Source organism: Simochromis diagramma, unplaced genomic scaffold (genome assembly GCF_900408965.1).
Source record: "Simochromis diagramma unplaced genomic scaffold, fSimDia1.1 OVJJ01000481.1, whole genome shotgun sequence".
NCBI classification, from domain to species: domain Eukaryota; kingdom Metazoa; phylum Chordata; class Actinopteri; order Cichliformes; family Cichlidae; genus Simochromis; species Simochromis diagramma.
In genome coordinates this window covers 2,993,587-3,276,587 of record NW_024386898.1, presented here as the reverse complement: position 1 = coordinate 3,276,587, position 283,001 = coordinate 2,993,587, and the positions used below count along the sequence as shown (strand labels likewise).

At 41.0% G+C, this 283,001-nt stretch overlaps 17 protein-coding genes and 1 long non-coding RNA gene across 46 annotated transcripts; 10 read left to right on the top strand and 8 right to left on the bottom strand.

The window, feature by feature from the left end:
* Positions 1-42,255: 42,255 nt before the first annotated feature.
* fam204a (family with sequence similarity 204 member A) lies at positions 42,256-58,464 on the bottom strand. 3 transcript variants are annotated; one of them, XM_040034552.1, is made up of 8 exons: positions 58,108-58,464; positions 57,723-57,816; positions 56,844-56,874; positions 56,488-56,593; positions 54,882-54,971; positions 44,491-44,600; positions 44,226-44,308; positions 42,256-44,092 (listed from the first exon to the last, which is right to left on the bottom strand). In XM_040034552.1, exons 1-7 carry the CDS (start codon positions 58,321-58,323, stop codon positions 44,257-44,259), a joined length of 699 nt encoding a protein of 232 aa, XP_039890486.1. In that variant the 5' UTR covers positions 58,324-58,464; the 3' UTR covers positions 42,256-44,092; positions 44,226-44,256. The 3 variants fall into 3 exon arrangements, with proteins under 3 accessions (XP_039890486.1, XP_039890485.1, XP_039890487.1); XM_040034551.1 differs by having other exon boundaries at positions 42,257-44,308; XM_040034553.1 differs by having other exon boundaries at positions 42,257-44,308; positions 56,488-56,590; positions 58,108-58,463.
* An 18,984-nt stretch (positions 58,465-77,448) lies between these two features.
* pik3ap1 (phosphoinositide-3-kinase adaptor protein 1) lies at positions 77,449-88,659 on the top strand. The gene is made up of 17 exons (XM_040034549.1): positions 77,449-77,713; positions 78,502-78,927; positions 79,214-79,458; positions 79,675-79,819; positions 79,912-80,054; positions 80,150-80,282; positions 80,757-80,953; positions 81,044-81,221; positions 81,332-81,394; positions 81,486-81,740; positions 81,830-81,886; positions 83,025-83,218; positions 83,306-83,378; positions 83,569-83,736; positions 85,104-85,171; positions 85,994-86,094; positions 87,753-88,659. Exons 1-17 carry the CDS (start codon positions 77,683-77,685, stop codon positions 87,865-87,867), a joined length of 2,592 nt encoding a protein of 863 aa, XP_039890483.1. The 5' UTR covers positions 77,449-77,682; the 3' UTR covers positions 87,868-88,659.
* An 89-nt stretch (positions 88,660-88,748) lies between these two features.
* On the top strand, positions 88,749-131,277 carry LOC120735262 (sorbin and SH3 domain-containing protein 1). Of its 11 annotated transcripts, none has more exons than XM_040034545.1 (28): positions 88,749-89,847; positions 99,922-99,964; positions 100,241-100,327; positions 100,706-100,822; positions 101,592-101,698; positions 101,871-102,009; positions 102,436-102,465; positions 103,757-103,899; positions 104,362-104,422; positions 104,565-104,639; positions 107,881-107,916; positions 108,025-108,127; positions 109,045-109,159; positions 112,236-112,319; positions 116,192-116,241; positions 118,088-118,266; positions 120,299-121,753; positions 122,895-122,959; positions 123,161-123,331; positions 123,940-123,986; positions 124,294-124,408; positions 124,552-124,677; positions 124,798-124,992; positions 125,200-125,721; positions 126,328-126,423; positions 127,353-127,399; positions 127,488-127,540; positions 127,647-127,753. In XM_040034545.1, the coding sequence occupies exons 3-27, from the start codon at positions 100,294-100,296 to the stop codon at positions 127,528-127,530; spliced, it is 4,155 nt and encodes a 1,384-aa protein (XP_039890479.1). In that variant the 5' UTR covers positions 88,749-89,847; positions 99,922-99,964; positions 100,241-100,293; the 3' UTR covers positions 127,531-127,540; positions 127,647-127,753. The 11 variants fall into 11 exon arrangements, with proteins under 11 accessions (XP_039890479.1, XP_039890474.1, XP_039890477.1 ...); XM_040034540.1 differs by lacking the exon at positions 127,353-127,399 and adding an exon at positions 128,078-131,277 and having other exon boundaries at positions 89,296-89,847; positions 103,757-103,893; XM_040034538.1 differs by lacking the exon at positions 127,353-127,399 and adding an exon at positions 128,078-131,277 and having other exon boundaries at positions 89,298-89,847.
* A 7,194-nt stretch (positions 131,278-138,471) lies between these two features.
* On the top strand, positions 138,472-144,212 carry pdlim1 (PDZ and LIM domain 1 (elfin)). The gene is made up of 7 exons (XM_040034550.1): positions 138,472-138,720; positions 139,760-139,911; positions 140,411-140,495; positions 141,499-141,683; positions 142,418-142,560; positions 142,703-142,820; positions 143,658-144,212. Exons 1-7 carry the CDS (start codon positions 138,628-138,630, stop codon positions 143,842-143,844), a joined length of 963 nt encoding a protein of 320 aa, XP_039890484.1. The 5' UTR covers positions 138,472-138,627; the 3' UTR covers positions 143,845-144,212.
* Positions 144,213-144,688: 476 nt separating this feature from the next.
* Positions 144,689-145,687, bottom strand: neurog3 (neurogenin 3). The gene has a single exon (XM_040034317.1). The coding sequence runs from the start codon at positions 145,325-145,327 to the stop codon at positions 144,689-144,691; it is 639 nt and encodes a 212-aa protein (XP_039890251.1). The 5' UTR covers positions 145,328-145,687.
* Positions 145,688-150,669: 4,982 nt separating this feature from the next.
* Positions 150,670-160,017, top strand: sgpl1 (sphingosine-1-phosphate lyase 1). Of its 3 annotated transcripts, none has more exons than XM_040034531.1 (14): positions 150,670-150,863; positions 153,351-153,516; positions 153,940-154,007; positions 154,307-154,454; positions 154,604-154,683; positions 154,915-155,043; positions 155,407-155,495; positions 155,594-155,702; positions 155,787-155,885; positions 155,972-156,118; positions 156,279-156,517; positions 156,615-156,761; positions 156,844-156,964; positions 157,825-160,017. In XM_040034531.1, exons 1-14 carry the CDS (start codon positions 150,852-150,854, stop codon positions 157,966-157,968), a joined length of 1,698 nt encoding a protein of 565 aa, XP_039890465.1. In that variant the 5' UTR covers positions 150,670-150,851; the 3' UTR covers positions 157,969-160,017. The 3 variants fall into 3 exon arrangements, with proteins under 3 accessions (XP_039890465.1, XP_039890466.1, XP_039890467.1); XM_040034532.1 differs by lacking the exon at positions 150,670-150,863 and adding an exon at positions 150,870-152,901; XM_040034533.1 differs by lacking the exons at positions 150,670-150,863; positions 153,351-153,516 and having other exon boundaries at positions 153,967-154,020.
* A 39-nt stretch (positions 160,018-160,056) lies between these two features.
* Positions 160,057-171,027, bottom strand: pcbd1 (pterin-4 alpha-carbinolamine dehydratase/dimerization cofactor of hepatocyte nuclear factor 1 alpha). Of its 3 annotated transcripts, none has more exons than XM_040034536.1 (5): positions 170,817-171,027; positions 170,047-170,178; positions 169,870-169,950; positions 163,690-163,778; positions 160,057-161,285 (listed from the first exon to the last, which is right to left on the bottom strand). In XM_040034536.1, the coding sequence occupies exons 1-5, from the start codon at positions 170,991-170,993 to the stop codon at positions 161,231-161,233; spliced, it is 534 nt and encodes a 177-aa protein (XP_039890470.1). In that variant the 5' UTR covers positions 170,994-171,027; the 3' UTR covers positions 160,057-161,230. The 3 variants fall into 3 exon arrangements, with proteins under 3 accessions (XP_039890470.1, XP_039890468.1, XP_039890471.1); XM_040034534.1 differs by lacking the exon at positions 160,057-161,285 and adding an exon at positions 162,585-163,547 and having other exon boundaries at positions 170,817-171,020; XM_040034537.1 differs by lacking the exon at positions 160,057-161,285 and adding an exon at positions 162,585-163,547 and having other exon boundaries at positions 170,882-170,996.
* Positions 171,028-171,867: 840 nt separating this feature from the next.
* On the top strand, positions 171,868-197,329 carry si:dkey-192p21.6 (uncharacterized protein LOC565246 homolog). The gene is made up of 18 exons (XM_040034530.1): positions 171,868-172,163; positions 172,457-172,551; positions 174,631-174,752; positions 175,583-175,698; positions 177,396-177,465; positions 177,557-177,623; positions 179,553-179,635; positions 182,485-182,561; positions 183,395-183,425; positions 183,533-183,693; positions 186,663-186,775; positions 187,157-187,278; positions 187,927-188,050; positions 188,147-188,233; positions 190,796-190,873; positions 193,781-193,851; positions 194,930-195,042; positions 195,499-197,329. Exons 1-18 carry the CDS (start codon positions 171,929-171,931, stop codon positions 195,678-195,680), a joined length of 1,947 nt encoding a protein of 648 aa, XP_039890464.1. The 5' UTR covers positions 171,868-171,928; the 3' UTR covers positions 195,681-197,329.
* Positions 197,330-198,971: 1,642 nt separating this feature from the next.
* Positions 198,972-216,814, top strand: ret (ret proto-oncogene receptor tyrosine kinase). Of its 4 annotated transcripts, none has more exons than XM_040034527.1 (21): positions 198,972-199,218; positions 199,331-199,422; positions 208,375-208,620; positions 208,864-209,157; positions 209,598-209,833; positions 209,918-210,101; positions 210,180-210,379; positions 211,542-211,824; positions 211,939-212,070; positions 212,539-212,649; positions 212,748-212,864; positions 212,982-213,226; positions 213,314-213,461; positions 213,582-213,689; positions 213,772-213,986; positions 214,117-214,239; positions 214,326-214,396; positions 214,594-214,731; positions 214,896-214,995; positions 215,622-215,769; positions 216,641-216,814. In XM_040034527.1, the coding sequence occupies exons 2-21, from the start codon at positions 199,356-199,358 to the stop codon at positions 216,796-216,798; spliced, it is 3,324 nt and encodes a 1,107-aa protein (XP_039890461.1). In that variant the 5' UTR covers positions 198,972-199,218; positions 199,331-199,355; the 3' UTR covers positions 216,799-216,814. The 4 variants fall into 4 exon arrangements, with proteins under 4 accessions (XP_039890461.1, XP_039890462.1, XP_039890459.1 ...); XM_040034528.1 differs by having other exon boundaries at positions 198,972-199,237; XM_040034525.1 differs by having other exon boundaries at positions 198,972-199,422.
* Positions 216,815-219,459: 2,645 nt separating this feature from the next.
* csgalnact2 (chondroitin sulfate N-acetylgalactosaminyltransferase 2) lies at positions 219,460-226,206 on the top strand. Of its 6 annotated transcripts, none has more exons than XM_040034519.1 (9): positions 219,460-219,602; positions 220,970-221,051; positions 221,232-222,046; positions 223,134-223,350; positions 223,508-223,609; positions 223,699-223,877; positions 223,963-224,057; positions 224,153-224,234; positions 224,310-226,206. In XM_040034519.1, the coding sequence occupies exons 3-9, from the start codon at positions 221,407-221,409 to the stop codon at positions 224,600-224,602; spliced, it is 1,608 nt and encodes a 535-aa protein (XP_039890453.1). In that variant the 5' UTR covers positions 219,460-219,602; positions 220,970-221,051; positions 221,232-221,406; the 3' UTR covers positions 224,603-226,206. The 6 variants fall into 6 exon arrangements, with proteins under 6 accessions (XP_039890453.1, XP_039890451.1, XP_039890454.1 ...); XM_040034517.1 differs by having other exon boundaries at positions 221,207-222,046; XM_040034520.1 differs by having other exon boundaries at positions 220,970-221,079.
* Positions 225,639-232,990, bottom strand: LOC120735251 (SEC23 interacting protein). 2 transcript variants are annotated; one of them, XM_040034514.1, is made up of 18 exons: positions 232,661-232,990; positions 231,649-232,160; positions 231,356-231,569; positions 231,059-231,252; positions 230,854-230,943; positions 230,644-230,764; positions 230,326-230,415; positions 230,093-230,234; positions 229,615-229,823; positions 229,446-229,543; positions 229,129-229,299; positions 228,861-228,956; positions 228,603-228,779; positions 228,372-228,527; positions 228,155-228,257; positions 227,540-227,725; positions 227,293-227,458; positions 225,639-226,360 (listed from the first exon to the last, which is right to left on the bottom strand). In XM_040034514.1, exons 1-18 carry the CDS (start codon positions 232,791-232,793, stop codon positions 226,279-226,281), a joined length of 2,940 nt encoding a protein of 979 aa, XP_039890448.1. In that variant the 5' UTR covers positions 232,794-232,990; the 3' UTR covers positions 225,639-226,278. The 2 variants fall into 2 exon arrangements, with proteins under 2 accessions (XP_039890448.1, XP_039890446.1); XM_040034512.1 differs by having other exon boundaries at positions 231,649-232,163; positions 232,661-232,985.
* A 285-nt stretch (positions 232,991-233,275) lies between these two features.
* On the top strand, positions 233,276-243,402 carry LOC120735252 (minichromosome maintenance complex binding protein). 2 transcript variants are annotated; one of them, XM_040034515.1, is made up of 16 exons: positions 233,276-233,468; positions 235,330-235,421; positions 235,501-235,641; positions 235,755-235,796; positions 235,878-235,967; positions 236,084-236,213; positions 236,549-236,694; positions 236,823-236,920; positions 236,997-237,172; positions 239,927-240,050; positions 240,155-240,272; positions 240,359-240,524; positions 240,642-240,775; positions 241,454-241,621; positions 241,766-241,854; positions 242,130-243,402. In XM_040034515.1, exons 1-16 carry the CDS (start codon positions 233,411-233,413, stop codon positions 242,254-242,256), a joined length of 1,899 nt encoding a protein of 632 aa, XP_039890449.1. In that variant the 5' UTR covers positions 233,276-233,410; the 3' UTR covers positions 242,257-243,402. The 2 variants fall into 2 exon arrangements, with proteins under 2 accessions (XP_039890449.1, XP_039890450.1); XM_040034516.1 differs by having other exon boundaries at positions 233,304-233,344.
* inpp5f (inositol polyphosphate-5-phosphatase F) lies at positions 242,677-255,154 on the bottom strand. Of its 2 annotated transcripts, none has more exons than XM_040034510.1 (20): positions 254,491-255,154; positions 252,640-252,720; positions 252,078-252,214; positions 251,249-251,374; positions 250,913-251,098; positions 250,766-250,822; positions 250,211-250,409; positions 249,864-250,043; positions 249,495-249,562; positions 248,969-249,093; positions 248,783-248,860; positions 248,561-248,681; positions 248,304-248,432; positions 247,793-247,910; positions 247,491-247,689; positions 247,288-247,359; positions 247,134-247,207; positions 246,820-246,948; positions 246,626-246,713; positions 242,677-246,483 (listed from the first exon to the last, which is right to left on the bottom strand). In XM_040034510.1, exons 1-20 carry the CDS (start codon positions 254,585-254,587, stop codon positions 245,319-245,321), a joined length of 3,429 nt encoding a protein of 1,142 aa, XP_039890444.1. In that variant the 5' UTR covers positions 254,588-255,154; the 3' UTR covers positions 242,677-245,318. The 2 variants fall into 2 exon arrangements, with proteins under 2 accessions (XP_039890444.1, XP_039890445.1); XM_040034511.1 differs by having other exon boundaries at positions 250,913-251,080; positions 254,491-255,147.
* Positions 255,155-255,503: 349 nt separating this feature from the next.
* On the bottom strand, positions 255,504-261,064 carry bag3 (BCL2 associated athanogene 3). The gene is made up of 4 exons (XM_040034523.1): positions 260,337-261,064; positions 258,219-258,557; positions 257,753-258,097; positions 255,504-257,610 (listed from the first exon to the last, which is right to left on the bottom strand). The coding sequence occupies exons 1-4, from the start codon at positions 260,532-260,534 to the stop codon at positions 256,885-256,887; spliced, it is 1,608 nt and encodes a 535-aa protein (XP_039890457.1). The 5' UTR covers positions 260,535-261,064; the 3' UTR covers positions 255,504-256,884.
* Positions 257,838-259,318, top strand: LOC120735257. The gene is made up of 2 exons (XR_005696210.1): positions 257,838-257,947; positions 258,239-259,318. It is a non-coding gene; the product is annotated as an uncharacterized LOC120735257 (long non-coding RNA).
* A 1,151-nt stretch (positions 261,065-262,215) lies between the features above and the next one.
* tial1 (TIA1 cytotoxic granule-associated RNA binding protein-like 1) lies at positions 262,216-268,885 on the top strand. Its single transcript, XM_040034524.1, has 12 exons — positions 262,216-262,412; positions 262,806-262,902; positions 263,093-263,191; positions 263,339-263,393; positions 263,523-263,610; positions 265,095-265,170; positions 265,423-265,531; positions 266,751-266,846; positions 266,975-267,059; positions 267,438-267,561; positions 267,900-268,069; positions 268,230-268,885. Exons 1-12 carry the CDS (start codon positions 262,384-262,386, stop codon positions 268,351-268,353), a joined length of 1,152 nt encoding a protein of 383 aa, XP_039890458.1. The 5' UTR covers positions 262,216-262,383; the 3' UTR covers positions 268,354-268,885.
* Positions 268,886-271,170: 2,285 nt separating this feature from the next.
* pkd2l1 (polycystic kidney disease 2-like 1) lies at positions 271,171-278,773 on the bottom strand. Of its 2 annotated transcripts, XM_040034509.1 has the most exons (15): positions 278,268-278,773; positions 277,965-278,078; positions 277,048-277,175; positions 275,977-276,230; positions 275,664-275,888; positions 274,528-274,756; positions 274,281-274,451; positions 274,004-274,185; positions 273,787-273,907; positions 273,607-273,702; positions 273,404-273,525; positions 273,206-273,323; positions 272,949-273,082; positions 272,713-272,850; positions 271,171-272,539 (listed from the first exon to the last, which is right to left on the bottom strand). In XM_040034509.1, the coding sequence occupies exons 1-14, from the start codon at positions 278,539-278,541 to the stop codon at positions 272,724-272,726; spliced, it is 2,295 nt and encodes a 764-aa protein (XP_039890443.1). In that variant the 5' UTR covers positions 278,542-278,773; the 3' UTR covers positions 271,171-272,539; positions 272,713-272,723. The 2 variants fall into 2 exon arrangements, with proteins under 2 accessions (XP_039890443.1, XP_039890442.1); XM_040034508.1 differs by having other exon boundaries at positions 271,171-272,850.
* A 2,374-nt stretch (positions 278,774-281,147) lies between these two features.
* atoh7 (atonal bHLH transcription factor 7) lies at positions 281,148-282,164 on the bottom strand. Its single transcript, XM_040034316.1, has one exon. It carries the CDS (start codon positions 281,952-281,954, stop codon positions 281,523-281,525), a length of 432 nt encoding a protein of 143 aa, XP_039890250.1. The 5' UTR covers positions 281,955-282,164; the 3' UTR covers positions 281,148-281,522.
* Positions 282,165-283,001: the final 837 nt, after the last annotated feature.

Below are 283,001 nucleotides of genomic sequence, written 5' to 3'. Positions count from 1 at the left end.
ATGTAAAGATGTGTTATGGAAGCTGGGCTGCTGCCTGGAGCTATTTGATGCTCGTATAAACAGAGCAATTGTTGTGCCAGAGGGCATGGGCCTCTACTATAGTCTTGCCCTGTCCCTGGCTGTGTTTATGGCTGTCTTGTGTCTAGTTTGCTGACTTGTGGATTATAGTTTAGATTTTTGCTGTTGAAGTAGTTTTGCTCAAATGTTGTTTGTGATTGAAACAAGGGTCAGCATTTCCAAGCCCAGACCTGTGGTATACTGGGAGCCACTGTTTTGAAGCCACCATTATTTATATTATCCCTAATGTAGAAATTAGAGCACTGGTAGCAGGAGAATCGCATTGCACAGTTAGGCAAGGTATGAGCTTGAGATCATGTGCAGGCATCCTGGACTGTCATGGTGAAAATGTTAACAGCCGACTTACAAAGCATTCCAGGACTCATCTATGTTCAGTAGCTCTAGATAGTGACACAATGAGATCTCAGGGATAATTCTGGTATCAGAGTGCTCTTCTGGCATCTGACGTCCTGGATGTTGGGCACTGGTAAAGATATTTCACCAGTGCCCAACAGGAGGCAACCTTCAGCAGTCCCAGTTGGAGGGATTTTACATGTCTCATCCTCAAGCACCTTTCTGAATTCAAAGCAATGACAATGTACCTTATTTTTAAATTTGCTCAGTGCATTGGTCGAGGGTTAAATCTTCTGGTCGGCTGTGTGAAGATTTGCTTGTTCTGCAATCTTCACATGTTCTGCCTGTGCATACGTGGGTTTCCTCCCACAGTCTAAAGCAGTTAACTGGTAATTCTAAATTGGACTGGCCACAGTCTATCACAGACCCTGTACCCTGCTTCTCGCCTTTTTCCATTTGTAATGTTTTCCTCTTGTCTAAATATCGACGAGTGTACATTGTGTGTATTTATTAACACAGAACACAGAAAAGGAATGGCAGAGCTTTAAGCTCAACAAATAATAAAAGCTTTTAAAAATGCGTCTTCCACTAGCGCTGTGGCATTTTGGTATTGACCTGATACAAAGTAAATACAACGCCAGTGTTGCCAATTTTGTGAATGATCATCAGTTTGCAAATTCTGAACACATTTTAAACACATTTTAATGTCCATTAAATCACAGGGATTTTTACTTTTCCACAATAAGTAGTTAATAAAATAAATTGAATGAATTGTGTAAATGTAATGACACGTGTAAGACACTTGTATACATCTTTTATTATTATTTTATGTAGATGTGGAGTTAACATTATGCTTATTTTCAAATGTTCATATTAAACATGGACAGCATTACACATAAATAAATAGCAGTAAAAGTAATTCTTTTGAGCCAAAAGTTTTACTAGGTTTTTTCCTCCTTTTGTTACGAGCTGATGCCAAGTCACCATAATATGCTCCTCAGAAGGTGACCAATCAGATGAAAGTAGGCTTTTAGCATGGCCTAAAGAGACAGCTGATTTAATACTTAACTGAGCAGCTGTATAAAGGGCTAGACTAGTTTAAGGTAAATAAGGCAAATATATGTATTGTATTGTTTTTATTGGTGAATGTTGTAAACCAACTCTTGAATCTACTGCCAGTTTATAGACGCTACTTTAATGTAAGTAAGTCCATATAGTAGCCGTACTTAATGCCCGTAGGCCTGTGTAAATTAGTGCTCTCTAACATGCACAGTTTAATGTCAGCAGCACACACTAGGGTCGTGTATAACAGGGCAAGGAAACAGGTGTCCGTCCTGCACCAGTATGAAAAGACTCTACCCAGGCCAGAGGAAGCACCTACATGTGTATGCCCTGCAGTCAGCCCAATACAGGATGAAATAATTCATCAGAACTGTTCAGCAGAGTCACTGTGAGGCAAAGTTCAGAGGCATGCTAATGACAAGAGCATGCTTGCAGAGAAAAGGGAAACTGTCAGCTCTGAATGAATTGGGAATGGCAGAACAGAGGTTAGGCTCTTTCAGACTCCTTATATCTTTGTATAATCCATGTAGAGAGCTTGCAAATGTCCACAAGAAATTGGTGGTTTTGTAGCACATGGTGCATGCATTATGTTGTACTCTCCTGGCTTGTTTTACTACAGCACAGCCTGTTAGATATTTGAACCTGCAAATGCTGGGAAAATACTTTGCTCATTTGCAATAACTGTCAGTGTAGCTTTATCAGTTGATTTCTTTTCTTAAACCCTGCTGCTGTAAACAGTAATTTGAAGTAATTATTAATGATTAAAGAGCCTTTGCAAATATCATGTATGTTAGAAAGTAGAATAGCGTACGCATATTTGCATAGGCATTTGCATAGCCAGTGTTTTATCTAACTGTGAGACATTTACATGTAGAATAAATACCACGTTTGGACAGTAAGTACATTCAAAAACACCAAAATATAGAGGATAGCATTACTTCAGCTCTCAAGAAAGAAAGGAGTGGGCTGTATCATTACGTTTACCAGTCTTCAGAGCTTGGAGCAGGAAGGAATGATCTTATTACCACTTTCTACAAGGATAAACATCCCACACAGTTACTCAGTCTACAGTTTAAAGTAATTTGCGTATATTTATTCTCAAATTAACATTTTTTTGTATACAAATATATGTATCAACACAATGTAGCAAAGTCAGACTTAAGTATAGACAACCAATATATGAATACAACAATATATGAATAAACAGATATGATTTATGCAGTTTTTACAAAATGGAAAGAAAATCACACATGCTAAAGAAAAGAACTAAATATTAAAAAACACGCACAGTCTAAATTGTTTGATTTTTGAAATTTTTTGACATCTGTAATGTCTGGATTTGCTTCCTGTTGATTTTGGTTCAAAAGTTCACGATTTACTAAATATAAACCTTGAAGTGAAATGCATGACAGACCAAAATATGAAGAAAAGCTTATTTTATTTTTAAAGTCACATTTTTATTTATTTTTTAATCCACTATATGATGCTTAAAAATGTAAACTTTTGTCACTAGTGAATCAAGATTTCCTCCAAAATCGAATTCCCTGATTGTCATTCATCAACTCTGACATCAACTTTTGACCACTAAAATGACAGATAACTGATATTCAAAACTTAAAGCAAACCTTTGACCTTTGGATCCACTTATCTGTGCAGAGCTTCAGAGACGTGGAAAAAAATATGCCAAGGTTGAAGCTGTTTTATTGGCCTGCAGTGACACACTTTATATTGAATGGTCTTACTTTGTCACCCGTCTTAATATCATCTAAATTAAATGACCAATTTTATACTTAAAAATTACATGTAGAGAATAAATTTAACTGACAGGCTTACAGTTGTGCAGTATACAGTGAGACGCCCATAGACACTTTCTCAAAAATTGCACGCATAAATCCAATGACAAGAATTTATGCAAAAAAGCTGGTATATTGGTTTGAATGTTTCACTGACAGGGAGGATGTCAGCAAGGTCATGAATAAAAAAAGATAACGTCCCTCCTCTTTGGAAAATAAATCTCCATATTGATGACCTTTATGTTCACTCTGCTAAAGGCCAGGAAAGTGTGAGCACCTACAACCCAGAATGATGCATTCAGTGGTTCATTTGGCAGGTTAAATAACAGCTGCCATGATCTACTATATAGATCAGCACCTCAGAGGTGATGGCGGTGCCGTACGATGCAGTGTTAGCACTGTCACATTATTGCAAGTGACTGCATGGAGTTTCCATGTTTTCCCTTTGCTTGTGTGAGTTTACTCTGGGTTCCCAAAATCCAAAAACGTGCATAGTATGTTAACTGATGCTTCTTCTTGGCTATAGGTTTAAATGCAAGGTAGCAGAAGTGCATGGAATAAAGTACTGTATGAACAGATGTGAAAAAGCCAAATGTGGTTTCTATTGTAAAACTCTTGGAGAGATCAGTCAGACCAAAAAAAGTTATATAAACGCCATTCTGCTCCCTTGTAGCATGGCTGATTAAAACTGTTATCATCTAGGCTTGTACTGACAGTGCTTGTATCCACAAAAAGCTAAGAAAGATTGTAGGCCACAACATAAAGTGAAGACTGACACAGGAGTTAGCAAAAATTAGGGTTTCATTCCAATAAATATCTTAACAAGCATGGGGTAAAGTAAGCTCCATCACCAAAAGAGTTGTGACCATGCAACCCTCTTCAAGTAAGCCTTTTTATTCATACCTTCTCCACACATTCTGAAGCCCATGCACCACCCAAAGACTCTTGCCTGCAACTGCAAGGCCAAACAGGGGTTGCAGAGGGGATAACAATTATAGTTACAACATAACCAAACAGCTGATTCCAAATTTTGACATCTAAAATTGGAAATGCAATGCTTTAAGCCTTTTTTGTTGTTTTTGTTTTTCCTGCAGCACACAAAAGACACATTAAACACTGTGCGCTGCTTGGTCTGCAGAAGGTCTCACTCGGGTGAGACGCACTGTTGCACCGTCCTTCATCCTTCTCCGGGACACAGCGTTTACACTTTGCACTGTCAAACGCTACAATCTTCAAATGGGTTAACATGTCTTCCAGATGTTGTGAACATAGCATATTCACGAACACAACTACAGTCAAACTATATTAGCCCTCATCTTTCCACGAGGTGATGGCATATGATAATTGTTACATTGTTAATGTGACAACAAAGGTCAAGGTCTATGATGGAGAAATGCTGAAGTATTGTCTAATTCCTGTGTCATATCAACCACAAAAGGTTACTCAGATGACATTAAGCAGAGCTGACATCTCTGATTGGCAATTTGAGGCTCATGACCTTTTGTGATGTACACAGTATGTACTGTACTGTGATTTCTCGATATTACAATGACTGGTTTGAGTAGATCTCTCTCTTTTTTTTAAAGCATCAAGACATTTCTATTCAAACCAGCTGAGGTGTGTTTTTTGCAACAAGCTGCCTCGCTGCTCCCACACAGTCACATTTGGCAGAATTAACTACCTGTTCCAGTAAGTAATCAATATATTTATTACTTAAAGGATCAACCAGCATCCTAATCAATGACCTTTTGGCACCATTAGGACCGTCAGTGATATGTGAAACAGATTCCATCTGATGGTTAATCCCTTAAATTTGAATTGACTCCGATAACAACGCTATGCAGTCTAAGCCTTTCCATCTGTTTGCAAATAGTTTCCCATTTTCAATTATGAATATGTTTAAAACCTCATTTTAATGCCTGCAAAAAAAAGGTCACATTCAAACATGGCTTTTGCTGCAAATATGCTATTTTCTAGCAGAAAGGCCAATTTGATGCTCATCATATGCCCTGGTGTACCTAAGCACTGTTTAAAGAACATCAATGCAAAGGGGGATTAAATATTCCTGTATTTTGCTAATCATTTATGAAATGCATAATTATCTCGGCTGCTTGTTGAGTGGATTAGGAATCATTGATTCTCTCTCTGTCAGTGTATATATAGTGTCTACCTAACCCTTTCAAACTCCCCAATAGAAATATTCTGGATAATATGTACGTATATAGTTGGCAGAGATGCACTCCGGTTCATATTTCATGCAATGTGAATGACTAATCCATGAAATGTGTGGGTGGGATGATTAACACAGACACCAGCACTGAAAATATGTTTGCTTTGAAACTCTGAATGTGATATGAACATGAAACTATGAATAATTGGCAGAAGAATAGGAGCCTGTGTAGATTTAGAACTCCGAAACGCAGTTTATGACTAATTGTGTTAAGTGAAAATGAAGTGCACTTTTGTTCCTGGGATAATTAGCTTTTAAATGTTGCGAGGGTGATTGTGGAGGCTCTCCTGGGCTCCGCTGCTTTTGGAGTGAGCCCTCTAGCTCTCCCATGGGGTAGTAGCGCTTGTTACACGCAGAGCTGCAGGCCAAAGGAGAGAAGGGAAGGCAACACTTGTTAAGAGAGCAGCAGGCACAGAAACATTTCTAGCTGTTAGACAAAGTGTTGTTTTGGCTAAAGCCAAAGATTACAGTATCATTTTCAAACTTAATCAGAGTTGTTACTATTTGTGACAAAAAAAGATTCATTCGAGTCTTTTTCAGCTGCGGGTTTTTACACACGTTTTGCACGTACAATAAATTTTGTTAATGAATGCGCAATTTTGGGAGCTTCCATTCTAGATAACAATGGTGATTTATTTACTATCAGGACTGCTGTGCAGATAAAAAGGGTGTGCAATTCTTAAACTTCACAAGAAGAGCTGTTAAAAAGTTTCAACCTTTTGCTTTGTCCGTGTAGTTTGGTTGTGTTACATATACACTGCAGTAACTTTTTAAACTGTTACATGCAATATTACAAATATTTTTGCAGTTTTTACCTAATGCATTCATAGTTTTGCTGAGAGGTCGGTTCCTTTGAGTCTTTGAATAAACTCACATATCAAAGCGCTGATTGCCAAACCTTTGTGACCCCCTCAAACACGTCCATGAAGGTTACATTTTGCCCTTCCTGTGTAAGGGTTCCTTGTGTTAATAGAGGATCTGGATGGCTAATCAGTATTGCTGGGTTAATTATTATTACTTAGTGAAAACGTCTTTAAATCTAATTGAACGTTATTCAGATAGAAGCGGGAAATTTACCTCAGAAAGAGGCAAAGGAAGGAGGAGGATTTAGTAAAGGCGGGACAGAAATAGGTGGTTGTGGTGGGAAGACAGCGAAAGAGTAATTATTCGTTGCAAAGGCCACAAACAGAACTCCTGCTGTCGCTGAAAAATCAAATCTGTCAGCAATTAGAAGGAGGCCAAGCAGCACTTGTCGGTGGACAATGGGGCAAGAGGAGAGGGGGTTAGCAATTATTAGAGCTGATAGAGTACCTTTATTTATCTAAACAGCAGGTTAGTTGCCCAATCTCCTTCTTTGTCACTTGTTGCTTATGTGAAAGGGGCACCACTTAATCCGAATAGTGTTCCTTCTGGCAACCAATGGGTATTATACCCGGGCCAAGAGCTGGAGAGGGCTGCTTTTCAGCGTATGGAAGAATAATCCAGGGGTTGATCTCATGCTCTTGCAATGCTTCCTTTGCTCAAAGCACTGATCAGGATCCCTTACTTTTGAAGCTATTTATTAGAAGTTTAGGGTGGGGTTGGGTGGGGGGGTCACTAGTTTAAAACATCTAGTCATTATCAAAGACTTCTGCTCCTTCAAGGGGCAAAAGCCCACAGGGTCTCAGAGAAGGGATTTAAGATGTGTGGAGCTTATTTTCATTTAAAGCCAACTGCAAATACAGTCCACAGTATTTAACTCTGTGGTTCTCACAGAAATATACCAGCATCTTGTAAACTAGGTTCTTTTGTTGAGCTAATGAAAGATGTAGAGAAATGTTACTGAATGGTGGCTCGGGGGGAATATTTTGGCTCTTAGTGGTTGCTTAGACTGGAAACTTCACAATTACTCTGAGATGACTGTTTAATAGTTTGTAATTTGTGAGAACAAAGATACACATTCTCACCTGAGGTTTCAGCACTGCATTATGAGCCAATTTAATAAGAAAACAAAATGATACAAATATCAAAGATACCGGTTTGTCCTCGTTCGACCGCATAATTAATACTTGAGAATTGCGAAACACGCCGTGATATTTATTTATTACACGTGCTCTGTGCACGTCATCATTTATTTTTCCTAATTTACTTCACGATACACAATTTGGGGTAAAAAGTTTCTTGTACTTTATAAAGTTGATGAATGTAAACCGGTTCGATGAGTGCTTTGTTTCAGGGTTGCACTGAATTATTATCATATGTTTTCTGAGCGTGTCTGTTGAAAGGTAAAATTTGTTCATGCAGTTAATTGCATTAGTATCTCTCAGGTGCAGAACGCAGATGCTTTGCAGCAGTTTTTACGTCAAGCCAGCAAGAACAATTTATGTTTGACAAAGTCAGCAATAAAATACGAGCGAGGAAACGGGCTGGAGTGACTATAAATTATTAGATAAATTGTTAAGTTTATGGTTCCTTAAAAGAATCATGCAGAATAACTAAACTATGTAATTTGCTGATGATGTGAATTCATTCCATTAATGACGCGCGTATATTTGCAGTGTTTCCGACTCGCACTTTGGAAGTTAAGAGCTCAGAGACATCAGCTCAAATGTGCGGTATCTTCCAATGTGCTTGATAACTCTTGTGCTGACACAGGCTAATTTCCTCAAACATCCATAACTGGGGAAGAAATTAAAATCAGCTTCGCTCTCGAATGCTGCGTTCAATTAAAACTCAAATTGGAAATTTTATTAGTAATGTTTCAACAAAACTTTGAGAATAACAAGAATTGGCTAAGTTTATTTGAAGCGTCGTTATAGTTTATGTCTAAATGTTCTTCAAATATTAAACATAAATTAATTTTTTTTCACTAGCCCATCATGAGGGTCCGAGCTTGCTTGATGAGTCACTTCAGTGTGTTTGGGCTGAATTACAGTAAATTGTTGCTTTGTGTTGGTGAGCTTTGGCTCCTTCTGGCATTTGCCTCCTGACTCATAAAGAGGTGGATATTCGGGGTGATATAGCCCGATTGTCAACGAAGTATGCAGAGTGTAGTAAAGTGGTGTCTTAAATATTCCTGTGTATATGAGATCCAGATGTGCAAAATATGAAATCCCATAAATCACCAGAGGCTGATAAACTCTCTACATTTGGTCATTGAAAAATGCATAAGTACATCACTCATGGCTCAAAGCAGATTTCTAAAGATTACAGAGATGCATATTTTCTTAAAAAAGAAAAGAAAAAGTGGCAGGTTTTAATGTGGTTTACGGAGCGCTTGGATGGGAGAACAAGCAAGCAAGAGACGTAAACCGGAGACACCGATGGCTGATTCTTTAAGTCGACATTTAGGTATTTGCCCGTTTCTCACACGTGCAAGCATGTGCCGCTAAGATACATTACTGACAGATATGAAAAACTCATTTGTACTCGTTGTCAGGTATGAACTTAACCTCGTGCAAAACTTTCCTGTGCGCTGATTTCTATTTATCCGTTAGCTGAAAAAAGAAAGAATCTATTCATGTGGATTTGGGAGTAGTGATGTTCTCTTTCTCTCTCTATTCCTTTTTTTTTTCTTCTTTTTTAGGGAAAAAAATAAATCCAATACTTTTTCTCACTGTTAATTTGTACAAAAATCTGTCTGATTGGAGTAGAGGGGAACCGGTGGTCATAAGGAACACATGAAGAACATTGTTTCTTCTCTGCAAAATGCTTTCACAGCTTAAACAAATTTAATAAGACTTCTTTTGATTGACAGGAGGGTGCTCTCCCACAATGTCTTCTTTTTGCTCCCACATTCCTCGTAAGCAGCTGTGCGCCGTTTTGAATGAGATGAAGGCTGAAAATGCGTGGCCTGCGCGCGCTCTCTCTCTCTCTCACACACACACACACACACACACACACACACACACACACACACACTATCAACTTGGAACAAGCGGGACTCTTATACAAGTCTCCACAGGCCTGAATGTGCTACTCATGACACATTTCTGAAGAGCTATTTTACATCATTGAGAGTTTTGTAAATTCAATCGACATTACAAGCACTGACTACTTTATTTAAATCCCTTAGTGTGACATTTCCTGAGACTGTTGCACAGGAAGAGGTGGATTTTGCATTTACTGCAGCAACGTGTTTGTTTTGCACTAAACAAGGAAAGACCTTGTAGGGATAAACAAGAAGGAGATAAAAGAAAATAATGCCATCTGTAGAAAGTCAAAAACAAAAGGGAAAAGAAAAGTACAGCACTGCCCGAACGTCTGTGTTTGCTCGAGTGATCTCAGGCACAAAACAAGCACTAAAGATGTCTTACTTTGCAGTTTTCCTTTGCTGTGTCTCAGTGGTAGTTATGTTCATCAGATTTCCCAGCCTCACTGATTCAGAGGCACAGCGGAGGTCTGTGCAGGTGGCACGGCTGTAGAGCCCGGCGGGGGTTTTCAGCTCCCTCTCCTCCTTCTCCACAGGTGCTTATTAGCACATATGAGCTGCCACATGTTCCCAGCCTGGCCACCGCCCGAGGGGGCAAAATCAGTCTTTGCCCATAATCTCCACAGCCTGACCAGGCCCTCACTCCCGCTAACAGGGGCACATGGTGTAGCGTTTATGAAGCACAGCAGAGGTATTACCCTGCTGTTTTGGCTCCTCTTTTTTTCTACTTCTCCCTGAACTGCTGTATAACCTTTGTAAGCACCTCTGCCTTTATTTCCATATTCCAAGTTTAAGGCCAGGATGAAATGTGATATCGATGCAGATAATACATACATGTGAGCGATATCTTCTTTCAAAGGGTAATTCAGTTGCAGGCTCTTCGTTGCAAATGTTCTTTTTAACAGATATCTAACAGGCCAGAACTTGGCCAGCAGTTGAAATGTTTTGCACCTGGTCGGCATGACAGAACCCCATTGTCATCTTAACAGCCCCCACTCAGTGAGACATGTGAATGGCTCTGCTGTGTGTATGTGAGAGGGCACGGGGGGGACGGGGGGGGGGACGGACGTGGCTGGATAGGAGCTATCGTGTTTGAAGTGGGCATATGGTCGTCGCATTTGCATTTAATGCCCTTCAGATTACTTGTTTTAACTCGTGCTAAACACCTCACTCAGTTGGGGCTAATTTGATGAGGTCATGGTATGACCCCGTGACCCGCTCTCTCCGTGTTCTCTAAGTGAAACCAGCTGAGTCAGAGAGTGGGAGAAAGATGGAGGGAAGCAGAAAGGATCTCTGCGTTGATGCCGGGCTGGCCTGAGCTTCACGGGCTCATCAATCTGGAGCGGCGTGTTCGCTGCTCGGGGGACACTTTATTGGTGTGAGACCTTCGCTCGGTCGTTACGCAGCTCCGCAGCTCTCCTCCACAGCAGAGCATCCAGTCAAAACACATTCGGTAGACCTGGAAACAATAACAAATGGTCCAGATGCTCTAGCTTACTATCACTCTACTTTCCACTTTGAAGATGTTTGTAAGAGAGGATTGCACCCATGTACATTCAGCCACAGATGTGTGTGTATGTGTGTGTGTGGATGTGGCCAGCCCTTATGAAGACATTTTATTTTGTGCATGTTTCAGAACACTTAGGAAAATATTTTTTTTACATGATCACTTTTATAGTTTATAGTTAAAACAAGTTTTTTTTTGTATGTTTGAAATAATATTAGCATGTTAATAGCAGCACAGCTATACACATGCGTACCTAAGTGCACAGACACACACAGTCACACACACACACACGTCTCTCAACATGAAAGGCCGGGCATAGGAATAGTAAAAGCCCTCTTATGGAATGTTAGCGAGGCCTGTTGAAGTACTGATCCACAGCGGCAAACCGGCTCTTTTCTTCTGCTTCAGACTCAAGTGTTGTCCAGACTCCAGAGAATAGTCCCGTATGGTCTGAAGGGCTACATTTTCCTAACCTCCAAGGCCACCGCCGTGAAGGCGCCTCAAGAGAGCCTCTTTCGTGTCAAAGGGGGAAAGCCATTCAACTCGAGAACGGCCTCTGGCTTTTGATCAGTTCACAAGTTACAGTTTTACAGGGGAACTTTTTTTTCATGCAAATGGGAAATCTTCAAACACTGTGCGGAAATACATCTCTTTCGGATGTACCTTAATAGGTAGTGCTTTTAACATGGGAACTTTCACAGCCAAGGACTTGCTTGAAAGCCTCCTCGGAGTAGTGAAAAGCACGCTCATCGCCCAGGTGTAGATGGTCCCCTTTAAGAGCTTTTCTCCGTCCTGATTTTCCTCCAGCCAGCGGCTTTGTATGTTCACCGGAGACCCACATTGACTCCCAATTAAGGGATTAGGATAAAGATTATCGGAACCATTTTCAAAACACATAACATTTACTGGCTTTCCCACAGCACTTTGGATCACCACTCTCGTTTTGGCACACTTTAACTTTATTGTTATAGACGGAGCAGCTGTTTCAGAGCCCAGCGCGTTATTAAAACTGTTGATCTAATACTTGCAGCATCCAGGATAAACTGTTTTCATTCAATTTTGACCAGATTCTGTTTTTTATCAGCTTGTGTTTGTGCATAAATTATGTATGCCCTTTTACTCTTTTAGAATCCATACATAATCCTAATTTGAGACGCTCGTTATAGTGTGGGGTTGTGTAAATACAGTATGTGAGGGCTTTCCTAAGTGGGTTCACATTCAAAGGTGTTGGAATGTCAGGTTTTATTTGGGGTGTCTCTGTGTTTCATGTGTTTCTCTTGGCAGTCTATAACTGGCCATTATGCTTCTATTAAAGTTCATGTTGCTGGAATATTGGGAAGAAGGGGGGTGGGGTGGGGGGGGGGACTAAACTCTCGTCAAGGTCATGTTCCAGTGGAAAGAGCCAACAATGCCAGTGCTAATCCCTCCTCCTCCACCACGCTCTGACCCCATCCCATGGCTTGTAGGACTCTGTGGTGGGAGAGGACAAGAGGCCCAGTTTGTTCCTATACTCAGCCCAGCATTAGGCAGCCCAGAGCTCCTGGATTATCTGCCAATTAGCACCAATTGTGCCGGACGGCATTAATGTAATGTTCTATATTTTTTAATACCGTTTAATTTTTGCTCCTCTTCTCTCCCCTCCTTCTCTTTGGCCTAATCAAGATTGTCAGCACTCTCTTTTGCCTTTTCTCATTTAAAATAAAAGAGTTGGGGTTTAATTTGGCATTAAAGAGCGTAGAATATGCCTTGCCAGCAGAGCGTTTGTTGGAGGGGAGCGAGTTAGCCCAGGAAAGGGGGAGAGAGCGCGAGAGAAAGAAGGGAGAAAATCATTTTATGGGAGATACTGTGAAGGACTTGTTTGAACAGGCCGTGAGCCGCAGTGTCCTGCTATATTAGCGGGGAAGTCAGCTTTGTGCCGGAATAACGTGTTGCCTCACTATTGTGCCCCCTACGGTGGAAGGGTTTGGTGGGTTTGGATTAGGAGACTCCATTACATTACCCTAATAACTGGATAAAGCCGCCTCATCCAGTGCAACTGATCCTCAAGTATTAGCACTCACGGCTCGTTACAGCATTTCAGCAGCTGATCTGCAAGACAGTTGATTTCTCATTATAACCGACTGATAGAAACACACAGCTGCAAAAGATGGTGTCTGAGCGTGCCATGGTGTGCAACTTTCTTTCAAAGCAAATCGGTTATTTTTTTTCTTTTATAGGAGAGTTCCAGGGGACTATTACAGTCATTTTTCCACTGATTCAGATTGGCGTGGCAATAAACAAAGTCAACAAACCTCCCTTCAATTTAAGAGGTTAAATGATAATCTTTAGCCTGCTATGAGGGAATTTCCACAGAGAGGAATTTTATTGCCACAAAAAATGTTTTATAGTTTACACATAATTGACTCTATACTGCCTATAAAAGTAACTAATCATTATAAAGCAAGGTACTTTCACACGGCTTAATTATAAAGCTATTGCAGGTGTTAGGACATGTCTGAGGCTCGATTGTGAGACAGGGTGTACTTTTATTGTCATCCTTTTTTTTTCTTTCAGAATAGTCTCATTTACCTGCCTTATATAAGCCGAGTTGTTTTCACACACACACGACGAAAGAGGAAAAATAAAGACGAGAAGGCAGGGGGGGTGAAAATGAAAAAGTGAGAAAAAGAGGGTGTAAGGCGACGGCAAAACTGAGCGGTGAAAGACGGAATGAGGGAATTTTTATTAAAATGCTAAATTTTTTGTCATTTTTAGATCAAAGTGAATTGATGGAGAATGACCTTCATTACAACGTTTGAACATATAAAAAAAAAAAGTGCCGGCACGAGAATGTGGCAGAGGAGCGAACAGATTACATATAAAGCCCAGCTTCTTTGATGTTAACTGTCCAGCCCAATTAAGCCCGAGGACATGTGTGAATCCTGACGCTTTCATGGATGGATTCAGGTTGACCGTCTGTGTGCTGCAACCATACACCAACCTATCCCAGACATGCCGTATAAATTAAATCACTTTTTTTTTTTAAATCTGAATTTTTAAAACGTAAAAATAATTTTTTATCTCATTATTATTCAGGTAGTTTATGTCGGTTTCTAGTTAGAGAACATGGAATTATTAAATTAAAAGTAATAAACATTTAATAGGCGTCTAATTTAAGAATCCAAGCGGTTAGGATTTCCTTACGTGCACTCACTGTGTGTCCAGAGATCTAGCTGCTGCTGCGTGGGAGGAGCTCAGGTGAGGCCAGAGGCCACTGGTCATTAGCAATCCAGCTTCCCATCATAGTGTTAATATGGGGTCAGGCTGTGGACTAGAAATCCACCACAGCTGGCACATTCAGGAGCTTCACGGTTGCTGTTTTCACTACCCGAGTGAAAACAATCCTCCTGCTGTTCCCCCCTCAGTCTGCCGGGCTGACCTTGCCCTTGGGCCACACCATCGTACAACACCCCAGCTGTTGTCACTCTGCAGCCACAGAAAAAAGCCCCGCTACTTCGCCTGCCCTTCTCGCTGGGACGTTTTTCTTTGCTGTGGGCCCTTCCTGCAGGTGTGCTAAGGTCCTACCTCCCCCTGTTTGATTACAGCGCAGGCCAAACACCAGGGCTGTCCTCCGCCCCGGTCCTGCGGGTTTGATTCAGGGCCTCCAAATGCCTTTTAGATCCCTAATCCTAAACACTTAAGCCCTTCCTGATGGGTTCAGCTCCAGGTCCCGGCGATTTAACCAATCCAAATAGTGAGAGCACTGAGGGGTCGAGTTCGGCCGAGTTGCCTTTTGCCCTTTTTTTCTTTTAATTCAGTGTATTAACCCTTTCCCACTGATTGAAGATCAAGTGATGCAGTTGTAAAAACACAAGTGCCATTATTATATTTTTTGAAACTGTCACAGGCCGCCACACTTATTGTAGCACCAATGCTGCTCCTTGAATTCTCACAATTAAATCTCCTTTTTCCGCACTTCTTATTCAGTCAGAGTTGCTCTAAAGTATGAACACAGAAGAAACAGCTTCTTTAGCGAGCCTTGAAAAGACTAGTTTCTGAATTTTTTAAAAAGATATTAATGAATCTTGCGTCAGCCACAATGCAGCATAAACACGACCAAAACGAACCACAGTAAATGTCTTCTCCTGAGTCCAAACGTTGGTTGAATCTTTCCATTTTCTCCAGTTTTCCTTTTGCTGTTTGAGTAAACAGGGCTGTCTGGGCCTCCACCTGTTTCAGGGTGCTTGAGAAATGGACTTTTCCTGAAAAGTCTATGACCTTTGACCCATCCATAGCAGGAAGAGGCTGCCAGCAGGCATATGCCCTCCTGTGTGGCCAACTGCCATTTAACCCCATAATTGTTACAAGGCAGCTCCTGCCTCGTCCAAAACTTGGTTTCCGGAAATCGCTCTTAAACAATCAAATAAATGCACATGCGGAGAATTTGCTATGCCTAAGGCATTCAAATGGAGCTTGTAAAGCAGTGATTTCAGATTTGCTGGTTGGACTTGACACCTTTGAAAAGACACAAAACACTGATGAAAAATATCTTGGTGTTAATGAGTCAGAAATGTATATTTTAAAAAAGGAGATTTTGAATTTATTATTATTTCAGCCGCAGCAGTCATAATAAACTGAAGAAGAATTTGTTTTCTAAGTAAAAAAACTCGGGATTGTAATTTTATTTATGCAAACTAATACATTAATACAGTTCTTAAAGTGGGGAAATCTTTTCTTTTAGCAGGCAATTCACCAGTTAAGATCATTCCATTTTTGTTTGCTGTTGAATCACACTCAGCCCCAGGCTGTGTTGTAGATACAGTATCCACTTTACCTTTATCATGCAGTGCTCTGGCCCATCAGGCTTCTATGTGGTTGGCTGCACTCGGTTATTTTTTCCATCCCTGCACATTTGCTTTTTGCTCGGCGCTCACCTCCAGACTCGGGCTTAGAGTGTTTCCCCCAGCAGCCTTTCTGATAGCGGTGCGCTCGGTGATTGCTTCCCAGGATCAGAGCGGCATGCAGCACGAGCAGGCGGCTCAGCATACCACACATGCTGCGAGATCAAAGGTCATTCTTGGAAGCCCGGGATTATGGGGGAGGTAAAATCATATTTTTTATCCCATCGTTTTGTTTTTGATCGCTCTATCTGACCCACCTCAACCCGCACTCCCATGTCACCTCTCACCATGGCCCTTGCACTCAGGTGTTAGTTTTCAAGAGGGGCTCCAGGTTGAAGGAGGGCTGAGGTTTGCTAATGTAGAAAACTACAGACAGATTGGATGCAACCTTGAGTAGCGGGTTTGGAAAGGGCTCTAAAGAGACTCCAAGGTCAGTGGATGTGGGAACTGCTGCTAGTCCCCTGGGTCTGATGGAAACAGTGACCAAATCAAAGACGGCTCATGAGTGATCCGTTTACTGAGGTCATATCTATTTATTACTGCAGTGGGAGAGTATCATATGAGCAGCAGGTCTTTAAGGGAAGGACCAGTAATGACACCTGAGGTATGTCATCAGCAGGTGTGAATGACTTGTCATCTTGGAACTTGTTATCCAAGTGACTACAGATTACACAACTGACTTAAGACCCGTATTTACCTGTGTGTGTTTACACAGCACTACCGTCACATTACTTTGAGCGCGTGTGTGTGTGTGTATTTGTAAAGCAGTAGTCGCACTTCTTTTATTTTGGTATCAGCACACAGGACCTCCTCTAACTTTTAACTACAGAGAGCTGCAGCTCATTTGTGCGGCGCAGGGTGTGAAATTAACACAGAAAGCATTCCATTGTATTAATGTCAAATATGTTCAAATTTGTAAACAAATAAAGCAAATACACGGTGCGAGTGTGTCATTGACTCAGTCTAGTAATTTCAAGGCTATTGTAATAAATGTCATGGTGTTTTCCACCATTGTAAGGACACCCAACATCAAACACTTACAAAAAGAAGGTGTCTATTTAATTATTAAATCACAAAAATATTAGCCTATGTGTCACATAATGTCTCTGGGGTGTATTTGTTTTCTAAGTACTTTTTGAAATAATGTGTCTTCTACCCTGCATGCACTCATTCATCTTGCTGAATTAATTGTAATGTTTAGTAAATGCTGGATTTAAATATTTTACATTTGGGAGGTAAGAATTTATTTAAACACATTTATAGAGTGTAGAAGAAAGTGAAGAGGAGTGAATATTAAAAAGTATTCTAGTTTACCTGCATCTTAGAATTAGAGTGAATAATCCAAAATACACCTAATGCAAACACAATAAGTGCATTTGAAACATTTAAATAAAAGTTCAAACATGTAAACAGAATTGAATGTTAAAAATAAAAACTTAAATAATGTGTATGAGAAAAATTAGTTAAATTTATTCAGTTAAGGAACTTACATTCAATTGTAAAAGGTTGTTATTTAGGCATAAATACACATATAAAAGGTTTCTGCTTAAAAAAAATTAATTAGAGGTTCAGAATGCCATAAAATGCACATTTGTTGTAGAAAGTAGCATATCTTTGATTGTATATATTGAGGCAGCAGCTTAAGCTTAGTCAACTTTTTTCCTTTTACTTGAGACGTCTGATATTTGAAATTTTAAATACTTTTGCTTGGGAAAATGAGTGGAAGGAAAATTAAAAACAGGTTATAGCTAAAGGCGCTGGAAACACACGGAGTAGAGAGAATGACATTTTGGATTTTGCACTTATGCTACAAATAAGCATATTTCACCACAGTTCCCCTAACAAAATTAACAGACACGTCCTCTCAGCGGATCTTGTAATATTACTGTAAACTCACATAATGGGTGTCATTTTAATCTCTCAGAGCAGTTGTTGTAAAATTCTGTGGATGAAAGAGGCGAGCTGAATGAGTAGTGGATGAAGAGACCCTGTGGAGAGCAAGCCGCTGCCCTCCATGTGATTCAAAATGCTCTGACAGAGTGGGAGAGGACCATTAAGTGGTGTGTTATTTACACATCATAAGCCAGTCTATTATATTGACACCCAGACGACCTAGTCCGCCAGTGTTCTGCGAGCGCCGCAGTCTCGCTCTGTGTTTGCTCTCAACACCAGCATGCTGATGGGGTGATTTTCTGATATGACATTCCAATGCTCTGGACTATGTGCAAGATCTTTTCGTCTGAAATAGTCCGAAAGCATTCATTACCCGCCGAGAAATGAGACAAAAGGTCAAGAAAGCGGTGCGACGGGGTGGAGCCACGTGAAGTGGAGGTGGGGTCTACAATCCAATTGGGGATTAAGTTATCTCTTATATCTCTTACTTACAATAAATCCACACGTCTCCATCAGAAATGTCTTGTTTAAACTGTAGAAGAGCATGAAGCAAATGTTTGACTTTATTTAAAATTCATTGTTCAGTATTACATTGCCGGCTGGGGTGAGTCCTGAGATTGCAGAGGTGAGCAGACGGGCTGCATATTTTTTATTCTGATCCAGGAATTGCAGAATTGCCATCCAGTTGTTGTCCTCCACATCGTTTTGCCATTTACCAATGGCATCAAAATATTTGACATCCTATAATGGGATCACATCCAGAGTAATTCCTGTAACTACTGTTGACATAGGTGCCCCAAGTAAAATAAATCTATTTTGTCCATTGATGTGAATGAACTCTCTGTGAACCATTTAAAGCATTAATGCAGATAAGGGAGAATACGTTCCCTTTAGCTCATTAGAATATGGCTACCACAGAGTTATTATTCTTGTAGGCGCCACTGTGAGTGTTTTCAGATTTCAGTAACATCTCAATAAAACTGTAGGGACAGTGAAACAATTATCTGCTCAGGAATATATAGTTCAAAGCTTTCCTCGATAGGATATAAAAAGTGATTTAAAGACACTTTTGCAGAATATCAGAGGTATTGCAAGAGTTCTGCAAAGCCCGGTGACTGGCAAGAGAAATTATAGCTTCAATTTGTCTGCAATGATTTACAGAGCTCAAGAAAATAAGATTGCTGTTTATAGTCTTCACCGATCTCTCCCTCTCTGTCACACACACACTAGTCCAATACAGTAGCCTTTGATAGTCGTCCTCACAGTCACTAGCGAGATGCAATTACGAGAGATTTTTTTTAACCCCCAAAATATTTGTTTAGTCATTTTCAGGACTGCAGGCACAAATTAGTGTACATCAGCACGAAATTCAAGAGAGATGGTGTTTTTAAAAACATGCATGCTTTCAATTTATGATCAGAGTAAGCCAGTCTTTTTCTTCTTCTTTTGAACAAATCATTACTTATTGTTAGCAGCGTGGCGCTGACTGTGTAACAATGCAACGGAGGGAGAGCCTGTAATAATCAACTGCATTCAACTACATTAATTTTTTTTTTTTTTTTACATTTTTTTGTTATTTTTTTGTTCCTTTCTTTCTTCTTTTTTTACAAACTGTAGGTTTGGAGATAATGGAGCAAAAACTCAGGAGTCAATCATGAGTAAAATAATAAGTCCTTGTTGTAGTGGATATCCCTGAGAGCCCAACAGAGTTTATGAGCCCCAGACTGCTGCACTGTAGACCAGAAGTGTGACAAGCATCCAAGTTCAGTCGGTGAACAAATTGCTAACCATAACAGATGAATAGCACTAATTGTTATTGTCATAAACGTCAAAAAAACAGGGTTTAAAACATACATTTTGATCCATTTGATTTAATTTGTTTTCATATGACAGATAGCTGACTTTTTTAAGTTTTAAAAAGTAAATGCATAGTTGGTTTTTAAGGTTTATTCCCCTGCTATAGATTTCACTGTGCATGAATCAGGTCATGATCCTGGCAAGGTAGAGAGCTGTGGCACGGCAGCCCGTCTGTGTGTTTGTGTGATGTGTATATTAAATAAAATGTGCACACCGACCAAAACTGAGCACAGGATTCAGCCTAAATTATAGCACATCTAAGTTGTACATTTAAGTAAATGATCACACCTGGTTAGGAAGTTCCTGAATCAAGCTTATTAAGTCATTTTGAGCTGGGTTTCTTTCCTTCATAAATCTACTGAAACATGTAATTTAGTGCCATTTATTGCTTTAGACTGTCTAAAACTTGAAGCTTAAAATATCAGTCATACACACACACACACAAAATAAGCCAAAAACTGGAGCGCTAAATTGCAAAACTATGTAGATAATTCATTATGCCCATTAAAATGCACAGCTACTGGAAACTGAGCTGAACTGAGCAACAGCACCAGCGGATGCTTTTCCAGCTGAACTTTTACTGCTGCTTTCCACGTCTAATATGTACCTAAGCATATGAGAAAAACATTAAATCCTGTTTGAGAATTATGCGGGCTGTAAAGAAACAGTAAAAACTAATGAGAAGTTGATAGGAATCTGTGGTAAACTTGGCAGACAATTTCCTCTCCTCGCCTCTGCCAGGAGTAGCGGCGGCAGCACCCATCAGAGCTGGAGGCATCCCACTGGGAAAGCCTCTCTGTGGTTATCATACCCCATCTAGTGGCTGCAGTGGGTTAAAGGAGAGAGGGGGAGAAGGAGGACAGTGTCAGCAGCATGTTTTAGATCTCAGCTAGCTGCACTCTCCGATAGATAGATGGATGAGTGGATGGACGGAAAGATACAAAACAGTTCTGCTTTGATTGGAACTTATCTTTGATGCACTGCGCTGTAAAATTAAAAGAAAACAGGGACATAATTTGATCCGATTTGATTATATGACTGAGTATCTCATTAAGAAGAGCTTCAGTGTGGTCTAACAATATAGTAGTACGGCTCATAACCGTCCCGGGTGCAAATTGAATTTGGTTTCGGGAACAAAAACGGCTTATAGAGGTGTTGAGACTGAAGCAGTACATGGTTCGTGTTACAGAGATATGAAACCATAAGAATGTGTGAAAGCAATGCCCTCTAGATCCCCCTCTTTTCACAAGCCTATTATCCAATTGAAAACTGATCTTCAGCGAACTCCCATTGTGTGCCTCTCTCAGAGAATAAATGCACCAAAATTGATCTCAGGTCTCTGAAGTGGGCCCGCGAAGCTGGAGTTTACAGATGGGACCATTTTATTCACTTCTGGTGGCAATTTCCAAACATGCAAAACTGAGAGCTCTCCACCACAACCTGCAAGCCAAATGCAGGAGTTCCACCTGCTTGATAACCTTGTTGGGGCACAATTTTCTCCCATGTGGAAAAAAAAAAAGGAGGAAAGAAAGAAAATGTAACAATGAAAACGTCAAACAATGTGTGTTCACAATTCGAGTCAGTACAGAGGGATCGTCTCGCCGAACAAGCAGCCGGCTCGAGGATCTGCTAATGTATTGTGACTCCTGCTGTCAGCAGTTCAGCTCTACGCTCTCTTCCTGTAATTTTCAGCCATCTCCACTGCACTGATACCATTTCAAAAGCCGTCTCACTATCACTCACAGTGAAGCTGTGGGGGCCGTTAACTGTTTGCTCTGGTTTTGATGTTTTACATTGTATGAAAGCAAAGAGAGATGCTTTTAAAAACACCTGTGTGGCCCAGCTGAATTAAAGATATTCATGTTGAAAGACTGTTTTGTGCTATATTTAATGTCTCCTCCATCCAGGCTCAATAATTAAAGGTACAGCCTGGGAATCCTTAACCCTGTCATGACTTTGTTTTTCAGTTGAAACATTGAGAAAGCTTCTATACATCACAGAAAGACATTTTCTTAAAAAGAAAAGCAATTATGTACTATATGTGCAATCAGAACCTGACTATACAGTATGTTTGTGAAGATGTGACCGTGAGCAATAAAAAGAAAAGGTCAAAACAACACCTTTGAGTAACCCAAAAAAATAGAATAGCAGCTGAGGTTTAAAATGAAAACTGAAAAAGTGAGTAAAGCGTAAGAGAAAAGCACATGTGTAATACACGTTACAGCACACAGAAGGTTATTTTAAGCTTTTATTAATATCGTTTTGCATCAGTTTGAACTCTTAGCAGCTTATCTAACAACAGACACTGCAAATATATTAGCCTGCATACAAGTATTCGTTTCCACAAGTATAAGTAAATATCCTGAACATTACAAGACTTTTAAAGTCGATGACACTAGAATAGCATGTAATGAATTAGTGACTCCACAAGGATCTATACTGGAACCCTTTATTGATTTATATAGGTCATTATGTTCCTGATTATTTAGTTTAGAAATTATTTTCTGATTATGCCAATAAAATTACCAATGTGAAAATGTGGACTACAGATTAGGTAAGGATGACTTCATCAATTAAAAAGTTGATTGATCTACCAACATCTTTGCTTTTACATGTGTGGATTGTGTTTATAATTTGTTTATAACTAAACTAAAGAAAGCATTTGAGTTGTTTTCTTTTTTTTTTAACTTATTGTATGAATTATCCTTATCAGATTTTGATCTATAATAATATTGTTTCATACCACATATACTTCTCTAACCTTCATAAAATTCATTTAATACTATATTTAAATAGATTATATAAAAGATTATATAATCATCTTTTGTAATCAAATACTATATAATATAACATAATGCATTGTTTTCTGTCAGGGTCTTATTTCATGCCATGCACTTGTCATGTGTCATGAGACACAGGCATGACATCATATGTAGAAAACTTCCCCTACTGTCTGACAAATTCAGAGTACCTTCCTTTTAGCAAAATAAAATTACTTGTTTAAAATGACACTTCTAATTATTCAAGCAAAATGTTATCCTATGTTCCACCTTCTCATGATAGCATTTGAAATAATCATCAGTCTGATTTAATCAGGATTGGGCTGAACAGTTGCTCTGATAGGTGAAAAGCTGTTGCAAGCCCTATTATATTAGCCTGTTTCAACCTATTTCCTGAGCATCCTTTTAATCAGGCCACTGCCTAACCACCATTTCATTTGTTCATCCAGTGGGTGATGCAATCCCTGAAGCCAAAGCTCTCTATTCATTAGATTGTTTTAATGTGCCTGAAAGCAGTTGTGCAAATAAACAATCCGTTACAGTGAAAAGAGAGGAATCCCTGCGTCTGCGCATTAACCCAGGAGGGACTACAATTCCAACTTGTGCCTTTTATCGTATTAATCCCAAGCAACGTCATTTTGCAGGTCCCAGAAAAGGACTTATAAATTGCACCTAATAGGCTTCAAATCAAGCACTAATTAAAACTGCATTAACCTTAATGAATCAGAAAAATTGAGACCCCAATTTATTGGAGTTGTGTTTATACAAGAGCTGGTTTCAATAATACATGACGCAAGCGCCTGTGTGGGATGAGCCTGTCTTCCTAATGCGAACCTCCTGTGAGTGTGTGCCTATGTGCGTGTGCATGCATCAGTGTGGTGGGTTTTGGCCCTCGTCATCATTACAGGCCTCGTTAGAGGTTAACTTTAGCAACATTCGGGCGTCTTTAGCGCCGCGGAAGGAGCCCGAGCCGCATGGTGCCAATCAGCGTCACAGGTGTTCATAATTGTCTGTCTAATTGCTTCATTACTGTTGAGGAGGCCTGAGCCCCGTCTGTGCTTCCATCACATCTGGATTTTGGGAAGCCCTCTCCAGCTCAAATGAGAAGCCTCTCCTGTGTTTTAACATGTATCTGCTTGTTGCCGTGATTTCCCAGGAGCTCATCATTTATTTGTACGCCGATTCTGACTCAAGCGCCTTTAATGGAAATTCCCTTGGCTGGCGGAGTGGAGTGCTTATGGCAATTTGTTGACAGGGGAAACTCATTTGTTTTGAATGTATGTGAAAAATGTAAAGGAAAAGTAAAGCATGCAAATGATGCCTGTTGTAGTCTTTTGCGCCAGTGAAACACGAGGCGCTTTTTCCGTCCTCTTTGGAGTGTTTTTGTGTGTTATTCCAGTCAACTGTATGCTTAGAAGACCCCTGAGATTTCCCTCAAGAGACCTGCTGTCCTAATGAATCAAGCCTCTCCAACATGGGAAGGACCTGAGGGGGAAATCTGTGACTCTTTATTAGTGAGACTTCTGCAAACCTGCCAAACTCACCAAAGATCCTGCCACACTTGTCTTATGTCAGATTATTGACTAAAATTGAAAAAAACATGGTTTAACCTTTAAATAATCAAAATCACTCCATGTCTTTTTAGTTACTGGCTTTCTAAAGACTACAATCCTTCTCCCCGTAAGGAAACGGGCGATAGATTAGGGTGAGGTCACTGGCGTTAATGAGACATTTAACATGCCATTTGCAGGAAATCTTGCCGCAGATTTCCTCTCTGTCTCGCTCTCAGATAAGCTCTGGGACGCCCATGTGAAACAGTACGAGATGAAACCAAGTGTTGACCTCAAACCTCAAGCCACCTTTGCCCAACGACACAGGCTGTTATGTATCCAGCTCACATCAAGCCCGGACCTGCACTGGCCAATTAACTTCCAGCCATATGGATTTCAACTGTGGCTTTTGGCAGATGTTTGTCCAACCCATCACTCAATTTGGTTCACGGGGGATTTGCTGTCACCTTTTGGGAATTTCGGAGAATTCTACCAGATTTTGATTATCAGTCTTCATCAGGTGGATTGGTGTTTTCCCAAAGGTGGAATTACGGCCCAGTGTGGCTGTTATTTATGCATGAAAGTGAACTCAGTTGCCTGCAGTGCCAGCGATCACTCCTGGGAGTCCTTGCCTATGCTTACCTGTAAAATTTGTGTTCAGATTAGAAGAATATTTGTGAACTGATTGAATTATCTATTCAAATATATAAAGATTATTACCTATAAAGCATTTTAATGCCACAGTCTGTCTGTGACTACTGTCGGATGCATATGGGCATGCCATGACTTGATTTTCCCCGACAACAGTGCTAAAGGCTGCTGCTTCTTCACTCAGGCATGCTGAAGTCCTCAGAGAGCTTGCTGGTTTTTCATGTCACACTAAACACAACAAACCAGCCTTGATTTGTATCATGCTCCACTTCTTGCTGATGTTTTGTGATTACACACCAGAATCCAGCTTTTATGATGTAATTAGATGTGACATAATGGCTAACAATGAACAACTTATGTATACAGTCGTCTATCAGCCTCCTCTGTTGCTTATAATTCTTCAGCAAGACAAAAATATCCGTCAGTTCGCTCTTACAGGCCGTACGGTTTCCACCACCCCCCCCAGCTACATCCTAGAGTCAACATTTCCTGCCACCGTCTGCTCCAAATTGACTCCACAGTGAGTATTTCAAGTACAAGTGGTGAAATGTTTCATGTTCTTTGCAGCTTATGTGCAACAGACTTGGCAGCAGCACAATAGCTATGGGAAGTGATTTATTTTCTTAAAGTAATTAAATGCCTACTTGATCATTTTTTCAGAGAAAATGTGAGAATGTGGCAAACAAATTAAAGGAGCACTCCATGACTAAACCTATCCCTAGGATTGGTGGAAACATCACAAGCGAAACAGGAGCCAAACCTTCTTAATCTACGTAGCTACATTTGGGAGTTTCTGAGGAAACAATTCGGAAACATGCATTCTATTTCTGTTTGCACCCGATTATTAATTTCAATTTATGTAACCCCACTTACTCCCACAGTTTAATTAATGATGCTTGTTATCAGCTGTGTTTAAGAGGTAATGGACAATGCTGAATTTTGAGTGTTTACAGCGCTGGAGAAAAAATCCTGCTTTACCCCTTTGTAATGGACTGCCAGCAAACAAGAGATTAACAGTGTTTGTCACTCTTCCTGCAGCTGTGTTATAATGCAAACCTAGGAGGGGGAGCAAGGCATTAAGCACATAACTTTGAAATAGTGACATGAAATACCTACCATGGTCAGAAGAACTGGCATGCCCCTCATTCACCTAATCCATACCATAATTCCTGATCTAATTAGAGGAAGGCTCAGTGCTAGCCCTGCCATAAAAGAACGAAGTACACAGACAGACTGTGTGCCCAGAGAAGGGAAGCCATGAGACATTAGTAAAGTAGAAAGAGAAAGGAGTATGGGTGGCAAAGAGGACAAACAAGCACACGTAGTTAACTGAACAGGTAACTCCAATTTAAAGTGTTGCTAATCTTCTTAAACTTTTACAGTAAAAGCTGTACAGAGATGCAAAACTATGTAAGCCTCTGTAAATTTCATTAATAATGGTAAAGATCTTTTAGCCATAGAATTGTGCCAATAAGGAAACTGGATGGTAGAGCTAACGTTCTTGAGGTGCTAATGTCTTTATGAGCTAACAAACCTAGAAACAAAAAAAAAAGAAAAGAAAAATGAGGGGGTTTTTTTTGTTTGTTTTTTGTTTTTTTAAACTGTTAATCTACCGAAAAGTTCAACTAAATAAAATCTGGGTTTCTTTTTGTTTGTTTGTTTGTTTTTAGAATTTTCTTTACGACATAAAGAGGAGAAATACTTGTACTCATTTGTGCATTTACTGAGGAATTCCTGACCACTGGTTTTTCTAAAGCTTAATTTAGCTTTTGCATACCTGCGCTGGGCTACCTCAATTTCTCAATAATTTTACTAAAAAAAACACTAATCTCTTTGAGTTGTTATTCTCTCGCAGTCAATTCGAGAAAAATAAAGTTGCCAACCCCCCCCCCCAAAAAAAACTAAGGAGCTGGAGCTGGATATGAGGAAAAAGCAGAACTGAACAGGTCAGTCAGATAACCCTAACCCTATCCCAGTCACATCTTTGTCAACATAACCCTAACCCCCTATTGCTAGCTGTGTTCACGCAATATGTTGTTGAGTTTCAAGGGAGGTGCATGTTAGATATTGGCATAGGGTTTTAAAAGGGTTTGTGGTTATGCAGTACCAACAGCATACATTTGACGCAACACTTCACTGTTAGGAGCTAAGTTAAGTAAGAGTCTCAGCAGGAAACTCAGGGGCTTAAAAATGAAGCCATTACTGAAATCCCTTGATCGATGGCCACTTGACGCTGGCTAAATGCTAAATGTTATAGCAAATACTAACATGCTAATGGTACAAAAATTACTTTGGTAAATATAGATTATTGTTCCCTTTTTGACAACTGTATTGCTGGCATTGATTTTTCAACTCACTCATTTAAGTTATGTTAAGGCCTAAATTCTGCGACAAAGAAGTGTATCCGTAGCCTCTGCAGGTAGCTAGCTATCTGCTAATGTTACATTATTCACGTCACTGTAAATTAAAGCTCTAAACTATTCTTTTAAAGCATTTTAATGCAATTATCAGGGAAATAATATGGATGCTATGTTTTTAATTAAGCCAACAGTAAGTATGTCCTCAATGAGTAAAATATAGAGCTAATTAGCAATAATCAAAGCCAGTTTGAGTTAGCCATATAGTCAACGGGTGCAGCTTGCTAACCAAGATAAGTAGTGTTAGCTCAAAACTTAGCACGCTCGCTTCAGAATCAAAATTGCATTTTATGTCAAGTTTGCACACAAACAAGGAATCTGTCTCCGTGTAATGGAAAAAAAAAACAGAAACAGTGGTACAGAAATAGAATGCAAAATATATCATATTTAAAGTAATATATGCATCTCTATAGAAATATTAATATAAATACATGCAATAGGAATATAAAGTTAAAAATAAATACACATTAGAAATTATGATTTAAAAAAAACCAAGATGGTGAGAGTGAAAATACCCAGACTGTTTTTGACAAATCAGCAGGTTATGTTACGATGGCTACATCCACATTAGACCCTGTCAACACGCACATGGGTATTTTTGTCAGCATAGTTTCTTTTTTATGGATTTTGGTCACATTTTAGGTCACAGAAAATGAAGCTTTTAAAAAACTTCTTACACACTGAAGATTTTCAGAAACTTATGATTACTGATTACTGTCTTGTAAGATCAAGGGTCTGTAACCTTTTCTAATTTTTTTTTGCATCAGTCTGTCCACTTTGTTACTTTTGTATGCTTCGAATTGGCCAACATTTTTTTATACACCTATGGTTATATCACCACCTGTTCCTTTGGCTTGCTCTTGACAGCACCTAGCATTATTTTTATTTGAGTTTTTTTGTCGTTTTCACGTGTGTAATACACATCAGGTATCAGTATTGTTCATGTCATGCGTGCAAATGAGGAAGTAATAATGTAAACATAAACGTTTGTTTATATACAGGAAAAATTTATAGGGCAACTTAAATAAATAGTAAAATCAAATGAGTACAAAAGTACAACATATAAGAACAATGTTAATTATTCACTATACTAATATTAGTGAATAATAATAGTGAATAAGTTTTAAGTTAATGCAAATGTTTCCAATGGTGAAGAAAACTATTAACTATTAAGGATGCAAATTTAAATCGATTCTCTTTAAAGTTGATTAGCTGTCAGTGTGTAGTTTGTACTACACTCTAATAAATGTGTGACTGTAGTTCCACATTAGTATAGGTAAACTGATAAAGGGACAAAGACGTGTATAATGACTGGAGGAACAGCCTAAAAAGTATATTTACTAATTAACCCCATTTTTTCCCTCACATGACTGCAGTAGACAAAGTAATGCAGTTCTGTTGTGACTGCTCCAGAAACCATATTTCTCAGTGCAGATTACTAATTAAATGGCGGACGTTTCTAATTTGTACTCGTCATCTCACTCCTACAGAGCTCTGCGGACTATTACTCATACAGTAAAAAGTCCAGCTAAAAGTCAAACTGTTGCAAAGAGCATGACAACATAACACACGTGCTCAATCTTTGTTCGTGATGCCGAAACCTAACATTTTCCTTTTCATCTGGACAAGATGAAGTCATTTACACAGCCCGGCCCTGCTTGGCTTCAAAGTGTCTTTTTGAGGTCTCGGGCTGGACACTTGCTGCAGGTGCAGTGTTGGAAACACTGATGCAACACCAGAAATGGTCGACCCTGTTCCATACAGGAGGGGTGATGAGCAGCAAAGGACCAAAGTGAAGTCGCTGCTTCGTGTGTCTACCTGGTCAGACTAAATTCAAATTTCCAACATTTGTAGACCTTTCAAAACCAAACTGCATAAAACCAAGTGGTGAGATAAGATGCCTCCCCTGGGTACACGGGGGAAAGTAATAAAAATCACTCTGCTGGTCTGCCAGATACAGTAGGGCTACAATAAGTTAGCTGGGGATTACGCTGTTAAATAGCTGGAGGCTGTGCGTGTATCATCAGTCTGGATAACTGCACTATTGCATACTACACAATCGTGCATTGCCAGTAATGTAGTCTGTACTCTGAATTACATTCATGGGGATGTCAGTAAACTCCCCTGTGATGTATCTTTGTGTGTTAAGAAATGAAATACACTGATCCAGTAGTAAGATAGATGCGCTTACCAAGGTCAAGGAGGCTCCCCAGCGTAATTACACGACTACCAAACACAAAGGGCATTGTTATTGGACAAGTATAATGCCGCACATTACCAGAGCAACACAGCTGTTTCTATCAGCCAACACTAGCTCGGGAAGACATAGGGCGGGCATCAATTTAGCCTACTTATCTAAAGTCTCTAATTACTTGGTTTATTTGATAAACAGAACAAGGAGAATCCTTAAATGATTCTGCAAGATCCAAAGGGGATTAATTTCTTACTCCTTGAAAAAACAAATCACTGGTAGAATCCCTTATTTCACTCTTTAATCACGCATTAATTAGGAGCAATAGGGCACCAGTTACACTTGGCATTTGGTGAGATTGCAGGGGAAAAAAAGAGCCTGCATTAGCCTCTCCAGAGGAGGAGGCAAGCACATCAGGCTAAGACAAAGATGACACAATCAGACAGAACAGCGGGAAGCGTAAGTTGGGAAAATGGGGATCTGAGCTTCTCAAGCCCCATTCCCACACAAACCACCCTTTCCTCAGGCAGAAACACTCACTGTATACTCGTCTGACGGTTAAGATTAAATAATTATGCCACTGTATTATTTTGATTCAGATTTTTTTCACAATGTTGCTACTAAACATAACTGTTCTGATTGAATATTACCATTCACTGTAAAAGCAAGCATTGTTAAGTGTGAAGAAAACAAGGTTGCATATCCCTGCTGACCTTTAGTGGTAAGTTCTGTTGTTTTAGGCAAAACGCCTTCTGATGTGAAATGGAAAAACACACAAAGGTGGTTCACACGTGAGTTTCAGGAAAGAAAAGCGAGAAATGAAAGATGAGAAACGATTTAGCCAGCTGTGGAATAACTGAAAAATTAACGCTGTTAAATAAGCCATTAAAAGCAATTAGAACATGTGACTAAACATGCAACGCCAAGTCACCGGAATGAGACACAGCAGTGCATGAACTTAACGTAAACGTCTGTAAGGGCATTAAAAATGTCTGGTTCTGAGCGTGTGGAAAGCAGTGAGGGTTAATCACGGGAGGCTTAAACTCTGGGAGGTTTAGCAGCAAAAGAATCGCACTCAAGGAGAAAAGACGGAATGCACTGTATGAAGCAGGGGCTAAACACCTCCGCTATGTTTACACGCATGGATTGACTTAATGAACGTCCAATTAAGGTCTGTTTGAGCTATGTTATTTACAACCAGCTGGCAAAAACAAAGCCACTATGTACCTGTTTAACTGCACTGGTTCCTAAACAGAACAAATCAAGTCTTCTTCTGCAGGTAATGGCAGTAAAAGCATTTATTTTTCTCTATTTTAAATGTAAAACACAGAAACTGATCTAAGCATTAAGTTATCTTTTGGATATGTGCGGCACGTCACAACAGACTTATGCAACAAGCAAGCGAGTATGTCTGTCTTCATGCAGCTCTTTAGTTCTTTAACATTTTGTCATTTTAAAAATTTGTTGGTTGGCAGAATGTTTGTAATGAATTATTTAGACTGAATGAACCAATTGTTGCAGTTTGTAAGGCTTAATATGTTCACACTCTTCTTTGATATAGGACTTCAGATGCTCTTCAGTGTTGGACTTCCTTTGTTGTATCTGTTTTTATCCCTTTTTTTTTTGTATAATTAGAACAGTGTTTCCCAACCACTATGTGCCGCGAGAAATGATCAGGTGTGCCGTGGAAGATTATCTGGTTCCGTCTGATTGGTACTCTAAGTGACCAGTGTGAGAAACGGGCAGAACAATTACATTCTCTTCCACTAGAGGGCAGTGCAACTATCTGCTCTAATTAAATTGGTTGCTAACTGCCAGTAAAACAGAAGAAGACGAAGAAGAAATTACATAATAGTCATGCTGTGAGTGAGACAACACAGTGTGTAACAGCAATAGATAAATATTTGAAAAGAAAAAGTAGTCAATCTGACCCAGATGAAGGCCCTAGCATGAGAAGAAAGCAAAAAAGGTATACTGGGAACAAACCGAGCCAATTCCTGCTGTACCTGGTCCATGGTGGAAAATTATCAGTATGCTTTTTGTGACATTTTTGTTTGGTGGTGTGCCGTTTGATTTTTCTAAAGTGAAATACGTGCTGTGGCTTCAAAAGTTTGGGAACACTGAGCTAGGAAATGTTTCAGAGCCATGTTGTTGCAAAACATGGAGAATGTCGTTTAGCATGATCTTGCTAAAATAAGCAAGAAAAACTATTTTCTGCATGATACATGTTGTTCCAAAGGCCAAGTTTCCTTTTTGTTTCTTAAATGGGCTCGGGCCCAGAGAAGGTCGTGGCATTTCTGAATATTGTTTGTTTTTTTTGTTTTTTTATTGCACTGTAGACTTTTAACTTTTACGATTTCATAGATGCAGTATAGTCGTGGCCATGATACTAAATATGCAGATGATGACGTCTTTATCAAAATTCTTTTCAGGGTGTACCCAATCATGCTAATGAAATCACACCAGGTATTTTTAAGCCTATTAAAAATACAGACTGTGAAAGTCTATATTACAGTGCTAGAAGCATTAGGTTTGCAAAGTGCAGGTTGGCTTTCTGTTGTTATGCCAAAACAACATACTTTGTTGGTCTAAAACAGCCTATAAAACTAGAGTAAGATTAACTAGATTACTGAACACGCCTCCTTAACAGCCGCAAACCTTTACATGTTGGCTCTGCACAACATGCTTATCCAGAAACCAAAGGCTGACAAAAAATTACATTCAAATCCCTGAACTTCTTACGCTGCAGCACCTCAACCAAACTGCTATTAAATGGCAATTATGTCTTCGCTTACATTTTTTTCTTGACAACTCCTTATCTAAGATGAAAACCGTATCAAACTCAATGAACAAAATGGGGTGTAAAATGCGTTTTGAAACCATTATGCTCTCACCCTGTTTTCGTATTTCGCGAGCTTAAATAAAGAGGTAGCTTCTCAAGCAATCTCGGCCTTGTTTGTTTAACGTAATTACTACTTGTCCTCCCATCCTGCCGGCCCAGATGATGCATGAAAATTACCATTCCCCTACTTCAATCAAAGCAGGAAAAAGAAAAGGGAGAAAGGGGGGAACAGAGGCGAGCAGATGGGAGGGGGAGGCAGTGAGAGAGGAACTCTGTGAGACACACAGAGCTCCCTCCCTGCATGACAAGAAAGGGCACTGTCTCTGATTAATTAGCTGGAGTTGGTAATCAGTTTAATAAGACTGAAGTTGATGGTGAGAGGTCCCCTTTGGCAGAGCCACGCTAAGCTTAGCACTCTGTTCAGGGCCCTCGCTTTCTTCCACCAAGTAAACACGCAATGTCTATTTACATAAACAGTTGTTTCTTTTTTGTGGGGGGCTGTTTTTCCTTCCAAACCGCCTGAAAGCCCAACACCACCGCTTAAGTCATTCACAACAATGGCAGCGGGGATAGCAGACAAATTCATGAATTTTTCACCATATGAGAACTAATTAAATTGAGGCCTTTTTGAAATGAATATAGTGTGAGGTACTCACTAGCCCTACGCACACAAAGAGGCTATAATTCAGTGATTGAATTCTGGCTTGATAGCATTCAGTCTTTTACTATAGTGAGCTATACAGATGGCTGGGGTCCTTTTCATTCTTTTCTTTCTTAATGGCAAATCTCATTATGGCAGTTATCACTGTATGGAGAACAAGACGGGAACGATGGGCCACGAAGCTACACGGTGGAGGAATTTGGTACCTGTCTGCTGTTGAACATGATACTTAACTGTTAGGTCACTTAATGATGAGCATTTCAAATCAGAAATTGAAATTCATTAACAATATATGCAAAATACGTATTGTTAAAGCACATATGAACTGCTGTTAGGCTTTTGTCCTTAATCATGTCAATAGGACATAAGAGCTAACACAGGTTATATCTACTGACCCTGAAGCAAAATTCAACATGTGCTTTTGTTTTTAGAGAATGATATTGCTGTCATACTAAATGAAAGCTGGCAGCAGGGCAACATAAATACCACATTAGGCTCCAGGCACACAATCTCAGAGACCAGTTAGTAACCATCTTGCAACCACTTGCTGGCAGTTGCTGTGAAATCGATTTTTAAACACCCAGTCAAACCAGCCCAAAGACCAGTCAGTGACACCCTGGCATCTGCTGGTTGCTAGGGAAAAGTGGTCACTGATTGTGGGATGTGTCTGCAAACACTTACCACGTGCCAAGTGGTAGTGAAAATGTGACGAGAGCAATACAAACTGTAAACAGATTTGGTTTGCCTTCAAAGTAAAAGTTGCACCTTTTGAACTGTGTTGGTTGCAGCAGTAAGGTACAGCTTTTATTTTGAAGGTGAATGTTCTCTGCTTCTGGTGTGTGTCAAATTTCCAAGTTTCACTACAACATGGAGAATAAACTGCAGAATGTTTGCAGACAAGTCGGCACCTTTCATGCAACTGCAGCAGTCTGTTTTCAACCTAAGCAATCACAAGGAGGTTTTTAGGATGGCACTGTTTTTGCAACTCATCCAGTAACTGTTTACCGGATACACTTTTTCCCCTAGCAACCATGTGTGACTGGGGTCATATACATATACAGAGGCAGTCCTGATGTTTCAGCATTTTCAGTCTTCATGCTAGCTTAAAACAATCTTGGCTTTAGTCTCAGAATGGACAGGCAAAGGAGTATTTTTGAGCTTTTTATCTCACCCTCAGCAAGAAAGTAAATAAGCCAACAATACTTTACATATACTTCTCTATGACTCTCAGATCCAACTGATCTTTCCCCCTCTGAAGATGTAAATCTTTAAAGATGTAATTCAACAATTCAGTTTACTGCAAACGTTACACGAAACGGGGTAAATAGTGAATTTGTTGGGGACTATTTTCAGTGGTGGACTAATCTGGATTTGGTGCTTTAGTGAGTATTTTTCAGCAGCAGGAAGGTGTATGCAGAGTACCCAAAATATACTATAGAGTATGTTTATTGTAATGAAGGAACAGTGTGGCTCACTGATGTGTTTTTAATGGAGCACAATGGAGCTCTGTGGCACAGAGGAATGAAGCCCTCGCTAGCAGCGTTAATTCATTGTTAGCTTTGCTGTTTGTGGGATTTGTTATTAGTGTGCAAATTTCACCTTCAGCAAAAGTTTGGGTGAAATTTATGGAGAAAATTAAGAAGATTCCACAACATCTGTTGTAGAACAGTTCATTGGCCGTAACAGCGAGATCTCAGTAAACTGAACCCCAGATGTAAACACGTTCCTCTATTAGTTCAACACGCGTTATCTTTCCACATTAATGTCAGTTTGAGATGAATAAAATCACTTGAAGCGAGATTGCCTTTATTTCTGAGTTCCTCAGTCAGTAGTGTTTTTTTATCCTCCCCTGCTCTCTGCACCTCATTCCTGCTGTCATGATTAAGACTGTTCTTTGCCCCGGCCATTTGAAAATGTTTAAGATAAATTAATCATATGAAGCCTCTCACATGACATAACCTCTTTCAAAGTATAATTTTACTTTCTGAATTGTTCACTCTGTTACACTTAAATATAATAAGTCATGACTTAGACAAGTCTTGGAATAAAAAACAAGCTGTTGCTGTCATGGCCCAGCAGTTTCTATCTAAAGTAAACTCTGAGGACCGAGCCTGTGATAAGCGAGCACCACATCACCCTGTGGCGTTAATGATCGTCCGCTGTTACAACACAAAGACAGTCAAGTAGCAGATAGAGCACAGAAATAATTTAAGCAGTGCTAAGTGGTCTATTGTCATTCAAATGATAAATTATGCTTGGCAGAGGTTTTAAAGTCACTTTTACAAAGCGTTGCTATTGTTTGTGTCGAGACAAGGTTTTAACGAGTCGGAATAGAGGGAATTACTTGGGAGAGTTTGGAGTTCCTTGGGGTTTGGACGCAAATTGGTTCCCTGCTCATCGGGCCTGCCCGGACTGTTAGACAAGCCTCCAACATGACAACACTGGTGCTCATAAAACACTGCACTGATGAGACAACAGTGCATAAATGAGGATCTGGAGTCAACATGACAGCTCGGGTTAGTCTTAAAGCTAGAGGTGACGAAAAGTTAAGGTGGAATTTGCCATAATGGGGGGGGAATCATTATTTTCACTAAAATGCACAGGCACACATTTTAGGCTATACTTGCAGTATTTTGTGAGCCATAACTCAGCTGTTATTAGCATCAGTTTTTAGATTACTATAATGGATATCTAATACAAGGAAGTAATTATACCGCTTTTTTTTAGTTCTACCACCAAACTGCTGTTTTACATGTTTAACAGTAAAGAGCTCTTCTAAAATATGTCACTACTAAACTAATCTATATTATGCTGTTCTGTTTTATTATTGGCTATGCTAGATTGCTATATGTCATGTTATATGCTATACTATGCGGTAATTTTACTACTGTATATGCTATGCATAAATGCTACCTACTAACGTCATTAGTTACACCATGCTAGTACCAAGCTGGACTCCTCACAACTGCCTAATTTCTTTGTGGCATAGATTCAGCTAGGTGCTGGTAACCTAACTTAGAGATTTTGGTCTAAATTGACATGATAGCATCCTGCAGTTGCTGCCAGATGATTTGAACCTCCACCACATCCCAAACATGCTGTGACTGAGTACAGTGACAGTGAGCACAATGAACTCATTGCCATGTTCAAGAAACCAGATTGAGATCATTTGAGTTTTGTGACATAGCACGTTATTCTGCTGGCATCCATCAGAAGATGGGTACTCTGTGGTCATAAAGGGATGCACATGGTCAGATAGGCTGTGGTGCTTAAGTGATGCTCAGTTGGTACTTAGGGGCCCAAAGTATGCCAAGAAAATATCCCCCACATCACCAGCAGCCCGAACCTTTGATACAAAGAATGATGGATCCACACTTTCATTTTGTTTATGTCGAATTTGAGACTCATCAGATCAGGGAACATTTTTCCAATTTGCTGTTGTACAGGATTGATGACCCATCTGGATTGTAGCTTCAGTTTCTTGTTTTTAGCTGACAGGAGTGGCCTTTACTACTGTAGCCTACGAACTGTAGAGAAAAGGAATGGTTATTCAAGTTACTGTTACTTCCTTTCAGCTCAAAACAGTCTGTCCATTGTCCTCTGACACCAACGAGGCATTTCTGTCTAGAGAGCTTCCACTCGCTGGACGTTGTCTCTTTCTCGGGCCATTATCAGTACACCCTAAAGACGGTTCATAGTAGATCAACAGCTTCTGAAATACTAATTTTTAACTCTCATTCTGACGCTCAGTTTGAAAATCAGCAGGCCGTCTTGACCACGTGTACAGGCCTAAATGGATTGAGTTGCTGCACAGTGATTGGCTGATTTCATTAATGGATAGTTTAACAGGTGTACCTAATAAAGTCAGTGAATGTATGCCAGGGGTGTCAAACTCACTGTAATTCATGGGCCACATATATGTAGAATCCAATTCAACCACACATAGGCGGGACATATATATATATATATATATATATATATATATATATATATACAGGGAGTGCAGAATTATTAAGCAAATGAGTATTTTGTCCACATCATCCTCTTCATGCATGTTGTCTTACTCCAAGCTGTATAGGCTCGAAAGCCTACTACCAATTAAGCATATTAGGTGATGTGCATCTCTGTAATGAGAAGGGGTGTGGTCTAATGACATCAACACCCTATATCAGGTGTGCATAATTATTAGGCAACTTCCTTTCCTTTGGCAAAATGGGTCAAAAGAAGGACTTGACAGGCTCAGAAAAGTCAAAAATAGTGAGATATCTTGCAGAGGGATGCAGCAGTCTCAAAATTGCAAAGCATCTGAAGCGTGATCATCGAACAATCAAGTGTTTCATTCAAAATAGTCAACAGGGTCGCAAGAAGCGTGTGGAAAAACCAAGGCGCAAAATAACTGCCCATGAACTGAGAAAAGTCAAGCATGCAGCTGCCAAGATGCCACTTGCCACCAGTTTGGCCATATTTCAGAGCTGCAACATCACTGGAGTGCCCAAAAGCACAAGGTGTGCAATACTCAGAGACATGGCCAAGGTAAGAAAGGCTGAAAGACGACCACCACTGAACAAGACACACAAGCTGAAACATCAAGACTGGGCCAAGAAATATCTCAAGACTGGTTTTTCTAAGGTTTTATGGACTGATGAAATGAGAGTGAGTCTTGATGGGCCAGATGGATGGGCCCGTGGCTGGATTGGTAAAGGGCAGAGAGCTCCAGTCCGACTCAGACGCCAGCAAAGTGGAGGTGGAGTACTGGTTTGGGCTGGTATCATCAAAGATGAGCTTGTGGGGCCTTTTCGGGTTGAGGATGGAGTCAAGCTCAACTCCCAGTCCTACTGCCAGTTTCTGGAAGACACCTTCTTCAAGCAGTGGTACAGGAAGAAGTCTGCATCCTTCAAGAAAAACATGATTTTCATGCAGGACAATGCTCCATCACACGCGTCCAAGTACTCCACAGCGTGGCTGGCAAGAAAGGGTATAAAAGAAGAAAAACTAATGACATGGCCACCTTGTTCACCTGATCTGAACCCCATTGAGAACCTGTGGTCCATCATCAAATGTGAGATTTACAAGGAGGGAAAACAGTACACCTCTCTGAACAGTGTCTGGGAGGCTGTGGTTGCTGCTGCACGCAATGTTGATGGTGAACAGATCAAAACACTGACAGAATCCATGGATGGCAGGCTTTTGAGTGTCCTTGCAAAGAAAGGTGGCTATATTGGTCACTGATTTGTTTTTGAATGTCAGAAAGTATATTTGTGAATGTGGAGATTTTATATTGGTTTCACTGGTAAAAATAAATAATTGAAATGGGTATATATTTGTTTTTTGTTAAGTTGCCTAATAATTATGCACAGTAATAGTCACCTGCACACACAGATATCCCCCTAAAATAGCTAAAACTAAAAACAAACTAAAAACTACTTCCAAAAACATTCAGCTTTGATATTAATGAGTTTTTTGGGTTCATTGAGAACATGGTTGTTGTTCAATAATAAAATTATTCCTCAAAAATACAACTTGCCTAATAATTCTGCACTCCCTGTGTATGTATGTATGTATGTATGTATGTATATATATATATATATATATATATATATATATATATATATATATATATTAGGGGTGCAACGATACACAAAATTCACGGTTCGGTTCGGTTCGATACTTTGGTGTCACGGTTCGATATTTTTTCGATACAAAATAAAATGTTCATGCATTTTTAATTTGTCATTTATTAAAATTATAAATATATATTTTAACTCAAAAGTACAGTTTTTAAATTTAACCCTAACCCTTGTGCGTGTTTTTTATTTTGACAGCGAATGCGCACCTGCGGACCACTTATGTGCAGCCCTGGTTATTTAGCTCATCATATTGCAGCCACAGAAATTCTTTTGTCCATGAAACCATAAAGCTGCACTTTCTTTTTGCCTTATAGTCTGATTTCTCATAACTTCTCCGTTTTGTGGTAAGCTTTTCTTTGGCTGTCACTTCTTCACCCTGACCTGTCTTATTTGGCTCAGCAGAACTGAAATGCTTTTACACGCTCACTCACATAAGCTCAGCGATTCTCTGCGCGATCAACCTCTCACATGTTTAAACTTGCTGCGCGAGATTTCACTTGTCATGTTTGCATAGTAAGCTAACGATTAATAAGACGATGTCAGAGGAATTGGTGCACAAATTATCATCACTCACAGATCAGTGCTGTCGCTCTCTATACACAGTTCGCACGATTGCAAAGTGAAAGCAAAAAAACAAGCGCAAATTCAAACGCGACTTCAATATGTCACATATTGACAGTGGCTCACCGATGCCAATGACATAATTACCCAGCTACATTTCTGAAAGAATGCAAAAGCATTGACATATATTTTACCTACAATAGCCCGACGGGCAGGGAAGAGATAGATTTTGGTAGCCCGACTGAAAAAATCGCTAGCCCCGGGACGTCGGGCTAGCGATATTGCAAGCCCTGTATCTGATTGAGGAATCACTCATCTTTGGAAAAGAGAGTTTATTACAGAGAAATGGCTCTTTCCAAAATAAAAGCTATACTATCCGCTTCTTCTGGGCTATATTCTCAGCAGCATAAGGAGAATCATGTGCTAACAGCTGTCTAAATGACTCGGCTAAAGTTAGTAGCATGCTTGCTTTTTTTTGTCTGCTTCCACTTGTCTTTGCACTAGGATGATGTTGGCGTAAATGTGCAGTCATATTCGTTGTGTTCCCACTAGTGCTTTCAGGTTAATCTCGTTGAAATGACCTTAACCCCACAACACGGCAAATCTCCGTTAACGAGCTACCGCCGATCGCTCCGTGCATGGGGCTAGACGGCAAACACGTTAACGAGCTAACTGCGCTAACACACTAGTTAACACCAATGTAATTGAGCATTGCATGGCACATCCAACATACTGTTTTACTTTAGTCCATGACTCGATTACCTTCAGGGTCATACGTCACATGAAAACCAAAATAATTCCAAACGCCAGATCTGAATGTTGCAAGTAGAGCTTAACTTCTGTCTTGCTAGCTTGCCCTGCGCTCTTCCTTCTGACTATGCTGTCTGTGTTGAACGCTCAGTGGATCTGCGCTCGACAGTGCAGCCTAGGCGGAGTAGTCGAACACAGATTCACTGAGCGCTCAACACAGACAGCATCGTCAGAAGGAAAATTGATCAAATAAATTACAAATGTTGTATTGTTCGATACATATGCATACCGAACCGAAAGCACTGTATCGAACGGTTCAATATTGATACGAATATCGTTGCACCCCTAATATATATATATATATATATATATGTGTGTATATGTATATATATATGTATATGTATATATGTATATATATGTATACATATATATATATATATATATATATATATGTATATATTTATTTTTTCAACAAAAACAAAACAGCTTTATTTCCATTCTTTTGGTGTAAAACGTTCACATGACTTCTGTGTATAAGGGTTAACTCAGTATGAAGGGATTGCTGCTGTCTTGTGTTACTACAGTGTTACCAGTGTTAATTGATCACTAACAAGTTCAGAGTAGTTTAGAGTAGTAGTCCTCTAATCAAGCCTGTGTTTGTAATTACCTGCTGTACTGTAGGTGCGTGTTCTTCATATAGGAACTCAGTAATAAATTACCACACAAACTGGAGCTAGTGAGGCCTTTCCTGAGACAAATCAAGGTAACGTTAATTACACCATTAAATTCATTTTCTCAGTGTAAATCCCCTCCGGCTGCTTTAGATCATGCTGTATCCTTTGTTAGGTCAGTGCAAGTTATACATTAAAGGCAAATTTATACACAATGACTGAAGGGGGAGTGTTGAATCACCACATGCTCACTGTTAAAATCAGACTACAATAAAAGCTTTTAACAGGTCAATATATCTGTATATGTTGCATGACATAACCTAACTGGTCAAAAACATAATTTCCTCCCCATTTTTCCAGGTACTTGCTCTGCTTAAGATGTCATTACCTCTGTTGGGACTGTTAAATGGTTCCATAAAGAAAAATGAAATATTCATTAACTTGGTTAATAATTCATTCAGATAAAATGCAATATGTGGTTTGCAGAATGAAGATGAATACGTAATGAGTGCATGTTCAGCATATTTGTGCGTGGGAATGTTTTTATTTCGCGATAGCAAAGGGAGAAAATTAATTGAAAGTTCACTTTCATTCTTTTGTTCTACAAGTCAGGCTAAATGATAAAATAGATGCTTTCGAAGCAGTTTTGAACTAAGAAACAATTAAGAGGGTGTATATGTAACCCACATAATATAGAATAGTTTTTAATTAGTGCAGAGTAAGTGCATTTAAACAGTTTTTATAAATCATAACTGTTAGCCTGACCTAATTCACACACTTTGAGAGAACTGTGCAGAGAACTTTGTTCTTTGCTGCCTGAAAATCAGAACCATAACCTCTGCTTATCATGTGACATGAGCCTGCAGAATGAAACAGTGCATTGATAATTTCATGAAAAGTTTGGTCACAGCTGAAAATTTTCCAGTCGCTACTCCAGATGTCACATCCAGCCTCCTTACTCTCCCGTCCACAAACAGCGGTTAAGTGTGTGCACGCTGCCTCGGTTAACAGGAGAGTGGTGAAGTGTTCCCACACCGCCTCACTGCAGTGTAAACACCGCTCATCCAAACACTGTCAAACTAATTTCCTCACACCACAGAGGTTCATTTTGGCTTTCGGATGAATCAATTCTTCCTCTAATTATCAATTGTGACACCCATAATCACTCTAAGAGTGTAGCGCTGAATAAATGGCATGTCTTTTGTGTTATAATTCTGTGCATCTTGACAAACATGACCCATTAAACAACCCTGTGGCCTTTTTCGAGAGCGACGATTACACTAATTAAAACTGCAAAACATCTGAGAGGGCTGCCGACGTGCCAGAATTAAGCAGGTCATTAAATCAGCCAAGGAATATGTCAACATCCACGCTGTCTGTCACTCCCACTGTGTTACTTTGAGAATAAGGTGTGGGGGAAAGGGGGGGCTTGTGTGCAAGAACACAATCATAACTGACGTGATATCAAATATAAAACCTGACACGTTACAGCTCTTCTGCTTTGGCTCGAGGCACAAAACAAAATAGGACATGAGGCACTAATAAACTAAAAAACAAAACACATCACACTTTGATAATAAAGATGTAAAACTCTTGGTTTTTTTCCTTTTATGAAATGCCAAAGTGGTGTTTTGGCTCTCAGCTCCACTCCGTTTGGAAACTAATGGTTTCCAAATGGAGCTGAACTTTAAAAAAAATAAAAAAATGTGTGAAACAAATCCCCCCAAAAACCGCTGCAGCTAAAATTTGATGTGAAAACAATTAACAACACACAAACAAAGCCGCCTTCCTCTGAGCTACACCGCGCTCTAGGTGTGAAGTGTTTTTCAGCGTGGCTAGCCTTTATCGGCAGCATCTCGGAGATCTCTCCTCCGAGTTAATCCTCTTCCAGCCGGCGATAGCAGCAAGCGATAGCGCCAATGTCTTGTTACCAGCAACATATGTTCCCTTTCATACAACAGCAGCTTTCCAACCATTTAATGGGATTGTTGTTGTTGAGGGTTTTTTTTTCTTTTTCTTTCAAAGCCTGCTTTACACAACAGTTTTCCTAGAAGTGGTTCGACATGTGCCCAAGGAATTTGTCTCTGCGTTTCGCGACAAATCAGCCCAGGTCAGGGGCTAAGATTGGCCTCCAGTAAGAGACTACTGAAAACACCTCCTCAACATGATGGGAAAGTGGATTTTCCAGCTTAAAAGCAGACTCATCTCTGCTCAGGGCATTATGCTGCGTTCAAAGAGATTAATAAGTGAGATGCTATTGATACGTCGCTGCGCTGCTCTTGGATCAGCACCGGTCATGTTCACTGACATCAACTAGTTTTAAAATAAGGCTACATGAATACAAGTCCACGTACTGTGATGGTTTTTTGTTCTATAATCCTGTAGCAGCAAAAAAAGGAGGCCGGTTTTCTTGGAGCGCTCTTATCTCTGGAAAGTTCTGCAATGTTTGTGAAATACGCAATAATCAGACCTGCATCCAGTAATTCCCTGTAATAAATGTCTCGCGCTTAAGCACTTATCCAAAAACTTTCAAAGGCCATACATTTTTTTTTTGCTTCCTTCCTAATTCTGCTGCCATTAATGAAGCATCTCTGATGTTTCCTCACTCTTCAGTCAAGATATATTTTTCATAGCATTCATCAAAGTGAAGAAATCCCATGTTGTACTTTGATGTGCTTAACACAGTTTTAACTTGTGTCTCATTACAGAGATAATTAATAGTTTAATTAGCACCAATTCCCGCCAACTGACAGCTTCTCTGACACAGTCACGTGACATGAGAGGGTACAAAACAGTTGCCTGTTTTTTTAAAGTTCACCAAGTTCTCTCGAGCTCATATTTGGTTTTCTTTAGCTCAGGTGTTTTGCGTCATAATGACCTAAAAACTTTTATTGCTGATGTTTTGTTAAATTTACTCCATACCGATGCAGTGAGCCTATGAGAACGCGCCTCACCAGGGGACAAAGTGCTCAAATATGTGAAATGCAAACAACTTAGGTGGATTAATTTTTAATTCTCATTACCTTGAAGCAAAGCAGTCTTTTTTTTTTCTTTTAAAGTGGTTTGGTTAAAAAAAAAATAAATAAAAAAAAATCAAGCTTTATGACTAAAAGTAATTATCTTTCTTCGGCTTTTTATTGTGCTTGCTGGTTGCAATTAACACTTCCTGGAATCTGAATGAGCATTTCAGAAGTGTTGAGTAGCTGCGGAGGCAAGCGCTGCAGATCAAAAAAAAAAAAAAAAAAGCAGAAGAAGAAAAAAGATCAAAGTAAGAGGGAGAGGAACGGTTTTTAGACGAGTTTACAGATGCTGAAGAGAGCTCATCACACAATGAGCAGCGAGTGTATGCTTCGAGAAACAGCGTGTGCCTCTTGTTCAGGCTCCGAAACAATAGCGAGTCTCCCAGCATGGGCGAGGGCCAGCAGCAAAGCCTCTGCTTCGAACTTCCAGTTTACGACTGCTCACAACAGTTTACAGCAGCCAAATTTCATTTTCTACTCCCAAATCCTATCGCACATTATCCTGTACATTGCATTAGAGCTCTAATCTTTCCTTTCTCTTCCTCAGAAGAAGAAAAGAGCGCCTTCATGATTAACCCACTTTACAGCAATAAATAAACGCATCATCCAGTAATGTACACCAGATTTAATTTGAAGGGGGGGGGGCAGAACGCTCAAATCACTGAAATGTAATGAAAAATAACACAATGCAGACACCAGTGGGTGCCTTAGGAATTAATTTGAATGCTCCATCATTTTTTCCTCCTTTTTACTCTTTGGATTGGGTTTTTTTTTTCCCTCTCAGCCAACTGCTGACTTTTCTCCTCTCCCATGCTGCTGCTGTAAAATCTTCAAAATATACAAAAAATTATAAGAAGAAACATGATCAGTCTGCCACACACACACACACATATATATATGTATATATATACACACACACACACACATATATATATGTATATATATACACACACACACACACATAAAGTCTTGTTCTTCTTCCTCCGTGTTTTTCACATGTAGCCCATGTTGCTTTTGGTTTCCCACCGCCTCTTCGCCTCAAAGCTGCAAAACAGAAAAAAAAAAAACTTTGAAGCCCTTATGAATACATTTTAGCCATCAACTTCAATCACACTAGCTAATTCAGGCTTCGGCGGCTTTATCTTAACTGTACTTGAACCCAGAGTGGTCGCGCATGGCAGAAATGATGGCAAACATAAACATGAGACCAGAGACAGACGTCATACCCCCAGGCTATTTGCTTCTTCCTTTTCTGCGCTGCCCTCAAAGCTTCCTCTTCCTGTTTGCCTTGCACAAAGTCACGGCAATCAGCAGCTTGAGCGATTTTCACGGCCATCTATTTGGAGGCAGACAGAGGAGAGGCTCATTAGAGAATGAAAATCAGTCTGTGGCAAGAAAAAAGCCCCTTCTGACTGATGTGTGAGGGTGGCTTCTTGTCGAAGTCTCTGCTGCCTGCGATGCCTCCTCCACACCACAGCAAAACTGTCATTAAACCAAACGACACGTGAATGCCGTACAATCCTGCAGTCTAGCAAGTCTGGCGATATGTGACGTCAGGACTGAGTGCAACATATTTGACAGAATGTGACCACGAAAGCCTACATTATATATTTCATTCAGTAGGAATAAATGCTATTTTACATGTATGCAACAATACTTCTGCAGCAAACACCTGCTTATTTCTATGATTGAGATGTACAATATCTTACAAGTCATGAAGCATTTAAAAGAAAAAAAACTAAAAAATGAAGTCAATATGTGAGCAGCTCTTTTTAAAAGGTACATGGCAGACGGGTTGCCCCATCATAATGGAGAAAATCTGCTTCAACGTGTTCTGTTTTTATATATTATCCCAAAGCCTGCGTAGTCAGGTCTGTAGCAGGACTCGATGTTCCTGTTTTTACTGAGGATTTGAACCCTCCTTGATGTATCTGAGCAGCTAAAGCTTCTTACACACTTTCTAAATGGATGCTAAACTTGGAAGTAGGGACAACACCTGCTTAGATTACAAAGAAAAGTGGAAAAAATATCAATATCTTTGTATTTTGTCAAAGAGTAGCGAATAAAGTCACTCGGCTCTCTCACATTTTAGATGATAGATTAAATGTGACATTTTTTCTTCGAGGACGGCAAAGAATTTTTAGATGTTGTAGAGAACTAAAAGCTGAATATTATGCACAGGTCTCTACAAATATTAACAAAAAGTGTAGTTTTATTTTTTTGAACATGAGCACTGTTTCAATAAAATTCTCATCACTATATATTTGATGTATTTTAAGAGCTGTGTTTTTCAGCTTAGAGTTTACAGTCTTTCCCCCTCCATCCTCTCAATGCTGTTTCTTTTAGATCCTTTTTTTAATGTGCAAATGAAATACTAAACAAACAATGACAGACGATGTCAGCTGTGCTGCCTCCCCCCCTCCACTTCAAAAATGTTGCAAAGGCGTTTTCCACTCGTCTCCAATTGTAAAAGAGACTTTTTTTTTGGAGCAATGCAGGCAGTCCCTGAAATCAGAAGTGAAGAGAATGACCGTGACTGTAAGAGGCAAACATTCAAATCCCAGGGAAGACATATGTGTGTATTGTGAAGCAGAATAATCCCAATAACCCCAGTCACACAGAAGCACAGGAAACAAAGGGAAAAATCCTGCCCCCTCTTTCACTCCTGAGATAGGTTTATTATTCAAGCAAAGGCAAACTTTGATAAACAACTTGGAACAATTTCACCAAACCTTTGGGTAATTCTTTGTAATATTCAGAGTACAATCAAGGGGGAAAGAAAGTCTTAAGGTAATGAAGAAATGTGCCACCACTGCGCCACTTGAAAAAAAAAAAAAAAGACCTGCTGGAAAAAAATGTTTCAATTATAATTAAGTGGGATAAACTTTATTAGAAAGACTGAAACTAAAATATCTCCTAATGCATGCTGGGATTAAGCAGGTCAGAGCGAGCAGGCAGGAAAAATTAAACTCTAAAGGCTTTTTATCACCATATTTCAGGAACCAAGGGTGTAAAATGTTCTAATTTGGGATACATTAAAAGCCATAAAGGTCTTTCAAAAAGATTAATGGTACTTTGCTTGGATTTAAGATAAGGGCTCCGGCTGGCTGCAAGTACTGGGCTCCGGCTGGGCCCTCAAGGCATTCATCTATACAGTCACTGGAAGATTTGTGAGAGCGTCTGCATAACCTGAAGCGTACATACTATGACAGTTCTCCAGTTCTTTGCCATTTTTATAGGTTTTAAATTCCTCAAATCATGTTTTCTCCTCTTTTCTCCTCCCCTCTCCTCTTTAAGAGAGTTATAACAAGGAGGGGGGACGGTTGCTCAAACATTTGCAGTAGATTTGCGAGCAGATAAAACCACTTCAGGGTGTTCCCTGCTTCTTGGCAGAGCAGCGTAGGTGCTAAATGCTTCTGAGTGGCTCTGATGCATGCTGAGATTATAAACCACACATTTATTAAATTGTTGACAAATCTGAGAACAGCTCTTGCTCTCTGTGTTTGTAAAGGAAAAAAAAAAAAAGGAAAGCCACACTGGCTCATTCTGGGAGCAAATCAAACGAAACTGCATGATGCTAAATGGTTTAATTTGGAGATTTACTGACAGAGCTTTTTCTTTTTGCCTACACGAGGATTACCCACATTAACCTGCTCTCCTGTGGGGTTGCATTTGAAATGCAAAAGGTCTTGAAAACACGCCTTCCTGAACATTCCAAAAGCAAAATTAAAACCCACTTCCATGGCCCTCATTTCCCCCTCTTTTAAATTCACAACACAGCCTTTACTACATTTAAAGCATTAAAGGTCTTTAATATTTTCCCTGTTTCTTTTTTTTATATCTGTTTAGTCTACACTCCCTGATTGTCTTTACTGGGGCTCAACATTAATGTCAACCAAGTTACCTAGGAGACAGAACAGATCAAAGAGACAAAAAAAAAAACCCCTCAAATGTCTGATTAATCAAGCCTGCAAACAGCTTATTTCTTTTAGCCTGCATGCAAGTATGAAAATGAGATTCCGAGAGCAGTACATTGTGCAGATTTGTTCATTCTTATCTGAACAAAGCCAGCGGCAGCTTATTTCATGGATCACTGGCACTGTCAGCGCTGTGGCGCCGAGCAGGTGACGGCTCCTCTTTCTGTGGCGAGAACAAAATTAGCAAAAAGTCGGCACAAATTAGCCTCTCATATTTTCAGTAATATGACATTATTTTTCATTTACTTTTTTGATCCACTTTTCAGGATTTTTTCCTCCCCCCTCCCCTTGCGTGCATCTTAGTGCCAAATCCTTTCACATCAGAGGCTGGGGAAAAATAAGAATGGAAGTACAAAGCGGGAATAAAGGCAGGAGACAGGAAAACCTCCTGCATTCTTTGTTTATGTGGCTCCTAAAAGGCAATTCTTCCCACTCCACCACATATTAATGTACAATTAAATGTCCATCACATGCATGTTTCCCGTGCCTCGTTTCTCTCTCCCTCTCTCTCCTGTGTGGCCTGTGTGCAGCCCTGCTAAAAACAAGGTTTATTCAGAGGATTAATTCTCTGACCTTTGGAAGATTTGAAGGCAAAAAATTCAGCCTGCACAATGCTGGCACTGCAGCAGCAGCAGCAGCAGCTTAAGGCCACTAGGAGGGTTAAGTCAATAGTGCCGTTTTCTGTTCATCCATGTTTGGGTCGTCATGGAGATTCAAGCAGAGACCCAAACATGGGGCCTTGATACAAAAAATAAATACGTCAAAATTTGCATTGCGTGTGTGGAAATCACGCACAAAGTTGCTCATAATAACGCTTTCACACTTTGTTTTCATTTGTGTGTCTGTTTTACGCTGCGTCCCTCCTTTTGTAGCACAGGGATCATAAAAACACTGTGGCAATTAACCAGCCAGTGCAAAAAGACAATAGCTGAATGGGAGATGAGAAAAATACGTCTCCATGTGGATAAAGTGTTAAAGCTCCTATTAACAATATGAAATAAATGATGGCTTTAAGGAAGAAATGGCCTTAAATCCATTCATAAATTTCCTATCCAGGAAGCCTCTTCCAATTAAAACGTGTGAGAGGTGGATTAACAAGGGCTATATGGCTTTGCCTCACTAAATCACCTCCCCGAGCTGCTCTGCTGCATTTGACGTGTAAACGATTAATGACCAGCCTAATTCCCTTATCACACTACCTTAATGCCTAAATAATGTGGCCTTAGTCAACTTTGGAAAGCAGGGCTATATAAGAAAGGAATGAATATCAGATTAGGCAGCTTGTGTGTTATTTCACCATAATTTCTTAGGACTGAGGTGGAGGGGGGAAGAAATACGTGTCTCTGGCTTCTTAGCCTCAGCGTTGCAGCAGGACAGGGAAGGTCAAAAGATCGAGGGGTCAATCAGCACCACCCATATCGTATTCAAAAGAAAAGATTTTACGAGATTTTATTTAGTTAGTCCGTTATTTAAATCTCCAAGGTGAAACAATAGGTTGAGGTAAAATAAAAAATCCGACCCTAGAATCAGAGGTGCTCTCTTGCTGCTGTTTTTATTATCAAGTCGTCTACAGATTATTTACATGATTCACAGTAAGTCTAACTTGTACTAGGCCTTTGGAGGGCCAGGTCAACACCCAATGATAGTCAGTTTATTGTTACAGAACACAAAGGAAAAGATACTGTCATTATTTCTGAAAACGACTCAAAGTGATACAAATGACTTACACAAACTAAGATTTTTTTTTTTCCAATATAAGAAATCAAATGTTACATAAGGAAATATAGCTTTTTATTATTAAAGATGCATTGAGCCTTTGCTCTACAGCTGCACTTTGTTAAAAAGGATACATTTGTTCATACCTGCTGGTTTGACTCCTGAAACAAATGATTATTTTGTTGATGTAAAAGACTGTTTTGTCCATCACTTGTCTTCAAATTGATTTCGTCCAACATAAAGCCAAAAGGCTGCTAATTGTACATACTGCTGAGCAGTTTAATCTATCAATACATTAGATTTTATAAAAAGAAGTAGTGCAATGTGGAATTAGTTACCACCAATAAAAGATGTTTTGGCCATTTTTTGTTATTTGGGGTTTTCATTTACTTAGTTCAGAAAAACTCTGTGGTGAAGCCAGACTATAAAGTTGAAGGAAATTAAAATAATAGAGTAAAATATCTAATTTTTTTAATGTAAGCAGAATATGTTGTTACTGTTCTCCAATAGCAAACAAAGTAATTATGTAATGGACAACCTGCCATAGCTTTTCTTAGGTGCTTAACAGTGATCGTAGAAAAGGTAAATCACTGATTGTCAATGTCTAATAATGAAGGATAAACAATTACAATGTGTCACTGTTTTCATTATAATACAGTCAGAATATCATAGCACGCACCTTCATGCTGTTATATTCCCACTACAGTGTCAGTTTTCTTTGGGGCAGCCTCATTAGAGCTTTTTGTCATCTTGCCTCCTCTTTGACAAACAGAATTACACGGAAAGCTAAAAACAATGGCACTTCAGGGAAGGCACAGGAGAACAGCAATGTCTCCATTTCCTTTTCTAGTAATCTGATCCTAGATACATACAACATGTCATCTTTAGGGAATAGACAAAAAAAAAAATCTCTGAAAGTTCGTCTGCTTTGTGCCATTTCATTATCTCGCCTCCTCTGAGTAGGGTAGGCTTATTAGCAAGCTTTGAACTCACACTTACAATAATATGCCATCAACAGTTTTATAAGCTAATTAGAAAAAAAACTGTTTAATTAATGAGTGACTGGCAATAAAATGGCAATCATGAAAAAAGAAACCAAGGGTGCTAAGCTTCCACTACCACCAATTAAGGCCTAATTACAAACAAATTATATATGTGTTTTGCTGTGGGCTTTAATTTAAAAAAAATGGCTTTAATTAAAAGAGAAAACATGCTAATTAATTAAACAGCACACAAATCTACATTGAAAAGTATGCTTTGTCTATCAAGTAATTAATGAAATACAATAATCCAAATGAGATTCCCAGGCATTTGATAAAAGCTTAGTACCCATTTCAAAATCCATTTCAAAATTAATGGGCGAAAATTTAATGTGAGTCATCCAGAGATACAATAAAAGTTCATTCAGTGATAAATTGCTTATGCTGAAGGAAAAATGAACAAAGAGGAGAGTTTCCCTGAACTCTCTGCGAGGTGGCCTGGGGGGGCTCGCAGGGGAGACGGAGTCAGACTCCTTCTCTGATGTGGGGCGGGGAAAGTCAAAATCTGATAAAGCCTACTTTCCACAAAAGCGCCGCTCATTAATTTTTTGATTACAAACACAGGGCATGGCGGGGGGAAGGTGGCGAGAAGAAAAAAGGTGTTAAATAACATAAATATCATGAAACACTCTTAGTTCAGCTCTTTGTTTCAACTAAGCCACCATGTCTCCTCTGACAAAATGCCGCGCCACCTTTGTTTCACAGCGTTTAAGCGAGGCTTTCCAAAGGGTAGATTTCAAGGACAGTGGGGCTTTTCCTTTCAGCAGCTGCACTATTGAAATGCAAGCTAGAACATAATGAGGGATGTTATAACCATCCGCATATTCAAAAGCTACAGAAACTATAAATGGCTCCAGTTAATACATATTCATATGGCTAATTACAATACGACCTATTAGGAGGGATTCATTTTTAAACAGTTTGGATGTAACACGTTATTATTGCTCAAAGTGGCATAACAAGAAAGCTCCACGACAAAAGGTCAATCCGGACTACATGTAGCAGTTCCGATATCCAGTTAAATCACCAAATACCAGTATAGGCCTTAAAAGTTCAATGCCGGTCAGCCTCTGGTCTAAAACATACTGGGTCGTGCATAGTTTGTTGTTGTTGGTGGTTTTTCTGTTGCAGGGCATAGGCTGAAAAGAAAAACTGTCTTTTAAGACACCTTCTTTGTACTTGTGGCCATGTACATGGGGCTGCTTCCATCCTGATGGTGAGGCCAGCAGCAATGCAACATAGTTTTTCATTTTTCATATCCTTAAGCTCCTGCAAGTCATGAAATACACCCGACATCCATGTTTGTGGCAGACTACAGAGAGTTTCTGTTTTGAAATGTTAATGCCACTCTAATAACTGTGATGACAGCCATGGGGCAATAAAAGGCTAACACAACATGATGGTCTTTTGTAAAGAAATATACCCACTTACTGTATATGAAGCAAATGTACGGATACATTCAAAAACAGATCAGTGGTTCTGTTTAATAAAATAGATATTTCATTTTTCCTGTTGATTGAAGTACTACAATGAGAATGTGGATTAGTGCAGCAAAGACAGTAGTTTACATTAGTGTCCGATTTAGAGTACAGTCATTATAGAATAAGTAGTCATTGTTCCGAAAATTGCATGGTTCTAATAACCCTTCAAAGGACTTAGAATAATTTGTAATAGTAAGCTGGCTACATGTCGAGAGGTGTGCCTGACTCCCAACGAATGACACGCAGCATAGGTTCCAGGCTCCCACCCCTGCGGCCCTGGACTGAATCGTTAACAAGTAGGGTGGATAGAAAAGATGGATGGATATAAAATTTTTGAGTGTGATAACCTGATAGCTTAAATCATATTTATTTAGATATTGAAAGCACCTTATTATGGTGTCCCACAGGGATCAATCGTTGGTCCACTGCTCTTCCTGTTACATGTAAATCACAATCACACAAATTCCAGAAGTAATTTTGAATGTTTTGTGTGATGCTGATGATTTAATGGATGATTTAAGCTTTTGGGGGGTTTTGTCAACAGGTCAGACTCAAATCTGGGCCGCTGCAGTCTGACCATGTGAGCTAAAGTGGCACCCAGTCAAAAAGTAGAGTTAGATGTAGAAATTGAGTAGATTTCAGTACCTTATAGTCGTGTGAAAAAGTAAGTATAACCCTTTGATTGCTTTGGTTTTACTGCATTTGATCCTGTTTGATACAGTGACTACAGATAAACATAAGATAACATAAGATTTTCTTTACTACTTATCAGTTATAATCTTTTCATACTAGCTCATTTACCAGGAACAGAAAAATCAATCTGCTAAATATGAGCTGCTGGATGCTATCAGGCCTCATGACATGCTTTGAGCCGTTTATAGTGTATGTGTCTGTCACTTCTTGTTATGCTAATTACAGAATTAATTAGCCCGTACGCAGCTTGCTGCAGAGTAAAATAATGTGCAGTAATCAAAGGATGGAGACCAAGTCTTAATTGGAGGACTTGCACCTTTTAATCTACTGAACTATTAAGACTACTTTAGAGGCAAGGAGATTTTTACATTGTTTTGTGTCTTCTAAAGCATGTGAAAAGAAATCTAAATGCGCCGAGGAGGATCAACAGGCATCTTTATGAGAAAAGAAACTGTCTGTATAATTTATTAAACTACATTAGGAAGCTTTGGAAATGCACTGTAGACAATAATAAAAATTTCTTTAGAGGGGTAATATGTTTATTTAAAAATCTGAGCATGTCTTCACAAATTAATCTAAAAACAAAGGCTTTCAGCTTTGAAACATATTTAAAAACTGTAATGAGAATAAAAACCCACAACCTGCAATATCCAAGCCGCGTGTCTTAGAAGTTTGACAGATGAAAGAAAACATATCTCAGAATTTATAAGGAGCCTTCAAAACAGGGTTTTACCAAATTGTTTTAATGTTTAGATTAAAAAAACGTAAGAAAGGAAGTAGAGCAAATGGAAATCATTAATTGATTTGTGGGAGCTCAAAACAGCAGAAACAAACATTTCTGTCTTACAAAAGAGGGGATTCTGACAGCAAGCTCTCTATCTTTCTTCTATTTCCCTTTGCTTTGAGGAGATAAGTGGGAATGCATTAGATTGAGGATGAAAATACTCTGAAACATTGTCATCCAACATGTACCAGCATTTTCTTCACAAAACAATGCCTAGAGGGACAAACAGGCCTCTTTAGTTCTTCACAGCTGTCGGAATGCTTTTGCATTTTTCGCGTAGAAAACCTGTTCCTATTCTTCGAGTGAAAAGCCTGCCACAATCATGTCAGGATGTTATGACCGTAAACAAATTAAACATCTAAGCAATTCTGTGCCAAATGAGCCACTCAATTATAACCTTGAAATTGATTCTGGCCACAGCGGAGATTATTGATCCTCTAAATGTTTGTCACAGTGCTCCCGTCAACGTGAACAGGAAGGCGGTAAACAAACACTCTGGTCCTAAATGCTATCTGAAATACAGACTGCATTAATATACACTATAATCCTTTATAACTGATTCAGAATCCCTTAAACTTTCTGGCTTTTAGCTTCCATTTCTCTCCCATTTTTTTTTTCTTTTTTAACTATGAGCAGGACTGCTTGTCTTTGTATTCGAAAGAAAACCTGTACAACTTTGCATCAGCTAGCATTTAGGGATTTAAAAATAGTCAAATCTATACTCTCTTGAAATGAAGTTATCACTGCCTAACAATGAATTGCGGCTGCCAAACTGCTGTCAGGTCCCATCACGGCTCTGGCAAGACACAAGGCAGGTGCCAGGGAGGCGAGAACCTCAGCTCAGGCTAAAACCAATCCACCAGCGCTCTAAGAGGCTTTCTGAAAGTACAGCACAGGTGCCACTCACAAGAGCTTTCATTTAACTCCCTCATATTCGATCACTCTGCTCGCAGTTAGAATGGAAATATGAAGGGGCTCTAATGCTTGCACACCAATGTCTATTACACAATGGAGATACTAGGTCACAAATGTAATGCTCACACAATTAGCACAGTTGATATTTTCATTTAGAAACCTCCTTATCCATTCAAGAGGTTCTGGTTGCAATTTGTTTTTCGATTACTTGCTTTAAATCGAATCATATCCAGATTTTTTTTAACGAAAGAAATCACATCATTTGCACCTCATATGTTTCTTCTCCACAGCGAAGCCAGTAATGGCTCTAGCTGCCGTCCACTACGTGAACATGAGAGTAAAAGTTACATTTTTGAGCACCACGTTTAAATAACTTTAATTTTTCTGTTGAGCAGCGTTAAATGGACGGCCCCTCCCACCTTATAACTCCAAATTGAAATCCTCAGATGCCAGGAAAACCTGAGCCTGTTCCATCTTTTTGTTGCCACTATTACAAAATGAAAATGCTCATGCGACGCTGTAAGCAAAATGCATCATAAAACAAAGAAGTTTAACTTTGATGCTCTGGCGGAGAAGTAACGCTGCAGCTGTATGTCTTTTTAACCACAATTATGTGTGTGTGGGCTACATTTTATGCTAAATTAGTTTCAAACCACTTGATCCTTGATGCCTGCCAAGGCGGTTAGTTACAAAACTTCAGGCACTGCATTTAGGGACATGTACACTTCAAAGGTATGAAACTCTTACCTGGAGAATGATTTAACAGTTGGCTTGAAAGCAATGTACCCTTCATTAAAAAGCAGAGCCAAAAGTCCTTTAGACACTGCCGCACTTCAAAACTAAGGGGAGGGCTTTCCATTAACTCAATGGAAAAGAGCTGCAGGACTGAATGGTGGATGTCTGCGTGTGTTTTTGTTCCTCTATGTCTTTGCAGCAGAAATGGCCACGGATCCATTAGCCTGATTTGTCACAGCGGGAGCACCCCAAAGATCTCTTATCAGCACAACGTACCTCTCGAGTGGCGAGTCTGTCGCTCATCTCCTCCGCCTTTGCAATGTCCCCTTCAGCTATGGCCCTCTCTATGCTCTTTTCTAGGCCGGACTGCAGAAGAGAGGAAAAAAAAATCAGTTTTTTTTTTTTTTTTTGAAATAGGGGTAGAGAAAAAAAAAATCAAAGAGTAACTTCAAAAGTCCCCAGGGCCTTATTTTTAATATGATTGCCATTACTACAAATATGTAGATTTCGCTTCACAAATGAAAACCTTTTTGATTGGATATTAGTGGGGAAATCTTAGAAATGCTACAGGAGATTACCAAACATAAATGTGACTCTTTAATTACACATTTCCATTACAGGCCTAAGCAGAGGGGGGTGCCGAGAAGCCCCCGGTCACTGATGGCAAGGCAGTTCTGCTGTGATGAGACTATCTCAGCGAGCCGAGTACCAGATTTCTTCAGCCCCCCCAAATTTCATCATGGTGGAAAAAAAAAAGATACACTGGAAAGAAACTGCAATTATTAATGTGTCCCCTCTGATGTATTGTTGACTCACTGTAAAAGTACAGTAAAGTAAACATCAAGTTTTTAAACGCAGAATTTTATTTATTTTTTTGACTCTGATTGGTCAGCTCTGATTTAGTGCGCTCATTACAGTTCAATGTCCTGAACGTACCCGATCCGACTCGTGAACTCAGTTATCACCGGGAGTTTCTCACAAGCAGAACTCAAACGGACAGACGATCATCGTTTATGCTGTGAACTGTGTTTAAGGTTAGGGTTTGGAGAAGCTGCTGCCAGATAAATAATCACATCTGGCAACTGTGATATAGTTTTTCCTCAATTACCTCACTTCAAATTGTTTGAAAGACTTGCCAGACTCGAAATAATATATTAATTACAAGGATCTGCATTTGAGTGATGAAAGAGAACCTCATTATGATAATGTGGCAAGTTCTGTTACATCCAGCTTGGCACCCCATTCAAAATGAGGCTAAATTCATAAAAAAAAGAAAGAAAAAACCCTCAATCTTATGCTGCTGAGATAAATTAAGCACAAAATACTCCAAAATAATCATTAAAGGGATTTCACATTGAAATCAGAACAGTTCCCACTCATTGGGTCACTCGTAATGTTCATCAAGCTTGCAAATATTTTTGCTTCATTAGCAATTTGCAATCGTTTTGCATTAAAGGTTTGGTCATCTTTAAGAGCTGAAATGCACTCAAATGGAAGAAAGTTCAGTTTTACATTTTTGTCTTTGTTCCAGCTGCAGTCACAGAGGCTGTAACCATCTCATCTTCTGCCAAGCAACACTTGGATTTTCAGTCTTTTTGCTGGTGAAGAAAAAAAATCCTACATCTCACTTGAATCTTAACCACGCTAGAAAGCAGATTCACCCTAATCTTATCACTAAACGTAGCTGAGCATAATCCCCAATGTACTTCTCAGTGTCAGGTTGAGTTATTATAAAGGTTCCCCTAATCCACATGTCATATCACGTAAAACAATGAGACGGTACAGTGGCAACGAAACACAAAGGATGTGAAGGTGTTTCTAACAGCTAAGACAGACACAGTATTAAACCTCAGAAGATAAGTTGGAAGGCAGTCTTTGTTACCTTCGGAGGGGGTTTGGAACATGCAGGGGGATGAAATCGATCATTTACACCAAAATACTGCTTAAGCTCATCCCAGTGCTTCTCCCGCTCCTCTTGACGCTCTCTGCTGACAGAGGAAATGTCTGTTAATGCTCATGTAGACCAACATTGCAATAAGACATATTTCGTGTCCATCTTTTTATTAACTTGACTGTATTTCTTTTGTTACCCTTCTAATCAGATCTATGTGTTTTTCATACTTTGTGGCGACAGCATTTTGTAAGGAATTTGCCCGTAAGGATAGTTTGACAAACAGGAAAGGAAACATCCTTCACTTTACCTGACTAATCATAGTCTGTAATGTTGTGTAACAGTACCTTGTTTCTGCAGGTTCCCCACTTTCTGCTCCTGTGAAATTACACACACAAAACAAACAAGTTAATGATACGCAGGTTTCTTCTGTATGAGTCTGCCTGTCAAGTTCACTTTACATCAATGGCCACGTACAGTCCACTTTGATCTTAAGTGGGCCAAACCAGTGAAATTCCCCTTTATGTAGTAGTTTAACTGCATAAGCAACACCTGAGCTATCTCAATATAAGAAAAAGAAGTGCAGTTTCAACATAGTGCAATTACACTGTCGTTTAATTGTTTAACATCATTACATTGGGGGAGTATGAATGATTTCGGGAGAAGTCTTTATCAGTAGACCGAGCTGTAAAAATGTATGACAATATAGTTAAAATGTACATCTTCCTTCAGATTTTCCAAAGACATCCAGTAGGCTGGACTGGAATCTTTGTCTGGCCCCCGGGCCTTATGTTTGGCACCCCTGATATTACTTCAGTTGTTAGCTATACCATGTGTACTACCTTTAAGGTAAGTTTCTATCAAATACAAAGGTTTATTTTCTTACAAATTGACCAATATTTTGTCCACTGGAAAAATGTGCAAACAATTAGAGCCTGACTGATGAACTAGTTGGCCAATATTATCAACCAATCTATCACTAGCCTATCACAAATATATCAGTATTATAAATACATTTTGCTATAAAAGGTGCTTATTTTATAAACACTGTCTTCACACAGTATGTCCAGCAGAGCTACTCAAGTTTCACTTCTTCCAAAACGCTCTGCAGTATCTGCAGCACCTGCAGCAGAGCAGAGTAAGGTACTAATATTGGCCAATATATTGATATTGGAACTACTAAACTACAAAAACTCCCCCATCTGTTGGATGTAGAACTACATTACCTTTCTTTCGCTTTCTTCTTTTCCTTTTTCTTCTGTCTTCTGTGACCTTTAATATCCTTATATCATCTTTCTTCCTCCGCAGATCCTGGAATTTCTTAAAGACACATACAAAGTGAATACAGCATCACTACTCTTGGTTCTTTTCTGCTGCAGCTGTACAGATGTGACATACGAAGAGGGCTTCAAAACCCTGCTTTTCTCACTTCAGATGAACCGTTAGCTTAAGTCTGAGCTGGGCTGGGGGCACTGCAGCAATAGTAAATGTAAACTTAGAGATAGTTAGCGTGAAGCTAACTTTCAGAGTTAGCTTCATTTATACAGGCATCACTAAAACCAAAGAGGTTAGCCTGTACCTAGAATGAAAAATAAGATCAATACAACATACTTGCCACATTTCTTGGGATATGCCAGGCATACTGCATGTCGGAGAGTCACTGTCTGCAGTGTGAGTCGATTGTGACTCCTCCAGCGAGCATGTGTTTTTAGCAGAGCCCTTTTCAAATTCCCTCTTCTCGTCTTCTAAATCACCCGGCTTGTCCTCCTCGTCATCTGAACTGAGGTCGTCTTCGGTTAAACCACTGGGCAGGAGTCCGCTGTACATAACGAATCAGTAGATTATATTCAGCATATACGGGTAATTTATGATTGCAATGTATTTTAAACGGTCCGTAATAGGTAAACTACAGATTTCCACAACAGTTGTTAGGAACGACTGTCATTTCCGGGTAAACACTGCGACGCTGCCTGCTAAACGGCACCGATTGGCTGATCGCAAACGGCGCTGAGCACAACGTCCAATCAGCGTTGTTGCTAAACAGTGGAGCACGAGGACTAAAAGCAACCTCTTATTGGCTGCATTGGTAGGAACAACTTTTAAGAAGTTCAGGTTTTATTTAACATATTCCTTAATATTTTCCTAGTATTCGGGTAAGGAGGTATTTTAGCTCCGAAGGAGCTCAAGCTTTACAGAAAAGTGAAACAGCTGCTGGACCGTTTCTAATTGAGGTGAGCCGGGCTACTGACAGGTCCGTGAATTACCAGGAATCATTCAAATGTTAACCTATATTTGTGTTATGTTCTCTGTGAGATAAGCTTCATTCTCTGACCAATAGTTCGCAATTTGCTTAAAGTGCTTTAGGCATTACATTATTATTAGAATGATTAGCATGCAAATCTTGTATAGCCCCCGGCACTGGCAGAGGCATCTAGCCTTAAATTGCTCTTTCACACTCATTCTCATTAGACTCTCTTTGGTTGCATCTTATTGCAAGGCCCATAATATACATAAATTACAGCCTGTATTTTCTGTGCTATGCAAGTGTAGCATAATGGGGAAGACCAGTGACACTGATGTGTATGTAAAACGGCCTAAAACCAGTGCTCGGGTAAGCCAGACATTAAAAGGGAAACGCACCTTAAGTTTAAATTGCGTGCTGTACTGGAGGAGAGCTGCAGGACCTCCGTTTTTCTTTCTTCAGTCTATTACCTCAAACTTCAAATGTTTATAAGCCACACATAAACATTTCCTCAATTAAAATGATGTAGTGTAAAATTATCACTTTTTCAATAATTAATATTCTCCTTTCTCTCCTTTCAGCCAACTGTAGCGCATATGAAGACATGGTGGGGTATAATATATTTTCAATAGAAAATGTCAAATATTCTCTCGCTCCACTTTCTGAAGTCTGTTGTTTTCTCTTAAACACACATTTCTTGGGTTAGTGAGCCTGTACATGGTTTTATATTCAGGGTTTAGGTATTGAGAGTGTGCATATTTTATGAGCTATAAGCTGTTTTCAAAAAATAATTGGTAAGTTGTTCAGTAAGAGTGTTGTGCTATTAATGTAATATGAAAAAAAAGTAAAAGATGGGGACCTTGCTCTCTCCTTGACCTTCCTGCAGCCTAAGATGAGAGATGTTACTTAGTTTGCTTTTGCTAAATGAAGTGCACATTAAAGCTGACTGATAAGGCTTATACTATATTGAATGTCATGGAAAACGTGAAAAAAATTCTCTATCTCATCCTCGGAAATATGCAACCATTAACTGGCATCGCTCACTCAGCATAATCGCTGCGTTAATTACATGTGTGACAAGCTGATGAGCACATCAGTGTCTGAAGGTAAATGAGAGTCACAAAGTCCTGTTAATACTAAACAAATTTGGCATTGCAGGTCTGAATCATTTCCTTATTGATTACTAGACTTTGTGTTCTATTTCACACTTGAATTAATGTCTCTCAGCTTTCCCACCACCCACCTCTCTCTCTCTCTAGCTGACTCCCTCTCCTTGTTTCCATCTCTCCCTGGCATGTGCTCCAGTTCATTATTTCTGTCATTTCTTGGTAATTTGGAGTTGGCTGTTTAAAACTTAGAGCCTCTTATTAAGTTTTGGCCATGGTGGATAAGAGGCAGGACTGTAAGAGCACAGAGATAAACTAATCATCTTAAAACCCTAATTATTAGTATCTTACTGTGACAGACTGTTTTTGCGAGGCAGCCAAATTGAGCCTCAAATGAGGAAAGGCATATCTGTGGAAGTGGTAATAATTTTAAGTCATCTCGATCTGGCTTGGTGTGGCAGAATTCATTAGTGCAGATTAGCACTGTGTGTACAAAGTAAATGAGATATCTAATAGCAAACGTGGAGGTCTGGGGACTCTTAATTTCCTCCCCAGTATGAGCGATGATGTTAAGAGGTGATTATATATATATTTTAACACTGTGTAGATTTGTCTGCTCCTTAGCCAAGCAGTTACACTAAACAGTGCCACTAAACTGTCGACCTCTCACCTCGCTCTGTACTTCAGCTGCAGAAAGGTGACAAAAATGAACCCCAAATCAGATTACACTGTGTTACTCTGATGCAGAGGAAAGCTGTTTTTTTCTGTGAGGATATGAAGGGAGTTAATTATGTGTGTAAGGAGAAGGTTGGGGAAAAAATAATAAGATTACAAAGAATAATTTGCTGATATAATTACACCAAAATTGGGTACACACAATCGTAAAATACATGTATTGCTTGACCTGGGTTAGCCAGTGAAATAAATCCTCCTTCTATAGCCTTTGTTAATTTGTTTTTATCATCTCCAAGTGGTGTTTGTGCAGGCAGTTCAATTTGCATGTGTAATTCCACTGTGCAAATTGACAACAAGTAGATAATTCGAGGAAATAGGCTGGTTGCAGGCCCCTGCTATCTTCCCATGCCTATTCATTTTGAGGAACCGCTGAGGCATGAAACTCATACATCAACTATTTCCTGACAACGCTTAGGCTTATTGTCCCCTAAAATGTCATTACAGCCATTATTTATGAAGCTAATTCATTTATTAAACCATATTTACTCTGACAGAATTTGTCACATTCTATCCATATCCTGAGCATTGCTTTTGAACATTGTCTCACAATGAGTATGTGCGAACACGTACGGCCTCACAAAGTTTTGTATCAGCCCAATTTGCCTCCATAATAGTTGGAATATTGCGACAGGAGTTCTGCGGTTTTTTGACTTTTAAGGGAAACTTTGCTAGAAGCTCGTACCGTGTGTCACAGAAGTCCTCTAAAAAGTACTTTGGTAATAGCTGACATCCCGCTTTGTGTTTTTGTCCTAATAGAGACGAGACTGCGTGAACGTAATCAGATGGAATATTTTAGTAGCATTGATAAATCTGCCCTCTGACAGCCCCCTTCTTAAATGAGTATGTATTAGTCACTTTTAATGCATTGCAGTAAGGCTGAAGAGTTCTTACGTCAAGCCTCCTGGCCTGTTGCTGCTGACTTATGGATCTGTCAGTTTAGCGCCGCGTACTTCATGACAGTGTGGATAATTTGCAATTGTGAGCAATGAAGTAACACATAGGGGGGTCATAAATTTTAATGTTACATGTTCTCCCTGGATAATTCCGTCACACCATTCTCTCGTATCTCTTCCTTTGGACTTACCTGTCACCCAAAAGCACTTATCACAGCAGTGGCAATGAGTTGTGTTTGAACTGTTTTACAATATTGATTTGGAGGCATGACATTTTAATTAATACTGGGTGTTAGCTGTCATATAGGCCGCCAGCCTCATTGGTTAGAGTATGAGACAGGCGAGGTAGGGGCAACGGAGATAAGACTAAAGCACTTACAGTGAAAAGGCTGTAAAAAGGGATCAATGTGGAAAGAGAGAGACAGTCATGGGTTGAATTTAAGGTAGAAAAAACAGTAATATCTGCGCTCACTGTATTTCTGTCAAGGTCTATTCTCTCGCCAATAACACAAATCAGTGAGACACAGCGTGCCTTCTGTCTTCCACAGGTTGCAGAGTACATCGTGTTATTGGGAGTCTGTGTTGCCAGCAAACCCAGAGAGAGTCTGCGTGCTGAGAGACGACCAGGGGGAAATTAGGTAACTTTGTAGCACTCCATTGAACAGCAATAAGCTTTTAGGGCTTAGCAAGCATAAACACATTAAACTGATGAGATTCATCAGCACTCTTGTGTCAAATCTATCGTGCCCAAAGGCAGAGCTCAGCAGCAGCAAAGTGCAGAGAAAGAGAAGGGTTGGCGACAAACCAGTGCTGTTTCCTCTGGATGTTTGCTGGTTTATCCAAACAGAGTCAGGTGATCAGCTGGAACCTCAGAGTTTGATAATGATACACAGTGCTACCCCTGGAAGAGCAGAAATGTTTAGCCATTGTAGGGTCAGAACATTGGCTCGAATGATCAAAAGATTTATTTTTTTATGTTAATTCACCAGTTTACTATTTCATCATTAATTAGTCAGTTAATTACAAATGAAATACAGGGATTGGATCAAATATGAAAAAAAAAAGTAGTAAAGTGTTTGCAAAAACCACCAGATACCAAAGTAGTTTCTTAAATTTGTTTACTTAAATTTACGATAAACCTTGCTGGTCAGAAATATTTCACACCAAAGAGTGCATACGCCAAATTTACAGCAACAAATACAAATACAGGTTGTTATATACCATGTAGATAAGAGCTGAACAAGAAACTACCTATCCATGTTCGTGTTTTTTTACAGATGTATGATATTGTGAGTTTCCCTACGTACAGTACAATATATAAACACAAATACTGCATGTAAAATTTTGGTTTTCAGCTTAAAGCTTTGGTAAAAGAACAAAATATTGAGTATAATTAAATCTGTGTATGAACTATGTAATGACTAAAAAAATAATTATTTGCAAAAAAAAATCAAGTTAAATTCATAAAGCTTTATGAAATGACAAAAAAGATACATTTGCAACGTTAAGGTTGTGTTTCTAGCTGAATGAGACTTATCAGTTCACTCATTTCAGGGCAATAGTTGTTATAGATGTGCACCAGATTCAAACCTAGTTGGAACTGAATGCTGAACAGCATAGCGCTAAACATTAGCACATGTTCATTTGCAGCTAGTTCACCATATTTGGTATTTAATTGGTGTAATCTCAGAGCTGCAAAGCTGGAGGACCTTACGCTGATAAAATGATACATTTAAATTGAAATATTTCTTCTCAAAGGTAAGAAGGCCCTTCAACTTTATTTCACCATTTATCTGTTGTCTGTTCTTTTCCAAATCATTATAGCCTCTTGCCTTCTGGATAGTTTCACTGGAGGCAGCCAGATCGGCATGAAATTAGCTCAGTTTGAATCTTTATATGGTCCAATCAGATGAGCTGAGATTTAATCTTTGCTGGCCTGCCCTACCAGAGTCCGACCCCTCAGATGAAATGGACTACATATTCATAGGTTCACTTGCATGGTTGATTATAGCAGCATAAATGGAAGGTACAACCTCTCTTCTGTTTTTCTTTATTCCAATTTTCCTCTGTCTGAGAGTGAAGACTGAATATTAAATGTGCATTCCCCCTCACTGAATATGAGCAAATCACAATTTATGCAAACACACAGTGCACATCTGATCTCATTTTTGAAGTTGTGTCTTTTTTAAATATCCACATTTTAAAATCTACTGTATAATACACATAGAAGTGAGCGTTGTATTTATATCGAAATAGTTAGCATGCTCTCAGAGCTATTTACCCTGACATAAAATAATGTCTTGAAATAATGGGGGAATATTACCTGATGAATTAATTATGATGATAGCATCTAGGGTAGGAGGCTTAAATGCCATCTTAAATTACATGCAAACATTAGAAAACTTTCAACTTGTCTCATTTGCATGAAAGAGGCAAAACTATGCATAAATATAAAGGCTTCCATGGTGAAGGAGACCTATACTCACCAGGAAACCTGATCAGTTTATCTTAATGTAGAAATTAGAAATGACAAGACACGATGATAGCATATGTATAAAAGCCTGTATGTATGTTTTTAAGTGTCTCATACATATGCATATATACACATACATATCACAAAGGTTATCGCTTATTATTTTAAAACTAAATTTGTTTTCCTAATGACGCTGTGGCAATTTTCCTATTGCTATGTTTGAATGTCAGAAGTGATTGTTTCCTGCACAGTTCTCAAATTTTAATTGACTTATTGCACAAATGGCAATTTAGAAACAGGAAATTAAAGTGGTTATTTCCCAGATAACAAATGAACAGAATCAAAATACTGATGTAACTCATTGCATTGTTTCGTTATGTGCACTGTGTAACAAAGTCGGATAAAAACATGTAAAAGAGGTTTGGTGGACGAGATCTGATGGGAGGATGTCTACCTAAGAATACACTGGAAATCCAACATATGAAGTGATTTCTAATCATGTTGTTTTCTAAATATGCCCTGCTGGTCTTCTTTTGTCATAATAAAATAAGGGTTTTGTTGGCAATTTTTTGGTCCAAGTCAATCTCTTTTACCTTTAGTTTCTCAAGCAGCTCTTCTACATTTGCTTATTGAAGCCACATGTGCTTCATTGTTAGAATATTTTAGATGCCTTGTATTTGTGTTACAGTAAAGAATGAATTCTTTCTTCTCTTTGTCTCTTTCCTTTTTTCCTCTTTCTTCCTCCCTTCCTTCACAAAAGAGTTCAGTACTAATTACGCTCACACACACCTGCAGTAAGTTCACAGGTAAGCTCTCCATCACGGCATCATGGCAAAAAAAGCCCCCATATTGTGGAAATCTCCTTCTCCTTGGAGAAAGAGAAGAGGAGAGAAAGTGGAAGAAGGAATGCCTTGCCTTCCTCATTACACTGCTGTCATTTACTCTTCATCCCCCGTACTCTTTAGTGGCATTAAGACGGGATGTAAATTTGACAGTTAACGCTGTTAGAAAATGGCTAGTTCAAGAAGGGCAGGAATTAGAGATGGGCATTAGGCGCTGATAAGCTCCTTTCCTCTGCCGCGGCGGCTGCTTAACATTCATGGGAAAGTCATCATCAAACAACGTTATCACAGCTCTGTTGACGGCTGAGGAACATCATCACTATGATAATTTTTTTTATAGCTGTGAGCCAAAAAAGCACTCTTTTATTTCAGCGGTTTGTTAATGAGATAGGAGCTTGTTGGTATGGGCAAATGCAAACTTGCCACTCTCCAGCATTTGTTTGAGTCCCCCCCACCAAACCTCCTCCTCCTCCCATGACTCCTGCTGCACACCCCCACTCCCCCTCCACACTGTTTAATGTTGCAGGGAAGAGGGGGGGGGGGGGGCATTTTTATGTACTCCTTTCGAAGTGCTCTGTGTACATTGCTGAAGGAGGGCCTTTATGTGTACCTTTGCAGATCAGTCGCTCAAAGAGAGGAAAACACGGTTATATCAACAAACACTCTCTCCTAACAGCCCTGTAGCTGGCACCTGTCACTCACCTGGGATTTAGCCATAGATCTGAATAGAGGGAGAATTTCGATAGTTATTGAAGCTGTGTAAACTCCCAGCAGCAATAGCATATGACCAACCCTCCTATTAATGATGAAAAGGCTACTTAAAACTGTTGGATCTTGGGGCCTTTGGTAATTACAACTGTAAATCATTTCCATTGTTTCTTTCTATGTATTTATTGAGCTCCTAACAGTTCAGTTATGAGTAAGCTCAGATGATGATTTTTTTGTTTTGTTTTGGGTTTTTTGTGCTCAGCTACCAGTGGAGCAATGCACATGTGTGCTAGCTGCCAAAGCTAAGCAGCTTTCTTATGGATAGGGATAGAAACTGTGGGCTGTAGATACCAGAATCAGATTTTGGCTTTATCATTGTTTGTGTTTGTGGAGTGGGTTAAGAGAGATTTAATCTTTAGAAATCCTTACTGAGGGAGTTGAAAAATCATCTCTAGTTTGCTCTAATTACTTCTAAAAGTTTTGTTTGCACTGTAGTTAGCGTGCAAAGGTGCAGTGATGTATAATGTAGTTGTAAAAGTTTATTAGGAAAGCTCAGATTTCAGAGAATAACTGTGATAAACAGCATACAGCTTGGTCTTGGCTTTTGTGAGATGCCAATTTAGGTATTTACTGTGAACGTGACCCAATATTATTCTGAGTGGAGAAAAAACAGAAAACGTACATGCATATGTAACACTGGTAGTTGGATATTAAGTATGTCACTACTTTTCAGTGTTTTACCTGATTCAGAAATGTCTGCATGTATGACTGCAAAATTCGCATAGATGACACACTGTCAGTGTGTTTTAGTTCTCTCCAGGTGACGAGAACTTACTTTATGTGGAAAGAGCTGCAGTGCCTATTCAAGAAATGACATATATTCTGGCATCCAGCACGAACATCTCAAAGCCAGGCAGAAGAAAGCAGTAGCAAACTGCCTGTCTAGGTGACACAGTGGAGCTTCAGGTAATCATTATGGCAGATGTAAAAGTCAACACTTTCTGGCATAGAATTACACTAGACAGAGATTCTTGCATAAAATTTCACCATGCTGACTAAAATTCTTTGCTCTGAGGTGCCGTAGTGTTAAAAATGGCTTCTTTTTTTCCTTTTCTTTTTTTACACCAACTTCGTTATGAGAGTTGCATGGTGCTTCAGCCAATGAGACTTTGGCTAATGATGGGCAGAGTGACACTGTTATTGCATGATTTATATTTGGAAAGCTGTGCAAGAACTCAAAAAAATGTCCTCTCTCAGTATATTACAAATAGTACTGATTTTGGCAGTGTATGTCATATACTTTTAATTGTATAAATAGGTTATGAATAAGTCATGAAGATAGCTTTTTATATTTAGGACAAGTACAAATGACATGAAACCACCAAATAAACCCAAAGTGCAAAACACTAATTAATTGTGCAAATAAACGATCATTACTGCATCATTACTTGCTCACAGATGTTTTGATTCCAGTCTGAAAAGAAAGAAAAAAAACAGCTTAATGTTGCCGTTTGGTGAAATGTTGTTTATTCATTAATGTCTTTGTTTAGAAGGTGAATGAACTGAACTGCATTTTATTCCACTCTAATGAGTTTCATTGAACGATTGGTGTGAGAACTGACGAAGCCGCAGTGTATCTTTGTGTAGGTCAGCTTGTGCAGTTTGGAGCAGTTTTATTTTTCCGTGGAAAAATGAGTACGACGCAAATAAATCACAGATGTTTTGCAGTCTCTGGTGTCTCCGTCTTGAGACAATTGCAAAGCATTACGCGGGCCCTTTGTCAAGTTCATTCAGCAGCCCTGTGTGCTGTAAACCACCATTGCTTTGTGTGTAGCTGTGTTACTTTGTGCCACTTTTCAAATGTGGATAGATCTGTGTTAGCAACCCAGAACCACACAGAAAATAGATTTAATATTATAATCCAATGGGATTTGTTCCTTTGTGCTTTCTAATGTAAAAAATATATATCGCTAGATTAAATGAACCTTACAGTCGTTTCATATACTTAAATGTTTGTCATTGTCAAACCATTCAGAGCGACACACTTGCTGTCGGTGTACCAAAATTTTCACATGAAACCAAAAAAAAACCTCTAAAAGAAACATTTAGAGCTGCGTTGGAGGAGCTGGGGTTGAGTCTTTGGCTCGCTCGCTTGTAAACTCCTCATAACTAAGATACAGTTTGGGTTTCCTTATTTATGATAATGAAATGTAATTCCACCCTTTACTGACATGCAGCGCTCTTATACTCAGTAAATTATTCCCTTTTTACCCTTACCTCCATATTTTGAAGCCATTACTTAATCACATTGTCAAAATCCCCATTCCCTCTCATCAATCCCACACTGAGCTTTATTTGTGATCCTCTCTTTCTTTTGCCCTCACTCATTTTATTCACTCCATTTCTCTCGTTCAGTTTTGCTGCACATTGGTGTTTATTTTTTTCGAGGTTGACTGGATTACCCCTGCCGAAATAGCTGTTACTCAGATTTTAGGTCATCTACAAAATCCATTAGGGGGAAAATAACCCGTTTTTTTTTTCCTACCATGCATATTGCTCTGCTGTTTCTCATCTTTTGGCTCCAGAGTTTTACAGTGATATAAGTCATCTCCCACAGTTTTGTCACCTTAGAAATTTAAGGTTATTGTGCTATCAAAGACAAATGTTTTTTAAGAGAACAAGGCTATGTGATATATTAACAGCTCTAGCTCTTGTTCAGTATGGATACTGAAGTGTTTCACATTATTATCAATAACAGAAGCGCTGTATGAGAGCCAGCTGTAGCAGTTCTCATAATTCATAATATATTAATTTATAATTAGCCGGTTTAATGAAAGTGATACCGCAATATTAGTTATTAGGTGTACAGTTTCAACAGAAACAAATCTGCTCATTCAGTACAATAAAAGTGGCCACATGAAAGAAATAAAGTGAAGAAGCAAAGAGTATTGAAGCTAACGAAGTGTATTACACACTTATTAAAGTAATTTTCACTTTGCCTCCCAGACCTGGCCAAAAACACTTTCAAAATCTCATTGTACTCCAAGGTAGGCTATGCAGAGGTTTTTTCCCCCCCTTGTTAACTTTGAAGTAAGCTCAAAAACGTATAGGTAGACAGGGGTGGCATCAAATAATCAGCAACTTCAAAAAGCATGCTGCCACTTAGCACTCCTAAAGCTAATGTCCCCAAGACATTCAGAATGGAAATTATTCAAACTCATTTAGTGGCAGCAAATTGGTCTAAGTTCAATCAGAAAACAGACTGACACTGAACAAGAAGTGCAGCCTAATTATACTTGTTTGTCAAATGAAAATTTCATTTGGGCAGAAATGAAACCTTCGAGCAACTTCTTTTAAGGTGAGCTCCTAGTTGTATTATCAGCTAAATGCAGTAAAATCCATAATCATACGATGATAATGAAAATGGAGCCAATGTTAACATTCAGGCTTCCAATGCCCCGGGCATATGGCGATAAAAATTAAGTACCATAGTCCTCTGCCAGGCACGCTGACACCCGGGCTGGTCTTTAGCCTCTTAGATGCGTTTTTGCATTTTAAAAACTTTATCAAAGCACTGTTGCAATGTGGAAAATGTCAACGTGAAATGCACTGAAGGCAAATTGGAATTTCATTAATAGTAAAATTATTGCTTTTGACTGATGTATTACTATGCTTGTTAAAAGCTAGAGAGTGGAACGCTCGTCTGTCTGGTCGGCAGCCTTGCCTCTTCTTGTCCCGTGCGATTTGCTTAAAGTTAGAGATCTACTTTTCTACTCAAAATGGAAACATGAAGTTGCTAAAGTTGCAGGAAGTGAAGAATATCTAGTTGAAGACACCCATTTATGGCGTGATCGCTAAGGCTGCTAACCAGAATACACCAAAGATAGTGAGCTTATTCAAGAGAGAGAAAAGGGGACAAAGTCTTTGTGGTGTTAGATACCTTCGACATTTATATCGAGGTAGTTTCATACTTGCTCTGTCTGTCCCTGCTTAAACATGGAGGTGATGCTAACCTGCCGATTGACCAACACAATGTGGATTTGTGCTGTAGAGCAGTGAGGTGTCTTCTCATTGTTAAGTGTGGTGACATCTAATCTCCACTATAGAGAGGAGGCCCTTGGGATTGCTGTGTGGATTGGAATCACAGGTAAATAGGCCTAACCTGGTGTGAAGGTATCAGTTCACTGAGACTTGTGCTCATTCATGAAGCAGTAGTGTTTATTGATTTACCCTGTAATCCTCTCAGTGTCAATGTCGTCATTGACGGAAGCAAAATGGCGTGCTAGGCGGAGTGCATTTTTTGACAGCCAAACAAGACAACAGATTAGTTGGAACAGAATAGATGTCATTAATGCTTTCCCATGTGACACTTAGTAGACCAGAAATATGTGTTTTAAAAATGGTAAATAACATAATGAGTCAGCTGCTGTGCATCTCTGGTGTAAAAAATGCAGACTATCTATTGCAATACAGCAAGAACACTGAGACAATAAGCTAACTGGCTTCAAAATTAAGTAATTGTAGTTGATGAGTGTTTCTTTACGAGCTTTCTGTTTGCAAATTTGAGTCATGAGTCTTCATTGCGTCTGCTTTGTTTTTCTCTGTTACTCAGCATCTGTCTCACACACATGACTTTTAGTGTTTTTCTTACACTCGGGAAGATTACAGAATACATATGAAATGCTATAACAAAATATTAAAATGTTACTAAAGGGATATCATAACCACAACAGTATGAGACATACTTTTTTTAGTCTGCTGTACAAATATGAAAAACTAAGTGTTTGGTTGTGTTGCATTCACACGTCACCGTATGATGCATTAAAAACAAGCAAGTGCCACAATCCAATATAATAATATTTCTTTTATCAAAATGTGTCAAAAACAATGTTGTCTGTCATAAGCTATGGTTGCCGTTAACTATAAATTCCTGGAAGTCACATCCTCCCGTGGACCCTCTCATGGTGTGGAGGTCACTCTGTTGTTTTTTTGTGCTGGTCACAAATATGTCACGCAGTGTGCACAAGACATAAAAAGGCTTTGACTATATCAGTTTACAGTGCCGTATATTTTATTTATTTTAAATCTTTGTGTCAGATATTTTAAAAATGGCATGCTATTACTAGTGGCAATCAAAGCGCGGTATATTATAACTACTATTTTGAATCAGTCTGATAATTGTGTAATATACCAGTGCAGCACACGGTAAAGCATGTCGCGTTCCCTTTCTTCGATAACATCTACTTTTCACCATCGCATACCGGTTACACTGCTACCTGGTACAGTGTGCAGCTTTTGGTAATTTCAAATAATTCCAATCTGTACAATGTTGTCACTCTTTTCATCTAGTCTAATGACAGTATTAATTGGATTTGTAATGATGTTTTAGACAAACCTATTTCACCAGACATCTTTCAGGCAATGGCCTTCGTGATAACGATGAATAGTACATGTCTGGCATACAGTAGCCGTGGAGCCCGCACTGAGGCATTTCATAGTATTTGTAGTGGAACTCTGACCTCTTGTGCTTTATTGTGGAAGTGCAGACTCTTTGTGCTATTCTCACACTGCTGGTAATAACAGACTCTGTCATGCAATATCTTTGTAAGTAGGAACTTATATTTAAGAAATTAAATCTTCTTAGAGGCCCCTTTCACAGCTCCTCCATATGTAGCACTTTAGGGACCCCTCAGGTGACATCCAGAAAACTACCATAATAGTCCCAGGCACAGGTTTGGTGATATTTTGAAAGGTCCTAAGAAATGATCCACAAGGATCCATTTATAGGCTGTTCACACTGGAACTGTGAAGGAACCTTTATAAGTTTCTGAAAGGGTACTTGAGAGTGCTGCTTAACCCAGGCTACTGTACCAGCTGTAACTGAACAAATTTGCAGTCAATGTCATCATCAAATCTGTATTTAAGTAACATTTTCCTGCTGCCTTATGGTCCTACTTTTTTCCACTATTTTGTTCATGACCTTTGCTGTCTAACATCCCCAGCAGCCACCCTCCAGTGCACACAGTTAAAGCAAAATGCCATTAAATATTCCTAATATCCCTTAATCCTTCAACAGTACGGCTCTAACTCTTGTCATATGCAACGAAACAGTGTAACTTTTTTCTAAGCCCTGCCTCTCAGTGTTATACGTGGTCAGTAGCAAAACAATGGGAGTCAATGATAGTCTCTCAGAGGCCATAGATAACATTTGGACACAGATCAGTTTGACACACTTAAAAATCCACCAATTTACACATGGAGCATGTCACACAACAAAAGGTCTAACATTTTAAACAGAAGGAATTGTGTCAAAAAATAAGACTGAAGTAATACATCAGGTTGTTGCTTTGAACAAAAAGGAGCAAAGTAGACTGTTAGCTGACCCGGTCATCTGTTGATTGCAAGCAATTCAAGAAATGAGTTTAATGGAGGTTTCATGATCAACATGAGGTAATGTGGAAAATGATGTGGAAACATTTGTTACAGCTGGTAGTTTGAATCACATAGACATCGGCAACAGAGTTATTTCTTACTATAAAACAGTCACATTAAACTCTTTTTGATTATTTTATCACCACAAAATTAATTAAAATATTATTCATTAAATATCTGAAATATGAAGAAAATTCATTTTATCAGTAAAAGCAAGTATAATGTCATCCAGTGACATTTTTATATCAATTTCAACTTTAAACTTCTGGCATAAAATTAACTGTAATGTACGCTTTATTAACTTTGTTTAAGCCGTGATAGATTCTTCTTTGAGTTGCCTTTAAATAAGCTTTAATAATATCAACACAACAAACCAGTTACATTCTCCAAATTCTTCTCTTATCTTTTGTCTCTTTGCAATTTGAAACCCTTTCTGTAAAAGTGTTGCTCTCTAAAGGCACTCACCGAATTATAAAAGTTCATCTAGAGTATCTCTGCTAGAATATTTCCTTCCTTTGAACCGTCACTGTACAGATATTGAGAAACGTGTTTAAAAAATGTGGGTTTTTATGTTTTCGTGCTGAGTTCTTGCTTCTTGACCAACTGAGTTCATGTTCATCTTTATTCCTTTGCTGTCACCTGAGATCTATAAATTTCAAGCTTTAAAGTTGCTATAAGAAAAGTAAAGACATTCATGGACTCCTGCATAACGCGTTTGCCATTTTTGATTCATCTTACGAATCCATCTTTGTCAGCCCGATGAATCCTAATGAAGCACAAATCTGTCACATTTACTCCACAATGAGGGCAGCTGGCAAACTTTCTCAGGAAAATGAAACTATTATCTTCAACTAGACACGCACAGGGCTCAATATAAATAAATAAAGTCACACTTATCTAGTGGCCAGCGTGATTACTGTAGCCAGCGCTGACATCCAAATTGACTGTCTTATCACGCTGAAGTGATTTCAGCTGAGTACAGACTGTAGATGAAAGCAAAATGATCTTTTAAATACTAGTTAAAGATGGCCGCTCGATAAGTTGTTCCACAACAGTTTTGATCAATGAAGCATGCATTCAATATATTGCCTATTTAGATATGTGAGATAAACTTAACTGGTCTTGTAAATGATTCACAAATTGTGTTTCCTTCAGCACGAGGTAATGACTTCAAGGCCTCGTTGAATTCTTAATTTTAGGACATATTGTAATTGCTTCGGGAGAATTGTGGCAAGTTTAAAAGATGTGTTTTGAACATATATATCTTGCAGTATTTTTTCAAATTAAAACTACATATATTCATATTATTATTTGAATATTATGATATTTAAAATATATACAATTATTCCATGTAAAGTGTCTATTAAATTACAAACACAAATGTTGACTGCTGGTCAAATAATTGAAAATGGACCTTTAGGTAATATTTCAGAAGAAAGCTTTGACTACTTCATGTCTTAAAGCCTATGAATTGAATTTGTTGTGCTCTCCCACGACAAAGCCTGTCAGGTTGGAGCTCCGGCTGTGGAAAATGTCAAAGCTATTTTCCTCTTTACTAGTCAATGCAATGCTTGTTTAATAGTAATTGGAATCTTATCCCGCTGTTTGCTCATCATTTCCAGTGCCTAGTTATTCCACACCTAAACTCCATTTAAGTTTTTAATAACATTTTAGAATAGTTCCCATTCAGGTAAACAGAATCTGATTACCTTGATGGATTGAAAATGTATGTCTGACGGTAGTTTATTTGATTTATTTATTCAGGGGACCTCAAATGGAGGGGACTTTAACCGAGGCAAACAAACGGTTTCCCATACCTCTCCCAAGAACACTGAAGTTTACAGAAACCTAGATTTTTATTTTCTCAGCCTGCTCGCTTCTCTTTTTGGCTGTGGAAAGCAAAAGGAAATAATGTTAGCTAGATCTGATGTGTTTATTCGAGACTTTTTTATTTTTTTGTTAGCATATTATTGTAGCTGCATAAACTAAAGAGGTAAGTCATTCCAGACAAAGTCTTTTTACAATCCACCTGTTAAAGACACAAAAAAATGCTAAAAACTGAATATGTGTGCGCACCGTGCCAGAAGCCAATAAGCAAGACTCTAAAACTATTCTGTGATAGTTTTGGATTTCTCTCCCTCCATAAGCCTCTCATTGTGTTAGAGGACCTGCTTTATACAAGTGCCTGCCAGCTGCTTACCAAATGAGGTTATAGTGTTTCCCTATCAACTGTAAATTTCAATAATTTGTTGGAGGGGCCTCTCACTGTCAGTTTTTATCATATTATCAATGACGACTCAATTTTCCTCTGCCACTCCATCTCAAGCACTGACCCCTGGCCCTATTACAGTCCTGTAATGAAGTGCAATGGAGTGGTAATTGGTCCACATTATACCAGATCAGGTAACATTAGACTTATTTTCTTATCACAATGAGCCCTGCTGGTGACTCTGAATGAGAAACCAAACACAGTTTCTTTCTTATGCAGGCTATCATCCAAATAACTTTTCAGCTAGAGACCCTTTCCCCATTTCAGTTTTCCATTTCAAGATTGCGCTCCCTGTCCTCAGACTGCGCTTTGTTTTCCCGTTTCCTCTATTTTAAAAGTCTCCCAAACAGCGTCTGAGGCAGTGCAGATATGAGGTAGAGCTTTCCCGAGATGGGGAAGTACAGTAAACGAGACGGTAACATGACCGTTATGTCTGCAATATTAGATGTACAGTGGTCTGCCTCCCCCTCACTCACTCCCCTCTGCTTCAGCATCCTATCTTGGAGTTCTTAGTGCTCTCTAACTCTGGTTCTGACTTTTTTAATGTTGTTTTATACATCTTTATGAACACTGAAAATTCAGAACGGTTCGAACTTTAAAAGTGTGCTGCCATTAATATTAAGTCTACGTTTCATCATTCATTAAAAAACAGCATATTGGAAATGCTAACTTTCCACCCAGGAGACAGATTATATAGATTTCACTGAAATCAGATGCAATTTGATATCAGTTTTCTGTTACCTATTGCAATAATTCATATTCCAAAAGTCTTTTAATTGATTAATGCATAAAATTAATTTAACTAAGAAGAAATTAATATGTTGTGTTTTCCTGTTAATGGTCAAGCACCCTGTTATTGTGAATCTATTGTAGACAGGAGTCAGACACACTGAAAAATTCACTGTTAGCTTGGTCAGTATTAAGCTGGTCTGACTTACTCAGTGCCAGTGCAGCAGAGTATCACTCAGCTGTTGGTCCACGTCTGAACTTTTGTGCTACGAGAGGCGGGATGTCAGGTCTGTGCTGTGGCTGACGCACTCTCTCTAGCAGGGTTGTTCTTTGCGCTGAAAACACACACAGGACTAAAAAGACAGGATATTGGATAACAAGGTTAAAACATAAGAGCAAAAATATTCTCTTATTAAACTCAGGCTGCAGGGATTTGATTTGAGCCACCTAATAGATAGTGGTTTCAAGGGAGCCCAAACAAAAGGTAACGGGCCGGTCATGCTTATGGTAGCTAATGGCAGATTTAAAAGAAATTAGGGGACTCTTTTTCTACAGGAAATTGTACTTAAAGACGGGTCATGGATCACCCTGCTCTTCACCGGCAGCTTCAGAAGTCAGAAAGTGAACTTTTGCTGTGGCCATTATAAGGTCTGCATCGCAGGAAGAGGCTAGAGCTGAAATAAACCTGACCGTATTGTTGGAGAATAGCAGTGTGAATTGATTTTGTCAATGAAATAATGTCTAGACAGGTGAAGACACTCTTGCTGACTGATTCTGTAATTACAATTAAAGCAACAACCCAGTGTGACCTATTTGTATGTGGGTTGGCCACCCCAGAGCCTGAACCTCAGCAATATTAAAGCAATGTGGAGTCATATGGACTTTAAATCTTGTTAGTGTTGTACACACTCTTGTTTCTGCCTTCTACACTGAATTACTGTTTCTGTTTGCACATTTCAGTAAATACCTGAAAACCTGAAGTGTACCCTGTGACACTTTTAAGCATGCATGCAAGACGTTTTACAGGAAAAAAGAAAAACATTTAACTTCTATACATATCACCTGCATAATCTGTTGAGTCTCTTTTTGTTTGTGTAATTAACTAATTTTAATCTTACTTTTTAGAGGTCAGTGAATTCAGATTGCTGACACTGAATCATTGTTATCTCCACATTGGCAGTTCAAGGCCAGGTGCAGTTATTTTCATATCTATAAAATGTGGTGCATTACAAACAGTGAATATTTAGTCTGCAGCTGACCCCAGTCTATCTTAATAATAGTTTTTAAATCTTATGTCAAAATTGATCCACCAATGGTCTCATGACTGCAAATATCCCTGCCAAATAAGAAGCATATAGCAAATAAACATTATTGTTAAAGGCTCATACAGCTATTTATTTTATTTTTTTGATTGTCTGTATCTGGAAACTATCTCTATGACTTATGCCAAACTCACCACAGTCTTTTTAACCAAGTACATATCCATGCCTATAGGCAAAATGATAGATGGACAACAATCTAATGTTAAGTTAGTGTCTTCTGCCCTCTAGTGGTTGTGTCAGTGTGGTACCATGTGTTGCAAATAGTTGACATTTACGAGGGAACTGAAACTTCAAATACTGAGTAACAGTTACACCAAACATGTGATTCATTATGATCAGTGACTGATTCACGTTTGTCATGTGCTTTCTGTTTTACTTAAGAAATATTTAGCATGTGGCTGTATGAGGATGTACCCTGTGTGTGTCAGCATTTGAGCGCACAAGTAATTTTGTAAGGCTGAATTGTGTTAGAACTTCACATTCATCCTTCACATGTCTGTGTAATGACGCCAGCAATGAAAGCTTTCAGTTTTGCACTTTCAGTGTTGCTTTAAGGTGTCACAGTATCACAGAACAACACATTTTTAAGGTGTGCATCACTTTTTGCAGAAGTTGTCACTTTAGTCTTATGCATGTTAAAGTTAACTGCAACACAGAAACAATGTGTTTACAGTAGTAAGTCTTACTAGTAAGTAAGTTTTATTGGCCACAAATGTATAGCATTAGCTCTGATGTTAGCCCCACTGTAGAGTCAGTGCTACTCTTTTGAGGTAAGCATGTTCATTTATAAGAATTGTAATTTTACACAATCACTCTGACCTTAAAACTCTCTAGATAGACAGCACCTTGGTAAGGAAGTGAAAAAACAGAAGAAGGATGTGGCTCATAACAGGTGAATTGATGTTTTCCTGTGTGTGTGTGTTTGTGTGCGTGTGCGTTTGAGTGCGTGGGTGTACAGTCTTCGTGAAAACCAAGAACAAAGGCGAATCTAAAGCGTCGCCTACGTAAAAGACATCAAGTGGTTTTGTGTCGTTTCTGCACATCGCAAAATTCAACACATCAAATTCTTAGCTAAGCCCTCGTTATCTTCATTTGTGTTTCATCTATAGAATATTTTGCTGTTTACAATATACAGATATACACAAAGCAGCCAAAAACAAATGTAACTGCCGACATGTTGCACATTCTGTCATGACAGTGGTGCGTTTCTCACTTCTTCAACTGTTTCAGGAAGTAGGGCAGAGTCACCAAAATCAGGAAACTAAGTGTTGCTATTAATACTGCTGAGCAACGAGCTGTAGCTGGTGAAAGCTAATGTAGTCTCAGCTGATGAGAAGAGAAGCATCAGTAAACTTCATCGAACTGAAGAGAAACATTTGGGCAAATGATGATCCTTTTGAGGTGATTTATTTATTTGATTTGAGGCTTCAAGACCATGGGAGAACCCATCTCAAGCACTGAATCAGGTAATACGACCCGTCGTGTGTACCTTTTTTTTCACCAGCTAGTTAGTGCTACAGTTTACAAGATGTACTGAAACCTTCATTATTAACACATAGTTTACTCTTTTGCATTGTTTGACTTTGAAATGATGTGTTCATTTAAATTGAGTTTCATTTACCAGAAAATTCAAGGCAAACTGTTTTCTCCGCTTTAAAAAGAGGAAGCAAGCATCTTAGGCATCCTGTATGGTTGATTTGAATTAATGTAGTATTTCCAACACATGTAAAGTTAAATCATTCATGTTATCGGTCCTTTAATAAAACGATGTAAGGGCTCACTGCCCTGTCATTAGTGAGCTGCTCCGATGAAGCGAATGCTTGTGTGGGTGCTCTTTCCTAGGTAGCGTGTACAGAGGTGAGCTTGACCTGATTAAACACTGTAATGAGTCAAACAAAATTACTCTGACCAGTGTTGACATAGCGCAATGTTTGCACAACGTCTTGTTGGCTCTGCAGTGAAATATCAAACAGATCAGACATTCATTCCCCAGCCACAGTCACCTTGACATTCCACAGCCGGACAGCTGGTACGTTGTGGAGCATTTCCACGGCAAACACAATCTGCTGCAACAAGGAACTCAGCACATAATATTGCTAGTGTCATGTCATTAGTGTATTTTGAGCAGAACTGTGATTCACTGTGTGCAGTCAGGCTGGGTCAGCAGGTTTTATGCTTTGGATACCTGCTTTGGAGAGTGTTTGCATACATCTCTTGAGCGTACAATCACACTGTAATGCGTTGTGTTTTTCAGCACATCCTGAATCCTTCTCAAGATATGAGCTGTTAATTCTGCACACCACTGAGGCACAGGAATGGGCGTCATATTTGCACCAGATTTTGAAAAGTTCTCGCAAATTCCACAAAAGATCAATTTTGCTATATGCAATCAGCACAGCCGATGAGCTCCACGGATATAATTTTGAATATTTCCAAAGCTGCAAGAGCATCGTGCTGCTCCTCACAGGGGTTTTCCTTGACATCCTCTGTGACCACGAACTACAGGAGGCACTTCAGAGAATTCTCTATCCTCCTCACCGAGTGGTGGCCTTTTTATGTGGTGTGTCTGAGGACGAACTATTGACAAAGATTTTCCAAGACTGGACAAGCTGGAGGAAGCTCTACGCAGAGGATGAGCCTGGTGTTTATGTTTCTACCATTTTGGAAGCAATAGCCAACAGTATGTAAAATGTTCTCTTTTGTACAGTGTTTTCGATGCCCAGGAAGCAAACATAATTAATTCAGTTTTTACTGCACCCACAAAGAATAGGATATTAAATAAAATAACAATTGTCAGTTATCTTAAAGCTGGAACATAAAACAGAAACTCTCAGTGAGAAAGTTGGATGTGCTGTAGTGACACTTTCTGAATAACTAAAAGAAGGCGATTTCATCTAGACAGATGTTAAAATTTAAAGGGAAAATAAAGATGTTTGTAATACATTCGATTTCTTTTTAATTTAAAGGCAGAAGAGTGGAGCTTGAACGTGAGAGTGAAGTTCCCGTAGCCCAAGACGATGTGTACGTCTTACCAGTTTTAGATGAAAATCCTAGCACTGATGAAACAGAGGATGTGGTGACAAAAGAGTATGAAGAAAATGTCCCGAAGGATGAAGAGCCTGCGAACGCAGTAATATCAGCAAGTCAGGAAATAACTTCACCCACGCACATCACCTGTCTCACTGTGCAACCAAACAGAGTTCTGTGCGGGGTAAGTAATTGCACAAGAGCTGCATCAAATGTAATGTTTGTTTGGTTCATTGAAATAAATCCAGTTTTCTGTATTACATTGTATGACAGGTACACAGAGATACATTTACCATTTACACTGATCTTCTAGTGTTTAGCGGAGCTAAAGGAAGTTCTTGATATCAGTAAAATGTCACCAACATGCCAATTTTATTCCAGTTTTCCATTTTTCTTTTAGAAACAGGAGACACTTTTTATCATTTTCAAAGAGAAAATAGATGATCAGTCGGATCCAGAGGTGGAGTTTTCATCTGAAAATGTACCTGCAAAAAGGGTGCCAGGCACCGTGGAGAATGAATACACCATAAGTGTTACTGCACCTGGCAAGTATCTGTAGGAAGTCACAGGACTTTTATGTTGAAAGCTTTAATCTGAAATCACCGTAATTGTTAATTTGCTCTTTATTTTCATTTAGATATGCATGCTGGAATTGTGTCCCTCACTATGTACACTGGCCAGTCGTCTGTCAGCCTGACTCCTGTTACGTATTACACCAGCATGGGTGAAGTCAGTCGGTATCTTGAAAATGCTACAGATCCTGTTAACTTCATCTGCCAGGTGAGACATTATTTAGCGCTTTAAATAGCATCGTTGTGCTAGATTAATGTTGTAAAAGCTTGTGTAAGCTTTATTTATTTATTTTGAACATCCAGGCATTCAACATAACAGCCAATGCAACAGAATCACTGGACAGCATGTTGTCCGACTGTTTAAAATCCAAGATCCCTTCAACTGGTCTTCAGCTGTTTGGAATCAGACAGATTGAGGAAGACAATATGTCAGCATGTAAGTTTAACACATGATTTTATTGGTGTTGGACGAGTCAGCTAAAAAAATTTGTAGAAGACTTCCTGTTATCGCACATACATTATATGGTGAAAAGTTCTGGGCCACCTACATGTTACACTTACAGGAGGTGCTCGGTCATGGAAACCCACCCATAAAGCTCCTGGCGTAGTTTGTGGCCAGATGTTAATGCCAGTGGAGGCTTGGAACTTACCGCTACTCACCGCTGCTTTAGATAGCTACAAACGTTGGTGACTTATATACACTGTAGGCCTTAGCTCTCAGCCACCCTGCTCTACATCTTTACGTGGTCCACCACTTTGAGGCGAATTTGCTGTGGTTCCCAAATACTTCCACTTTGCAATAACACCATTAACAGTTCTCATTTAAATTCAAAGATTATGATAAAAAGCAGAAAGTGTAAGCAGCTGATATATAACTGGTTCTATCTGTTTGCCTTTTTGTGGGCTTCAGATCAGCGGAATGAGGAGCTTCCTACTTTACTCCACTTTGCAGCCAAGTATGGCCTGAAGAAGCTGACCACCGTTCTGCTTCAGTGTCCTGGAGCTTTGCAGGCTTACAGTGTGATGAACAAGAATGGAGACTACCCAAACACGCTTGCAGAGAAGAGTGGTTTTAATGATCTCAGGCAGTTCATGGATGAATTTGTTGTAAGTCCACAGAGAAAATCTTTTCAATTCTTTGCATTTTCACGAATTGTACTTAGCGTCTGGTTGTCTTTTGCATTTAAACAAATCCAGGAGACTGCAGACTTGCTCAAGTGTCACTTTGAGGACAATATCAACACAGACGAGAGTGCAGAGGTATATGAGTTGATGTCCACTAACTCTCAAGATATCATGATGAAATACTCGGGTTGCTCAGAGGATATATATGAGTCGATGCTGGGGATCAACCCTGAATGTGCAGAGGATTTTTGTAAGTATCGCATTATTTTATTTATTGTTCCAACAATAATTCATACAGCAAAACTGGGAGCAGCAGATGATGATGGTGCTGTATTGTTTCTTTCTGGTGGGGGTTTCAAGATGAGGTGATGACTGCAGTAGATGAGAACCCTGAGGAAGCTATGCTTCGGAAGTTCTTTCAAGGTATACATTTGAAGTTTTAAATAATTTCCTTAAATAATATTGCATCCTATATGGCATTGAGTGCTTCATGTGGTTACACTCTTACCTTTAGCAAAACCAAATGCCACTGAAGTCAAGAAGGACAATGAACCTCTTCAAAGTGAGGAAGAGGAAAAAGTTGATCATAATAGCTTAGATGAAATTGAGGAAGAGGAAGATCCATACAACCTCTGTCCAGAGGATATCTATGATACTGTGGATGCAAATAGTACTTACAACCCAGTAGTCCTGAACCGTCCACCAGCCCCCAACCCCAGGCCTGAGCATAACACTGAGCTTGAAAAGTCTACGACGTACATTTCTAGAGGTATGGTGCAGTCTGATTTTTATTTATTACGTTATATTTTTTTATATCACAAATGTGTCAAAAATATGTCACTTTTATTTTTTTGATAGTATTTTCAGATAAAGGTACATCTGAGAATAAAGCAAAGGACATGGGATATCATGCAGGTAAATCCCAATAAAAATAATTTTCTTTTCATTTAATCATTATAGTCTGTTATGCTTCTGTTTTCTCTTTTTTTCCACTTATATAAAGCTAGTTTAGAACTGGTCATGGTTTCATTTGGTAAACCGCTTTTGAAAAAGTGCCTTTATTTTATCTGCATCTTGATTACTTATCATCAGTCTTGTACAGTGCTGTAGCATGTTTCTGTGAGGCACGGGGCTTTTAATACTACCACATTGGTCAAAACCAGTAACCTTTGTAGTTGACTCAGTGGTTACAGCTAACTGTGCGTTGGGGGAATTTTTGGTGTCAGAGTGGGTAGGTGACTGAGAACAAATGTTCATGTGATCTTCTGACATTAATAGGCCCTTTTCACAGCAGACACTTAAATGTGATACGGGAAGAGCAAAAATGTACGTGGCCCGTACGGCAGAAGCGTTCTTGTTTTTCGCTCCTCATTTGAATATTTAACTTTAAATGGTAAAAATGAAAGTGAAGTTGAAACCTTGAGCAAACCCCAGCTGACAGGAAGTAAGGTGCAGCCTGGACTAGTTACCAGTTCATTGCACATTTACAGCCAGCTTAGAGTTGCCTATTTACATAACATGCGTGTATCTGGTAGCCCCCAGAGGCACTGGGCGCTCATACAGACACAGGAAGAACATGTAACGTCTGAATCCTGAACTTTCTTGCAGTGAGGCAACAGTCCACTACTGTCACTGACATGTCAGTTACATCCTCTGGTATTATCGTCTTGTATTATTATACTGCATTAGGATTGGTTAGCTGTGTGCACTGATTATGGGTCTGATTTTAAACTGGTTTGCTCATCATAAATAAAAATACAGTACTGTTATTGAACTATTGTCATCAACACATAACAAGAGGTCTTATTTTTGTTTTTGTGATTTTTTAGTTTTTAGGATTTAGTAGTTGTTTATATTTACATCAGAAATGTGAAGACATTTAAAATTTAAAATAATAAAAAATATTAGTGCGCTTGCTCTCGCACCCATATTACCATTATACATCAAACTATTGTAAGACTTTCATGAAACTAATACAATATTTTATGTTCCAAAGGTTTTTGCTTATAAATTAATAATAGAATAAATTATACACTATTTTCCTCCCATTCAGCTCGGCCTGTAGTGGAAGCCCCCACGCCTGCATATGATCCTTACGCTGGGATGAAGACCCCTGGGCAGAGGCAGCTCATATCTCTGCAAGAGAGGGTAAAAGTAGGAGAAATTACTGTGGACGAAGCAGTCCAAGAGTTTAAGGCTTGGCAGGTTGATCATGAGCGGAGGGCAAACTCCATACGCTATCAGCAGGTAGATCTAATGTTCAAACTTTTCTAAGGAGTTGATTGTTGGTTAAGCAATAAAAGTAATGCCTGTGTTTCCTTTTTCTTACTTGAGAAAAATCTGGAGACATTACGAAACAGCATCACCAGACGTCATAAAGAGAGAGAGAAGACAGGAAAGGAACTTGGTAAAATTATTTATGTTCTCATTTGGAATCAGATCAGGTTCACGCAGATTTAACACATTGTATACCTTCCACTGTTTATACGCTGATTATGTAATACTGTTAGGATTCATTGGTGAGAAACACATATTGAAAAATAGCATGCCATTGCTGTCAAAAAAGCTTATCTTTTTAATCTGGTCTTTTCCCGTAGAGTATGAGATAAGTGCACCCCTTCAGAGAAACTCATTCTGGGGCACTAGTGTGACATTAGAGTGTGCTGTGTATGAGTCGACACCCAGAGCGACGGCTCAGCCTCCTCCTGTGGCTCAGGTTATCCAGAGAGGCAGCTGGAAGACAGGTAGCACATCCAGCACATCGAGTGAGTCCAAATGCTTATCTTTACTTTCTGCTTTTATCAAGTACTAAACAAAAAGACTTAAAGCTTTCAGTCTTTCTTTGTGTGGCTTTCTTTGCAACTCCATTAGAGTGCAGATTGGGAGAAATGTAAATTATACACATATGTAAGTCACTGAAAAAGTGATGTGCTTGTAGTCTAACTTCCTGCCTCCACTTTTGAGTTGGAGAGAGAGGTACGTTTGAGCGCCAGATCTGATCATTCTGTCTTTTCTATGCGTCAATTTTAGCTGTGGTTCAAGGAAAAAGTGCTAGATGGGATCACTAGAATATTCACATGGATGGTACGAGGCAGTGTTACTAATAAACCAGCGTTTAATTAGATCTTGGACAGAGCTGACCTTGCTGAAAAATTATTTATATCAAAACAGAAATTCAACACATCAGTCACAGTTTTTCAAAGAAAAGAAAGGGTGCCGTGTTTGCTCAGTGGGTAAGCAGGCAACCACATGCTGCACAGCAAGAGAGCCGCGGCGCGGGTTTGAGTCCGACCGGTGGCCCTGCTGTGTGTTTTCTTCTGTTGCGGGCAAATAAAAGCAAAATGTATTTTAGTCTGACATTTTTTTTTAATCTTAATTGAGATCTCATTTTAAAAGTTTTCAATAAGAAAGCAAGAAATAAAGTAGTCAGATTATAGCTTGAAATATCAGGTTAATTGTAATAAACAGACTTTTTCTGTATGATAAAGTTACATGGCTCTAGTGATTTTGTCAATGTTACTTAATGTTCTCAAATGTCAGTGTATGTATTTTATTTTACTTTGTTATTATTATTTCCCATCTTTGTAGTTTTGTTATACATAAAGGATGAGACGTTTTGTGAAACTTTATTTGTGTTTTTACACGTCGCACCAGCAGTTATAATTCAGTCATAATGTTTTACGAAGAAAACCATTTTTTAGTTTGTTTAATTAGCCCACAAATGCAAAAGTATTTTAAGGTTTAAATTAATGTTTAATTTTGCTGTAGTAGATGTTTTATTCTTCTGTTTTTTTTAAAAAAAAGCAAACATTTGCACATAAATTTCAAAAGGGGCAAGCAGTTTCCTTTCAAAAACACTGATAACATTAACGGATTTAAAGAATGGCTTGCTATACTGCTTCATGATTACTTTAAGTCTGTAATGGTGGTATGCATATGAGCTGCGTCTCTGTCTTGCTCTGATTGTTCATACACCTTCTTGCAGACATCTTGTATAATAGTGTCAAGGCCTAAAACATATTTTACCCACATTTAGCGAAGTGGTCTTACAACATAATTCACCACAAGCACTAACCTCAGAGATACTCGGAATCACGTGTTTTATTTTTGCTGTGCTTCTTCTTGTCATCAGGCACCGAAAGCAACAGACTCAGCACGCACAGCACCTTTAGCTACAGCAGCGGTACAGAACCTGACGAGGTGAGCTTGATTTAACAATAGGTACAAGTGCATCTTCAAGGCACGTGGAAACTGAAGGGTTCACACAGAAATGCATTTGCATGAGTTATAGCTAGCTGTTTCTTCCTTCTTACTCTTTATAACCCAAATTAAAACTTCCCTTTCTCTTATGATGCTGCATGTGTCTGATGTCTATACAACATGACTGCATGCGCAGTAGAGAGGTAGAAAAAAAGAGGTAGAAAGTCTAGTGTTTAGTTTTGTTTTATTTTGCTCTCTTACTTCAGCTTTTCATTTCCTAAAATACCTTCCAGACAATATTTAAATGTAAGTTCTGTAAATGTGTGTTCTTTACTGAAGCAGATTCTATATCATTTTCATTAGCATTTACTGTCTGTCATCATGATTGAAGAAAAAGTACAGAGCTGAAGGAGATTTGGGGCACGGGCAGACAAAGAATCTCTTAGATTTTGGTGCAAATTCTGTCCTTCTTTTAATTGCAAGATGGGTAAGATGAGTATTCCCTGTCTGTTGTTAAAAGACTCAAACTGCACAACCCATCGTGGAAGCCTGACTGACACTGCTTAATGATTTCCTCAGGGTGTAATTAAAACAATGATCTTTTATTCTCCAGACCAACAAAACAACAACTGTCATCTTTGTGTGTTTAGCTGAAAATTTGGGAGTTCTTGACAGTTTCAGTAGATGAATTGCTTAAACCAATAACTGTGACAATGTTAGCTTTTTCATTAACTGACTCAGCTGTTAAACTAGAGCTTTAGGCTGTTTTATTTTGAAGTATTTCAAGTGTGGTCACATATATATGTCATTGTATTTTTAAAGGACTCAATAGAAAGTTTCCCTCCTCCACCACGACCGCCACGGCCAGGCAGTGCTGCACCTTCCATTCCTCCACCCAGGATTCCTCCACGGAACCCAGAAAGGTCAGTCTAGAGAACAGCGATTCAGATTACTGAAGTGAAAGCAGAACCATGCAGTACTGAGCACTATGCGACATCAGGTATAGGAAAAAACAACGCAAAGTAGCAAATACACTGTACGGTTACGTGAAGGTGCCTAGCAGCAATCATAACTGTGTTAGAATATGACAGAAAGACTGGGAGCACGTAAAAAAAAAATCTATAAGCAGCACTGAGTGAAACAGAAAAATGTAAAAGAGGAAATGTTCACCCACCACTAATTCGCAGCTGTGCGTTTCAGAGGAAGCCAGAGCGAGAAAGTGATCAAGATACTGATGCTTATACTCTGTAAACACACAAATAACTTCCACACACATAGGTGAGACCACTTATAGTGAGACCACTTAAAAATGAAAAAAATGAAAGTGACTGAAGTGGGTAGCAAGAGCTGCCGTAAATTCCTGAGAACCTGTGAAACGCTGCAGATCCTTTTTACTGATAAATGCCCTTCTGTGTCTCTTATCTCTTTCAAAAAAAGAATCTGGGTAGCAGTACAATGTATTTCTAAAATCTGATAAACAATCAGCTTCTTTAGCTTTCTGACATGATGTCAGAAATATTATATTATACTTTAAATATCTGCATAATACTTCTCATTCATACAGTAATTGTGTGTGATGAGTTTTAATTACTATTAGTGGGTAAATACAACATTTGTGTGCTGTTAAAAAAAAAGACTCAAGAGTTAGCAAAATTGCTTTAAGTACACAGAATTTTAAGTAATTTGACATCCACAGACTGACATTAAATTATTCAGTTTTGAAAGAATAAATAACAGAAATGAACAAACACCTACACCAAGTATGTATGAGCTGCTACATAGAGTATACTAAATTCTTTGTGCGTGGGTTCAATTTGTTCTCATTGCATGGCACTGTGATCTTATCTAGAGTTTTTCTTAGCATCTGTGTGTCTGAAGGTTAAAAGATCAAAAAGATATTTGTCTTGGGAACGTGTAAATGAGAAGTTACAGTATGAAGGGTGATGGAGTGCAAAGCGTTTGAATATAAACAACCAAATGAACTTAGTAAATTGATACAAACGTGCAACAGCTTAACTTGTGTGTGCGCTAACATTAGCTAACATTAGCTAACTTTAGCTAACTTTAGCTAAAAACGTAGCTAAATATAAAACTGCTTAATGTTTCTTTAATGGGCTGTAACTTAAAGAATTATTGATTTCATTAAAAATATTAATAATTCAGTTTATTATTCCACCTACATAACTAAATAAGATGATGACTAAATTCAGTAATGATAGAAAAAAATAACATGCTTTGACATTAACTAACTTTGCATAAGAGCTGTGACCACTATCAGAGAGTTCATGTACTGTAGTTCCTAAAACATGCAGTTTGTTAAAGTATTGAAATCTATTTTAAACCAGTGAATGAGTGATTCTTGTACAGTTCATATTTCCTGAATGTAGGGTGTCAGATAAGTAAATGATACAGAACTGTGTCTGAAATGTTATCTTTGCATCTTCTTTTCAAGTTTTGTTTTTTTTCTCACGCATAATTATAAGAAATTAAACGTCACAGTTTACACACCCTTTGCTGTATACCGTCTCTACTGTTACAGTGCAAATAACCTTCCTATACAGTAACAGTGTGTTTCCTGCAGGGTGACAGAGATGGTCCATGAGCGTTACATATCCTGCCCGACACGAATACTTCCTCAAAGACCTTCTTACAGGCCAACTGACTCAGCACCTCCTGTACCTCGCAGACATCGATGAGAGCCGCACATCTTCACGTTTACTGAATTTGGTCTCTCAAGTTGTAAGTTATTTATTGTGTAAGAGGGATAGAGAAGGTAACGTGTAGCTGTAAACAACCATCAGGTTTAGCAAGATGAACTCATGCAGAGTAATAGTTATATATTATTTAATTTTTTTTCTTTCTCATGTATGAGTCCACCGAACCAAAACATCCATTTCTCATGACTGTGCCTGTGATCCATGTGTGATATGTTTCCGCTGTATTTGCTATGGTATGTCTTTACTGTAAAAAATATCATAAAAGTTAGTGTGTAGTTGTAAATAAATGTGAGATTTTCAAAGAATATAATTGCAATAAATATTAAGTGTCCTAATGAAAATCATAATAGTAGTATTAATAGTAGGCGTATTAATTTCTTTTTGTTATGGGTTTAAATTTTGATATATTAGAATAGCAAACATTTGTTTTTCTTGATATTCTAATTATAATATTTCAGTGTGTTCAATCTCCTGTTGTGTAATTTAACTGAAAAGTGACATTAATGCTGCTCCGTTTACCAGATAAATATGTGATATTTTTGCCTGTGCTAATTATGAGTTTTGTGGTATTCTACTTACTTTACCTGAATTCCTGTTACCCACCAACAGCTTAGTGACTTACAGTTTAGCTGTGATGTTTGTACAGTATCATTCTTAAACTGAGTCATGAATGGAGTGGGGAAAGACAGTTTTGTTGTCTAACAGACCTTATGTAATTTTTTAAACATGACAAAATGGTGATTAAAAAAATATGTTTTAGCTGGGTAAGTACAACGCAGCCGCTGTTCATTTATTAAGCTGTGATATACCATTTGATCACTGGATGGTGCTTCACATCTTCTGTTACCCTCTAAAGGTATACTTCAGCTTATATTTACATATTTTTTTATGTATGTAAAAACCTTTTACTTGATATTATCAAATGAGTCAAATTAACATAGTGTTATGAATATAAATGAACCCTAAAATAGATCCTTTTAAATGCTTTGAGGAGAGAAAGGTACAAAGTGCGATGGAGTGTAGACAGCTGGGACTTCTGGCCAAAACTTTCAAAATAAAATCTTTACTGTTGTAAAAACGTCAAATACAGTACTCTACAAAAGTATTAAGCCACCCCTACAGCAACTGGCTGCCCTATTATTATGCTGAGCTTACAACTGTTTAACTTATTCCATAATAAACTGTATTTGTAGCAGGTGGATAACAGTAGTGAATATTAATATTATTCTACTATTAACAGCATAGTTATTTGGTGAATTTTTTTTGATTGATGATGATTGATAGTTACATAGTACTATGCAAAAGTCTTGAGAACATCCCTTATTTTCTAATATTTTGCTAGAAAAATGGGAATTAAAAGTCTTTAAAGTCATTTATTGAGGCATACACATTTAGACAATTCTAATTAGTTTCAAAGTTAATATTCAATATGACAATGTTTATTCTTCAATGCTGCTGGAAATCCCTTATACGAGCTTTCTAGTCATAGTCTTCAGGAATAGTTCAAAGCTCTCCTTTGGATGTTGTCTCTTTTGTTCTTTTCTCAGACTAAATGATCCCACACTGCTTCTGTAATGTTGTGCTCCGGGCTCTGTCGAGGCCAATCCATCAATCCATAAAGGAATTAAATAGAAAGGTGGATAAATAGCTAGATCTATCCAGATGCTTAATATTTCCCAGCTATCTACCCAGCGCAACAGACTTACAAAGTCAGCAGCTGAACTTTTTTCTTCCCCCTTTATGTTAATTCCGTTTTGAAGCGACTAGCTTCAGGCTTTTATTGTGAAAGGAGAGGTCTTCGCGCTCGGTGGGCGAGCAGTGCGCCGGTGTTGACGCAGTTGAAACCGGTGAGTGTGAAGCGCTGACAGGACGCTGGTGGAGAGCAGCTGTCGCAAAGAGCTCAGTGAAGTGTGTCTGTCTGCATCAGCGAGCACAACGCTGGATTACCATCACAGAGAGGTGAGCGTACCTGCTCGTTACAGCTGCACTTCTCTGAAGCCCTTCTTTAAGATTTTCTCTTAAAAGAAAGGTTCTTATTATCAGGGCATGAACAGTTTATTTTTATTTCCCACTGGCTCTGTTAACAGCTGACTTGAGAGTTGTTAAGGTGTGATGCAAAGCCAGTACTGCATAATGTATTTCATATTAATTACAGAGTCTGCTACGTGAGTTTATCAATGGTTAGCAAATATGAATGCTTCTGTGAGTCAGTCGGTTTTAATTTTGCATCTCAGCAGATGGGGGCTCTGGCTGTGGGACAGTTGCTGCAGTAAAGGCAGATCCATACAGTGGGAATGCGTCCCGCCATGGGTGCCGCACTCTGTAGCTGAATGCGAGAAGAAAAAACCTAAATCCTTAATCTGAAAATTAAAGGATTGCTGTCTGTATAACACTGCTGAATAACATTTGTGTATCTATTTATTTATTTTAAGACAAATCCGATCCCGTGCGTTGGTTTCTTTAAGTTGGACGGCGGCGGTTGTCAATGTGAGTCATAGGGGGCAGACTTCAGGCTACTCTACATGCATACAGTAGGGCTGTGACATCAAGACCATCCACTTAATGGAATGCATATTATGCGGCATGGAGATGTTGGGAGCTGTTCACTGTACAGTGTGATCAAACTAAACTGTCACCTCTGTCATCTTTGTTTTGGAGATATTCTTGATAGGAGGTTGATTTGGTAGGACCGTTATCATTTTCCACTCCTTATTCCAGGGACATCTTTGTGAGTATGACTAACTTAGCACCTGTGTTTTGTAACTGCACAATATTAAAAGTCTGGGTGTTCTTTGTGTTGACACAAGGACCTGAATGTTGGGCTATATGTCAAACAGGTCTGTCTGAAGACTCACACTGAACAGCATGTGATATGAACAACTGCTTGGCGGCACAACTGTGGCCACACACAGACTCACAGACTGTAACAAACACCTCCATCTTGCCCACATCTTAACTGGGATTTTCTCTTAGTCCCACTAAACACGCCACTGGGAAGGATTGTATGAAGGCAAAACTGACATTGGTCACTATGGTTGTAATTTTTTATAATATGCATTTTTCATTGTTGCTGTCATGGAATTCTAAGGAATTACAGAGGCATCTTTGCGTGATGTCTACCTGGAAAACAATCCTGCCGTTTCCTATTTTAACTGAAGATCTAAGAATGGAGCTTTCTATAATACATAAGACGCCTACTTGTGAAACTCTACAGATCCCCCGCCTCAGTCTTCATTCACATTTTTACCCCCGAGTAACATGAGTCTAAACAGGCGTGATAAAATATTAACCCTTGCACAAATAATTCATCAAACCGCTCCAAGGACAGGGGGAAAGCATTCAGACGGATTTTACTCCAAACCACCTGTTTCAGTGTTTTGCTGTGTAGCTGCCACGCTCTGGAAATAACCCAGTCACTTGTGTTCGTCTTATCATGTGGACTTGTTGGACGTGGTTAATGGAGATATTCAGTTATCTAAGCGTTGTTTACATAGAAAGATCAGGAAATCCATTAGCTTCCCACATGTCCTTACTACAAGTACAACAAAGACTTCTGGTTTACCAGATGTCAGTAGAGGACCTGTGGCTGTTTACACAGGGATTTTGATAGGTGTGTACATATAACACATCAGTCACATGTTTGGTAGCAGCTCACCCAGGAGCCATTTACTTAGGCAGGGAGCAGACGTACCCTTATGACATTTTGCAGGTTCTGTTGTGCATTTAAAGCAAGGTGAAAGTGATCTATGTGAAGGAAAATGTTTGTTATGTTCTGAAAGGTTGAACACATGACGGTATTGACTTTTTCTTCAACAGTAAATTTGGATGATTTGCAAAGGAATGCTTTCCCTCCTCGATTTAAAACATATATATGTATATATATGTATAGATACAGTGATTCATCAGGTGTTTTAGTGTATCTAAACAGGAGGATAGAGTGCACAGTTCAAATAATATTCAAACAGAGTGTGAAGTTTGCAACCTGCATTAGTTTTAGCTGCAACGTTTATGCTTGGATTTTTCCATTTGCAGAATAGCATCCACCACCGAGGTGCACATCGTGTTTCTGTATCCAAAAAAGCCGATACAGAACTGATTGATCTGCACAACAAACAGCTGCCTGATCTGTGCAACTTCTCGAGCGCGGGGCTCTTTGTTTACCATGAACCCAGCGCGGTTGTTAATATTTTATGACGAGTCACGTTACACAGTTCCCCTAGATTTGAGAGGAGCGATCCTCGGAAACATGAATCTCAAAACTGAATTTTAAAGATTTGCCAAAGCCAGCTGGCCTGGGGAATATCATAGTCTTGTTTTTCCATGATGATCTCCATGTGGTTTGGAAATCAGACAGACAACTAGTCACAATATGTTTTGTTTTTTCATTCAAGTCCAATTACCCCTTTGGTCATGCAGTCTCCTCAGAATTTATTTGCATTGCCAAAGTGTGGATAATTTAGCTTTTGCTGTTGTTTACATAGGTGGATACTGTCGCTGTGTTGTAGGCCTACTGTACCCATCTGTTCAGAATGATATATGTAGTTATATATGTACTACTATTTTTACTGGATATTGGAAGAATAATGAAATGATAGTATTTCCTTGTTGAGACATACTTTTTTAGGATCACTTGTTTTAATTAGCTGCGGTTTATGTACACCAGCTGTGTGGTGACGCTGGATATTTGCATGACTTGAACAGAAAGCTTTGTAGTGGCAGCATTTGTAGAGAACAGCCTTCGCTTTACTGGGAATAATGGATGGCTTTGGATCAGGCCGGATGTTTCAGCCAGACACCAGGTTTCTGTTTTCACTCCTTGTTAATGTTACAACAGGTTGCTTGGCAACCCCCACCCCCCACCACCGAACCCCCTGTCTGCTTTCACCGTCTCCTGCCATTGGATGAAGTGGATGGGGAAATGAAGTGTTATGCGTTGGCTTTTCAAGGTCGGTGGCGCACAGAACCCCCGCCCTGATCACGGATGCACGTAAACAAAACCGTGAAAAGATCATTTATGCTTTGGTGATAGATTTAAGCAGCGCCCGCCTCCACTGCCGTCACAAGCACCACACGTCCCACACCAACCCCCAACCCACCCATGTCAGCGCTGATGGAAAACACCAGCATCGCAGCATTTGCTGGCAGATAGTTTAATGAGAATCAGCAGACGTCTTGACTAAAAATCTCACAGACCAATCCAGAATTCTCAAGTGACACTTGTACGCCACAGCTTTCTCAATCGCTCACTGCAACATGTAACAAAGAGTAAGGACCATCTAATATTTTGCCACCACCTGTGAAGCGGGGCTGTTACAGACAGTGCTGCCTGCCTCTGTTTGTTTCTGGGTGTGACGGGGACGAGTCAGGCTGCACCGGCATTCCTGAAATAGATGGATGATGGGGACCAGTTGGAGTCCTGCTGCACGCTCATTTCACACGAGGATGCCTTCATAGCACTTAAAATTGCTGGATTATCGCATCGCTGTTTATATTCACGTTTAGCCGCCATATCCTATGACTCAATTATCAAGTAGTGCTGTCACATAGGCGCTCGGAGAGTTATATTAGGGAACACGCTCAGAGCTTCCAGTCCCTGTCAGAGTCCAAACATTCAGCGGAGATGAGGAAACACTTTGAGCGCACTCCGTGACAATGATTTGAATTGTCAGCGCCGCTCACCTAATGTGCAAGTACCTCCCATTATCTAAGCCGGGAGGAATCTGTTGTGCACAGCTGTGCTCATTATGGAGTTATGAGATTAAATAAACGCCATGTCTTATTCATACTACCAAATTACATACCTCTCCACTGTCTTATGGACTTTATTTTTTTCCAATTATGTCACTCTGTTTTCATCTGAAACTTTTTAAACTAAACTCAGCTCCTTTAAAAGTAAACTATCTGAAAGTCCCTTAAGGAGACACCGCAAAGCTAGTTGGATATTCAGTGTTTATCCTCTCTGTGAGGCCTGTGAGCCAAGCTCTCTCACTCTTGGAGTCAAGCCTGGAGCCCTTGCTGTGAAGATGTATCACCCTGGGTAAATTGTCAGCTCCCTGACATTCTTATTACGCTGGCTCTAAAAGCCTAGCAGGCATGTTAGAAGGAGCCTGGCTCTCTAACACAGTGTCTGTAACAGGCGGTTTGGTCCATGCAGCCAACTGCAGTCCTCCCCAGGACCTCGGCACGTACCAGCCAAGTGTTTCCTGTCCCGGGGATCTGGCCATGGTCACTTCCAGTAACTGTCTGGGCTTCTCGGGGATGCGTTGGCAGGTCGCTAGCCTCTCTGAGCGATGGGGAACACATCATACAATGACAAGTGTCACGAGTGGGTTTGTTTTCCCTCCAAAAAGGACCTTTTTATCTACAGGTGAAGAATTATCCTCAAAATAAGCCCTCAAATATGATAGTGATACTGCAGGATCGCTTTAAACTCTTCTTCAAAGAATTCAAAGGCATAGAAGCTGTCTTCATACAACCCCAGCTTAAGCTCCTTCCATTATCAACACAAATGTGTAATCCTGTTCTCAGGACTGTAATGAGGGTAGTGTGTAAGTTACATACATTTCCTTTTATGCTGCAGTTGTTTGAAATGAACTTCAAATAGCTTTGGTTGAGGAATGTGTAGAATCCAAGGCTGGTGTCCAGTGTGGAAGCTGTTTATGGAAGAGAGTGGGGAGGGTAGAAGGGTAGGTGGGGGGGTCTCTTCTCAATTAGGAGGATAAGCTGCTGCTCCGGAGCAGCCATTTCGAGCCATGTTTGGAGCTGTTTGGTGGGATCTGCACACAGCACTGGATAGCTTCTCCCCTCTCTGCCATTTGTTGACAAAGCAGAAGTCAAACTGCGTTACATAACAGCTCTTTCTCTCCGTCTATAGTACAGCTGAGCGTGTGAAGAGAGCTCTTTTGTGTTGACATGGCTCACTTTTAAGGCAGCCTCTGACTGTTTCACAGAGACCCCTACCCCCCATGGAGGGAATGCATTACAGTTCAACTTTGTATCACCCTGCTTTGTTTAGATTTGAAAATGGAAAGACAGGAAATTTAGATAATCCATAAGATCATACAGATGGAGTAATCTGTAGTGCCTGTAAAAATGCTCCAAGAGCTTAAATATTGAAGTCATAAATCGATTCAGGGAAAAATCTATTTACATAAGAGCATGTAGGGTTTTACACTAAGGTTAGAAGTGATAAGTTAGTCATTCTGGTTAGTAAACTCCATTCACAAACAAGTGATTGATGCACAGAGTTTTAAAATAATGCCAAATAATAATCTAATAAAATAGAAATAGCAAAAAAACAGTGAGCTTGACGCACAGTTTTGTCAGACAACTACAATAAAAATTTTCCAAAAGGAAAGTGCCAAAACTACAAGCAAAGCTCGAGGTCCAGTTTAAGATAAGGCTCAGACGAAGAAAATCTGTACAAGACATTGTGTAATTACACAGGGGATAAAGAATAACAAATTACAGTATGTGTCTATATGAAAACTATCCATCCATGCATCCATTTTCCTGTTTATTGAGCCAGGGTCACAATGTGACTGGAGCCTGTGGTATCCAGCATTAGGTGAGAGCCAGGATACCCAACAGACAGGTCGACGGCCATTCACAGGGTTAACGCAGAGAGACAGAAAACCATTCATGCTCACGTTTAGAATGACGTGCTTGTCTTTGGACTGGAAAACCTGTACAGGCACAGAACATCCAAACAGAAGGACAATAATGTTAAAAATTAGGTGCTTTGTTGTGTTTTGTTTATTATTACACTTTAGGGAGCAAACCTATTCAAGGATGAGAATAAAACAAGAGAGGCTTTCAGGCTGGTTCGTAAAGTAAATACAACTGCTAACATCTTTAAAACCCACCACATCTTTAAACACCCCACCTCCCACTCCGTGTAAATATCGGAAATGTTTCTCAAGCAAGTGAAGAATTGCATGGATATTGCAAAATTTCCTTAAAAAATTTCTATTATGTATCGAAAAAATCCTGGACGGACGGACAGACGGACGGATGGAAGGATGGATGGAACAACCAGGACATAAAGAACAGGGTCTATGACTTATTTATACAGATAAATTTGCGGGCTCTTTTCTGCATTGAGCTTGTAAAATCATCAGGGGAAAAAGGGTTGTCAAAGATTATATAAGTTGTTGAAATTTCTCTTCCTAACACGGCGATGTTCCATGAGAAAAAAATGTAAATATTTGTTGGTACCATTATATAACTGAAGGAAGTTCTCCCTGATCCAGGGAGGCAAAACTTTAAACAATAAAATCAGATGTCCTGTGGACACAAAGAGCCACCCGCATCATTTAGGAGGACGAAGAGTGGCTCAATCTTGACTGTTTTGTGAAAGATTGTAGCTAAACTCCTTGGTAACATTTTTTTTCAGTACCTCAGTGTCAAACGCCTTTGCCAGATACCCTTTTCCCTGTTTTTATTGATATTAATACAGTAAACAATGTAGTTTTCCATCATAGAGTAAGATAAATTTCATGTTTAGCTAGATTAATGCTGGGGAAGAAAGCTTTCCATCAATCTTAAAATTATTCAAGATTGTGGGGAAGATAAGATTCAGGATTTCAGAAAGTACTCAACATGAAAACAGAGAAAGTTGCCATATTTTTTCTGTTTTATATGTAAAACTTTTAAATGAATCAGCAACAAGTGTTTGAATACTGCCCTCGCGCAGGGAGGGAGCCTTTCTTTTGAATCAGGGATTCTGGGAACCCATCAGCTACTGTGCTGGCTAAGCTTCTGGGTGCAATGGGCCTTGATGATGGGGGCTTTCAGTGTAGCCAGCCAGTGGGCTTAGAGTTCCATTTCTGCCTGCCAGCAACTGTTTACGAATGCAGGTAAATTAAAAAGAAAAAAGCCAATAGAATCCTCGTCACACGATGGCCCGCTCAGACGTGAGTTGTGAATAGCGCTGGGACTGCAGGCAGATTCCGGGAAACCCGAAAGCATCTGTGGCATTGAAGACCTTATGGGTGGCTGAATCATCCAGTAGCAAATTGCAGCTATCATCTTTGGTCTGCCTCTCTGTCTCTCATCTGCTGTCCTGCGTGAGCATTTTAAGAGGCAGGAGGATTTCCACAGTTGTTGAGTGGGTGCAACATTCCCAGGTGGCATGTGGTGACAGGTGCATCTGAACACGCCTGTTGTCGCAAGCAAACAGACCCCCCCCCCCCGCATAGCGAAAGGTCAAGGTCAACCCTGGGACTGTTCCGCCCACATGAGACCCTCAAAGCTCGGCCGTGCGGCTCACGGGGCTTCAGAGGATCCTGATGTACGTCGTGGAATAAGGGCTGTTTGTACACATCATCAGGAAGGTAATGTATCTCTCTCTCCAGACATGCAGTGACGCCTTGGGGTGGTCGTTGGCTTTTATGAGTTGTTTGTTTTGGCAGTGTTGGTCACACCAGGGAGCTTTCGTTCAGTAGGAGGTTTATGTATCTGTGTGTGAGAGAGAGTGTTGTGTTGTAATGGAGCTGAGAGATGCATATTGGATGAATCATCTGGGCTTTGCTGCTTTTAGATAATGGCAGAGGTCAGAGCTGAGAGGGTGTTTCACTGACTGTGATGTGAATATAATGACACCTACCCTGTTAATTGTTAAACTGTGAATTTGAATTTAACTCTTTTTTTGGTAAATGTTATAAGACTTAGTTTCTACATGTCAGACTTGTTTTGTTTTGGGGGGGTTTCTGAGAAATCAGCACAAATAACACTTAATAGCACATCCGCTAGCTTTAAAAAAAGGAAATTGATAACTTGACGCTAGAAAAGTCAGGCTGTCTTTGGAACCTTTGAGCCACTAACTCATGGCCCACTAACTGGTCTGCTGAACTTTGAACAAATTCAGCAAATAGTGACTTAACTTCATATCCACTAAGCCAAATAGACTCATAACAGGACCCGAGTGCACAGGAGCTTCCTGGATTATAAGGAATGACAGTGAATTTAGATAATGTTTTAATCAGATGGCTGATGTAGCGTCTTCTTATTTTTCTGTTTGCCTTGGCCCGGCCCGTGCTGTCCTAGCAATGCTCTGCCCTTTTTTTTACAGTCTGGATGAATGGTGCTCTCTGCCCTGCTGTGCTCAGAAGCACCTCTTCCTAAAAAGGCCAGGGATGATCTCTGCTCTGTGTGTTTATACAGCAAACTAAACGCTGTCAGCTGTCATACTCGCTCTATCTGTTATATGCCAGAATTTCAAACACACTCAAAATGCTCTTTCTACTGTAAATTCTCCATCTCGGGGTTCATGTGAGGATACAGCGGAAGCAGAACTGAGATCAGTGTAAGCACTCCTCAAAGGAATGCCTGTTAATGGTTTTGGAAATGAGATCATGGATGCTTTGCCTCTCCGGGATGCAGGGGGTCAAGAAGCAAGCTGATTTTATTAAAGAGGGACGGGAAATAAACACACGGTTTCTGATGCTCAGGGACGGCTCAGCTCCAATACTGGAAAACGTTTAAAAAGGTTTTTTGCTTTGTGTCTCCTTGGGACTTGTTTGGAATTGCTCCCATTTTCCCTCATCCATTTTAGGCCTATTTGTGGAGGCTTCCAGCTGGAACATCAGCCTGTTCTGCAGGTTGGCTTATTTACCGCCATGTGTAAACAGAGAGCACACAGTGTCCCACGCAAGCTCAGAAGAAAAGGAACAACTTTAAAAGCAGCTTAAAATTTTCATTACAGAGTAAATTCTAGACGGCTTTTGCTGCTCTGGCTTTTGCTCACTGTTTTCCTCTTAGTTTACAAATGAAAATGAAAAGAAAACACTCTTTGTGTCTGTTTGTGTATATGAACAAGTAACTGTTTGAGTGTCTTGGTGAGTGTGTTTGCAGTCTTAATCAGTCTTTTTCTTGGCATTTGAAATGGGGATGTCTCCTAAATCAGCCATGCTGCCTGAGCACAACGGCCAGATGAGCAGTAGGAAGTTTCACAGATACTTTTATGGTGGCCGTGCTCTGACTTCTGCATGCGCCACTGCTGGAGCTTAGAGCAATACGGGTTACTTTTCTCCTGTCTTGTTGTCATTAAAGGGAAGCACGTGCAATTTTGGTATTTATATCAAAGTACTGAAAGTACTGAATTTGATTCTCAATAATCTTAATTATCTTTGCTGAGTAACAGTGGAATTGTACAGCAAGAATGCATTGAACAGATCTTTGTGGCATCTGATCCATGCTACCGATGTTTCACTGCAACTTTTAGTATCTGTAACATAAGTTGTAATGTCTCTCTGGATGGAAAAAATCATTATATATTATATAGACTGTGCTGTATTATGTTCTAAGCAAACAATGGCTTGAGTTTGAAAGTTTTTCTGAATTAAACAACACTTTGAATTACTAATATAACTTAATGTGAAAGAGCCTTCAGATGATTTAAACAGATAAAGTTCGCTGCCTTCCTGTGTTGTATCTCATTTCAGTGTGTAACCCAACCACAGAGGCACAACCACAGTTTCATTAGCTGTATGTGGTTCCTCATTAAAGCTGTCTTTGCAGTGCCTTCACTATTAATGCCAGTGCTAAAGCAAATCTTACCCGTATAAGACATTTTCTGTGTATGTTATATTCCTTCAGTGCATACAGTCATCCATTCTAACAAGCAGAGACCTGGCCCGGTTATCAAATTCATGCTCCTCAGTCCATCTGATGTGAAGTTTATTGAGAATGATGCAGATGTTTCCACTGCTGCTGGTGCTACATTTGTCAGACTAAGTCATGAACATTGGAGGGAAGCACAGGTGACTGTAGATTAAAATGAACACGAGTGGATTTCTTTATAGGTGCCCATAGATCCAAACCCTTTCATCTCTTTCTGCTAGGACCTGAAAGGAATTGAAAATTTTGTTTTGTGCCTCCAACAAAAAGTTATTTAGTTGTTGTTCATAATTTTTTTTTCTGAATTCTGTCTGGATCTTTGTGTAGCTGCAGGTTAATAGTTAATAATACATCATAGGAATCTATCGTGGGGAATCCTCCTATTTAATAGTCTTCCATGTGTTTCCTTTCCAGGGCTCTCCAGCAGAGGGCGGCGTAAGACCAAGCGCAACTCCCAGTAAGTCAGCTCTCAGTCTAAGCCTATCAAATAGTTATAGTTTAACCTCATCTCCTCTGTACCACAATGATGTGAATTCATCACTTGCATGGCATTAAATCGATCACGAGCACCCTTGTTAAATCAGATAGTGAATTGCTTTAATGAACAGGTGATAGATAACTGCTGGATAATTGCTTCAAATCTTAAAAGTGGGATGTTTTGCCTTAAATTTTTTTCATAATCACACACAAAAAAACTCTTTTTGTTCCTTCCTGTGTGTTTGTTGTGTTAAAGTCCCTTCAGGTCCTCGAACAGTCTGTGCTGTCAGGATTACACCTGTGAAAAGCATGAAAGGCTCTCCTGACCTGATTCCCACCCCAGGTGATGCATCCATGTGGCTCATCAATGTTTCAGCTACTACAGTTGTGGAAACCTCATACTCACACAGAAGACATAGAATGTGGTCTTCAAAGTCACTTGTTGAGAATTAGGTGTTAATTTAACGAGGGAATAAAGAAATACTGCATAGAGCAAGCTTCAGGCGCTCTACTTTCACCTCTGGCGGGGTGCTCATGGTAATTAGTTTTACAGGACAGCAGGATATTAATTTGATGGCCTGGTTTTGATGTAACAGTTCTATTTTGGCGATTTGGAGCATGAAGTAGCAGTAAGTTGGATTCTCAGCAGCAAGACGTTCCTTAAAAACCACCAAAACAAATAAATAAATAGCAGCTAAAGTGAGATTTTGAATGTTTTCAGATTTGGACCCGAGCAGAGTTTGCAAAGGGAAAGGCGTGGTGACCCTAAGGGCCACTCTCGTCCACATCGATGATGAGGACTGCATCAGCGATGAGCCAAACGTCATCTCAACACCAAGTAAGTCAGGACAGCTGCCACAGTTGTTTCGTAACAGCTCTCCACATGATGAAGAGAATATTAAGAGGTTAGCAAGAATAACATGGCCACGTGTGTGTGGTGGTGGGGGACCAGGAGCACATCCGTGTAAAATGTGGACAGAGGATGTCAGTTTGGCCGTAATTTAACGGGCGTTTCGTCATGTTTGTCAGCATTTCAAGTGTTTTTGCAGGATTATATAACTACTCACGTTTTAAAGTGTATGCTCAGCTGGGCACGCTCAGAGCCGTGATGAAGGGCGACTGCTCATATTTTCATACAAGTGTCAAAGAGGTCTTTTGTTGCGGCCTGCCCACGCTGCACTTTGGAGCAGGCAGCCTTAACTGTGGGCTCGTTTGTTGTGCAGAGCGGAATGGAACCGGTCTGGAGGCTAGCCAAGGCTTTTGGGGAGATGCTTTAATTGTTGTAGAGTCTGAATATAAAGGCCAGTGGAACAAATGGCCTTAACAGCTAACTGAATAGGTACTTTGTTCTTGTGACAAAGTTCAGAGATTGTGGGAGAATCCTTCTTCTTTTTTTTCTAGGGATATTAACAGCCCCATGCATGAAAACCACTAAGGAAAGCATTCACACCCTGCAGAATGAAATGGAGATTTATTTTATCTGCAATTATCTGTTATGATTTGCTGTCATAAGCTCGGTCAGAGAATTTACTTTTTAGCATCGTCCCCAGTGTTTTTGTTCTTGCCGCGCTGGCTGCCAAACTAAGAGAGTTTTGGACCCTTTTTAGGTGGCTGGACAAGCCAGATTAATGGAGACAGCTCTAAAGCAGGACTGGCTGAGGGTGGCAGCAATGACACAGCCGATTTACCTCCTGTAAACAACACTCTGTGCCAGGTACGTTTACTTCCACCCCATTTAACACACGATCTTGGTTTGATTTTATGAGCACTGAGTGATCTTGTTATTTTAGGGTGCTGGTTAGATGTCTTTTTTTTCTTCTTGTTTTTATTACAGGACGGTTTTTCTTTCTCTTGACTTGTAAACTTGTATCTTCTGTCACTTTCAGAACAATTCATCTGAGAGCATAAAAAATCAAGCTCCGTTCTCCACTGACATTCAGAACTCGGTGACATCGACTCCCAGCTCTGTTTATCCCTGCACCAGCATAGTTAACCCCACCATAGTCCTGCTACAACACAACAGAGGTGAGCACACCTGTCTGTAGGTTGGGGGCAACAGATATTAAGAAGCTTAAAATTGCTTGTGTGCCCTTTTAGGGAAGCTTGGTGGTATTAAGTCATATATATGTCACTCAGACCCACTGAATGTTGCACTGGAGCACCAGCATGTCAGATCAAAAACACACATGCAGAGGGACCAGCTGCCAAAACACAGAATAACCTCAGCTTACAGTTCAGGCACTGGTTGTGTTGCTTTTCTGCTTATCACTCCGCTACATCTTTACTTAGCGAGTAGATGTTTTCTGCTGTGTCAGTGTTCAAAGTCTCACATGGAACATTTAACGGTGTTGTTGTCTCTGTCCGCGTTACATGTATAACAACTGCTTTCACACATCACTGCTGAGTCACGTTTTACTTGCCATGTCTCTGTCTGTGTTTGTTTCACAACAGAACAGCAAAAGCAGCTTTCTCATTCTGAAGGTACGCACTGAGGTCTTGTTGATGTCTACAACATATAACACTTTTTTTTTTCATTCGTTCGACTGCTCGCAGAAGTGCTGCTTTTATTAAAGTGCAACACCTTTTTCATTTCTCGACTGAACCATCTGTGTGCTCACCACCCCCCTTTTCCCGGTTTCATGACTAACTTTTGTTTGTTAGTTTGATACAAGCGTCATGAAGTAATAAGTCAAGATACTGGCGCCAACATGTTACCATTTTTGGGAACGCAGTACGATGCTCAGGTTATACAGAACACATTTCATTTCCTTTTTGTTTGATGCTGTTTTTCTTTTGTGTTGCTTCTTATCAAATCTGGGATTTTAATCTTAGACTTTATTGTTCCCGTCACCAGTGGGTTACATGGAAAAATTACTGATTAGCATGAAGTTGAGTTTTGTAGGCCGGCTTCTGTTCTTTCATTTATTTACTTGGCATTGGACAAACCTTATCCTTATCATTTAAATCCAAGTGTGTGTGACTGAGCCTGTCGTACCACTGAGAAGTCATGTAGAAAACAAAGACAATATACTTTCTGATATTTGTCATGTATTTTATGTAAAAGGGGCATGAAAGGCAGTATACCCAAAATGCATTGTGTAGCTTACTAGGATGAGCTGGTGACCCATATTCCAAAGACATTTTTCATCTGGATTGCTGGAAATACACTGGTGGCACTATTATTAAGAGTCTCCCTGTTAAGTTAAAAGTTGAGTTTATTAGCAGTATAAAACACACGTAGCCAGCTCAGTAAACTGAGCTACAGGCTTACTCTGCTTGGTAGAGCGGTATTAATATCTGAATCACTTCACTGAGTGAAGTATCCCAGTAAGTAATGGTGGTTTCCCAGCATAAACAATAAATGGGTGGTGGAAGTAACTTAAGTAAATAATGTACTGCATCTGAAATGTTCTGAAAAGTTATTTCTTGCACAAATTTTATATAATCTCTCTTCATGCTTCTTGGTTGCTTCCCATATGGAAAAGATATATATAAATCTTATAAAGTTTTTATCTGTCTTGTATGAAACTTGTATGAAAAGCATACAGGAGTGAAAACACATATAAGATCCCTTGAAAAATTATATAATGAAACTTGTATGTTTTATATATTTACTAAAAAAATATATGAAAGTAATGAGAAAGTGGCCACTTTCATGAGTAAATCATATATGTTTTTACTATTTCTTTTCCATATGGGTTGTGCTGCCATATCACTGGAAATGTGTTGTGAGCTTAGCTTTCTTTTAGCTTATTTTTCTTGTGCTTCACAGACCCAACCCCAGAAAGGGACAAAAGCCCCGAATCCAGAAGTGAAACTGTCAGTCCAGTCCCTGAAATGGACGGGAAGAGGCAGCGGCTATCACTGCACTCCCCTGTGCTGAGTCCTCTCAACAAGCCCATTGTGCCTGTACGGGTGAGCGATTAAACCAGCTGTCGAATGAAGACTAATCGACTCTCTGTAAATGTTTAATGGCTGCTTTGTTTAGATAACACATGAGTGATTAATGCTACAGTAAAAGAGGTATTTACACAAAAAACATGACCACATGTCATGTTTTTGATGTGATTATTATTTTTATTTTTATTAATCGTTGTAATAAATATAATATATAGTCCTCTAATCACACTCATAGCAGGTGTGTGTTACTAATAGCACTCTCACATTTAGGTGTCAGCTTCACAATAGCACTGCATCAGAATTCACGTTAAATGAGATGCTGTCATTCTCATTTGTTGCACTTTATTAAATGAAACAAAATGCTCTGAGAAACTCAGACAGGGGAATGTCTTCCTGCTCGAAAAGGATGCAGATGATGCTCTTCTGAAATTCTCATTGACTGGTTGTGAATTAATTGTTCCCACACTGTAATTTCAGAACACTGAAAAGTCCAAAGACTGGTATAAGACAATGTTCAAACAGATTCACAAAATACCTGGTAAGTCGTTTCTTTTTTTCTACTCTGTGTTGTTTCTCTGTTTGATCAGTTTTGCCTGGTCTGTTTCTGTCCCTGTGTGTCTTTATATATATGTCTCTGTGTTATGTCATGCTGTCCTCTGTCTCTCCATCATTGTGCATAGAGCCTATTGAGGAAAACCCTTACCGTCCCACCTACATATTCCCTGAGAGCTATGAGATTCAGGTGAAATCGAAAGGTATCTGATGGCAGTAACTCCACTCTCGTTGGCTTTACTAATCTGCAGCCATCTTGGACCCTCTTAAATACTTCAGCTGTGTTTAATCTTTGCGCTAGTATCTACTCGCCTCGAAACGACCGAGCTCGAAGATGCAGAAAGGCTTTAATGTAATCTTTTCTGACATGTGTTTCTTAACAGTCACTATTACAGTAATCTTTAAATACACCGCAAGGTTCGTGCAGAACTCCTGATCACAGAACGAATCTGTTTGCATCTAATACTGTGCAAAAGTCTGGTGCCACCCCTTGTTTCGTGGAAGTGTAGAATATATAAGGAAAAAATAGAGTTTGTACAGTTCTAACAAACTTGAAAGTCACTATTTGGTTTGACCACCTTTATTCTTCAACACAGCCTGAACTCTTTTTGCGAAGTTTTCTAGTAATTTCTGTAAGTACTCTTTAATAATAGTTCTCCGGGCTTCTTGAAGCTCAGTCACAGCTCTTCTTTGGATTCTGGCTGCCTTTTGTTCTGTTCTCAGTCAAGATGATCCCACATGGATTCAGTAATGTTGAGGTCCAGGCATTGGGGAGGCCAATCCACGATTGAATGTGTTCCTGATTGTGTGTTTTTTTTCTGCCCAGGTGTACTTTTACTGCATTGGCAGTGTGTTTGTGATCACTGTCATGCTGAAAAACAAAGCTGTTGCCAATCAGATGCATTCTAGATGTTATTGCATTGCAAATGGTGCTTGCAAAGAAAAGTGTCTGGTCTTCTTTAAGTTGCTTGAAGACGTTTCACCTCTCATCCGAGAAGCTTTTTCAGTTCTAAGGTCAAATGGCGGAACATTGGTATCCTCAAAAGCGCGTCCTTTATCCTTAAGATGCAGATGGACTGCTGAGTCTTGGCCTGTGGAGGTGGCTCTTCGAAGCCAATGTTCGCATTTTGGACAGAGAGGACAGATGGTTTGAAAGAGGAGTGAAAGAAACCATCTATGTCCACTGTGAGCGACCATCTTTGAACAGAGGCGGTGGTTTACGACACCAACTCTCTGCCATCTATAATCCAGTTTTGAGATCCCTCTCCAGACGCCTTAACGCCCACTCACATCCTGGGCCATCTGACCTCAGGAAATCGCATGATAAGGTGGGGCCAGGTTTCACAATGAGCTCACCCGAAACCCTGGCTGATTGGGACCCACACCCAATTTCACACCTTGGCTCAGGTGATTAGAGGATCATCAGGGCGTCCTTTTGTCCCTCTTTGGGGGGAAACTCCCACTGGGTTTAAATCTGGGACTCTCCGCCATTTGACCTTAAAACTGAAGAAGCTTCTCGGATGAGAGGTGAAACGTCTTCAAGCAACTTAAAGAAGTCCAGACGCTTTTCTTTGCAAGCTCCTTTGACTACGATGACCTGGATGACTGAGAACCTTCACAGACATATTGCATTGTAAACCAAAATCTGATGATGCTTTTCTGTGTATATAATTTCATCGATTTTCATCTTCAGTATCCCCAACTGAAATGCAACACCAAACCATGACAGAGCCTCCGTTATGTTTTACAGATGTCTGTAAAGACTCACTGTTGTCCCTCTCTCCTGACCTCTCCTGTACATACTAATGAACCACAAATTTCACATTTGTATTCATTACTCTGTAAGACCTGTAGCCACTGATTTCCAGTCCAGGTTTTGTGTAATTTGACATATCTTATCCTTTTCTTCCTTAAGAATGGCTTCTTGATACTCGCTCTTCCACAAAGACCATTTCTGATGAGGCTTCAATGAAAGGTAGATGGATCATGTAAGGGCCGGATGCACCTCTTAGGTCCTGTGTCAGATCTTTGCTGGATTTTTTCCAATTTCTTAAGTACATGACTTTCAGATGCTGTTCGTTTGCTGTATGTAGCTTTTTGGGCTTTTTTTTTTTTCTTTTGTCCTCAATTTTTCCAATTACCTCAAATTTTTTTAAGGACATGCTGCAATGCCGAGACACGCTGCTGGTAACAAAGTGACTAAAAATGCAGTTTAAAAATTGATTCTTTGCTGAGTCGTTTGTCATTTGTAAAAACAACACAGGTTCAGCCCTTGTTAGGCGCCTGGTGCTTAAATGATTCATGGGTTAGTGTGGCTTAAAAAAACATTTCTCTGAAAATGGTCAGGTACAAGAACTGGACTGAAGTGAAAAAGAATACACGGAGAACTATTCCTCAAAGCTACTTAAAGAACAATATGAAGAAATAAGGGGTGGCACAACACTTTTGGACAATACTGTATGCTGTGGCATAACACAGTAGGAAAACGACAGGTGTAAATAACAAAATTATATAATGAGTGATACTTTTTATGCATAATTATCAAAAAATCCTACTTCAGGAGTGAAATAAAAATAACTAAATTCTGAGTTTTATTACAATTATTGAAACAATCATTGATTAAAGAAAAGGTTATCTCATCTACTGAAGTGTTATGATCATCCCCTGAATAATATACTATTTCCAGTTGATGCATGGATGATGCACGACGCCTTCAAGTGTATTTTTCCTTTTATATCAGAAAAATGTAATAATATTGTCATGTTCTTTTTTTTCTGTTAACCATCTATTACTACAAATTTCAGGCTGTAATCTTTTTTTAAATATTTTGTAGATGCTTATTCTGACTTTTCTGCAATAAGGCATCTTTTGCATTATTTCCACCACTAGGTGCCGCTGTAGTCCTACATTAAGGTTTTTAGTCTGCTACCCAGAGTTGAATCTATGCAAGATCTCATAATAATACTCTACTAACCAGTGTTTAGGTTGAAGCACTAGATGGTTAAGGTAGAGTCTGGCTCATAGTTTTGGTTTTGGATTTGCACATTCTAGCCACCACAGCAAGGTTTTAGGTCAAATGAAAGGAGATGCTCAGTGGTCAACGTAGATGTGTAGCTGTGACACTTACCAGAGCTCTCTGACTGTGACAGTTCTGGCTCTGTGGCTCTACAGTGCATTACTCAGTCAGACCCTCAGTGCTCATCGATGCTTGGATCCCCTTTTAGCTCAGTAATGCTTCCCTTGAAGTGCTTTGATTTGACACTCTTTGCCTGTGTTTGGTCTAATGGAAGGTGTGAGGCAAGGGAAAAAGCAGGAAAAGAGTGTCTTCAGTGTCTTCTGAATTATTTAATACTGTGCTATATTCATTGCTTTTTAAGTAAGAAAGACAGCAAGAGATAAAATTAATAATAAATCACTTTTTATTGCTGTACTTTCCTCTTTCAGATGATGGTCCTACCCCCTTTGGTTACTTGGAAGATGGTGAGTCTGGGATAAGTAGCTGTAGGAGTTCAACCAAAATAATGTTCTAAATTTGGAGGCACTATTTACACAGTGCAAGTATTGAGGTATTTATGTTCCTATTTCCAGTGAGAGCAGTCCCACGCTCAAAAAGTGAGAATGAGGTTGATTCAAGAGGCTGCTCGATGCCAGTGCCAATGCGGTCGTCTTCCCTCAAACCCTCTGCCAAAAGGTCAGCATCTTCCATCTGCCCCAGTCCAAAGCGAAGATGTTTGCTTTGATACTTAACACACAGCACAGTTCTGTTTGTGTTTGTTAGAAGAAGAAGCTGTTCACAGTTCGGAATACTTCAAATACTGAAATACTGAAATACTGCCTGTTTTTACCTACAGAGTTAGTAAGTGTAGATAAGCAGGGCTTACTGTAGTGGAGCAAAAAAGCTATTTATTCCCTGACTTTGAAAATCTAAGCATGCTTTGTTCCCATTGGCTTCCACCACTGTGTCCTCTAGTTTTTTGCTTGAAGTATGATTAGTGTCAACCTTCCACACCGCATGTCAGCACAGACAAAGGCCTGCCTCTGCGCTCAGAGACGTGAGTGATGGAGTGATGAAGGCAGACAGGTGATAGAGGATAAAGTGTTGCCCACAAAAGCTGCAGATGACATGTTGAGGACTGACCTTCCTTGTTCCTTGGTGTTTGTGGATGAAGCCCCGCGCTCCTAAACGCGTCGTTATCAGTGCTGCTGAAACGTCCCGCGTTGTTCTTGATGCTCATCAAAGAGAGCATGCTTTTTGTTTGCCCTATTTTTTTTTTTCTGTTTTTCTGAATAGTCGTTTTATACTTGACTGTCTGTTAAGAAATTCTCCCAGGAAATGCTGCGCTCTGTTTTTTGTTACCAGGTCCAATCTAGTTGACCTAATCAAATTACTCATTTGGCTCAACTGTGAATTGGATTTTCTGTCCTATCATCATTAGACGCAGAGGAGGAGGACAGGGAGGCAGGCATAATGAGGGCGGACGTCATATATGAATCGTAAAAAAAAAAGATATCTTAGCCTGTGCTGGTTGCTATGGAGACTACTTGATAAGGATTGGCTGTCTTCGATCTCACACCCCACCCTTCCCCAATTCCCGCCTCTCTTCACAGGAATGAGTGGGAGCCCCCAGATAAAAAGGTAGACACCAGGAAGTACCGCGCCGAGCCCAAGAGCATCTTTGAGTACGAGCCGGGGAAATCATCGGTGCTGAAGCTGGAGAGAACGGTATGCTAGCCTCCTGCCTGTTTCTCCCCCGCCCTCTCTCTTTCCCTTCCTCTCTCTGCCTTTGTGTTTTCATGTCGTGTGAGCTATTCCACACTCCACCCATCATGCGACCCCCGCACCCCCACCACCTCCACTGTGTCTAAGCTCCTGAGTGGCAGCTTCACTAACGGCTCGGCAGGCGACGTATGTGTAGCCACTACATTCCTTAAGGGTGTCCTGTTGCGGTGACAGACGATCCTGTTTGGAAGCAAGCGGAGTAGTATCACTTACAAGGATAGCCATTGTCTTCCTGTGTTCAGTTTAAGGTTATTGGGCTGAATCGGCTCGTGAGAGCATCCCGACAGTCCCTGCACAGACACTAAACATTGATCCTGTGTGTTTACTAGAGAGGAAATGCAATGCTCTCTGTCTTGTGTTCATTTCTCACCTGGACACTTTGTGATGAGGAAATGATGCAGCATTACTCAGTGTCCTTGAGAGTTATCTTTTGTGTCTCATAAGATTCAGGTGGCTGTTTTTATATTTCCCTCTTACATAATATTGAGGACATGGGAATATTCGGTATTGTAATGAAGTACTTAGTTGGTTATGTAATTGCTGTCTGAAGCCCATTTACATCAAACTAGTAGATGTTTTTAGCCAAGATCTAGCCTGATTCTCCTAATGAATGCAGTGCCAACCAGTGCATTCATTAGGAGTGTGCTCCAATTCATCCCGGGACAGGGGTAAAATAATGAGCTCTGTTGTTTTTAATTACAAGCTCAAATTGTTATAATAGAAGAATGCGCTTGTTAATGGAGGTGGTCATTTTCCTTTCAGTCCATTCATGTTACACAAAGTTGTGTTGTTCTCCATATATGACTACATTTCTGCGGATCAAGAATGAGTATGCATGTGTTGTTGGACATTATGTATCTGCTTGTTAATTAGATTAGAATAAAATTGATATGTAGTTCTTATTAAATAACAGCTTTGTGCCGGTAAACGGCTTAAAGGACAGTTTTATATCCATTTGTATTTTATAGATAGTGTGTTATCTTTGGTCGCTGAAAGTGTTTTTCCTTTCTCCCTTCTAAAGTAATTGACCCTGTGCACGAGAAAATGCTAACTTCCTGGTTTGAGACCGGATGTGGGGTTGTACATTTCCGGTAGCTTTACTTTGCGGTCAATCGCTACTGCGAAGATATACTCCACAATCATGTCCAAAACTCGAAAACGGAAAGATCGCGTTAAGTTACAAAGAGCAGAAGGTGGGAACATTCACCACTGTTGTGTCATAAAAAATCTAATGATCAACTTTGACATTTAAAGAGTTTAGATCGATCAGTTGTTTACATCACTCAGCACAAGCAGAACTGCCTCACTGCATGCAGAAGACACATCGTCCACATTCAGAAGCACATCTCTGTATAGTGACTGGTCTTATGATTTAAACAGGCAAATGTTCAGCATTCAAACTGCAGGTGAAGAATAGTCAAACCAGATGTTTCCCCCATTATGTCGATATCAGCTAGTCAAGTACACACCTACACAGCATGTCAACAAACCATGAAAAAAAGCCACACAAAAAAATGAATGATTGCTGGTAAGGGTTTCTATACATTAGTATGTACGAAGGGTATGTTGTGACTTACCTTAAAAATTACAGTGGTCCCTCGCTATAACGCGGTTCACCTTTCACCTCGCTGTTTCGCAGATTTTTTTAGTGCAAGTTTGCATGCTTTTGTTTTTTTTACGTCACATTGTGTCCTGCGTCCTGATCGCTGCAGACGATCTCCTCCGTGACGTCTCTCCTGTACAATACAGAATCGCTGCATCGATTGCTAGCAGTGTGACTCTGAAGTGCAGTACTGTATGTCGACGATGTCCACCAAACGTTTTGCACCGTCAAAAAATAAAATTGGCTACTTGATTTCACCTATCGCTTTTTATTTTTAGAACATAACACCCGCGATAAACGAGGGACCGCTGTTTACAGATGCCTAGAAATATAAAATTTGAATCCCTTTTCTCTTTTGCTCTGAGGCGCGGGGGAAAAAACATCGACAAGTCGATGAACATCATTTACAGATATATTGGGTAAATGCCCAAGACATCTATAGAAATGTAAATCGCTGCTCGATTCATTCATTTGCTAAACTTGTTTTGGACAGTAAACAAGGCCGAATAGGACACCGGAAACACAGCTCCCCACAGGAGTTTCCACACCGGAAGTAGCATATGCTAACGTGCACATAGTCTATTGTATTTGAAAAGATGCAAAGTTGCATTTAGACATTCAGCAGAGGCTAACAATATGCTTCAGTGGTTAAATAAATGAGTAAATAATACTCAGAGTTAAAGTCATTTTCCTGTAAAATATCCTCTTTGTATTTCTCAGTGTTTTCTCTCTAAACTGGACCATAGCCTTACAGTGCAGACAGGGAAAACATCGCCAGCTGCTTGTAGTTGTACATACAGTTTGTGTATGTGAGTATTGTTGAAGGCATAATTTGACATTTTGGGCAACCTGTTGAATTGTTTTTTGCCAAGCCTTTAAATGACAAGATGTATACCACTCCATTTGTCAAAATATCTAGCTAAAGCTAGCAGGTTAGCATAGCACAAAGGATGAAAATGAGAGAAACAGCAACCCTGCTAACACTTATGAAACGAAATAACTTGTTACACTTAATTGTTCACTTAATTTAAAGTGTCAGAAATGACTTCTTTACTTTTTAAACAGCAGTTTCCTGGGGTCTCTTACTGTCTGTTTCCTGCCTTTCTGCTAAGCTAAGTGACCTGTCTGCTAGCTATTGCTTTATAACAATCTTCTCATTTTCTGCTTACCAAGAAAGTAAATTAGTAGCCTTCTAAGATCTTTCCTGAACTATTCAAATATCAACTTCAAAACAATACAAATCATATCTTTAATTTATTTGAGAGCACCTACAGCGTTGCTTGAAAATTGTCCTGTTGGTTAGAAACTGGCTCAGTCAAGTCAGTGTTATGGGCTCATTTCCTCGGTGTGTATATTCTGTGCTGTCTGAACTGTCTTCTCTTTGTCTTTCTCCTCCTCTTGTTACCATGCCCCTAGACTCAGGATGTAAGTCCAGAAGATGTAGATTTAGAGAATGAGCCTTGGTATAAATTCTTTTCAGAGATGGAGTTTGACAAAGCGGTAAGTGACTGCTGTCTTCAGACTTGACAGCATGTTGTATTATATTTTTATTGCATGTGATAACATCCATGTTCAAATATTGTCTAAACAAACTGTATGTCTGTAAGGACTACGTCAGTTTCTCATCCCTCTTTTATTTTTCCCCTGATCGTCCTATATTAAAACAGTTATATGGTAACGTGTGAGAGGACTTTTTCTTTCCTCTTATACTAAAATTACTGTCATGTGTCACATCAATGTGGATTAATAATACCGATGACTGATAAGCTTTAGTCCGTCTCTGTTCACTCCTCTTAGACTTTATATTCCCTTTTAAATTTCTAAAAATAATCAACATGTATAATTACCAATCAGGATCAAACTTTCCAAAGGACTTTATATAGCTACTGTCATCCTTGATTATCATATCATACACAGGACTTTTTCCTCAGGTGCATCTAAAATAGAAACAATCTATTTTTGTTCCTCTTTTAACAAAAAACGAGCATCTCAGCTTTTTATTTGCACCTGTGAGGCAGAGTGAGCATATTCGATTTAGACAGTAGAAAACAGTGGCCTTTATCCATGTGCAATTTCGATTAATAGTGTTTAAAAGTTCTGATTATTGATTGGGATCTTTTGATGTTTTGTGGAAGCACCCTGTTCTTCAATGTCTTAATCTCAGAACCCAAGAGAAACCCTTTGATGTGCATCCTGCCAACTAGCATACATGTCATAAGCCAGAGGCCTGGACTGGCTGATTCACACAGAAGTCACTCTTCACTTGGAGAGGCTGCAGTCCAAACGAGCATCAGGTTCCAAGATAATCCCAGCCACTTCAGATGATAATTGCTGTTTGTCTGCTATCTTTACCAAAGGCGTGCAGGCAGTGATGAAGCAGTATACAGTGTCATGACAAATCCATGCCTCGGGCATTAGTTGGCACCAGACAAGTGTAGCGCTGGCTTCACACAAACAGATGTTGATTCTCCTCGCTCTCTGTCAGTCAGAGACACACCCTGGATCATATGAGGTGGCACCACTGGCTACGGCATGAGATCATGTCCTAGCATCAGCCAGACGTAGAGGCAGGCTCTCCTGTTCCGGGTTTGTGTATATGTGGAGGAGGTTTAGCGGTGGAGGCGGCCGTCTCTATCTCATGGCAGCCTGGATGTTTGCCAGATGAGCTCGGCTTGATGACTGGCTCCTGTTTAATGTCAAAGTCACTTCTAAAGCTGCACCTGGTATGCACAGCATTTGACCTTAAAGGGCCAGCCAGACACACTGGCTCATTGGAGTTTGATTGACATATCAGCAGTCACTTGGTATTACTGGATTAGAGATATGGAAGGAAGTCTCTAAAAATCTCAATTGTCTTCAGTTAGTTCTCTCTCTTTTTACTACTCCTAGAGTGCTGACAAGAAGAACTTCTAAGAAGAACTTTTAAGTCATTTTATATTATTATTAGGAAAAATGTTCCTAAATATAATAAAAGGTTTTTGATTCCTTGGTTTAAAACAATTTGATGTCCCTTTTTATACAACAAGGCTTTGTGTAAATTCTACTTTCAAATCGTTACTTGTCCACTAGTGGCCACTTCTAGTCACTAAGTAAGAGTGACCTGTGTATGATTGCAGTGATGGCCCTCTTGATTAATAGTCACAAATTCAAGGTTCAACAAGAGCCGGAAAATGCATCCAGTGGCAGTCGTGGTCAAGCACTGGCTCATCGATATACATGTCTTGCGGGAACTGGAATTCCACACGTATCTCTGGTCAGGAAGAGCATTTTGGCCCCCTGTAACTGACATGGTGACTCCATCTGTCGAGCATATGCTGGCGTGAGGGCTGCTGCCACACTGTCTCAGCGCCGAGTTACATAGAGCCTCCCCCTATCACCTGACATATTCTAAAGGAGGCAACTCCGTAAGCCAGCCAGCTCATTGTGCTTTCATATTTAACCTATGTTATACACTTAACCTTTACCTTTAAGCATTTAGAGGAGGAGAGAAGAGGGGCGTGGAGGGCTATAACAGGCCATTCACAATGGGGAAGCTGTTTGTTTTCATGAGAGCATATCAACAGAAAACAAGGGGCTGGAAAGAATGGGATTCGTGTTACCATGACCCACTCACGATCGCTATTTTGAAAATGAACGCTGCCTACAGGAGTCTGAGCTCTGAGTAAACGGGGACACCTGTTAGGAAACATGCACATGAAATTCTGCAGAAATACTGTCATTGGTGTTCCACTGACTCACAAAGGCTTATATCCATGTCCATATAGAGCATTGGACCCTTGTCACAACATGTAGTTTCATCCTTTATGCATGTCTCTTCCTGTCAAACAATCTTCTTTTTTCCACTTTTATTTTACAAGCTGGATAAAAGCATTAGTCAGCTGTCACAAAATAATTGATGTTAAGTGATTTCAGTGTCGGATTAGTTTGAAAATGACCAGTTTCCACCTTTTATATAAAGAAAAGTTTACATAAACTGACACTAATCAGGCATCTTGTAAATAACCAGATTAAGATTCCATTCATTTACTCCAGATAAGCCCCGTGCTTGTTTCCTGTTTACTTTCCACTGATGCTGTGTGTGTGCGTGTGTGTGTGTGTAAGCCCAATTACCCTGGGGTGTCAGAGGACACCATCTTCTCCCTATCAGATACAAGGGGGGGGATACAAGACGTGGTGGAGCAAGGAAGAGCCACTGATAATTCAGTGACACTTGTGTGTTCCCCAAGTCTACATGGAACATTTAGCTTTATAAATAGATCAGACTATAGACCTGCCAGCCCGATATGCCGTTCTTATAAAGACAGGCACTTATTCTGAAAGGTTATTAATGATCCTTCTGCCCTGGCAACTAAGTGTAAAGGCATGTTGTGGCAAATGAGCTGTTCAGAATGTTCCTTGTCTGGTCGTTGGTGTGGGAAGCGGACGCTAGGTCGTGCCACGGGGAAGTGGATGTGGCATTAACAGCAAGGCCGGGCTGGCTGGGGTAGGGATTGTGCAATCGTATTTGCAAACAACACTTGTGCTCTTATTCATAGTGCCCGTGTCACGTCTGTTATTTTTGCCTGCTGTGACGTCCGAAAAGAGGAAAGCAACAGAAACAGTGTGCTAAAATTAGTCTGCTGTAAACTATTCAAAATGTTGGTGCGACCATGCTGCATGAATGATCCCCCCCAATACACCCACACCCATATGTTTTGGAGATAACAGCAGCTACTAAAAACAGCTACTCTTACATTTATTTAAACATTTCACTCGCTTTGTGCTTCACGTGGTGTTTCTTTTGTTTTTGCTCTCTGTCTTTATAACATAATTACCTGTTTCTTTTATAATATGTTGTTTCAGTGCATTTGTATTTTTTTTCTTTGACAAGTGTGTGAGCTTGAATATTGAGCGTGTATATGTGTGTGCGTGTGTGTGTGTGTGTGTAATTTGGCCTTCTTGCACCACCAGCTGGTTAATTGTCCCTCGGTCTGGTCCAGTGATAATGAGAGCGACCCAATATCAGACAAAAGAGATGGCTTCACCGGGAGACAGCAGCTCATTGGCTGAGCCTGTGACAGCCCCCTCCACGCATGGGCGCCCCCTGACCGATGCACGCCCACCCACCGCCCCCCTCCCTTCCACTCTCTTTACTGCCGCTTGTTTCTCCAACTTGCATGCAGGCCAAAACACACGCTTGCTCCTCCATGCCAAGCCAGACCAGAGAAGCTCTGAAACCCGGGTGCTCGAGACAGAAACGGCAGAGCAGCGAGTGAACGACAGAGAGGAGGAGAAGAGAGAATCTGGCCACAGCTAATGCTGCTGCCTCTATTCTAGCTGGAGGAGACCTTCCTGTGGATCTATCAATGACTTCTTTGTTTGGTTTGTTGCAGAGTGCCCCCTCTTTCAGCCCCTTGGAAACAGCCTCCGACCTGCAGCAGTAGTAAGTCGATGCCTCTCCTCCTTATTTTAATGTTTGTGCGTCCTCCTTCCAGTGTGTAGATTATTATTTAAGTCATCTTATGGGTATAAATATCAATGAGAGATTTCTCTACCCTGGTGAGGTCGCCCGCCTACAACCGGGAGACTCCTGCTTCCTGTGGAGATCCTGTTAATAAGGCAAAAAGCCACCAGAACAGTGTGTCCTCTGTCCGTATTTCTTTTTTACGGGGGTGGTGGTTGTGGTGTCGAGACATGGCTGCTATGTGGGGATTTATTTAAAGACAGCAACCTGGATGTCACTGGGATAGAGGGAACTTGCCCAGCTGCTGCATAACTCAGAAAACCGTTATGTCCCTTCCAATGTGTGCACAGAACTAGGATGAGCAACTGGATTATGAGAGATGACTCTAGCTCACATTAGGACAAAGCTTTTGATCATTTTAATTTTGTCTGGTGAGACTGGCATGCTGTCTTTTCTGTTTGTGTAATAAAATGTTAGGAATTTAGGTATGAGTAATAGTCACTGTCATGCGCTTACAGTCCAGAAGTTTCCATCTGCTACAATCATTATGTCATCATGGCCAAGCATTTGCAAAAGACATTCGTACCCCGGCTTTTTAATCCACTGATTTGCTGTTAATTTGAAAGGAAGAAGTGGTTGATGAAAGCCGAGTGGAATTTCACTCACCCAAAGGTTTTCAAGGGAAACCTCAGCTCATAAACTGACTTCCTTCAAAGGCACATATGTTTATGGCAGTCCTCTTTTTTTTTTTACTTTTTTGACTCTGTCTGAAGTTGAAGACTTTTCAAGAGCTGTGTGTTGCCCAAATAGCATCATTAGGCTCACGCTAAGCAAATTTGTGTATGTTTTGAGGCAGCACAGCACATGGGAGTGCATCTTATTCTCTCCGAAATAGATTCATTAAAACTGATCTAATGAACGCACAAAAGAGAAATTTGTCATGATGGAGCAGTACGTACACAGTGACTTGCATTTCATGGAAATCCTCATCATTCCAGATAAATGGGTTACTGTTTTTAACCTGCAGGAAGTGTTGCTGCTTTTAAAGCGTCACAGTGGTGTCTGATTTTCCTTGAACCTTCCCTGGAGATTCTTCTTCTCCTAAATCTGGCATGGCTCCTGTACTGTACATTTCCTGGAGACCGTTTATGTGAATTCTTGCAAGTAAAGTAGAGCCAACGTGATTTTAATGGCTCTGTATAGCCAGCAGCGCACATATTTTTTTTTTTCTCTGACAGCTATGAAAGAGCTTCTTGTTGAGGTAGTCGCAAGTATGTAAAACTTTGGCTTGGCAGCACTGCAGATGTTAAACACTATGGTTTGAATGGGTTTTTAGATTACCAAGATGTTATTGGCGACTACGTCTCTTTAAACGGGAGGATTGTTTGTACAGAGAGAGAAGCAACATGAGTAACACATGACAGCATGGGAAAGAGAGTTAACCTGAGAGTCTTACAGGTGCATGGCAGGGGCTGATGTACCATGTGGGAATGTTCGGAGAATATTTATAGAAATCTCTGCTGCTGGCCTCTCTAGAATGCCAAGATATCTGTTGTAGCCAGTGTCTTCTCTCAACATCAGCCTCCAAATTCAGCCTTTCTCTCTCCCTCTCTCGTTTAGCTTTTTTCTGTTTCTGGTTATTTCGTCTCCCACAAGTCTGCAAAGACAGGAATTACCTCAAGATATGCTAAATAAGAACCATATGGCAGCCCATTACCCAATTTGTGTGCCTTTGGCTATCATAAAAACATTCAACAACAGCTCTTGCTGAACGAAATTGACTGTGTTTAATTAGCTGTCTGCGTTCCTGTGATTTACTGTCTAGCTCCTCAAGCAAGTCTGGACACAGCGAGGTGGAGAAGGACAGAGGATCATCTACTGATGAGCCTGTGGCTCCAGAATGTGACCGTCATGTTTACAAGAGTGTCCTAGAGGGCGGCGATATTCCCTTGCAAGGTCTACGGGCTCTAAACAAGCGCCCCGGCAGCTCCTCCTCCTCTAAAGGTAGGATAGCAGCTACTTCACATATGTGGCCAGTAAAAAAAGCAGGTGTGTGTATGTTTATGTACGTGGACATGGTAGACAGTTCAGCCGGCCTTTAAAGGCTTCTCCTGCCGAGACAGAACCAATCAGTTAGAGGCGGTGATGCTGGACCATTCAAATCATCAGACAGGGATACATCTGTTTCTGTTTACTTTTATGTCGGAATTCACACATTTTCCTTTGCTCCCAGACCACACAGCATTGGCCAATCACCTCACAGCATTCATTTCCCCCAGAAGCTTTTAATGCCATGGATGTTTTCATCAAGCGTGTACTGTATCTGCTTTGGAAAACTCACGGAGGGAGTGAGGTTGTCTTGTTAAGTCGATGGAAGCTAACCTTGGGGCTCCCCCACCCACCCACCCTTGCTCCAGTTGTGAGCTGCCAGTCGCTAGGCAGGCTTAGGGCAAGACTCCAGAGCGTTCCAGCGCCAGGGAGCTAAGGGCCAGTGAGGGGATGGACGAGGAGATACGCGTGAGATAAAACGAGCTCTGCTCTTCACAACCCAGCCAGACAGGGTTGAGATAAACAGAAAGGACACAGAGGGTGGGCGGGCATGAGGAAGTCAGCTGTCAGTGTGGGGTCAGAGGCTGGAATGCCTGCGCACATGGCTAGAGAGAGAAACACTCAGGTGGAGAGAAGAAGAGATGTAAGAAAAAGAGTGTAAGGGGCAGTTTGACCCAGTACATGTCAGTACATTACATTAGGGATATAAGCAGATTATAAACTGCCCACCAATACTTAAAGTTTGGTGTATTTTCCATAAAATATGACTGTTACAGGAATCTTATAAAAGAAGAGCCATTTACATCTGCTGTTCTGGACCAATTTGTGTTGACTTTTAACCATTTGAACTGTGGTAAATAAATTTGGCTCTCCAGTCAACTGACTACCACACTCCTGTTTCACCCTCCCGCTTGAGGCGCCACCTTGATCATTAGAGTCTCTTTCTATTTAAGACACAGAAGGTAGAGTGTAGACAAGCCCGAAGACATAACCAAGTGCAAGGAACACTTCATCATCATGTGTTTCTGCCTTGCGCTCTTAAAATAAAATTTAAAAAATATCTTTGTGTTTCAAAGAACAGAGCCTCCTTCTGGGCTTTTTTTTGTGGGCTGAATGGTAACTCTTTACTTGCCATATGACTTGGATAGTATATCAAGTTAACTTCCTCAGTGCGTGTGTTTTTCCTGGCAGATACGAACACGACAGATTGGTCACTCATGCTACAGAAGTGGCTCGCAGCATGCGAAAGCGTTGTGTCATTTCCCAGTGCCATCTGTAGTGCTGTCACAAGCTTAGTATAGCCAGGAACTGACATGAGTATTTCTCATAGGTTTTCATTTTTCACTGTGCAGGTCGACTCAGAATAGTTTTGGGGGGGTTTTTTGTTTTTTTTGTTTGGGGGGGTTGCAGCCGTGTAGGAGGAGCGGTGTATTAGCACTGGTGCCAGCAGCCATTTATCACTGTAGACGTCTGTGTAATTGCTAAAAGGAGAGGAGATTTGCGTAGGAGGATAACGCAATGGAGGATAATTTTACTGCTTACTGGAATACAAATAGATAACAGAAAGGTTTTGCATTCTTCTTTGTTTGTTTTTAAAATGTCAGTTACTGTAGTCCCTGTTGAGTGAGTCCTTTATAACCTCCGACATCACATAACATTTCACGTTATATTACCCTTTTGATACTTCCTGTTTCACTCATTATGTTGCTGTTCGCAGTGATACTGATAAACGGGGAATCTGCTAGTTCTATCTTTGTAAAACTTTATCCCCTGCTGCAGCACCATGTTTTTTAGCTTTTAGCTTTTTAACAGTCATATATTACTTGATGCACAGTGCATCAAGTCTGATTCCTCTTCTCATCAACTTCTGATGGAACTTGGTCTTTATTTTAGAACTGTGCCTGACTGTTTTAGTGTGTATGTGTGTAAACCTGTGACCATTGTAATCTAATATGTTGTTTATTCTGTTGTCCTGCATGCTTGCCAGTGGATTATAAAGGTGGGAATGGCTATATAATTTCACCCTGCTCCTCTGTAAATAGTCGATCGAGTCTTGCCAGTAATGCAATAGGTAACCAATGTAAGAGTAAGAAGCCTCTATCTGCTGCCAAAGCCTGCATACCCCAAATCCTGCCCTCTAAGTTTAAGCCCAAACTGCTGCCACCCTGTGGCAACAGTAAGGACAGCAGGACTAAAGATGCCAGGCACCCAAAGGCCCACAGCTGTGAGGATATCTACACGGGGCAATGTGACACAGACTGTGCTGAAGCGGAGGCCCAACATTCAGATTCTAGGTCCAGCTGTGGGAGTGAGTGTGGCGATGGTCTCAGAAATGTTTCCCCTGCAATTAGGAGAAGCGCATCAGATTTTTCCAGCCTGTACAGGACCATGCATCACATCCAGCGGCCCAGCTCGACCGGCTGCAGCCCACACGGCAGTGTCCGTAGCCTGACCTCGCTTTTTGAAAAACCAAAGGACAACGGGGATGAGAGGTCAGAGGCAGATGATGGGGGTAGCATTCCACGGGATACTGTATCCTCACGGGTCAACGAGTTTGAAATGATTATCCAGCGCTCCACCTCGGCTCCCAGCCGCTCCTCCTCCTTGCCCATCCTGCACTCCAGCCGCAGCCACAGCCCCAGCCACAGCCCTGCCCACCTCTACATGGCCTCTGCAGTGTCAGCAGAGTCCCTTTTAGTGGCCAACAACACGCAGGCTGATGTCTGCAACCTGGACGAGCAGGAGGCCAAGAGCTCTGGGGAGGAGGACATGTCACCAGAAAGTGTGATGGTGGAGGAGGCTGCTTCGTCCACTGAGGACAGACATGACAGCAGAACTGAATCCCCCTGTAACACAGAAGCAGAAGTTGAACAAATCCTGAGAGAAATTTCCCCAGAACTAAATCACCAAAACATCAGTGAATCAAAGAGCCCGTCAGTGATGCTTACAGCATCTCCTCCGCAACACAACCATCTCCACCACCACCACCACCACCTCCTGCACCACTTGAACAATCAACTCCTCCTCAAACCCAGCAAATGCAAAGGCTCTTGCCCAGCTTCCTACACCCGCTTTACCACTATCCTCAGGCATGAGAGGCAACAGGCCACGAACCAGCAGGAGAAGCAGCCACCCACAGAGAAGAAGACCACACTACCTGGAAACCTCTTCCTCATGGGCCCCGCTCCCTTCAGGTTACGGAAGAACCCACAGTCCCATCAGACTCGGAGGATGTTGTTAGCCACCAGGGTGCCAGCGGGCACCCAGAGGCCTATCAGTCTCTCGCCTGAGCTCAGACCTTCCATCCCTCAGCGTCTGTCCTCCCTGGAGGTTCTGGAGAGGCTGAGTAACGGAGAGGAAACCAACACTGGCTACCTGAGTAACGGGCAGGGCTTGGACGCCAACGGGAACCTACTGCAGCCGCTGGCAGCTCACCGCAGAGGTGGCTATCTCCATCCCTTCACCACTTGTCACCCTCCCTCCCTGTGTGGTCTTTCATTTATCTTGACTCTATCTTCACCTTGTGTCCCTTTTCTCCACAAAGCAATGCCACCACCTTCCATCTCCAGTCTGTGTGGTGTGTTTACAAAGTGACAGGGAACTCTCCATTTCATTCTGAGTGTGCTGTTCGGTGCCCTTCCATTTCACTGTCAATGAGTATGGTCCCACAAATGCATCAAAACACTTCAGTGACTGTAGGGGAGGTTCAGGAAGCTTTTGGTAACGTATATAATCCCTGGACATCAGATTTGAGTTGTTTGCATGCTGCGTAGGTCTGCATAGGCATTACATCGAAAACAAGCAGTATTTTATTATATTATGCGATGTAATGTTAAACTTTGAATGCATTACCTTGCATTGAAATGCCCATCCTATGTAAAAGCGACATTTCTAGGAATTGACTCTGATATTTAGGCATTTAACAGAGCAAAGGCTTTCTCAAACTGATGTCTTATTGTGTCCATTTTTGTACCCTCTCTGCTTTTTGGGACTGTCCACATCTACCATGTTTCATTCCTTAGCCTGTCAGGATGTTTCCTGCTTTAACTTATCTCATATAACAGATGCTACTCTGAGCATCTGATAGAAAGCCTGAAGCATTAACAGCTGTTTCTTGTGGCCCTCACTCGGACACAAAATGAAACATCTATGGTGGTACGGCGGTGTTAGCAATACTGAAAGGATTCTTTAGTATAATAGTGGATGCTGGTTGGTCGATCAACATCAGTAAAGTCATGATGTCACATTTATTTATTTTGACCATGACACAGTAGGTTACATTGTTTCTTTCCTGCATTTCTTTTTTTCTTTGCCATGAACACACATTGGGTCATTCTGTGTTCATTCCTACGTGCATGCAGGATTTTTCTTTTTTTAACGTGCGTGTGCTGTTTGTTTTAGTGGTGCAAAAATAAAAGATGTTTATTTAAATCATGCATGGTTATTTTTTGTATTGTTTTGAGATTTTTTTTCACTTAAATTGAGAGTTTTCTGCAATACCATCTTCTTTTGTTTGAAAGCTGGCCTTGAGGTGGTCAGTGAGAACGCTTCACGGGATAATCGCCTCACGGTTTCTGTTTCAGACTCCTCCCCAGCTCACGGAGAAAGCCAGGATGAAGTGTTGAGGAGGCGTCATGGGGACAAAGAGGTGAATTTTCTTCAACTTTAATCCAAACTATCATAACTGATGCCTCTCAGTGCAAAATTCATGAATTAACCCTCTGAACACAAATACTTTGATAAAGATTATTGTGAAACATGAGTGTTATGCCTAACAAAGGATCTGTGAATAAAAGAGTAGAGACCCATATCTGGAGGGTGCAAACAGTTCAGTCTGGTTTCCTGGCAGAAAATCTTGGAGGAGCAGCGGCGGCTGAAGCGGGAACAGGAAGAGGCTGACACAGCATCGAGGCGACACACGAGCATTGTCCCCACACACCACCAGTTCATCACCAACGAGCGCTTTGGAGACCTGCTTAACATCACAGATAACACAGAGAAAAGGAAATCGGGCATAGAGGTACAATACACGGCAGTGTCTTATCCTTGTGTAAGCAGGAAGAAAGACGGCAGATGCTTTGTCACTTTGTGAGTCAGGCTGTGGGGGGAGGTCTCTGCAGGCACAGATGGCTTTTCCACTCCTGGTCAAAAATTCATGATAGAAGGCAACATTTGACCTGTTTATCACTGGAATATTTCCCATATACATTTTGATTCAAGTTGCAGAGCGGACTCTGTTTACCAGCTATACGTCCAGAGTGGCAGGGCATGCATGCTGTTTTGCACATTACACACAATAGGTTCTAACTGAGCATGCCCCCGAGGTCAAGTCATCCTTTCAGTCGCAAACATATCATTCTTCTCATTGCTAGAATATTTATGTTCAGAGAGGCCAGTGCAGATTTACAGCTAACAACAAATTCCAGGAAAAGCTTTTCTTAGTGCACATAAATGCCAAAGCCCAGAGAGCGTAGTAGCCAAAAAGAACAAAGATGGAGGCATTTAAGGTATTTAGCCTTCAGGGAAACTTTCACTCACTCAGTGCGATTCAGAGAATAACACTGGTGTAGCTGCTGCCAAATAGTAACAGTCACAGATGTTTATTTTTGTTTTTATATATCTACACAGAAAACGCCCGCCATGGCTCGCTTTGACTTCAGAGCAGAAACTCTAAAGTAAGTGGAAATTATGAGAATTTATATGTATATATTTTTTATAGAAAATACCATAAATGCATTGAAGCTCAAAGCAGCAGCAAGGATAACACCTCCACTGAGTTAAATATTTGCCTAGTGGACCTTAATTAAGTAATTTTTTCAACTTTTAATAAAGTAGTGCCAAAAAAATGTAACAATCACAGAAAACTACCATTTGACCGTGAAGTGATGCTGTATATTCCACCCATGTGATCCTCAAAGCGTCTCAGTCTTGTTACACTATGAGAGGTTAATCTCTAAATGTGTGTTGGTTTTGTATTTTCAGGGAGCTGCCATTTCAGAAGGGAGACATTGTGTACATCATTCGACAAGTTGATCAGAACTGGTATGAAGGTGAACATCATGGAAGAGTTGGTATTTTCCCTCGAAGCTATGTTGAGGTATATTGCCTGTTAATGTGTGTTATTTGTGACTCATAGTTCATATCTTTTTTTAAGCATTTCAGAATCGATTCTTTTCACAATTTATGCCCTATTTTATATTCTTGGTTGGTCACATTTGGGTGTTTTGTCTGCTTGCACAGCTCCTCCCCCCCACAGAGAAAGCACAGCCAAAGAAAAGTGCCCCAGTGCAGGTGCTGGAATATGGAGAAGCTGTCGCCCGCTTTAACTTCACTGGGGACACAGTTGTGGAAATGTCCTTCAGAAAGGTGTGACTTAATAAGAGTTATTATAAACTATTAACTAGCGGGTTTTTATTCCCTTTCTCTTTTAATCCAAACAAGGATTTTTTAAAACCCTGATTAGTGGATCTGCCTGTGTGTGTTCAGGGAGAGAGGATTACACTGATTCGCAGAGTTGACGAGAACTGGTATGAGGGCAAAATTTCAGGCACCAATCGTCAAGGCATTTTCCCCGTCACCTATGTAGAAGTTCACAAACGACCACGGGTCAAAAACGGGGTGGAGTACCCGGATCCACCTGTCAGCCATTCACCTCAGCGCAGCACCAATGCTTCACCACAGGTAGGGACTCAAACACACTGATCACTGAGCAATTTCTCTTACCACCACCTCTGTGTGCTTTTAATATCCAAAAATGATTTTCCTTCTACACACACCTCGACGCCCACCTTTTAATTTGTGTTGTGTAGAGATTTTGTCACATCTTTCATTTGCTTTTTCTTTCTCTTACCCCTCTTCCTCTCTCTGTCTCCATCATGCCCTAAAAAGCTGTACCGTAATCGTCTGACCACCTCCCCTCTGCCTCTCCCTCGCTCCCCCCGCCGCTCTGTGTCCCCTGAGGTCCATGCTGTCTCCTCTGAGTGGATCTCCCTGACTGTGGGAGGTGGGAGTCCCCCTGCGGCTCCCACTCCTCCGCTGCCACCACTGCCCACTGTGTCATACCGTTGGGGCGAATACCTGCCCCCACCTTTCTCTGCCAGCCCCGTGCCTCCCATCACTGGCAGCCCATACTGCGTCTCCCCCATGGCCTCCCCATCCGCCTCCCCTCTACCCCCGCCTTACCCACCCAGACCCAACTCGACCACCCCCTCCCTCACATTTACCCCACCTCAAGGGGAGGACTTCCTGCTCTCTCCTTCCTCCCCACATGTGTCACGCAGTGTGAGCCCCAGCAGTGGGCCGGTGCTGGAGTGCTGGCTGAGGGGGGAGAAGGAATTGACAGAGGGGGAAGGCGCAGAGGGGGACAGGGGCCGCGCAGGCCCGGGCAGCAGGCGAAATAGCCCTGCAGAGGTATCTTCTGCATGGTGTGTGGTGTTGCATCTGAAGTTCACTCTGGAACACAGGCTTATGCCACAGTTTGAGACATTAAAGTAGATTTTCTTGAGTACTGACGCAGACATTTTTGTGGAGAACTAACTGGTAGATCTGACCTGAAGGTGATTTTAGCCAATAGCTGATTTCAGTTTTAAAGACAGTAACTGAACTGGTCACTTTGCTTACATATGCAAGTCTGCATGGTGTTGTGTGTGAGCCACTAATATGCAAATGGTTTACTGTGTTTGAGTGCTTATGTATTAAGTCTTAGATTTCCTAGCTGCAGAGAGCTGTAAGACAAGTGTGTTTGCATTTCCAGGGTTGATCTGCAATAATAATAAGTTCTGATTTTTATACTGTAAATTTCAGCGTACAGATGCATGTTGTTGTTCTGTGCACAAGCTTGACAAGTTAGATGCTTCTGTTGGTCGGACGTTTTTTTGTTTGGACAGTGACAAGCTGCCGTGAAGCTGAAATATCCACCTGCAGGAAACTTGACTCACGCTGGAGTTTGATCATATTCGCAGCACGTTGATATGCAGTGCAAGGCTTTCATTTTGAATTCCTTTTTTTGTGTTACAGTTTGTAAAAAATGAGGCCGACCATCATGGACGAAGCACCAGAAGCCCTGTGATGCTGTTTGATATCCAAGATAACAACAATGTTAACTCGTTTGCGGTAAGGTGATAGAAAGTGTTCCTGAACCTCTGTTAAAGGTTTACAAAGAGCATGTGTAGTTTGCTACCTGACTTCATCTTGTGCCATCCTAAACATACCACCTTAACAGATCCATTTGACCCACAGCACCTTGAACTCCCATACATATTAGACGTATGATATAACAGAAGTTCAACTTACTCTCCTGCTGAAGTTATAGTTAAATATCAATCATTTTGCAGCTAACGAAGGCGCTATAGCTAGCTTAGCATAAATACCAAAAAAATGGGGAAATGAAATGTATCCAGAGCTGATAAAATTCTCCACCAGCATCTGTAAAGCACAGTTATTGTTCTAATATGTAGTCTTTATGTCAAAATTTAAAATGCAGCATGGCCGATCAAAACACAGATGAGGTTTTTTTTTTTAAGAAAATTATGTGAAGCTACTCTTAAATGACTCTGTTTGGCTTTATCATTAAGTATAAGCCTGAGCCTTTAAGTTGTCAAGCTGAGCTAACAGGCTACCGACTTGAGCTGTACATCAGTCTGCTCACAGAGCTTTTAGCAGCAAAGAGGTTATTTTGTTCCTTCAAGCTGAATCTGTCAGCCCACCTTTAATACTGCGTGCACTTACTGCCTTATATCCTGTACAACTGAACTAATATTTCATGTTTCCTGTCTACATGCTTCTACTGGTGACCTTCCATTTCATGCCTCTTCTCCCGGGTTGGGCCAACACCCCCTCTACCTTTTCTCCTGGCTTTTAACGGATCACATCCTTTTCTGTCTTGCTACTCACCGGACCTACCTTCCTGTCTTGCACTTTACCTCCCCTTCTCTAACTCTTCACCTCCCCTCCTCACCTTCACCTCGGCCTCCTCCGGGACTCTCGGTGGGCCGGGTCTCTCTCTCTTTTCTGACGACTTCACCTACTACTACTACTACTAGGAGGCAGTGTGTAATGAGATCTTGAATATAGCTGAGACCTCGGTGAGGTACTGCAGCACCCTGTCCCACCACCATAATGACTCTCTTCATAGACTGCACCCCCACCCCAGTAAACAATCTCTCATCATTTCCCAGCAACCCCAGTCACACAGCAGCAGCCCGGAGCCGAACCGTCTGAACTGTGGAATGTGAGTAAGATCTGTTTCACGTTTCAGACTCTTATTAATATTCTAGGTAAAGACAGACCTTTGCTGATTTCACACTTTGTGTCTTCCCTGCTTCATGCCGCTCCAGATTTCAGGCTTTGTACAGCTACGTGCCGCAAAACGACGACGAGCTGGAGCTGCAGGAGGGAGATCTCGTCAGCGTCATGGAGAAGTGCGATGACGGCTGGTTCGTTGGTATGTGTCACAGGCCTAGATTCCTCAGAGATGCGGTCACACTCGGTGTGTCACATTAATCTATATAGGGTTTCTGCAAAATGCCAAAAAAGGACTGCACGCGTGCAATGTGCAGGCTCAGGGTTCTTTCAGCGTGTCATCTCCTTCATATATAGAGTTTCTAAAGAATGACAGCAGAGGATTGAGTGCAGTGTGCATGCTCAGGTCCTGTACAGAATTTTAAATAAAGCTCAAAGGGGTTATTTTGGTACTAACACTGAGGTCATGTAAGCATTAAATCTGAGAAAGAATCTGATCAATGTTCATCTTTCTTTTCCTCCACAGGTACATCAAAGCGGACAAAACAGTTTGGGACTTTCCCGGGGAATTACGTGAAGGAGGTGAAACTGTAAAGCTATCTAATCTGGCTGTAACACACGGTTGCCTGTCAAGCTTGGGAAGTCATAACTACCGCGCATGGCTGTTGGTTAGAATAGTCATTTAGCCGGGCGAATATTTTTATCTGGGAAAGTGATCAGATCGGCTCGAGGTATGTCAAACTGCACGAGGCGAAGACGGGGACAGCTCACTGCCCAAACACCTCCATCACATTTTACGCACGTCTCCACAGAAGTCATCGGTCTCCATACGTGGAATTTCTCTGTGAAAGCCTCCTGCAAATTAGCTTTTCGACGTACACGTAATAGCTTTTATTGTGTGTGTGTAATTTTACAGTATGCAAGAGTTTGCGTAGCACCTCAGTCTAGAGGCAGGCAGCAGAGCAGTGTATGGATAAAAGGAGTGGATCTTATTACCTGAACTGGACCTGGGGAGGCGTCAGAATGTGTTTTGATCTTTCAGGGCCAGAGGTGTTTAACACCGCTGGCAAAGAGGTGATGTAAATCAGGTATCGTGAATGAAATTGATTTGATTTAGCTACTTAAAGAAAACCTGTAATATGATCAGATCACTCTATGACCCTGTTAACCAGACAGTTCCCTTAAAAAAACAGCTTAAAGTCAGTGCCCTTGGTACTTTAAATACTTAAAGCCTTATGTAAAATGACCCTTTTTAAAATATTGAACTATTTTCCTCCACATTTTCTGAATCATCAGGAAAGTCAGTATTTGCCTCGCAGCATTCACAACTCATTGTAGCCCAAGTGTGTTACATTGAATACAGTATTGTCTTCATTCTCTATCCAAAGGTTGCTACAGAGAAGTTATTAACAGCCGTGTGCATGAGTAGAAACTCTAAAATGTTGATGTGTGCTGCTGGCTTCTCTTTTTCTCAGTTTCCACTGCAAACACATATTACAGGACACGCAGATTTTATTGCATGTGTCATAAAAGTGAAACAAAAACTGTGTATATGCACATCCTATATTTTGTATATTTTAAAACTGTGTTTGCTGATTATTGATGCCTTTAAGGTAGCCGGTGGTAGACGCCTAGCTTCAGAGCAACCACAGGACAGGCGTGGTAGCACTTAACTTCCTGTTTGGTCATTTAGGAAGATCCCTCCTAACAGTGTAATAGCACTGATGACCTAAAACTCTTTCAAGTTTTAAGTCAAAGCCAACAAGGTGTCTTAGTAAATAATCACAGTGATTTTTTTAGAGCGTATTGAGATTTTAACTGTGCCCTTACTGACATGATTGTATATGTAAATGCGTACAGAGAACTGTATACGTACGGCTGCATATTTTCATTCATAATGACTACAGTTGTAAGGTCAGCATTAATACAGCATGCACTATAAGATCATTGAGAGACTGACAAATCACACTGGAGCATGAAACACTATCAGCCAGCCAACACCCTAATAATTGCACTTTTAACTTAAAGAAAACAGAAGTAATGACGCGGTGAACGCCGCTTTTTTTTTTAGCCTTTAATGGCCGATAGCCGATGGAAGATTGCTTTGATCTCCGCTACCAAAGCATCAGAGCCGTCTTCCTGCAAATACGGAGCGCCCACATCTCCAGCGCCATCAGATCCGGTAACGTGTCAGAATAGATCCTATACACACAAACACACGAGCGCCCTCACATCATCAGTGTCTGCGCCGTGCAGAGCTTTCGGGTAGTGTGTCCCAAAAAAACCCTTAGTGCTTGTTATGACCTGCTCGGAGCAGCAGACGGGGGTAGTTCGTTGCGCAATTGCTAAAGAAGTATTTTTATCTAATCGTACTTTATGTTGGGAAGATTGATGGTAGTGAGCAGTGGAACTCAGAGAAGCGCTGTCATCACCTTCTTATCCAAAAACTCAAATTAAAGGGCCTACAGTGTAGCTGTTTATGAACACACAAAATCTGAAAGATAAGCTGAAGTATAGAAACATAAGACAGATAAGACTTATTAGATCTAGAAGCGTATGTCGACAGTGTCTTTGTTTTTTGCACCATGATGTGTTAGCTACAGTTGTGCATGTGGCCACCACGTAGGTCATATCTGAAGTTTATTAATTGATGAAGTACATTCATTTAAGCCAGGTCAGTACAATCAGTGTTTCCTGTGAGATTGGGTTTTTCTTCCTGTGCAGATCACAACCGCTACTTTGCCAACATCAGCAAAAGAATGTTTTCCCAGCGAGATATCACACGGAATATATTACACTGCAGTGTGGGTTTGCCTTTTTATCACACTGTTTTTAATGTCCAGGCATTTCATTTTATCACAAAAGCGTGTTTTGTTTTTTATTTTACCTCCGCCTCTGTAACTCCAGCTCTTCATGAAAGTGTTGATTAGTCGGGAGTCTGCTGAGCTGTCGCCTTTCGAAATGAATCCTGTTGCGATGTAGAGAGGTTTGCTCCTTCTCAGACACACTGCACGATGGGCAAATAATCACTCGTTTAGTGACAAAACAATTGGCAATAGATTGTTTCTGTGATTTTTGTCCGTAAAACGTCACGGGATGTATGAATGTATGAATATATGAATGTGTTGCAGGCAGTGTAAACATGTAAAAAAACAAAAAAACGTGTGAAACGTTATTGAACAGTTCGGCAAATGAAGGATTGTAAATATGTAAAATAAAAAATAGACTGCGAGCAATAGGAGCGTCAGATTGAACTCTCTGTCACTTGCAGTGGTTTATTTTGCCTGAAGGATTTTTTTGTTTTGTTTTATTGGCAAAGCACAGAGTGGAGCGTTACTGAGCACAGAAAGATTAAACATTACGCTGCCATTTGTGAGGATCATGTTGCCTTATGTTTGAAAAATTGTGCCTCATTTTCTTTTTTTTCAGTATCACTGAAATGTATCCATGACGTATTTTGTGTAACCCTGATTTTCCCCATTTGTTCGAGTCTCTGTGACGGGAGAACATTTACTAAGAACTTGTCTGTTACTGTACAAGAACCTAAAAGTGTGACATAACGCTTCGACATGATTAACACTCATGAAAAACGGACGCACAGCCTGCAACAGGTTTGGTTTGTTTGCTTCAATTTGCAGTGCTGTTACATTGACAATATTAAAATAAAGATACTATACACTGCTGTGTTCGGTATTATGCAATATTTAATAAACCATTTAAACCATTGCATGTGTTGCCAGTTTTGTTTTTTGACAAAAATCTGAGGGGAAAAGTCCGTTTTTAGCATTGGCCAACTTGTTCCGGCTGTGTGAGCACGTGAGTTTTCATCCTGGCTCATTAGAAAGAGTGTTGGTTTAGAAAATGTAATAGACGAAAACCTGCAAAGACGAACAATGAATTCAGCACTGTATATTCAAGTGTTTAAAGTAAATTACTAACAGTATTTTAAGCACTTAAGTTGCCAAGTTAAATTGTTTTTCTGGACACAGGATCACCGGGGTCCTAAATATAGCACCAGCCACTTCACTGGGTACACCTCTTTGTCTAGTTAAAATAACTCTCTGATCAGCTGATCTCATAGCAGCAATTCAGTACATTTCGGGAAGGGGGCGTGTCAACTTGCTGAAGTTCAAACCAAGCATGAAAATGAGGAAGAAAGGTGATTTAATGACTGTGAATGTAGCATGGTCGTGCCAGTCAGGCTCGTCTGAGTATTTCAGAAACTGCTGATCAGCTGGGATTTTCCAGCACAGCCATCTCTGGGTTTGCAGAGAATGATCTGAAAAAGGGAAAATCTCTGATTCAAATAATACTTTGTTACAACCAAAGGATGCAGAAGAGCATCTCTGAATGCACATATCAAACCTTGAAGCAGATGTGCTACAGCAGCGGAAGACCCCACTGCTGACAGTTAAAAACAGGAAACTGAAAAACTACAGTGTACCCATCTTCTGATGGTTCTTTCCAGCAAGATATGCCCTGGTGTCCTAAAGCTTAAATCATTTCAAACTGGTTTCTTGAACATGTCAGTGAGTTCAATCTAATAGAGCACCTTGGGAATGTAGTGGAACGGGAGATTTGCATGATGTAAACTGTGTGATGTTATCATGTGAGCGTGGACCAGAATCTGAAGAATGCTTCCAGCACCTTGTTGAATCTGTGCCAGATGAAGGCCAACCCAGTATCAGCAAGGTGTAACTAATGAAGTGGGTGTGGGGGTTATGTTTGGTTTGTTTGTTTGTTTGTTTTGAAAAAGCAGATCTTCAAACTTTGCCTACAAGACAGGTTCGAAGGGGAGCTGTTCACCTCTGGACTGTTGAACGTCAGCTGTGTTATCTGATGATCATTTCTGATGTAGTGCAGTGTTGTGGCTGCACTCAGGAAAGTGGGTGAATGCTGTTGGGTGAAATGAAGCAATAAATGTCAGACTCCTGTAATCACAGTGAACAAATGCTGAAAGCCGCTCAGAGTCCTGCTGACAGAACAGCCAGAAGCACTTGATCCATATCCACTTGAACTGATAACAGCGTCACTTTAAAACAGGCTCACAGACTTTTTGGCATACCTAACATTACAAAGCAAAACCCACAAGAAAGGACGTGTTTCATTCAGTTTGGCCGCCTTGCCCCCCCCCTTTATTTTTTTCCTCCACTTTCAGCAGAGGCCCTCTGGCAGGAATTCAGTTTTTGGGAGCGGCACATTCCACATCCTGGGATTTAGCTCTACCATAAATGGTAAGTTTGCACATAACACGGTGACGCAAGGGCAGGCCGACGTCTCTAAAACAAACTGAAGCTCTTGTGAGAGGTCCAAAACACGAAGAGGTACCACTCTGCTCTGCTTTCAGAGAAACGTCCTTTCATTAAAAATAATGTGGTCATCGCAAAGTTGCACTTTTTTGTTGTTTAATATCAGCAGTGTTGGGAAGGTTACTTTTAAAATGTATTCCATTACAGAATACAGAATACATGCCCCAAAATGTATTCTGTAACGTATTCCGTTACGTTACTCAATGACAGTAACGTATTCTGAATACTTTGGATTACTTAATATATTATCATGCTTTTTACAACAACGTGAATGTACTATTGCTGTGTGATTTATTACTATCCGGTTGTTCAGTGATGATGCGACGAATCCTACTTCCGGGTCTAAAGTAGTCTGCGTTTAATATGGCTTTTGTGTTGTTAACATGTTTAATGTTATGTATTTTCTTCTATTTGATCTCAAAAAGCTCCTAAAACAGTCAGTGATCCCTGTTGACCTCCCTCGGCTTTTATTACCGCTAATCATTTATTTAAGCTCAGTTTTTAAAACCTTAGGATGTAAGTACAGCCCAGCCCATGCAGCAGTATATGAATGACTAACCTCGTATTGTGGATGGATTATCTCAGTTGTTCTCCTGGCTGAAGTTTGGTCCTTTTACAGCATCCTGCCATGCGATTACATTTGTTCCTGACCACCGAGAACACTCACGTTAACTTTTATCGAGTGGAAAAAAAAGTTAGCTTGTTTATGTTATGCTAACATAGCTGTTTCGCTAGCGGTCACGTAGCACATCATTATATACCAGCTAGACCAACTTCAGTAACCCTGCAAACGTCACTGCTGTTTAGTTTTCTGTCTTCATTTATGTTGGAAGTGATAGCAGAGCTGTACGTTTTAATTTGTTTCCAAAACCCCGCAGTCAGGACATGCTATATTGTATTTAGATAGAAGCTAGCGAGCTAACTCCCTGCTAACTTCTAACTCCGTTAAATGTCATAAATTCCGTTTTCATGGATGCCTGGATGCCAAACTCAATTGTTACACCTGGTAGAGCAGAACGCTGATCATTTTATTAAAGATGAAAGACTTTAGACAGTTTTTCAACTCTCAGTAATGCCATAGTGATCGTTTGATATATGGACCTGCAGCGGAGTTTAGACCCAGACACGGCTAGTGACGTCAGACTGAACAACCGGATTACTGAAGGTCCGCGACTCCGAACTGTAGTAAAGGGACCTCTGACTAATACGGCGGGGTCCCTGTCGGCTCGTAGCCGAAAAATAGCTTTACTTTGTTGTGTGGGTCAACTTTTCTTGACAGAGAGAGGCGTTGAAAGGCTGCTCCAACGGAACTTATTGTTTTCGGAGGAAAACACGAACACGGTGTACAGTCGACTCTTAATAGCTTACTTACAACTGGGCTCGTCAGGCACTCTTCTTGGCTGAAGTGGTTATTATTATATTTACATGCTTCCAGCTCCCGTTTTTCCTCGATGACAACTCGTACCTTTCCACTCCCCTTTTTCTCCCTCCTCGCGCTCACAGACCCATAACGTGTATGGCAGTCCATTCTCCCTGCAACACGGACTACACTGCCCATGATGCTACATTCTTTAGAGCTATGCTTGTAGCATGCTGCCTGTTAGCTTAGCACAACAACAACAACGAAAAGGCGCTCTCTCACCCAGGAAACACACAGTCGCAGAGAGAGAGAGAGCGTCGCCCTGTAACCATGGCAACCATAACGCTGCCGCCTGGAACAACAGAACGTAGCTGTCAAACAAAACCCAAACAGTCCTGACCCGCGACAAAATGAAACAGGAAAGTACCGCAGTGTAATCCATTTATTTCAACAAAGTAACTGTATTCTGAATACCACCTTTTTAAACGGTAACTGTAACGGAATACAGTTACTCATATTTTGTATTTTAAATACGTAACGGCGGTACATGTATTCCGTTACTCCCCAACACTGAATATCAGTTTAATAATAATGAAAAATTAAATTAAAAGCAAAGAATGTTTAATTTCTTCCCCTTTTTTGGCCAAACTTCACAGTGTATGATGCAAAATCTTTGATATTATTTTGTGTTTTAATACTTGCCATCAATCGTGGTCCTCTTATTTGTACATCCAAGCGTAGGCCTCTTTTGATACCAAGAATCAGTAGTAAATTGTCACCTTAGGTGTTGTAGCTGACCAAATGCAATGATAATACTTTACAGTACTGTATTATCAACCTTCGCTGAATGGGAGGATTGGCAGTGTCCTGCAATTTCATATGATGTTATTCTGAATTACTTTGTGCATCTTCTCGGTAACACAGGAACTACAGCACTTCTGAGTGGTATCAGTATCTTCACAGTGTTACACAGTCATTCACCACGAGGATGAAAATTAAATGGTGTTTTTTTAAAGTGAGCAATCAGGCCGATCAGTTCGTCAAGCCGCAGAGCATGAGTTGGCAAAGCGCTTCACATCTTCCTCATTATTCTGAGGAAACACTACAAGTTCCTCCAAAAGAGGGTCTCAGTTATGTTCAACAACACAAAGTTCCTGCCTGAACACCTTTAGCTTCCAGCTTCTAGGTTAACGCAGCAGCATTTCATGGACACAGTGAGGCTGTGGCCTTCCAGTGGTTAAACTGCTGTGGTGTGCACAAAAGCACAGCTGTCATCATACAATGTAATGCTTTTCTAGCATTACTGACCACTCAAAGTGTTTTAGACTTTGATTTGTTTTATTCCACACACTGTAAACACCTTATCGAGCCCACACCAATAGCCCGGTTAGAATCACCAGTTAACATGCATGTCTTTGGACAGGGGAGGAAGCAAGAGCACCAGAGAAATTAAACGAAAGGCCCTAAAAGGCCAGCTGAATTTAAAGGAGTTCCTGGAGATCAAGCAATCTCCATTGGAAAGAAGCTGCTGTCCGTGGGGTCTCTTCAGAAGTAATCGTTCTGATGTGATGATAACAAACGGGTCACCATAGCTACTGCAGTGGAGCTGCTTAATATAAAAATTAATTTCTTCTCCTTACTGCTAGTAAAGGAAGATTAGACCACTGTGATTTAAGTTAGTGTTTTCTTTCAATAAGGAAATTGTATGGTACTGATATTTAGAGGTGTGATTTATTCATGAACTGTATTTGGATAGTCATCAATTAACATTTTCCGCTGGGATAGACTCCCGGTTTGGATGAGCCGAAGATTATGGGTGGATATGTGCCGATAAAGAACAATAAATAAAAAAAACAGAGAGATTAATCACATTTATTTATGTACATCAACAAAAAAAATGTAATTCAAGGCACAACGAGCATTAAAAATGCAAGTTATAGGATAAAGATCTTTGAAGTATTCACCCGTCTGCCTACACATGCATATGAATTTGAGTGGCAACCCACTCTTAATTCATAGGGTTTGAATATGATGTCAGCCCACCCTTCACATTATAATAGCTTCAGCTCTTCTGGGAAGTCTTTCCTCAAGTTTTACACGTTTATGGGAATTTCTGACCATCATTCCAGATGCACATTTGTGAGTTCAGACACTAGCGTTAAACGAAAAGGCCACAGTCTCTGCTCTAATTCATCCCAAAGGTGTTTTTTTGGATTGAGGTCAGGACTCTGTGCAGGCAAATTACACTATGCACAGTGCAGTCAGACAAATACCGTTCTCCTGGAAACCGCCATACCCAGACTTGTCCATTGGATTGCCAGATGGAGAAGTGTGATTCGTCACTCCAGAAAACATGTTTCCACTGGTCAGTGAAGGTGTGCTTTACAACCACCGCATCCAACTCTTTGCATTGCACTTGGTGGATGTACCTGCTCGGCTATGGAAACCCATTTCTGGTGAACTTGGCCCATTTGTCAACCAATCAGCATTTGACTGAAGAGCAGCATCATCCATGACAAGCAATGTGTAGTTGGGAATTTGCAGGGGAGCGTGTTTACACTGGCACGTTTGCCCCTCTATAGACTCTATATGCTTCATTTACGTTACCACGGTTGTGTCCATACACATCTGCCTGGCCTGTTCAGTACCGTCCTTTCCTCTTCCTCTGTAGCATTGGAAGGATGCAGTCACTGAATTGGGACCAAGCTATAGCTTGCTTCAGTGCTTCACATTGGCACTCTTAAAAAAATAAACAAACTCCAACACAAGTAAAAATTCCAAAAGGGCTAAGCTGTGCAGACATCCACGTGCCTGCCTGTTTTTGCGACCACGTGGACTCGTCTGCAGAGACTTCAAAGAAGGGTAACGGGATTTACTAGTCTGCAGGAGGTGTTTCCAGCTGCCCGTGTCTCAGTATAATCAAGGCTTAAAGTGACAAGATAAAAACATAATTAACAAGAATTAATAACAACTACAGATGTAATCAAATTAGTGACTTCTTATAGTATTTTTTTCCTCTAAATGTTTTCTTTGCCATCATTTTTCTTCTGCATTTATGAAGAATTGACCCTTCTAATCCTCATCCTCTGCTTGTGTTTTGGATCCATCATGCTCGACAAATGTGGGCGCTATAAGTGTGCAGGGTGTGCTTCAGAGTGACTCAAGCAAAGTGTTGAAGCCCAGTCAGGATGTGATTCATCCATCACATATGGTGGTTCACCTTCAAGCAGACATGCTGACTTTAGCAGTCCTTACAGAAACACATCCAAAACGAAATAACTTACTCCCAGTCCAGCGCAGATTCAGTCTTCACATGCTTCTTTTAACCTTAGCAGCAATACTAAAGACACCCTTGCACATTCAACACCAGACCAGTACCAGGAAAAGTTTGATTTTAATAATCACAACAATGTAAAGTGACTTGATTGAGCTTTAACTGCTCCAGGCAGAATTACAGGCTCAAACATGCATTCTCTTTATCACACCAGCATTACTAATGCAGCCATTAGCAGTGCAAAGATTGTGAATCCTGAAATCACTTACACGTCATGCTCAAGTCTAACCATGTCTGTGTAGATTCTCAGTCATCCAGGTCATGTTGGTCTTGAGAGCTTGTCTTTTTTTAAGTTTGTGAAGACGTTTCGGCCCTCATACAAGACATTTCTTCTGTTCTAAAAACAAAAGGTGGATTTTCCCAAGCATTTAACCCATAAAGGCAGCGTCCTCTTTGGAGGTGGTCCTGAAGGACCCATATTGATCGTGTGAGTTGTGTGGAGAAAGGCGTGGGTCATTGCCATCACTGGGGGTTGAAACCAGGTTTCCCTTGAAAATATTATGTTAATCTTAAACGACTTCATGGTTAAATAAAATAAAGATTAAACAAACAAATAAATAAGGGTGAAACAACTGTGAGAGCTTTCCCCACCCTATCGAGGTCACCTAGGGCAAGGTGTGAGTTGAAGCCCTGGGAAGGGGCCCTGATAACTAGTGTCATAAGCCACACAACAGTATTTTCATTGCTTCAGATTTTCTTAATAAGATAAACACGTGACGAAGAAAATGATGGCCACTACTCAGTCGCTGTGTCCAAGGGGCTTACTCACCCAGTATGGTGGCTTAATCCCACAATTCTGCACGTCAGTGGCGTATGCGCGAGTACACAGATGTACGCGAGTGATCCATCTTCTTCATACACGATCTTCGGTCTCACTTATCAGGGAGGAAACTTCAAAATCTATTCGTCCAACTGTAATCCGAGGGTCCTCCCCCTCCACTAATGCGGTGGAGTTGCAGTCAGCCTCAAACTTTTGACCATTGATTACTCCACGTCATATTGCAGTAGGAAGTGAAGCAGAGGTCTGAGCAGCTCCTTTACCACCGTCGGCTCTGTTTCCAAACTTTCACACCATGCCTCTCCGTGTGGCGTTGCAGGGTCCCGGCCCCTGGGGGTTCAGGCTGGTTGGAGGAAAGGACTTCGAGCAGCCACTGGCTATTTCCCGGGTAAGTTCGTTTTACTGTTAGTTTCTCCCCTGCATTTCAGTGTAACCGCACCTGGACTCTCACCTCTCATTGTTTCCCCGCGACTTTACTGAAGGCTGGTTGACGATTAACGGTTAGCTTGTGTTAACCGGAGGGCTAACGAACGGCTAAACTAGCGTTAGCTTTCTCAGTTTATTGTAATTAAAAGTTAAGTTAGCGGCAATTTTTGCCAGTGCTACCTCAAAGAGCAAACGCGGTGGTCCGTGGACCCCACTTAATATTTAAAAACATACATTTTTATGTAAGGTAAAATATATTTTTGGTGAATTTCTGATGAATTGTGATTTATTTTTTTTTTATGTATCTTTTTCAGTCTTTAACTGAGAGTTAAAGCTACTTTAAAACAGTAGTTTTATAATAGCCGAACCAGAAATGCACTAATCCCAAACAATGGTTTTCATATTTGGTCTCTTACAGAATTTACTTAAGATTTAAAGCGTGATTTTAAAAGTTTCAACTCCATGCTTTGACATCACTGAGTGACCATGGACCCATCGGAGCCTCTTTGTCATGAGAAGACAGCTGACACACCTCACTGGTGTTCATTAGCGCTAAGATTTTATTAAGCTTCATACAGGGTGCTGCTCTGGTGGCAGTAATGAACCGGATTATAGCTAGCAAAGCACTCCTCTGAGCCTACACTGCATTTTTCCCCTCTTGTGAAGGTTATTACTGTGGTCAGGCCACCCCACCCATGGAAAAGTGATTAGGAATTCCTGGACTGTAGTGGTCCCTCTCCCTGCTTTAGGCCTTTATCTCAGATAGAGAATCTGGGCTCCAGGAAGCTTTTATCCTGACTCTGCAAGTGCCTTCGCTTCTGTTTACTGTTAACAAAGACAGCTGCTTAAAGGTTCTTGAAGGTCAGGTTTAAAACAATGGCATTCTCCTCTTTTGACTTGGAAGCCTTTAGGCTGTAATTAGAAGGTGCGTTTTCCATATATTCGTAATTATGGTGCACAAGTGGCTTCTAATTTTATAATTTCTATGTCCTGTGTTGTAGGTCAACCCCGGGAGTAAAGCAGCCCAAGCAAATCTATGCATCGGGGATATAATTCTTTCCATCGATGGAGAACCAACAGAGAACATGACTCACTTGGAGGCGCAGAACAAGATAAAGGGCTGCATAGAGGAAATGGTGCTCTCCATAGACAGGTAAGCTGTGTCTAAATGTGCCATTCTCATCTGCATAGCCATAGGCTCAGAGAAAAAGAGTGAGTAATGTGAGACGGCTCAGCTGCAATCCAGGTGTTCAGCGAGTGACATCATGTTTATTCAGTGATTTTTAAACAGCAGTTCTGTTTGTTTTACTGGTTTTTACCATGTTGCAATCCCGCATCGCTCATTTGTGTCGTCTTGTAAATTACTCATGACTGATGACTTTTGAGGAGTCGTATCAAAAGGGTTTTGACAGACGGTTGGAACCACATATGTTTGCTCCCATTAAGCGATGTCATATTGAATGCATGAAAGGACGGGCTTAACTGCAAGATAAACAAGAACATGAGCATGCCTGCAAGGGCTCTGTTGCATTCAAAGACACAGCCCTAATATTGCGTTCACGTGCGGATACACAGGAACACGCGGGCGATCCTGGCATTTTATGTTACTGAATCCTCAGATCATCTTTCAAGCCTTGTTTTGTCTTCCTCAGGTCAGAAACAAAACTGTGGTCGCCGCTGTCATCTGAAGAGGGGAAGACTCATCCCTACAAGATGAATCTTGCGTCAGAACCACGGGTGTGTGTCAGCATCAAAGCTGTATGAACTTTAAAAAAGTGACTCCTCCAGCTTTGTCATTTAGAGTGAAATCGAGTAGCCGTTCAGTTTCTGGAAGCCAGAGTGCTGCCCCCTTTTTTTTTTTTTTTTTTTTCTCCTTTTAATTTATATCCTACTACTGTTCATGATGAAGTCATTGTTTACTTACCAACAGGAGGTTTCCTAGGAGACAGTAGTTTATCAGCCAAGCCCTGACGCAAGCCTCAGTTCCTGCCCGCTGAGTGGAAAGTTGAGGCCAAAGTATGAATTCATGTAGGAAACGGTGTCTCAGGCCCTGTGTGTGTGTGTGTGTGTGTTTCACAAGTCACAAAACTAGAGTTTTGTTTTTTTTGTTTCTCCCACACACATATTAACACATATTTCAAGCACTTCTCTAGAATCTGTTGCTTCACTCTTTTGTTTTATGTAAGTATTGTCAGCTCCTTTGCGCAAGTCATCTTGCTCGCAGAGACTCGGGGAGATTTTGCACTTTTTAGAAGCTTGAAGCATGAGCTATATTTGGAGGCATTTCCGTGTTCCCACTGTGAAGCATGAGCTAGATTTGGTGGTATTTGTATGCCCACTGTGATGGCATGCCAGTGTTATGACGCATCTGTCGTTAAAGTTAGCCACGTAGGTATAATTAAGGCAGAGTCCACAGTCATTATCCTGCTAAATTATGTGTGACTTTGTATCAGACTGGAAGCTGCTTTAAAAAGACAGAACCGCTCAAAGTTTCCAAGTCTGTTTTCAAGAAAAATGTTATTGAAAGTGAAGCTTAAAACACAATAGGCCAGTCACTTTCAAACCTTAAGCAATATTTCTAACCCACTTAGCAAACACTGCATGTTTGTACATGCGCAATTAAGAAAAAAAAAAACTTTTATAGCTCATCAGGTGTGCACAGAGAGTATTGCTTGTTTCAATTACGCTTGAATTTCATATATATTGCACTCTCCTAACTTTTGCAGCTTGGTTTTTGCAGGAGGTGAAACACATAGGCTCGACCCACAACAGGAGCGCCCTGCCTTTCACTGGTTTCGGCTCCAAAGTGGTGACTAACCAGTACAATAATCCATCTGGGCTGTACTCTTCAGAGAATATCAAGGACTTCAACTCAGCTGTGGATGAAGTCAAGACCATTACTACGGCTAATGACCCCCCCAACAAGTAAGATGGGCTTAAGTGATGGCAATCAATCAGTATTGAAAATGTGAGTGAGTTTAGCTGGGCTCTGCTTGGGTCACAGAGTAAATAATCGTTGTGGGCAGTAGACTCAGTAAATCGTGGCTCAAATTCAGAATGTTTCCATTTACTTGAAAAATGAATTTGTATGCATCTTCCTTTTTGATTTGCTTGGTTGTTTGGATACTCTGTGAAAGACTTTTATAGATCATTCTGCAAGCTTAGCTTTTCATTAAGTTGTTTTCCAAATACTCATTTTGAATTGGGGAAACTGGAACTGCGTTTGTTTTAGAGGATTACTTCAATACTGACATACACAAAACCTCTTAAACACACTGTGATTTATTTGAATCCTTTCTGGAGGAGAAGTACATGTGCACACTGTTTGGCTGTAACTGCTAACTGCAAAATTTACAGTAGCGGGCCAGCTCCCGAAAGGCTGCTGTGCTTCAACAAATCATTAAAGTGTGAATATTGCTTCCAAGCAGATGGAGCCAGTATTTACTAATCCAGTGACTTAAGAAAATGATGTCACTTAAGTCTATGTTTAAAACAAGTAAAACACAAGAGAAGGTTCATTCATTGGCGTTTTTTTGTGCTGAATCAGCACTGATCTCCTGGGCTTTTACTGCCAGTCTGATTATGTATCAAAATACTGTTGCTGAATATGAGGTTTGTTTGTTTTTTTCCTTGCTGAAACGTGCCCAATTTCTTTCTAGTGCTCCATCAGAGCCATCAGGTAAGCGACCGCCCATAGTCGCAGATTCCGAAGTCTACAAGATGCTGCAGGAGAATCAGGAGTCTGACGAGCCTCCTCGACAGTCTGCTTCATTCAAGGTGCTTCAGGAGATTCTTGAGACAGGTACTGATACCATGCTTTTTCCATATACTTTAAGGGGCAATGTAGGATTTTTATATTGTATTTTTAAACAATGTTAGCTTTTTGGTAGACTATTGTCTTTTAGTTCCAATCAAGATTTTCAGTCTATTCTTGGTGTTTGTAGGCGACTCGGATAAACCATCAGGCTTCAGGAGTGTGAAAGCGCCCACAACAAAGGTTGGAGCATCAGTGGGGAACACAGAGAAGTTACCCATGTGTGACAAATGTGGATCTGGGATTGTGTAAGTATTTTATGGTCAAGCTTGAACTCTGTAGGCCTCTAGATTGTGTTCATCTGAATCTAGCAGCACTTGGGAGAAATACTGTGTCTCCACCTTGTGGGCAAATGAAGTAACAACAACACACTTGTTTCCTAATTCCTGCTGCTGGGAGATATTTTAATTTTGCTTTTTTATATTTTTAGAAAGGTTCATAAATGTTTTATTTTCCTTTCTTTAAGAGTATCCTTGAAAATCCTTACTTCATACAGATGTTTAGCACACTGTCCACACTGTCCCATCAGAAGATCTGAGTTTAGAAACTTCTACTTAAATCTGCCATGCCGAGGGTTTAGTATGGGGTTTACCAGGAACGGGTCTGCCCACAGGTTCACCAATGCTGGCTTATAATATGCGTCTTTTTTAGCAATAGATTAATTGCTTTTGTTTCTTACCATTATTTTCAAAGTGGTTGTGGATGTTAAAGCCAGATTATAAAATCCTAGTGTACAGAATACGACACCGAATCTTTTCTCCCACAGGGTCATTTCAGTCCTTTCCTTTTTGAGATACTGTACGAGAGTATCACTTCATTTTCTGACATTTTCATGTCTGTGCTGTTTTGGGAAGTGGGAACATGGAACGTGCCTGTAATGGCAAGCAAAACATTATAAATCAGGCCTAATTTCTGACTCAGATGTTTCCTGATGTTCATCTTTCTCCAAAACACCTTTGAGATCTAAAAGTAAATGTGCGTTTAGGTTTTCTAACTTGATCAGCTTGGATCAGAAGATGCTCTTTCCTATAGACAGCGACCCTCACTGCCATTCTCACTTATTTTTGTTTTTATTTACACTTCAGAGGGATGGTTGTGAAGCTGAGGGACAAGTTCCGTCATCCCGAGTGCTACACCTGCACAGACTGCAACGTCAACCTAAAACAGAAGGGACATTTCTTTGTGGAGAACCAGATTTACTGTGAGACGCACGCCCGCGAGCGAGTGACTCCACCCGAGGGCTACGACGTGGTTACGGTCTTTCCCAAGTAGTTCCCCTCACTGAGCTCGGCCTCGGACTGCACGCCACTATAGGACACCAAGACATAAACCGAGACTTACAATATTTAGCTAATGCTACTCGTAAGACTATGAACTGGTCTCCTTTCACACTATACTTCAGTACTGTCACTGGTAGGGAGGACAGTAAGGAACTACGTGTTTGAAAATGTTGATTTGCACAAAAACTTTGGCCTATAAGAAAGAAAAACCAGTGAATACTGTAAGATGGCATTTCTTTTTTTCGTATCATTTAAAATAATTTGAATGACAGCCACTATGTTTTGATACTGTTTGTACATTTCAGCATCTTTTGAATCATGGAAGCAAAAGAAAGCCAGAATATTCCCATCCCTGTTAAAGGAAAAACATGTTTTCTACAGTTTTTATTGAATAAATAAACATTGTTTTATACAGCAAAATACATTTGAATATAATTGCCGAATAAATATTTTTTAGCTTGAACAAATTCTCTCATGTCGTCCTGGTTTATTAATTGTCCCTTGGTGCTCTTTTTCTTTTCTTTTAGGGACACTGATTGTAGGGTTGCAAATATTAGGGGTGCCACATGATCATTAAATTGCTTTCAAACACAAAGAATGATTTGAATGACAGTTGTGGCTTCAGAAAGTCTTTTTTCCCTTTTCTTTTTTTTTTCTTTTCTTTTTTTTTTTTAAAAAAGCAAAACAAAAAAACTTTAATTGCTTTTTAAGAATAAACACTGAACATGGGAAACTAATGTCTTTGGACCTGGTCTTAAGCGTAACCTCGCTAAAGCGGATGGGGAACTGCTGCTTGCACCCAAATGTCTTTATGTGAGATGGAGCGGTATAGAGAGTCAAAAGTGCCACATACTCGTCAGGTCATTGTCAGCACACAGGGACTTGAAACAAAAGGTAATGGGGATGGCGCTGGATTCTTCTCCTGGGAAGATTCTGCAGCTCATCTCATTAACAGCGGTGAGAGAGCTTCTGTGGCTAAAGTCAGCATTGGTCCCATAACCACATTCTGAAGGTGATGCTGAGTCCCATTCGGCAGATAAAACGCTTGCCGGGCTGCTCAGATCTGATGCCAGATAGTCCTGAGTGTGTGCGTGCTGGTCTGCCATCCGGAGAGTCTCGGTCAGAGCCCAGATGTAGTTGCGGGCAAATCGCAGAGTCTCGATCTTTGTTAGTTTCGCGTCTTCTGGCAAAGCCGGCAGGATGCTCCTCAGCGCGTCCAGGGCGGAGTTCAGATTATGCATGCGGTGGCGCTCTCTATCGTTCGCCTTCATCCTTCGCCTGCCCCGCTGCCCGGACTGCTCACATCTGTGTTTGGGGTTTTTCACTGAGGACACGTCTCGGGTAACAGTCGCTGGTTTTCGCGGGAGCTGTCCTCGTGAGTCTCCTGAAGTGTCACCGGCTTCGTTCACTCGGTTGCGCAGTGTTGGAGAAAACCCGCGCAGGGCGTCGGGGACGCAGATTACTTTAGGATACATCCTGTGGCGACGAAGAAGATGAAAATAATCAAAAGTGATGCCAATGAGACAGCTTGGCTATAAAGAGAAAAAGAAACTCCAAATGATGCCCTGAGATGTGCCACAAACCCTGGAAATCACGTTTCCCATTTTTTTCTACGAGACTGAAACGTGTATCTACACCCTGAGTTCGTTAAATGTTTTAACTGATTAAAAATAACAACGCAACTGCACCAGTAACTAGAAATGAAATTTCTGAAAAACATTAAAGGACATATTTTAAAAATAAATAAATAAACTTCTGAATGAGTGTAGTCGCACTTACGTTTGCAGGCCTGCTCCTGACAGGCGAAGCTGGGATAAAGACGTAGTCCGCTCTTGTAGCTGGAGGCAGCAGACAGTGTATATGTGCAGGTGACAGTGAGGGATGGATGCGCATCTCTTGTCACTTTATATGGCCTTTATCTTATCTGTTTTTTGCACCGTGGACGCCTGAATCAACAGCGCTCGTCGAGTGGCCAATCAGCTTCCAGGCAGCGAGTCCTTCACCCTCTCCCTCATCCTTCAGTGTGCTTGCATTTCTTTGTGTATTCATTGTAATAGTTAATTAAATACATGTGGATGGCAAAGTGCCACGGATGTATGTCAGGCTAATAATACCCCTATTTTATGGACTAGGGTCATGTTTTTTTTCTTGGAGAAGGTAAACATTACGAGCCGATTTCCATAAGTTTGTCTGGGGGCAACAAACATGCAGCGTTCAGGATTGTGCTGGTCCTAAACTACCACTCTGGGAATCTTAATATATCTGTTTATTGCTTGTATTTATCATTATTAGCTATTCACTAATTTCCCTGTTTTGCTGGTCAAATGCTGGAGGTCCTGGTAGGAAAAGAAAACCAAAACATTTTGTGAGCTTTGCTTTGACCTCGGTTTAGTGAGGTCATGCGCTTGTTTCTGTCTAGTGAGATGCTGGTCTAGCAAAAAAAAAAAGCTTGACACGAGACACAATATGGATCTTGTATATATGATGTGATACTCGATTACAGATTACCTTTAATTCCCATTAAAGCTTTCAAGGCTAGCTGTCTTCATCTTTACTATCGTTTATTGTTATAGTAAATCATAATGTGTTTATGAAAAGACTTTCGCAATGGTTTAAAAGTAAGCAACGTTTAGTTTTATGCGCAAAAGGTGGAACCGTATTCAATATTTGTATTGTGTTTAATCAAATATCACTGTACACAAAGTTTTATTTTGGAAATATTATCCGATCTCTATCCATAAGAGGTACTTGTAATGCCACATTTTACGCACTCAAAACATCGGCACATGCCCTGCAGAGCACATTATTGCCAGACTGGCTTCTAAAATCAGCTCCATGTGCACCAGAGTACGCTAAAAACCGAGATGAAGAAGAAAATGCAAAAGTTCTCTGCAGTTATTATTTTATTATTGTTTATTGTTAAAGATTGAGAGACTCTTTGCGATTCTGCGCACATCCCACTACCTGGTAAGGCGGACGTTAAAATAACTTTAAGCTCCTACAAGTTGGTCCTTACTTATTGCTTCGATGATTCTTTTTTAAAGATTATTTTACCTCTTTGTTAGCTCAGAAAACCTTACCTATATTAAACAAGTGTTGTTTTTAAATGGCATATATTTGGATAAACATTTGCTTCTTGCGTTAGAGCGCAAAGCTCCGGTATTTGGATAAGACAATTACGCATGGAGCAAACTAAAAAAGGAGAGGTGGGAAGGTGAAATCCGCTGTGTAAATCGATGATACAAAGGGTCTTTTTGTGTTTCGCAACAATAAAAGCTCGTTTTCTTCTATAATGTGAGCCTGTGTCTGTGCGCTATGACATCTCCAAAAACTTGTCCAAGATCGCCACAATTCAGTGACGCGTTGCTATTTTCTAATAAAACTTTATTTTAACACATTAAAGATTAGAAAAAAAGAGTCAACAGTGTGCAGATACGTTCTAGCCTGGGTAAGGGAGGAAAGGGAAGCGTGGCGGGGCTCAAGCATGATTTACAATTGCCAACAAAGGATCACAAAAAGCTCTCCTTAACTTTCTGTCTAAATATGTGTTTTGGGAACAATCTGATAACCATATGCTTTCAATAAACTGGACAAATATACTAGGGAGATAGGAGATGGTGCCTTGCTGTTATAAAAGGCCCGAAAAGTCTAAAGTAAACTGAATATTACCACTTTACAAATATTCATTGATGCCAAATCCATATTAGGATATCGTGGACAGGTGTGGGTTGAAGTTGTCAGTCTCTCTCCTTGATTTTTTATCAGTGTGCTGTAGTGTCCTGCTTGTTATGCAAAGTATAGGCAAACATAAGCGGCCAGTTGCTGTGGTAATGGTAGATATCGGAGCAGACTTGGTACGAAAAGTGATTTAACAATATTTAACAATAAACTAAGCAAGCTACCGAGCAGGTGATACCTGCCTGATGCTCCTGATTAATACTTCCTCTGCTACTTCACTTTACAGTCTCCTTTGCTTATTTATTAAACGAAATCTATTTATTATTATTTTAGCAAACAGAGGTACCAGGTGGGGCTTTATTTTCGTCTTCGGCTTTTTGTCTGAAGGACGTTTTGAGGGGGACAATCAAAGTCCAACAACTCGCTGACCAGATTGTTGTCATCCCAAACTAGCAGCGAAGCCATTCAATGTGCCCCCCTCCTCTTGTTCTTTCTAGCAAAGAGCTGCCGGGAGAGAAAAAAAGGAAAAGGAAACTTCTTCAAGAAAGGAAAAACATCTTAAAAACATTTAATTGCAACCCGGATGCCATATGTACACCTCTTGTGAGACCCCTCAACAATATGACTGCCTTTTAGAAAGTATGGAGTGCGCCTTTGGAGACGTGTGCGCTTTTGGAGAAGTGCGCGCGTCGTGACCAGCATGACCCCGAACACACTTTACACAAGAAGTAATTCACTTTTAATGTGCTTTGGAGTTTCCTTTCACAGGCAAGGCATTGTACCTCTCACCCCAGCTTTTGAAGACAGTGTACACCAATTATAGCGGAATAGGTGTCCTTTGGAGACAGTTTGTCTTTTTGTAAAGATTGGAGATTTTAAACACAAATAGGACGGTGGCTGCAAGTCGCCCCCTTTCACCCTCTAAACTACTACATAATGTTTTTTTCTTTGTTTCTGATAGCTTATTTGCGAAACCTCGTGTTCATTAGCGGCTCTTTGTAGATAAAAAAGAGCAAATGTTGAATTTTCAGGGAGGGGATGGTAGCTTCAAGGGACATGTGACATTAAAGTTTTAATCAGTTATAAATGTTTGATTTAGACAGTAAAGATAACCTATTTATAAAAAGTTATTTCTGTTGGCGTTTTTAATTTATGAAGACTATTTTAGTCTTCTACAGAACACGTAAAGAAATATGGTGGATTTGCGCTTACCTGTCTGTCTGCTGGCAGGAACGTACCTGAATAAATCAAAAATATGATTTTATTTGCAGCGTTGTATATTAAGTAAGACAATAAAGAAATTATTTAATAAACTTGTAATTCAACAAACATATGCACTAATCGCCCAATTTCTTTCACAACTCTAGTGAATCACAATGAACAGTTAACAAAAAAAGAAAGAAAAAAAAAGTCAGTTCAGCTGAGTTGTTTGATGAAAGTAACACAATCTAAAGGGTGAAAGCTTCCATATCAAAATCCCAAACAATTGTAATTAGCCTAAAAGCACAATTCTGGAGAAGTTTTCAAACCTGTCATATTTCAGGTGTTTGATTTGGGTTATTCGTATACATCATAGTATATATGATATATACACATAGTAAGATGCATGTAAAAATTGACCCTGGCCAAGACTTTGTTCATAACAAGTGCCTATATTCAATTTTGAACAATAGATCTATTTAGAATATAAAAATTCCCGTCGAACAGCAATAAATATATGATTGATCCTTAATGAGTGTTTCAATTACAGCACTCATTTTTAGAGGAAAAACATCTATTCTCAGTAACATCATATCTTCTTTTACTTAAGAAATGAAAAAAGAACAGTCATAATAACTCAAATATGTTTTATTGAAAGTGAAAATGACGAGAACATCATTCTGGAACAATTATAAACATTTATAACCATTACATCCATTAAACACTCTGCTCAGTTCTGTATCATTAAAAAATATCATCACTATCGTCTATAATGATTAATATAAACGTTTTTTTAATAGTGTAACACTTAGAACACAAAACATAAAAGTTTCAGGTTTACCTCAGAACAGCCTCATTGCACAAGATTTGATAACACCTGTACCACAGGCTAAAATTTTAAAATGTTTGAATTTTGTATATTTTGGGTCACTTTAGGGGAAAAAATAAATACATTTCAGGCTAAAAGAATTATATTTAGGATGTTTTTACTGGTTTTATATGACAAACAGATGAAGAGCTCAACTGTAAATGTGATAAAAGTGACGCACAGACTATCCAGGGCAATTTAACTACATGGACTTCAGTTACCACTACAACAACAAAAGAGCAAAACACATAATGTGTCTGGGTTATTGTGTTGGTTTAGCCTTATTCCACAAGTCAACCTAGTTTAAAAACTTTTAAGACGATCAATTTAATTTTATCAATAAAACGGCAGCTGTACAACTACTTTTTTAATTGTCTCCAAAAGAAGATATCCCACTCAAAAATAGTGTATTTAGATGTGCAGTTACAGTACCCGGCAGCTCTGCGGCGCTGTTTTCCCTTCTAGACAAAATTTCGTCTTGTTACACAAAATGCTAAATGAGGCGTTCACTGATGTTAAAATATGTATACTTTAAGTAGAATAAAAGTAAACGATTATGATCCAGTTGTAAACAAGAACGTGTCTATCAAGGAATGATAGCCATTATCTGTCTTTATAATTATCTGAGAATCAGAGAATGTGACAGTAATATATGTTTTTAGATACCTTTTTTTTTAGGTTGTCAAAAAATTGATTGTTCTCCCCTGAACAAAACTGAAATGCCGAAATGATCTGAGCAATGCACAGTCATACATCTGAATAAATGTGGATAAATTAAGATTTATTACGAAAAGGTACTTTGTTGTCTGCTTGTCAAACATTTCTGGGGTAAAGGTCACTGACTCGAGGCGTAAATATTTCAATAAATACGATGGTTTCCATGGCATTACTGGACTCACATGACGGCAAATTGTCTTTTACGTGGCGTCTCTGAACGCAGCATTTCACATCCAGTTGTGGGTGTGAAAACGTGCGACGTTCCTGCGACTCGGAGAGAAGATCTACAAAGCACGCGGTGCCTGGTAGATTGGTAGATTTCACAGCGGCACAGCGTCAGATCTACACATGCGCAGACCGCGTGCAGTTATACGCGAGTGTATTTGTTACTTCCTCAATCAGGGTTAGCTTGCAGCTGTGTTTGGTAGTAGCATGTAGATGAGAGTGGAGGACTCATAGCAAAGGCTGCTGGAGGTGACTTCCCCAAGAAGCAAGCTAAATAAAGGGAACTTTTGGTGACAGTTTGCCTCGAGAACATGGACTACTGGGTAGGTGTCTCTGTACTTTCTCTCCGTCTCACGTTACAGGCAGTGTAGCAGACGGGACAATGACAGTGCGGCTTCAGGACGCCCGAAGAAGCAGACTTGTTTATCAGTACTGAAGTGAGCTAATGGCCCGAGTTGTTTTGCTGTGAGGGATGCTCCGAGTCCACAAACACTGGCAGGCACTCTTGTTATGAGAGCTTCGTGTTACAGACATATGGTTGTTTTTCAGGAAACATTCAATCTTCATCGATACTTTTTGGCCCTGTTATAAAAAGATGGTATACAAGATGTAACTACAGGTTCATGGTGCACTTTTATTGGTTTAAAGTCTAATAAAAATAAGATCCTTCCTCTTTGTGTGCGTGTTTTGCGGCTCATTCACTATTGTTTATTGTGGCTGCCTCTGTCTAAAAGTAGAAATCCTGTTCAACATAAACCTGCAGGAAGTTTAAACAAAGCACTACTCTTAGTAGCCCCACCGGAGAGTTGTTTAAGGTTGTGCAAGCAGTGCTTTTTTTTCTTTTTCTTTCTTTCTTTCTAATTGAAGTAATCAGAGGCAGACAAAAGACATGGCAGGAGATGGCAGCTGGTCTGAAACAGATCTGCTGTCCGGGCAGAAATCACTCTTGAGCTCCTTCAGGTCATCACAGGAGAGAGAATTATCTCAAGGGGGGAAAAAACTAAACAAAACACATACTTTTGATGTTGACCTAAATATCGTTTGATACTGTGGCAATCTGGAGGCTTTGTAGAGGTTTAAATAAAAAATTTCCAGACACCACATCTGTAATTATTCTCCCCCCTCAGTGATCTCCTCATCTCTCTGAGCTTTGGTGATGTTTTAGCAAGCTGACTGTTTTTTCCTTCATGTATCCAGGAGCAACCACCTCACGCCCAGTATATTTCCACGAGAACATGACCTCCCATTTGAAACAACAAAAGGTCTCATTAGAAGAATAGTTAAATGTTGTATAGGGTGGGTGTCCACTGTTCAACAAGGAGTAGCACGAAACTGGTACAAGAGGCTTTGTGTGAACCTGGTGTAGGTTTTCCTGAGGGGAAGCTGTGTGTGTGGGATCTGAGGCTGAAGTAGAGTCAAAAAAGGGAGTGATCTAATCTTTATTTATTTATTCATGTATTTAATTATTTGTTTAGTTGACAGATGTGTGACAGCAATCAAATGTGGGCGGTGTGCTAAATTACATGCCTGTCATGACTCAAGTCAAGCTTCCCATTCAACATATGTTAGTTGCTTATTTTCTGTTGCTTCAGTCAGCTCTTTGCAGCTGATCTTGCTAAACCTGTATGAGAACAGGCTGTCCAAAACAGGCAGGTATGGCAGCTGCTGTCTGGTCAGGGGGTAGGACTCCCATGGCTCACTAACAACCCTTTACCTAGGATTTAATGGGGGGGGGCAACATCTTAGGTTGTTCTTTCACACAGTAAACGGCCTTTCCGTCGCACTAAGAGGACTCTCCTCATTGTGTTATTTTTGCTGTGGCAGAACAGATTGTGATTGGTTAAGATACTGCTGTTGAACCTTAAGCTTTCTTATTGCAGCTGAGGTAGCAAGTCCTCACGATCAAACTGCCTGCTGTTGTGTTGTAAAAAGACTTTGTGAGGGAGATAATGCAAAGACAAATTTGCTGCGCTTATGCAATCCCATTGACGGGCATTTCACTGTGATTAAGGCTCACTTAGATCTCCTCGGGCTAAATCATTACATGCGCATTTGAACTGACAGGAAAGTATTCACCTGTGATCGTGCTTTGAAAGAGACGTGAATTATACCTCGTCGTAAATTTGTAGCTCAGTCTTTCCCGTCTCGTCTAATCCTGACTGATTACCTTAATGGGCTGGATGTGTTATGTGACTAGTGGGAGGAGTCTGCTTGTAGATCTACAGTTCGCTGAATGTGTTCTCTCACTTTCACCTGGTGTACCGAGTGCTGGCTGTCTCTTCACCTGACAGTCAGGAAAAGTGCCGAGTGCGTTTAAAGTGTGTGGGGGTGGGATCTGTAGGTCTGGCAATGTCTTCAAAAGTAAGTACTCGCACTTGAAAGATTAGTTACTTTCCCTTAAAGTAATTGGATGTGTTGTCAGTCACTGTCTTTGATGGTTTGTGGCCTGACCTGCAGTGTTTTACTGGACGCCTGTACATCTGCTCCTATTGCACAGTCACAAGTCATGTGTCTTGTTTAAAAAAATAAAAAAAAAATTCAGATTAAGTGAGCTGAAATTTAACTGTTACCTCATTTTGCAGGAAAGCAGTCATTATGCTGTCAAACAGTGACTAACTTTCTCAATACATGGCACTCAGTGGTAGCTTCCCCATATCACCATAGTCGTGTAAGAGATCTGTATCACAGGAAACATGAGTGCTGTTGACTGAATAGTTTGAGCCTTCTGTAAATCCAGATTGTTGTTAGAGAAAAGCTGATGGTTGCTCTGCACTTCTCTTGTAATGCATATTGTGTGTCTCTATGTCCAGAGTGCCTTGGAGGTGTATAAGGAGATGGTGCTGCTGTATTTGGAGGAGGGCCGGCAGCAGGTGAACTCGCGCTGCGCCCATCTGGAGCCGTGGCAGATTATCGCACTGACAGTGATCACCACAGTGGGAGCACTATGGGTCAAAGGCTTCCTCTTCCAGCAAGAAAGTAATCTTTCACACAATAAGAATGGGTCCAAAGTAGGCCTGCTAGAGTCTTTGAGACTTGAGATAACGCATGTAATCAGCTAACCATCTGCTAATGTAGTGCACACTATCTGGAATTGCGGCACAACCGAGCAAAGCCATCATTTGTCTCGACTTTCTAGATCTTCCAATGAATCGGTGCTTAAATTCCTCAGCGAGTAGGTCAGAGCCAGCCATCTGTAGCTCTCTGAGAGGGAAAGGTCAGAGTGTGGCTTCTTGGTAAAAATCTAGCTCTTTAGTGTGTTTGCGAGCAGAGTGAAAGGGGCTCGTGACTTCGCCTTCCCTTAACGTATGATTATGGGTCACAGTCAGCTGCTTAATATTTGTGGATGCATGCATGCTAACATTTCACCACAGCTGCTGCCTTGTGTTTTCTGGTTAATAGGTCTGACATCACGAATCAAGAAGCAGTGCTTTAGACTCATCAGAAAAATACCCTTCGTTGGCGGGGCAGTAAGTATCAGTGGTAAATCTCTTCCCTTTTTTATTTTCCCCCCTTCTGGTGTGTGCTGACGAGTGTCTGGGGTTATTATGAGTCATTCTTGGATGACTGCATATCAAAGTCATGGAGGGGGATGGGTGGGAATGACAGACCTTTGGCACGATTAAGATGATGCTCTGGTGATAACATGTGGTTACTTCTGTTCAGTCAGCAATACTGTTACTTCTCCTATGTCCATTTTAGGTTATGGGTTACGTTACTCTACTGCTGTTTGTGCTTGTAAAGTAACTCTGTCCTCTCTTTGTATCAGATCCAGAGCCAGCTGAACAAGGCTTTGGATGACATGTCTGCTAGTCTATTTACCCTCAAGGAGGGGATGAGCTACACCACAGAGCTTCCCTCCAAAGGTCTCTCTCAGGCCAAAGTAATGGAGAAAATCAAGGAGTACGACACCCTGAGTAAGTCCTCATTCAGCCCTGAGATTCCTGCTTCTTTACCAGTATTTCTAATCTTCATTGCTGATAAGAAAACTTGTCTACTTATCTTTCAAAAGGATAATATCTTTGAGAAAGCCAGTGGTTTCTCAAGACTCAATCTTTTGTTGCAGATGAGGTGAAGTGGGATAAGGGATTGGTTTCTGGGGCAGTGTACTGGGGTGATGAGTCACTGACCAACCTCCTAGTGAAGGTATGCATCTCTGTATACATTTGCAGATTTTGGCATTCCAAGCATTAATGGCCAGGGTCAAGCTTGAATACATTTTGGAGTTTTTACAGTAACAAAGTTATTTTTTTATATTTCATTTCCTGGTCGGTCCTTTCGATGACATTGGTTTCACCCTGGTTTGAGGTTTGCAGTTTATGCAACACTTTACTACTTTTGTCATTCATTTGTTTGTTTGTTTGGGGTTATTTTTAGGTATATGGGGATTTTGCATGGAGCAATCCACTCCACCCAGACATTTTTCCTGGCGTACGGAAGATGGAAGCAGAGGTTGTCAGAATGGCTTGCACACTCTTCCATGGTGGGCCTAACTCCTGTGGCACAGTAAGTCACCATACAGTAGACACTTGCAAGAAAAGGATTTATTTTCTTTATTGGCAGGATTTCCGTCACAGTTATACAATAATAATAATAGACAGGGACAATTTAAAACCCACTTCTAGTCTAGTCTCCTTAATAGAAATACAAAGAAATAAAATTGCAGTTTGTGTTGTAACTCAAAGTCATGAAAAGTTATAATGAGACTTTGCTGAATATCTGACCACTTTTATGATCAGTGAAGAAATTCTGGTGATCCCAAAGATTTCTTTTTTGCAACTCTGTTATCAGACCGATGCACAAACCTCTATCCCTACATTTAGAAAAGGTGGACTGAATTTGTCTTATCCTTACCGCTCCTTTGTGCAGGTCACTTCAGGAGGAACCGAGAGCATACTGATGGCCTGCAAAGCATACAGAGACATCGCATACGAGCGAGGCGTCAAACACCCTGAAATGTAAGCCGAGCTTTACAGGACACAGGGTCCGTGTCAAGGCTTGTCCCTGCCAGAGAAAGTCATGAAATCATTTTCGTGTCCTGCTTTTGTTTCCGCAGCCTTGCACCTGTGAGCGTCCACGCAGCTTTTGACAAAGCGGCACATTATTTTGGGATGAAGCTGGTTCACATTCCTCTCGACAAGAAAACTATGAAAGTGGATGTGAAGGTGAGAGACAACACGTGTAGACAGCATGTGCTGACTTCTGTTTCCAGGCATTATTTATTGCAGTGTTGTTTGTTCTCTTTCAAGGCCATGAGGAGAGCCATCAGCAAGAACACAGCCATGCTTGTCTGCTCAGCTCCCCAGTTTCCTCATGGAATCATAGATCCCATTGAGGAAGTAGCCAAGGTTAGAAGTGCACCATTTTTTTTTTATGTACTCTTGACAAAAACTGGGAAGTCAAATCCCTCACACTTTCCCTCGATGTGTTGCAGCTGGCTGTACGCTACAACATCCCGATGCATGTGGATGCCTGTCTGGGTGGTTTTCTTATTGTGTTCATGGCCAAGGCTGGTTACCCACTCGCCCCATTTGACTTCAGGGTAAAAGGTGTTACCAGCATCTCTGCAGACACACACAAGGTAAGGAGTGGCTGAACAGTCTTCAGATCAAATCTTTCTAGAACAATATACATGTGTGTGTATATACATACCACACATAGATTGTTCTATGTGTGGTATGTACAGGGATATGCTTGTTTTAATTCTGCACCTTGTGTGCATGTGTTACGTTTCTCTCCAGTATGGCTACGCCCCCAAAGGTTCCTCAGTGATCCTCTACAGCGATAAAAAGTACCGTCAGTACCAATACTTTGTAGCTGCTGACTGGCAAGGGGGGATTTATGCCTCACCCTCTATAGCGGGCTCCAGGCCAGGAGGAATCATCGCCGCCTGCTGGGCGACCATGATGCATATGGGAGAGAACGGCTACGTAGACGCCACCAAGAAGATCGTCAGCACAGCTCACAAGATCAAAACAGAGTAAGACACAGACTTGTTACACTGAACATAATAAATTACAGACTCTGTAATTTATTATCTTCTTTAAAATTCTTCTGTCTTCTTCTCTGTTTGTCAGAATCCGCAAGATTAAAGGGGTGTTTGTGTTTGGGGATCCGGAGGTGTCGGTGGTGGCCATCGGCTCGGATGATTTTGATATTTTCCGTCTGTCTAACGCACTGACGTCAAAGGGCTGGAATCTGAACACATTGCAGTACCCGTCCAGGTAGATGTAAAACAAACGATAACGTCTCAGTAAATGTGATGGCATGATAAATATTTACACCTCACAATCGTTGCTTTCACAGCATCCACATTTGCTGCACAGTTTTGCACACTCAGCCAGGGGTCGCTGATCACTTTATTCGTGATGTCAGAGAGCAGGTCGCCATCATCATGAAGAACCCCAAAGAGAAAACTACAGGAATGGTGAGTTTGGTTTACTTATCTACATAGTCATCATTAACATGTGGGTTTTTTAATAAGTTTAAACAACACAAAGACACCAATCTTTCTTTATCATTACATCACAGTTTTGCTTTGATGATCCATGACAGGATGTTGTAATCTTATTGTAATGACAGGGTCACAGTCTGAGCCTACTGCATATAGATAAATTCATACCTTATTCAGCTACTTCACCTGACTTTGGACTGTAGGAGGAAACCAAGGGAGATTACATATTACTGTAGATCCAAACTATACCTTTATCATTCAAATCAAGCTGACTTCACCTTTGTAGTGCTCGCTAGTGTAGCCACTGGAGAGGAATCATGCTGAGTGCAGTGTATTTAGCTTTCTTTTCTGTTTAACATTCTGTGGGTATTTTGGGAAGGGAAGTGGCATTTTGCATTGTTGCTGTATAAAACCTTCGATTTGAGTCGACACAAGCAGCTATTTTGTGTGCCAGCTTTTAAACTCCACCCACGTGGGACAAGCAGCACTGTGCCCGACAGGTTTGTCAGCAGCGTAGTTAACACTGAGAACAGATCTTGCTGCAGATTAAGGTGAATTCCATATAACTAGAAGTTAGTTTCTCAATTTCTCAAGTTTCATTTGTTCTTCAGTCAGTTCACTCATCACATTGGAGAGGTACAAGAGGTTATATGAATCCAAATGCAACAAAAACAAACAAAAACAGTAACATCTGTGCTGCCATTTAACTGGAATTTTTTATTAATGCAGCTGCCTTCTGCGTCTGAAAGTATATAGCTAAGAGAAAACCTGTTTTAGGAGACGGATGATGTGTCTGGATGTTTGTAAGCTCACTTATGTTCCTGCTCTTGCAGGGAGCGATCTACGGCATGGCCCAGGCCATCCCAGATAGATCCCTGGTCACGGAGATCTCCCGAGGTTTCTTGGACTGTCTCTACAGCACTGAGGTGACCAAGTCAAACATCAGCCACATGAATGGCAATGGCAAAGCCCACTGAAAAGGGATTGGTCCCTCCTGGCCCGACAACACTGCATGCAGGGAAACGCTCTCGCCTCCTCCCAGAGCTCTGATTTTTAAATCGTTCAACGGTTGCCTTATCTTGCATACCTGCACTCATATATATATATAAAAAACAAACAAACATCTGCAGCAATCTTTGAAGCACAAGCCATTGTCATTCTAATCAGCCTAGAGGGAAATTCCTTGTAACACTGCGCCTAAATGGTACAGAGAAGACATGACTGGGTCCAAACGAGTTTTAACCTCTGATTTGATTTTAAATTATGTAGAGGAAATGTGTTTGTTTTTTCTGTTTTACATTTCATTTCAATTTTAGCTTTCATTTAATACACGTCTGTCATGATATCTACTGATTGCATAGTGAAACTTTTCAGTTTTTTTAATACCAGAACATTTCAATGCCGTCACCGCTTCACTTCACTGTCCACGACGACTTTGCAAAAACAAACTACTCGAAAGCTCAAAATGTGCTAGAATCGCTGTGCTGCCTGTAGCTTATAAACTGATGCACTGCTCTGAACTGGCTGTACATGCCTGTGTATTATCATCAAAAGGGTGGTTTAATGTAAAAGCATTGCAATGCCCTAAAAACTACATATCAGGTTAATATGTACATCACTTGAAACCAGAATTTATCTGCAAGCCTGAACATGTATGTCCTTGTTTTGTTAGCACTCATTTACCTTCTTTTGTGGTTCATCTACTGTGGTTGGTATCATAGATGGTGGGAATGGGAGTTTTTAATGTTATTAATATCCACTAAAACTCTTAATTTTAATAAGAGAGAATAGGGGCATTAATATTTTGAAAGAGGCTAGTGATATCCAAAGCTCTCCAGCTACTTATCAGTTACTTGGATAATCAAGTAGCAGAAACTCAATTATTCTATTCAATTGTATTCTGCAAAGTCACCTGTGTGTCACCTCGTTGTAATAATTTGTGTCCTAATTCAATCTACCTCAGTTTCCACTAAATGCAAACGTCATTATTTCATCCAGTGAAACCCATTCAAACTGGGCGTCAGTTTTCCATTTCTCACATAACAAAAGCGTTACAGCATTTGGGGCATTTGACCGACTGCACTAAAGTGTTCGTAAATACACTGAAAGGGAACATCTCCGCTCTGACCGATCCACAGATGGAGATTCTTTAAACTTGGGAGAAATCAGCTGTTTGCCCTGAGTGACTGTGGACATGATGTATTCTAGTAAATATCTACTCAGCAGGATATGTTACTCACAGATTGATAACTTAACAATGCATACTGTAACACCAAAAGGACCTTGCTCTCTGTTTCTCACAAGCTTTCATCTAACGTTGCTGAAAATTCCTTGAATTTAGTTCCATGTTTGTGCAATATGTAACTTCTCCTTGATGAAGTGTAACAAATGGGAATGCTCTACATGTTTAGCAGAAACATTGTAGTGAATGACAACTTATCAGCCTTGATTAGTAAATTTTAAGCATTTGTGTGACCGCTCCTTTTTGCTTCATTTGACTCTTTTTGTCAACGTTTGTGTTTCAACTGTTTTTATTTACTGGGAGCTTTTTTGAAGAGATTTGGCATGAATGTAATTAGTCTCACACGTGCAAGAATTTCCCATCTTGTAGCCAGTGCCTGGTTTAAAGACTGATTAAACAATCCAGCTAACAGTAAAAGTTCATACCATCGTGTGTCCATGCTTTCATCCTGAAATACTGTTGTCAGTAATAAGGTGCGGAAAGCCATGCTGATACAAAAAATTAAAAAGGACTAATCCTATTGCATTGAAGAAATACTACAAACTGATGATTGAATGTTCAAGAACTCTGCGTAAGTTGTTTTAGGCAGTAGCTAGCACAGATAACCCTGTAACAGATTCTCTGAAGGTCTGCACAGTAAATCTTCACTGGCAGTGACATTATGTAGCAATGATGTGTTTGACCTTGTGCTGACATTGCAGCCTTTCCAACGACGGGGATTGGGCTTAGCTGACTGTGGCAGATGGCTCTACAGTGGTGTTTTCAATAAAACGGATTCAAATCATTTCTTAGTCGTCTTTTTAAGTTACAACAGGAAACAGTGTGACGGGGGAAAAATCATTTTAATGACAAAGTTGAAAAACACTTAGTACACAACACACATGTTGGGACCAGAGGTGTGGTGCTATGTGATGAACTACCAGAGCGCACAGACCACGCGCATTTCCACGTTAAGCGGAGCATGTAAACATAGTGGCAGTTTACATACTTATTCATTTGTCACTGATCACGCGATCAAATGTTAGATTGCCTTTATGTACAAATCTTAAAGTCGTCTGTGCACAGTTTCAACTTAGGTTCCCTCCTGCTCTCTCTGTTCCTCGCTTTTTTCCTTGCAGAATAAGTGAATTGGTAACCGGTTAAAACTGATGGGAGGTGTGTGATCTTGTTGAGACAGCTGTTCAAGAGAGGCAGGTGGTGCGTTTCCTCCAGAGAAGGGCTGCTTCGCTGTAAAAACCTGAGATGTGTGTGTAACAGCTGGATTTCTGGACACTAGATGAGGCTCAGATATGAAGATTGTGCGGCCTGGTCGTCAACCCAGTTCCGACATTGGCCTTTTATTGTGGGCAGTCTAAGGGAAACCTGTGCAATATTCATGCTGTCTAATCAGCACCTTGACATCCCACACCTGTGGGCAGGGATGGATAATCTCAGCAAAGGAGAAGTGCTCACTAACACAGATTTAAACAGATTTGTGAACAATATTTGATAGTTATGGGTCCTTTGTGTGTGTAAAAAATGTTTCAGGTCTTTGAGTTCAGCTCAAGAAAAATGGGAGCAAAAGTGTTGCGTTTATATTTTTGTTCATTATAGGTACAAAATAACAGGCTAAGAATTGCTAGATAATATTAATAATCCAGGTTTGGCTAGGGAGGTGTTTTTCTTTCTTTTTTCCAGGAAAGTAGCAGATGCAAACGAGCTGAGACGTGGACGGAGTGGAGGAGAAGATCCACAGGGGGAAATGGCAGGACTGCCGCATCACTATCCAGAAGAAGATAGTCATACTAATACTTGTTTTTGTTGTGGTATAAAACTGTTTTGGCTGCTAAGAGGGGCATCCTTTTTGTGAAGCAGACTGCTGGTTTGGGTCCATGGCCTGGAAACTCCCCAGATCTTAATCCCATTGAGAACTTGTTCAAGAGGCGGGTGAACAAACAAAAACCCACTAATTCTGACAAACTCCAAGAAGTGATTATGACAGAATCGGTTGCTATCAGTCAGGATTTGGCCCAGAAGTTGATTGAGAGCATGCCCAGTCGAATTGCAGAGGTCCTGAAAAAGAAGGGCCAACACTGCAAATACTGACTCTTTGCATAAATGTCATGTAATTATCGATAAAAGCCTTTGAAATGTATGAAGTGCTTGTAATTATATTTCAGTACATCACAGAAACGACTGAGACAAAGATCTAAAAGCAGTTTAGCAGCAAACTTTGTGAAAACTAATATTTGTGTCATTCTCAAAACTTTTGGCCACGACTGTACAAGAAGCGTTGTCAGAGGAAAGCAGGGAGGATCAATCACTCCTGTCACCCCAGTCACAAACTGTTCAAACTACTTCCGTCAGGCAGGAGGTACTGCAGTATCCGGTCCCGAACCAGTAGACTAAAGGACAGCTTCTTCCATCAGGCCATCGGACTGCTGAACAGTGACACTTCATAGACGCCTCGCTCTCACCTACCGGAACTTCAACACTGTGCACTCCATAATGTACATATATGCTATTCTTTTTTCACAATATTCAAACTGCTGACGGACGTGATTTGATTTGAGGCCCAGCGCGCTGTAACTTGTAATTTCAACTGATAAAGTGAATGAAATCTCAAATGGAAGAACAAATTATTCTGCAAGGTTAGAAGCAGCAATGGTGAGAATTTGGAGGAGTTTGAGTCAGCAAGGGTCAGAGGTCACTAAAATTATGGACAACCCATCACACCTGCTCCATTTCACCCTTGTAAAGAAGCACGGCTCCTCCCTCTAACTGATTCAAACTTTCAGCCACGAAGAACACTTCAGGAAATCATTCCTATTGTTCTCTCTGTAAAAGTGTACAATAACTCTTCATTATGTGGCAGGATAAATACAGCATCTGTCTATCTCTCTATGTAGAATTTTCTGTGGGCAGTTCAGTGGGCTGTAAGCAGGAAGAGGAAGGGTGAGGGTGATCCAGAGTAGGAATCCAGTGAAATATTGGCATCACCTCTTACAGTTTCCTTGTAATATCAGCTGAAAGTTGAGAATATGTAAATTGGGTAGAGTTAATTTTCTCTGAAACCATACAGTTAATTGGGCTGTGAGTCGGAGTGGGAAGAGTGAGGATGACCTAGAGTAACAATCAAGTGAAATATTGGCGTCACCTCTTACAGCTTTCCCTGTATTATCAGTTCAAAGATGAGAATATTGTAATGTAATTTGAGTAGTTTACTGTTAATTTTCTCTGAAACTGTACAATTCTTTGGGCTGTGAGGCAGAGGAGGAAGAGTGGAGGTAACTCAGAGGAAGAATCCAGTGAAATATTAGCGGCACCTCAAACAATTTTCTTGTAACAAAAAAACCCCCACAATATCAAAAATACAGTACAGCAATTTTTATTTAGCTGGGCATAAGGTCATGTGAACAGAAATGTACAGTATAGTGAGAAGACAATGCTTTGTATATATTATCAACTCTTACAGAATATATAACATTTTTTGTTATTTTTAATGTGCAGTGTGAGAATCATAAAGTAATTTGTTATATATCAACTGCTAATATTTCAAAAGTCGAAGTGGATTGAGCAGTAAAATCGTGAAACGCCAGTATACAGAAAACTCGCGTTTCTAAGCCATTCGGCACTCGTACCGTAATATGCGTAAGAATAGTGCAACAACATTTTAGGTGCGGCTATCTTGACTGTGACTTCGTATGTGAGGGCTCACTTGACTGCGGTACAATACGGTGTAGACGAACACAAACTCATTTACGGTCAGGACCTGACCATACTGCCAGTTAATGAAGTTACTGTGCTGCATGCGCACATTACTGTTTTCCTCTCTGCACGTCATGTGATGATGGACCAGTCTGATTGGAAACCTGACCAACACCCTGAAACATCGCAAACCCATCAGATTACTGTCAAGAAATGAACTTGCTGCCTGTATTAACCATCCTTATGGTTGTGTGACAGCCAAAGCTTTAGCACCCTCATCATTTGGAGCAAAACAAATGTAACACAGTTACTGTCAGACGTGTTCCCGGTATTAATTTCAGCGCAGTTTGAAGTTAATTGTATACACATACACTTAGTAAATCGTGTATGTACGATTTATTTAAATACAATGCTGCCCCCCAAAAAAGTTTGACTGGGAACTCCAAACAGATAAGCTGCAAATATCAGTTTTATAGCTTTGACCATACAGTTTGGTTTATTGGATCATTAGATATTCTTTAATGACGTTTAAATTTAAGCCAGATTAGTTCAATTACAGTATTTTATTTCTTCGCTTGTTGAGAACTTGGCGGAGCATCGCTCCGTTGCGCTCTGGCAGGAATGGGCCTATAGTTGGGACAGAAAGATGAATGTACCATTGGAATTTATAAAATTTCCTTAAGCTTATAATTACCACCCCCATTTAAATAAAAACCCATGTGAAGAGCACTTTAGTTTTCTCTTCCTTGACCGGTGACATTCTGCTCACATTAGAGATGCCTGGTCAATCAAGGTGGCCAAAGAGATGTCACGTTGGGACAGCCCTCCACAGTCATGCGTGCTGAGAGTTATCTGGACCTGCGTTAAGGAGAATGCACAAAGTGGTGAATCAATGCAGATTTGAATGAGTTTGTTTCAAAATAACACTCGACAGAGAGCTTTGCCGCCATTTGTTATGGAGTCATTACAGGTGAAGCATGAGCACAAGGTAAGACCCTGGGAAAGTGTCCTTTAAGGTTTTGACAAAACCAGACGACACCCTGAGTGTCCAACAGGAAACACTGCAAGTTTAGCAAAAGCCATTTTGTATGGGCTCAAAATGTGGTCATAAATATTTTGTACTTGTAAAAAAGATTTGTATGTGTAAAAAAAATTTGTGTGTGGACTTAGCCAAAAAAAACCCTGCAAGTTACAAGTACGAATTTTGACCCTATTTTTCTTCCTTTAAGCTGATTGGTCAATCAGAATCAGATCAGAATCGTGTTTATTGGCCAAGTATATGTGCAGACACATACAGGGAATTTGGTTCCGGTAGATGGTGGCTCTCAAGCACAGCAATGTCTCACACACACACACAGCTGTGTAAATCAACTATAAATAACGAATCTAAACTTATATACATAAAATACAGAAATGAATGAGGTGGAATGAATACTACAAAATGTACATAAGGTGTAGTTGCAGTCTGGCAGTGGGAGCAGTGTGACAGGTCAACTGTTAAGAAGGGAGATGGCGAGGGGAAAGAAACTGTTCCTGTGTCGGGTGGTCCTGGTCTGCAGGCTTCTGTACCGTCTGCCAGAGGGCAGCAGATCAAAAAGTCTGTGGGTGCAGTTTTCTCTGTGGTGGGGTTGGGTGGACTGTCCCGGGCTCTGTGGGGCCGGGGGGCGCTGCTGCGCTGGGCCCCGGTCTGGATGGGCCTGGGCCCCCTTTCCCTGGCGGGTCGCGGAGTATGGAAGTGCCTACTGGGGTTAGCGGGGGAGCTGGCCCCAGGGAGGGGTCACCTGCCCCTCCCTTCCTTCCCTCCCCATCTCCAGCTGCCTCCCTCCTCCCGCTCCACCACAACCACCCACACATGCAGGGCCTTGGAGTAGGGGTATGTCACCAGGGTGCAGAGGAGGCTACCCCCCCCTCCCTCTGTCCCCTTCTGGCTGCCTCTGCCTCAATTTTATCCCACAACTTAGACATTCACATTACTCACACTCTCATTACACATACATATAGGATCTTGGGGGTGGGCACGATACACGGAGTCCAAATTACCATCAGGGTGTACACCTCACCCCTGGCGTCGTTGCCCACCTCTCAATTTTGAATACACGTAGACATTGAGGGCTAGCAGGAGGGACTATGCGCTTACCTGCTGCTCTCTGGCAGGTAGCTCCATGCCCTCCTGGGTTTTAAATGCACCTTAGAACACACATGCATCAACACTACAATGAGCGGGTGGAGGGAGGTTTGGAGTCTTCTCTCACCCCCGTTCTCTGCGGCCTGCTGGAGCGGGGGGGCTAGGAGGAGTTGGCCGTCCGACTGCGGTCTGGAGTGTGGGGCCTCCCTGCTGCTGCGGAGTCGGGGCGGTCTGCCTCTCCCCACGCAGGGAAAAGGGTAACACCACCTGGGTCTGGGTGCAGTTCCCCCCTCCAGGGGCAAGGGTACCTAGACCCGGTTCGTAGAGTACGCTTGGGGAGTGTGATCGTGTGTACAGCGTCTCTTTATGTCTGTCTCCACGTTGGTTGAGTGTGGAGTAAGTGCATATGAGAGCATGAGGGTGGGAATGGATGTTTGTATCTGTGTGTGCCTGTATGTCTGTGTCTATATGTCAGGTTGGGTATCAGATGCCACCTCTCTGGGGACATCTCAGGCCCTCCAAGGTTTGGAGGCCTATCTCCCCCCACCACCACTTCCCCTGCCAGTGGCGGACTCCCTCAGGTGTCGGTGCGTTGGTGGTTCTTTGTGTCTGGGGGTGGGCGTCCGGGTACACACCGGCTCACTCCTTGGCGGCCGCTTATCAGGGCCTGGAGCCTGGGGCTCACTCGGGCCACTTCGGAGGTGGGGTGCCCCCGGCCTCTCGGCCTGGGGCTCGGTCACTCAGGCACAGCTGGCTGCCGGCGGAGCTCACGGGCGCGTCACTGCAACCCCCCCTGGCTTCTGCTCCGCGGCTGCTGAGTGAGCCCTCATCTGGGACTCTCCTCAGCTCTTACTGGGACAGTGGCGCGGCTGCCCCTCTGTTGGTCTTCCTTGGTCTCTTGTGTTCTGGGGGCCTCTGGATGTCTGGAGTTTTGATCTCCTCCATACCTGCTTCATACCCTGGAGGACGGGGCTGTGGCTCCCCACACTCCCTAGCAGATCGTTACATAGAGAACCTTTGGAATGCAAGCATGCTGATCCACACAGGTATGCACACAGGTGTACACACGGGTATTCACAGACGCGGACTACAGCTTTCTTGGCTGCTGCCTCAAAGCACATTGTGCGCTGTCTATCTTGCGTGCTGCACAATATCGTTTATTACTTAGTATCTACTGATATTATGTTGCTCTTTGTTGTTTGCTTTCTCTTCTGTTTTTTTTCTCCATACAGGTGACCCAGGTGTTTTGTTTTGTTTTTTGTTGTTTGGTTTGTTTGTTTTTTTCCTTTCTTCCCCCCCTTCTCACCGTCTCTTCTCCCCTTTGGTTTTCTTTCTCTCCCTCTCTTTCTTTCATTCTTTCTCCCTGTCCTATCCCCCAGTCATGTCTGTCCCGTTTGTAGGAACTGAAAATAAAATAAATTCATAATTATAATAAAGGTCAATCAAATGGACCAATATGGCAAGGCCATGATGATCCACTTGGTAAAATAAATCCGCTTGGCATCTTTCTTGGCCTTAAGACAACAATTCTGATGGCTAAAGATCCAAACGGGACACAAAAAAAAAAAAAGAAAAAAAAGTCTGTGTCCAGGGTGTGAGGGGTCTGTGATGATTTTCCCTGCCCGTTTCCTGGTTCTTGAGAGGTACAGATCCTGGATGGAGGGCAGGGGGGCGCCGATGATCCTTTCTGCTGCCCGTACAGTCCGCTGCAGTCTGCTCCTGTCCTGTTTAGTGGCTGCTCCATACCAGACTGTGATGGAGGAGCACAGGACAGACTCAATGACCGCAGTGTAGAACTGGATCAGCAGCTCCTGTGGAAGACTGTACTTCCCCAGTTGTCTCAGGAAGTACATCCTCTGCTGGGTCTTTTTGAGGATGGCGTTGATGTTGGTCTCCCACTTCAGGTCCTGGGAGATGGTTGTACCCAGGAACTTGAAGGTCTTCACAGTTGACACAGGGCTGTCTGATACGGTGAGGGGGAGCAGAGTTGAGGGATGTCTCCTGAAGTCCACTGTCATCTCTACAGTCTTAAGAGTGTTCAGCTCCAGATTGTGCTGACTGCACCAGAGTACCAGCCGCTCAACTTCCTGCCGGTATGCAGACTCATCACCATCCTGAATGAGGCCAATGACAGTGGTGTCATCTGCAAACTTTAGGAGTTTAACAGCCGAGTTCTTGGAGGTGCAGTCGTTAGTGTAGAGGGAGAACAGTAGTGGTGAGAGGACACATCCTTGAGGGGCACCAATACTGAGGGACCGGGTTTCAGAGGTGATCTCCCCCAGCCTCACTTGTTGCTTTCTGTCTGTCAGGAAGCTGGTGATCCACTGACAGGTAGCTGGTGACACGCTGAGCTGGGAGAGTTTGGAGGAAAGAAGTTCAGGCACAATGGTGTTAAAAGCCGAACTAAAGTCCACAAACAGGACCCTGGCATAAGTTCCCGGGCGGTCAAGGTGTTGCAGGATGTAATGCAGCCCCATGTTCACTGCATCATCCACCGACCTGTTTGCCCGGTAGGCAAACTGCAGAGGGTCCAACTGGTGGCCTGTAATGTCCTTCAGATGGGCTAACACCAGTCGTTCGAAGGATTTCATGACCACAGACGTCAAGGCGACAGGTCTGTAGTCATTCAGTCCTGTGATGGTGGGTTTCTTGGGAACAGGGATGATGGTGGAGCGTTTGAAGCAGGAGGGAACTTCACACAGCTCCAGGGATCTGTTGAAGATGCGAGTAAAGATGGGAGCCAGCTGTTCAACACAGGTTTTGAGGCAGGAGGGTGAGACGCCGTCTGGTCCGGGGGCTTTCCTGGGCTTCTGTTTCTGGAATAGTCGGCTACCATCCTGAGTGTGTATTCTGAGTTTCAGGGGGGAGGAAAGGGGGGTGAGAGGTGTGGTGGTGGTCGTTGAGTCTGGATTGGGGAGGGTGGGGGTGGTCGTTGAGACTGGATTGGGGAGGGGGAGGGTGAAGGGGGGAGAGGTGGAAGGTGTGTTGGGGGTCAATGTCTGAAGCAATGTCCCTGGGGAGGGGAGGGTGAGGCGTGGGAGTCTGTCCGTCTCAAACCTGCAATAGAAAGTGTTTAACTCGTTGGCCAGGTCTTTGTTTGCTTCAATAGTGGGTGGGGGGAGTCTGTAGCTGGTGATTTCCTGCAGGCCCCTCCACACTGATGCAGGGTTGTTGGCTGAGAGCCGTTCTTCCAGCTTCTGGGAGTAGATACTTTTAGCTGCTTTGATCTCCTTGGTCAGTGTGTTCCTGGCTTGCTAGGAACACAATCACAAATTAAACAATCCAATCAGAGAACAGATGGGTTTGGCGGTTGGAGGGGCCCTTTTTTGAACTGCAGGTCCTTGAAGGGTAATCTCTATATAAATATCCGATAGCAGCTAGGTCCCCTTACTTTCAGCAGCTGTTGAAAGGATAAAGTTGTGGTATATCAGTGGTTAGAAATACCATTATTACTTTAGGATTAGTTTAACACAAAGTCAGGGCTGACCCGGGACCATGGCTGTGAGTCACAGTGCGCAGCATAAAAGTCCTTTCACATCAGACGCAGGATGTGCTGCTAATGCTAATTGCCAACTAAAAGCAAAGGATCCAGAATTTGTTGCTGGCTGCTGAGCTCTGTGGGTTTTTGCAGCAGCTCTACCTGTACTAGATGCACCTGCTCCTTGTCATTTTTATCTCTGACTTTATGTCCTCTACAAGAGTTTCTGGGGTTTTCTTGCTAGTTCTTCAAATGTTCAATAAAAACATGTATGCTAATTCATAACAAAGAAAGCTTTGTAATGAAAACGCTCATTTCCAAAACACTGCCCCCCCCTGCGGTCCGCAGCGCTGTTGAAAAGGCTGTGGAAGTCCCTGTATTAAACACGTAGTCCTGTGACACAAAAAATCACCAAACTCGGACGACCACAGACTGTTTTCCTTCGTGGTGATGAAGGTTGGTATGTAAAAGGGCATTTATTCCCTTCAAGGACCTGCAGTTCAAAAATGTGCCCCTCCGACAGCCAAACCCATCAGTTCTCTGATTGGATTGTTTAATTTGTGATTGACATGACATTGACCAATCAGCTTAAAGGAAGAAAAATAGGGTCAAAATTCGTACTTGTAACTTGCAGGGTTTTTTTTGGCTAAGTCCACACACAAATCTTTTTTACACATACAAATCTTTTTTACGCACGCACAAATCTTTTCCACATACAAATCTTTTTTACAAGTACAAAATATTTATGACCACATTTTGAGCCCATAATTTTGACTTGGAAATGAGAAACTCACGTGGTATTAATCACATTAATTAGGGCTCGTGCCTACACAAGACACGCGTTTAGTAACACCTGTGTTCAATTACAATTTCATGCTAAATTGGCTGCCGTGTAACATGGATGTAATTAACCGGTTACACATTTGACGCTGAGAAAAGTCTGTTAGCACAATTTTCAGACACAGTCATGGGTTAAATTCCCGACGAAGAGACCTGCAGCTGCCATCTTTAAACGGTTCACAGCTAGCTAGTCGTTTACCTGACATTTGGTGTCGACTAGGTATCTGGTGTTTTAGAGCTTTGGGTGAAAATTACTTATCCCATCTTCCCCTAACCCTGGGTTAAAAAAAATAAATAATACTTTTTAAATTCAAAAACAAAAAACACACATGTTCTTTATTGTTTTAAGGCAAAAATGACATTTAAGAGGTCATTTTGAAGCTAATTCATGATCCCAGTGTTGGGCTTTTCTATAGTAACAAAAGCCAGCTGTCCACGGTGCCAGGAAAACAACCCCCACCCCATAGGCTGTAATCTTATTTTCATATATTATTAGGCTTGTGTACCTTATTATAGACATTGAACCACTCAGGATGATGGTCCAACTTCTCTGCATGTAAAGCCACTCTGGACATGAAGCCAAAAGCCTGGAGGGGGAGAAATAAAAAAATTAAAATAAAAAGGTAGAGCGGTTATATGGGTCATTTAAGTTTAAAAGTGATATTTGACAATGATGCAAGAACCTGATTGAAGTCTTTGAAAATAAACTCTTTGTAAATAGCATCTCGTCCAACGACCTCCACCCACTGAGCGTTGCGTAGCAGGGGGAGTATGTGGGCCCTCTCCTCTTCAGTCAGAGCTTGGACCTTACCAGCCTGTGAGGACAGAGCAGAGGGAACAGTGCAGCAGATTTGAGAGGGGCAGTTTCACAAACACAAACTCTGATTGGTTGTAGAGGAAACCATCTGGAAACAATGAGAGGCCACATTCCTAGTTTAAAAATCTAGCTGGTTCAAAGGCATGTGGTGGTGGAGAGGGGGTGGTGGTGGTTGGTCTTTTCCTCTAACACATGATGCAGGGTCACAACACAGGTTCAAAGTGAAATTTATTTCATTCGGCCCTGCAGAGTCAACATTGCATAACATCGTCCAAATAGATAGCATTTTATTGCACAATCTACACATGAACGCTCTGTCCCTAGCTGAGCAGTCACAATTATGTACCAGCAGAGCAGACAGATGTCAGGACCAGAGCCTCAGACCGAGCAGTGACATCAACAGGTATCATAGCAACGGTCTAATCTGCTCGATCTGTGGCATGAATGGGCACTACAGAAACGATTACCGCTGGTTAAAACCTCAAACTTCAAACAAACCTCACCGTGGCTTGCTGTGAACATCTCTCCTCCTCCAAACTCATGTTAGCATGCATGACACTTTATTGTATTTATCTAGCTTGAAAACCTGAAATGTCAGTCTGCAATGAAATATTATAATGTAGAGCAGAGTGCTACCTGTGACAGCGAGGAAATGTCAACAGCTCCATGTGGCAGACAGTGTAGAAAGGTTGTGTACTCACCATGTCTGCAGAGGCTTTTCATGCACAGGGGAGGTTCAGCTCCAGCAGCCTGTTGCACAGATGCAAATCTGCTGTGGGAGCCAGTGAGAGCAACTGGAATAAATCCATTCATGGTCCCCGCCTAGCTGCCCTTGCAGGAGCCTGAGCAAAAATCCTCACTGCTGCTAAGCTATTCAACCACCTATCAGCATGGGTTTAATCATAAACTATCATCTGTTCCACAAGGCATGCATTAGGCCAGCTATTGTAGCACGATTCAGCACAAAGGCCAGTGCAGCAGTGTTTGCTGTGTGAAGAGAGAAGACACTGTACCTTTTATGCACACATATCAAACATGAACTTAATCCTAAGAATAATTACCTGCTGATATTAATGTCTTTTCTCCAGTTGACATTAGATTTAAAAAGGAGGTTGGCTCTTCAGCTTACCAGAATTCATGTCAAAGGTTAACAACCCGCTCTTGTTAGATTGCCCCGGTGAACTCATCTGTCACTGTGAGCGCTCAGAGAAATGAAGTGGTTAATGGAATGAAAACAGGGAGAGGATGTGACAGGAGATCAGCATTTAACAGCTGACTGGACCTGGAAATGAGAGCGCTGCTAAAGCCATTTAGTTAGCTGTGATTTAGAACAAAACCATTAGACTGGGGTGAAACGGAGAGTGTCTGCTGACTGTGGCATTAATACAGAGCCACAGATACATGGTAAATGGCCTGTATTTATATAGCACTTTACATATCCAGTCATCCACTCATTCACACACTGGTGATGGCAAGCTACATTGTAGCCACAGCCACCCTGGGGCGCACTGGCAGAGGCGAGGCTGCCGGACACTGGCGCCACCGGGCCCTCTGACCACCACCAGTAGGCAACGGGTGAAGTGTCTTGCCCAAGGACACAACGACCGAGACTGTCCAAGCCGGAGCTCGAACCAGCAACCTTCCGATTACAAGGCGAACTCCCAACTCTTGAGCCACGATCGCCCTGTGACCGTTTTAAACTCACTGATTATTAGTCTGATTTTACTTAGCATCCCTCATGTCAAATCATGACAATGATTACATGTGATCTTAAATGTAAGCACAAAACAGCACATGAAAAGGGAACCAACAATTACGTATGCATACTGCCCTTTGACCACAGGTTATATTGTGAGAGTTATAAAGATGAGCAGCAGACAAGGCTGGTTACGGCTAGAAACATGGAGTCCAGGACGCTGCTACATGCAAGTCTAACTTTGTTAATCCTCTTTACCAGCGGCATCGGAGGACACATCGAAAATGGTGAGGAGGGTGGGGATCGCTCTGGTGAAGGCATCTGTGCACAAATGTCCTGGTAGTAGCAGCAAAAACTGTACTGTCTATACTCTTTTGATCTTCTTGTGAAAGTCACTGTTCAGTCTCCTTAATTCTGGTTCAAATTGAATTACAACAAATGGACATGTCAGTATGAGAATTTAGTCAGTGTCACGCTCACAGTGGTGATAGTGATTAGATGCCATGTTCTGTTATCTTGTCTTTATAATGTCCAAGAGAACTCTCAGCTAATAAATCAGGCCTGTGTTAAATCTATGCAGGCTCTCATCTGAAAATGGATCAGGCTTTGCTCATATTTCATAACCAGCTGACTGAAGAAGTGCATGCTTCCTACACATCAGATTACTGCTACAAGGTAAAGAATATCCACCGTCACTGTGGTTTTATTAAGACACAGCATCAGCAGGAAAATTGCTTTCAGTTCCTCAAAAAGTTTATAGTCACACAAACTGATCTTAGCAAACATACAGATGCAGTAAAGTTAAACATTGTAATTCACTGTGAAGTTGTTGTCAAATTTCACATAAGGGAAATGTGTGATTTTCTCTCCTTTGTTATAAAATGAGCTTGATTGTCTCTGAGAGGAATGTGCTGTGGGTACAGCGCTACAGTTACTGCTGGAAAAAGCAACCATGAATTATTAAAGACATCAGGAAACTTAAAGGGAACATCATAAAAACATCACGAGACATATGAATATACATAAAACCAGATAAACCTGTATGAAAACACAAGACAAGCATAAAGTAAGAAATATTTAGTGCTTAAAGTCCAAGTATGTGCTGTTCCTTGAATAATTTAACAATGCTGTTCAGCAGCATAATGGAGGCTGGAACATATGATACCTTTTGAACTTTGAACCTTGAGTATGCTTCCTCATGTCAAATGTTTGAATCCTGAGACGAGAGGATGTTACAAGTAACTACCTGCTTAGGCAGGCTCTGTATGGATTTGTATTTTTTCATTTCTGAAAATTCATTTGCAGCCATGCTTTTTTAGTGCACATTGTTAGATTACTAAACCATGCTGTAATTTCATATTGAATAAGCTTTCTATGATTGCCCTGTAAAACCGTAACACTATTACTCACTCCATACAGTCTTGGAAAGGAATTATCACTGGGTGTTTCCCAACTTAGTTTGTCAATGAGGAGACCTATTGTTTATACGTAGGCCGTCTTGGCTTGTAAATTCACTGCTCTGCACATTATATTACCATCCAACCTTTAATTATATTTTACTGTGCAACTGTTTTTGAGCCACCTGTCATTTCTTTATATTTTGCTTCCAGGAAGCCAGACTTTTCTTGCAATGTTTTAAAGTGTTCTTGAGCAATATTTCTCCAGGCCTTCTGAAGTTTTCTTTGGACATTGGCTGCTTTTTCACTCTTTTTCAGTCCTGACCAATTCCAGAGGAATGTGTTTTGTTTGTTAAACCACTTAACACTGACCTATGAATCATGCATGCATATAAAAGGCACTTAACTCAAGGGATGGACCAGTGTTGTGTCTACACAGGCAAAGACAGACAAAGAATCAATTTTAAATTTAATCTTTAGGCACTTTGTTAATAGCATCCTCTCATAAAAATCAACAAGGTGATTCCCAGAGCTATTAGCTGGAAACGTGGCATATTGCTCCATGTTCTTAAAAAGTGTAAGGAAACTGGACAAGTGGGGGACAGAAAAGGAAGAAGAAGGAGTTTTATGAGAAATTGTTTTAATGGAAGGCTGGCTGTCTAGAAAAAAATATCAAAGAAAAGAAACAGAGGAAAGGCTGAGGAATGCCAAATTACACAGAAACAGGTCTTACTGAGTGATGAATCCAAATTTTGTCCAAATCCTAGTTGAGCCTGCGTTTCAGTCGATAGTGTTGTCTTGTCAAAATTGATGGAATTATGACCACAAAAAAGAATCATCAAATTTTGATCCGCAATGCAGCACCATGTGGAAAGCATCGCATGGGCAACAGTTTCATTTTCCAGCACGACAATGATCCCCAACACAGTGTCAGTGCTGTAAAAGCGTACCTGGATAGAAAAACCACACGGTGCAAAACTAGCAGTCGTGGATTGGCCTCCTCAGAGCTCGGACCTCAACGTTATTGAAGCAGTGTGGGATCATCTTGACAAAGAAAAGACCAAAAGGCAGCCAACATCCAAAGAAGAGCTTTGAATTTCCTTCAGCGAGCCTCAAGAACTCTTCCAACAAACTACTTAAAGAAATTACAAGGAAGCTACAAGTTCAGACTGTGTTGAAGATTAAAGGAAGATTAAATATTGACTTTCCAGCTTGTCTGAATTGTACTATTTTTCCCTTTTTGCACATTCCTTTAAATCATTAAATCAAATTAGTCTTTTACTAACAAACAATTATTCATTTTTATTAAGTTAATGCTAGGCACATTTAATTATTATTTATTTGTTTTGCTTTTCAGTGTTTGTACCAACATTTGGTCACAGTGAAACCCAACAACAATAATGCATCTGCAATAATCAGCACCAAATTTACTCTGACAGTACAAGTGGAATCACAAACCAGGAATGCAACCTTTTGCAGGTAACAAGTTAAACATTTGTTCAAGATGGTACTTAAAACAAATAATATGCAAGTTGTCTCTCGTTTGCTTGTTTGCCTGTGAAAGTGCATTGCTCTTGTTTTAAGATATAATATAGTGTGGTGACATGATTGCATCAGCAGCCTGTGAAATTATTTACAGGGTTGGAGGAGTAACCCTGACCCATTTTCTGGACCTGAGTTATGCCCTCCCTTAAACCACCTCACAGTGTATTGATCACAGGCTGTTTTGGGGTTAATAAGACCTGACATTCCAATATTGATGAAAAGGGCTCATTAAAGCTTGAAAGCCACATGTCCTGGGGAAGAATCAGCTGGGATGTTAAACAGTTAGGACAGATCTAATATGTATAAACACCCAGAACATCCCACACAGGAGGGCAAAGCTTTCTATTTTGGGGCCACCTCTAAGAGATGGTGCACCATGAAAAGCCTTTGTGCTTTTTATGTCCTTTCAAAGGGCTGGGTCTTCTTAAATCAATGCTGAGGTCTCTAACCAGCCTGTGTTGCTATTGATTTACTTTTCCCAGTTTGAAAAAAACACTCCAAGTGATAGCTAGTATGTCATCCCAACAGTGGATCAATATGAGCGAGTCTTGCACAGGGATGTTTTTTTGGGGCCTGAAACTGGAGACGGTGAGAAGACAGGGGCATGCACTTTAAGCCTTCAGACACTAGGTGGTGCTCCTGAGTTTTATAGTTGTGCTACTGCAGCAGGAGAGCAGCAATGTGCTTTTAAAGAAAACAGTTTAACGGGGCATCAAATAGGAGCTTTTAAGACTTTGTGACTATTTCACTGTTTTTGCATGCAGATGGAGTCAAACGTATGAGGAAGGTGGTCACTACTCTATTTGGATTTACACCCTAGATGCAAATAATCGCAGCTGCACTCACATTGTGGATAGAAGACCAAATAATGCCTATCTGCGTAAGTACGCAGCACTACTGAAAAATACATGAGGACAAATTTCCATGTTTTGAATCCCTGACCGACACTGCTGGGATTCGGCTGTGAGGGCGCAGTGACAGCAAAGGTACCTGTCTGCAAACTCCAGCCAAGCCTTTGATCCCATTAATTGAGTCAGCAAAGAGGAGAATCACTGCTTTTGTCCACATCCACTGAGCAGCAGTTCTCATCCATCTCTTGGGACATGATGTGTATTGATCAGATCAGACTCGCTTTCTTGAAAAGGGATAAAAGAAAAGCTTTTCTGCTTGTTTTGAAGGCCTGCTTCTGGCTCGTAGAGCATTGTGGGTAATACATTAGGGAGTGTGGAAGGATTAGGGCGTAATGGGATTTTGAAAGCGCCTCTCTCCATAATGCACACACTACTTAACAATATTGCAGATTATGTTGTAGATCAGACTTTTAAGGCCAAGTAGCCATTATCTGTTATGGTCAGTGTGACTGCACCTCTCACAGTATGATGAGCTTCCATTAGCTCCACAGACCGGTGATTATACAAACTCCCCATAGGAATTGTTCACCTTAAGTAACGGTCTGGTCAGCAGCTCAAGAAAGGTATGAGGTGCTCTGCTAGGGAATTTTAAAAGTTTACTTCAGTGTCTGAGATTGATTGGCCACAGGGCAGCATGAGATCATTTCTTTAAGCATATGTTTCTGTGAAGCTGCTATCAGATGCACCCTTTAATCGTGTTAGTAGTGTATTCTGTATCACACCACAGACCACAAGTCACCTGCTGAGCCCTTAATTCTTACAAGGAAATCTACAGGATCGACTCCTATTAAGTCTTTGTTCGACTTTTATACATCAATGAACTCAAATTAATTCAGTTGTTTCAGTGTCTACCATTCATTTTCTATTTATACCAACGGTTACTGATGGAGCGAGCATGTCTGTGGCTGAGCTCTAATGTGGTTCATGCGCTGAGAGCTTTGTGGTGTTTTTATGAATGGACACCAGAGATGCCATGACTTTTCCGAGGAGATTAAGTGACCGCTCTTTGTTCAGAGTGGATGTCCTTGTGTGGATTCAGCTCGGCTTAAAATGGCATCTTTTTGTTTGTTCTTCCACTGCGTGTACTCTGCTCTCCTGTGCTTTGACGAAAGAAGACCATGTGGAGATTTCATAAAGCCTAGGTAGTTTTATAATCAGTACTACAGGTGTAAAATATCTCCCTTTGTTTGCAAATCGGTGGCTTTCAGAGCTCTATTCCTTTTTGGGGGGGGGCAAATAAAATCCATCTTCGCTACAGTGTTTGTGCCCTCTTGCACTGTAAACCTCAAGTTGACCCTGCTCCTATCTGTGCTGCCCTCCGGCAGTCTGGCAAAGTCATTGTTTTCTCATCCTTGTTCCAGCACAGCCTTACATTTTCATTTTCACATGCCTGCAGGGTTAGATTACCCGCAGTGATTACTCCTCGGCGGCTCAACCAAGACTTTTTCATTAGGTTCTTGTTTGTCACTTGAGGGATCCCCTTTGACATTGGTTGACTGAAAGACAGCCACAGGGGAGTCCACAGGCTAGTATAACAGACAGTTTGGACTGGCAGTCATCCCTTTTATCCCCACTCAGATCCTGGTCTGATAGAGATGTAGTGTATAAAGTTTCTGACATGGACAGAGAATGGTACAGAATGACTTCCTTTTACTTATTTTTCCAGCTATTTTGGTGGCAGCACTCCTGCTGGCTGTAATCGCTCTGTTATTCGTTGTGATACCCTACATCTGCAGGTACATGTGTGTTTTTTACATCATCTGCAAGACTCCTGCACTGATTGCTTTTCCATCAGAACCGGGCAGCCTAAAGTTTTTCTTTTTCCAGGAGGCGTTGTACATCAAAATTTATAAAGACTATTTGCTGCCAAGGCCCACAGCATTCAGAAGAGAATGTAAGTTAAATGCTGCTTCTAATAAATATATTACATTAGATTTTTTTTTATGTCAGATGAGATTATATTTTGATTAAATAAGTCATAAACAACTCAAAGTATGTCCATTACGAGTTTAAATTAAAAAGCAAATTATTTTTTAAATATACAGTAAATCTTTGCTACTGTTCTTGAAATACAAAATATAAAGTAACTACACAATCTCTTTCATGTAGAAACCTTTTTCTGGTAATCAAATATTGTTTGATCCAGCAGTTAAACTGCACCATTATCATTGGCCGGCTATGCAGCCTGAGATGCATTCTAAAATTGCTCCGAGGCTCCAGTCATCAAGCCGTTTGGGAGACACTAATGGAATGATTGATATAAATGTTAGCAGAGCCAGTTACACAGCAGACTTACATAGAAAACGATACAGTGTTGTATCCGTCCAATCATCGGGCTTCATGGCAAGAGCTGCCATGTATTTTCGGTGAACATGAATAGCTCCTCTCATTCTTTCAAGCAAAATGTCTCTGGCTTCCATATGTTGTCTGGATGGCACGCAAATCCATCACGACATATTAGTGCGGGTGTCTTCCTGCTCTGGCTCTTTAAAATGCTGCATGGAGGCCAGCACGCCAGGCTAATCCAACTGAGAGGGCAACAGGCCAGAGTCATCGAAATGTTGCCTTTCACACAGTGAGAGGGGGGGAAGACGCGGGGCGGAGAGAATTTGAGGAGTTCTGAATGAGGAAGCAGTGAATCTTTGACTTTATCAGTATTTTCAAACAAGTTTGCTACCTGTTGCTACCTACAAATAAAAAAGCCAAATGTGTTGCCATTTTATGTACAGTGTGCAAAAGTCTCCACTTAGTTCTTTATATTTTGCTTCCAAGGAGCCAGACGTTTTTGCAATGTTTTAAAAGTGCTCTTGAGCAAAAGTTATCCAGGTTTTTTCAACCTGTCACAAAAACACATGACATAAAATAGAATTTTTACACTGACGAGGTAAATTCCCAAACAGCTTTTAGCTGGAAACATGGCACATCTTGGCACGGTCTGCAGGATGTCCCTAAAAATGTAAAGAAACTGGAAAAAAGAAGAAGTCACAGGCCTGAAAGGCTACATACATAAACTGTCATGTTCTTAAGAAAATTCTTAAGAAAGTGAAACAAGGAGAAAATACTGCGGTAGGACATCAAGTCTTATGGAAAGATGAATCCATGGTTTTTATTTATTTTTTATATATTTGGAGGAGTTCAGCAGAGATGATTATCTATAACCATCTGTAAAACAAGGTGGAGGTTGTGTCATGTTTTGGGGTTGCATTTCAGTCGGTGATGTTGAGGATCTTGTAAAAACTGATGCAAGTATCAATGTAGAAAATGAATTTTCAGCATGACGGTGACCGTACCAAATACTGACTTTAAAGCTTGTTAGGAATAGTGCAGTTTATCCCTCATGTATTGTATTTCCATGTATTTTATCACAGGTCAACAAAACACTGCCCCCGTTTTCCCATTTTCCAAGTAAAATCTGAAGAAATGAGCCCACTTTACATTAACTGGCCAGCAAGCAAAGACAGACAGCATTAGCACCTAGTTAATAAAGTAGAGCATTAAGCTGCTTAAGAGTGTTGTGCTTCATGTTTTTGGAACATTTGTGTTATCAAACTTTATGATTTGTTAGATGTCAAAAGTGTTTCTTCTTCTTCCTTTATTGATTTTTTTTTTTGCTGATTAGAAAACACATATAGATATGATATGAAAAATATGTAAGTTTGATTTGGGGTTTAAATATCTGCTTAAGCGACCTTAACCCTAAAAGTGCAACAATGAATGGAGCTTAAAGCACTGGTAATTGTCAAATCCCCTTAAGTAACCCACACTGGTGTTTTATCCCAGTGAGTGTTGACATTATTTTGTCTCCCTGCTGTTTTTTCTACAGGAAGAATCACATGCTAGTGAAACTGCGCACGGTGCTGTTAAAGCTAAACCAACACGTCTGCTCTCCCTGGATACTTTCCGAGGGTATGTTCACCTTCAACAGTCATTCGTGTTTATCGCTCTATCACCACATGGAGCTCGTTCACATGTTAATTCTTTTTAGAGAAGTTTGAGGCATCATAAAGATCTACAGGCCTGACATAATGAATAATTACAGGGGTCACAGTCTGGCCACATGCTCCTTCAAGCTTTTGTTATCAGGCGGTATAGCTTTGGGCATGGTTTCTGATAGCAGTGTGTGTTGGGTTTGGAACAGTGTGTTTCTGTTGGACAGGAGTGATGCATGTGATTGAATCTGGGCTCCCTGCTCGCCTTAATTGTGGCCTAGGGCTAGACACAAAGCACGCCTCTCTGGAAACAGGATGCTGGTGTGGCTTTGACCTCCCCCTCGCCAAATAATTGATGTAATAATACAGTCAACATATCAGCACACATCCACCCAGCAATAGATCTCCTGCCAAACTGAAGAGCGAGAGGAAATCCAGCAGCACACAGGCAGCATCCAGCAGACAATTGGCATCTTCTCCATCTGTGGCTTCCTTTTGGACGAGGAGCCAGCTGAAAATCACCGAGCATATGTGGCGGGCTGAAAATGCAACATGCTGTTATTTAGTTTGGGAGCTCAAGCGCTTGAGTGCATTTTCAGAATCTGTATGAGTTCAAGGGGAGGATACATTTCAGTTTTATTTCCCTTCATTTCCACTTCCTGCCTCAGTCCTCCTCAATCTCGTTAGCTGAAATGTCACTCCGGGGTTACAGGTGCGTACGTCCTGAATGGTAATACCGGAAACGCTCCTACCTGGCGTCACACTTAATCAAACTGTGACTCAGCTCTAAAGATTAACGCTGTGTGCGCCTCCTCAGACCCATGACTTATGATCCATACCCCCGGATAAGTAACAGCTTTCTACAGAGAACAGACACATCAGTCATCTGCCATAAATGCTGAGACGTTTCTGAAGCCAAACAGCTTTTCTTCCCAGCTGAAAGGTTTTTCTGATCATTGCTCGGGCTCTCCTGACATGATATACAGAGAACTGTGGTGTATGGTCGCACGTTAATTTTTCTAAAAGGATTTGGATTTTAATCTTGTGCCACATTGCTAAAAGCCTTTCACCAGTTTCGTCACCGTTGAAAATCGCACTGTCAGTAGTTAGCAGCAGCATACAACTGACGGAACAACTATTACAGCAAAACCAAGAACTGTGAGCCGCATTTAACAGCAGGTGGCTGACTCATTCTGTGCCTTATTTTGACTGAGATCCAAGTTTTCCTACATATTGGGTTTCAGATATGCTCTGATGTTTGGCCACAAAAAAATAGAACCTTGGCTTTTCAACTGTAGTTGTAATTTATTATGACTAGATTGGGTGTCCGTGTACTTGATATGGCCAGTACAGTGGGTAACTCAACACTGTGCAGGGATAGACTGCAGCTATCCATTAGCAACGGGGGGAAAGTACTAAGCTGATACTCTAATTGGTAATGCATGTACAATGATTCAAATCAAAGACGTCCATAAGTGTCTATCAGTGAGTCATAACTGGCTGTCAGTGCTGCAACAGACAGGTCTCTCTGTAATCTGTTAGCTATAAATCATTCCTGCTCATTCCCAGAAATGAATTAAGTCTATTACTAAAGTGGCAAATGTTCACTGCAGAGCTTCAAAGGCATATTAACAACCTAAACTTGATTAGGAACCAAAAAAAGAAAAGAAAATGCCTGCTGTGTCAACCTGCACCTTATTAACTTTGATCCAACAGAAAACAAAGAGTTCCTTAGTGTACATTATGTTAATTGAGCACTCATCATAATTAGCAGCCTGTATTGTCACAGATGTGTGGCATATGTAAAGTGATGGGGGTCTCATTTCCAATCGGACAGCGGGGAATTTTAATTATAAGTATGGCCAATAATCTGGGATATTACTGCAATTTTCACAGGGTCTCATCTGGCTGGCGATTTAACCTTTGTCTTTGTTGCCATGACAACTAATGGATGCGTTCATCAAAATTTACACGATAGCCTGTGTGTGTGTGTGTGTGTGTGTGTGTGTGCGTGTGTGTGTGTGTGTGAGAGAGAGAGAGAGAGGAAGAGAACATGGACACATGCAGCAGGGTTTACTCTGCTTTAATAGCCCTTTTGAGATGATAGTGACCGATTAAAATCTTGTATCAGCAGGTTGGGGCTAAAAGAGCAGTAATGGCTTCAGTGCAGCTCTTAATTGAATCTAGGCAGAAAAACTAGAGGAGGCAGAGGTAGATACAGTGCACCTTATCAGGCAGGCTGTTTCTTAAAGGTTGTCGTAATGTTGTTACGACCCCCCCTTATGATTTTTTCACTCTTTTTGATTACACTGCACGCACGAAAACATAAATTCACGTATTACAGATGGTGAAAAGATTCAGCCTGGCCCAGATCATTGCATTACCGTGCAAGTTTGTGTTGTGTAGTGGCCCACCGCCCATTTTCTGACATGCAACGCAAACACCTTTTTCCCTCCAGTGTATGATTCAGTGAAGCACTCCATCACGTGCGCTGTGTTTCAGCAGCCTTGGCCAGTGCTAAAGTATAAAGTGTATCATATATTAGATGCAAAGTCTTTAGTCAGCACTCCTGCTTGAGGAGATCCAGAGGACAAGCGTTCATTTCCTGAGTGATTCATAATGCTTAGATTGCATTACCTTGCATTTGGAGGGAGACTGAATAAAAGCCCCTTTTGTGTTCTCTTTAACTTTAATTCAGAAGTTAATTTTTAATTATAATCAAGGATTGCACTTGAATAATATATTTTTATTGACAGTTTTTCAGTCTCACTCACACATTTTCTTCATTTGTTCTTTCCTGGATATCGACTTGTATTGTCTTTATAGGTTTTCCCTGACTGTGATGGTGTTTGTGAACTATGGTGGTGGAGGCTACTGGTTCTTTCAGCACGCACCTTGGAACGGTTAAGTACATGATGCACGTGAATTGACATAAGGGAAAACTAAATCAGTTGCTTGTACCCTACAGCCTGCACCTTACTCCCTGCACACAACGATGATGCAGCAATCGCCTGATCTTCAGCGGCGAAATCCTCCCCATAGTGTTAGCAGAGTTTTCTGACGCGTTGTTACTAATTATGATGAATGTAGTTAAGAAAAACACAGGGTGTCATTTCTCATACAAGCAAAATCAACACCATGATCCATAGATGTTTATTCTTGTTAATGATCAGGGAGGAGAGGAGGAGGATTTAAATGACAGCTGGAAGAAGATGAGGGAGGAGGAAGGAATGAGTAACACTCCAGTGTTATGATAGCCAGTATTGAGGTACTCTTAAGCAAGGCATCTCTGGTTGAAGTAGAGATTTTGGTTGAAAAAGTATTTAAAACAAGAAAAAGTAAATATTCTTATACACTTTCTTTTTTTGTTTTTATTTCAGTTTCTATTTTTTTTTTTGAAAATTCCTGTAATTGTTTATGGGTGTTCACAATTTTAACTTTGTAATAGCTTTTTTGCCACATGTACAGAGGTGCATTGATTTCAGAGCTGGATTGATTAATCTTCGCCTGGCTGCAGGACTGCTGCTGTCACAGGAGTGTAAATATTTATTAATCACGCCTCTTCAAAATGGAAAGTTAATGACAGAAGCAGCGCTTTAAGGACGGAGCATTGTTTTTAATTCATCTTGTTGTCTTTGTGTGTATAGAAGGGCAAAAACTGTAAACTCTCTGATGAGATCAAGTGTGTGTTGGTCTGTTGGTATTAATTGATTTTATGCTTCTGAAATTGTTGCAGGTCTAACTGTGGCGGATCTTGTCATGCCATGGTAGGTTTGGCACAAGGGGCCTGACCTATTTAACGTCTTTTACTACTTTTCTTGTTTGTACAGTTCATATGTGGGTTTGAATGGCATAATCCTGTTATGTCTTCCAGGTTTGTGTTTGTAATTGGGACCTCAGTGGTTTTGGCTTTCAGTTCCATGCAGAGGAGAGGAGTTAGCCGCCTGCAGCTGCTACGAAAAATCACCTGGAGAACAGTCGTCCTCTTGCTGCTCGGCTTCTGCTTTCTCAACTACTCTCCCAAAGACGGACCACGTAGGTGCACATTGTGTATTCTGATTCTCAGTCAAACTAAATCCTCATATGTGTGTATCTATCGATCTATCGATCGATGTGTACTTTTTCAGGTCAGTTACACTACGCAGACTCCAGCTCATGTAGTAATATGTAGTAATACAGCAAAGCAAGTTTATTAGCACAGGTGGGGAGAAGGATTTCTGTGTGGTAATACACCCGCTCATGTGCAAGCTTGAAGGCAAAGTGCATTTCCTGTAAATTAAGCAACATCAAATACTTTTGACACAGATGTCGTAACTAGATATTTCACTCGTCACTGCAACCAGTAGCTGCTGAATTCATTTTTTTAGGTGAAACTGAAATGATGAGTTTAGCTTTTCAAATGTGATAGCTACTTTTTTTTACAGTCAAGTAAATTTCTTTGTTTGTTGGTCTGCGACAGAGATGTTAAGTGGGTTGATCTCCTGATTTGAGATAAAAGCCAAACTTCATGGCTGGGTCAGGGTTAAAGGAGAGGAATAATGCTGAAAATCCCCCATCCACCTGGGATGCAAAGGGCGCCCTTCACACATTAGCTATCTGTGGTGCTAATGGACTTTCCTGGGTGGATGTCTGCTTAACTGGGTTAACAAAAATATTGTTGTTGTGTGTGCAGTCTCAAAATCCAGCACCAGGGGACGTTTAACAGAGGCAGATAGAGCAAAAACAACCGCTGTGGTAATGGACAATTACAAACAGATAGTGTTACAGCCGTCAGCTCCACGCAGCTGCTGTAGACTCTGCTGCTGGAGCTGGTCACAACAGCACACTGACTTTTACCATAAACTGCAGCTTTGCCCTCTGTCTCCAAGGACGTCCTCTGCAGCTCAGTCGCAGAGCTTGATCTAATAAGAGAATGGAGTCACATTAACTCAATATGTTAAATGCTTTTCAATGTCAGAAGAGAGAAAAGGAGGTATTAACCTTTGACATCAAATAGGAGTAATTTCAAAAACCCTACCGTGGTTAGATGTCCCAAAAAGTGGTCAAAGCAGATTCATATTAAAAACCTTGAAATGTAGTTACTTTATTCTCGAAATAAATACAAACTTACTATAGAAAATATGATTTGGATGAGATGCGTGAGGCGTGAGAGTTGATTCATTCAAACCCCTGCCACCGAGCTGCCTTAAGAGGACGTTCGAACACAAAAAGCCAGTCGTTTTGAAAAATTCTGGCTGCCCTACTTTTTTAGTGGCTTTTTCAGTTTTGCTGACTACCAACATATTATAATATTGTCTATCTATCACTGAAAGTGCTCATAGATTGGAAGCAGACAGCTTCAGTTAAATAGTATTGAACGTCAAAAAAGGTGTCCGTTACACACAAACACAAAGAAAATGCATAAATGTGGGAGAAAAACTGTGTTACAGTCTGCTGCAGCTTACTTTCAAACTCTTGTGTAAATGGATTCAACTTAAAATGATAATTCTTATTAAACATGAAATTTTCCCATTTTGCTCTTTTCTGCTATTTGATTCTTAATTATTTATTCTAATACCGTGCAAAAGATTTGAACCATCCTAGATTTCTTTATATTTTCTTCCAGGGTGCCAGACTGTCATGTTAATGTTACCACTGAGCCACTAAAGGCTGATAGTGTATTGTCATCAATACAATTGACTGCTTTTTCACTCATTTTCAGTCTAGTCCTTGTGCCTAACCATTTCCAGGGATGCTTGTTTGTTACGCTCTTTAACAAACAATGACCAAAGAACCGAATCTTTAATCTTTGTTACTTTGTTCTGTAACTTGTCACAGAAACACATAATTTCTTCCCATTTGTGTGAGGAGAGCGCTGCGACGGTGACTGTTAGCAGCCTTCTGTTAAACACGGTGGAGGCTCAGTCATGGTTTGGGCCTGCATTTCAGCCAGTGCTGTTGGGTATCTTAGCAAAATTGATAACATTACGAATGCAGGAAAGTACCATCAGATTTTGATCCACAATGCAGTACCATCTGGAAAATATCTGGTTAACAACAGCTTCATTTTTTTCAGCATGGAAATGATGACAAACACAACTCAGCACAGGAAAATGATACCTGGATAGAAAAACGCAGTGAAACACAATTAGTCAAGGATAGGTCTCCATAGAGCCCAGACCTCAACGTGACTGAAGCGGTGTGGGATCATCTTTACAGAGAACAGAACAAAAGGCAGCCAACATCCAAAGAAAAGGTTTAACTGTCCTTCAAGAAACCTGGAGAACTACTCCTGAAAACTATCTGAAGAAAGCTTTCCTAAGACAGTTCAGGCTGTGTAGAAAAAATATATTGACTTTCAATCTCGTCAAAATTGTCACATCAAACTCTATTTTTGCCTTATATGTATAGAAGAATGAACAATGGCTCAATACTTTTGCACATTCCTGTAGGACGTGATAATTTTATCAGGCGACAGACACAGTCAATTATCTCTGCAGGGGGGGTGTAACATATATCTTTAACTAAAGTGTCATTAGTAAGAGCTTCCCCTTTTCCTGCGAAAGAAAAGATTTCCGCCTCTTATTTGATTTGTCCAGATCAATGATTGGGATCATATTGTTTTTACGGCACTTTGCGTGGCAAAGAGGTTTTCAATTAGCTAATGTGTAGATTACCATCAATCTCTCTCCAGCAGCAGCAAGTCCTATCCTTCCCAATTTGGTGAGACCGAGAGATAACTGTTGATGAATGTTTGATTAGCTACCCTCTTTCTTGACATGTTCGTATCCTGAAGGCTGACATGAGCTCTCTCCAGCCTTTATGCCGTACATCAACTTGCTATACTAAGTAGTTGTAGTAATAGTGGCGTCGGGATAATTGGGAAAATTCTTGATTTCTTGTGTCTGCAGAAATGACTTAATATGCGTGCTTTTTGTGAGTTCATATGTTATTTAAATCACTGTCTGTCAGTATTAAGGTGCCACAGTGAGCGTTCATGCTGTGTGTTCTTCACTGTGCTCTAGTGTCCTGGTCCTGGCTGAGGATCCCAGGAGTGCTGCAGCGTCTGGGCTTCACCTACTTTGTTCTGTCTCTCCTGCAGACTTTCTGGGGCCAGAAAGAAATCCCACTGACTGCGGTGAGCAGTTCTGTCAAGTTCAGTTATTTCAGCCATTACACACAAGAGAAAAAATTTAAGGAGTCTAACCTGAAAAAGCACACGAATAACAAGTCCAAGAGTCGATGGACCTGTGAGTTCAGTGCAGTGGAAGTCTTTGTTGAACAGTTCAACAAGTTCCATCCATTCGTTACGTGCGGAGCTCAGATATTCGTCCGGATTAACAGACAGACATCTCTAAAGCTCCAAGAAGAGTTAAAAATCTTTAGTTATTATGAATTTGTTGTGTATTCAAGTGGACCAATCTATCCCAAAACTTAGTTTAATGCTAAAAAAATACCTAAAAGCGAAACAGTTTTGGACCTAAAAACAAAAATATTATGTGCTTTATGTATGATGCAGTATAACTGGTGGAACCCGGTCCAGGATATTCTCCTTTACTGGCCACAGTGGCTGATCATCATCCTGCTGGAGACTTTGTGGCTGTGCTTAACTTTCCTCATGCCTGTTCCCAACTGCCCCACGTAAGTCCGGACATGACTCCCACTGTCATATAGCATTTCAGGTCAAATCTCCTCACTAATGCATCGTACACTTAAGCTAAAAGCATAAATTTCCTATGTGTCGAAGCTGAGATAATCTCCAGTTGGGCCTGTTTGTGCTGCAACAGTGTGAGTGTGCACCTTGTGTTGCAGGTGTTATGAACCGTTGTGATTTATGGGCCCGTGGTGGATGCTTCAGAGAGCCTAATTAGCCAATCTCAGTCTGTCATGTGCAATAAGAGGAGCGGAGGCAGAGGATCCATCTTCCTCGCTCTGTGTCTTCTGCTTTTTGTCTTTTGTTTTGTTTTTTCCCTTCTCTGTGACCCTGCATGACATCACGTTTACAGTACTGTGGGTTCAAGCTGTAGCACTTTTTACTCTCAGTCCTTCTGTGTCTTTTCATCTGATTGAGTTTTGGGTTTTTTCTTCCTTGAACGTGAATGTGTGGTGGCTTGAGACACAACTGCTATACAGGGTTTAAGAATATTAAAATCATCCTTGGTATTAGAACACCGAGCGTTCTCTGCTGCATCTGGGTATTGTGTTTTCATATAAACACAAAACACTTCATTAAACATTGTTTTTTGTAATAACTACAGCTACAATAATTATGTTCTTGTTTGATAACAGAGGGTATTTAGGAGCCGGTGGAATTGGCGATAACGGGCTTTACCCAAATTGCACGGGAGGTGCAGCGGGATACATCGATAGGTGGATGTTTGGTGATAACATGTACAGATACCCCACGTGCAAAGTAGGAATGTTCATCACATATTGCAATACAATGCTTCTGCTATAAACCAATGTAGGTGAAATTATAAACTGCATGGTTTTGTTTTGCTTTTTCCAGGAAATGTATCGCACCACACAGCCCTTTGACCCAGAGGGGGTTCTGAGTACCATCAACTCCATTGTCATTGGATTTCTAGGGATGCAGGTAAGATCTAAGTTTCTCCTGTACGATGCAGTGAGTGGCATGAGTGGCAAAAAAAAAAAAGTCTTAGTCCTGCCTTTGTATTTTTTTGCGCAGCCTTAATAAATGGCTTGCTTCTGCCAAGTTTAGTCCAAGTGTCTGCATTTTTAGTGACCTGCATAGGCAGATCTTGACAATTGTCCAATCCACCACATCCCAAAGGTTCTGTATTGAATAGAGACCTGATGACTGTAGTGACCACCTAAGAGATGATTTGAGCTTTATAATATGCTGCATGTACCCACCAGGTGATATGTACACTGTGGTCACAAAGCGATGGACTGATTGGCAACAATATTCAGGTTGGCTGTGAAGAAGAATGCTCAGTGGGTACTGAGTGTGCCAAAAATATTTCCGACACCTGATAACAGCACCACCACTAGCCTGAACTGTTGATACAGTGCAGGACAGATCCACTCCACAGATCCACAGATGTTTTTATGCCAAATCTGTATTTGTTCACTATTCATTTAGGTAAAATTACCTATGCCATACATAGCTTTGGTTAAATTGTTTAAATCAGCTTTTAAACTCTGCAAAATCCATCCATCCATCCATCTTCATCCGCTTTATCCGAGGCCGGGTCGCGGGGGCAGCAGCCTAAGCAAAGAGGCCTAGACCTCCCTCTCCCCAGCCACCTCCTCCAGCTTATCCGGGGGAACACCAAGGCGTTCCCAGGCCCGCCGAGAGATATAATCTCTCCAGCGTGTCCTGGGTCTGCCCCGGGGCCTCCTCCCGGTGGGACATGCCTGGAACACCTCACCCAGGAGGCGCCCAGGGGGCATCCTTGTCAGATGCCCGAACCACCTCAGCTGGCTCCTTTCGATGTGGAGCAGCAGCGGCTCTACTCTGAGCCCCTCCCGGATGGCCGAACTTCTCACCCTATCTCTAAGGGAGAGGCCAGCCACCCTTCGGAGGAAGCTCATTTCTGCAAAATTAACAAGCTAAATGTCCCAGTCCTCTTTAATGTGGACAACACTCATGGTCATGTGGTTGCTGGAGTCCAGCCCAGCTGGTAGACTGGCATCCTGTTCAGGTTGTAACCCGTAACCCAGTATCACAGGGCTAATATGTAGAGACAGTGAACTGCTGGCATTCATATTTACACCAAGTTAGAATCTCTAGTTAACCTAACGTGTGTCTTTGGGCTGCTTGAGAAAGCTCGATTACCTGGAGAGAACCAATGCAGTCGCTGGGAGAATCTGTACAGTCCACACAGAAAGACTCCGGCTGGCTTGCGGCTTCAAACCCAGAATCTCTTTGCTGTGAGATGACAATGCTAACCACTGCACCACTGTACCGTTAACTGAGAAAATAGTTGCCATGAATTGATTTCGAACCTAAAAAATATATGTATGTTTTGTGTTTTCGAAATGCATTGCAAAAAAACCTTAAAGTTTTATTTGCCTCCACTGGACTTGATCCTGAATAGAAACTGTACATTTTAGAGTCTCTGCAGGTTTATAAAACATTAAAAGTACACAACAAAATACTGCAATAATAATAATAAGCCCACTTATTCAAATAGGTCTTATAAACCCACAACTAGTGGTTTATGGCTCCATCTACCTGAACGTGGTTCTGCCTGATATTTCTTCCTGTCAAACGGGAGTTTTTCCTTCCCACAGTCACCAAGTGCTTGCTCACAGGGGGTTGTCTGATGGTTGGAGTTTTCTCTGTATTATTGTATGGTCTTTGCCTTACAATATAAAGCACTTTAGACAACCGTTGTTGTGATTTGGCGCTATTTTAATAAATTTTAATTGAATTCAACTGAACACAAAACTTTCCTGTCAAAAACAAAAAGCAGGCTGAAAATATCTTAGAGACAGGAAATGATCAGAACCTTCTGAAGATGTGACTGTAAAATACTCAGTTTGACTTGATTAGACTGAAAGTTTTAATGGCTTCATTGTGCAGACAGTGATGCTCTTCAGTGTTAATATGTTAATATAAACCTACAGTGTGACTACAGTAAAGATTATGTGACAGATGTTTTCCTGTCTCACTGTAAATGCACAGCTGCCCTACTTTAATGACAAAATGCTGTTAGAAAGTAGGAAGGCCCTTTTGTTCTTCAGACCTGCGTCTCAGATGGTGACAGTGGCACTTATAACCATTTGGGTTGTGGGAAGGTAACATGAAAAAGTGACCACATTGCTCAATTCCCCGTGGGCTGTTTGCTCTGAGCCCTTCAGTCAGCGAGTCTTAGACGACACGCCAGGTGTCCGCTGGCTTCCTCTGTGTTGGTCCATGCTAATGTTCTCAGCTGAAACATATTCATCATCACCAAATTAATCAGAGGGTGCGGATGACTAACACCCCACATCTGGCTCCATGGGATAGGAGAAACGTGACCGCCATGTCAGGGACGTGGCTTCGACAGCCACATCCCAGGCCTATTTGGTTACCCAAGGGCAAGTACGCGGACACACCGGGTGTTGGTGTTTATGTGGTATTTCTCATTAAAGAGATGAGTGAATAGGCTGTGGGGTCTGTACTTATTTCTGCCTCTTTCTTTCACAGGCGGGGAAAATTATAATTTTCTACAAAAAGATGAATATCCACATCCTGTGCCGATTCCTAGTGTGGACCCTCATCCTGGTACGTGGAGGTTTTAAGCAGAGCTGCTGTAGGAAATGAATATAAAGTCAGTTGTTAATTTAAAACCAAGACACCCAATAACTGTCCTGCTCCTGTGATTCACTCAGAGCCGAGCACTTTTATGGTCTCAGTGTTTCACTTCACCTTGCAGGTAAATTCTGCAACGTGTTTTCCAGCCTCTTGGGTATTAGTCATACTGTAGCTTGCTGAAGTCATTCATTAGCAGGACTTGGCAGAGGACATGTGTGTGATCTCAGTACAATTAAACAACATCCATGTGTGGCTGTGTTTCCGGGCAGACATGGGTATCCGGACCCTCGGGGGAATACACGCTGCGTCTCGTTGCCTCTCTGTGCTTTACATGTGGTTTTGGATTGGGAGAGTTATGCATATTACTTACAGTCTGCTGCAAGCATAAAAGCATCTACTCTAAGAGTATGATCAGTTTAGGAAGCTGCAAGCGAGGTCTCAACAAGCAAACCAAACATGGCAGATTTAAGAAAGGAATTATTAAAGTGCATTCAAACCTAGGATAAAAAGGTAATGCCTGTCTGAAAAGCTTTTAAGGTCATATTTGTTTGAGATTTATGCTCATTCTGGGTGGTCTTAAAACACAAAAAAAGCCAGGCTGGCCTCCATTTCATTTAGAGGGGGAATGCGTCCTCCAGGGAGAAGCCAAGTGTTACAGGAGATGGCTTGTTTTGTATTTCTAAACCTGTGACAGGAGGCTGCTAGTCTGCTCTAGCAAGACTGACAGACAGACACGTAGGAAGGCTAGTCTCCGCTGAACTGTGCTTGCCACTGTTTTTATGTGCGTGCAGCGTGATGCTCCAGAGATATAGCTCATTTGTGAAACGGGGTTAGGAGGAGCCTGCGTGCTGTGGAGGCAGACATCCTGAACCGGCAGCTCTGTGACCTGGAGCGATGATGGAGCTGGAAGAGCTGCCTGCATCGCACGGCCTTTGAAATCAAGCTGCGCAGGACGGAAAATCTGTGCAGCGAAAGAAAAAACACACAGAAGCAGGGAAAGACTTGTCTGAAGTTCTGTAGTTCCAGTATATTTGGGTGCCTTTTCTGTCCAGCTTTGGGTATCAGGTTCCTTCAGAGTGTTATGTGTATGACTGCAAGACGTTTATTTACTTATTTGACACATGAGTTGAAACAGCGTTGAAGGTTCTGGTGTTAAAGAAATCGTTTATTTTATTTACTATTATGTCATAAGGTTTTTCAAGTCAAATCTGTTTATTTTTGTAGTCTAATATGTCCAAAACAATATCTCAGTGAAGTTTTAAAGGTCTGTAACAGCAGCGTTTTTCCATCCAGACAGTATTTTCCAAAAGGACAGTAGGAAGAAACTCAGTGACAGAGTCCTGCTCGTATATGTGAGAATCAATTGAAATTCTGTTGCGAGAATTTAACGTCATTAACCTCACTTCTTAAAGGACAAAGCTCCATTATGTCTCCAGGTGTTGAATCTTATTGACTATCATTGTGCGATGAGTGGCTGGAGGGAGGTGACATAAATTAGATCCATTTAGCTTCTCCCAGCGGCGCACAGTGACAAAGTAGCTCATGCTGTCATAAATAAACATTAGGCTTTAATGTTTTTTCCACTGTATCTCATTGTTTAGCAGCTGATAGATGCTGCAGATGCTACTGAAGATTACAGTGTTGGAGGTGCGATATTCTGGATCTTACAGTATTTAGATGTGGCTCGACAGAGTAGCTTAAATCCTGGTTAGCTGAGATAGAAAAATGCAATAGAATAGATTTTCTCACATTGCATCGGCTGGCAGTGAGAGCAGACCATCGTTATCGATTTTAGGAACAGACACAGGAATAAAGAATCAGCGCAGCATATATTTGTTTCACCGTTTCTGCACGTGTATATTTGATTTGATTTTTTTAATCTCAGTGGTTAAATCTATTTTTGGTTGTATGTCTTACCAACACAGAAAGCAAAATTAGTTTTAGCGATTGGCCTGCTCTTGATATTGACTTTTCTAATAAGATTTCGGCTCAAAGGGGGAGGCAGGAAGCAGAGCCGAGCTGCCTTTTGTTTCAGACATGTGCTCTTAACATTAGCAGGTTTCCTCAGAGGAGGAGAAAACTTATTACTGCACGCACCCGACAACTGGGTCGGCGTTAAGCACAGGAAAAACAGAAAGTGTGGATACAGTAAACATCAGGCCATGGTTTATTGTTTTGTGATCTGTGGCAGGCTGATATTCACAGGCAGCCATGTGTCTTCCTCATAATAAACAGCAGCCCCTGTTAATTAAAGTCCAACGATCAGGCTCCAGAAGTGAGAGATTGAAATTGAGCGATTGCCCCACATACCAGCCCCATCCCACATCCTGCTGCCTGGATAGCCTGGAGACTCAATCCAGCCCCAGCTAGGCTATTTCCACACCATCGATTCTGTCATCTATACACATGATGGATATCCACCTAACGAGCATGTTTGGATCCTGATCTGCTGTCCTGGGTTTCTCTGTGCAGCACAAAATCTTTCTTCATGTATCTAAATCATACAGGGAGGGTGGGGGATAGTTAAGACTATGAAAGTGCTTACTGATGTAGAGTTGAGCAGATCATGAGTAAATATGAACATGGAGTCAGTTGGGCCTCAGTGTGTTGGACTTTGTAGATGCCTCTCGGTGGTGTTTTACTGTAGTGACAAACCCACGTTTTAATGTTTTTCAGCTCATTGTTTTGGTGTGTTTGCAGTCCTGTCTAGTGTTTTGTGTGTGTGTATAAGTTAATGGACCATGTCCACGTAACTCTCTGATTGTCGGTTGATCTGGTGGACTCTGCTTGATACTGTTGCCTCACGTTTTAGCAGCCCAATACAGATTGCTTTATCGCCCTCCATCGATTTGAAATCTGTTTCATTTCCACCCTCAGGGAATCTCCGCAGCCATCCTTTCTAAGTGCACGCGAGACGGAGGATTTATACCTGTCAATAAAAACCTTTGGTAAGTGCTTCCTGACCCTCTAAATCCAGCCACTTTTCCTCACAAAAAAAGAAAGGATGGGATTTCCAACAGACACAAATCAAGGCTGCTAAAACACGCGTTTACTTACCTCTAACGACAGCTACGGCTGTAAATAATCACCCGGGCTGTTGGGAGTGTGAGGTGTTGCCGTTATACATCCTCCCAACATGATCACTCTTCCTTACGGCCAGCGAAATAAAGAATGCTTCATCCTCCCCCAGAAGCACTCACTCACTGTTTTACCAGCTCTGTGTGATGGAAAGAGCTCAGACTCTGGGAAATGTAACTGTATAACCACAACGCAGTCTTAACTGCTCCCAAACTATTAGAAGCCTTTTTAGAAAAACAAGGCACAGCACTTTGGTAAATGTTTGTAATGATTTTGCATGAAATGTGACACAGTTACCACCTCACACATCGGTTACTTTATGACTCGTGCATTTGTTTCCACTCCCACATTTCCCTTTATATGTGATGTGAATCATTCAAATGTTGTAGCAGGAAGAACGCCATTTCATCTGTGATGTGTAAGCAAATTCCTCATGATGTTCCACATGGGGCATCACTTGCCATTACCTACCTGGCTTTTATAGGCAGTTCATCATGCACAGGTTATTGAGCTCCTGGGTACAAGTCCTTGCCGGGATGTCTAAAAGTAATTAACTCCAAGCTAAGAGTCGTTTTTGGCTCGACTTCAGCTGAGATAAAGAAATAAAAAATAAATGCAGGGAGGCTCTAGAAAGGAGCCATTTTACATGCGATAATATTTCATCGTGCATTCTTGCACTTAGGAACAGACAGAGACGCGGTTAGCTGGCACAGCTCCATGAGGCACATGCCAAGGATCCATATGCTGATGCTATAGACAAGTCCAGCAAACTGCCTCACTGTTTGTAGGACAGACTCTGGGTGTTATTTATCTGCAGCAGAGGATTGATGGACTGAGTGTGTTTACACTGTTCTTCACACCATTCTGCTCAGATTTTAGTGATGCCCAAATGTGCCAAGTAAAATGTTGCTGTTGTAGTAAAGTGTTTCCGATGGTCTGTTTCTTCAGGTCGTTGTCCTATATCATGTGTATGGGCTGTTTGTCTTTCCTGCTGCTGGGAGGCATGTTCTTTGTCGTCGATATCAAGGGCTGGTGGGGTGGACAGCCATTCATATACCCAGGTATGTTTCTTCTTGTACTGACAGGCTGCTTTACAAAGGTGTATGTGCTTTGGTTGGAATAAAAACCTCACAAACGCTGGAACGTAGTTTAAAATATTGACTACAATGACAATTGTGTTTGGCAACTCATTAGCTGATTATGCAAAGACAAACATTTTTCAGCCTAATATAACAAATGTCCTGAAAGCCTTTGTAGGGATTATAGTCTAGGTTTTGGACTTGTGGTCCTCACTCTTTTCTTCCAGTAATTTTTTTGCATTATTGGCCAGACTCCCAGAGAAGAGTTTAAACTGATTAGCTCATTTGGAAAGCTTTTTGGAAAGCATCCCTGCAATAAAGCCTTTACTTTTTGCACATAACTTTAGTCATTCAGCTATTATGGAAAGCAGGGAAAAATCCTTTAAATTGTATAAATCCTGTTCAATAACTTGTCTTTTTTCCACCCCTCTTCCACAGGGATGAACTCCATCTTTGTGTATGTTGGCCACTCTCTCCTGGGCTTCTACTTCCCTTTCAGCTGGGAAATGCGCTTCCAGCAGAGCCACTGGGAGTGGCTCTTTCAAAGCCTGTGGGGGACTGCACTGTGGCTGCTCATCGCCTACCTGCTCTACAGGAAGAAATTCTTCCTCAAAATATAAGCAGGATAATCCATCCCACTTCTGTAGATTGTATTATTTTATATTTTCATTTAAAGGCAGCCTCTAAAGCTAATTTTAAACTTTTTTTAAAAAAAGTTTACTTTACTAGAGTATATTATAATCCTTATTTATGTTATACTGGAATTTAGTACAACCATTCAATGGATCCTTACTTTAACTTTCTTCTGATTGGCTGCTCTTTGTAAATAGTAGGTGTGGACAGCTGGTGGGCGGAGCTTCCGTGCTCACAGCCAGAGCTGTGTGTGTCTCTCTGACATCACGCAGACCTGATAATGGAGAAAAACTATTAGAAGCTCAGAAACATTAGGGGCAGTCTGAAGCCTGGACTTTTGGCTCAGGGATGACGTGTATGTATGTTGACCTAATATAATATGAGCTACTAAAATTATTATGTTTTTCTTTTTAAAAGCACTCTTCTCTGCAAATTATAGATTATTAGAGCATCTGTGGGAGTTTAAAAGAGTTTTTAAAATGACCTGCTGGTCTAGGCTTAATTAGTTTAGTTTGCTTTTCTTAGATGCAAACTTACCACACATGTTTTTTATCAAAAGCAAGATGCAGAGCAGTGTACAAAATGTGAAAATGCTGATCAGTGAAACCCATTAAAGCACTGTCCTGTTTCTAAAGAACATGTCTGACGAGCTGTCAGTGTGGGCAGCTAAGGATTCATTTGATAACACTTGTTTTATGCTCAGAATAGACTGATTAAATTAAATATATTGAGGTGGTACTTAACAAATTAGGCCAAGTGATTCCACTACACACCAGGACAACCATTATGAGTCTGTTGCCATGGCCACTCCTCCTGTGTGCATGTGTGTCTCTGTGTATGTACCATCTGCTGTCCAAGTCACAGTACTATAATTGGGGTCAAGATGCACACAGAGGGGTGTCATCAATGGGGCCGTCACCTTTTGCACTTATTTCATTAGAAAAATCAGGGAAATTACACAAATCCATTTCATCAGACGAGCCCCTCTCAGAGACCCCGAGCCCTTTACATGTGTTCTAGTTTGCACATTTCACACTCGAAGCCTCTTACTTAGTGAAATAGGGTTCATTCTCAGTAATAGATCAGAATATTTCCTCATGACTGACAAGCAGGTTGAGTGATTTATATCTGTTTGTATAATGTATATGTACCATTATTGAACGCGCTCAGGTCAGTGTCCCTCAGCATCAGGTCAGGTGGTGTACATCATGAAATGACCATCTAGTTAATGAAATGAAACGGCATCAAGCTCCTCTTCCTGAGTGAAAGCCTATTACACACTCTCCAGAAGCAGTAATAACATTGTGTAATATGGTGTAGGGGTTTTGGTAATTGTCTTATGAGCACAAGTTATTTGAATCCCAGAAGGTGCATCTAGCCTTCCTGAACAAGACTCAAATCCTTAATTGCTTTCCAAACTATGGTGCCAGCAATGGAAATGAACTGCTGATTGGTCGAGAGATGAAAATGAAATCGATATACACTCACCACACAGGTCTAAAGATATCTTTTGTGTTTTGCATGCCATCAGAAAGCTTTGTGTTTTAATAGAAGCATTTAGCTGACTCATTCGGAGTAACATCACGAGGAGGTTAAAACCTACGTATCGAAAGCTGCTGCTAATAAAGATCAAAAGGGTCAAAACAAGAATCTATGCTGCCTTTTTTTTTTTTTCAGCCTAGAGCATTTTTTTAACTTGCTTAAAGCACATAGAAAACCATTGTGGTTGCAGATGCCATGTCCACACCACCGTATTTCCTTCTCTTTATTGATTCTCGTTGAGCATACGTCTCAGGATACCTATAGTCTGTCATATGGAAACATTATCCCAGATACAATACACTGTCCTCAGGCAGACTTCTTGGCTTCTTATATCACATAATGCCCCTTGGTACAGCAAGTAGCATTACATTTGAATAAACTGCTTATCATGTTATTCAATAATACAGAGAACCCCCAACAATCATATGACCCCCTTTAAGCAATGCTTTGGGAACAGTAGGAAGGGAAAAACTTCCCTCTAACAGGAAGAAACCTCCAGCAGAACCAGGTTCATGGTGGTGCAGGCGTCTGTTGTGACCAGTTAGAGATGAGGGGAGGAAGACAAGACAAAGACGTGCCATGTAAGAGAGCCAGAGATGAATAATAACTCATGATTATGTGCAGAGGTGTATAAAAACATAGCGAGTGAAAATGAATGACTGTATGACTGTGTACGTGACAAATAAAATTTGAATTTGAATTTGAATTTGAAACATTCAGTGCATGGTTGGATTCAGCGTCACCTGATCCAGCCCTAACTATATGCTTGATTTCAAAACAAAGTATTAACAATAAAACCAATTTCACAGGTTACTCTTTTCGTATCAAACGTACAGAAGCATACAACCTATCTAGCTTTGTTAAAATGCCATCTCTTTCTTTACAGCTTCACAGCTAATTTTCTCCTTTAACCTTCCTGTGATCACCAATTTAAGGGCATATTGTTTTTAAAGTCTTCTTTAAGATACTGACGGCTCAGTGAGGGGAGGTGAAAATGTAAGCACTGTAAGTAGCAGCTATTATATTTTCTCCCAGTTGGTGAAAGTTAGTGAAGCGTCTGAGAAAGCCCCCTTTATCTTCTGTAGCCCAGTGAGCCTTTGTGTTTTTGCTCCATGCAGAGACATTGATTGGAAAGACACTGCTGAGAGAGTGACTGGTGTCCTGGCCCGAGGCTGCAGCAATGCATCACTCCACGCTATCTCCTCACTGTTCAGTCACACAGAGATCCCGCTCTTTAACACACCCTCAGCTTCTGACATACACGCACACTTACTCAGACCTGAGAGAGGAACGGTCCCACATCATTTAACCCCCTGATTTCATTCTGGGACTTTGATCCAAAGACTGCAGAGGACTTCTACTCAGCTGGGGAGTGTTAATTATCCACATGGAGTACTTGGATGCAATAAAATGTCTAGGCAAAAAAACCCAAAAACAACAACTTAGCCCTGTCACTTCACTGGCAGGAGTTTCACTTAATTCTTGCCACCAACTGGAACATTGTGCTCAAAGTCTATTTTTTATTCAACCGAATTAAACAAACGAATTCATCGAAGCTACTTCAAGCTTAGCAAAATTAAACAAAAAGGCACAATTACAATTATCACACGGCTGTTATAATGAACCGGTTACTAAAACGAGCACACCTGATGCCCACCTTTAAAGAGCGCCTGTGCCTTTAAAGTGAACCATTACGCGCCCAGTCATAATTGTTAATAATTACGCCCCACCACCTCCCCCGCGCAGATCCTTAATGAGATGACTGACCTGCTGTTAAATTATGCTCTTAAATTTCCTGTAGATGCTATGCCGCCCTGCTTCTGCGGAAGCAGCGGGGCAGTGAGTAGTGAAGCAGTGAACCTCCTCCCCCCCACCTCCCCCCACCAGACCAGCCAGTCAGCCCAGCAGCAGCCTCTGTAGCCTCAACACAGCAGCCCGTCTATGGGACACTGAGGACTTCATCTGGACGCAGAGCGCGCACTGGTTTATACCCCCCATCTTTGTATATTTTATCGGTTTGATTATTGCTCTTGTTATCATCATTATTATTTAATTTTCGCCCAGAGGAACTTTTTTGGATCGTCTTTTCATTCAGAAACTTTCACCTATGGTTCGCGAATATGGGGTCAAGTTGTGGTTTCTCTCGGGGAAACATCGTTGCGCTGTTTCTGCTGCTGCTGCTGGAAGGTAAGGTTCATCATCAGTTCTCCTGTCACTGGAAAAGGGTGAAGGAGCGCACGATGAAGTTGCAAACTAATGCTAAATGTTGCACTAGTGTGTCCGAACGTTTTTGAAAACAAAATAAATGCTCTGGTCTTAACTATTAATACAGAGGAGACGATTTAATGTTCGCTTCTTATTTTAAACGCGTTCATCTTTAGTATTATAAATTATTCAGACAGCATTAGCTTTAGTCTTTGAGTTTTTATCTCCGTCTCTTACTGACCTTTCTGCCAGAGAGACCGTTTAGCGCAGAAGGAATTAAAATATGTTTATTTAAAATTTATATTTAGTATCTGTAAAGCTGGCCAAGGTGAAGAGAAATAGGTGCTGCCACAGAGCGAGCCACTGAACATGAAGTCTAGATTGCAACTGACAAATACACAGGGCTGCTCAAGTGAAAAGCTAAATTGCAGCATTTTGGAAGCTGAGTGATTTTTAAGGCCTTTTCCCCCCGACGAAGTATCTGAAAGGGCACGAACACAACGCCAGCACTGTGCCACACAGCAGAAAAGTGATCCTTGCATTGTGCGCTGGCTATGCGTGGCATGACAACAATGAAACGTAGAGTAGAATGGATGCAGCCATATATCATAATATTATAATCCCGTCCACAATCCCACAGCCCAACTGCACTAACACTGCCCTCTCATGAAGTCTATATTTAAAGTGTCCCTCATAGTTCAGGACTGTGCCGCCAGTATGTCAGATGTAATGCTCGAACAAATACAGGGTGTTTTTTGGACTTCAGAGGTTATCAGTGCTTTTATAAAGGGAGGCAAACAAGCATTATGATCAAAGTCTTTGAGTGGATCTGGGATGTATAAAAAGATGTTCATTTCTATGTGTATGGAGCACTGCTGTTTTTTTTCCTGCAATAAACTACAGGCCTACTTAATCACCCAGGGGAGCAGTTTTCTGCAGAGTAGTTAAAAAGATTAATGCAACTGTTAAGGTAGAACACTTTTATGCAGTGTCCTCTGATTATTTTTTCACTGTTACACGCGCTGTTTAATCAGTCCATAGTCCACACACAGTCAGACACGCATGCTGTTCTTACAGACCTTACATGCATCCACATGGCTTTTCCTGCTGGGCTCTGCTTGCACAGTCACCAAAGCAGGCGTTTCTCCTGATATTTATAGAAGAAAAGGGCTGGTCTCGTTGCACTTCATGTGTCAAGGACGTGTTGGTAATTAAATGGGTGCTGAAAGCTGCACCCTACGTGAATGTGGCGCCCATCACCTGCCTGTTTGTTGCAACAAAAGACCTACACTTGTTCAGGGAGGAGAAGAGGCGAGCCATGGGCAGGTGTGCAGCAGCTGCTCCTATCTCTGGGCAAACACTGGCTGTTTGTTTTCTTCAGGAAAATATCGCCTGTTATGCAAGCGGACGGGCCGCTTGGGCTGCTGCCGGGCTTGCCACAAAGTGACATAGTCTGATTTTACCGGATCGATGATTGTTTTTTATTTTACCCCACTTTGTGAGGATGTTCTGCCTGTTGTGACTCCTTTAAAACATCTTAAATCACTAAATGGTTTTTACATATGAGTCATTTTCCAAGTAAATGAGTCATGTTGTGATGCACTTTTTGCATCACATTACGTCTAATGTGGATTTCTATTGCTGTTTGAGTCACTGATTGGATCTAAAGAATATTTTTGCTTTTTAAATCTTAAATTTCAGTGGTACTACTTTGGTAAGCTCTCTACAGTTTTACCAGAAGGTGGTAGACTGTTTTGTGGTCTGGTTTGAACTTATCCAGCTCCAGCTTAGCATTGAGAAAGGAGTTAGCAGTGGCCTCGAAAAGATCGAGGACTCCTATCATTCTTGTATATTATATGAGGGATGGTGGAAATGAGGAGGGCAAATAACTAGGATAAAATGAAACTCTCTGTCCTGCCAAGGCCCTTTTCCTTTACTGTATGTGAGACCATGATTTAGATTTTTTTTGGAGTTCAAACTCAGAAGTCTCCCTCATTGCAGAGAGGAAGATATTGCCAAAAATGTATCTTCAATACGGACAATATATCCCACCCTGCACACTGTTCCACTTGCCAGACTAAGACTAACTAAATGCGCCACTGGATGCCATAGGAGGTCTTTCCTTCCTGTGATCTCGTCCACTCATGAAGTTCCACATAAATATGCATATGCATTTGTCAATTTAGTTTAACTTTAGTTTTTCTGATCTTCAATGTAATTGTACAAATGGCACAGTCATGAATGGCTATTACAAAGGAATTTCCCGGTGGGGTTTATATAACTCCTGTTCCAGGTTCCAGTTTACTGATTAGTTTAGTGTTTCTCGCTGAGATCATCAAACAAAGGAAATTGGCAATCAGTGCTCACTTTTGTAGCAATCAGCATTTTTAAATGTTCCTGAGACATTGCCCTGCACTTAAGACCAAAGTAAAGTAGTTCAAGACATAAGCTGAAGTGAACTGGGAGCTGGGACGGCTCTATTCATTGTTCTTTATGAGGATTCCCATTAGCTGCCACTAAGGTTGCAGCTGCTCTTCTGTCTCTGTGCTCATGTCGTCAGAGATCGTGCAGTCACATGCACTTCTGTGTGAACAAAAAAGGCCAAAGAAAGGAATATCTGGCTCGTCGTTACTTTGTTTTTATTTACATTTTGAGGAAATCTGGAGAGCTCACTGAAACAACCCTGTATTAATTAGATTAGGCCTTCAGCATCAGCTGGCAGCTTTATAAACAAAGCGTTTGGAGTTGAAAATACATTTTGTGACGGAACCTGGTCAAAGCCAAAATCCACTCCCCCTTTTTAACACACACATTTGTGTAATCTCTTACACAAAAAAGTGCCACAGATGTTTTCACGTAAAAGCATTGATCTGTTTTGCTTCCACCGTGACCTTGTTACGGTATCTCTGACCCTTCCTCGCCCTCTGACCGGTGAAACCATAACATAGAGGTATAGTGCTCCTCCTTCCCTTTAACTCAAAGCGATCATTTTCATCAGCATCTTTTCCTCTGGAGAAGTACCAGACCAACAGATCTCATTTGATACGTGGTGCTATTGGATTTAGCCCCTTACAGCATGATATAATTAAGTAAAGCTTCTGTCTTGTGTTCCTCATGGATGTATGATAAATATTGTCAATTTTCCACGCTTGTTGTCACTGTGTTTATTTGAGTGTAAGTGGGAAACATCATTATGCAAGTAGATTAGATCTTTTTTACCGAGCTACGTCAACAGGAGTGCTTTTCTTTTTTGCATCTTAGAAAAAACATATTGTGATTCTTAACACTTGCTATAGCAAAAAGTTTCTCTTTTTTTCAAAATGTGGCAAACAACAGACTATATTATTTTGATTCAAAACCAGAGCTAGCTGGCGTGTTCCCTCTTTTTTAAGCTCATGAGCGACAGTAAACATGCTGTCAGCCACAGACACTCTGATACCTGTTGGAACAGCTGCAGCACTTTAGGCTGCTTTGTCTTCTCCCGATTTTCCCACTTTATCAGTCACAAGACTCTCATCCTTCGAGCTTCCCAGCCAAAGTGGACCCACGGTTTTTGAAATAACTTTCATCCAAATCACTGCTACTGCCTTGAGACTCCTGAGAGTCCCGACCTCTAATCCTAGGCTGCCATTTCTGCCGTCGCACGGATGCCGCTCCTACCTGTCAAACCCCTGTGTCTGATCCTCTAGTCAGTTCAGGGTCACACTTCGCTCTCATGCATGGGTAGAATCTAATTTGCTGTGGTGAAAGGACAAGGAGACATTGATTGAGATTTTACCCTCGGGGCATTTAGTCCTCTGGTTTCACATGGGTCTTGACAAGTTGTTTTCCAGTCGTGCAGCAGTGCACATAGTGTTTGACCCGTCATTACAACAATAAGTAAAACAAAGCACAGGCCCTGCTTATCTGAGTCCACATGGTGTGTGTGACACTGCAAAAATGGGAGTGACTCGACTGCCATACTGGTGCCAGAATCAAATTTGCACATTTACTGCAATCTCTCTAAAGAGAGCAAATCATAATAGTGGAAAATGTCCTTAAATTAACATTTTCCATAAATGCTGCTGATTCAAACTTATGTTGCTGTTTTCCCCCATCCTCTTCCAGCCCCACTTTGGCATCCACTTTTTTGGTCCTTTTTACTGAAATGGGTAAACATGCTGGAAACCTTTTTTCCGTCCTCTGCAACCACCTGCCAATGCCAGAAACTCTGAAAGCTCCACTTCCCTTTGTGCTGGTAGTTCAGCGATCTCCACTCCCCGACATAAAGCAGCGACTTTTCCCATTGTTTCCACCAGATTCTCTCATGTTAGGACAGTCGTAGCAAGCAGTCATAGTCTAGCAGTGCGAATAGTGGCGCTGGTGCATTGATGATTCCCACAGTTAGGACATCTTATATATTAATGCATTTTTGCTGTGTTTGCTTCTTTGAAACAACAAGACTGTTGATGCTTCTGATGCACAGTATGTGTAAGTGATACACGTGACTGTGTTCAGCCTTGTTAGTTTTTCTCTCACTGCAGTGTTGCTCTGTTGTTTTTGCCTGCTCATTTTGCACCCGACTAAAATAATCTAACAGCTACTTGATAGATCGCCTTGGAAATGTGTACAGACATTCATGGCCCTGAGAAAATGAATCCCGATGATCTTAATGATCCCATGATTATTATTTTTTTGGTTTGCTTTATTGAGCACAATAATTAGGTCAAGATTTTAATTTGTCCAGTAACTGCACAACTAATGACATTTCCATCAATCTCAGACCGTATTTAGCACTGATTAGAAGATGCTACAATACAAACACTGGCATTGTCACCATGATGCAGCGTTACTGATGTTAGCATTCAGAGTACAGAGTAATGCTAAATGTAGATGATAAATACAGTCTCAAAGAGCTGGTAGCATGAGTCTAGACTGCTTGGTGTAGTGTTAAAACAGGCTGTAAAGCAATTCTTTCCCAAATCTGGTACTTTAAGCTAAACCCTTTATGAAACCTGTGGCTGTGAGCTATTTATGCAAATATAAATAAGCTCTCTGTGTTTTGACACGGGCATTTAGAGTATTTGCCTCCTTCTGTGTACATGTCAGTAAATCTGATGGCTTTTTACCACTGCTGTGGTGAGGGTAGATGATTTTATCAAAGCAACCTAATGACTGCTTCATCAAACTCAGTCTGGAGCTCCATGATGTACCACGTGTTCAATTTTTGATGCCACAGTCCTCCCCAGAGGAATCCTTAAACTGAGTTTGTACTTGCAGCTAACCCCTAAGGAGACGTCCTATTAGATTTCTTGATGACTGATGAACATGGTTCATTGGACCTCAGCTCTTGTATTCTCTGGGGAATAATTGGATTACATTATGTGGTAATTGATTATTATGTTACGGTATGCATCATGGTAAACTGAGTAATCTACCTGGAGCCCGGCTGCCTTTTCCAAACTCAGATCAGCTATCTTATTAATCGGATGAAAACTTCGATGTCTGTGTCATTATGACAGGAAATGACTTTCTTTCCTTATTACACGTGTTGTTTTGAAAGATCGAAAAGCATCAGAGTCATGCCTATATAAATCCAGGTTCTGAAACCAGTGTGATACGATGAAGCATTTGAGCATAATACAACAGGAAACAGAGGAGGGGGAAAGATTTCAAAACATTATGATCAATATTAGCTTTCATAAGTGGAATTATAGTCGAATGTGCAGCTTTTTAGCTAATTGAATCTCTGAAGAAAACCATTCCAGTAGCAGCAACATCTCTGGAAGCAGAGCAATCACGATACGTTTCCGAGTGATTATTATTTATATCACTGTGATATAACTGGGTGAACTGCTCCTTAATGTGCTTGGCTACAGCTTCTTTGTAAAAGATGATGGATTCCTTGAAAATGTGGATATTGATGGGCTAAATTGTGGAGCAGGCTGTGAAATTACACGTGCACAGTAGAAGTAATGTTTCAGCGTCCATGCACAAGATGCCTAAGCAACTCCAATATTATGTTCGGCGGACGTGATTGCACTTGTGCAGCTTTTCTCTCTGTCTGTGTCATCAGTGGAAAACAATCAGCATCACTGTTGATTAGTGTGGTTATTGATTGATATGCTGCCAGATACACTGCCTTTCCAATGGGTCGTTACCAGGGGCAGACGCAGACCTCATTGACCTTGGGAGAAAAAGCGGCACGAAGCTGAGCTCTTACTGTTGGAGGTCCAGACTAAGAACGCAATTATAATGTCAAGTTATCACACAGCAGCAGCCGGGCAGGGTCACGTTTCCTCATCTGCCACGCTGCTGACAAGGATGCTCAGTGAGGACGTCTGAGTGGGAGATCCACATTTTGTTTCATTGAGGATCGGAGGTAGATTAGTAAGCCAGTGGGTTACTCCAGCACATGAGCTCATAGCTAGTAAATCTATCAGGCGAAGCACGCATTGAGCTAATTGAGTTCCTGTCTTTGTCTGGGACGATGGAGGGCGTCCCACCCTATCAGCTCAGACCTGTCCCAGACATGCTGTGGTCTGTGGCTGACGGGGAGCGTGGTTTCACATTTTGTGATGAGCTCTTGTCCTTTTTGTTCTTTTGCAGTTATAATACGAGACAAAAACAAACACACGCGCGCCCAGGCACGATTAACTCATGGAGACTGCGATCGTCAACGACAACCAGGAAGCGCACACGTTTATAGAGACGTAAGAGGGTTTTCCACTGTTTCATGTTCCTGTTTTTCAGCGTTGGATAAATCCAGTTTCACTATCCACTCGGCGGTACATGATATCTACAGTAAACATGGATTGCTACATGAATTGTCCTGTTTAAACACTCTCTGTTTGCAAAATTACTTTCAAAGGAATGACACTGTATGCAGAAGCTCAGCATGAGTTTTATAGGTGATCGAAGGCTGTAAAACATCTGCTTATGATGCTAATGTTTACACACTGTGAGCAATAACAGGCCAAGGCTGTTCCAAAACAGCCCACTAAAATCCGGAAAGAACGTTCTTTAGCGGTCCAGAGACAAAGCATGGAAATGAAGCCTCTGCAACGTCTTTTTAATCTTTTCGGTCATTATTTAGACATGAATATAATAGGTGAAAATGTCACCACCAGCTGTATTTCTGCCATTCTTGTGCATCATTTAGAGAAGGTAATGAGTCATGCCTTGGAAAAGCATCATCATGGCTTCACAGACCAAAGATGCCATTTGCTCGGATGGGCCTGCTTGATGCATTCAATTAATTAGTTTTGATATAAACTGCTTGCTTTCTGTTGGCTTCTGTCCTAGAAAGAAATTGAATTTTGAATGATATAAACGAATTGTGTTGCAGGGGGTCCGGCCACTGTGGCTTGCAGCCAATGCCTGCCTTCATAAATGTGTTCAGCTCCCGCTGGTTAACACGTTGGACCATGTAGCTTTATTTGCAGAGCTGCTGTCATCTGCTGTATTCAATTTGTGGCCGTCGTCTGTAAGATTTCTGTAGATTAATTAAATTGCCTGTATGCATCCGATGAGGGATTGTAGAGAGTAGTGGGAGTCTTTTCTGACCTGTCAAATAGAAATGAGTCCAATCGTTTAACATCTTATCCAAGCAGTAGAGACATTAGAGCAGTGATATATTATGATAATGATTAAGCTGCTTTTCGAGCCCGTGCCACTGTGATAACAGCCCCCTCTAATGGTTGTTTTGGGTATACAGTTGAAGCCCTGATGCTCAGATTACGCGTCTTTTAATGTGTTTCATACCTTTTAACTGCATAAACTGAGTATAATTACAACCTAAAATAATCTGTGGGCAGTTCTTTACTTTTCTTCTATTTTTTCCCTCAAATCTTTTGTACAATTTCTCAGAAATCTTTTATGCATCATGAAGTCAATTACCTATTTCAGACCTTTTCATGGTATGAAATAGTAAAAATAAGCTAAGATGCAATGGAAATATAATAAAATACAGTCAATAGTATGAGTGTGAATGACTGCATTTTGGCTGTAATAGATTTAGGGGATGGAAAAATCATCCCTGGTCATGAAACCGGCTCCCACCATCCCCACCAAGATTAACAAACATGAGCCCTGCTGTTTGTTTTGCCTCCGGAACACTTTTAATAAAAAGGTCTGCAGCCTCATTGAGCGTATCTCCATCCTTGAGGAAGGACGGCCACATTTTATCCATCAGCTCGGCCTCCTGTCATCTAAGCCCCTCAAAATTAAATCAATGTCTGAAACCAGAGCCGAGGCTTCAACTGCACCAACAGAAATAGAAAATCTAGTTTTGCTGTCTGCTAATGACATTAGTGCGTTCCCTAAATGGTCGCCTACCGTCATCAAAGAGGAACACAACAGGGATATAATTACAGAAGGAACACTCGCATCTCCATTTTCCTGTAAAACACACACGCAGCCTGCTATTTTGCTTTATGGATTACTCGTCAACCCCCCCAACACACACACACGCACACACAGACTTGCAGGCAGTGATACATGTCTCCTCCGTATCATGTTATTCCTTGTAATTAAACTTTTCAAGGTGAACACAAGGAGAATCGGAAACCACATGTTATTGACCACATGAGAAATTCATTAAAGGAGCTGCATAAGTGTCATTTGAGCCCTGCTTTCAATTTCCGCTAACGTGGGAGAGAGATGAAAGATATATTAGAAGATAAAAAAAAAACCTGGACCTGTCGTAGTCCATGTATGTGTTGATTTCCATTCAGTGCCCAGATGGCATTGTCAGTGGGTATTGTTGACTCAGTTAAACATCCAGAAAGAGATGTCTGATATGCTGTCATCAGCATCTGCAATGTAATCATGCCTTATTTTTCAGTTATGGTAACATTTTCCTTAAAAGCAATAATAATAATAACACTTTTCTCCTGTGATTCGTTTGGTTGCCAAATTTTAAACATCTGGTTAATTCATGTCCACTTGGTGCAGGAGCGACGTGTCTGTACTTCCCTCAGAAGGAGTACATTGAGACTGTATATGTTGGGCAGCAGGCCGGGACACCCATCCTCCAGGTCCACGCCATGCGGGACGATAAAACTGAGAAGCCACACTTCTACCTGTGCCCAACAAAGACTGCCACGCCTCCACACTACAGCTCCTGGTTCTACATGAACATCAACACCGGGACACTATTCTTGAACAAAACCCTGGAGGAGAGCGACTTTGCCCAGCTATGTGAGTTGGATACAAGGCTTTTGATGGTAATGCACAGTCCTATTTCAGTGCCAGGTATTCGCTACACACAAGAGTAAATTAGTTTCTGGACATTTATGCTCTTCGCATACCAATAATGCTCTGGCTTCGAGTTCAGGATGATAATGTGATTGCATAAAAGCAAAGAAGAGCTGTGTCATCAAAAAAAGCACTGTCTGAGATTAAAATGCCTCTTGTTTTTGTTTTGGCTCTGTGTCCCATCAGATCAAAGGTCGTGGTCTGTGAGAAAGTTATTCCTGAATGCCATGGTGCGATCTGAATTCACCAACAAGCCCTTTTGCCTCATGCGGAAACCTGTGCAGATCACCTTGGACTTTGTCAATGCCACATTGCCTCAGTGTGCTCAGACAGATACGAAGGAACTCTGCTTCCCACACAGAGATACGTCCAACCCACACATCATGGAAAACAGGTTCCCAGGAGCCCTGCGGCAGCTACAGCGTCTCACCAGACTCAATGTCTGCCCCAACTACACCATCTCTTACAGTGTGGAATCAGGTTAGACACATCGGACCAAAAACATATTATCTTGTGAAAGGAGAACCATATGTACAGCTACATATGTATGCATGTATATGTATGTATGTGTGTATTACCCGCCAATATAGTCCATCATAGGATAATCAGAAGTAGTGTTTTTACATTTTGGCTGATGCCGGCAGCATCCTGTGAAGGAGCGGAGGCCATTTTCAACCAAAATGCTCTTTTTTTTTTTTTAGTTGTAATTTTTTATGTTTTAAATATCAACACTTAGAGTTTCAGTTTCAACAAACTTTTTCAAATGAATGAAACTTTTGACCCTGGTTTAGCTCCATTGAGATGTTTTACGATGCTGCTTTTATGTCATATTCAGTATGCCACCTGATTCATGTGGTTGCGTCCACATGCAGGCTCGTTTGTTCGATTGTTTTGTTTAATTTTGTTCCTTTTTTCTGCAGACCCCCCGGGACCTTTTGCTGTAAACGACAACAAAGAGCTGGTGGTAAACGCTCAGCTGGACCGCGAGGAGAGCGAATGCTACAGACTCCTGCTGGTTTGTAACGTCCAGTCAGAAACCACCATCATCAAGGTGGAAACGACGCTGAATGTTTTTGTCAATGATGAGGATGATAACGCGCCATATGTGAACGGAACAGACTCGGCAGACGTAGTCATCAGCTATAATCGGACGAAGGTGATTGTGTACAGATGCGGTGTTGGTTAAGTTCATGTTTACATGAGGCCTGAAATTTCTCAATGTGACTTTCTTTTTTTTCAGGGTGGAACTTTTGGCTCCTTGTATGTCTTTGACAGAGATCTAACCCCGATCTTAGGCGACAACCACAATAAGTATGTGGGGACTTGGCTCAACACTGACCCATGGATAAAGGAAACATTTGACATAAAAAACTCCTTCACTGAAAAAAAAGCCAAAGGCATTCGAGAGACTGTGCACAACTACCGTAAGTACTCCAAGGCTGCGCGCGAGAGAATTAGTTACATTAGGAGATGAGGCTTTTCACGATTTCTCTTGATTTCAGAGCTGGTCCTGAAGAGGAACCTGCACGTGACAGAGAATCGCACCCTGCAACTCGACTACCTGGTCAATGACACCACCTATCCCGGTCTAGAGGGAACAGTGTTGCTGCACTTCAATGTCACCATCTTACCCGTCCAAATCCACTTCCCCAACGTCACACATATATTCACAGTCTCACGCAGAGCTTCTCCTTATGCACAGGTACTCACGACTGCATGACTGCTTATCATGCAAACCTTAAACTTTGTATTTGGTCTAGATTTAGATTAAAATATATATTATTATAAGCTTTTAAGAGAGCTGGGATAGGCTCCAGCCCGACCCAAGAACTGGAGTAGAAGAAGAAGATGGATGGATTAATGGACACACAAAAAAATTATCTTTCCATCGTGATAGCATCACGGACAGTGACAAAGATATAGTCTGAATCTTTTTAATGATCGTATTCATGACATAATTAACAAATGAATCATTGTTGGTCTATGAAAGGGACCAGGGACAAAAGTCATAGGCAATATGAACCATCAGTGGCCTCATATCAGTTTCTTTATACTGAACTCAGACAGAGAGACTTCAAGAACTGGAATTGTAGGTACTTGCTCCATTATGATGCATTGGGGAATGCATTTGATTTGACTAACCCTGCTGTACACTGGCTTTATAAGCCATCACATTGCACATGCTTTAGTACACAGTAACTCACAACTACAGATCTCTCTGTATGTTTTACAAAATAAAGATATTCACCTGTGTCTTGCTTAAACCAAACCTGTTTACAGTCAGCAGAAGGTAAAACTTCTGGGAGGTTTAGTAGCTTTTATCCATTGATTATTGTTCAGTACTAATCCAATACTATCCAATCCAATTGTACTAATCCAATGTAAGTGGCCATCAGTGCAATCCTTTGACATTATGACATTATAGTTACATTAAAATCCTGATGATAATAATAATAATAATAATAATAATAATAATAATAATAATAATAATAATAATACATTTTATTTATGGTCAATGGCGCTGTTTAAGAACAGCGCCATTGACCGTTAAATCTACAGAGAGACTGCCACCTGCTGGCAGTAAAAAAATAACATCTCAAATGTTTTCTGTTCATTTTCATACTTTGTAGCAAAAACAAAACTATTCTGGCTTTATAAAATGTACCACAATCAGTTTAAATGTAATTATTTGAATTAATGGCAGATTTTTTTTTTTCTTCAGATCATGTAGGAATGAACTAGTAATTTGCATTTCAAATTGTTGTATTCAGTTGTTTACAAAAGGTGTGTGCATTATTCCATCCTTACACTTGTATTCTCCAGTGTCATTCACGTTTTCAATCTCTTGTCCCAACTCCTGTCAGGTTGGCAAAATCTGTGTGGAAAACTGCCAGCAGTTCGATGGCTTCAGTGTCATATACCGACTTGAGGTGCCAGATAAGAACATGTCTGCTGACTCACAGGCCTGCTACACAGCCATAAGCATCACCCAATCCCCAAACTGGAAGTGGGGACATCTGTATGTGAATGACTCTGAGGCACTGCGCAAACCCGAGTGCCAGGACTTGCAGTACCTTGTTGTTGCTCAGGAGGGAAACGAACAGCTGGAGGCGAGCACTCAGATCCACATCAAAATAGATGGCACAGGTAGGTACTACTTCACAGCAAGCACACATGCAGACTATTTTCAAGCATGTTACCCCGATCTCTAGTGTCCTTTAAAGATTTGGTAATGTGCTCTTTTGGCTTTGCTGTACGTAGCAATCAAAGCTGGTCAGAAGAGCCAGCAGGTCCTGTCCTGTGCAGAGAACAGGCAGCGAACAGATTGTGAGTCTACCCGAGGCCTGGGGGCAACAACCGGCAGATGCCAGTGGAGGCAGGGCACTGAGAAAGGTACTTTATATTTCATAAAGACAAACTTTTTTCTCCTTAACTTGTAACTTTTTAACATTACTGAATGATTATGAGACCTTGGGGGAAGTTCACTAGAACCAGATGAGTGCATGTTTTCTTCAGTGTAAGTAATGAAACAAATTAAAGGGCTAAAGGGCCGAATACTGCATGTGTATCCTTTTCAGTAAGATCATTTTGCTACAGGAAGTGGCAAAACATGGTCCTAATTTGGCTGAAAAACAAGTGTGACTAACGCCCTACTGTTGCTAAAGCAAGCCAACACTGTGGTGCAGGCTGCTGTTAAAACCGTTGCATGTTGCAGTGTTAAGGACACATGCAGTCAAGTTAAGGCAACTTTTGAATGGGTTTTTGAATGCAAAGTACTTGCAGTTTGGTTACCAGTCTTGGCTGTTTTCCCCCTTGTTTCCTGCTGAGGTTTCTCTTTCTTTTCTTGTGTTCATATTCCAGGAATAACTGAAAATTATTCAACATGCTCCCCTGACCTGCAGACATGCCCAGATAGTGTTTGTGATGCAGTGGAAAGTAAAGATCCTTCAATCTGCCCGCAAGACTGCACAAGTATGCTTTCCCTTTTAACACACATGCAGTGTATAACAGCGAGAATAAGGACATTCTGCTTTATGTAGACTGTGCTCACGCTGGATTTGTCTCTGCAGAGGAGCCCGTTATTGGAGGCCATGAACGAGGCTTGAGTGGGAACGGGATTAAGGCCTGCTATGGAACCTGCTACTGCTTCACAGAAAGATGCTTCTGTGAGAAGGATGACATTGAGCGTGAGTTTCCCTAAACCACACAGAACTGCTGCTGATCAACTCACTCCGTTTTAACTCTGAATCAGCAAAGCACTGAGTGCTTCTTTCTTTAAAACTGTGCAACATACTCTCTTCCAGAGACGCTATGTGATGAAATGTGTAAGACCGTCATTGCCACAGCTCTTCTCCTCTCCTTCATCGTGTCCATCCTCCTGTCCTCATACTTCATCCGCCGATACCACAAGAACTCGCCAAAGCCCCCGATAGCATCTGCTGAGATGACTTTCCGTCGGCCAGCTCAAGCCTATCCCATTAGCTTCCCTGCCAACAATGTCCGCCGGGGCTCGCAGGAATCAATTGAGACCGAAACCTTTAAAATACCTGTAAGGTTCTTCCAGCACTTTCATCTCCTGTGTCTCATATGTTGAATCTTTTGAGAAGTACAAACCGTCATTGCCTTGTCTCAACAGGAGGATCCAAAGTGGGAGTTTCCTCGTAAAAACCTTGTGCTTGGCAAGACGCTGGGAGAAGGAGAGTTTGGGAAAGTTGTCAAGGCAACAGCATTCAGGCTGAAAGGAAAAGCTGGATACACCACTGTGGCTGTGAAAATGCTTAAAGGTAAAAGTACCCAGGCAAAGGCCAGACAAGCCTAGCAGCACTTGTGATATATGAGGAGTGAATGTCTGAAGAGTTGAGTGGTTTCATCATTATGATCCCCCCTCTTTTCCTCCGTGACAGAAAACGCCTCGCACAGCGAGCTGCGTGACCTGCTGTCAGAATTCACTCTGCTGAAGCAAGTCAACCACCCGCACGTCATAAAGATGTACGGAGCTTGCAGCCAGGATGGTAAGACCTCCGTCTTCCTGCCATCCCATCCCAGAACATGCGTGTTGCACATTGAGTCTAAGAGCCCTGCTTCTCTGAATAGGTCCATTGTATCTCATCGTCGAGTATGCCAAGTATGGGTCACTCCGTAATTTCCTTCGTGAGAGTCGGAAAGTTGGCCCGAGCTATATGGGCAGGGATGCCAACCGAAACTCAAGCTACCTGGAGAACCCAGACGACAGGGCTCTCACCATGGGTGACCTGATCTCCTTTGCCTGGCAGATTTCCAGAGGCATGCAGTACCTGGCAGAAATGAAGGTATAAGGCCAAGCTGGTGTTTTTCTTTGTAAAATATTTGAACAATTCAGTGGAAGAATCATTGTAAGAAGCTTAAATGTCTGTTAAAGAAAAATGTGAGGCACTTTAAATGAGTGTGCTGGTCCAACAGCTTGTCCACAGGGACCTTGCAGCACGAAATGTCCTTGTTGCTGAAGGGCGGAAGATGAAGATCTCTGACTTTGGCCTGTCCAGAGACGTGTATGAAGAGGACTCATATGTTAAAAGAAGCAAGGTAGACAAAATAATAGAGAAGAGTAGTCATGATACAGGTACGTATACTGACATAGTCACTCAGCAGCATCTCTCTGTATTTTTCAGGGCCGTATACCGGTTAAGTGGATGGCAATAGAGTCTTTGTTTGACCACATTTACACAACACAAAGTGACGTGTGAGTATAATTACGTCTTAAAGGAAATATTCTGACATTTTGGACAACAATAAGACAATAAAGCCCATGAATTAATCAGCATGCTTTTTTTTGGGCAAGAACGCAATTAAGGGTGTTTTCCATTTGCAAAAAAACCCCAAGTCTCACTCTTATCTGTTCATAGAAATATTCTTAGGACCTTCTGTATTTTATTCCAGCTGGTCCTTCGGTGTGCTGCTGTGGGAGATTGTCACTCTGGGAGGAAATCCATACCCAGGTATCGCTCCCGAGCGCCTATTTAACCTCCTCAAGACTGGCTACAGGATGGAGAGACCAGAGAACTGCACGGAGGAAATGTGAGCTCTATTCTGTCACTTTATCATATCTACTTTAGCATCTCCTCATTACCATTGAGTGTTATAACTCCCCTGCACCACATTCGGGGGGAAATGACTCAGCTGGGAGGATTAAATGATACTCACTGTATTTCACCCACTTGAACCGTGCTCCTCTTTTCCAGGTATAACCTCATGCTCCGATGCTGGAAGCAAGAACCGGACAAGAGGCAGACGTTTGCAGACATCAGCAAAGAACTGGAGAAGATGATGGTGAAAAGTCGGGTATGTTGAAGCTTTAAAATACCTTGTAGTGCTTTATTCATTTCTCTCCCCGGCAAGGAAGCAGGGGAGCTATAAATCAGCCTCTTTCTGTGTGTTACTGGCGCGATTTTGACAACACTTCAGTGAAGATCTGACAGATACAAGTTTGAGGGGTTTTCCTTTCAGATTTGGAGCAGGTCTAAAATAAGCAGTGTATCGTTTTTTAAGGACAGCATGTGCTTTGTCCAGCACGCACACAGACACATGCTGTGTTATGTTGTATGAACTGTCACTCTCCCCAAATCTCCTAAGATACCATAATTAGTGTTTGAAGAGCAATCCTAAATGTGGCCTTGGGCAGTGTAATCACAGAGCATGCCAGTCAGGCTCCTGCTGCAGAAGTGAGGCTAAATATAGAGCGTTTGAGCAGATGGGAATGCAGGCATCCTATAACGCAGCGGGCTCGTTCTTCACTGTTATCAATACCAGATAATGAGCAAGACTCTGGATGCGGTAAAGAGAACAATTTGGCAGAAATGTCTGCTGGAGCTTGCAGTCAGTGCACAGGGTCACTCGTCCGACCTTTGCATGCTACAATCCCCCTCCTCCTTAATCAGCCTAATCACACCCTCATCTGCTCTTGTCAGGATTACCTGGATCTGGCGGCGTCCACTCCAGCCGATGCCCTGCTGTACGACGACGCCCTCTCTGAAGAGGACACACCACTAGTGGACTGTAATAACGCCCCTCTCCCTCGAACCCTCCCCTCCACATGGATTGAAAACAAGCTCTATGGTAGAATCTCCCATGCATTTACTCGATTTTAGAAACAGGACACACTACACAAGCTCTCTTTTTTGGCAAGTTGTGATTGGCTTTTTTTTTTTTTTTTTTTTCTCCCGTAGTCAAGTGTGTGTGACTGTGATCTAGGCATGCCTTTCGCTAATGCTGACATAGCTCCCATTTCATCGTAAATGAGAGGCTCAGCTTAAAAAAAAAAAAAAAAAAAAAAAAAAGCTCCTGTGTCTTGACTTTTTCTTTGTTTTATTCGGACCTGCTTCTAATGTACACAAGCACTGACCAAAAATTGCTATATTTGTAAATATTGAATATAAATCCCCTTCATTCTTATTTATAATCCACTCCTCATACTCATGCTTCATCTGCATTTTTAATTTGTAAATAGTTTTGTTTGTTTCCCCCCATTCATTTCCACATTGTCCTCATCTCGTCATTTATTTGCACTGGAGGAAACGGTGTGTAACATTTGAAACAGGTCCTCACTGATTCAATCACTCATTGTGGTTTGAATTCCAGATTGTGATAAATTTCCTGTCTTTCTAATGTACATTAGCTCTTAATCCATTATGATGAACAGAGAAACAGTAAGGCTTTTGAATGCAACTCTCAGCATGTTGCATATTGCCCCGAGCGAAATGTAGGGGCAATAGTAACAATGCAGGCTTAATAAATGCCAAAAAAAAAAGGAAAATAATAAATTATATTATCATTTATTCTGTGTCGCATATACAATACAAAGCCATAACTTTACACTTCTCAGAATCAGATCAGGATTTGTTTTGGAGAGTTTTGTTTGAGAACCTTACTGTCTGCACGCTGTTTTTCTTTCACTGAGTGCAGAAAAATGATGTGTTCTCATTTTTAGGCATGTCATACCCCAACTGGCCCGAGACGAGCCCGGTACTGCTCAACAGACATGATGCCACTAATCCGGTCTTTACAAGATATGCCAATGATAGTGTTTATGCAAACTGGATGGCTTTGCCTTCACCCGCAAAAGCTGTGGACAAGCTTGATAGCTAAAGACAGACCGACCCTGTAGAAAAGACGACTAAGTGGTATAGATGTGTATATTTCTGTAAGACTGTACATAAACGATCTGATGCTAAAGTTGGTTCCCTTTTATTTCTGTTGCACGGGTAAGCAACCTTTCCGACTGGGGTCTTTTTGCTGCGAAACCAGCTGGACCAACATAGACCATGCTTCACTCAGCTCTTCAGTATGTTAATTATTATTACCTCACTGGTTATGTCGGCCAAACTGTATCACTGCATGACTATTGTACCAGATTGTATGTCAGTGTCAATGTCTTTTAAGTGCCTGTGCTGCTTCTACAATAGCTTCCAAATGTTCATGTGTGACTTTGAAGTTTCAAGCCCAGGAATTAAAGGGGACGCCTTTACCATCACCTGTTGTAGAAAGCTGGGATTGAGTGGACAAAAATGAAATGCTGAACTTATTCTGAAAATTTAAAAAATAAAATAAAAAGTTTCTACTTTAGAGGATTGTGCTCCTCAAAATGTCAAAGACCCTTTATTTTGTGTTTCTCCCGCGAGATGTCTTGAAACTGGTCTCACCAAAGAAAAGTAAAGCAGACATGTTCAGTGAATGGGTTTTTCTTACTTTTGCTCTTGTTTTTTCACATTGAAAACATCATCTTTTGAATGCCACTCCAGTGAAAGGACACGAGGATTAATGTAGACTTAATGTTATAGCTCACATTGTCCTTCACTGTAATGGCAGCCTTTGTGGAAAAATATGATTCTGTAAACCAACTCGTGTCCTTGCTGTTATGTTGTTATTATTTGTTATGTTCCAGTTATTAATAAATATTTAAAAAATATGCAATTTGTCTGTTCCCCTTATATTTCTAAAAAATAATTATTATATCTAATAATAAATTTTTATATATATATATATATATATATATATCTCAAACATTTAGGATGGCCTAGCAATGCAAGGATTCTCATACTTTATTTTCTTTGAATTTTAACACTGCTTCACGTTTCTTTTGACTGTAAGCAAATACAGTCACCTGCTACTTCATTAGCTACACCTGTTAAACTACTTGTTAACCCATGTATCTAATCAGCCAATCACATAACAGCAACTGAATCCATTTAAGCATGTAGACCCGGTCCGGATGACCTTCAGACAGAGCATCAGAATGACGACTACTTTGTCAGTGATTTTGAAAATGGCACGGTTAGTGGCTGGTCTGAGTACTTCAGAAACTAGGAAAATGAGTGGGATTTTCCCCACACAACCAACTCTGAGGTTTACAGAGAATGATCTGAAAAGGAGAACATATCCAGTGAGCTGCAGTGGCCTGGGAAAAATGCTTTGAGCTGATGACTCGAAGCTGATAGGAAAACAACAGCAACTCAAATCACTATGCAGAAGAGCATTTCCGAACCCATTGGATGGTAGAAGATTGGATAGTCTGGATGTGGTGGTATAATAGTTGAAGGGATATTTGCTTGGGACACTTTGGGCCCCTTAGCACTAACTAAGCATTGTTTAAACACCACAGCCCACCATGTCTATTCCTTTTTGACCACAGTGTACACATTTACCAATTGCTGCTTCTAACAGGACACATTAGCATAGGACAAAGCTCAAATCATCTCAAACTGGTTTGAACATGACAATGAGTTCACTGTACCCAAATGATTTTCACAGTCACCAAATGCCACTCCAATAGAGTACCTTTTGTATGTGGTGAAATGGAGAATTCACATCATGGATGTGCAGCGTGATGCTGTTATGTAACTGGGGACAACATCTCTGAGAAATCTTTATAAAATTAAGAGTTTAGACAGCTCTGAACCCAAAAGGATGTCCAAACCAGCCCAGTGAATATATATGATACTGAAAAGCAGATTAAGGTTTTGGTGTTGGAGTTGAAGCACAAAACTAGATCTGTACTTTTTAAAAATCTATGACTAGGTAGATACCCGATGTGTGTGTGTGTGTGTGTGTGTGTGACATTAAACCACCCCCTTTACTTCTCTTCCTTTATCAGGGTTTCATTTTTACACCTACACATAATACTGACTGGTTAGACCCACGGTACAGAAATATCATATGATTAAATCAGAAAAAAGAAAGAAACGGTTTGTTTATTAAAATAGTTTCTTAGACTAAGACTTTCCGCACTGATTCTGGCCTTTCAGATAACATCTGTCTTCTTCTCTCATAATTAAGAAAATGAAAATATAACGACTATAAACAGAATTCCACGAGAACATTTCCTGGCTTATTTTGTGCACCACATTAAGATCATATCACTTGTTTTCGAACATTAAACAAATTATGTTTCAGTGCTAATTCAATCCAGAGCTGTCAGCTAGTTCATCACCTGAGATAAGAGGTTTGCTTTCTTGGTCTGAACAGTGAAACGGGAAGAAAAGACAATAATCTCTTAGAGGGAAGGTTAAATATAGCTTCTTCTTTTTTAAAAAAAAACAACAGATTAACGTTGTTACGTTATTGGAAGACGCGGTAGTGTGTATGAGAGTAAAAAAAATCATCGATGTGTTCTAATAATAACAATAATGCGTTTAGAGCTACAATATAATAATAACGTCGTTATTTTAATAAGAATAAACAATATTATGAACCTGGAGGTTCGGCGTGCTTGATGACGACACTCGTTAGACACGCTCCGATTGGTTAGATTTTAACCGGAAGTAGGTTACAACCCACTCTTTTCTCTTTGCTCCGTGGCATTCTGTAACACAACCTACCTACCTACTGCTGCTAGTTTAACACAAAATGCGACAGCTGTAATGAGGGGCAGGAATGGACAAAGCCGGGATTAGGTGAGTGAACGTTTGGGGAGTACTATGGGTAACAGAGAGGCTTTCTAACGGGTAAGAATAAAAACCCGAAAGCGAAGTGAAGCGCGGAACACCGCTAAGCTAGCAGCAGAACTGTAGTCATGTCCGGTTCGAATTTTTTCGAAATAAGGGGATGTGCTGCCTGTAATGTCGCAAATTTCAAAAGAATTAAAGGTGCTGAAATTTGCAAATATGCCACAAGGGAAAAAAAATCTAATTATCAAAGGTTTTAGGCTAAGAGTTTTTTTTTCTGGAAATATAGCCAACTTTTCTCTGTCGCCATGCCAGTAGCTTAGAGTTTGAAAGTCTCCCATTATTAGCATGACTTGGTTCTGTTGTTTTTCAGGCAGTCTTGTGTTACTTTGTCCTGGACTTAAACTATGTTAAAATCAGGCAGTTTCATGTCGACGGATGGTACTAAAGATACTTGTATGTGAGGCAAAACAAAAAGACACATTGTAGAAGGGCTGTTAACCCCCACCCACCCACACACACACACCCACACACCTTCCAAACTGTTGAACAAGCACTCTTTAAAGTCGGTTCCTCATTTTTGTGACACATCATCAGCAGAACAGTTTTGCGTTAGACATTCTTTGTGTGAGTAGTAAAAATAATATCATAGTTGCGTTTTGCCTTTTAGAATGTTAATAAGAATCATTAATATTTTATATTTCTGTGTTTGGTGTTAAACATTCAAGATCTCATTTTAGAAGAAAGCATTAAGGTTAAAGAAATAAATGTACAAAGAAGTATTTTGACAGCTACGGCTTTTAAAACATCAGCACAAGCTCAGTTCCAGTTCTGGCTGGATTCAGAGCCCTATTTCATTATAGCTGTCTAGAGACTGATTCATATCTGGGTGTGAGAGCCTGAAAACAGGGTTACTTTGTAAGTGTAAGCTTGGAGCTGTGTGACCTTCAAGAACCTGCACATGGTATCTGGTTGATACGATATTAGGCGTGGAAACTCCTGAAGGCTGCCTTTTTTTTTTTCTTTTTTTTTTTTACCAGGGATTCTTGACTGGTGAGCCTTGTGTGACATTTACCAAGCCTGTAATTCAAAAGATAATCACAAATCGGCCTTGAACGCTGTGTGTGTTTCACTTGTTTTGTCCACTTTCATTCCAAGAAGGTACCTCTCAGAATCTGGAGTGTTTGGTCTTGCCCTTTGCACAAAGCTCGTGCATTTATTTTGAAGAGAAAGAGCTACACCGGAAGTCAGTTTGTAGCTAGCTTGCTGTGAAGCTCGCCCACCAGTTTCCTTGTGTGCTGTTGTTTGGCTGAGAGCTAGCTGGCGTGTGTTAGCTGTCCAGGTGTAGCTAATCCCTGCTGTCCCTCCTTCCTCAGGTTTAAACGGAATCTTTGAAGTGAAGAAGTCGGATAAATGTTCAAAAGAAACTTACTGACTGAAGGAAACTGTAGATAGCAGGTTGGTTTATTTGAAAGGTTGCTTAAAGGTAACACATTAAATGTCATTGTATGATTATCTACTGTTTTGTCATCAGTGCTTTTATCTAAAAGTCCCTGTATTGGGATCCTGGATTGTGGCTTTTTTCTGATTGTGGATTTCTGTGTTTTTAACAGCTGATCGTTTTGTGGATTTATACAGGACCTATGTGTGGAAATACTGATGCATTGGAGCCAAAGAACAAGATCTCTTTATTCCAAAATGATCTACACACCCATGTCTCTAAGATGATGTACAGAAACCTGTTTTAAGTAATGTGAGCAGTCCGGGGCGAAGGGAATGCAGGCTTGTCAGCTATAGCTTTTATGAGAACGTGATGCCCAGGCGGGGATTGCCACTTCAGGGTCGGGTCCGCTGGCTCTTCCTGGGTCTTTTTCTGCTGCTGGTGTTGCTGCTGTTTGCATACCTGCTGGAGTGCACTCCACCAGCAGACGTCAGCCTGATCTTACCAGGGGAGACCTATGGCAAAGAATACTACCAGGCCCTGCTCCAGGAACAGGAGGAGCGCCACCTGAACCGTGCTGCCAGTCTGAAGCGGCAAATTGCCCAGCTTAAGCAGGAATTACAGGAAATGAGCGAGAAGTTGAAAGTTCTCCAAGAGAAAAAAGAGCTTCCAGGAGTTCCGGGTCTGGCCGATAAAGACCAAGAGCCTGGAGATTTGCTGGAGTACTTGCATTCTCAGATCGACAAGGCTGAGGTCAACACTGGAGCTCGCCTTCCAAGCGAGTATGCCTTGGTGCCGTTTGAGAGTTTTACTTCTTCCAAGGTGTACCAGCTGGAAATGGGGCTAACGCGGCACCCAGAGGAGAAACCAGTCCGCAAGGACCGCAGGGATGAGCTGGTGGAGGTCATTGAGGCCGCACTAGACATCATCAACAACCCTGACGAGGAGGATGGTGTGGAGGATGATGTGCCGATGCAGAGGCAAACCTACACAGATGGTCACTTTACTGAAGGTGAGACTCTCAGTTAAATTACAGAGTAAGAGGCAATGACTGTAACCAGTGTTCAAAATGAACCTTTTATTAACAGTTTCCACTCAGTGAATAGACTCGTTGAAAAAAAAAAAAAATCACCAGGAAAATCTATTTTTAACGATCCAGAATAATAAACTGAGCCTTTGTTCCAAATCTGATTTGGTTAGTACATTTTATTAAGACAAAGGAGCACTGGGTTGCACTGATACACTATCTGACAAACACTGGCCAATATTGCCTGTTGATTGATGTTGGTATATGACAGTTATCAGATTTTGTGAACAGTCTGTATTTAGGAATATAAATGTTGCACTGGTTAAATGTTCAAATTGTGTGAGCTGCAAGACTTTAACTCTTTACCCTCTGAAAGCCTTTGAAGCTCTTTTCTGAACTTGATGCTTTCTGTTATATTTCAGGCTCGCTTATAGAACAAAGTGACTGGGTGTGCATCAGAAGTTAGTGACGATGGTCCCTGACCTTGCAGCTACCTTTGGATAAAACGAGTCAAAATTAAAGCACATCTTTTATTTTCTTTTAGAATATTTCTTTATTTTCCCCTTATTCCAGGAAAACAATAAACAACAAAACAAAATCAGCCAAATTGTTACTTTAAACATTGATATTGGGCCAAAATGTCACAATCGGCAAAGGTCCGATTCAAGTTCAGACAGAACAAACTTGACCTCAAAAGTGATGCGTCAAACGTAAAATACATTTGAAAGTTCATAAGCTGCACTCTCAGCTGCAATGACCCTCCATGACTCCTGCTCCTTGGCTAGTGTATATTGTTTGGTCAGAGTTGTGGTTAGGAGATTACATGAGATAGTTAAGGTTTGACAAAACTGCAGGGGTCAGAGCCAGTCAGATTAAGACTGTGGTGTGCCTTTGCATAGCAAGGATGGGGACAAAAGTTTATGCTACGTGTCTGTGTTTGCGCGTTAGTCATGCACAGCAGTAGTGCCAAACAGAAATTCTCCTTGAATTTGGCATTTAGTGCCACTTAGTGGATAACTGGTATGTTTTCTCAGCCTGTCTCAGTGTTTTTCAGATTGTCTTCTTTTGGCAGGGCTGTACCGGACAGAGCGAGACAAAGGGACACTTTACGAGCTCTTCTTTGCCAAAGAGGATTCCAGCAGTTTCCGCCACGTCACACTCTTCAGGCCTTTTGGGCCCTTAATGAAAGTCAGGAGCACATCTGTGGAAACATCAGGAATGATTATTAACATCATTGTGCCACTAGCGGGCAGAGCAGAAACTTTCTCACAGTTCTTGCAAAACTTCAGGTGAGAATGAATCTTAAATCCATCCCTCTCCACTAAACATGAGCCAGCACCCTTGGCCTTCATTAGACGTGTTGGCTTTTGTTTCCACCATTGTTGTGGAAAGCACTGCAGCCTTGTGTGTCCTTGTAATCCATTTGAAAAATGCATGTGTTTTTAGGGAGGTGTGCATACAGCATGACAGAAGGGTACATCTCACGGTGGTTTATTTTGGGCAGGAAGGTCTACAGGAGGTGACGTCATCTCTGGAAAAAATGTCGAGGTGAGTCTATTGAACAGAAAGACCTTTTAATAGGCTTGTTAATATGTCGTATGAGGCATTTGTTAAAAATCAGGCGTTTTGTTTTACAGGGAGGAGAGCTTCTCCAACTACACTCTCATCCCAGTGGACGAGGAGTTTTCCCGAGGTCGAGGTTTGGATATCGGAGCTCACGCATGGAAGAAAGGCGACGTCTTAATGTTTTTTTGTGATGTGGACATCCATTTTACACTCGAGTTCCTTAACACCTGTCGTCTCCACGCTGCTCCAAGTAGGTTTAATTGGCTCACATTCATTATACTCTTTTAGTGCTCTTGCTCTCAGCCAAAGGTTAATTTGCTTGTTCTGTTTTACAGACAAGAAAGTCTTCTATCCTGTCGTGTTTAGTTTGTACAATCCTGCCATTGTCTACGGAAATTTGGAGCTGGCTCCACCTGTTGAACTCCAGCTGGTAAGAAGTGTAAAGGTTCCCATTCTGACCAACGTGTTAGAAAGCTGGTTTGGTGGTGACCTGTGTGTCAGAGATGACTATCTGTTTTCAAATAGATTCATAAAAAGGATGCTGGATTCTGGAGAGACTTTGGATTTGGAATGACATGCCAGTATCGCTCCGACTTTCTAAATATCGGTAAGCACCAATCATTTGTTTTATTAGACGCGACAGTTGTGCGTAACATGTTTTAAATGGGTCGTATCCCCGCAGGTGGTTTTGATCTTGAAGTCAAAGGTTGGGGGGTGGAAGACGTCCACTTGTACAGGAAGTATCTGCGGAGTGACGTGATAGTGATCCGCACGCCTGTGTCGGGTCTGTTCCACCTGTGGCACGAGAAGCAGTGCGCGGACGAGCTGACGCCGGAGCAGTACCGCATGTGCATCCAGTCCAAAGCGATGAACGAGGCCTCCCACTCTCACCTGGGGATGCTGGTTTTCCGCGAAGAGATCGAGGCTCACCTACGCAAGCAGGCCTTCAAGACACAGAGCAAAACAGAGGACTGAGCGAGCCTCTGCGTACCCAGCATCATTTCTACATTAAGACTGCATGGTGCTGATATCATTAAGGCACTACAGCGAAGACATGTTTACACGGATCCTTCTGCATTTCACCGCACAGCTGTAGACAAATGAATGTACAAAAATGAACATTAGTCAATGTGAAAGTTCACAACATGGCAACAAGTGTTACTGAAGAGCTGACGCATAATTAGCAATACTTAACTTGCTGAGGGAAGAACAACAGGTACGTATCTCGTGGATTTAGGTTGACAATATGTTACATGAAATCAAATCAATAGGCATGCGCTTTCTAACTTTGAACTCGACAACTTCTCATTAAGCCATCCTGCCTGCTTCAAACACAGCACCTGACCTGCAGCCAGCCTCTTTAGCACCTTTTACAGCCAAATATGACTTCAGAAAGATTTCAGCTCATTCAGATGATTTCTGGCAGCTGTTGCGTGTTTGGACAGGCTTTTTAAATCAAACTAAAGACACATTAAAGGATAACAAGTTGCATAATTTATTGACAACTGTAAAGATGTTGCACTTTCTCATAGTGAACAAAAGAAGCCAAAAGTTTCAGCTGATCCTCAAACACTTTATAATCTTTCACTCGGTATTTTGGCAGTAGTATATGGAGCCATAATATTCTGTTTCTATTAGAAGTTCTGTGAGAGGGGCAGTATGGGTTTTTTAAAAAAAAGGGAACTTGTGTTTTGTGACAGTGAGTCGTTGTTATCATTCATTTATTGCTGATTGTTTCCAAGTAAAGAGTTCACCTGAAAAGCATGTTGATCAAATGGTTCAAGGACTTGAGCAAAGATCTGCTTACTGCATGCAACGCTACAATATCAGGTGTATGTGGACCAGTATTATTGTATAGATAACAATGAGCGTCGTTCCCAGCACTACGATTCCCACTTCTTGACTGGGATTGAATGTTACAGTCATGCTTGTAAATATTTTTCTAATATTCCATTGTTTCATACATGTGAGTTAAATATGTGCCTACATGCAGACAGTACTATGAGCCGTATTCACAGCTGCTGGTTTTTATTCCACATAATGTTACAGCTGAACAGTTCATAGGTTAGAGGGGTAATTTTAATGAGGACAGCTGTCTAAAGATTACATAGTGCAGGCAAGAAGTGATTTTTCTCCCTCACAGAGGAAGCAGGTCTCATCTGGTACTGTAATTATTTTATTATTAATGTTTTTGCAAATATTCCAGCTTTCTGTACATAGTCTTCGAGTCTCTCCTTACCCTGCAGGAGAAAACATCAGCAGTACACAATCCAAACGAAACACTTGAGCAAGGTGATGATTTATTTTGAGTCTTGCCATGAAATAAAACTTACAGAAGGCTGCACTTGCTTCTGCTCCTTCCTTTCTGCTGTTAGTATTCGATCTGCTGATACATGTTCTTGGGAAACTTGACCCCTCCCCCCATTTCTATAATTTATACTATAAAAATGTAATATCAAACTTGTCAAGTTTCTTTGAATCAACGAGCTCATTTGTATGTTTCTTAATTTAAGACAAATGGCGTAATACAATTGTATTATTCATCTGTATATAATAAACTACATCAATTAAAAAAAAAAAAATCAAAATCCCAGTGAAGAAGTAATACATGAAACTAAATGGGACCAAAGCAGACAGGTGTACTCTGTGTATTAATGAGCCATCTGTTCTGGATGGATCCCCATGGTCTTGTAGATCTCTTTGAGAATGAGCAGAGCCGTGTCTTCAGATTGCCTACAAAACAACACAAGTGTTAATACACAGGTTTCAGACAGTCACTGAAGCAGCTTAAAGGACTTCAGACGTCACTCACCATCATTTATATGTGCAGTTTTTATACTGTGATGTTTCAGATGCCTCTTTTCCACTAGTACCTACTCGACTCAACTCGATTCTGTTGCGGTCGTTTTCCATTACAATTGAGTACCACCTCCACGTGGTCATCAAAGCTTTTTGTCAGACTCTGGGACCACAGTGGGGTATTTTTCTCGTTGCCAGGTTTCAAAAATGGTGGTTTGGATTTTTGTGAAGGAGTCACTCTCATGACTCATCGAGTGACACCATCGTCTGGCCTATTGGTGGCATGCAGTCTGATTTCACATTTTCGGATTAACTGTGATCACTTGGAACGCCGGCCGAGCACGTACTAAAGAAGGTAATACCCACCCAGTACCAGGTACTACCACCTAATGAAAAACTATCAAAACTAAGTTGAATCAAGTCGAGCTAAAAAGGTACTGATGGAAACGAGGTAAGAATGTACTGTGAGGAAAGGGCCTAAAAATCAACAATGAATAAAAAAAAAGAAAATCTATACTGCAGAAGAGTAAGTCTTTTTTTTCATGAAACCAAAATAATATGAGGACTTGGTAAATTATTAAGGATCACATATTTGAGAGGCTGAAACCACCAAACCTGTTATTTTTGCACATAGTAAATATTTAAATTATTAACTCATTCACTGCCAGCCATTGGCAGTGAATGAGTTAAACCCATTGACTCATTCACTGCAATTGATGGCTATAGACGTCAATGGCAGTGAATGAGTTAATTGATACCAAAAAACATGGACTTAGTTTTCAGTCTGTGTCATTCAGCTGCTTAATATTCAAGTTTCCATTCAAATTGCAACTACAAACAGGTCTTTAATATGAGATTGCTTGTACCAGTAGCAGAGGTGACTCTGGAGGGCAAACAAATACTCGTTGAAACTCTCAATCGGCTTCTCCTGCAGGACGTAGTCGATGCGATTCCCTCCGTTTAACATCCCGATCTTCACCTGAGACTCGTCGTCTTCTTTTTGAAGCTCAGGGTTGTCTGGAATCTTATGCTCTGTGACAAACCAGATCAAAACGGTTGATCTAACAGTACAGAAAATAGTCAAACAAAGACTCACAAGTGAGCCGCACTCACCTTCGTGCACTTGTTGCTTCTCCTCCTCTTCGATCTGATTGGCCACGATGGCCAGCTGGGCCTGAAGTTGGGCATTCGAGGTGTGAGCACGAGCAAAGTCGTTGAGGGTCTGCCAGGCAGTCCTCAGGGAGCTGATGAAACCCTGCTTCAGGTCAGAGCCCATCCTGGTGAGAGACTCCTTTAGCTCTGAAACACACAGAATCACACCTAAGCCCATTTCCGCACAACCAATGAAACCTACATACACTTAAAAAAAAAAAAAAAAGCAACCACCACGAGAAACTTTATTTTGCTGTCACCTTAATGTTTTTCTGCACAGCCAAGGAAAAAATGAATCAGTTTTATTTGCCACTACGTTGCTTCATGGCAATTGAAGCTCAAGAATAGAGTCTTTGTGCTGTGTAACTGCAGATATTGGGACGCTCCACCCTTAAGCGGCAGAGAGGCCAAAAATACTGAACAGTTTAGCTTAGGCTCAGTAACTAACTCTGTATCTGTAACTGTCAGCATTCACAGTTAAAACCTGATTATTATTTTTTGTTCCTTTTGCTTGAAACTTAATCTCATATGTGACTACAACAATGACAGCTCTGCTCTGAGTGTTTGGGTCCATACCAAGATGAAGCCTCTTCCGTCCTTTGTGATGTGGGATCAAAACAGGCTTCAAGTCCAGGTCTGGCATTATCATGGGCTCAATCCTGTAAGCCACTGGGTCCAGCTAAAAGACATTAGTCTAGTGAATGAAATGCCTGTGCACACCAGAATACTGTACAAATCTGACCCAGAAACAATAAAACATGTTACAAATAGCTATAAATACACAAACACATACTGGATGATAAATATTGAAGAATCCCTTGCATGTGGGCAGCTGGTACGTCTCTTCGATCTTCTCAAGTCCTCGTACAGTCAGGAACATGCCGATTGGAGAACCCACGGCAAAGAAATTCACAGGCTCAAAGTCCAGAGTGTGGTAGATGACAGACACCTGCAAAAAGTTTATTAAATGTCAGCTCTGCTTCAGAATAGACGCTCATTGTTGCTGAAAGACAGATGTGTTTACCTGCCCCGTTCCAACTTCAAAGTAATTGTAGTCCACATGGACAGAGGAGACGGTGCTGCCCACTGGAAGCTTCTTCACAGTCGGATCAGAGGGAACTTCAGCTGCTGGTGGAGGTGCTGCAGTCTGAGTGACCTCTTTGACCTCTTTTTTGTTCTCCTGAGCTGCCTGGCGTGCAGCCTGTGAACATGAAACCATGAGTGGGGCGGGTCCATAATCACAATTTTGCAAGCCTCGCAGATACTCAGCAGACAAACTTACCTGCTTATTCACTCTTTCTTTCACAAATTTGGCAATTTTTTTTCTGGGACCAAGTGGGATACCCATCTCCTTCAGGTCCTCAATTGTGCACATAAGCTAAGAGAATATAAAAGGGTCAAAATAAGATGAATTACATTATATTGCATAAAACCCCCGATGTTCTCAAATGACCTTATACAGTTTACATTTATAACTAGATTTCTTATACTTCTAAAACATATCTCAGCTCCTAGCAGTCTGTAAAATAAAAGGTGGACTGTGTTCTTACAAAAGATTCAATGTCAATCTTCTCCTCATCAAAGGTACTCTTATATTCAGAGAGGCCCAGATGTTCCAGCATAGCAGCAAGATCCTCAAACTCCTCCCCGTCTTCTTTGGGCTGCTCCTCCACAGCTGGAGGGGTGACGGCACTATTTTCCTGTGCAACAGGGGCCGTCACCTGATATGAGAAGCAAAATTTACAATTACATACCAAACCTTTATTCTGAAAATATTCAACTCATTTACAAATAAACGGAAAAGAGCACGGTGTTTGTTTTATTTTTACAGTATATTGTAATTTATTTAAATTAGTCAGGGCGTGACCTGTCTGACTTCTCCGTTAGCAGCGGGCATGGTTGGCATGGCCCCTCCAGGTGAAGCATTCTTCTGATTTGAAAGCAGGTCAAAGAGAATCAAAGAACCTGCAAGGAGAAAAATTAAGTGATGGTGGAAAAAACAGAAAGGTTAGAAGCTGATTAAACATGTTTATTACCTAAGCTGTGTCCTGCCACTGACACTGCTCCTCTGAAGTCCGGGTTCCTCTCCATGAACAGGGCATAGAGTCGGTTAATCTCCTGAGCAACAGTGTCCATGATGGTCTGGCAGTAAGTGGGACTGTTGTAGAAAAGCACATCTAACAAGGTCTCGTTGGTAAAGTGACGTAAACGCCCGGTGCTGGGCAAAGTGATCTTCTTTATCCTCCTGCAAAGATGAACAAGAAATAAGTCTGCTAAGGTCCTGCAAGGATGTCTGGTGAACTGAGGCACCAATTGTCTCCGCCATATAATGACAGTGTCCAATAAATGTTCTGTTTACCCATCTCTGAGTAATGATGAAGGACTTACAGGTGACAAACAATGTCAATTTAAAATAAGAGAGTAAGTCCAGTGTTTCCATCCAGTCAGGAGCCATTTATAATATCACCACATGTGTGTCAGGCCTCTTTGGCGTTAAACCCTTGTCCCCCTCACCTGTCCACCCCTGTGGCATCTCCATGTAGAGCCGTGTGCCACTGCACGGGCAGAAACTCCACTCTGCTGATAGCGTGTTCATCCAGCGATTTCTTAAAATGGCTCTGCAGCAGCTTCAGCGACACATTACGGAAGTCGTCCACTGAAAGCACGACAAAACAGCATTTTTAACGTTTCCTTCGTACACATCGTTACACGACTGCAGTGTGACTGCTCATTACTTCATTACTCACCACACTCAATCATGCTCCGAAATCTCAAGTCACACACGGGGCCAATTCCATGAACCATGAACACAAGATGATCCACCGTTGAGAGCTCACCTGGGAAGAGATGTCTCTAATCTTAAATATGTGCATAAAATGTGAACTACAGTCAGAATGAGGCTGCATTATACTTCACCTAGCAACCAACCAGCTATCAAAAAGTCCTTCTAATGTCTCTGGAATACTTTATCATACTTTCCATTTCCTAAAATTACACTTAGTGGATGATACAAACTGTGTTTACACTTAGAGCAAATTATTTTGAGCACAGCGGAACTTGTCTACCATCAGGCACTTCATCGTGGTCATCATCGATCCCTCTCTTCACCACTCTGGGTCTGGTCTGCCCGTCCTGAGTTGTGCCCCACTCATCTGGTACGCAGGAGGGCTGAAACTGCACTATGACCTACAAAGGCAAACAGATCAATGCTCGTGAACTATAAAGCTAATTACATCATCAGACCGCTACAGCACATTAATCAAACAGGGGTTTACCTTTGGGTTGTGCATCACAATGGTTTCCCCTGATGGGAACTCCAGCCTGCGGTGCCACTGGTTGGTAGACACAGCTTTCTTATATTCAGCCTAGAGATGATGCAATAATACAATATTATAATTCCCTTTTACAACAGTGCAGCCTAAACTAAATCAATAAAGAAAAAATGCAGAGGGTATAAAAAACAGTATTTTTGAGACAAACCTCGAGCTTATCGCTGAACTCCTCAGAGTAAGGAATAAAGCGACTATCTGTATCTCCTTTGTAGAACCAGGTGCAGCGTCGGACCTCTGTAGGCTCCTCCTCCCAGTACACTGCAGTCCGCATGCGGTCATAAAGCTGCACGTCATACCTCCCTCCGTCTGTGCGTATGATCACACTTTCTGGATCTGGTTGAACTGAAAGAATGAAGAAAAAAAAAAAAAAAAAACTTCACTGTGCAGTTCAGGTCAAGATGAGATTCTCAGGACTCCAAAGACAAATTTGCACGTCTTGTCGTACCAGAGTTGTACGTCTCCTCAAGCTGAAGGGAGTCAAAGATACTGAAAGGAAGCCAGACGCTTTTTGACTCCACCTGCTTGCAGTAGAACCAGTGAGGCTGAACTGGCTCATAGACGTTGTAGTTGTACGGCATCATGGGAACAGCAGGAACGACGGCTCCAGCTGTGGTGGCTGGAAGTGGAGGTGGAGGGCCCTGAATCTGTGTGGGAGGAGGCTGAAGAGAGAAAGATGTGATTTAACTTCCCAAATAAGTTAATAAACCCTTTGATCAACAACACCGGTGTGACACTCACCTTTGTATACATGGGTCCTGATGGGGGGAATGTTTGCGGTGGCGAGCTGACCAAGTAGGGATTCTGCTGTGGCGTGTGTGTTGGCGGCAGGATTTCCGGAGCTGGAATATAAGGACTAGCTCTGCTGCTGGTGGGGGTGTGTCTGTACGGGTTGTGGCTCTGCGGCTGCATCTGGGGAGGCGGTGGGGTCATTGTGGTAGGGGGAGGAGTGTGACGCCCCATGGGGCTCTGGTAAACTGCACTACCAAACATAGAAGGAGAAGGGTTCATTTGTGAGCTGGCAGGTGGGGGTTGTGGTGGAACCATGCTGACACTGCTGGGAACAGAAACGTGTCCCGTTGCGGTCGGGGCTGCAGACAGCACTGGCGGGGGGCATGGAGAATGCCCTATGGATGCAAATGGGTCAGTACTGGTTATGGGACTGGAGAAGTAGCTGAATGTAGACGGGGCATGTCCATTCCCAGATGTCTGACCTACAAAGCTGTCTTCTTCTCCAACATCAGTGGAGTCATCTACTGCACACCGACATGGAGAATAAAAGTGTAACACATGTTTTAGTATCTATGCAAAAACATCTGACACACATTAAATCACAGAGATATAGAATATATGCTCAGAGCTGTAGCTTTCTACTGTTTAGTCCTTAAAGTATAAAAAGAGGAAACATGTTTATCAGGCGCTTGTTCAGCAGAATGTCGCATCATTAAATCCCTGTAACAGGACGTTATCTTGCCATTTAACTCAGAACACTGTTTTGGCTGTGACCCTGAAACATACGTGCAAAATAAAACATCACACAGCTGCCAGTCTGACCACAACACATCGCTGTCAGTTAGCCTAACCTTACGCCTGATAAACGCTTCCCTACTCGGACAAGGTTTCTTTCTCTTTCTGTTACTTTTACACTCAGTAAGCCCCGATAGCGATACGGGAACCCAATCTGCTAACTAGCTTAGCTTGCTAACGAACCCGCAAATGTTTGGACATTTCCTCAGTCGGCATCTCGTCTCACCTCCTGACAGCACCGCCGGACCAGTGGCCTGACTCACTGGCATGAAAGGCAAATTGAAGTTAAACTCTGGAGCGGCGCTGAATAGTAAATTTGCACTGGTGTTTGGAGCATTATTATTTTTTCTATCTGCCATTTTCCCCGAGAATTACACGTAGCCACTACCGGAGCAGGCAGACAGGACACGCTCAGTTCTCCAATGAGCGTTTTTGGTTTTTTCACTGCGCTTGCAGATTTTGCTGAGCTATAAAGCATTAACCGGAGATTGCACGACTACAAGCGGCGTAGCACATATTATTCAGATCTACTAAAATCACGCAGGCAATTTCGCCACAGCGCTTTTGTTGGAGCTACAACAAACACTCTCGCTCACCACTGCCACCTATAGACCAGGATGATTACTTACATTGTAATATTGAATCTTTTAAATAAAAAACAATAAACTGTATCTTTAAAAAATAGAAGTAGCTCTATATTAAAGACTATTTCTTTACTTTTCTTCACTAGAGCAGGAATTTAAAGTCAAACGAAAAACACCCAGCCTATCCTGAAGGAGAGTTATGACGCACCTCCGTGCTCCGGTTGGTCCCCGTACCCAAAACAAACCCACTACGCTCTCCGTCTGGTGACGCAAATTTCCCGCCCTTCACTTCAGCGATCCCGTGTATGGGGAAAGTCAACAAACTGGTATTTTCACTGTGATTTTTCTTTGATATATTTTCTAATCTCCGGACCTTTATCACCATCTAAACCATGCCTTCCACACATGACTGGATTAACGACCCCGTTGGTGTTGTTGAGGGGATGTTTGGTAAGACACCGGAACTTCACTCAGTAGGGCTAATGCGTGAACCTAGCTAGTTAGCTCTCTGACTACGTACCATGCCAACTTTGCACATTGCAGGTGGCTGTGTGTGGTTTCTTTTTTCTTTCTCTTCGAAAAAGCAAATGACTTACACTTATCTTACACTTTTTCGTGTAGTAACTGTACACACGCCAGTGCCACACATCAAGACGGAGACGGATTTTAAAGAATAAGCGGAAAAATCCACATATTCCTTAAAATCTTAAAGGACTGACATTTACGTGTCACTGGTGGGGGCGGTTATATTTAAGATTAATAAAAGTTGCTTATATCTTTTAGAGATGTTGTATCATGTAATTCTAGTAACTCTTTTATCTATTTTCCTTCCAAACCCCCACATTATAACAGGGTTTCTCTTTACCCTGTCTCACTTCTTTGCTCAACATATTACATTTTTACACTTACTAGTCACTTCATTAGGTACATCTGTTGAACTCTTCAATAAGACATATTTAATCTCTCTAATATATGCAGTTCCAGAATTGGATGAAATGTGTTTTAATTGACTTTGAATGTGGTATAGTTGTTGGTGCCAGACAAGCTGCTTTGAGTATTTCAAAAACTGCTGATATACTGGGATTTTCCCCCATAACCATCTCTTCGGCTTACAGAAAATTGGTCAGAAGAAGAGAAAATATCCAGTGAGGACCAGTTGTCTGGTGGAAATGCCTTGATGATGTTAGAGATCAGAGGAGAATGGTTTGTCTGCTTTGAGCTGATAGGAACGCAACAAAGTAACTCGAATGACTACTTGTTAGAACCAGAATATGCAGAAGAGCATCTGTAAATGTGCAACATGTCAAAACGTGAGGCAGATGTGCTACAGCAGCAGAACACTTGATTTCTGCTGCAGAATTTGGATGGTAGGATCAACATTTGGCATAAACAACATGAAAGCATGGCTGCGTTCTGCCTTGCATCACCAATTCAGGTTGCTGGTGGTGTAATGATGTGTGAGGGATATCTTATTGTCACACTTTAGGCCCCTTAGTACCAGCTGAGCATCATTTAAAAACCACAACCAAACTGAGGGTTGTTTCTGACCATGTCTATTCCCTTTATGTCCACAGTGTGGGGGCGACCGTGGCTCAAGAGTTGGCCGTTTGTCTTGTAATCGGAAGCTTGCCGGTTCGAGTCCCGGCTTGGACAGTCTTGGTCGTTGTGTCCTTGGGCAAGACACTTCACCCGTTGCCTGGTGGTGGTCAGAGGGCCTGGTGGCGGTCAGAGGGCCTGGTGGCGCCAGTGTCTGGCAGCCTTGCCTCTGTCAGTGCACCCCAGGCTGTGGCTACAATGTAGCTTGCCATCACCAGTGTGTGAATGGGTGGATGACTGAATGTAGGGGTCCATAGGGACTAAGTAAAGCGCTATACAAATACAGGCCATTTACAGTGTACATCAGCCTGTGTGGAACGGGAGATTCACATCATGGCTGACAAGTCTGCAGCAACTGTGTGATGCTGTCACGTCAATATTGACCAGGATCTTCAAGGAATCTTTCCAGCACTTTGAATCAGTGACATAAAAAATTAAGACAGTTTTGAACGCAAACAAGTGGGAGGAGCACCTTTGATCTTTGCCAGGATGTACTTTGAAAATGCCTGGTTGGGGTAGTGGTCTGTGGTGGTAGTGGAGCTTCCATGATTGCTCACACCAGAGGGCGCTTTCCATAGTGAGACACTGAGTGAGGCTTGAAAGGGAAAATTCTTATCTAATGCAGCCCAGCTAAGCTAATTTTGCTCTACAACAACCATTTATCCAACTTTGAGTTTTGATTTGCCAATAAAATTATGCCTTCTTGATATTTCAGCCGCTTCCCAGAGTAATCCAAGCTCTGGCTGGGAGGCGAGAGCCGTGGAGTTCTTCAAAGATCGACTGAAAGAGAAGGACGCTCACACCTTGGTAATACAAATTACACTTTAAACAAAAACTTGTGCACGAATGACAGGCTCCTAATCTGTTTCTGCACACTTTGATGCAGGTCCCATCTCTCAACGACATCCCCATGCATTACCTGAAGCCCAACAGCCTCGTGAAATTTCGCTGTTTCATCCAAGACATGTTTGATCCAGAGTTCTACATGGGAGTCTATGAGACTGTCGATCCAGCCACACAGGCTAAAGTACGCACTTCTTTATCCTCTCGCCTGCTGTTATTGGTACGAGTGCAGCCCTTTGATAATCTTTGATAACTGTTTTCATCTTTCATCCTCTTTTTCTGTCTATTCTTTCACAGACGTTGCGATGTGGGAAGTATAAAGACGTGACAGAATGCGGGGTGAGTCTCTTCAAAGACTCATTCGCTATAGATGGCTCATTTTAGCTCCAACTTGGTTGTTAATGGGTGTTTCATCTGCAGGTGGATTTTAACTCTAAAAACACAGTAACTGCAGAGCGACAGACTTTCTACTGTGTGCCAATCCCCGGAGAAAACCCCTGGGTCAAAGAGATATCCTCAGCTTGCAAAAGACCACATAGAATCGCTCTTTACGCAGCTGGCATTCGTGAAATGTGCATTTATATCTTGTGATCTGCTGCTCCGAGTTGTCCTTAACTCTGTTGCACAGATATGCCAACAGCAGCCAAGCAAGAGTGGTGCCTTCCACCTCGTACGTGCCAAGCAGACAGAAACGAAGCTACGAGGAAGACGACGACATGGACACGCAGCCACAGAAGCAGAGGGAAGCGCACGCTGGTACGAGTGTTCAGAATCGGCATTCGTTCGATAAAGTCAAATTTACTGTTGGTCAGAATAAGAGTGTTAGCATAAGGTCCAACTTATAGCTGCTCTTGATCAGTTACATTATATCATTTTATTGTGTCATTACTGTCATTTTTGAAACGCTTTGATAACTTTGTGGATCCGTCCTTGCCTTGTGAGCATCGTCTAGACTCCTTTTTTCCTTGCATTATTGTGCAAATAGAAATAACTTGTGCTTTATAAAAGAAAATAGCATGTTTAGAAAGGCTATGTTGAAAATCCTGTTTAAAAAGCACTTTTGACAACGGTTTTATTTTTTCTTGCTGCAGGTCCTCAGAGTCCCACAGAACATCACGGCAACGGCGACTTTAAGCGGCAGGAGACAGAAGCTCCCTCCAGCCAGACGACATCTGCCTCCCACCTCGACCTCAACTTCCCCCTGCCGGGAGAGAAAGGCCCTTCCTGCCTAGTCAAGGTGCGCTGTGTCAGTTTATTCCTCTTCCAGTACTGAACCGTTTTGAACAAAGAGGTGATTTTAGAGACGATACAGCTATCATGAGGAGAGTTTTAGGACACATGCTATAATGTGCGTATCATTGGCAGGTCTACGAGGACTGGGACAGCTTCAAACTGAACGACATGCTTGAGGTCTACGGGATCCTCTCCGTCAGTCCCGCTCTCAGCGCCTTAGCCGACGAGAAGTAAGACACGTACTTTGATTTTCCTCCCTGCCCTGATCTGCTCGGTTTGTTTCTCATTGTTGACGTTTCCGTACAGAGACGCCTCTTCAAACCTGCTGGATCCCACGGAGTCCATGGAGACGGCAGAGGAGCAGAGGGTGCACTGCCCGCCAGCCTCGCTCGTTCCACGCCTCCACATGCTCTACGCCAAGCAGCTGCAGCACAACAACCCCCTGCTGCCCTCTGCCGCCACCTCGGAGGACAACAGTGCTTGTAAGGACAAACAGTAGAGTAGTAGGCCTCCAAGTTTCTTCATACTTTTTCCTCGTGTATGTTACATGCCAATCACACAGCCAGTAAGCATCCAGGAAAATATTTCATAATCCTGCTACAAAAATAGGTATCGCAGCAGGGTTTTTTTCACAGATTTTAATGAGATAGCTGAATGTAATCTCATTTACATAGCATTCTGCTAAATAAGCCTGAGTACTGGGGTTGTCTAGATTTCACTTGACAACTTGAAGAAGAGACACTTTTGGCAAGTTTGACTTCATTCCTCCGGAGGGATGAAGTCAAACTTTATTAAAAAAACATTAAGTAAACAACCCGATGCTTCCAGCACTGCAGACAAATCAGTTATTAATGTGGGCGACACATTTAAACTGCTTTGACTACATAAATATTATTTGCGGTGACTGTGCAATACTTTAGTGATACAGAGCCTCCTTCAGCCGTCCTCGGTGCTGGAGGAAGCATGAGAATCCTTCAGTTCTGTGCACTTTTAGCACTGTTGCCGCACAGCAAAAAGAGCCTGGGGTCAAATCTAACATTCACGATATTCTCCGTGTAGCTCAGTGGGCTCTTTCCGGTATTCCTGCTTTCTCTCACAGTCCAAAGACGGGCTCCTTAGGTTAACTGGCGATTCTAAATTGGTGTGAGGAGTGGATTAGGGGCAGGTTCTGATTATCGATTAAAATCGATTCTAGCTTGGATAACGTAAAATTGATTCATTAAAATCCTGAATCGATTTTAAAATGTAAATATATTTTGCCCGAAACGCCAGAATCTCAGGTTAAACCTAACAAAATTTCAACAACCACCAAACAGCTAAAACAGTAAATGAGAGCAGGTACATGGATTCTGCACAAAGACGTAAACACAAAGCGCGGACCTGCCGACGGATCAGAATCAGTGAGATGTCGCCTTTCTCTCGGACACGGTCGGGGCTGAAAGCCGACAGCTCGCTGATTCTGATGTTTCGCCAGGTCTGCGCTTTGTGTTTACGTCCTTTTTGCACTAGATTCTGAAGCTGCAGGTTTTATTTCTCTCCAAACAATATTGAGTGAACCAGCAGCAAAAGAAGATCCAAACTACGCTTCACATAAACATCATCATGAATTCACTCTTAGTTTTGCTATTTTGCTCTCTCTCTCTCTCTCTCCCTCTCCCTCTCTCTCTCTGTTCTTCAAAAACAGTTTCCCGTCTAAAAATCTGTTTTCTTCATTATTCGCTTGCGCACAAGTCTACCGTTGTTTACAGCGCTGCCGGCCGCTGTTTTTTTTTTCCTTTTACTTACTTCCGAAAAGAAAGCCTAATTTCTGCCGTTCAATAGGCTACTGAACAAATTTAAACGTCTTAAAATTAGCCATGTCTCTAATAAAACCGCTGTAACTTTACCTGATACTGCTGAAGTGAAGCAATGTTCATAGGTTGACTTTCTTTCGTTTTTTTTAACTACTGCAGAATATTTTTAAGGTTACCTGTTATAAAATCCCAGGCCAGGAAAGTCGCCTTCATGTTTTTCTGAGTTTTATCCTCAGCTACTTTGACACAAATGCATCTGCTGTGATGCTCACACCTTTGATAAAGTCTCGCAAGTGTCAGCTTTCTTTTTATAGATATAAAAATATGGAAATGTACTGATACGTGATCAGAATTATAATATTTCTGACTGAGGCAAAATTCGCCCGAATCGAATCGGGATCGAATCGATTCTAGAAATCAGTGACGATGCCCAGCCCTAGAGTGGATGTAAGAGTGAAAGGGGGTCTCTGTGTATCTGTGTGTTAGCCCTAAAACAGTGCCGACCTGTCCAGGGTGACCCCGGTCTTCCTCTGTGATTGCTGGGACAACCTCTAGCCCCATCTGAATTGGATAAGCATAACGTGATAACATGGTCTGTGTTTTGTTTTGCTTTGCTCAGAGATTCTTTTTGCTAAAATAAAATCACACTGATTACAGGTAGTCTGCAAATCGTCTGTAAATATGTGGACGTTTTGTTTTGTAGTTGTTTTCCATATTGGTTAAAGTTTAGCGCTAGCCCATTAAAAGTCACAGAGAGCTGAAAACGCACCGCTCCTTCGACTCTAGTTGTCAAAGCCCGAAACAGATTCACAGAGTCCTTCTCATTTCTGCTCAGTTTTCCTTCTTAGTTTACTCTACAGTTTTTATGTCCATGAACACAGTCGAGGTCAGGTTAGCAAGATTCAAAAGTTTTAGTAAAACATTAACAAGAGCTGAAGTTTAGTTTCTGTAGCATCAAACATTTACCCATGAGTGTTCCCATGAGAGATTTGTGCACATTTAAGCATGTGATGCACAGCAGTAACTCATTCATTTGGTTGCTTATGATAAATGGACATTTCTGACAGGATTACTGTGTACTTTACTTCCGACAGCTGAGTTTTCACACTGTCTTAATTTATAACACACCATTTAAAAACAGTCTGAGGTGTTTACTAAAGTGTGCATGGATATCAAGGAAGTCGCTTCAGTAATTATCAAAGAAGATAACAGGACAGATGTACTGTCAGATCTCATTAATAAATAATATCGCTTAAGCAGGGCGACTTGTTCCATCAGTGTTGTAGGAATGTTTAATGAAGTGTGAGAAGTATTAAAATCAAGCAGGAAAACAATCCCATTAAACTGAAGTTCATTTGCCTTGAAAAGCTTTCTAGTAAGAGGAACAATGCAGCGACTGGTTCAGACTGGAGCTGAGTTGATTCTTTGTCCTTTCTTCCTCAGTTTTAGCTTCGACCCTGAGCGAGATGTCCGCTGTCAGAGAAGAGCTTCTGGCATACTTGACTCATGTCCTCCTGGGTGATGCTCTTGCAGCAGAGTACCTCATTCTGCATCTCATTTCTAACGTGTACGTAAAGTTCAGTATGTGAGCTTCCTGATTATTATTTTTTTTGTTATTTTTTTATTTGATGGTTTCAAACTAACGCCAACACACTTTTATTTTTCTTGTAGGTACGTGAGACGGGACGTCCTCCCGCTGGGCAAGTTTACTTTGAACATGAGTGGCTGTCCTACTGTTGCCTCGTACACTGAGCGCCTTTATCAGATCATCCAGCAGCTCGTGCCTTCTGTGAGTTATCAGCGCAATCGGTCGCAGGTACTGCTTGGTTTATATCTGGATGAACTGAGACACACTCAACATTGTTTCCCCTGCAGTCACACTACCTGGGCATGAGCCTCCAGAACATGAACCAGATACGGTTGGTGCCTAAGAAGGACTATGTGGCAAACCGGCTGGTGAGCGGCGCCCTGCAGCTGGCCAAAAACACTTCCCTTTACCTAGATGAAACGCAGCTGGAGCAGGGACAGCTGGACACAACAGGTGGGTCTTCTAGAAGACCACAAGAGGTCGACAGCGAGGACTCAAACGCCGCCATTTTTCCTGTCCTTGTGACTGAACTGGGTTGGATCTGTTACTCTGTTGTGTTTGTTGCTGCAGGTGTGCGTAACGTCACGGCCTTGGGGAACCTGATCTCGTGGCAGAAGGTTGATTATGACTTTAACTACCATCAGATGGAATTCCCCTGCAATATTAACGTGCTCATCGCGTCAGAGGGCCGCTCGCTGCTGCCGGTAAGAACGCAGTGAAAGCTCACTCCCACCCATCGCGGATCCCTCCCAGCACCCTCGCCTCGCTCCCCACCCCCGGCTACGGCTAGGGGAGGGGTTCGGTTTCCTCCGGTGTCTCACGAAGCAGAGCCGTGTCAGACACTGGTGGTTGTTTCCAGCCGGCGTCACGCTGTCGTCTCAGCTGACATCGGTCGGCCGCAGCCAGCCCTTCAAGCCGGCGGCTTTAACCAGAGTCTCGCTGTGTTGCGAACAGCCTGAGGAATGTGCTGTGCGCTATTTGTGTGTGCTGGTCTAATGGGTTGCCATGGTGGCAGCTGTGTGCCACGGGAACAATCCCGGGAGAGGCGTCAGGCTCGGCCTGCTATTAGGCGAGCAGTGAAGGGCAGCATGCTGTAAACAACTCCCACGGTTCATTAGAAGTCACAATGGTTACATGGTTGTGTTTACTGTTTACATCGAGCAGCTATTGGCTGATTAGAAGCTGGAGGCTCGGCTCGATCAGATGCTTAACCGTCACCAAGGCTGTCTGCCGTGCTCTGAAGTTTTGATAATATGCCAAAGTAGGCGGGCATGCAGCACACAGGGAAACTTTTGCATAGCAACACCTAGTAAAAAAGACATCCTTTCTGGATATGGACTTCCTCTATGGCACACAATCAATATTATTCTTTATCTCCACAGTCTGACTGTCAGATACACCTGCAGACTCAGGTCGCTCCATCCCACCTGGAGGAGTATCTCAGCACCATGCACATGCTTTCTCAGGCCTCATCACAGCTCAACAAGTTCAGAATCTACCTGAGTGTGGCTCGGCTGCTTGACTACAGCATCTCAGATGAAGTGACAAAGGTGAGACAAGCTCTTATACTTATACAGTGAGTTGAGTTTCAGCTAGTATGGTAGCTGTTTCTTCATGTATCCAGTCTGTTTGAGCAGCTCTTTTTATAAGTTTGCATACAAGAATTAAGTGTCTCCTTTTCCTCCTGCACTCAGTCAGTTGAAGATGACTTTGTAGACATGAGGAAGGATGACCCCCAGAGTATATCTGCCGAGGAACTGCACAGGATGCTCGTTGTGGCGAGGTGGGTTGTGATTTATATAACTGCCTTTATGTAGCATTTAATTAATTTTCATTCATGAGAATAATAACAGCCCCTAAGGCACTTTAGAGTGTTAAGCAATAAGCTATAATCAAAACTGAAAGCACCATAAACAGGCTGATGATAGCTTCACGCCTCAGCGCAGCCAATTTCTTTTTTCTTTTTTTTTTTTTAAACTCGCTCGTACATCTCATAGATCGTCTCAGACTGGCAGCTTATTAAAACTGAGATGTGGCTCTCTGCGAATCTGTCCGTAGGTTGTTGTCTCTGAGCCAGGGTCAGACCTCGCTGTCCAGAGACAGCTGGCTCCGAGCCAAACACATCGAGGCGCTGCGGAGGAGCCGGATGGAGCAGCACAAGTGTGTCAACGGCAACGAGCCGTGATCAGAGGCAAATGACATGACTTGTTTGCTTTTTTCCCCCATTTGATATCTAAACAGTTTGTAATAATGTTTTCATTTGCCACATAGTTCAGGTATTCACTTTTTTTTTTTTTTTTACTGTGCTGAGCTACATATAAGATTTAGATACTGTTGTATGTACACTAACATCGCAGTTTATCATCACACTGAAGTACTGCCTTAAATTCAAAGTCTCTTGTGGGGTTCACACCAGAGGTTAAGCTCTACTAGACAGAAAGGTCTGTTTACAGGAAAAAAAAAAAAATTTCTATCTTCAAAAAAAAAAAAAAAAAAATGTAAATAAAGGAACAAGATCTGGATCCCTGTTTGTCCTGGTGCATTTTTCTTCCTGGGTTAGTATACTGTGCTGTGCTGTTAATACATTTGACAGTAAACATGCAGCAATCTTTTAGTCACTTTTTATTCCAATGAAATATCTGCCTAAACAAGTGTACAGTGCACCCTGTTATCAAGTAACACACCCAAAGAAGGTAAGAATAAATAGGATACTTTTAATATACAATACAATCTCAGTACACTGTGGAAAACGCTGACAGCCAGTTGGTAAGGATATGAACACAGACATCCAGATGAAACCATGTTAACGCAGGAAAAATGTGCTTAAACAGTGCAAATCAAATGCTTGGAGAGCTCCAGCCACAATGGGAGTGGGCAACCACCAGACGATAAATCAAGAGGTGACCGCAAAAGCACTTGGTGTGAAAAAACGGAAGGAAAGACCAAACTTTTAGCCAGCAAATACAGGATTGACTAGAACAGGCGACATTTGCATATAAAAAGCAAGACACCGACACTCTAGCACTGTGGACTCTTTCAGGAATGTGGAGGATTAAGTTTCCTTCTAGGCTTGAGAGCTGCCCCAGTGTTTGCAATCCTGAATGAAGTTTTAAAAACACCGCTTACCCTCTGTGTTAAAACCTCACAGCTATTACCTTGAAGCTTTGGCAGCACCACACACACATAAACACACCATCAGCAGCACCTAGAAAAGCAGCCGAGTCTCATTTATAATCAGACAAAATATACAAGTGTCCCGCATCTTATCTGGTGGTGAGCAAGCCGAATGCAGAAAGGAGAAAAACAAAAAACAAAAAAAAACAGGCAAAGGTAACACAAAATATGTGACAGTTTATCTTGGGATATCTCAGCTCAGAGCAAGCCAGATTCATATCACAGTCTGACACCAGCAGGACAGGGCAGCTGTGATTTATTATAATTTCTTCTGGTGTCTATAACAAGATCCTGTGGTAGATTTGTTTTTTTTTAACAACAAATTAACTTTAAAAAAAACAAAACATGTACACTGTAACAAAGTTTACACTTCCATATTATAAATAACTGGGATCTCAAAGGCAAGCGGTCCTAAACACCAGCAGCAACAGGATGCTCCGATTTACAGATTCACTGTAAACCACAAACACAACAAAAAAATAATAATAATTCTAAAACCTGCCCATTCCCACAGACAATGAATGTGCCGTTATCACAGTGAGATATCCCAACATAAAAAGCTCCGATGACATGCACCAACCCTGAATATCTTTTATACAGTACACAAAATGTAACATGTAAGACTTAAAAAGGTAGATTTTGCCATAAATACCTGATATACATAATCCCACTTTAGTTCCCTATTAAGGCAAATATGCTTTAAGTTTGGGGAGTGCATAAAGCGTCAGTGTTTCTCGTAACTGCGTGGGTGCAGTTGCATATATACCTACTATATGCAACTCGCCTGTCTTTGTCAAACATGCAGTTTTCAATGTATAACGCAAGCTAAGGATTTAGCTCATAAACCCTCATCGTGTAGGTAATTATTATAACCATTACCAGAATAGTTATTTCAATACATAAATCTATCAAAAACAACTCCAACCAGATGTTTTCTGGTTATTCGTGGTTAACAATGACAGTACTGGGCGTTCTTTCAAAATATAATGCTCATAACTCTTTAAACTTCACCTTAGCATCAATACAAAAAGCCTAAAAGACAGCTCTACTCAGAGACAGACAATACTCACTGTACATATCAACAACCAGGATACTCTAAGTTCTTAAATAGTCGTTATTTCTACAGCGGTATATCTTCTAAGTTACACTCGACAACATTGATATTACATAGGATTACTACATAGATTATGTCGTCTGGCTAGTTTCTGACAGCTATACAAAGGGTACTTTTCAACACAGAATAGTCCTTTGGGAATCACAAAAGATATTTGGTTGGTTTCTACGACGACTGTTACAAACTGAAGGGCATTACTAGCTCACAAACGCCATTGAGTAACCAGGATGAGTTTATCCTACAGTACATGATAAAATCAGAGTTGGTCTTTCGACATGCAGCTAACTGCTTACCTGCGTCGTCAAAAATCTGTTGTTACCATTAACCTCACACTCGAGCATTGTGGGTAATTAAATAACTTCGGACTAAGGACAATAACATGTTTACACACGGAAATACTCTGCATACCACTCTCAAAGTATATGAGTTTAAAAGCCTAAATATTTTCTTTGTTCTTGGTTGTTTGTCTCTTGAGCTAATCATATAGTAGAACTATTTCTGGAGTGACTTAAGTTGGATGGAGCACTAAGACTTTGAAAATTATTACACCCTCCAAGTACTCAAATTTCTATCAATATGCCATATTTTTTTTATTCATCCTAGGTACTGTGCACTACTATGCTGAGACATTTATTCAGCATTCATCTGAGAACTAGTTAATAAACCATAAAAGAGAGGAGAGTCAGTGTGCAAGGTTGCATGGCAAAAGATCTATGATTCAGTGCCCTCGAAAGTAGAGTAACCCATACATATGTGCACGTAAACATAGTAACTACTATGATGGGCTTTGGGGTATTTTTATCAATTCTGTACAAGAGTCATTATTAACATGGGCAAGTTTAACTTAAGAGCACATTTCTTGGCCGAGTAGTGACACCATGTGCAAGCTTTTGCTACTGCTACGTTACGGGAAGTTTATACATGACAAACGACTCCAAAGTGCTGCTACAAGGAAAGCACTAGATCTGAATGATCCTGGTCTGGCACTGTGTAAACATTGCCTTCAACTCGTTCTCTTGGACCTCGTTGACAGCTTCTGGCTCGGGGCTTTTCTGTACCTTTGCAACTGCAAAATTGATGCCCTGAGTGAATCCCGCCTGGGTCATGCTGGCCACCTGGACCATGGAACTCTTGATCTTGGCAAAGGGGGACACCACTCGGCTGCCGTTGCTGTCGGCAGGCGAAGGGCCGAGGCTGCCCTCCACCTGTGAGCAAGCGCTTTTCTGAGAGCCTCCTGAGACTGCAGAGCTAGGCTTCTGGATAGTGAGGAGGCTGGAACTGGAGGTAGAGGATTGGACGTCTAGCTGGGATGGCCTGGGGAGCTGAGGCTCCTCCTGCTCCATCTGCTCTGAGCTTGGCTGCTTGTTTGAGTCTGCTGGGTTCTTTTTATGCACAGGCACTGCAGGGTTGTGGAGTGGAGGTATGGCAGCTTGTGGCAGCTCTCCGAACACCTCAACAGGTTTGGTCTGTGCATCCTGGATGAACTGGTGGCAGTAGGCATCGATGGGAGTACCAAAGTCAATGAGAATGGCTTCTTCAGCCACTGAGGCAGCCCCGGGAGACTTGTCATCACTAATGTGAGTTGAGCTTTCTTGCTTCCCGTCACAGCCCGTGACCCGGATAACAGAGGGTATATTTAGCTCTGCGCTACCGATGGACTGGGAGCGGCTGCCCAGTCTGGGATTTGATGCTACGATGCCGCAGCTGGGCAGCACATAGTCCACATTTTCTAAGGACCCAGAGCACGGGTGCTCCGGGTCTGAATTATAAGAATCTGAATCTGAAGAGTGTCCATAGTTTTCATTACCAATGTCTTTTAGGGCTCCCGTGCCAGCGACGTTATCTGATGTCTCCAAGCTGCTGTCCGACTTCCACAGGTTGACATGCATAGTTGGCTTTAGAAAATTGACTTTTACATCAGGCTTAGAGAAGCTGCCCAGCTTACCGAGGGGCTTGAAGGGGCCGATGTTCACATTTGTCTTGGTCTGTTTCACTTTCTGATTTAGAGTGGAGAATTTATTGAGGATAAAACTTTTGCCTTGTGCAAGGCCGGAGCTCCCTTGAACTTGGTCAGCAGGTTTGTTCTGGATCCCCATGATATCCTCGTGAGGTTTACTCTGCCGCCTGGAAAACACACGCAACTTAAGTCACAGCTCTGGCTGCTGTCTAAAAGTTGGCAATGCAGTCTGAATGTTTAACTTCGTTACACTGAAATCATATCAAAGAGAGACCGAGTTGAATGCTAATCAGCATAATTTGTACTTACCTCTCCAGCTTCTTTTCAACCACAAGCAGGTCATTCCCTGTAGCCTGCTTAGTTATGCGAAGCATCTCAGCTATGCACTGCAATGTATCTGTGAAATGTCACAGTGTTAAGTCTTAAGCAATATCTGCACAGTTTAAAGTGTAAAACTAACTTTTTCTCATTTTATTTAAAGAATTCAAATAGTCACACACTACCTTTCCCATCATCCTCGGGATTTCGCGTTGCAGCTCGCAGCGTGTGAAAGTATCCGCTAGTTTCCTCGTTCTTGAAGTGCAGCCGCATACAGCAGAACTTTGGCTTCCCGAACAGAGTAGGCTCAGGACCTGCAATGCGAAGTGTAACTTCTAATATCCGTTTGTAGTGATTTGCTTCCGTTTCATGAATCATAATGAGCGCAGATATTTCTAAAAGGTTACGGAAGAAACTGTTAAGCACACTTCCGAGAAGTGTTGAATGACTCACTGAGTCTACAAGAGCTCTCACTTCTCCTTGGAGTTTAACTTCTTACCAATTTCGATCTTTTCCAAACCCTCTAAAATGAGGCGTTGGTACTGGTTGACTTTATCTGCTTCTTCATCATAGCTACAAGGAAATAAATGTACATATAAGTCAAATATAAGAGTTGGGGGTTTTTTCTTTCGCAAATTTAAGGTTCAACTTACAAGGCAATATAGTATGCTTTATCAGACAGGAGCAGCAGCACATCTTCATCTTTGTTGGTTGCATCAATGAGGCTGGTGGGAGATAAGAGAACAGTGGGATTAAAAGAGCACGGAAAAGCCTCGATGGAACTATAGTTCAGCTATATCCTGATTATATAAAGCCATTAAGCATCAACGCACAGTCAGAACAGCATTTCGCTCACCTCATGTCACAGTTTATGAGGGCCCAGCCTCCGTGAAACTTCTCATCGTCTGGTAACAGCAGCTGCATGTAGGTCTGCAGAAGGAGGCTGACTTGCTCCTGGGCCCCTCTTTGGCTCTCCTTTTCTTTTTCTTCATGCTCCTTCTCTTTACTGAAGATGGAGTAAAGGTCCTCCGTCACTGGCAGGCCCATCATCAGGTCTGCAGACAGAAGCAAAAGGAGTTTTAACAAATGCAAATTAAGGACTGATTTCAAGACACTATAGGTAGAAACCAATATGAGTAGTTTTTTGTTTTCAAATACCAATCACTGCTTGTCTGTAAGCATCCCTAAAACGGTTCAGATAGTAGCGATTGGCTGAGTTCACCCCGTCCTTCATGACACCGGCCAGTTTCCTTTCTCCCGTCCTGGTGAAATCCCCCTAAAACAGGACAAAAGCGTTACCTTTAACTCGTCGCACTGCTTTTTTTATTTAATTATTTGACGACCTGAGTGCAGTGCTAAAAGGTTATGTCCATATTTGTGACATCCCTTTTTGTTTAAATATGGCTTACCTAACACTTGTGTATTTGCACATTCACAGTTATTGCCCAATATGACAATATATGAGAAGTACTGTTTCTGTTTTTAACACTTTTTTCTCTCTGTCAAGTCTTCTAAAGAACATTTAGAATACTAGATGCTTCCCTGTGTGTCATTTGGTTCTGAAAAGGTGCTGTTCAGTAAGTTTACAGTAGGAAAACATTACACTGTACTCAGATTTGGGTAGCACTTCTAAGTAGGATTATCCCCAGACCTCATACAATTAAGATACCTTGAGAGCTGCTGTGCCAGCGTACTGTCTGCTGATGGTGTCACCGTTGTTTGCCCACATGACCTGATAAATCCTGTAACACTTGAGAGGCAGAGGCTGCTCTGGAGGCATCACACCCAATTTCTTCAGCTGCAGGAAGAAAAGCACACATAAAATGCAATCCTTGATATTTATAATGGTTATGACCTTTTTTTTTTAATAATCAGGATTTCTAAAATATAAGTTATCATAAACAAAAAAAATCCAGAATATCACACCTGTTGTTCCATCACTACCCGGGCAATAGCAGCTTGGACCACATTGGTCCTGTCAAGACAGTCCATACAGTTTACTCTGAAGATGCCCTCCTGCTTGCAGATTACTCCTGCTTGGTCCACCCTGGCAGAGGGACACACAACCAGAATCAAGACACATTCACAGAAATCGCATTTTGACACCAAACCTATCATGCTATAGTGCTCAGGTGGCACGACACTTACCAGGCCCACTTCATGTCAGTGATGATGTCAGAAATGGCATCTGTCAGTATCTGCACATTCTCAAACTTCATGCCGCGGCTGAGAAACAGGATACAAAAACCATACAGGGGAAGTGAATGTACTGTGGTCATATATAGATTGTGAAATTCGTGTAAAAGACGCTCGTGTAAAAAGGGTCTGTCTCACCAGTGCTCGTGAAAGTCGAATGAAACATAAGTGAGGTTAGAGTTGTTGTACAGGAGGACTTGTTTCAGATATGCATCACCAATTATCTTCTCCCGCCCACTTTGATCCACCAAGTTAACGATGACCTAAAGAAGACACCAAAAAGTGCTGTCACTGGATTTTTAAGATTTTTGGGTTCAGTGAAGAGTGAAAAAATAAATATTAACTTTATCACATGAAGAAAAAAACAAACAAACTGGGAAACAGGCTTAAGTCTTTAAAAAAAAAGCCAACAGCTGAGCTCATCACAAGCTTAAATAAAAGTACTGCTACACTACTGTAAACACTATCTGAAATAATCCAAGCTACTGACAAGCAATGTCACTGATCATTAGCAGGATGTTCTGTTTTAGTTACAACAGGAAGCGGGTTATGCAAGCACTATGTATAGCTGCAGACACCACAACCCAAAGTAAATAACAGAAAATGCATTTAATAAATAGCCTAAGCGGATATACGAGTATGCACTCTGGTGAGGAACACTCACCTGCTTCTTGTACAGTTTAAGTTGTTCTTCAAAGTGAGCAGCAAAGTAGGTCATAGTCTCCTTCTCTCCTGAAATGTCAGGTGAAAATATGCATTAAAAACTTTTTTATTATTATTGATTCTGGTGAAAGAGTTATTTATGTTGTTTCCAATGCAAAACAAGGAGGCAGTCACAGTTAAAATAATTTACTGATTACAATCTATAATTTATGCAAGAAATAAAAAAATAATAATAATCAGAGCAAGGGCAGAGAAGCTAGGCTACAATTTTTAAGCTACCTCATGAGAAATTGCTACTGGAAAGATTTCTACACAAAGAGTGTCAGAAACCATCAGTTTAGGTCTAAATACAAGATAGAGCTCTACTGACCTTTTTCTATCCGTGGCCGGGGGTTGTAGCGATACCCTGCCTGACTCCAAAAGACAGGCACAGAGCCACGAGTCTGCACAAAGGACAGAGTGTGGCTGTGCACGTGAATCAACTGCTCCGTCTCCACATAGTTAGCTACATGGCCGTCTGTATCCACTCCTCTGCGTTTGTACCGCATCCCTTTGGGGGAGAATAATGCATGTGGACTATTCAGACTATTTATATCCTGGATCATGCTTCACTTGCAGACAATAAATCAGCTAGCTACCAGAATGTGCCTTAATTACTAGTTGCAGCCCATGCAACTGGACTGAATCAGAGCATGACTCCCCTAAGGCAAACTCTACCTGCGCGGTGGCGACTACGTCTGGAGATCAGGGCCACAGTGAAACGAGGATGGATGTCATCAACACAAGTGATCTCCTTTGGTGGGGTGTCAGGGCTGCTCCGCTCTTCATCAGAGGTCTCATTGTAGTTTACCACCAGTTCCTCCACCTGCACAAAGCCCTGGATGATTGGTATCACCCAGAAGTCAACCTCTGGGACCTGGAACGTTCAACAGACATTAAGAAAAAAGAAAAATAGCCGGACAGATTAAAATTTAGTTTGAGGCCAGGTTGATAAGAAAGTACTTTGCATCCCGCCTTTGAGTATTTTCATGCTGCTTTTGATAACGCCCTGGCATTTATCAGTACATACAAATGCCACATTTAAACAGCATGACCAACTACACTCTTTTAAGCTGACTATTTTACAGAAAATACAATGACTCTGTAAGCAGTTTTCAGGAGAGCACAGTGTTTTCATTTAATTCTAATTACTCAGGCCTGAAAATAGAAAAGCAGCACTAAGCAGACGCTCTCTGTATTTCCCAGTAGATGGGTGGGGCGGGTGTTCAATACCTGAAGGTCAATAAGTTCTTGGATCATATGTTTATTCCAGAAGAAACGGTCATCCACCTTTAACACAGAGTAAAAACACAGTCAGCCACAATAAGGAGTTTTTGTAGTAGACATAAGCAGAATAAAATAACTTCAATAACTCCAAACCTGCTTCCACAGAGGCATGTCAGACTTATCAGAGTCTCCTTGACGCTGGACACTGTTTGTCAGGTCGTAGGTCATGCTGTAGTAGAAGGAGTCGGAGTCCATGAATATCTTGTACAGCTCATCCAGCAGCCGCCTCTCCAGGCGTTCCTTCTCTTTGTTTTCCTTGACCTGGAAAGCAGGGGAATACTGGATTGGGCAGGTGGAAAGAAAAAGTAAGTCAACAAAAGAAGGAAATCCTAGAAGAACTTCAAAGCCTTCACTAGTTTGAAAGAGAGGAAAGGTAGGGGATCAGTTTCAAGATGATAATCCATGCTTGTGTGTAAAACAAAACAATACCTTTTTCTTGATGGGCACAGCCACATTAGATTTGATCTGACTTAAAGTTTTCATCAGCTTGGACTCATCTGGAGACTGGGCCAGCTTCTCTGGTTTGTCGATGCCAAAGTGATGCTTCTTGCAAAGCTGGAAAAAAAAGAAAAGAGGATGGTCTATCAAATTTCTGCAGCTTTACAAATCGAAACATGATAGTGATATTTAGACCATCAAACACGTTCAATGGGACGAGGACAGAGTTGGAAAAGAAAGTGAATTTGGTATCAGATGTCAGATATTAGATAACCTCTACAAAAACAGCCAAATAGGACACTAGAGTAAACTATAGTAGCAATACTACTACAGGGCTGCTGTAAACAAGCCAACATCTACACTGATGCACACACCAGGATTTCTATGCACAAAGGGAGACACGTGTTCATTCTGCGCTATAAGGGACAAGTGGACAAGATTTAAAAGCCATTGTGCTAACAATCCACCGCCATTATTACTCACTTGGAAATATTCTGTCTCACCATCCACGAAGCTCCCCTGAAAAACTCAAATCTCAGCAATCAACATCCTTTGCGGTCTGCTGCGGTTATTTTATGTCTGCATGTATTTTTTTATTTTTTTTAAACTAGATATGTGTGGGCAAAAACAAAACTTATCTAAACAACTTCTACACCTCAGTCCATTCTCAGAGCTGAATCATACACTGACTCATATAGTGTATTCTTGGATACATTAATACCAATTTAGGATTTTAACTGTTAGAAGTACTGCCCAGGGAACTGAAAGCATGATTAAAACAGAAGTTAAAGAGCAGAATAAACAGCGCATGTGTGCACACCTCCAGCTCGAGCTCCTGAGGCTCTTCGTCAGACAAGGGGATGACGGCGATCTTGGTGATCTTGTAGACTTTGTGGTTTCCCGGTAAGTGGCCGACCAGCGCTTTCTGACGGATTAACACAAGGCCGAGAGGAAGATCTGTCAAGAGGAGGGGAGAAGAAAAAAAAAAAGGTGGGGGAGTTGCATCACGGGTGCAAAATTCCTCACATTCTGAAAATGTGTGAAGAAAGCAGCTGCACATCGGTCATTAACGGCAACACAAGAAATCTCTTAAATAATATCGCTTATACTAGAATGTATAAAAACAACAAAAGCACTCGGCATCATACAAATCGGGGCTTGTCATCAATTGAATCATCAGTATTGATTCACTCCTCTTGATTACTACACAGATTTCAAAGCTCTTTCACACATTTCTTTTCACACCTTTACTGGTGAATAAGAAACATCCTGAGCACCGGATGATTTGGCGGCTCAAAAGTCCAAGCACACACAGATGGAAAGCACTGGCGAGAATGCGCCTGCTCTGCGAAGTGTTCAAAGGTCTTCCGTGCTCCACGTACCTGTGTGAAGCTGTATCTTTCCAATGACACCTTCCACCAAACCCAAACACACTGGGTTCCAAGCTAACAGCAGGTCTGTGGCTGAAAGAAAAATACAGAGATGAAACACGACAACAATGCTGTAATACATGCTCTGCAGCATATAAGAAGCCATAAGTAACATTTTTCTGCAGACACAGTTTGTCTGTTTTTTTTTTAGTCACAGTTTTGCATATGAGTTAATCAAACAAAAGTACAGTAGTCATGACAAAACGACAGTCATAGTTGGCTGGTGCTCTGTTACATGCAGGAACTTGTTTTTTGTTTTTTTAATTAATACTTAGAACACTCTCAAGCCTAGATGATGTGAACGCTGTGTAAAGGTGGTGACAACTCACAGGCAGTAGACTTTCTGTCTCAAACTTGTAAGGTCTCTCACTGTTTGTTCGTGCATATCTATATAAAATGACAGCTATACACTTGCAGGAAAGTCTGCCTGCTTTCATTTTATTGAATAAAATGTGATATGATGCATGAAAAGACAAGCTTTGCCTATTTATTTATTTTTTATTTCCGAACACCAGGTCAAGTATAAGGTCAGCCCAGCAAATAAAACGCAATGTTCTGCATTGGTGAGAGATTACACATCACAGTGGAGGAAATTGGAAAAATGTGAAGGGCGTGGCTAAGGGTGGAGAACATGAACTGTAAGCTGCCCTAAACAATGAGTCTTCCTGTTCCACAAGGCAGACAATTTAATGTGCGGGGGAACCGGCTGGGAGGGCCCCCACAAGAAAGGTCTAGAAAACGGCAAAATTTAATAAAAATAAATTAAAAAAAACGTAAAAAAACCCCAAACAAACAAAAAACCAGTTAAAAAAAAAGTAACAACAGCTTCACATAGAAAGTACAATCAGTGAAATACTTAACTATGTGCGAGAGAGTGGAGTGGAAACGCAGTGAGGAGCGGAAACCCTTTTTCCAATTAAATAATGAAACAGTGGTGCAACTAAAAACCTGTTCAGGATGGCTGCACAACCATACTACTTCAACTGCCACAGGGGACAACCTGCACAGTTCTTGTGCTGACTCTCATAAAACTTTTTCTTTCCCTTCTGCTGGGAAAATGTTAATACCACAGGCCTTGGTATTCATTTAACGTCAAAGCATGTCCAATCATTAGTCACAGCTGAGCCAGTGTTTCAGTACTCGCTTATGTGAATCAACAGCCAGAACCTGGCAATAACACTCAATATGCTAGCTTTAAATTTTGGTCTTTGTACACTTTTATATCGGAATTATATTATAATTTAGCTCTCATTAATCAATCACTTTTCCGGTTTTTTCACCTTCTCGTTGTCTTGTTTTATATCAGATTTGTCTAAAAAAACAAACAAAAAAAAAACTAAAAAAAGAGCTGAAGAGTGAGATGCACCTTCCAGTGTGTAACATAAAGAGCAAAGTCAGAAGTTTGAAGTCTGTTAGGGGTGTTGGCACTGTCGAAATGAAAGCAAAGAAGCGATCATTTCAAAGCTTGGGATCAATGCTTGAACCATTAAAAATACCGTTTAGCAAGCATTTGTTGTGTTTAACGGAGGCAGGTAAATTAGCTTCGATCTAATAATCATCAAAGGGTTTATTACAGAGATGAATACGCGTCAGACACGAGAGATTAAGGCTGCTGATGTGTTTGAGGTACACTGGGACAAAACCCAATGAGCACAGTGATGCTGTCAGCGTAAAACAAGCCAGCAAAAACGACGCTTCGTCTTGACTTTAGTGTTAAGTCCAAATGTTAGTGGCACTGTAATGTAATGTTAAATGGCCGGCTGCAGCAGTGAAAAGCGACATCCACATCCAGTACCTACGTACCAGGTCTGACGGTCATCGTCCCGTCTTTTCGGCTGCACCACAGAGCACGGTCCCCGCTCTGAAGAATGTAGTCGTCTTTAGCTTGAAACAACTCCATTTTTGTCTCTTCAGGTTACACAAAAACAAACAACTAGCTGGTCCGACAGCCCGGTCCTGGTCCTTCACGTCTCGACGATTAACCGTCGATAGCCTCGGTTAGCCCGTTTCCCACTGGCTCGCGTGCTACTAGAGCTAGCTACCTAGCGAGCTAGCGGGAGCAGCAGCTGGATGCGTGTCGGATTTGTTTATTCCACTTCTGCGCATATTGATACTCAAACTCGCTCTGTACCGGAGTAGCATCCCTTCCCACGGTCATGCTGGACAGAGTGAAGGCGGCTACACATCAGTGAGTGAGAAACAACCCCGGGGTGAAGCAGCGGTGAGCCGTTCAAGACGTAATAGGCAGTTTCCTGGTCTAAACAATGACACGTGACATCCGTCATCACCGGTGTGTGCAGGTACTGATCATACCCCCCCCCCCGTCATACTGTTTACCATATGATTACTGTAATTGTTAACTAATCTTATATTTACACTTTAAAGGACTAAGAAGCTATAAAAATGTTACCAACACATTTCCCAGGTGTTATTATTTAACCAGCCACCCTATAAGGGCACAATACCACAGCTAAACCAGTACTGGGCTTAAATCTGAATGATAAATGCTTTCAAAATTAGGCGGTTATCTGCTTGAATAACCACCAGAGAAATATAATATAATCGTTAAACTCATGTTAGAGGTTAAGCTCATTCATCAGCGAAGGGCTCATTTTAACTGTCCACACCCATCCAGGAAAAAGAGGGCAGAAATGTTCCCAGTCATGATTCACTGTGAGCCTTAGGGAACAGGGAGGGAGCAGCTGACCTCACACTGTGTGATAACTGTTAATCTCACCATGGAAAAGTCTTTAGCAGGAAATAAGGCAGACTTAAGACAGCTGCCTACTAGGCACGGGACACGTTTGCATTGGAAATGGAGGATACACATACTTGTGTTTATTAAAATCAGGCTTGATTTGGTAGCTGGCCAAGTGGACATATACGTATACATATATACAATTCAATTACCTGGTAATTTTCTTGTCCTTGAGTAAACGATTAACATAAAAACATAAAATAAAAAGGCTCACACTTTGAGAATCTTTGGGAACCCAAGCATCAGTCAAAATTCATGTCAAAGTCATTTTATTTTCAGCCATACCAACGTGAATTTCTTTCATCAAAGCTACTAATAAACCGTGATCAACATTAAGCCACGATCTATAATTTCTGGTTAAGAGTGTTAGACAGATGGCTTACAGTCTTGTTAGAGTAATAAATTACTACACAAACAGTGTGATCATAAAACTGACAGACTATAGTGTTTTGGGGGGTATTTTATCGCTGTTGGCATCTTTAAGGCTTTTAGGGCCATTTGTGTGTGTGTGTGTGCGTTAGTGTTATTACAGATTGTGGCTTTGGTAGTTATACAAGGACATTCTGACAATCTCTTAACTGCATCTCCTATTTAGCACCAAGTGCTGATTGTCTCACATCTCAAGTAAGATACAAATCTCACCCTCCATTTATTATTACACATTCATTAATGTACCAAAATACTTCATATAATGATATAAATACTAATATCATGATTTGAAATAACGAGAAAACCAATTCACATACAAACACTCAAACACATCAATCAAAACTCCTTTAACTGATATACTTAAAACGAAGTGCTGCTGATTTTCAGCATGATACAATTCAATGATGGCAAAGTGCAAAGACAGCAGAATCAGTAATGCACCAAAAAGCAGCTTCTAATAAACATATTCACTGTGTTCTGTGACAAAGCAGCTCCAACATGGCCATGTGGCGATAAAGGGGGAGAAATGCTTTCCTTGTTGACTCAGTTTAGCAGAGTTCTGCTTTAAAGCCCCGACGTTTGCACTTGTGTACAAACACGTGTACCGACTGGATTGTGAAAAGCTTCGTATGATATTCGATCTGACAAAAGGCAATTACACATGACATTTCTTAAGAAAATACTTATGCTTCTCTTCCATTTATTGAAAAAAGGCCTCTTATTTAACCCTTGCCTGGTATTTGTTGTCAACCAATAATCATGACGGCCGTCTTATTATAAAGACATCGGCACAACATAGAAGGCAACAACATTGGCTTGAAAAAACATGATTGCACTGAGCTACCATCAATTATGTGCTGAATGGCTGGACATACCAACACTGTTAATCAATGCATGCAACTTCCACAAATGCTGTAGGTAGAGGAGGAGGAGAGTTAGTCAGAGCAGACTTATCCACTATCAAATATACAGCAGGTAATCCCTCTTGACTCTTTTTATGAAGTGTGCAGTCATTGCGATGTCTCCTTTGTCATCTCAATGTTCTCCTTCATGCTGGGCTCTCCTTTCTGTCCCTCCATCACAGTCTCCTCCAGTTGCTCTAGTTCTTCCAGTATGGTCTGGACGCGACGGACTCCGTCTCGTCTCGCTTGCCGTACGTCTGAACGGCCCTCCGGGTCGACAGAGTCCAGCGCTAAGAGCTCTTTGGTGAGCAGCTCCTCCAGTAACAAGTATTTCTTATCATTCTTCTTCCCATCAAAGCACTTCACCTCCTGCTCCAGTTTAGCGACTCTTTCCACTATCTGCTGTACCTTAGCTAAGCCTGGGTGGATGGGACCCTGAGCAGCTTGTCCAGCCTCTACTTTTCCAGGTGGGACCTCTGGAGGAAAAGATTTCGTGTCCTGGGGCTCTGGTTTTGGAGGTATTTGAACTGTGATGTCTGAACTGTGGTGTTGTGGTTGTTCAGGTTGCTGAGGCTGTGGAGACGTTTGAGGTGGTGCCTGCTGAAACTGCTGTGGCTGCTGGAACTGTTGAGGTTGCTGAGGTGGAGGCTGCTGGAAGTGTTGAGGCTGCTGAGGTGGAGGCTGCTGGAAGTGTTGAGGTTGCTGAGGCTTTTGGACGTCGGCTTCTGTGTGCATCGGCTGGGGGAGCTGCGTGTTCTCGGGTTTCTGCTGCATGCTTTGTTGTTCCTGCTCCATTTTCTGTGGCGGCTCTCTCGTGAGGATATGCTGCTGAACCTTAGAAATCAAAAACAATTTATTGGAATCTGTCAAAATCTAGGCCACAGCATGCTAACAGGGAAATCAAAGCTTTATATATATCTGAAGAAAACAAAAAACAACAACACGCCAAGTGAATACACAGAAAAAGTAAAATTACCTGTGGCCTTTCTCCCATCACTTGTGATATAACAGGTGACTGGCTTCTGATGTGAGGAGGGAGATGAATGGAGGCAGTATCGCGGTGCTGAGGAAACAGAGTTGGCGAAGCCTGTTCCCGGGGGGGCTGCATTGCAGCAGAGTAGCCGGGCCATTCATCTGTCTGAAGACGATGGAAGGGCTGCTGATGTTCTGGGTAAGGGATGCGCTGAGAGTAAACTGAGGGATTTAATTGAACCTGTGTCTGTCCCCCTCCACCCTCATGAATCACTGGTATAGGGATATAACCAGACTGGAGACCGGTGCTGCTGGGACGTGAAGGTTGGTGATGCGTAACAGTATAAGCCTTAAAAATAAATGACCAAATTAAAACAGTCAAAATTCAGTAGTTGTTTGAAAATTGGAACATTTCTGCCTACTGTAAACATTATACTCCATCTGGTGGCACATTTAAACTCAATTCCCACCTCTGGTGTCTGTGAGACAGGCGAGCTGGTCTTTCCAGGCTCAGAGGAGGAGCTGTCTGACGGGCCATGTAAAGGCGATCTAGGCCTGCAGTGGAGAACCGGCGTTGGGGAAGGTGTCCGCCCGTCTGTCCGGATGTTCTGTGCAATGCTCGGCTGGATGTAGGAATAACACGGGTGCTGCTGCTGCTGCCTCAGTTCTGCGCCTTCATGAAAGACTGGGATGGGAACATAACCTGGGCGAAGAATGGGGTGCTTCATCTCCCTCACAAAGGTCTTCTGTGTCTCCTGAGGACTTAGTTCTGGCTGTATGTTGGGTCCATTTGCTGACACTTCTCGAACCTGAAACATAGCAATATAGCAATTTATATAACCTTGTACTCAGATGAATTACAGTTGCTATTGTAGTTTATTGCAAATTTTAGGCATCGGTTGATTACAAAATGCGCTTTAATATATTTTTACCCAACCTATTCTTGCTCATGGGTGTGTAACAGAAGCAACATTACTTTTATATATGTTAAATATTCAGCTATAAGCTCGTCCACTTAAAGAGTTACATTTAAGTCCACGTACAACAGGACATTTTACGATGTCCCACTAAATGTTTTTTTCAAACTATTAAGGAATTTTAAAAAGGAAAGTGTTTTCCGTCCTGAGGTAACTGCAGAGGTTATAGTTTAAAATGTCACAATTTCGCAGAGGGATGCCAAAAGTATCACCTCATTGAATCTTTGATATGTGAACCCACAGGCTCTGGTGCGTTTCCCATCAGACAGCTTGCTGTTTCCGTGATGAATATTATTGTTGATTGTTTCACAATCAGAGTAACATAACCTGGATGAATGTCCTGACTTATCCAACAACAACAGTTACCACATCCTTGGATCTAATAATATCAGCCAAACATTAGGATTTTTACAGAGAGAGGAAATGTGGTTTGCTTTGATTGAAAAAAAAAAAAAAAGTAAATATACGAGTTCTTTCCACATAGCACAGTAAATTCTTTCTTGAGCAACATTTATTCATCAAATCATATACAATCCCAGGATACATTTGTATGCATACAAAAGTAAAATGTAATTAAAAGAAGGGGCTGGGTACTACAGTGTGACTAGTAAATCGATGCTTTAAATGTCCATTTTCTACTGCAGAAAGGCGCTTGTTTTCTATTAGTATTACTTTAGAATAGACACCTGCAGGTGACAGCTATGGATGGGTACAAGCAACAGGTCTGCCAGTTCAGCACTCAGTTAATGGCATAACTGAAAAGTGACAAAAGTTGTACCAGCTGCCCGAAACACACCCAAAGTAAACACCTACAAAGCAAACACTGCATTTATCTGTAAATCAGTGGCATTCTTCCAGTAGGACTAAAGTAATGAAATAGCCGTGAACGACCCTTTGCCCTCTGCCACTATGGGACACTCCACGCTGCCAGCACCATTGCACCAATTTTATCCCCCAACAGCTGTGTCTTTCTAGCAGATTCCTCTGGACGCTAACTTTGGACAACAGCGTCTCTCTCTCTGAGACGAAAGATTACCAGCTGGCAGGCTGTGAAGCTCACTTCAGCCCACGGGTTTTCTCTGCAGACCTGTGCGCTTTCACAACACGGTTTTTAATACAGCTGAATGCGATACGCGGGGGGCAGCCAGCGCCCGGCTACAGCCGTACACAACCGAAGCAAGTGGACCAGCCTCGATCCTTGTAAGGGAAAAAGTTTAATATGAGCAGGACGTCGCAGCAGTGTTTTCCACCGTGAAAGAAACACATTAAAATACCGGGGAGCTCATCATGGGTAGCCTTTTGCATGCTGCAGAGTGAGTCATCGAGTAATAATAGTGTTAGATCATGACTCGGGAACATATCAGAGTTGATCACCCGTTATAATGGGCTTATGAGCTGTCCGTGAGGGGGAGGCAACGGTGCCAAACAGGGCCTACGGTCAACAAGACTAATATATAACAGTGATGTAGCGCAAAGGCTTCTGCCGCTTTAACAACGCAACAAACCAAAACATGCACCACAACCGACGCACGTCGACAGAAAAAAAATAGCGGCGACACTGCCGTTAGCCGTTACCGTTAACTAACCAACTTTATCCCGCCGCTCTTTTACCTTTTTCGTGTCGTGTCTCGGGTCATTCCAGGTTGTGGTGCGGTTGTTGTGGTCCACGAAGAAGGGCCATCCAGTCTGAGGGTCAATTTTTACTTCCCAACCGAGGGGGAGAGGGTCGTTGTCATTACTCGCCATGGTCAGCATCGGTGACTGTGTCTTCATGCCGTTCATATTGCTGGCTGTCGAGTACTGAGACATTTTATACGGGCGACGGACGCTTTAAAGATTCCTTCAAGTGACGTGGAAAAGTGGGCTGGAAGTTTCTCGAAATAGCAGGGTTAATGTTGGGGGCGGACAGCGCTGGATACAGTGGCATGGGTTCCCAGATTTTTTATGTCGCAGGCAGACCCCCCTCACATAGGCACAGAGTAAACCCTCGGTATTTTTTTTTTTTTTTTTGCCCACCCCACCAGGCAACCTTTTTTTTTCATCTTTGCTGTAGCTAAATCACAGTGTCCTGTCTGGGCAGAGAAGAAATCACCCTTATGTGTACAGTGGGCACTGTGGACCTTCCTCAGTTTCCCTTGCCCCTGGACCATTTTCCAAGACAAGGGAATCCCAAAGTGTTTGCTTAAAAAGATGTTCTCCAAATAGATGTACTCAGACTCCCACGTGATAAATGCTGTCCAAGGGAACTCAGTCTGGGTTTGCATTGATTTGGTGCACAATTATGTAACTGGTGGTGTGATAAGTGTGGGCACAGTGACACGTCTAATGACTGATCTTTCTTAATCAAAGGACTACTCCAATTGTGCCCTGTACTACAAGGAAAACACCAGTGCAGCAAACCTTTGATTTCGTGGGATTAACAGTGTCACAAAGGTTCGACACATGGATTTTTAAAGGTGTTTGATATTTTGGACATTGCAGGCAACGCCATCTAATATTTGCATTTTGGCACTCCAGAAAATACACACGTGATTGACAGTAATAAAATATGTGTATTAAGTAGCTTATGGGAGCAATTCGTTTTAATTGGATATCTGCCTGCAAGGAGGGGAAGCCAACTTTAATTGTTGCAAGCCTGTCAATTATATCACCGTTAATTACCCATCGCCACGCTTTTCTTAATCCACCTCAGACGGTTTCTTATGGCTGTAAAAATCTCACGGTTGCGCAACGCAAATTAGAGCCAGTAACATTAAAGAGTGAGAGTAACTAAAGTCTTTTTTAATGGAAAATTACTAGTAGACTTAAGAATGACAGGGGATAATTTTTTACGCATTTGTCCTTTAATAAAAGTCCTTCAAAATAAAAGCGCCCACCATGCGCCAAGTTTAAAACCACAAGGAAAAAATAAAAATGAGGGGGGAAAGAAAAAAAACACAATGTCTTTGGCTAGTATAAAAAAGTACAATTCTTTGGTACTGTACACCCAGGGTCATCACAACAGTTCAGGCAATGAACTCAACAATCTTGTTATTCAACTTTTTTTTTAACATATACGTTGACATATAATTTCCTTCCATCCCCCACTCCACAACCACTGCCTTGTTATGACTAAATATTTAAAAGAGTTTGTTAAAAAAGCTTGAATGTACAAGTCAAACGGGAAATTTCTTCACAGTGACATCTGAGCTCAGATTCGAGAAACCTCCTGGTGGTTCGCGCCACTGCCTTGAGCCGTCAAATCTCGGCATTGAAAACAAGCGTACCTTTGCTTTGCACTTCAAAATAAGAGTTTCGTATGCAGCTTCCTTTGCCAAAATGAATAAAATAAGTACACATTAGGTTTGCTCTTTTGGCTTTTTACAGTTAATTTAAAAAAACTGTATCATTCAGAAGTAACGGTCTTTAAGAAATTTTCATTTTTTTTACAATTAAGAACATAAAAAAAACCCTTTCATTACTTCAACCTTATGTGACGGGTCTCTTCCTGCACACGCACGTACGTACTCTGGACTCTCACAGTGTGACGTATGCCCTGGCGCCCGGTTAGCTAGCTTCTAAGCTAGTTAGCTAGTTGCGGTTTCTAATTGCCAGTTAATACCAGCTAGAACTAGCTAGTAAGTGGCGTTTTCTTCCCTGGTTACTCTCAGCATCGACTATGGACGACGAAACCCACCCCAGAACCCTGTAAGTAGTTTTTCGTGTCCAGCAGTAACGTTGCGTGTCATTAGTTTCGCTATCGTCGGTATTCGGTGGCTAAATTAGCTACCCGTTGTTTTCACAAACAACTGGACGACATAAACATTTAGCGTTTATGATCCACTACTGTCAGGTTAATTGACATAAGAGTTAATTAATAAGTATATGTGAGTTATATATAAGTGTTAACAACTGTCTGTTAGATGTTACTAACATCGTTAAAAACAGACTACTGTAAGGAACTTCACTTCAAAAACTCATAATCCCCAATGATACTGTAATACCAGAAACGAAGTACCCGTGGTTCACTTTTTCCGAGTAAATATAGCTGTAGCTTGTTTCCAGGAGTAAGTGGACTTCTTTTTATTTTTCCTCCTCTAGGTATGTGGGAAACCTCTCCAGGGATGTAACAGAAATTCTGATCCTGCAACTCTTCACCCAGATAGGACCATGCAAAAGCTGTAAAATGATCACAGAGGTAAGCAGCGAAGGTTGCTGGGTTATCTTGTTTTCTACGTTGTTGTCGTGTCCTAATGTTAACTCAAAAGTTAACGGCAAAGATAGCCTTCACTGTTGAGAAACCCGAAGACAATAAAAACATTTTCACTGAGTTGTAGTTTTAGTTGAGCCACACTGTTAATCTGTTGTGTCTGATCTTATCCTTACAGCACACGAGCAATGATCCCTATTGCTTTGTGGAGTTCTTTGAACACAGAGATGCTGCTGCAGCCCTTGCAGCCATGAATGGGAGGAAGATATTAGGAAAGGTAGGACATAGCTGCTCTAAAAGATTATATGCAAAGTTATTAAGTTTATTTGTTGTGTTAATGCTTCTCATCCTTGAATATCATACAACATTGTTTTCCTGATTCTTCTTCACAGTTTTAAGTGCTCTCTGTGAATTCTGTTTTCAGGAGGTTAAAGTAAACTGGGCCACTACTCCAAGTAGCCAGAAGAAAGACACATCCAGTGAGTGATCACCTATTGATTCCCCTACACCACCACGCACACAAACGCACGTACACTCTGCTAGAATCAGAGTCTACTGGGGATTGGCAAATAGTTTGTTTACTATGTCCGTGTTTTCTTTTGTACTAGATCACTTCCATGTTTTTGTGGGTGATTTGAATCCAGAGATTACTACTGAGGATGTCAGGGTTGCGTTTGCACCATTTGGGAAAATATCGTAAGTTTTTACGTGTGTGTGTGAGTGGGAGAGTGTTTGTGTGTGTATTTTTTTTCTACTTGTCTTATGTGTAATAGAATATGTTTCAGTGCAACCACTGATTTTTTTTTTTTTTCTTCCTCCCAGTCGGTTGAGAAACAGGTTTTATAGGTTGTAAAGGTGAAACAGAAAGTTGCATTACACAATGAGGCCTGCATTTCTGACACAATCTTTTTGGATGAAAGACAATTATATGTTTGATTGTCAAGGACTGCAAATTGGCGCTTTGTGCACACCTTTTGGAGAGAAAAACGAACCAGACAACATAATGAATGTGTAACAGGAAAGGATTAACACTAGAATAGAATAGAATAGCATAGAATAGCCCTTTTATTGTCACAAAGAGTATTGCTTACATTGAGTAGAAAAGGCCCCACATCGATGCATGTAAACATACTTAAACATGGAGTAACTTATACCTTTAAAATCATGTCGTTGTTGTTTTTAGATATAGAGTGGCGACACATTTGCATTGACAGTGTGGTCGGTCTATTATGTCTTTATTTTTATGACTGAACTGTCAGTTTTTTATGCATATGTAGGGTGTGGTAAGTAAACTGTACAGTATGTTAGCAAAATGTAAGCTGTGTATATGTACCTGAACAGCTTTTAGTTTTGAGTCTCAGTGAAGTAATAGCACTTTGGTTATTTTACAGAAATGCTCATAGGATTGGACAGGAGCTTGAAGGCTAACAGCAAGGAACTGTTCACTCTGGAGACTCAGATGTAGTTTTTTTTCTCTATTTATTCCATTCTTTCCATATGTCTTTATTTGTAGATGCCATGTATTAACATGACCTAGCTTAGATTAACAAATTCCAGTACAAAATGTCTTCCTCTAAATCTGTGTTTTGTCTTATTTTTGATTTGCATAGTGTTGTTTGTAGTGCCATGATCCTCTTCCAAAAATTCTGAAAATGTCAATTTCTCAAAATTTGCAGCTCCCCAAACTCCATACTCCATATTGGTGGTAAAGAATTGACCAGGAAAAATAAAGAAATCTGTTAACAGGCCATGTATGCCGTTTAATTCCTTTTTTCTCTTTTTGATATTTTCTATTTATCTCTGTCTGTAGTAAGAGTACAAACAGCAGCTTATGAGAATGCATGGTAATCCATAGCCATTTGCTTTGTGATTTTTAAATCTGTAGCCTACTGTTGTGAGGACTGAGCAAACAGTGGTGCTCTAGTGGTAAAGATCCATTAATACATCAGAAATGATTTAAAGACAGTACTGTAGGCTGCATGTATTTGTACTTGTTTTGCAAGTGTTGCTTTGAAGTTATATTACGAGTCAGTACAAGGTCATGATAGCTAATTTAGCTTAATGTAGGGCAGAGTAGAGGATTCACAGTTCATTGTGTTTTGCGTGGTTCCTTTTTTTGTTTTAGTGTAGAGGATTTAAACTTCAAAGTGCGCTGAAGTTGTTCTCATTTCTCCTTCCAGGGATGCCCGAGTTGTGAAGGACATGACGACAGGCAAATCAAAGGGGTATGGATTTGTGTCCTTCTACAACAAACTGGTAAGGCTCCAGTGCGAGAACACAGACTGAAGGTTATTTCTATTTTCTGTTTCTTATCCTACTTGAATACATTCAAAACTCAATTATTAATAGTTAGTCTTATCACAACTACAAGCATCTAGCATTACTAGTTTCCTATTTTAATCACCAGTTTCACTTACTATTTTAAAATTAAAAAGAGTCATGCATGGCCACAAATGAGTTTTATAAATCTATCAAATCCATGAGTAATCGTTTGGCTTGGGTTTGCAGGATGCAGAGAATGCCATTATTAACATGTCGGGACAGTGGCTCGGAGGGCGCCAAATCAGGACTAACTGGGCTACGCGTAAACCTCCAGCTCCTAAGAGCACTCAGGACAGTGAGTATTGTCACATATCCAGTTTCGGCAGGTGCTATGATTACAAACTAACTGGCCACTTCAATAGGTATACCTTGCTAGTATTGGACCCCCTTTTCCCCTCTGCCCGAGCATCAACAAAGTGCCTGAAGGATTTTAGTCCATATTGATGTGATAGCATCACATGTTTGCTGCAGATTTGTTAGCTTGAATCCATGATGTGAATCTCCCGTTCTACCACATAAGATATGATAAGCTTTGTTGTTCTAATTCAGGAGGGATCCATACAGAAGAGGATTATGGCCACTGGGGGGGAAAAAAAAGAAGTGAGCACGTCTTTTTTCTGCCTTCTTTTCCAGAATTCTGAGAAAAAAGTCAGAATTTGGGGGGGGGGGGGGGAAAGGACATGCTCACTTCTTTTTGGCCCCAATCCTCTTCCGTAGATTCATGCATTCATGTTTTTCACACCAAATTCTGACCTGAATGCTGAATGCTGCTGCAGATATTGAGATTAATCAGATCGGGAAACGGTCCAATCTTCTGTTTTCTGGTTTTTGGTGTATTGTAGCTGTGTGAATTGTAGCTGACAGGAATGTCATCCAATGCTGATGTAGCCCATCTAGTTGAAGGTGGTGCGTTCACAGACGCTCTTCTGCAAACCTTGATTACAATGAGTAGTTAAATGAGTTACTGTTGCACTTTTACTCAGACAAATGACACTCATTGGATATTTTAGGGTTTTTTTTTAGACTTATATCTGTAAACACTCGAGATGGCTTTGAGAAAATTCCAGTAGATGGAAACTCAGACCAGCTTGTCTGGGACAAACAAACATGCCATGTTCAAAGTCACATAAATATATTTTATTCCCCATTCTGATGCTTGGTTTACTCAAATGCATTGAGTAGCTACCATGTGATTGACTGATTAGATATTTGCATTATCAAGCAGTTGAACAGGTGTACCTAATAAAGCAGCCAAAGAGTCTGTTATCAACGCATTTTGATATTGTATTTAAATATAGAAGAAACTCTCTTAAGAATAAATTCTCTTAATTTCCTTCACTTTTATCTTCACTTTCACCTTTTCATGAGTCACATGTGGGTGTAGTTTGATTAAAAAAAAAATAGCAGCGCTTTTATGAGCATAAATTGCAGATTTGATTTGGATTTTATTATCAGCATGAACTAAATGTGTAAATTATAATCATCTATTTAAAAATAATCTGTTTTTATTTCAGATGGTTCAAAGCAGCTGAGGTTTGATGACGTAGTGAATCAATCCAGTCCACAGAATTGCACTGTGTACTGTGGAGGGATCCAATCAGGGCTATCAGGCAAGTGTCACATTCTATAGATGCCATTGTTGCACCCTCTAGTCACTTTGTAATAATAACTTTTTAAGTTGCCTCCAATGAACTAACCTTGTAAACCCTTTTTTTGAACTTTTGTTTATCTTATCCAGAACATCTAATGCGACAGACCTTCTCACCATTCGGTCAGATAATGGAAGTCCGGGTTTTCCCAGAGAAAGGATATTCTTTCATCAGGTAATACTTGATTCTGTTGCAGCATTTGGCCTCTAGGTGTCAATACAAGCACACTGCATGAGTCAGAGACCATTTATACCTTATTCAATGTCAGCGATAGTTGCTGTTATGTTTATTCAGCGTTCCTGCTTGTAGAACTCTGGATAAGATGTTATTAAAGGAAGTTATTTAACATGCTGGTAAACATGTCCCTGTCTTAATGTTAAGTATAGGGCTTAAATTATTTATTTTCATTTTAAACTCCATCCAAGCTTAGCAGGGAACTTGGTTCTTTTTGTAATATGATATCAAATATGGTCTCAGCAGTATGAAAGTGAACTCTCCCTGTGATTTGTCTGGTAGAAAATCTGACTTTCAATCTACTCTTTTGCTTTGAAGGTTTTCCTCCCATGACAGTGCTGCCCATGCCATTGTTTCAGTAAATGGCACAGTCATTGAAGGACACGTAGTGAAGTGCTTCTGGGGCAAAGAATCACCCGACATGGCAAAAAGTCCACAGCAGGTAGAGAGAACGTGTGACATAAGTGGTGTTAAAATGTGCGTTTTATATGTCACAATTGGTAGGAATGACTACACACTAGTCACACTAGAATCAGAATGTAGTTTATTGATGTCTTAACTTCCAAACCACAAAAACACCCTGAAACTCGTGACTTTGTCCACTCTTAAAATAATCTTGCTTTTAAGCCAGAATATAGAAAAAATGACACAAAAAAAGGAAGAAATTTACTCATCAAAAAGGTTTCTAGTGTCGTATTTTTGTTGTGTTGTTTTTGCTGTTAAATAAACAGGTAAGAGATTTTATATTTACTCACATTTCTGTCATCTGATGTCCTTCAGGTTGATTACAGTCAGTGGGGACAGTGGAACCAGGTCTACGGGAATCCGCAGCAGCAGCAGCAGCAGCAGCAGCAGCAGCAGCAGTATGGGCAGTATGTGACCAATGGGTGGCAAATGCCCTCTTACAACATGTATGGCCAGACATGGAACCAGCAAAGTTTTGGAGTAGAGTGAGTTTGACTTTTGATATTTTGTATAACTACACTGTTTCACTTAAACACCACTTATTATATTTTAATAAAGAGAAGAACTGTCTCTTTGATTTGTTTTACAGCACACTTGATATTTTTGTCCATATTTGCACTAACTGGGTAACTGATATCATTTCAGGCAGTCCCAGTCAACAGCCTGGATGGGAGGCTTTGGATCTCCATCAGCCCAGGCCGCAGCCCCGCCTGGTACAGTCATGTCCAGCCTGGCCAACTTCGGCATGGCTGGCTACCAAACGCAGTAAGAAGGCCCTAACCTCAATGTAATACCAAGGCGACACAGCACTCTTACATTTGGACTGCTGCTGTGGTAAAAGAAGGGCGGGGCCATATTCACAAAGCCTTTCTAGCTAATAGTTGCTCCTACACAATTACAGTATACAACAGAAGGGAGCACACCCCTGTGCAATATTACATAAAGGTCAGGTGATCAGAGCTGTACTGTCCAACAGTAATTGTGTTACTTCTGAGTACAGCAGTATGGTATTTGCTCTCATGCAAAGTTAAAAATGAATGGTAGATATTTCCTTTATAATAAATGTGTTTATATAATATTTGCTTTTCTTCATCAGAGGAAATACCCTTTCAATTCACGCAATAATGCTGTTAGTGATACAGTTTTGAATCTTTTGAAATCTAGGTAATATTGTACAGGTGTGTATTCGCTTTTGGTGTAGAGTGTATGATTTTAATCACAGTCAATTAAACTCAAAACACTTAAAAAAAAAAAAAAAAAAAGTTTGTTCCATTATTATTCCTAATTCTGTTTTAAAAGAGGGGGAAAAAAAGTGCTCTTGGGCTTCTCAAGTAAAGCCAAACCAACTGTTTTTGTCTGAGTACGTGTTTAAGGACACACCGTCCTTATGAGTGCTAGACCATGTGAAACATCGAGGATTCATGCCTACAGGGTAGAGATCTTGGCACAGAGACAGAACTTACAATGCCTTTCCTTTCATCACACATTTAACAGGTTGACCAGTGGGCCAACCCATTAACCTCCTAGGACCTGGCGTCCACATATGTGGGCATCACATTTTGGGTTATTTAGACCAAAATACTGAATTTTGCTCTACAAGGGCCTGATATCCACTTACGAGGACATTATACTGCTACTGTTCTATCAAAATTTTAAACGAATATCCTCATATTTGGCTCTTATTTTTCTTAAAAACAAAAATAAGGTTAAAAAAAATCTGGTACTTCTTTGTTTTTACATTCATCGGGCCCCAATATGTCCAAATATCAAAGAGAAATCAAAAATGCATGCCGTGGAAGAGTTCGGGTCTTAGGAGGTTAAAACATCAATTTAGTACAAATTCTTTCATATTTTACAAAACAAAAGGGCCTTAGAGAAAATGTACGTGTAACATAGCGCACACTTTTTAAATGCCACTATTATTATTATTATTTTTTTAATCCATCAGCTCATGAGGATTAAAAACCGTGAAAACCTCAAACATACCAACATTAATATTTAAAAACCAAACTATGGCAATATTTTTTTTTTTTAGGTTGAAAGTTTATTTTCTGGTCATGCTTGTCATTTTAGGGCGTAAAACAAGCCTTCACGCGAGTTCATGATAGATCGAGCAGATAAATCCTCCATGGATTTGTGCTACACTGCACTGAGCCGCAAGAATGACCCACTCAACATTGGTCTGGACCTTCAGGGAATAAAATATCCAGACTTTTAGTCCTGTTTTAATGTTTTAAGTCAAAAATGCTTTGTGAATAGAGGCCCTGGAATGGTAGTTTACCTTTCCATTATATGTGAAGAAACTCTCTGTACAACAACTGTGGCTTTAAAGGAGATTCGGGTGGGAAATGGGATTGTGTACCAAGAAGATTTCACCTACACAGGTCTAAAAGCAAAAAATTATTAGAATTTTCATGTTTTTTGTTGTTGTCGTTTTTGTTTTTTAAATCCGATTCCCAGACTTCAGTGAATTTTAGTTTACTCTGTACTGCAGCCAAGATGGACTAATTCATAATGTCTCAAAGGAACGGCTGCAGCACCCAGTCTCTGTATATAGAAAGTATTGTAAAAACTGCTTAACCCCCCAAACTTTGTAAAGGTAACAAACCCTGCTGTGCTGATTCTGGGGCTGGTTTCCTAGAGGAATGCTGACTCTTAAACGTTTTTGTCCGATTCTTCCTCTGTGTTAATGCCATCATTTAAAACCACTTCTTTCCAGTGGCTTTGAATTTTCTGCATAGAGTTGTAGAGTGAATTTTGTACTATAACCAGCCCTAGTTTTATTGCATAATTCAAATATTATGGTTTAGTTACCCACTAGCATAAAGAAAAGCTCAAATGTTTTAGGGTCACAAAGAATTATTTTACTTTTATTCTGAAAGCGGAGGGTCTCCTAAGTGCACGTATCACTGTTTTGTTAATGTGGCAGAAACTTCCCCTTACACATTCTGAGTTTTCGGTTGAAAGAATATTGACACGTCTCGGGTAAATCATAAAACCCGCTGAGAAATTACGACAGAAGGATTTCTCACAAACATCCTGCAATTTTGGATTTTATTTGTGTTTGTGCCATTTGTACAGAATATCATACTCCCTGTTTGCTACCTGCTCGTTCTGTAGTGCTAGCCAACAAACCTGATACAGATTTTGTTTGTTTTCATTTGCGCTGGGGTTTTCATTGAATTAAACAGGGTCTTGTTTGTCTAGAGTGTAAATACAAACCTTGATCACAAATCCTCAAAACTTAAACTGATGTAGATACTGTAGGTAGAATGTTACAAAGTTAATCTCCATCATTAAATTTAAGCAATATAGTTTGTGAATGAGCCTTAATTGATTTGTTGGTAAATTCTGAATTTGTTATTTAAAGATGCTCCATTTTAAATCTAAATTATCTTCCTTTTGATTTTTCCTCATTTTAAGTTTTGTGCCATTTTCAGGATGTAGCAGGAAGCAGGTGATGTATCAACTTGAACTGCACGCTAATGACATGTAATATATTTGTTGCTTAAACTATTGAATGTAATGACGATTTGCTTTTTTTGACCATTATACACATAAATTGAACAACAGAAGTGATGTTTATATAATAATAAAGGATTGAATCGATTTCACATTTAATGGAAAAACTCAACAAAGTCACGTCAAATAAAGAAACCTTTGAACCTTTGAGTGTTCGGTACATTTATTGAGGACTAATAAATGCTGCTGCAGGAAACCATATATTCACTGCCTACCAGACACAATAAATGACAATTATTAAACTTTAGATTAATATAGAAGACAACACGTTTCACACATTTGCTCAAAATCTTTCTGCCCTTTTTAGTGTTTACTGTACTTGGATAATAGACATATTTTTCCATTTTTAACAGGAATAGGTTTGGTATCTGCCAGCATTCACTTTTGACTGCTAGTGTCCTATCAGCAGATACTGATGACATTAGCTATTGTTTGATGTCTCAGTTATGTGTTATGTTATGGTTTTTATAATACTTAACACATGTATTAAACCTCTCGTAAAACAAGAAAATACAAACTTATCAAAACTTGTTTAGAACCAAAAATCATTGAATTCACATTTTTATACCCAAATTTGAACCAACACGCTGGACTAATCAGAAAAAATCAAACATAACATTGAACCACTAAATTAACTAATTTTGCAACTTAATCAAAAACAATGTGTTTTTAAGACAGCTGTGGTATAAAGCTTACATTTGGTGGTGGTCTAATAAATTTGTTAAACACTGTGTATTAAGTTTTATTCATTTTGTATGTTTAAATTGATCTTCCTTTAAAGATGGTGTGAGAGCCGAAAGATTTACTGAAACAAAACTTGAGAAAATAATTGTTGCAAGATTTCAAACACTGGTATCATTTCATAGTGAGCGCATCCCAATGTGATGAGTATGATTATTACACCTCGGCATGGTGTTGAAAAATTGAGCCATTTTGTGAAACCATATAAACTATAAAATTGGCCAATAGATATTGAGCAAATGTAAGCGAATGTGAACATTCATCAATAGATTAAAGCAAAGTATTCACTTGAAATTTAGTTGATATATGTATTACCCAGAATTGGATTATATTACACAACTTCTCTATTTAAGTATATTATATTACACAGCACTAATGCATAACATAACATAACATAACATTTTATATATATATACTTAAACTGTGCAGTCAGCTAGTAGACAAAATATTATTTATACAATTTACATATCTGCATGATTTCTGTTCTTTCAATATTGAAATGTCGTATTGTCAGTACTTTATTTAACATGTATATTAGGAAGTTTTTATCCAGTTGTTTTCCTCAGAGGTTAATTACATACATCACTTGCTGGTGGAGCTGTGTACTGCTTGCCTTCGGGGTGACATCTCTGGCGTCTGTTGTGCTGTCCTCGCTGACCAAAGTCATGACTATCTGAGACAGTTTCATCCTTCTGGATAAGGGCAATTTAAAATTAATTGTTGTGTGTTTGTAAGACTGCAACCAAGAAAGTCTACTCTCATTTTCTAGATACTACAACACACTTGGTAGCTTGAATGTACTCTTCTGGAGCTGTTTAAGATTTCTAACATGTAATCTTGGTGTTTACAAGTGATGTTTGCTCACATCGTTACTGGTCACGGTTTCTTTGCTGTTGCAGCGTCTTTAGCTTTCCCTTGTAATCCCAGTTTCTCCATAATCAGCTCAGTCTGGGACGCAATGCCTGCCACGGAGCTTTCAAGGTGAAGAACCTGTTTGGCCAGACTTTTGTGGCAATAGAAAGGTAATTCAGTTAAATGTATTACTCTGGTTAGGAGAATGAGATAAGTGCATTCGCAGGTTAAGTTTAAAATTTGTCCCACCTCAAGAAATGTTCCCGCTCCACGAAGGTTTGACTGGAATTGCTCTTGTGCTCGTTGGATTTGACAGGAGGCTTCTCGTGTAATTCCATCTGATAGTTCATTCCGAGATTGTTGATTTCGGCACTGAGAGCCTCCTGACAAAAACGCACAAGCATAAGAAACATTTATTTTGTTAATCGGGAATCAAAATAAGAAATGATCAGAAAATTTTTTATAAATATGAACATAGTCATATTTATTTTTTAATGTGCACAAACCCTCTTTTGCTCCAGCTCAGCTTTCATCCACCTTTGTTCGTCTTTATCTAGAATTTTGTTCCCGTCGCGGTCAAACTTGGAGAAGGCTGCGTTTATTTCTTGATCGCCATGTCCCATCCTTCAAAATCATCACAGAAGTGAGGCTCAGGTTTAACAGTAAAATAATCAAGTGTTCCTTTTTGATATTTTGTCACTTACTCTTTAAGAGTTTCTCTGAAGTCCTGAAATTCAAGATCTCCAGATCCAGAGTGTAGAACCTTCTGAACATCTGATATTTTCTCTTTTTTAAGCTTCAGCTTCATAAATGTCTTCATGTAGCTCTGATTTACAAGAAAAGTCTGGTAAAACATCATCCATAAATATGTCTAGTTTTATGTCAATTTCCTTGAATTTGCTTTTACCTGTTTAAAAATGTCAGTAATTTGTAGTTCATCTTTTTCAGAGAGCTCCTGCTTCACCTCTGCATATGTATCATTTATGATGGCCAGGAACATGTTCTGAGGGAAAAATACACAAGATAATGTGACTTCTCGGATCAGATGCTTTTATTATCAGTTATCTCGTGCAGAAGCATGACTTACCAGCAGAACAAAGAAAACAAAAAACACATAAGTGACAAAGTAGATCGGCCCAAGGACTCTGTTAGCGCTGTCGATGGCATCAAAATCAAAGTCTCCAAGAATAATTCGGAACTGTGTGAAGCTGTGGGGTGGACAAAAATTGTAAAGAACTACTAATCAACTGATGCTCGTTACAATTAAAACCCTTCATCCTGCCATTGTTTTCAACACGACTTACATGCACTTTACAAAGGTGCTGAATGTTTGAACCTGCATTCCAAACAGCAAATATCCGAGTTGAGCATAAGCAAAGAACACGATGAAGAACATGATGGCGAATCCGAAGATGTCTTTGGCACATCGACCCAGCGTGGAGGACAGCTGATTCATGGTCTTACTGAAACTGATGTACTTAAAAATCTACAAGGACGAGAAGAAAGCACACATTCTCTGGAGAGACAACAAAGCAAAATCGCACAAGCAATATGTTGGACTGAAAGGTGTCAGTTCTTTACCTTGATCCATGCGAAAAACAGGTTAACCGCATTCATGTTGTTATACTGGGTTTGCCAGAATGCCAGAAATTCAAAATCTGAATAGATGTTAGGATTTTTCAGCAGATTCCCAAGCAAGCTGTCCACTTTGATGGTCCGAAATACATTGAATATGATGGCAACAATGGCAAGCTGTAAGAAGGTTGTTAGTTTTTAGAAGGCCCTGAAAAATCTGATAAAATGACATGTTTGAACCATCTTTTCTTACCAATATGACAACAATGTCTAGTATGTTCCAGATGCTATTGAAATAGGAGAACTTGTGTATTTTCAGCTCAAGAATCTCCTCCACAATGTAGTAGAAGATGAATACACAGAAGAGCAACTCGCAGCCTAGGATGAAGTAGTCCCAGGTCGTTATGTAGCGAATCAGTTTGACTGTTCGGATCTGGTAGGAAGGGATTGCTCCACCGGTCGCTGGGAATTCAACCACCAACCTGAAGAAGCAGATGACACTTTGGTCAACCACTGGATGGGTATCAGCAGGTGGGTAACATCCAACATCCAACAGAAGATAACATTCTGTTGCAGAGGGTCGTGAAAACTGCCCAGCGCATCGCCGGAGCACCACTTCCTGCCATAAAAGACATCTACAGGAAGCGGTGTCTGAAAAGGGCTGGGAAAATCATCAAAGACCCCAGTCACCCATCACATGGACTCTTCACCCTCCTGCCCTCTGGGAGGCGTCACAGGAGCCTCCGGACTAAGACCACCAGGTACCGGAACAGCTTCTTCCCCACAGCTGTCAGACTCCTGAACTCTGCCTCCTGACATCTGACCCACGTTAAACTCATGGACTGAACATACACACAACTACTAGCACTTTATATAGCCTCTGTAGAAACTATCTACACCCTCACTTATCTTAACTGCACTACTGTATAGCTCTGTGTAAATAATCATTCTGTACATTCGATAATCTTTAATCCTACAACTGTTTACAACTTGCATAGTTCCCATTTCTGTATAGCTGTATATCTCAGATTTCTGTAAAGTTATTTATTTCATATTCTGTATAGTTTTTCATATTTATATCCTGTTCATAGCCTGTACATAGCTTGTACTCACTACAGCCTGTACATACTTATAGTTATAGAATATTCACAACATACTTCATACAGTGTACATTATAACATACCATAATAGACCCATTTCTGTAATATACTCACATATCTATATTATTGCTAATATATATTGTAATATATCTATATCACTAAAGCACTTCTGGATGGATGCAAACTGCATTTCGTTGCCCTGTACCTGTGCATGTGCAATGACAATAAAGTTGAATTCTATTCTATTCTATTCTATTCTAAAGGTGCAATGGGCAGTAATGCTCCTTACGTGATGACGCAGAACAAGTTGATGTTCGCGTTGTAAGTGGAGAAGTCGATGAAGACTGCTCTGGTTCCTCTGTCCAGCCAAAGGTTGTTCTGTAGCTCTGTCAGTATGTTGGCGCTCTCCTCTTGTGTGCGACTCAGGTCTTGATAGTATCCTGCTCCACTGTAGGTGGCCACCAAGCCCCAGTAAGAGGAACCCTTTATCTCTTTCTCTGTGTGGTAGGTCCAGCTGCAGCGGAAAAACACAAATACTTAGAACACTAAATTGTGCTTCTGCACTTCTTTGCATGTCAGTAAGAAAACAGTGAGTGAATTACGCAGAGCCGTTGATGAGGCCGAAGCTCTGCTCGTCTTCCTTCTGGTTAGTGTAAACAGCGAAACAGCCTTTGATCCCATTTTTGAAGTCACTGTAGACAGTGCAGGAGTTGTTCTTGATCTTGATCTGCCTCATCCTGGGGACACCCAGCAGCATGTTCTCGTAGTAGATGAAAGACGTGTTTCCGCTTTCCAAGGGCTGGTTATTGTACCACGTTGTCCAGTAGAGTCCGTTCAACAGTGGGCCCTGGGCGAACTTTTCATAAAAAGAAAGAGTTTGATTTGTACCTTTCTTTGTGTTCTTAGTGATTTTTACCCCTCAGCCTGAAAGGTTTGGGGTATTGCTGTCACCCTGCAGGCAACGGGGGAAATAGACCGGTAGGCAAGCGTCAGGTGGTGTGGACACCCAACTTTGTAAACCCAATAACTCAAAAATGAGCCGACGTAGGATTTTCAAATTGATACCATAGACTAAAAAAAACACATCTACAAAAAATCAAGACAAAAGTTTGGATATGATGTGATAGATGTTGCATAGATTTACATTTTTGAGTTTTATTATTTGTTACCATTTACAAGTAAGGAGAGCAGATGTGTTTAAGTCTGAAACTTACCAGGCAGGATCACTGGAAACCAAGCTTCTTATTTTTAGGCCTAGTAAAACAACTACTCATTTCTTTATGGGGTTGGAAGGACATATTTTTATATTCCTGCATGTACTAATAAACATATCAGTAACAATTAACAGTATTGCTAAAATCTTGAGCATGTGGAAAAAGATATGAAAGAAGCAGTAACACAAACATCACTGTTTGGTCATTTTAAGTGATGTGGTAATGCAGGGAAGAACATATTGTACTTAAGGAATAATCAGTTTTTATAATTGTTTTTATGATGTTTCCATTTGAGTTCAGGCACTAATATACATGTTCGGTTAAATGAATCATATAGTTCCTTAAAATTTTGAGAACATCTCAGCTTTGAAGGAAATGAAAAAAAAAAATGTTGATGAAAAGAAAGAAACATTTAGTAGCAGAAAAATCACTGCCACGGGAAAAATTAGGAAAACTTACGGTCCAGAAGTCAGCCATGGAGCCAATAGACTGAAACGTAACCCCACTGCTACTGGGTGTATTCACAAACAGGTTCGTCATGGCGTTAGTGTAATAGTAGGCGCTTGAGCTGGTCATCCCATATGTCACTGAAAGAGTAATCACATCGTTAATGCCTGGTCATTGGTTCCTATCTGGTTTTGGTCAGGCTCAGCTCTGAATGTTGCTCCATTCAGTTTTCTGAGATAAGACTCGAATGCTGACACGCAAACCTGCATTGAAGACTTGTTGTTTGGCTTCTTTTTTTTTTTTTGCTTTGTTTTTACATCGCTTTAGCTATCAAACAGATCCAGATGAGAGGCCGTAATTTGTTTGAAGAGGGAGCACGCTGTCCTGACGCAAATGGCCTCGTCAAACAGTGTAAATCTAACCCAGACAAAGGATGACGCTAAAAGCTCTTATCGCTAAAAGGCACATCCCTTTCAATCCTAGCTGGACAATGGCTTTTGGGAAAGAAAAATGGGAAGGCTATTTTGTAGAAGCCATTAAAGCAACGGGGATACTTTTAATGTTAAATCAACAGTCCAGAGTGCCCTAACAGCCTGTCAAACAGTGAGCACTTTAAAGTGATCAGTAATGCAAATACAGTGTTTGAAAGTAGACTTAGATGTGTTTGGATGTGTATCCCATATTTCAATGACAACATTATGCAAATTAAATACAGGATATTTTTTGGTAAGTAAAAATGTGTCTGAATAACTTCTTTTTGTAAATGTAGGAAAACATTTTTCATATCATAAGATTAAGCGTGGACAGGAAGAAGGAATTGAAGTTATTGACCAGAGTGTTGAACATTAAGCATTCATTAAGCATATTGAACATTCAGTCAAAACTTTTGAGATCAGTGATGAGCAGAAATGTTGATGTGGAGTACTCACGGAGGCATATGTCCACCAGGAAAAAGACATAGACCAGCAGCTCCCGCAGCGTGGTTCGGATGAACTGCTCTCTGTTGTCAGAGGTGTTTTCGGTCAGCGTTGTCCCCCACAGCGCTACGGAAAATAGAAGTTTAAATCATCAATATGTAATTACATGACACAAGCTTTTTTGTTTTTTTGCTGGTCTGTCAAGCAGAAGTGTACCAGGCTTCGACTGGTTTTACTCGTACTTGTTACACTGCTCATACAGCTGAGATTCGAAGAAGAAATGTCAACATGAGGTAGATTCAAATGTGTTCTTGCCTTTGATAAAACAGCAGCAGCCTCTTCGTTTCTTCAGACTTTGGTCTTTGGTTGGTGGGTCCTCTGGGAGCGCTATCGGGGTATCCAGGTTGTACAGGCTATTCATGTTCCCCTCGAAGTGGGGTTTGGGGTTGAAGACAGTGGTGACCCGGGGGAAGGGTGGAGGGGAGCTACAGTAGCCCTGGTTCACCCAGCCCCCATTACCTACTTTGTCCAACTCAAAGTCCACTTGCCCAGTCAGGTGGCTCTCAGCCCGATTGTTCAGGGTCTTCATGGTGCAAGACGCGTGTGTTTCTCTGTGTGGAACTTCTGGTGTTTCGATTAAAGAGGAAAGTGAAGCTGAGCAGTGTCGGCAGCTTTTGAATACCTGCTGGAGAGGTGGATGACATCAGCTGTGTTGAGGGAGGAGCTGCTGGTCTACTGTTGTAGTCTTGAGATTGAGACCCTTTGAAACACATTGACGTAACAGCACAGTAGGTGTTCTGCTAACACACAGCATTGACATACTGGTTTCTATAGTGTTTGGATATATATATATATATATAATGCAGAACAATAACTAACATTGTTTGGTTTTCCATTTGATTCAATTAGAAAACAAGAAGCACTCAGAGAGCGCAAACCTCCACCAAGTTAGCTCACTCTCTGGGCACTCCTTACTTTGGGGTGGTGGACGGATGTTTAGTTTGACTATGTAAACATTATGTAGGAGTAGTTAATGGACAACAGGTATTGATTTGTGAATAAGTCAAGATCATCATATAATATTATACCACAGTATATTTCAGATTAACTAGGCAGCTCATTCTCTCTCTAAAGGCAGATATGAAATGGAAAAGTGAGGTCAGAGGTCAAATGTGAGATGATAGTTCAATGCAAAATATAATGTGATATTTAGAATACATATATACTGGTATCATAAATGTTGCCAATACAAACAAAGGCAGTAGAACCTTAGAAACATTTGAAAGATATTATATGAAACTGTATTTGACCCTGAAGAAGAGGTCAGAGGTCTAATGTTGCGTTATATAGCACAATACAAACAATGGCAATAAGAAACATAGTTTCAACTATCTCTAGCATTATTATGACTTTGATCTATTTCAATTTGTTGACCTTGAACAAGAGGTCAGAGGTCAAATCTGAAATCTTTATACAGTAAATTCTACATGTTGACAGTACACACCATACTTGTAAGAATCCTAGTTTATAAGTTATAAGGCTTTTTGTCCATTTTTGACCAATAAATCATTAAGCTGACTTTGAAGCCCTTGGAGGGTGTAAGCTAAATTTTAATGGACTGTTACCATGACCTCACTCTACACCCCCACAAACTTTCATCAGAATTCATTCAAACCTTTTCGAGCTATCGTGTTTACAGAAACAACAACGCGCTCGCTACCAAAACATGTCCTTGGCGGAGGTGACAAAATAAGAGTAGCTTTCCCATCACTCGCATCCTTCGAAATGACATAAAGGACTTTGGTAAATGATAAACTTCATTCTTTTGTAGGAATCTCTACACAGTCCTGCGTGTTAATTTGCTGGAAATGTCCTATTAAAGGATAAACACGCAGCCATGAGCTGAATAAGGCTGAATAATTCAGCAGTTGAAAGACAGTTTACTTCCATGCTGAGCACATTGTTGTCACTATCGATTAATTGCATGTCAAGTATATTCTCTGTTACCAACTGTTCACCACTTGTGGCTGAATTAATGAGTCTAATTGGAGTTTCACTTACAGCCTCTGAATAGTTTCCATTATGCACTTTTAGCTCTTCCATTTATTAATTTTTGCATCATCTGCTTGTGCTATAACAAGCCTCTCGCAGCACCAGCCACTTGTATTATAGTCTTAAGCACTTAAATCCAAACACAGTTACACAAAAGAACAGCAGGGTAATCAGATGAGTTTAATGCGTTAGTGTTTGGACATTACAGCTAAAGCACTGCTGTAGATGTCTTCATCTTAACGCGGATAGAGTTTGGGGCCAGCTATGGGCGTTCATGCTTCATTGGCTCTGAACAGAGCGATTACGCACACCCACTGCCACACAATAGTGTTTAATTTCTGCTCCCCTGCTGAAGCGGTGGTAGAATCTGGCACGCAGGCTTCCTTAATCTGCTGCGGCTTGTGCCACTGTTCAAACTTACTCATATCTGTAATAATCACTTTTCAGTGGCTTATGATAATGATGATGATCATGATGATGACGGCTATTTAGATGGGTAGCCCTGTGGCTGTAAGAGTCGCTGATGATTATCTCTGCTTACATTAAACTAAATGATTGTACTGTTTTTTTAAAAGAAAAGTCTTTATGTATCAAGTAAATTTGATAGTTGATTTGCTAAATGATGCAAATTAATCACAAAGGCTATTTTCCACCCCGTGATGTAAACGTGTCTTATCTCAAAGCACAGGACCTTCAAACTAAAGGATGATTTAATACCGAGGCTGCAGAGCGAGGCTTCGCTCTTACAGGGAGTTTGAGATGTGCAACACAAACCATGCTGTAAATTATTTCTTCCCAGTGATAATTCCTCACGCAAAGTGACATTATAAGCATTTAAATGCCATACTTTGTTATACTTTAAACATCACAGTTTTGGTATGAAGTACTCAGAAATTAGCTTTTTTTCATATGTATATTTTGCAAACTTAAATAGCAATAAACTGTGTGAAAAGGGAGAAAACCTCTCATAGCTGTACCAATAAAAACAACACTTATAAAGTTTCATACAAAATAATTTTATTTTTGATGAAAAACTATAATTAAAAAAAAGTCTGTTGAAAAATAACATACTTTTTTCTTTTTTTTCAAATCTACAAACATGCATTTACACTTTGGGAAAATAGTTACTTTAGTTATCTGGACATCAGCTATGCATCTAAGACCTCAGTGATTTTTGCATAATCCATCAAACATTGCACAGCTTTTTTAGGGCCACATCAAAATAACCGATTAAAAAAATTACAACATTGCCTGTATCCTCAGTACAATCTAACGGTCTGCAATGACACTACAGCTGTTTCATTGCTATACTCTGAACAAAAACTTGCTCAACATTGCTGGGTTTCCTAGCAAAAACAAATGAAAGGCTTCAAGCCGAAACCGAAGACTCTTTGATTGTCATACAAAATGAAAATAATGCAATACAAATGTATTTACTGTCTCCTAGACTGGAGAAAAATGATTCACATTGTCATTCACATCCAACAACATGACTGATTATCTACTCGATGGAGCAGTTTACGCGTGCACCTCGTGCCCGTCAAACTGATACGAGAGCGATGAGTGGATGTACTCCTGTCCGGTAGCGGAGTCGTACCTCATGAGGCAGGAGTAGTTTTCAGGCTGCACGCAGTCAAACTGCAGGTCCAGCCACTGCCTGTGAGAACCAGTGTGTCTCCTGGCATCTGTCAGGATCCGGTTGAGGGCCACGATGTAGCTGAGGGCCATCTGCAGGGTTTCATACTTGGACAGCTTCTTGTCCTGGCCCCACTGTGGGACCACCTTACGTAAGCGATCAAAGGCTGTGTTCAAGCCCTGCATCCTCTTCCTCTCTCTGGCGTTGGCAGCCATCCGGCGCCTCGTAGCAGTCTCGTACTTCTCCGGGCTCTTGGAGTCCAGCTCTGAAGATTCGGATCCAGAGTCGGTGCAGCTGGGTCGACGGGCCTTCATGGTTTTCGATTGAAGACGCAAACTAATCAGATTTATCAAAGAGGTTCCTACTTTCAAGATTCAGTGCTTCTCTGAGCTTTGATTTATTTGTTTTTCCAAGGCTTTCCCTGTGTGCGGGGTCTCAAGTATTTGCAACTCCAAGGAGTGCTCAGTCTGAAGAGTCCAAGGTGTCTGTGATCCTGGAGACATCGGGGCAGCTTTTATAAGACAAAGCAGACGAACAGGTGGCAGCAGGTGGAGCCCCTGCCCCACCCCCACCCTCAATATTGCTCATAGAGAAAAACACACCCATGGAGACTCATAAACACCCACACCCACTCCTAGGCACACACACACACACACAAAACCTTAATGAAATTTCAATTATCTTGGGCTGGGCTATCTGGCCATGGCTTCACTCGGAGCCATGTGTCACAAAGACCAAAAGTCTACCATCTGGTAGCTCCACTCACCAGTGCTGAGGATGCAAACGAACTAATAGAGGCTAAAGCTCTAATGTAAAACCTACTAATAAACTATAAATGCTGGACTTCTAATTAAGTTAAATGCAAAAATAGATTTCTTGTATTAGAAGCTAAAACTTCAACACAAAAGGAATTTTATAAAAATCCAGTTTATGTCTCAGCCTCTAAAGGCGTGAAAGGAAGTTTTCAATCTGTACATAAATGAGTCTTTTCAGGTCTAACGTTTCTTTTACGTTGTTGTCTTTAACTGTCAGGATTCAGTCTTTACAACATATCCGATTTATATATAAATTAAATATGGACTCTTGGCTCTAAAGCGATTATTAAATCACATAAGCCATCGAGAGGAAGCCTTTCACTTAAAATGTAATTGCCTCTGTGCGACGAGAACCATAATCTGAGATTAGCCCGAGGCAACGCGAGTGTAAGTGAGGCCTGTAACCTGAGGGACATTAACAGCACATCAGGGGATTATGACTTTCAAACAATATGGAGCAAGATGGTGTAAAGATTACTGCACCGGTGGAGGATTTTTTTTGGGGGGGGTGGCAGCAGTTTATGTTCAGATGTGGAGACTTTTATA

Coding starts and splice junctions, on each gene's coding strand:
- fam204a (XM_040034552.1), bottom strand. CDS start 58,323: ATGTACAGCGGACTCCTGCCCAGTGGTTTAACCGAAGACGACCTCAGT. Junction 56,875..57,722: donor AAGAAGAAAGCGAAAGAAAG/GTAATGTAGTTC, acceptor GTAATTTCACAG/GAGCAGAAAGTGGGGAACCT. Junction 44,601..54,881: donor ACAGACTCGCCACTCGAGAG/GTACGTTGTGCT, acceptor GCCTCCAAATAG/ATGGCCGTGAAAATCGCTCA.
- pik3ap1 (XM_040034549.1), top strand. CDS start 77,683: ATGGGAGAACCCATCTCAAGCACTGAATCAG. Junction 77,714..78,501: donor CATCTCAAGCACTGAATCAG/GTAATACGACCC, acceptor TGTGTTTTTCAG/CACATCCTGAATCCTTCTCA. Junction 85,172..85,993: donor GCGGTACAGAACCTGACGAG/GTGAGCTTGATT, acceptor GTATTTTTAAAG/GACTCAATAGAAAGTTTCCC.
- LOC120735262 (XM_040034538.1), top strand. CDS start 100,294: ATGAAAGGCTCTCCTGACCTGATTCCCACCCCAG. Junction 116,242..118,087: donor GCCTCCGACCTGCAGCAGTA/GTAAGTCGATGC, acceptor TTTACTGTCTAG/CTCCTCAAGCAAGTCTGGAC. Junction 124,409..124,551: donor TCCCTCGAAGCTATGTTGAG/GTATATTGCCTG, acceptor CTGCTTGCACAG/CTCCTCCCCCCCACAGAGAA.
- pdlim1 (XM_040034550.1), top strand. CDS start 138,628: ATGCCTCTCCGTGTGGCGTTGCAGGGTCCCGGCCCCTGGGGGTTCAGG. Junction 141,684..142,417: donor GCTAATGACCCCCCCAACAA/GTAAGATGGGCT, acceptor ATTTCTTTCTAG/TGCTCCATCAGAGCCATCAG. Junction 142,821..143,657: donor AAATGTGGATCTGGGATTGT/GTAAGTATTTTA, acceptor TTTACACTTCAG/AGGGATGGTTGTGAAGCTGA.
- neurog3 (XM_040034317.1), bottom strand. CDS start 145,327: ATGTATCCTAAAGTAATCTGCGTCCCCGACGCCCTGCGCGGGTTTTCT.
- sgpl1 (XM_040034531.1), top strand. Junction 154,684..154,914: donor TGACCAACCTCCTAGTGAAG/GTATGCATCTCT, acceptor GGTTATTTTTAG/GTATATGGGGATTTTGCATG. Junction 155,496..155,593: donor GGCGTCAAACACCCTGAAAT/GTAAGCCGAGCT, acceptor TTGTTTCCGCAG/CCTTGCACCTGTGAGCGTCC.
- pcbd1 (XM_040034534.1), bottom strand. CDS start 170,993: ATGAATGGATTTATTCCAGTTGCTCTCACTGGCTCCCACAGCAGATTT. Junction 169,951..170,046: donor TTTTCAAAGACTTCAATCAG/GTTCTTGCATCA, acceptor CTCCCCCTCCAG/GCTTTTGGCTTCATGTCCAG. Junction 163,779..169,869: donor GGTTCAATGTCTATAATAAG/GTACACAAGCCT, acceptor TCCTTAACGCAG/GTCCAGATAACTCTCAGCAC.
- si:dkey-192p21.6 (XM_040034530.1), top strand. CDS start 171,929: ATGACAATGATTACATGTGATCTTAAATGTAAGCACAAAACAGCACAT. Junction 172,164..172,456: donor CGGAGGACACATCGAAAATG/GTGAGGAGGGTG, acceptor AAATCTATGCAG/GCTCTCATCTGAAAATGGAT. Junction 186,776..187,156: donor AAGAAATCCCACTGACTGCG/GTGAGCAGTTCT, acceptor TGTATGATGCAG/TATAACTGGTGGAACCCGGT.
- ret (XM_040034527.1), top strand. CDS start 199,356: ATGGGGTCAAGTTGTGGTTTCTCTCGGGGAAACATCGTTGCGCTGTTT. Junction 214,240..214,325: donor CATATGTTAAAAGAAGCAAG/GTAGACAAAATA, acceptor TGTATTTTTCAG/GGCCGTATACCGGTTAAGTG. Junction 215,770..216,640: donor GATTGAAAACAAGCTCTATG/GTAGAATCTCCC, acceptor TCTCATTTTTAG/GCATGTCATACCCCAACTGG.
- csgalnact2 (XM_040034522.1), top strand. CDS start 221,407: ATGCCCAGGCGGGGATTGCCACTTCAGGGTCGGGTCCGCTGGCTCTTC. Junction 223,351..223,507: donor CAGTTCTTGCAAAACTTCAG/GTGAGAATGAAT, acceptor ATGTGTTTTTAG/GGAGGTGTGCATACAGCATG. Junction 224,235..224,309: donor CTCCGACTTTCTAAATATCG/GTAAGCACCAAT, acceptor GTATCCCCGCAG/GTGGTTTTGATCTTGAAGTC.
- LOC120735251 (XM_040034512.1), bottom strand. CDS start 232,793: ATGGCAGATAGAAAAAATAATAATGCTCCAAACACCAGTGCAAATTTA. Junction 228,528..228,602: donor TTGAAGTTGGAACGGGGCAG/GTAAACACATCT, acceptor AACTTTTTGCAG/GTGTCTGTCATCTACCACAC. Junction 227,459..227,539: donor GAAGCAACAAGTGCACGAAG/GTGAGTGCGGCT, acceptor GGTTTGTCACAG/AGCATAAGATTCCAGACAAC.
- LOC120735252 (XM_040034515.1), top strand. CDS start 233,411: ATGCCTTCCACACATGACTGGATTAACGACCCCGTTGGTGTTGTTGAG. Junction 235,422..235,500: donor AGAAGGACGCTCACACCTTG/GTAATACAAATT, acceptor ACTTTGATGCAG/GTCCCATCTCTCAACGACAT. Junction 240,776..241,453: donor AGGGCCGCTCGCTGCTGCCG/GTAAGAACGCAG, acceptor TTATCTCCACAG/TCTGACTGTCAGATACACCT.
- inpp5f (XM_040034510.1), bottom strand. CDS start 254,587: ATGGAGTTGTTTCAAGCTAAAGACGACTACATTCTTCAGAGCGGGGAC. Junction 248,433..248,560: donor GGGTAGTGATGGAACAACAG/GTGTGATATTCT, acceptor TTCTTCCTGCAG/CTGAAGAAATTGGGTGTGAT. Junction 246,714..246,819: donor TCCCGAGGATGATGGGAAAG/GTAGTGTGTGAC, acceptor GACATTTCACAG/ATACATTGCAGTGCATAGCT.
- bag3 (XM_040034523.1), bottom strand. CDS start 260,534: ATGTCTCAGTACTCGACAGCCAGCAATATGAACGGCATGAAGACACAG. Junction 258,558..260,336: donor CGAGACACGACACGAAAAAG/GTAAAAGAGCGG, acceptor GCTATGTTTCAG/GTTCGAGAAGTGTCAGCAAA. Junction 257,611..257,752: donor TGATGGGAGAAAGGCCACAG/GTAATTTTACTT, acceptor TTGATTTCTAAG/GTTCAGCAGCATATCCTCAC.
- tial1 (XM_040034524.1), top strand. CDS start 262,384: ATGGACGACGAAACCCACCCCAGAACCCT. Junction 265,171..265,422: donor TGTCCTTCTACAACAAACTG/GTAAGGCTCCAG, acceptor TTGGGTTTGCAG/GATGCAGAGAATGCCATTAT. Junction 267,562..267,899: donor TGGCAAAAAGTCCACAGCAG/GTAGAGAGAACG, acceptor GATGTCCTTCAG/GTTGATTACAGTCAGTGGGG.
- pkd2l1 (XM_040034508.1), bottom strand. CDS start 278,541: ATGAAGACCCTGAACAATCGGGCTGAGAGCCACCTGACTGGGCAAGTG. Junction 278,079..278,267: donor CTGCTGCTGTTTTATCAAAG/GCAAGAACACAT, acceptor TATTTTCCGTAG/CGCTGTGGGGGACAACGCTG. Junction 273,908..274,003: donor AGCACCTTTGTAAAGTGCAT/GTAAGTCGTGTT, acceptor TCCACCCCACAG/CTTCACACAGTTCCGAATTA.
- atoh7 (XM_040034316.1), bottom strand. CDS start 281,954: ATGAAGGCCCGTCGACCCAGCTGCACCGACTCTGGATCCGAATCTTCA.